This window comes from Malaya genurostris, chromosome 2, assembly GCF_030247185.1.
Source record: "Malaya genurostris strain Urasoe2022 chromosome 2, Malgen_1.1, whole genome shotgun sequence".
NCBI classification, from domain to species: Eukaryota; Metazoa; Arthropoda; class Insecta; order Diptera; family Culicidae; genus Malaya; species Malaya genurostris.
The window spans coordinates 235,158,272-235,442,415 of NC_080571.1; the positions used below are offsets into that span (position 1 = coordinate 235,158,272).

General features: G+C 37.2%; 2 protein-coding genes across 11 annotated transcripts; both read right to left on the reverse strand.

Moving 5' to 3' along the window:
- Positions 1–73,100: 73,100 nt before the first annotated feature.
- LOC131428201 (serine/threonine-protein phosphatase 6 regulatory ankyrin repeat subunit A) lies at positions 73,101–243,008 on the reverse strand. Of its 9 annotated transcripts, XM_058591945.1 has the most exons (17): positions 241,539–243,008; positions 210,020–210,121; positions 188,470–188,571; positions 157,870–157,986; positions 144,780–144,872; positions 123,898–124,111; positions 111,186–111,481; positions 110,811–111,113; positions 109,268–110,695; positions 108,659–109,195; positions 108,353–108,559; positions 101,350–102,043; positions 89,645–89,856; positions 88,413–88,519; positions 76,766–76,792; positions 74,377–74,504; positions 73,101–73,773 (listed from the first exon to the last, which is right to left on the reverse strand). In XM_058591945.1, the coding sequence occupies exons 1-17, from the start codon at positions 242,001–242,003 to the stop codon at positions 73,505–73,507; spliced, it is 5,301 nt and encodes a 1,766-aa protein (XP_058447928.1). In that variant the 5' UTR covers positions 242,004–243,008; the 3' UTR covers positions 73,101–73,504. The 9 variants fall into 9 exon arrangements, with proteins under 9 accessions (XP_058447928.1, XP_058447921.1, XP_058447927.1 ...); XM_058591938.1 differs by lacking the exons at positions 76,766–76,792; positions 89,645–89,856 and adding an exon at positions 89,159–89,388 and having other exon boundaries at positions 74,395–74,509; positions 88,391–88,519; XM_058591944.1 differs by lacking the exon at positions 76,766–76,792 and having other exon boundaries at positions 74,395–74,509; positions 88,391–88,519.
- An 18,925-nt stretch (positions 243,009–261,933) lies between these two features.
- LOC131428204 (medium-chain acyl-CoA ligase ACSF2, mitochondrial) lies at positions 261,934–271,710 on the reverse strand. 2 transcript variants are annotated; one of them, XM_058591947.1, is made up of 6 exons: positions 271,539–271,710; positions 270,930–271,152; positions 270,653–270,781; positions 263,394–263,620; positions 262,975–263,337; positions 261,934–262,919 (listed from the first exon to the last, which is right to left on the reverse strand). In XM_058591947.1, the coding sequence occupies exons 1-6, from the start codon at positions 271,583–271,585 to the stop codon at positions 262,109–262,111; spliced, it is 1,800 nt and encodes a 599-aa protein (XP_058447930.1). In that variant the 5' UTR covers positions 271,586–271,710; the 3' UTR covers positions 261,934–262,108. The 2 variants fall into 2 exon arrangements, with proteins under 2 accessions (XP_058447930.1, XP_058447932.1); XM_058591949.1 differs by lacking the exons at positions 261,934–262,919; positions 262,975–263,337; positions 263,394–263,620 and adding exons at positions 263,742–264,558; positions 264,626–264,988; positions 265,049–265,275.
- Positions 271,711–284,144: the final 12,434 nt, after the last annotated feature.

The following is a 284,144-nucleotide window of genomic DNA, read 5'->3' on the forward strand; positions in this document are numbered from 1 at the left end:
GAACAAACAGCCCTGAAGATTCATCATGCCCGATTTTTTTTTGTAATTCGAGTGCTTCCTTGTTGTGAGAGATAAATTATGTCCTGGCTTAGCGAGGCAAAAATGTACTCCGTGAAATATGAACCAAAGTAGGCGCAACAACATGTGTAAACAAGCCATTTCTGGTGACAGCTGCGGCGGTGGTCCTTGGGAAATTATGGCAGACCACACAAAGTAGGTCATGGGTTGAGCAGAACAACCGAAGTAATATTGATGGCAACAATTGCTAAGTCAGTCGGTAATCCAGAATAAACTGGAAAAATTGACAGAGAATTCCGCAACCTCCAAAAACTATTTTTGCTCTCTCGACAGCTGTTTTCCTTGGAATTGATGGAGTGAAAACCCAATTTGGAAATGGTGAATTGATTGCCTTGTCGCAGTACTCAAAAGGGAAATTTGAAGCCAAACACTGCAGTTTGAAAGTGGCTTACGTGTTCGCTTTGATTGAACAGGTATGCTACTTTTAGCGGTCTGACTCTTTATACAGCGAATCACATCTTGTCTTGAGACAACCGCAAGTGGCGTGAGTAAGGATAATTATAATTTTATGCAATTGCCCGCAGTTAATTGATAGCCAAGCATTGCTTATGCTTTGTGATCAGCGAATCTCATCATCAGATTACCAGAAAAAAGTATATTCCGATCGACATCCACGGGGATATTTTGTTGCCCCCTTTCGCAGCAATCTCTATTACCGTTTCTAAGCAACCTATTTAAAATCGCCATTCATTGCTTGCATTGACAAGTCTGAACAGTGTTGCTAGTTTCACAACGACCATTTTGCTAGTCTTCGAACCGCTTCCCCGTTAAAAACGAACCCAGATGATCCGATTGGTTGGAACTGAACCCCCATTTTTCCACATTTTGCTTGCTTTTTCTTGGTTAACTTCGGTGCCATTTCCAAGCACGGGGTTCCTCTGCCGCACCAACAGCAGCTGTCATGAGCGAGCGCAGTGAAATATGACGTGAATAAATAATGCTGCAATGGAAATGAACACCCAGGGACACACCCGGTTGGAAAGAAAACCAAATGATACTTTCTCTGCTAAGTTTTCCCCGTACACAAGATAGTGAAAAGTGACACTAGCTCCCGAGCACACTTTGTCACGTTGCGCTGTCCGCTCTGACTGATGGTAATAATGTTTAATGTTGGTGGAAACTTTTGTCTAATTAACGTCGTCCCTCTTGTCGTCCATGGTGACCCGAAACGCAGAAAAGAACTCGTTGACGTCGATGTCTCAATCTTTTCGGGGAATATTACAGAGATTTATGCGTTTTGAGTCGGTTTTCATTATTTCTAACATGGCCAATCATAGCTTTATATTTGTGAAAGTGGAAGTAGTATTTCACCCAATCTTGAAATTACCAAATGGTGGGTTTCATCGGAAGTAGCTCTTAATCTTTAAACTTTGGTCACAATACCCGGGTTGACGGTTCAATGCACAGGGCGTTAGTATTACAAGCCAGTTGCCATATGTTCGAGCCCCGACCAAGGATTCTAGATGTCGGTAAGATTATAGTACTAGCTATGCAATGGATCTGCAAGCTAAGAATCGGCTGCGAAATCTGTTGCAACAAAAAGGCCAAATTCCACAAAAGGAATGTAATGCCAAGACTTTGTTTTGTAATAGATTCGATTACAGGAATCAGAACAAATTAGGTCAAGTGCGACGTTTCCCTCATTAATTTGAGATTTGTACCTTCCCCTGGTTTCCCATCATTTTCCTAATGAGAAGAGAAAGATGAAAGAATTGTGTAGTGGATAAGAGGGGAAGAAACCACAGATCGAGGAGCAATAGAATAACCTTTAATTTTAGCTCCTCATACACAGATACAACCGTGTATGGAGAACCAAAAACTCGGATACATAGTTTCATCAATGCGGGGCAGATGTACGTCAGATGATTTAGGAATTGTTTCTAAGGCTTATCTGTACTTTTAACTGATTTTTTTGACATACCAAATTCAATTATACCAATTTTTGAAACATTGGTTCTAAAAGTCATTTAAAAAAAATAAGTTACGATTTCTTAAGCAACGGATAGGTGCACGAAGAATCATTTGAAAATGTAATATTGCAGCTTGAATACATTGCGAAATAATGTCGGTAATGCACAGTGAACCATTAATAATTCTAGTCTTTTCTAAGGGGTTTTGTATATTGATAAGTATCCCGACAAAAGAGCATAACAGGATTCTATCAATATTATTTGCGATCTTAACATTTATATCTCATTATGTTATAAACATGATTCTAAATTAGAAGCAAAGATTCAGATTTTATTAAGATTATAGCAAGTCCAGTTATTATATTAAGGACCGTTTTATTTCAGGTAAAACTTGGATCCGGCTGCTCGGCCATCCATGGAAGTTGACCATCAATGTTAACTTCCCTCTCTGAGCAGCCTAGATAGCCGTGTAGTGTCGGTAGCGGTTTCCCAACTGCTAAGAATAACGCTACGGTCCACCTGTACCGGTGGTATAAGTCCACCAAACAGGTAAGCCGTGTGGCATCCGGCGGAATTATTTTTTACCAAGAATTGATCCACTGGTTTCCTATTCCATGTCGTAAAAGGCCACAAAAATAGGAACTCCTAAGTCAAGGTGTATTTCCGTGCCGATGGCTGAATGGCTGCAGGAGGTTAAACATTGCAGTCGTGAACGGAATATCTTGGGTTTTTCCCTTACTGGATACACGCAATGCTTAGCAATCAACTTCTTTGATCATCGCTTCGGCAGGCCAGAGATTAGAAAGCTGAGTGTTTGTGGGTGTCCTCAAGGTGGTGTACTATCCCCACTTTTATGGAACCTAGTCGCTGATAGTTTGTTAAGGAAACTTAATAACCTTGGATTTCCGACTTATGGTTTTGCCGACGATTATCATATATTGATGACCGGTATAAGCATTAACACTCTCTTTGATTTAATGCAGCAAGCCCTGCGATCTGTTGAACAATGGTGTTGTCAGGTTTGGATTATCTGTAAATCCGGGCAAAACATCAATGGTGCTTTTCACTCATCGTAGGATAATTACAGGAGCTCGTCCGTTGCAGTTCTTTGGTTCAGGGGTCACTGTGGTCGATCAAGTTAAATACGTCGGGGTTATTCTTGACTCAAAACTGAATTGGTCTGCTCACATTGATTTCAGGATTAAAAGAGCTTGCATGGCTTTCGGCCAATGCAGACGAGCTTTTGGAAAATCATGGGGACTCAAACCCAGATATATTCATTGGATCTACACAACTATCGTTAGACCAATTTTAGCATATGGATGTCTTGTATGGTGGCAGAAAGGAGAAGTCGCGACAGTTCAGTCAAAGCTAAATCATCTCCAAAGGATGGTCCTAATGGCGATGACAGGAGCATTCACGACAACTCCTACTGCTGCTCTAGAGGCGCTACTGTGCATTAAACCACTACATGTGTTCCTAAAACAAGAAGCATTATCTTGTGCATACCGTCTTAGGGTTACAGGGCTTTGGAACAGTAACCCATTAGAATATGCTACCAGTCACACTCGCTTGTGGTCTCAAATGGTTACGTGGGATGAGTATTTACTCGCTCCTAGTGACCTAACTCTCACATGCAGTTTTCCTTTTAAAACATTCAATGTGAGCTATCCTCTTCGTTAGGAATGGTTGTCTGGTTGTCTGGAACGACTACTTGATGAACACATAGTTTATTATACGGACGGTTCTCTGTTGAATGGTCGTGCTGGTACTGGTGTCTACTGTCGTGAAATGAGGCTAGAGCAGTCTCATTCCCTTGGTAGATACTGTACTGTGTTCCAAGCAGAAATCTACGCGATTCTGTGTGGAGTACAATCGGCACTTCAGCAGAGGATTTGTGGTAAACGTATTTATTTTTGTTCCGACAGTCAGGCAGCCTTAAAAGCACTCAGTTCGAATGACTCACGGTCGAATCTAGTGATCGCATGTCGAACTCAAATTGAAGACCTCAGCATTTCAAATGCTGTTTACTTCTTATGGGTACCTGGCCATTCTGGTATTACTGGAAATGAATGGGCTGATGAGTTGGCTAGAGCTGGTGCAACGAATGATTTCGTTGGTCCTGAACAAGCTTTACCACTTTCAACTAGTTGGATAAAGCACAAGATACGTTCTTGGGCTGCATCCAAACATGCCAGCTACTGGCGCAGCTTGCAAACTTGCGCTCAGACAAAAGCATTTCTACCAGATTTAAATCTGAAAATGTCAAAGTGTCTACTGCATTTCTCCAAGTATCATTGAAGTATTCTGGTCAGAGCTCTGACTGGACATTGCAAACTCAATTATCACATGGCTACTATTCAACGTGCTGAGTATTATTCGTGTGATTTGTGTGAATGCGATTATGGTACTTCATATCATCTGATATGTAACTGTCCCGCATTGACGCAGCTACGTATCCGGGTTTTTGGTTCTCCATACATGGTTGAGTCTGTGTATGCGGAGCTAAAATTGAAGGATATTCTCTCGTTTCTCACCCAATGTGGTAAGGAGCTATAGTCAGAAGGGTTCATCGTTCTTCCTGGAGTGAATGAATCCCTTCTGTATTCACCTTAAATAGGGTTTGGCAGATTGTTTGGCATCCTCTGGGGGGTACCGCATTTACTTCTGCTCGTACATACTGCGAGTCGTTCTGCATTCTTCCGGGAGTGCAGAATGGTGTCGCTTTTGTAAGATCTCTAAATCCTCTCGGGGGTTGGAGGTTTTATTAACAGCAGACTGTTCGGGACCTCGTAGAGGTTCAGAATTTCCTTCTGCTTCCACTAAATGTGATCCTCAGCAGATTGTTCAGCATCCCTTAGGGGTGCAGAAATAACTTCTGCTTTTATGTGTTTTTGTGCCGTCAATTTTTCCCATGCTCCTAGTCCAACCCTTACCATTTCATTTCAATCCTTCCCTCTTATATATCGGGAAAATGAGGCTAAAAACAAATTGATGGCAAGGTACAAATCTCCAAATATCAAGGGGAACGTGCCATTTGAGCCAATTTGTTCTGATTCCTGATTCCTGATACTAGAGTATTGAAAAAAAAGAGTTCAAACACTTTTGTCGATCATGTTTTTGACTTTCAACCCGAAAAATGTTATGCCTTAATAAAGAGCAGTAACAAACATTTTTTCCGATTTCACATACCTAAAGATGCTTTTGAAAATAATAATTTTATATTTGGTTTTGAAATGACAGCCTAAATTTTAAATTCGAGAACGTTCCTAAGTAATTCCAACTTAAATTGTGTAAAGTTTTTATTCAAATATTATTTTTAAATTGAAAATAAATATTTTTTAAGATGATTTTGCGCTTTTTCTCTTATGAACAATGAAAGGTAAGGCAAAAGCTCTAAAACTCGACTAATAAATATTGGAAATAGTGATATAGCATTCGACTCAGTTCATTGAATCTGCAATGTTTCCTAAGAGATGATTTTCACAAGCTTGGAGTAAAATGAATGCTTAAATTCAATTTCAAAATGTCTTCATTTCATGTCTTTGCTACAATAAACGGAAAACAAAATCTAAACTGGGCTCAAAAACAAAATCTAAACTCAGCTCAATAATTTTTAGATTTATAGGTCTTTTAGTTGCACATTGAAAATAGCGAATTTAGTTTAACAAACCCAGGATGTACTGAAAATAGAGAAAAAAAAATCTTAAAAAATTCGTATCGATTTATCTTTAGTTCTTGTGTGCTTTATACTATGTTGATCTGATTTTTTTCGTATTTCAAAATAAAAAACTTTGTTAATATTACATTGTAAAATGTTCACTAGTGGCGCTGATGATATCATCATGGCCTAACGCAAACTAAAGTAATATCAAACCACTTTCACAATTTTTGGATAAAAAATCAGTAAAATCGAAATTGGTTAGGTCATCAATTAATAAGATCTACGAATTGCAGATATCGAATTTTGCCCGTTGTCATCTATATCATTGCATGAACATTTTTACATTCATGAATCAGACAAAAACGATTTATTACACCATAATACCTTCGATTTGAAAAGTTCAATCTATCCATATCTGATAAATTTACGATAGTCTCATTTCGTAGTATTTTGATTACTTCCAATTCGGAACCATGAGCTGGGATCCGATATTTGCAATGCAGAGTTCAAAGCAACAGACTCGCATTATGAAACTCTCCATTTCAATCATTTTTCTCTGAGTCAATCTAGGTAAATATCAAACAATCAAACCGGAATGAAAGTTCAATTTTGATGGTTTCTGAACAATACTTGCGAGGCTTCTGGCTGCGGATATCGCAAGCTAATGTGACTAATAGGCAATTGGTTGATCATCAATCATAAAAACTTGCTATTCGAATCGATGTTATATACACTTCTGATTTTCACTGACTTTCAAACGAATTTTTATTCTAATCTAAATTTACGGAAATCGATTCAGCCATCTCCGAGAAAATTAACTGCACATTTTAATCAAATATACCCACCAATCGACATACATACACGTACAGACAATTCACTACTTCAATTGAACGAGCGAACTGATTCGAATCGAAAGTCGGCCCTCTTGGTACAAAGAAGAAAAAACTGAAAAACTATCATTCATTAGTTAGTTTCCGCAGATTCTATGAGGTAGTTTTGTTTCACTGAATTTTATCATTTCCGTTCATTTACTACTATTCTTCTGCACCAAAAAAATAACTTGCTCATAGTTCTAAAATAGCCCCTTTGTCATTCCTATGCCGGTTGGAAGGAAATGACGAAAGAGGTGGAGAGCGATAGATTATGTTTGTAGCAATATGGACTTTCACTAGTTACTATATGATGCCAATATATCATCCCAACCTCAGTTGGTTCTCATGCCCCGATGCAATCGTAGCGTATGTTGGCAACTCAAAACTTCCCGGTTCGAAACCAGTCGCTTAACTGTTCATGTTTTTTTATCGCAAATCGAATCGCCTAAAGGTATGTAATTTCATCTTACTTCGCGAAATCTATTTTTAGATTTGCACGATAAAGCCTTTCCCCCCAAAAAAATGGGTAATAACAGCTGAAAAGTCGTACTTAATTTGTAACAAATTTAGATATAATATTGATATTAACATATCAAGGTTTGTAACAATTTTGTTATCACCTAGGTTAAATTGAGTTGAAATTTTTGTTATTTTAACTATTAACGAGGCCAAGATTATGACTAATTTAGATAGAAAAAACAAAACAACCCCAGATACAATTTTGTTATCCCTTGTTGATCGGGATGCAATGAGTTTTGCATGACGGAAGCAGAAATGTGTACTTACCCAATCCGCTCTTCATGTGTGATGGTGTAAGTACTTCATGCTACGCTTCAATAATACCGGATTGACCTAACCAACATAATATATAATAATATAAAAAGTATGTTTCCTGGAAATCAATGTTGAAACGTATAATAAATCTTCGTTCACCGAAATATTCATATATGAACTAAACGAAAGTTCTTAAATCGAACTAGTTCGAACAATAAGCTTAAATTATTTCAAATTTAACTCGGAAAATAGTTAATTTTTCCTGGAATCATACGGATATATTCGGAATGTGTTGGACGAGTAGGATCCGAAAAACAATGGGTGGTGTTGTTTAAAAAATCCAAGATGTTGACCTCCGGTTCAATGATATTCCTAGAGAACCCCTATAATTTGGGTATTAATGTGGAATACATTTTTGTTCTCTATATAGGGGTACAAATTAGAAACTCAAGAAGATACACGTAGAAATGTGGTCAGGTTTTGAACAATTACAGCTCAGTCAATTTTGTATCAATTATTAATATCACCATTTGATTGGAAATATTTCTACGTATTGATTTGAATGTTCATAGCCATGTATTTTTAATTGCATATCATTGGAATGTTGATTAATAGCGAGCAGTGTCCTATTTTGTCTGCAAAATAGCTCCGGCATACCGGATTTCCCTGCCATAGTCGACGGTTTTGAAGGAGTAAGCGATATATCAAAGGGAAAGCATCGCTCTGATTGGTCAATCGATGCAAAAGCGAAGCTTTTGGAAGTACGCAAATCTATAAATAGAAGCAAAATTACAGCTAACGTTTCAGTCCTACACGTAGCTTGCTAGAGGCAGGTTGTTGCTAGGCAGCAAGACAAAAAGTGCCATAAAACGATTTGAAGCATTAATTACTATGCTCTGATCTTGTGTCATGAAAGATTGGATGAAATCCCATGTTATGTCGATTCGCCTGAGAAATTGACAACTACCCCAGGGTAAATTTTGAATGCATAAGATTACTCGATGAACTCGATTGATAATGAGAAAAAGTTTATCGCTTCAACCGAAATCGCACAATGTTAGTAATGGTAGAGAAACGCTATAAAAATAACTACTTGCTTACAAAACTTGAACACAAGCTTGGCGAAAAGAAGCTTAAAAATCGATATCTGTATCGCAAGCATGTACAAACATATAATTGCATACATTTGGGCTATTGATGTAATTTCGTCGGCTACAAAACAAATACAAATCATGACAAATAGTGTCTATATCCTGGGTTCGCGTGTTCGGTGTTGGTTCATAATAAAGACTCTCGTGCATTTGCGGATTCAAAAGTGTGACGATTAATTAAAAATGTCGATCATTAGACATTTTGGTTGCATTGTTCCACATCAATGGCTCGAACAACCCCATGGGGCTGATCCTTGTAGTTTTTTTGAAACGGATTTGATTTGTAGGTACCGAAAAACGATGTTGGAGGTAAATTCGAAACTCAAGATGGCGACTTTCGGTTGATTAATTTTCCTCGAAAACTCTTACTATATGGGTAACGGAACGGATTTGATGAGTAAGTGCCGGAAAACGATGTTGGGAGTCGTCCCGAAATCCAACACGGTGACTTCCGGTTCATTGATATTTCTTGAAAATGATTTCCTATGAGTAAATTTAGGATGGCGACCTCTGGTTTAATGATATTTCTTGTAAACCCTTCCAATATGAGTAAAGGTTTTCATTGAATATCGATAAACCGGAAGTCGCCGTATTGAATTTCGAAACAAGCTCAAACATCGTTTTCCGGAATTTGCATTTCAAACCTGTTCCAAAAGTATCCGTATTGTAAGGGTTTACAAGACTTTTTTTTTGGAACTCGAAACGACAAAAAACATCACCCTTTCGGAAATATCCATGTTGTAAGGGGTTTCAAGGAATATCGTCAAACCATAAGTCACCATCTTGGATTTCGAACGACCCCAAACATCATTTTCCGGTACCTACACAGTAAATTCGTTCTGAAAATATCAATATTCTAAGGGTTTTCAATGGAATATCAATAATCCGGTAGTCGCCGTCTTGGATTTCAAATATACCCCAAATATCGTTTTTCGGCATCTGCTCTTCAAATCCGTTCCATATATCCAAAATTTCCATATAGTAGTGGTTTTCACGGAATATCAATGACCCGGAATTTATTTTCATTTTGATGCAAAACCTCTTTTTCAGAAGTTGGTTCGTACAAAAATTTCACGTAATTCAGGATCTGGTTCGTAGAAAAGCTTACGTTATTCGAGATTTGGTTCGTAAAAAGAGTTACCTAAAAAGAAGTAACTTAAAAGAGTGTACGTAAGCGGAGGTTTGCGAGTACACTAATTTTTTACTGTTCATGATATTATATTATTGGACGAATGTAAGCCTAGTGTTTCGAATGTAAGCCTAGTGGCATAAATCACGCTCATTTTTTTAATTTTTGTACTTGCGTGAATCGTTTTACAAACGTTTTTTTTTTTCTTTAAAAGTTGATGTTTATGCAAAGGTTTTATGGTATGTGGGTATACAGAATATTTTACATGTTCATTCTTAAATTTTTTATTCTAGTTACATTGAAGCGAAAGTTTATATGAAGATTGGTTTGCTTTTACTATTTTTAAATACTTGTTGGTAATACTTTCTCGCTTTTACCAATCTGTTGCCATTTTCGAGCCAAACAGGTACACGAACGAGTACAGAATGCACTGAAACCGGTCATCTGATACCGGTATGTTAGCACCACTCATTTGAAAATACACTGATACCGTTGAGCCCCTCGCGTTTCGGGCCCCAAACACTGCGATGTTTTGATACTCATCGCGACTCTCGAATTGTGCAAATTACCTCCACTAGATGTCACAAAAAACTTTTGGGTAAACCGACAAGTTATTGTGAGAAAATCGATCCAATTTTCGTGCAATAAACAAGGTAAACCATAAGACGATTGCACTACTGATTATTTATTTACGTTGCAATCAGCTGATTTTGAAGTTTCGATTTAGATCTCATCACGATGGTGTCGTGACAGGGAGCCGACTGGAACAGATTCAGAAAGTACAGCACGGTCAATGTATCGAAGAAACAATTTCAATTGACAAATTCAAAGGTGAAAAAGTTTTTATTCCACGCATTCCAATGATACCCACAGATATACCATTTAAATTTAAACGTCAATTTCTCAGCCGTCTGACTTTTGCTGTAACCATCACTAAAGCTAAAGGGCAATCATTAGGAGTTTCTGGTGTGAGTTTGGAGTATCCAGTTTTTTTACATGGAAAATTGTACGTTGCTGTTCGCGTGTCGGTAAAGCTCTGATTTCATATATTTTTACCGAAAATGGAATTATTTTGTTGTAATTTTTCATTTATACCGGAATCCGTATAAATCGTAAATCGTATAAATTTACGTCTTCCAAGACCAAAATATATGTGCGTCAAAAATTACTTAATTTTATAGTAAATATAAATTTACACATTTGCTTAAAATACGGGCGTATATTTATATCATTCTTGTAAAATTCAGTCATTTCATGGATTACGTTCTATGAATTGTGTCATATGCAGATTTGCGTCACCTGTAAATTTCATAATTGTTTGCTGTGCGGTTTCCGATTCCAGATGCACTGGAGATAGTGCCCATATACTCTAAAATGGAATTCACTTACTTTTTCTGGAGATGGCATGACCGATTTGACAAAATTAGTTTCAAGTGAAAGGTCATGTGATCCCGTACGAAACTCCTGAATTTCTTTCAGATCCGACATCCAGTTCCGGAATTACAGGATGAAGCGAATTAAATATTTTTTACCGTTACTTGAAGCGGCAAAGCAAAACACGTAAAAAATGTCCAAACAGGTCTCAGAATTATTCCCCCCTGACCCCTATTTACAATGCTTTAGCTACCGTATTTTGAAGTAATACTTCTGCAATAAAGATGTCATCCTACGTTAAAACTGCGAATAAGTTACCGGAACTCGAATCCATATCTTATAATAATGCTCTACCTTATTTAATCCACCCAGTGGTGTAATACTGCATTTCTTAACATATATTATTTATTTTCTCCTATATATTACAGCAGAAATACCCCAAAATACCACAAGTTTAATTTTTTTTAAGATTTCTGTTACATAATACTACTACATTTATATACTATAGTTGAATTAAAGTTGGTATTCAATCATTACAGACTACCATGGTCTGCAAACTTGAGAAATTCACTATGCAATATAAAGAGATAGCTTATGAAAAAAATGCTTGAAATTGACATTTTAATTGTGATATTCTTATGGTATATTCAGACTTAAGATGTTGAAGATCGGTTCAGCCATCTCCGAGAAAATTGAGTGACATTATTTCACACTTTTGGTTTATATCACCCTGTAATTCCGGAACCGGAAGTCGGATCCAAAGCCATATTCAGGAACTTAGTATGGAACCATTAGATCTATCATTTGAATCTAAGTCTGAGAAAATCGGTTCAGCCATCTCCAAGAAAAGAAATGTCACAAACATATACAAACACACACACACACATACACCCACGAACATTTGCTCATTTCATCGGTTAAAAAGTTGTTTTTCATAGTGATTGCATAGCTTTTCTATAAAAGAAAGGCAATAACTCATGAAATAATAGTCAAACAAACAATTGTTGAACAAAAATTCTGTTGTATTCTTTAATAAAAGAAGAAAAAGAGACGAATCTATTCATTGTTTGCATGTATTACGTGTTGTCACTTTGCTTTCTGAAGTATTGCAGCAAATCGAAATTCGATCCGTTAAAGTATTAAAATCCTGTAATAATTTTTTGATATGAAAAATACAGTACATTTCAATGGGAAAATACAGTACAAATTTAAATACAGTTCATTTAATGATGAAAGCAGCTCGCAGTATTTGGGTCAACAATACAGTACAATACTGTAAAATACAGTACGGATACGAGTGTTAGCTATACCACTACGACAACCCACCCACCAACAATCACTCGTCTTATCGCAAGTCTTATTCACTACCCAGGTAACCGTATGCATTATATCATTGTACATTTACAGCTTTAGTATAACATCGTTAATATAGAAGCACAATAATTCAACATGTTTTGAAGCAGCGTGCATTAAATTTGCATTCAAAATATAATGAAGCATTATCTTACAACAGCTTTTTGTCATGCTATATATTGGCATTTAATGCTATATTCTATTGCAATCCAACATTATCGATAACAGTGCATAGAAATTGCATTGCTACATTAATCAATGCATTAGGGTTGAAGAAAGTGAAAAATTTCTTCAACTTAATGCTAGTCTAAATTTAGCTTTGTTTACAAATATAATAGTTGTCGGTAAAATAGAAGTAAAATGTATTACCGACATTCACTTACATAGCGCAGATAGCAGAATATGTACAGATTTATTTACAGAGAAGAGTATATAGGCTACCGGACCACAAATGCATGTTTTTTTTTATTCAATATTATAATATAATTTTAAGGCACACTGCTTAAGCTCTAAGATGCCAAGGGTATTTACTAAACTTAATTACGATTAACTTAAAACTAGAATAGTATCATTATGTAATGTAGCGGTAGCGGATTCTCGAGAAGCGATCGGTAGTGGCCGGTGAATTGAATATACAAATGCATGTTGCCGTGACTCAAGGATCAACTCCAGAAAATGAGTAAAAAATATACTGAAAACCTGTTTTAATCCACCTAGTGGTGTAATGATGCCTTTCTCATATCAATCATACTATCATATATAATACTGTGGTATTCTTCAAAATAATTTTCTGCGATACTTGAAAGAATAACCGAAATCGGTTTGTTTGACCGTCTACTGATAAAAACTATTAATTGGAAAAGATTTTAGGTCGATTTAGAAGTTTTTAAAGGTTTTTCCCCATTTTCAGTGATGGTATACAATTTTTAACACACTTTATCCTATATTTCCGGATCCGGAAGTCGGATCCGCATGAAATTCAGGAATTACGCATGGGACCACAGGAACTTTCATTTGAATCTAAGTTTGTGAAAATCGGTCGCGCCATCTATGAGAAAAATTAGAAAACATATATTTTTTGCACATTTTACCCCATAACTCCCGAACCAGAAGTCGGATCCAAATAATATTCAGGAATTTTGTATGGGACCTCAAGACATTTCATTTGAACTTAAGTTTGTGAAATTCGGTTCAGCCATCTCTGAGAAAAAATTAGTGCACTTATTTTAACAATTTTTTGCACATTTTACCCCATAATTCCGGAAACGGAAGTCGGATCCAAATTATATTCCGGAATTTCGTATGGGACCACAAGACCTTTCATTTGAATCTAAGTTTGTGAAAATCGGTCGCGCCATCTATGATAAAAGTTAGAACACATATTTTCATTTTTTTGCACATTTTACCCCATAACTCCCGAACTGGAAGTCGGATCCAAATAATATTCAGGAATTTTGTATGGGACCACAAGACCTTTCATTTGAACCTAAGTTTGTGAAAATCGGTTCAGCCATCTCTGAGAAAAGTTAGTGCACTTATTTTCACAATTTTTTCCACATTTTACCCCATAATTCCGGAACCGGAAGTCGGATCCAAATAATATTCAGGAATATTGTATGGGACCACAAGACCTTTCATTTGAATCTAAGTTTGTGAAAATCGGTTCAGCCATCTCCGAGAAAAGTTAGTGCAAAAAAACGTTACATACACACATACGCACATACACACACACACAGACATTTTGCGTACTCGACGAACTGAGTCGAATGGTATATGACACTCGGCCCTCCGGGCCTCGGTTCAAAAGTCGGTTTTCACAGTGATTGCATAACCTTTCTATATGAGAAAGGCAAAAAATATACAAAGTTAAATGATAGATCCCAAAAAATACTTCACATGTGTAATGGAAAGTGAAATATATGCCGTTTTTGCCTGTGTATGTATGTGTGTGTGTATGTGCGTATTTGTGTATGTAACGTTTTTCGCACTAACTTCATGGGGTAAAATGTGCAAAAAAATGAAAATATGTGTTCTAAATTTCTCATAGATGGCGCGACCAATTTTCACAAACTTAGGTTCAAATGAAAGGTCCTGTGGTCCCATACGTAATTCCTGAATTTCATCCGGATCCGACTTCCGGATCCGGAAATATACGGTAAAGTGTGTTAAAAATTTTATACCATCACTGAAAAGAGCGAAAAACCGTAAAAAGTTTTCTAAATCGACCTCAAATCTTTTCCAATTGATAGTTTTTATCAGTAGACGGTCAAACAAATCTATTTCGATTATTCTTTTAAGAATCGAAGAAAAATTATTTTGAAGAATACCACAGTATTATATATGATAGTTTGATTGATATGAGATAGGCATCATTACACCACTAGGTGGATTAAAACAGGTTTTTTTTTCTTAAATTCGCATAACATATTTTATTTCACAAATTCCAAATCATTTTTTAAGTTTTTCAATGAATTTCTGATGTTTCATAACATCTGAAGTTACAAGTCCTACATACATTACATAAACAAATATAAAGCAGACATACGACTTAGTGGTCTTATATCTGTCTTGCGTGCAGTCGCAGTGTATATAAAAAGTATGTTATTTGGGATGCAATGATTAAATAGACAAAGAAGAATAATATACTATATTTCAGCATTATGAATGCAACTAACATGTTATACACATATAATCTTTTATAAGTCGTATAAGTGCCCATTTCCACTTTATATTTACATTATAAAAGCTGTTAATGTTTTAAGGCATTTATAGAGAGTCGCACTGTATTTATATAAGGTGGAATTAATGTAGGTACATAATGCGTTGTGGTTACTTGGGTCTCCGTCTCAACCGTCAGACACTGATTTGAGATTGTTTCGTATGTCCCTTTCAATGCCCTTGTCTACCCATTGCACATTTTGCGATAGTTGAAAATCGAAGACAAGTTAAAATACGTCCACGCACAAAAACTGACTGGACATTCAAAATGATCGCAATTGTCAACATAATTGAGAATCATGAGTATCAACAAGACACCACTAAAAGATGAATTTCCTACGTAGCCCGCGAAAATTCAAAATTCGCGATACTTTTTTAACAAACCTCGTTGTATGAATACCGTTCCTATATGAAGATCAATAAAGTTTGACTGACTATGACTCATTCATTTGTTCGTTACAGACGATACATATATTTTGTTTCAAAAACGGCTTTTAAATAGTAGAGATAAAAACCCATACATCAACGGTCAACTTTAAACGAGGAAAGCGGAAACGTGTCCCACGTCCAAACAACAATCGTAGTTAAAAGCTAATAACTGTGCAAGTTAATAAACTATAATTTCAAACAATTTCAGAACAAATACATGACACGATGTTTGAGTCGTTATCATCGCATCGAGTCAGAACTAATGTGGCCAAACAGCCAATTCTAGTCTATTGATACAGAAAATTCTTTTCAACTAGGGTACGGAACATTCAACTGTACAAATAAATTATTAATTGACAAACATATTCTTTATTCCATTCCTGCTGTTCTTCCTTAGCTACCGTTGATAGCATTTCAAAGAAGTCAGTGACAACAATTCGCTAGTTAGACTCGCGATTTCTTTTAATAATATTTACAAAGGAAATAAGTGATTCAAACTATTGTAATGTGCTGTTAGTGTATTTGATCAACCTTAGTTGTGTTGGTTCTGGACGTAGAATGTTGACATCGGCAGGCACTTGATAAGGGTTAAAATATTTAAATGTTGGTTTTGTACAAACGCCATCCTCACGCAATATTGTTTGAAAACTGCAACGTTTTCCTTTACTAAAATACCAAAAGCAATTCAATTCAATTTGTTTAATGGGCAGATAAATAACTTACCTCGCGGTAGGAACTCAAACGAAAGTTTAGCGATGCGAGCCAGCGAATTAATAAAACCTACAACCCGCTCCAATAGTTTAAGACTTTTAATTGAATTTATGATAGTTTTTCCATGTGGTGCTCGAGTGACGATCAAAAACTGTTGGCGGAATCGGTGAACAAGGGCGATAATTTCCAAATGTTCCCGCATCGCATGTTCGTCCGGAGAAAAGCACTCGAGGAGATCGTTTATAATTACCTTATAATCAAACAAATGTTTTCCGATCGTTTGATGGTCTAAATTAAGGAATTACACGGTACGTGGTTTTACAACCGATGGCGATGCAGCAGTAATTGACCAGAAGCTCGCCGATTTTGCCGCACCGATGAAAGCGGAAATTTTTGTATCGTGCACCAATCTTATATATTTTAATCTTGTCGGTCCAGAAGATCAAAGGTTGGTATGATGAAAATGAGATTTGCAAACGATTTTCGGAAGGTTCATGACTGCTTGCGGTAAAATTCAGAGAAAAAAAGACCCTATCAAACCGTAATAGTTATCAATCATCACGTCCAATTTGCCGCACGATCCAATTTATCCAAAATAACTTAATTCAGAGCACTGGAAATTTCATTATCAAACCGATATTCAACGTCAAATTAAAGACTCGGAAAAGTACTAACTTAGTCCGACTGCTACTCGGCCTATTACCTTTTGTATTCTTTTTTTTTTTGCATCCGTCGGGATCTTGAGCGGCATCTGGCGTTCATTCACATAATCGAACTACCAAGCTACGAACGGCACACATATGCTCCCTTGTTGCAGGAAGCTAATGGTAAGTATCCCTCATTTGTGCATTGCCTAAATACACCTCATTAAAGTAGATCATCCTTAGGAATTCTTTGTTCCTTTGACGGCAAAAAAGCAGACAAATGCAAAACGAATTCCTCGTCAGATCGCTCCGTTTGGAAATCAATTCGTGGCAACAGAAGGACCACGGTGTGTTGTACTGTTTGACCCTGTCAATCATTAGCGCGAATCCAGGGAATTTCCTATACACAAGTGTTTCGCAGTTCCACAGTCACTCCGCCAATCTGATTTTCGCAGCAGGTCTTTGATTAAAGTTTGTGAAAACGTGCGAACTTACATTGATTTTCATTTTCAGCTTCGTGCTTGACTGCAATCCTGAGCAACCTGAAAAGCATCGGCCAGATTCATACCATCGAACCGCCATCGCAGCTGATAATAAAAGCCGAATCCATCTTGATAATGAGGGTAATCAACGCGCGAACCTGTTATTAGGAGAAACCGACTTTGAAGATTGCCGATGAGAAGTTACCAAAAAAAACTTGCAACCACAGCGAATTTTTGTTTGGCTGCTTCGGCTTCGTCGGAACCCATTCATTGATTTATTTTCGGTGCGATTTCCAGATAGGATACCAAGCGGAGCGCGATTTTTCGTCTGAAAACATTTTTGCGGTCCTTAGGTACTGCGCCACGCTGTCTGCCATCTGGATGACTAATGATCGTTTTTTTTTGTTGAGAACGCGAAACAAGGCTTTGTCAAAAAACTTCCATTTTTTAACAATCCTGAAATAATGTCGCACCAATGCTCTCAATGTATTTGAATGTGGTTGAGTAGAAAATAGAAATCAAATTTGATATTTAATATGTGACCAAGATGATGAGTACAATATCAGTAAAGTCATCTCGCCCTTTTAAATTTTTCAAACGTGGTCTGGATGAGCCAGCTGTAAGAAGATATTTTTCTATCCCTCGCTTGAGACTAAAAAGTTTATTTCAAACACTAGAATCTATTTGATACAAACTTGACATTGGAGCGGGGCTGGTCGATGTAATAATTACCTTAGAACACGACTTATTCTGTAAACGAAATGGTTCATCGGAATTCGAATAAGCTAACAACTACTTGAGGAAACTTTTGTTTTTGTTTTCTATGTAAAGAGTCTCAGAACTTTTGAGCACAATTTTGATGCTTCTTTGTTGTTTTCAGATGACGTTTCAACAGGTGTGAGTCCTGTGAGTCTCAAGCGCCGAAAAATCTAGTTTTTACCAAAATGCGAAGCATTTCCCTAAAAAAGCGAAAGGAGAGCGTGCACAAATGATATGCTATTCTCTAAGTCAGTTGGCGAAAATGAAAAGTGTGAGCATCGAAGTAGTTCGTAACAAAATGCGGAAATTTGGTGAGGAGCAGTGATGTCCGAGCTCAGCACACGAGCTGCTGTATGCCTGCTGTGTGAGCCTATGAAGCTCATGTGCTGTTCTTTTCAAACCAGACTCATGAGCGCGTGCTAGCAAGAAAAGAGAGCCGAATCGATAGAGCACACGCTCGTGTGCCGCGTTGCTACTAGATCGAGAGTCGTGTGCTTCGTAGAACCAGCTCGCGATTCAACTGGTGTGCTGGCTCATGTGCTGGATTGGGTTCTAGCTCGTGAGCTGACTCATATGCTGGCTCATTTGCTGACTTGAGTGTCCCTTCTTTATTTTTTTTATTCAATAATATGATATTATTTTTAGGCACACAGTGTGAGTGACTCCCCGGGAGACGCTGGCAGTTTGTTTAAGAAATTTTCATTGATTTGTTAACAAGATTTCTTTGTAAATGTCGTGTAATTACCGATGCAATGCCGAAACCAACAGAAGATATGTGAAAGAAGATTGCTTACGATTTTTGTGAAATTAACCTCTGTGTCTTGGAGCCTTGGATGGAAAGCATGTGACAATTCGAGTACCTGCCAATAGTGTCTTTGAGTCAACGCATGCTTTGATGCAAGCTTTTTAAGGTTTTTCCCCATTTTCAGTGATGGTATACAATTTTTAACCCACTTTACCCTATATTTCCGGATCCGTATGAAATTCAGGAATTTCGTATGGGACCACAGTACCTTTTATTTGAACCTAAGTTTGTGAAAATCGATCGCGCCATCTATGAGAAAAGTTGGAATACAGTTGCACATTTTACCCCATAACTCCGGAACCGGAAGTCGAATCCAAATAATATTCAGGAATTTTTATGGGACCAGAAGACCTTTCATTTGAATCTTAGTTTGTGAAAATCGGTTCAGCCATCTCCGAGAAAAGTTAGTGCAAAAAAACGTAACATACACACATATGCACACACACACACACACACACACACACACACACACACACACACACACACACACACACACACACACACACACACACACACACACACACACACACACACACACATTCCGAGCCTCGGCTCAAAAGTTGGTTTTCATAGTGGTTGCATAACCTTTCTATATGAGAAAGGCAAAAATGCAAAACTAACGGCATAACCTTTTTCTGTCATAATTTTTAACGCTTATAACTCAGTCATTTGTAGATGAATTTACATAATTTAACTACCAATCGATTTGAAAATATTTAACTTGAACTTATGCGGTAACGTCATTTAAGTATTTCAATTACATACCATTGAAAAATTGATTGAGTTGACCTATGTTTTCACGAGCCAATGACAGTCGCAGTGAATGATGTCACACTCTCGTCCGATTTGCGCAATATGAACTATAGCACAAAAGGGAATCTATAAATATATGCCCGAATACATTTCTGCTTTAGTTTACCCATGGCTTATCTTGATTCTCCAGTAACTAGCAAGCCAACTTAGAACTATCGAACCTAATTTGAAGCGCTTGTATCTTTTGATTTGTTGATGGATTTTTCTCATTTAACTTGATTTGAAAAAGTTTCAAAATGTTTTAATGTGTCAACGGGTAGTGTGCATACTGAAATCTCCATTTACATACGAACAACGCGGTGGCGCGCAAATAGATTCAGTATAAAGTTGTGTTATGATGATAGTCATAGGTACTTGTTTTTCATTAAATGTTCCTAAACACAACGAACTATCTCTCAGCATAATTCCTCAAGCCCTATTATTGAACTAAACAATAATCGTGTAACCTAATTGCATAGTTAGAAATTGATTTAAAATCTTATAGAAGTGATCCAGACTAAGTGTAACAAAAACAATGCAATGCAATGCAAATCGTTATGGAGTATAGATTTGAACCAGCTGTTGTCCCACCAGGAAACGCTTCAAAAGATTCGGAACTTAGTACAAATAAGTTGCACAGACTCACATATATGAAATTATCAGATTCAATTAAATGTAGTATTAGAGTACTCCGGTCACCGCCAGTGGCTGTAAAATTATCATTTACATCAAAACAACAAGTGTCTTATCATAAATTATATAAAATCTTCTCTAATCGCTGTTTATAAAATGAATAAACATCAACTGATGATGAGCACGTCAATAAAATCAAGGATTTGGTGCTCGATAATCGACAATTAACAATCAAAGACCTTACTGGGATAGTTGGAGTATCAGAAGTATTAGTAAAAACAGAATGAGCAGAACTTAATCGTAAATATCTCGACTTGTATTAATGGCAGCAACATATTTTTTTCACTACTTTATCAAAAATATGATCAAGAATTTAGGATAATATTTTGAACAGTGTGGGATAACCAGATACAACTCAATAATTAGGTTTTCTCAAAATTTGAAAACAACGCAGTAAATTCTTTATTTTCGTTTGGGTTTTTCACGCAAGGACGACGATTTTGAGGTAGTCAGGCACATATCTTAAACTGAACGTTATTAAAGGGGAACCGTGGTTGAAAATCGATCATTTCTTCTTGTGCCTTGGATGAAAGCAGACGTCGGTGCGTGGTTAAAAACCTCAAACGCTCAGGTTGTAGTTCGTAGTCCGGTTGTCAAGGCGAGAAGACGCATTAAGGTAGCGCTTCGCCGTGGTCACGGGAGTTCGCTGCCTATCCCGGGGTTTCATGCACTTTACCCAAAATTGTGAGAAAACGGGGAAGAAAACGGAAATTCCAAGAACATACGATTCTAGATAAATAATTTTTCTATCGATTCGTATATAAATTGTGCCTGATAAACGTTTTTATCGAAAGATTTCGTGCGAGTTATAAAAATAAATAAGTTTTTCCTTATTTTTTCGCACGCACACAATGTCCACGCATGCATTGGGGTGTGCAAAATGTCACATGCGGTAGACGCCAACAACATTTCTTTTGTTTTCGTTGTTTGTTCTCTCTGCGTAAACGTTGAATATAGATGAGTAGAAAATGTAAGTAAGTATTACTACTTTGTAAAATAATGTCTATTCATGTTTCAGTAGAACCAGAAATCAGTAATGATTTTCATCGCTACTAGCTTTGACGCTTTGTTGAAAACGTAGCACATCCCTACATATGCGAGTTGTTTATAGCGAGAAAAGGAAAAAAGAAAACAAAATGTTTAACAAAACTCGCACGAAATCTCGCGAAAGAAAAGCTTTCTAACTAATATTTTTCGCCAAATGCATAGTAAAATCATTTACCTACAATCGTATGTTTTTGATTTTTCGTGAATCGGCTTAGTATTGGAGAAATTTGCAATTTAGGGTGAAATTTCAGCGACAAAGCAAGAGGAAGCAGTGAGTTGTCTCGCTTCGACCTGACCACGGCGAAGCGCTACCTTAAGATGAAATGTAGCGTCATAAAATGCGCGCAAAATTTTATCCGCTTCAGTTGAACGAACCGTCGCACAAAACGTACCAAGAAAAACGGACACATAGAAACAAGAACATTTTTCAATGATTGAGCGCAGTGGGCTTACCTCTCGTTATATTGGCTTGTAAAAAAGACTGGACGTAATGGATTTTTGAATTCTTCACACTTTGAATATTTGCTAATTCAATCATTATTGTTAGTGATTACTCTTACAATAGAGCTATAAATCATGAGTAATTATGAATGATTAACATGAGGTTATTTGTATATGTATTGACTAACTTGCTAACTCCTTCAAAAGAACGATTGAAGACAAGAGAACATTCAAGTATTTTCGATATCTTTGCCAGTCGTTCACCAGGCCCTTCCCGCCGATGAGATAGAATTTACGTAAAAGTATTCACGATTAACTTTTTTTCGGAAGCGACTTTCGGAATTATATAACATGATAAGTCTAGAAATGTCTGTTTCAACGATAACGAACCGAAGACCGAACAGCCTCCGGAGCCAGATATCATCTATAGTTTAATAATTTCTTAGATTACATTATTGGAATACAGTCCAATTATAACTAATAGTTCATCATACCATGCAGTTAAAATTATTTAGTGAATCTTTTCTCAAGCATATGTTTGGGGCACGAAATTGAATATAAAGCTATTTCGTAGTTCATTATTATTCAATTAATTTTGAAAGCAAAATCAAACGTTGATTCATTGTGTTCATAATAATTGAAAAACCAATGAATTCCAATAAGTTTTCCATGCTGACTGGCTCGAAGTCGACCCTCAATGTTGTATAACAGGTTAATGAACGATAATACTTGGCTTGTATTCATTTCATTCAGTAGCAATTGTCAATGTTGAAGTTTTAGTTTTGCTATAAAAATTGCTTCAATCTAAAATAATACCTGTTTTACGATATTACACAGCCAAGCATTATTGCTTCAGCAACATCAATGCATTGAACTCAACAGAGTTGGACATTATTAGCATTATAAATGACAGCTACTTAGAAAATAAACGATTTCTTATAATACCCATTTTAATGTATTCAACTCGTTTTTATTTCAACACAAAACCTTATACTGCATAAATTCGCGTCATTATTTGATATGTAATTTTTGCTCACGATATAATACCACCGTGCCCACCGTGCATTTCTCACACCACCTCAATACGAATCAATAGCAGGGCGCAAGCAATAAAAAAATGCAGAAAAGTGTATGTAAACTTTTTCAATTTTCGGTTGTTTTAGCTAAAATTTTATAATTTTGAGTTGCATTTCCAGATTCTTTGTGAAATTCTGCTACAAACACTACTTTTCAGTTCTATAGTCATCCCCGTGGGACAGAACAGTAACCGTTTATACATTTCAAAAACCATTTACGGCTCGGCAAAGCAAAATTTCAAAATTCTAAGAATACTTAGTTATGACAAATTTGATTTCGAAAACTTAAGTGTTTTTGGTTTTTCGAAAATCGGTCTAGTTTTTGAATAATTGATCAAAAACGCGATTTTCGCATTCCGCTACATTTCACCTTAATGCACGAATCGCGTTTTTAATCAATTTTTCCAAAACTAGACCGATTTTCGAAAAACTAAAAACACTCAAGTTTTCGCAATTAAATTTATCACAACTAAGTATTCATAGAATTTAAAAATTTTGCTTTGCCGAGCCGTAATTGGTTTTTGAAATGTATAAACGGTCACTGTTCCGTTTCACGGGGATGGTTTTAGAACTGAAAAGTAGTGTTTGTAGCAAAATTTCACAAGGAATCTGAAAATGCCACTCAAAATTATAAAACTTTAGCCAAAATAAACTGAATTTAAAAAAGTTTACATAAACTTTTCGCATTTTTTTATTGCTTGCGCGCTGCTGTTTCGTATTGAGGTCGTGTGAGAAATGCACGGTGGACTCGGTGGCATTAACAGTTCGGCTGAAAAGTTCGTATCGTTTAATAGAAACACACATTTTTTTGCCAAAATTCGTTTTTATTATTCAACATAATTGCCATCAGAGGCGATACAGCGCTTATAGCGATCTTCCAACTTTTCGATATCATTTTTGTAGTACGATTTGTCCTTTGCCTCAAAATAGGCCTCAGTTTCAGCGATTGCTTCTAAATTTTTTACCAGCGAGCATTCTCTTGAGGTCTGAGAACAGGAAAAAGTCACTGGGGGGCAAATCTGGAGTATACGGTGGATGAGGGAGCAATTCGAAGCCCAATTCGTTCAAATTCAGCATGGTTTTCATCGACTTGTGACACGGTGCATTGTCTTGATGAAACAAAACTTTTTTCTTCTTCAAATGAGGCCTTTTTTTTGGAAATTTCGTCCTTCAAACGCTCTAATAACGCTATATAATAGTCACTGATGATGGTTTTTCCCTTTTCAAGGTAGTCGATGAAAATTATACCATGCGAATCCCAAAATACAGACGCCATAACCATACCGGCCGATTGTTGAGTCTTTCCACGCTTTGGGTTCGGTTCATCGCGTGCAGTCCACTCAGCTGACTGTCGATTGGACTCCGGAGTGAAGTGATGGAGCCATGTTTCGTCCATTGTTATATATCGACGAAAAAAATCGGTTTTATTTCGATATAACAGCTCCAAACACTGCTCAGAATCATCAATTAGTTGTTGTTTTTGATCGATTGTGAGCTCACGCGGCACCCATTTTGCACAAAGCTTTCTCATATCCAAATATTCGTGAATAATATGTCCAACACGTTCCTTTGATATCTTTAGGGTGTCAGCTATCTCGATCGACTTCACTTCACGGTCATTGAAAATCATTTTGTGGATTTTTTTCACGTTTTCATCGGTAACAGCCTCTTTTGGACGTCCACTGCGTTCATCGTCTTCGGTGCTCATATGACCAGTACGAAATTTTGCAAACCACTTACGTATCTTTTGAAGGTTGGTACTAACTGAAACTGGTATGGATTTAATTCTAGTGGCGCCCTCTCATAGAAACGATACGAACTTTTCAGCCGATCTGTTATATCGTGAGCAAAAATTATATATCAAATAAAGACGCGAATTCATGCAGCATTGAGTTTTGTGTTGAAATGAAAACGAGTTGAATGCAATAAAATGGGTATTGTAAGAAATAGTTTATTTTCTAAATAACTGTCATTTATAATGCTAAAATGTCCGACTCTGTTAAGCTCAATGCATTGATGTTGCTGAAGAAATAATGCTTGGCTGTGTAATATCATATAATAGGTATTATTTTAGATTGTAACCGTTTTTATAGTAAAACTTAAACTTCAACCCTGACAGGCTACTGAATGAAATGAATACTACAAGCCAAGTATTATCGTTTATGTAGAATATTTAAAAATATAACTTTTATATAACCTGTGATACAAACAATGTGGCCTGGTGAACTACTGGCCAAGATATCGAAAATACTTGAATGTTCTCTTGTCTTCAATCGTTCTTTTGAAAAAGAATCCATGCTTGTTACTAAACTCAGGCATATACATGATTAGTAAGTTAGTCAATACATATACATATAACCTCACGTTAGTCATTCATAATTACTCATGATTCATAGCTCTAGTGATTGAATTAGCATATATTCAAAGTGTGAAGAATTCAAAAATCCATTACGTCCAGTCTTTTTTACAAGCCAATATAACGAGAGGTAAGCCCGCTGCGCTCAATCACTAAGAAAAAGTTCTGGTTTCTATGTGTCCGTTTTTCTTGTTATGCTTTGTGCGACGGTTCGTTTAACTGAAGCGGATAAAATTTTGCTCACATTTTATGACGCTACATTTCACCTTAAGGATCAAGAGTAAACCAAGTTAACTTGGATTGGTAAATTGTGTATTACGTACATTTTATTTGGTACGTATGTCATAGATCTATGTATTCATATAGGTAGTGCAACGAGTTTATCAAAGTGGCTTGCACGATTGAGTTTCAAAGAATCTTTTTTAACAATAATTCATTCTCGAATGAATTTTAAGCCTGACATTTTGGATGAAATATCAGTTTTGATCAATTTTTCACCAACGTTTGATGGAAAATTGGTAACATTTTATGAATGTTAATTCAAATTCCCTCATAAAAAAGTTAGCAACACTACTTCAATGCATTTGTATTAGATTGCGCTATATGAAATAAACAAAACTAAATATTTTCAAATATTTAGCAGTTTTCCGGAAAAATGAATAGTTTTACGACAACATTCCATATCCATTGCGTTTCGTGTGTTAAATTAAAGGTTCCTATTTTGCGGGTTAGTAGGTACGTAAGTCTTTACGTCGCAATAATTTCTGCAAGAGGAAATCCATATAGGAATGTGTGTGTTGCTAATCAAATGTGTCAATGGAAGTAAGCTGAAACTGAAATAATTTTTCTCGAGCAGTTTTAAGGGAAACGGAAGAGTTTTAGACTTAGATTTTCGCTTTTCTTGAATTGCAATTTTAATCTGAGTAAACCCATTTGTTTTATTTTTCAACCATATGGAAGATTTATTGATTAAAATCAGGAAAGAAGCACCGAAATTTGTTTTTACGCACACTTTGTTGACATTACTCATACGCTTGCAAAGAGTCTAGCTCCTTAACCCAGTTTGGCATCATTTGGCACTGCGAGCGGATGTGTTGCGGTTTGTACGCAAAGCTAGTTTCAACTCAAACAAGAGCGATTGCATCAGACAACAGAGCTTCTGGTCGTTTGCATTGGAGAGAAAGAAAACGAAAAACGAAAAGTGGACAACATTATATAAAATCAGCCGTTCTAATGGCTCTAATTGTTATCTAAAGAACTATTAAGATTACTTCTTTGCAAATCGAAGGTAAAAATCATCGGTTTAGTGAAAATCCAAAATAATTTGATTTGCTTCGTGCACTTTTCCCTGTACGAAAATCGTTCGAGCAAAATGTTCCGAACTGTGCTAAATATCGTAGAGAATAACACAATTTGGTCCTTCGAAAAGGTAGAAATGAGTCCTGCACAGCATCTTGATAGATTCTTTCAATGAAATATGTAAATCCGAAATGTGATAATCGACGTCAAAAGTTTCACAATTCACACAATCGATCAGCTATCAATTCGAATTCGAAAGTACAAAGAAATCGTGTCAGTTTTATTCGTAATCACGACATGCAGTTATGGCTCTCACATTTCACACCAGTACTTTTTGAAAGATAATTTGGGCTTCGCCGAAAATTCAACCAATATCGTTCCGCAACCACCGTATTCACCTGATTTAACTCCGTGTGACTTCTGTCTATTCAACAAACGAAAAGATTTTGAGCCAATTGAACAGTCAACGTGTATCGCTACGCTCATTGAAGGCTATTCCGGAAATTGACTTTAACTTCAGATGTTTCGAGGATTGGAAAAAAACGTACCCCCATTTATCTCGGCTCCACTATTCATTTCATATAGTAAAACCATAAGTTAGAGTGCGATCTGTTGTCCCTGTTCGACCCATTGACTTTAAGGGTACGATGAAAATAGGAGCACTCTGCGGTGTTGCTTCTTATAGACGAATCAAAAATATCGTATCCGCTTTTATCACAATTTGTTATTTGAATGTCGAGTAATTTGGAATCGGTACAATAGCCCTACTACTGACAATAATTTTTACAAGAAAATGGTAATCATATCAGTTAGCTCTGTCTTTGCCTAACTTTGTTGTCCCATCCCCATCAAAGCTAACTGAAAGTGCAGAAGGATGATGTTTCAGTCTCATAGTTAGGGACACGGCTTATTTCTGATAACTCTGAAGAAAACCGACTTAAGAAACCATGGTCCATTTCTATCAATTCAGAATAAAACAGCAAATTTCACCTTGGTAAGATGTAAACATTCGCTTCTAATAAAACTATAACACAAATTGCACGGGATGTACAAACTGGAAAACCATTTAGGAACCCTTTCATGATCGTGCCTCGTTCCGCGAAGTGAATCCTCCGTGCATGGATCCATTTGCCGCTGGCACGAATACATCAGCCCACAAATTGATCGACGGAGTTAGATTAGGACACGATAATTGTACCGTGCCGCTAAAAGGTTCCACTGTTTACCCATTGGTTCTTGTTTTATTTTGTGCAATTTTTTTCCGTTTTCCAACTTTGCACATTTCCCTGGAGCTTCGATCGCGCCACCAACCGTAATGATGCACCTACTTATTTTCGTTATCGATACATTAATAAATTTATTAGTAATATCGCTTTAATTTGATTGGCTGAAAAATTGCGTGAGCACTTGGCGGTTTCACTTTGAGCTAATGCGTTGAGAGAGTGTTTTATCCGGCCATTGGGTAGGCTAAGAGAATGGTTCGTGGTCTGTTGCACAACTGATTCGCTGCGAGAAACTCACTTGGCATCGCAGCATTCAGTTTAAGGAGACCTATCTTCATTTTGCCAACCTATTTCCTGGAATCGATGCCAAGGGGCATCTCCAGCAAGATTGGTAATATCTGCGGCTTTTTTGCGCGGAGAAACTTGGCGAAGGCGTAAATTGGCGTGCCTTGCAGTTCGAACTCAAATATTGGCCGCTTTGCGATCCTTCACAGTGAATGGGGCGGCCCGGATCCCTTTGAACTTGGCCGCACAACGGAACGAGCAGATGAAAGAGCGTTGATAAGGTGCTCCACTCAGCAGGAGAAAAACGAAAACGAGGAGGGAAAAATCGAATAACTCGGCAGCGAAAGTAAAAGGGGGTTGAAAGGACTCGAATGGTGCTTTTCGGCAGTCCAAGCGATGTACATCGTAATATTCGACAGTTCATTAAAAGGTTGAAATTTGAACAGCAAAACTTGGCCTGGGTCGGTGGTGCTGCGGCACCAGACGAAATCGATTGTTGTAATCGATTAATGAGGAAAGATCGGTGCCCTCTCCCGATTTTCCTTGCCGAGGCATGGGTCTGTCAGTGCGAAACCAATGGGCTTTAATTATCAGCCACCGGCGTTGGACCGCGTAGATGCTTGCTGATGACGACGATAAAAAACGACGACGGTGACGATTGAGATGAATGGATCGGGGCTGCAATTACCACATGAAGTGAAAACCTGGACAAATTGAATCGACAAAAGTTCAACGTTCAATTCTCGGCTTGTGAGACTGCTTGATTGGACTGAAATTGTGACATTCATTGGAAGATTGGAAATTTAATTGTGTTTTACCACGTTTGTGAGTTCCGCCGTCATTATTATGGACCCGCTGGTGTTTTCGTTGGCGGCTGATTTGTTTACGGGGAGCGGAAGCATGCTCGAATGATCGATTACTTATTTTAGCAGAGTAAAAGAAAATATCTTCATTAAGATATGCTGTTGAAAGTAAATTTAAAGGAAATGATTCGATATAAATTGGCTGGAAAAGAATTGCATAATCTGGGAACCATTTTTCGATTTTTTTTAAGTTCTGTTCAGAATCTGACATCGTAGCATCCCCGGATCAACGGGAAAATATATCATTTTGTCTGTTCTGGCAAGATGTCAAATCCATCCAAAATAGTTGTTTGAGGGAAAGCTACAGGCATTCTTTGCAACTTTCGACAACTTAATGTGTTTCAAGAAAATTTTAAATTCACCCTTTTCCAGCGCCGTTTGATGTTTCATTCCAAGAAACAGTTTAAAATTTGTCTTGACGTCATTTTCATCATGAAATCAAATTTCGTCAGCATATTTATGCACAGCTCCCGCGATAGTACTCAGGCCGACTTTTTTCACTTAGCGTCACTATTCGGAGACATCGTCTTCTTGCAAATCGACAGCCCACCTCTTTTTTTTATTCGCTGGCCGATTGCAGGTGGCACTTCCGGCTTTCTCGCGACATCTTGTACTGAAAGATCCAGCTACTCTCTTCGACATATTCATGAACACCAGCTTTTTGATTTCACTTCGATTCAAACCTGCTATTGTCTATTGACAAACATTTTCCGAACACTTTTCTTACCTTTGTTGTAGTTGACTTGATCACATTGGACCTTTATGCCTTTCTCATATAGAAAGGCTATGCAATCACTGTGAAAATCGACTTTTTAACCGAGCCCCGGAGGGCCGAATGTCATATACCATTCGACTCAGCTCGACGAACTGAGCAAATGTGTGTGTGTGTGTGTGTGTGTGTGTGTGTGTGTGTGTGTGTGTGTGTTTGTGTGTGTGTGTATGTGTGTGTGTATGTAACAAAAATATGCACTCACTTTTCTCAGAGATGGCTGAATGTGATGTTAATAATCTTACTACATGTTTTATGCTGCTGATTCACGCTCTTTAGCTTGACCTACATATGCAGAAGTAACAGAAACACAGGTTCGCTTTGTTTGTTAGATTTCGTTTAATTGGTTTAATCGGAATAGAGCATGATATAGTAAGTATAGGTTTAACTACGTTCAAAACTGTTCCAATTTGTAGGTCATATTTGTTGGTAGCAAGCGAACCAACTTCGGCTATTCCGTTTATCTGAATCCGGTTTCGGAAGAATTGGAAATAGTGATTAAAAACTGCAAAAAGGATCTCGCTCACTTTTCTTGAATCGATTTTCACAAAATTATAGGTTCAAAACAAAAGTCTTACAGTTTCATACGGAATTGCTTAATTTGTTGTTCATACTACTTTCGGTTCCGGAACTACAGGGTAAACGGGATTTATAGAGTTTGTGAGATTAGGTCCGAGCAAATTTTCCTATTTCTATTTAATAAACAGTTGTTTTTGCGAATTTCACGGTTATATTTATGATGTAATGAGTAATATGAGAAAGGCATCATTACACACGCAGACATTTGCTCAACTCGTCGATCTGAGTCGAATGATATATGACATTCGGCCCTCCGTTCAAAAGTTGGTTTTTGCAGTGATTGTATAATCTTTCTATATGAGAAAGGCATTGCAGGTCATTGCACAGTGGGAAAAAACCCGCAGGAAACCCGCAAAGAAATCGGGAACCATGGAAAAAGGCAACAAACAATAATGTTTCTTATGTAAAAAACCTGTTTTAATCCACCTAGTGGTGTAATGATGCCTTTCTCATATTTCTTATATTTTCAAAAATATCACCAGAAGATTTCATGAACAAATTTTTTTTTTCAATCTTGAATAAAACAAGTAATTTTCTTTGTGTATAAGCTAACATAACTTTTTCAAATTCTAAACAGTTCTGTCAAGTTGATAAGAATTTTTCTTTATTTTGCACTAAATGATTAAACACTCTTTACCCTATGGTTCTGGAACCGGAAATCGGACCCGGATGAAATTAAACAGCAACCGATGAGACTGTAGGAACTTTTATTTGAGTCTGTTTGTGTAAATCGATCAAATCTCTAATCTATCTAAGAAAATAGAGTGAGCCTCGTTTTCAACTTTTTGACAACTACTTCTGATACCTTTGAAACCAGGAACTTGGAACCAGTATAGCCAGAGTCGGTTCGTTTAATAAGTAACTAATATAGCCTACGAATTGAAACAGTTTTAAGCCAAATCTAGAAGAATTTTACCGACGACACGACCTGCCACTCGTCTATCGAAACTGCATCGCAAATTTAACTACCCCTCAGTAACTGGTAATGTCAAAATGAAATCGTTGGAAAAACTATTGAAACTGGCAACACAAGATGATGATTAATTGATTTTGAATAACAGTTAAATCACCTTGGTTACTGCATATTGAAGACTTGAGAAATGTTAACAAATACTAACTACCTCGAAGGGATTAGTGGCAAGTTCTCCAGTTTCATCACCTGTTAGAGCCGTAGATCGATCAGTTTAATCAGATAGAGGCTTTCTTGAGCACTGGTTGGGGCTCGAACATGCGAAAAATGTCTTTTGAACCCAGCGCAATCAGATTGCCGTATGTGGCAATCTGATTGCGCTGGTAGATTTATTGTATTGGATAGTTTCAATGTATTGTCGGATCAGGTTACGTTTTAACGACTTAGATTTATCAAGACTATCTGCTTTGTTAATAAATTTTTAAAATTTGATGAAGTTTAAAGTCGTCTGTCCAATAATCATAATTTAGTACACATAAATTATAAAGCGAAGTAAAATCGGTATATCAATACTATTCTACGAAATTTTTTTTTATGAGCGACATTATTTGACGCATACTCACACACAGACACATACATTGCTCAGCTCGATGAACTGTGTCGAATTATATAGAACATATTGTATAAACTTTCTATATGCGAAAGCCAATAAGTGAACTTTTATTGAAAAGCATCGTTATCATGATCTTATAATAACACTAACAAGTAGGTACAAATTGAATAAAAGGATTAGAAATTTACATATTTTTCACCTGAAAAATATAAATTTTAATGTGGCAACCCGTCACGCTATACGAAATTGAACAAAGCACGCTGCGAATGGAGCAAAGCCGCACGTACCGTCGCGTTCCAGTTTTGCATCGTCATTTTTTTCGATTATAGAGGTTTTAAAATTGTTGTCATTCACCTTTTCGGGCCATTAAAGTTTTCTGACCATATGTGCGCGTGGTTGGGAATCGAACTCAGGTGGGCAGCGTGAAAGGCATCGACTTACCCATAACGCTATACCCGTTCCCCTGCATCGTCATTTTGAATATTTGAATGTTATGACAGTCCTCGTCTTATAACTTTGGAACCGGAAGTCGGATCAGGATGAAATTTCACAGTATGTTTAAAGACAATAAGAGCTTTAATTTGAATAATGAATCGTGAAAAACGGCTTAACCGTTGCTGAGAAATCGAAGGGAGTTCCGTTTTTGGAGATTTTTTTCACTATTATCGGTGTTTTCGGAAGCGTAAACCGGGGACTAGTAGTTTCGAAGAGGTTTTATAAATTCACTAACTAATTCAATTTACCAGTAAGTTTTATAAAAATGTGCACCTCGTTTCGCCATCGCTAGTAAAAAAATACTGAAATTGAAAATTTTCACTAATCGCACTGTAATACCGGAACCGGAAGTCAGATCTGAATCAACTTTTCAGGGGCTTTTTAAAGAATTTCAATACCTTTTATTTGCTTCTTAGTTTGTGAAAATTGGTCAAGAAATTTCCGAGAAAATTAATTGCGTATTTTTTCATAAATTTTCACATATTTCCTTGTAATTCCGGAACCGGAAGTCGGATACAAGTGAAAATTGTATAAGGTCATAAAACCTTTCATTTTGATCTAAGTTTGTAAAAATCGGTTCAGCCATTTTTGAGAAGCGTGTGTGACTATTTTTGTTTCTTTTTATGGTGCATCACCCTGTAATTCCGGAACCGTAAGTCGGATCCATATGAAACTCAGGAACTTTGAATGGGACCTCAAAACCTCAATCCAAGTTTGTGAAAATCGGTTCAGCCATCTCTGGAAAATTGAGGGATATTATTTGTCACACACATACATACACACACACACACACATACACACACACACACACACACACACACACACACACACACACACACACACACACACACACACACACACACACACACACACACACACACACACACACACACACACACACACACACACACACACACACACACACACACACACACACATGCACACACACATTTTGTGATCTAGACGAACTGAGTCGAATTGTATATGAAACTCGGCCCTCCGGGCCTCGGTTTAAAAGTCGGTTTTCTAAGTGATTGCATAACCTTTCTATATGAGAAAGGCAAAAATCCAAAAAATTCAATGGAATGGTTTTTAATGGCCGCACGAATCGCCATCCTTCTCGTTTTACCCCAAATATTCAGCAGTTTTAGGGCTTTCTGTAGTATTTGTTTTTGTATCTTGAAATGAAATCGAGTGCGGTCTACTGAAATACCTTGATTTTATGTAAAAATGTCTGGAAAATCAATTGGAAAAGTGTACATTGGCCGCACAAAACGTTTTGGTGGCTATTTTACCCCATTTCCACCATTTCATGATATCTTATTGTAAATCGTTCTTAAATCTCGGCAAGCCTTATGGGAAGTTTACTAAATCCAGCTTATCTTATGTTTAAAAAAAGTCTTTACAATCGAGTGGAAGAATCTTACTTACAACAAGATATCATGAAATAGAGGAATTGGGGTAAAATAGTCATCAAAACGTTTCGTGCGGCCAGTGTAGGTTCTTCTAATCGATTCTCCAGACTTTTTTACATGAAAGTAGGCTATTCCAGAATACCGACCTCGACTTCTTTTCTAGTTACAGAGCGAATGTTATAGGAAACCCCAAAACTGCTGTACATTTGAGGTAAAACGAGCAGGATTGCGATTCGTGCGGCCATTGTAAACCTTTCCATTGAATTCCTTGGACATTTTTACATAAGAAACGCTTTAATGTGTTGACCTATCTCAATTAGTTCATGAGTTACAGAATTCTTTGCGGGTTTTCATAGATTTTATCCCACTGTGCATTGCTTTGAATCTTAAGATATGTGCATTTTATACGGCTTTGGTTTACGATTGTAATAGGAACTCTTGTTACATAATTGTGACCGATTATTTTTTCAATTTGAGTCATTTTGTAAGAGATAGATTATTCTGATGATCAAAATTTTTTTTAAATCGGACAAATAACAGCTGAGATATAGCCAGTCAAAATGAACATTTTTTATTCCTGACAGGATTTGAGTTGTGCACTCCTGACTTACATCGAAGGAAAAACCACTGTTTCACCAAGATAATGCACCGAATCACAAGTCGATGACAACGATGGATAAACTGAAACTGAATTACACTCCCAGTTACTTCCTCATTCACCGTATAGTCCAGATCTGGCTCCCGGTGACTACTGGCTATTCGCTGATCTAAAAAAATGCTCGCCGATAAGAAATTTAACTCAAATGAAAAAACAGATCCTGAATGTGGAATCTATGTTGAGGTAAGAAAGAAATCCATAATCCATGATATATTGATGAATAAAAACGATACGATAAGAAAAATGTTTTTCTTATCTAGTCACACGACATATTGAGTGATGTGTTGAATATTTAGAATAAAAAATGTTTGAAAATGTACTCTTCTGGGTCACTTTAAACCCATTTTTTGTATACTCATAATTTTTCATACTCAATATCCGTAATTAAAGTAAGTTTCTCCAAAGGTAGTCCCTTATTATTTATATTTTGATTCAGAAATTAAATACACAACACACTGAAACCTGTTCGAAATAAATCTATCTTCAATGAATGGACATGAATTAGGTTATGTTTTCATTTCGACTAACACCCGAAGTCACTTGAGTAAAGATAATCAAAGCATTAACAGGCATTCAACACAAACCCATTACTCCCCAGCCTAGAAGGTAAAGTGCTCTGGTCAAATCACCATCACTGGAGACTACAGCAAAAGCGGCTTTTCCCATTTCGCGGATAATTTTTCTGCTTAGCTTCATATTTGCCAGGCGAGCAGGAAATCGATAGTTTTCACACCACGGGTTTCATGATTTATCGTTTCGTGAGAAGTGCTAATTAAATTATAAAACTAAACCCGACGCCACAAGACGGTCAGCGACTTGGTGGAATCTGACGTAGGGATGCTGTATGTGGCAGCTCTACAAAACAACGCGCGTTCGTCGCCTTGGAACATCTCGAGCAAAATCTTATAGCGTATCCCAAGTGTCGGAGAGTTTGCAAACCAGTTGCCTATCCGAGAATAGGTTAAACCCCAGTCCAAATTGATGGTGGTGATGCTGCTGCTAATAAAACCTACAGGATAAAACTGACATGGCGATATTTACCCAATACAAAATAATAATCATGTATGGGTCGTCCGGTTGTACACATCCAATCTCTTGACGGTGTGATTTATGCCGCTGGTTTATGCAGCCCGTCCGGTGGTCTTTGGCGCTGTAACGTTTAGCGAACGAAATGAGTTATGGGGCGAAAATTGCTCGGGTGGAGTTCCTCGACATGCTTCATCTCGGCCTGGCCGGCCGTCTGCCGGACTGCCACCTCAAGACAACCGACCAAGCGATCCTCTCTGGCGTTTGTAACTTTTTGTGTGTGCATGTTATTTTTTTGTTATCGACGGCAACTCACTGATTGTGTCAGATGAAGTGTGTGCTTGTAAAGTCAAATTTTCTGATAGCACACTTTTAACTAATAATACCGAATCGCATCACATAATCACAACAAAACTAGACACATGTGTAGTGCAGTAAAGAATTTAATCCAATTTCATGATTGTCTTAGCAAATGCAAGACAAACGGAAAATAGTAGGCGTAAAAAATTAACTAGCAAGACTGTTGAAATCATAGGGATTGCAAGAATTATAATGATTTCCCTATTTGTACTTCCCTTTCCGGATAGTTGCCATCATGGGGTTTTACATTTGTTTTTTTTTTTTGTAATGCGAAGCCATTCTTCAATTGTAGATTATGTGCCAATTAAGTGTATTTAAAAATTCTGTTGGATCATGCTTTGCTCGGAAACACTGGTGCTTCTAGAAAATGAGTTATACAGCAAAAGTAGGATTTCCTATGTCCTGATAGTCCAACTAAGTTATTGATGGGTTTTATCAGTTATCTGATAATCGTTCTATGAATTTTTCTCTTAGGCAGACCTTTTTCCATCTCTGATGCTAAGGAGACATACTATTTTACGTGAATATTTCTTACTTTATTATGGGGAGCCTTTTCATAATTAACTTTGTATAAGAATGGGGAGCACTTGATCGCGAATATCTCTTGTTGTATTCAACGCAGCAACATAATCTTTTCTTCTTATGATAGGAAATATGTTTAGCAATTTAGTATGAAATTTTCAGTAGTATGAGATAGTAGTATATGACCACAAATAACTACAAATTGAAGTTTTCTCAAATGCTTAGTATGAACGAGCATTTAGGTGAAATTCAGTGCCAAACTGAGTAATGCAAACTTTCAATTGCATGAATTGAACGAATCATCGCACAAAGCGTATCGTGCAAAACCGACACATAGATGAATTCTGCGTGGTATAAAGCCCATATAAGTCGCGCTCTCCTTTACCTTCTTATTCAGCAACAGTAACAACATATTAGCAGTAATCGCTTTTAGCTTTTGAATTCGATGACCTGGATTCGGGAACGAAATTCTGGATTTGATTCTGGAACTAAATTCGAAAGTATTTAATCAATTATATCTATTTACTTATCCCCGCCTTTAGCGTAATTGCGGTTGTTTTCTTTATTTTAATCCCGAACCTGAATTTTGCAATTGAATTGTAATCCTGTCCTAGATTCTTAATTTAGTTCTTCAATTAAGTTTCTGTATCCTGGTTTAGACTCCAGGCTCAAGAGTAGATGAATAAGTGATGGTAAATAGCACTGAACGGTTGTAAACATCTGATAATTCCTCAAATCGGTTCTTTTTAGAATTATTAAAATATTCCCATAGTATTATGCGAAATTTTTCTCTGCTGAGTATGCAAATCTAGATAACAACTACTATCATTATCACTACTATAAATTTGTTGTAGTTTTTTACTCATTTATTCCGTGTTATTTTGTTGTATGGTAGAATATGTTTGTCGTCAATAAATCGTACTTTAGTAGAGATAATTAACCGTTATGATTCTGGAAACGAAACAGTAAAAGTTGCAACATTCACACTAACACAGGAGCTGAAAAGTCCCGAACCTAATACAAAGATGGCGCTAGTTTTATCGCAGTCACCTTTTTGCCTTTCTCATATAGAAAGGTTATGCAATCACTTAAAAAACCGACTAGTGAAAATTGGCACGGAGGGCCAAGTGTCATATACCATGTCTGTGTGTTTGCGTATGTGTCAAATCATCTCACTAGCTTTTCTCGGAAGTGGCTGAACCGATTTTGACAAAGCAAAGTCTTGGCATTACATTCCTTTCGTGGAATTTGGCCTTTTGTTTCAACAGACTTCGCAGCCGACTCTTAGTGTACAGAATCATTGCATGGCTAGTACTATGGATCCTACTTCCAGGTCGGGGTTCGAACATACGACAACTGGCTTGTAAGACCAGCGTCCTATGCATTGAACCGCCAATCCGGGACAACCGATTTTGACAAACTTAGATTCAAATGAAAGGTCTCGTGGTTCCATACGGAATTCCTGAATTTCATCCGGATCCGACATTAGGTTCCGGAGTTATAGGGTAAAGTGTGTTCAATATTGTACACCGTCACTTAAGGTGAAATGTAGCGTCATAAAATGCGCGCAAAATTTTATCCGCTTCAGTTGAACGAACCGTCGCACAGTGGTTCGAATCAATAAAAACGTGGACATAAATCAGTAGCTGCCAAACCGTTCTTTTAATGCATATAGTTGCTTTTAAGAAATTATTTACAAATATATATCGCGTAATTTGATCCTATCATTAATTGTTCATGGCCTACTTTGACAAAAAATGTAACCATAACTTTTTTTTCTGAAGAGATAGAAATTTTTTTTCTTCTGCAAAGTTTTAGAACTATTAAAAATAATTTACTTTGTCAAATAAACCAAAAGTCTAGGTCGCACCGTTTCGGATATACAAAGCGTTTTTATGGCAACCCCCTTAAAATCAGTTTTTTATTCATAAATTGTTTCGAGTTATTTTGTTATGCATACTTTGTTTGGAAAAATTGTAGAATTTATAAAATCGCATAGTTTTGTTGAAGATAGTGCATAGGTTTGTTCTTTTTTGGGAAAGTTATGCAACATTTTACCTTTTTTTTACCTAGGATAAAACCTTGCACCGAAGCGAAATATGCAACTTTATGCAGCTGATTTTTACAAAATTTGTAGGAAAAGATGTGCCCAATATCATAAAAAAAAATCTAAGTGGAACTCGGTGGAACTTTTTTTTTAGGTCTTTTCAAAGTTAGTTTTAATTACTGAATTACGGCAACCCCCTTAAAACTAGTTTTCTAGTCATAACTTGTTTCGAGTTATTTTTTATGCATACTTCGTTTGGAATAATTGTAGAAAATATAAAATATCATAATTTTGTAGAAGCTAATGCATAAGTTTATTCTTTTCTGGAAAATTTATGCATAATTTTACTTCTTACCTAGAAAACCTTGTGCCGAAGCGAAATATGCAACTTAATGCAGCAAACTTCAATAATACTTATAGGAGAACATGTACCTTATCCAATTTATTTTCCAATGAGAATATCTTGAGTAATATTCGTGTGACTCATTTTCACTATGGCCATGCTGAAACCATGAATGGTTAAGAAACAGAGGGCGCACAATAGTCCAAAACTGGAAAAAGACGGTCACAAGTCTGTACAGACTTTCACTGATTTTTAAGAGCTAACGTGTCTTCGAAGAAGTTTTACAAAATTATACAACGCTTTTTTTGAAAGTAGCACCTTGATTTTTGTTAACGGGGTAGTACCGATTTCGAAAAAATATAATTTTGTTTTCGACGAAAAATTTTTTTTTCTATCTCATTTCAAAGAAAAAAACATTTCAAGTATTTTCGCTGCAGATATGAATAATGTAAAAAAATATTTTTTGAGATATTCGCTTTATTTTAAAAACAGTTTTTTTGGATTTACCTTCGTAGAATTTATCTCTATTACCTAAGTATCTACTACAAAGTTAGCATTTAAATGAGTAACTTTTCCCAATACTTTTCACAACCTAATCAATCAACTAGGTAGTTAATGTTACCTAATAAATCATTAAAATATGTCACTTAGTCGCATTGCATTCGATCAATCAGTATCAGTCACGCTATCGTCCGAGTTTTCCGTATCGCTAATTTCTTGTTCTGTTATAAGTTCTAGCATATCAATTGCTTCCAGTGACAATTTCTTTCCAGTTTTGATAGGTTTGTAATAAATATTCGAAATGAGTGGGTCAGACGCAACTAGGAGTCTAAAAAAACATCTGTCATCGTTTTTTCACGGCTGTTTTTGCCCGTGCCCAAGTTTGGATTTTTTTTATTTGTTTATAATTTTTAACTTTTTTCATTCAATAAACTATAAAGGTTGTTTTATGGAATCGCTTATTTGAAACCTAAGAAAAAACCTTACATTGGACGAATTTTTGAATCTTTGTTATATTTTACAGGCTGTTGAAAAAAGGCTTTGTGTGAAATACCCCATGGATTATTACTATACATGCTATGCGCGTATGCAAATATATGAAAGATATTTATATCCTATTTCCGACTACCAGTCTGGACGCGCGTAAACACGCATAAACAAGCTCATGCTTGCACGCGCAACTTAAGCAAATTGTTGCGATTTTTATTTTGTTACTTTTTACAATTGACAATATTAGAATAAATCTAAGTGGAACTAGATGCAATTTTAGGCCTTTTCAAATTTAGTTTTAATTATTGAAAATCCGAAAAGTTATCGAAACTTCAACACATATTTAAAAAATGGAAAAATGTTTTCTAGACAAAATATGATAAAGTATTGTTAAAGTACACACCTTTACGAAGAGATTTCATGTTTAAACGTGTAAATAAATTGAGTAATCGCGAAGCAACACGATTTTTAAGACGAGATGTTGATCGGGCGACGCTCACTGCAAAAAAGAGTTACAGAAATAGCAGACGCGTGACGCCCTCTGTTTCTTAACCATTCATGGTTTCAGCATGGCCATAGTGAAAATGAGTCACAGGAAGAGTACTCAAGATATTCTCATTGGAAAATAAATTGGATAAGGTACATATTCTCCTATAAGTATTATTAAAGTTTGCTGCATTAAGTTGCACAAGGTTTCCTAGGTAAAAAAAGGTAAAATTATGCATAAATTTTCCAGAAAAGAATAAACTTATGCATTAGTTTCTACAAAATTATGATATTTTATATTTTCTACAATTATTCCAAACGAAGTATGCATGAAAAAATAACACGAAACAAGTTATGACTAGAAAACTAGTTTTAAGGGGGTTGCCGTAATTCAGTAATTAAAACTAACTTTGAAAAGACCTAAAAAAAAAGTTCCACCGAGTTCCACTTAGATTTTTTTTTATGATATTGGGCACATCTTTTCCTACAAATTTTGTAAAAATCAGCTGCATAAAGTTGCATATTTCGCTTCGGTGCAAGATTTTATCCTAGGTTAAAAAAAGGTAAAATGTTGCATAACTTTGCCAGGAACAAACCTATGCACTATCTTCAACAAAAATATGCGATTTTATAAATTCTACAATTATTCCAAACAAAGTATGCATAACAAAATAACACGAAACAATTTATGAATAAAAAACTGATTTTAAGGGGGTTGCCATAAAAACGCTTTGTATATCCGAAACGGTACGGCCTAGACTTTTGGTATATTTGACAAAGTAAATTATTTTTAATAGTTCTAAAACTTTGTAGAAAAAAAAAGTTTCTATCTCTTCAGAAAAAAAAGTTATGGTTACATTTTTTGTCAAAGTAGGCCATGAACAATTAATGATAGGATCAAATTACGCGATATATATTTGTAAATAATTTCTTAAAAGCAACTATATGCATTAAAAGAACGGTTTGGCAGCTACTGATTTATGTCCACGTTTTTATTGATTCGAACCACTGTGCGTCGCACAAAGCGTACCAAGAAAAACGGACACATAGAAACAAGAACTTTTTCCAATGATTGAGCGCAGTGGGCTTACCTCTCGTTATATTGGCTTGTAAAAAAGACTGGACGTAATGGATTTTTGAATTCTTCACACTTTGAATATATGCTAATTCAATCACTAGAGCTATAAATCATGAGTAATTATGAATGATTAACATGAGGTTAAAATGTATATGTATTGACTAACTTGCTAACCATGTATATGCCTGAGTTTAGTAGCAATCATGGATTCTCCTTCAAAAGAACGATTGAAGACAAGAGAACATTCAAGTATTTTCGATATCTTTGTCAGTCGTTCACCCGTATCAAGGGGAACGTGCCATTCGAGCCAATTTGTTCTGATTCCTGATTCCAGTCGTTCACCCGGCCCTCCCCGCCGATGAGATAGAATTTACGTAAAAGTATTCACCATTAACATTTTTTCGGAAGCGACTTTCGGAATTATATAGCATGATGAGTCTAGAAATGTCTGTTTCAACGATAACGAACCGAAGACCAAACAGCCTCTGGTTTCCGGTGCCAGAAATCAACAATAGTTTAATAATTTCTTAGATTACATTATTGGAATACAGTCCAATTATAACTAATAGTTCATCATACCATGCAGTTAAAATTATTTAGTGAATCTTTTCTCAAGCACATATTTGGGGCACGAAATTGAATATAAAATTATTTCGTAGTTCCTTATTATTCAACCGATTTGGAAGCAAAATTGAGCGTTGTTTCATTGTATTCATAATAATTGAAAAACCAATGAATTTCAATAAGTTTTCCATGCTGACTGGCTCGAAGCTGACCCTCAATGTTTATCACTTTGTTTGTATATCAGGTTAATGAACGATAATACTTGACTTGTATTCATTTCATTCAGTAGCTTGTCAATGTTGAAGTTTTAGTTTTGCTATAAAAATTACTACAATCTAAAATAATACCTGTTTTACGATATTACACAGCCAAGCATTATTGCTTCAGCAACATCAATGCATTGAACTCAACAGAGTTGAACCGACGACACGACCTGCCACTCGCCTATCGAAACTGTATCGCAAATTTAACTACCCCTCAGTAACTGGTAATGTCAAAACGAAATCTCTATAAAAACTATTGAAACTGGCAGCACAAGTTGATAAATTATTGATTTTGAATAACAGTTACCATAACCTTGGTTACTGGTTTTAAACAGATTTTACAATGTAAACATAACAAATGATGAATTTTGGTCTTCATCAATTGAGTCTAAAGAAATACAAGAAAAAAAACAATATATGTCGATATAAAAATCCGATCTATTTCACTATAGCTAAAGTGTTGAATTAACGGAATATAACAGTTCATGATTAGCAAAGAGCAAGCCCGAATGATTGAAACATCTGGAATAAAGCTCTCCTATCCATGACGGAAGATTCCGAAAATTATCTGAGAGAATAAAAACAGAAAGCCTACTATCGAACGTTATTACAAGACAAATATTAGCACAGTAGAATGAGTTAATTACATAAAAAAAAAAACAAAAACCAAACAAATCATATCCATTTTACATTTCTTGCTTATTATCGTTTACATGAGATATCGATTCAATTTGTATGTGGAGTTTTTCGAACAATACTTCCAATGCTTTCGGAACCGGAAACCGAGTTGGCCACCAACTAACAAGAGACTAATTTGAGTACAAAAATCTGAAATGAGTTATTCCTATGTATTAATTAAAATATATTGTACAAAATAAACATATTAGCAAGTGATTTTATAGCATCAAATTATCCTTAAGCTGTAAATGTTCGTAGACAATCCGATTTCACGCTAAGAGTCAATTAGTGCTCTTGAAGTCTAGCCTGTTGCATCACAGACTGTGATATTGGCTTGATACTACAACTCCATTAATAGGGTTTTAGGATGACCCATCTTCCTCAATACATAATTGGAAGTACGTCATTATTGATGTCTGGGTGTTCTTTACAATGATGACATATTCCTGGATAGAAATAACAGTATTTTTATTAGGAACTCTCACAATGTTCTCTGGATTCACTTCTTTTTCTTAACTCTGAATTTGCGAAAAGGTCAAACATCCAAAATCACGATTCCGATACATTTATAGACTGTTTGTTTATTTTAACACTGGTCACTTGGTAACTAGTTCGTAGCAACTAGAACAGTGTTGCTCAAAAGATCATTTTTTTACATTAGTAAGGGGTCACTCAATTTATGGTAACCGGTGGTAAATCGTTTACGAACACTTTTATTGCCGACTTTTCTTCGGAGTGTCAGGTCGTGTCGTCGGTTGAACATTATTAGCATTATAAATGACAGCTACTTAGAAAATAAACGATTTCTTACAATACCCATTTTATTGTATTCAACTCGGTTTTATTTCAACACAAAACCCAATACTGCATAAATTCGCGTCATTATTTGATATGTAATTTTTTCTCACGATATAATGCCACCGTACCCACCGTGCATTTCTCACACCACCTCAATGCGAAACAGCAGCGCGCAAGCAATAAAAAAAATGCGGAAAAGTTTATGTAAACTTTTTCTAATTTCGGTTATTTTAGCTAATATTTTATAATTTTGAGTTGCATTTTCAGATTCTTTGTGAAATTCTGCTACAAACACTACTTTTTAGTTCTAAAATCATCCCCGTGGAACGGAACAGTAACCGTTTATACATTTCAAAAACCAATTACGGCTCGGCAAAGCAAAATTTCAAAATTCTAAGAATACTTAGTTATGATAAATTTGATTTAGAAAACTTAAGTGTTTTTAGTTTTTCGAAAATCGGTCTAGTTTTTGAATAATTGATCAAAAACGCGATTTTCGCATTCCGCCTCATTTCACCTTAAATCGGCGAAACAAAAAACGTGAAAAAAATTCTAAACTGGTCTCAAAACTACACAAATCGATAGTACTTATCAGTAGGCAACTAATCAAACCGATTCCGGTTATTCTGGTTCCCGCTATCCGGTTCCGGAAGTACCGGAAATAGTAGTCATATATACCAAAATGGATCTCACTCACTTTTCTCAGTGATGGTTTGACCGATTTCCACGAACTTAGATTCAAATGAAAGGTCTCGTGGTATCATTTATTTATTTATTTACTATTATTGTGTCCATCGGATACAAGATCTAAATGGACAATTAGAGACATTTGAGTTGAACTGTTCGTTTATCATTCTCAAACGCGCGCAAAAACCACTATTTTTTCAAAAACATAAACGAAAGTAATAAAACACAATGTATCTTAAAACTAGTATCACAAATGTCACTAATAAAACATCTTAAAAATTCAAATCACAGTGGATCGCTCCAGTTTTTTCGCGAAATGACTAGATGATTCGCCAATCTCGAAAAGATCCTCAACAGCGGTGAAAGTTCGAATGGAAGCAGTAATCGGTTCATTAAAGCCAAAACGAGTCCTCTGAAATCTCTGCAGAAGCAGTGGTGTATTCCGCAGTGTCCTATTCGGTATCCGAAAATTTACATCAGAGCGTAATTCAGGAGCATCAATTTCCCCATTGATCAGTTTTGCAATTAATAATGCTTGTTGGATTTTTCGGCGCCGATGAAGCGTATCGATTCCTAATAGTTGACATCTATTCTGATATGGGGGCAGATTTGCAGGATTTTGCCAAGGTAAGTTTCGTAATGCCAGACGAACGAATCGTTTTTGAACTCTTTCAATGCGTATGCTCCACGAAAGTTGATAAGGAATCCAAACCACTGAACCACTCTCGAACCTGGGTAACTCTAGTCAAGACTGAGCCATCGATGCGATAGTCAAATTCAACAGGTCTCAGGGTACGGTGAAACGTGATCACCTGACATTTTGCGACGTTGATTATAAGTTTGTTTCGACTACACCAATCTACAAACGATTCAAGTGCATTTTGCAATCGCCAACAATCCTCCACAGTGCGAACAACGAGGTACAATTTTAGGTCGTCTGCATATGTCAGTTTGCAATCAGTTCCCAAAGCAAATGAGACATCATTGAAATATAACACGAAAAACAAAGGTCCTAAATTACTGCCTTGGGGAACTCCTGAGTTGTTAGAGAAAAGTGATGATGAACTGATGCTCAATTTTACTCGTAGAACTCTCCCGGAGAGATATGAGCTCAACCAGGACACAAGATGGGCGGAAAATCCGAGACGAGATAATTTGCTGAGAAGTATTGTGTGGTCAATTTTGTCGAAAGCAGCTTTTAGATCCATGTAAATGACATCCATCTGAGCTTTAGCTTCAATGCTGGCAATACATTTTGAAGTAAGTGTTAGCAGATTTGTTGCAACTGATCTTCCTGGCATGAATCCATGTTGATCGAATGATATATAATTCCTTGCTCGATCTAATATAGCACTACTAACAATAATCTCGAAAAGTTTCGATGAAGCGGAAAGATTAGTTATGCCACGATGGTTTACAACATTACGACGATCGCCATCTTTGAATATTGGGCAAATGTAGGATTGTTTCCATATCCGCGGGAATTCAGCTTGCTCAAATGATCGAGTGAAAATAACACTTGGTGGTCCAGCTAAAGAGGCAATACAGCGATGTAAAATAACAGTAGGTAAGCCATCGGGCCCAGGAGAAAATGAACTTTTCAGTTTTTTTTACAGCGCATTGGACCATCTCCGGGGTAACGATGAAAGTGTTTAAGTTTATCATGTCAACTGGAACATCCGAAACAGCAGCTTCCGTATCGCTGCTTGAAGTGAAACTGCTCGAAAAAACACTAGCGAAATGCTTGGCAAACAGCTCACACGATTCCGAAACTGACACAGCCGTCTCATCGCCAAGAAATACATACGAAGGTAGTGATGAACTTTTTTTCTTTTTGAGTTAACAAAACACCAAAAACTCCTTGAGTTGCGTTTCAGTTTAGTCTGCGTACGGAATTCCTGAATTTCATCCGGATCCGACTTCCGGTTCCGGAGTTATAGGGTAAAGTGTGTTCAACACCGTCATTTTCTAAACTGGTCTCAAAACTACATAAATCGATAGTCATTATCAGTAGGCAACTAAACAAACCGATTCCGGCTATCCTGGTTTCCGGTATCCGGTTCCGGAAGTACCGGAAATAGTGGTCATATATACCAAAATGGTTCTCACTTACTTTTCTCAGCGATGGTTCGACCGATTTCCACAAACTTAGATTCAAATGGAAGGTCTCCGAGTCCCATACGGAATTCCTGATTTTAATCCGGATCCGACTTCCGGTTCCGGAGTTATAGGGTAAAGTGTGTTCAATATTGTACACCGTCACTTAAAATATTTTCGTAATTTATAGTGCGTACTAGAAGAATTTGTGTGTCTTTGATTATACCGGTTCTCGGGTTCCGGTGCCGAAAGTGCATATAATAGTGAACCCACTTCGTTTTCTTAAGGATGACCTACGCAATCAAAGCATTGTTTTATTATGTATGTTATGCACAAACAATCTCTTGATTTCTTTCAAAAATCGAAGAGTAATTTTTTGAATAGAATACCACAACATTTACATGAGAAAGGCATCATTACACCACTAGGTGGATTAAAACAGGTTTTTTTCAGTTAACACTAACCTTTAGAAGACAGCTGTTAAAATTCCATGATATTCTATTATTGATTGGAGCAGTTTTGATGTCAATTTAGAGTTTTTTTTAAGTAATTTGTTTCGCCCCATTAAGTGATGATATAAAACTGTTAACAAAATTTACCCTATATTTCTGAAACCGAAAATCGGTTCCTGATGAAATTCAGAAGTTTTGTATAGAAGTTTTGTAGACCATTCATTTGAATTATAGTTTGTAAAAATCAGTCACGCCACATTTGAGAAAAATTAGAACGCTTAGTTCCATACTTTTCACATTTTACCCGACAACTCGAGAGAGAGTGTGTGAGAGAGAGAGACAGAGAACTTCTATAAACCTATTAAGCGTTCCCGTCCATTGATGTAGATCAATGGGCTGGAAAATCTAGAATTGTCCTAGTGATTAAATTGTTTTGATTTGATAACCATATCTACCATTCCTTTTCTTTCTAGAAATAGTAAGAAAATACGGCAAACTCCAAATCTCCGAATTAAGCAAGGAATATGTTATAATTACGTTGTTATATATTTCTACAAGGTTTAGTTATACAAAAACCTATTTTTATCCACCTAGTGGTGTAATGATGCCTTTCTCATATCTCTTATATTCTCATACATAAATGTAATGTAATAATCTAATACATTTCATAACTAACTCTTCCAAATAATTTTCTTTGATTCTTGAAAAGCAAAAAGGTTTGTCCATAAACTAGTATAACATACAGACTGAGCACACTATAGTAGGTACTTATGAAAGTATAATCGCAGTTGGTTCGAGAGCCGGTCGGTAATCGAAAACCGGGAACAAGGAAAGCCAAATTAATGTTTGGAATAGTTTTGAGACAAGTTTAGAAATTATTTCACCCGACGAAAGATCGTGAGTAGGTCAAAGCCCGATATAAAAAAATTATCTATAAAAAAAGAAATTAAGCTTTTAGTGACGGTATAAATATTTTAACACCCTGTAATTCAAGATCCGGATGTCCGATCCGAATGAAATTCAGGATTTCGATATGGAACCACAAAACCTTTTATTTGGACCGAAGTGTATATGAATATATGACCATTATTTCCGGAATCAGAAATCGGGAGCCTGGATAGCCAGAACCGGTTTTTTTGGTTGACCACTGGTAATGGTCACCGATTGGAGTAGTTTCGAGGCCCACTAAGAAAAAATTACGTTTTTTGTTTCGCCGCTTTAAGTGACGGTATCAAATTATTATCACACTTTACCCTATAAGTTCTCGCTTACCCGCTAAACTGATTTAAACAAAACATTTGTTAAAGTGCCCACTCCAAACATTTCTGAACCACACAATTATTAAACGGGTTCAACCCCACATAAATTCTGCAAATAATAATCTAATACATTTCATAACTTTACGAATCACAAATCACCTTCGAGAGAAGTTAGTCGTCCGACTTTTTATTGAACGGAACACTTTCGGCATAGAAACGACCATATTAACTTTGACCATTATATGTTCCGAGTAAACTTTGTCCACCGTCCGAAGGAGGAAAAAAATAATAAGCGGTCGGTTTTGCTGATGCAGCTCCATTAGATATCTGCAGAACCTTTTTTCTTGGCCGGTCAACCGGTCGGCCGGTCGGAGAAAAACCTTCGTCCGTTTTGATTTCATTTTTCAAATGGCAATTTGAATGAATACATTATTTCATAAATGTTTTATCGGTCTCTCTCTCTCTCTATCTCTCTCTCGGTATTGCACCCATCTTTTGTGTGGTTGCTGCCCGTAGATTTTCGGATTTGTCTCACTCCCTGATCTGTGAGATTTTTCACTCGCCTCCCGTTTCCAAGCAGTGGGGCCAAGGTACCATATTGCGAAAGGAAAAACGAGCTAAAAGATGATAAAGAAGATATCGGGATTTCGGAAGCGTGGTCCACCCCTCGGTACACGCTGGACCACGACCGGTCGCATTAGCCGAGATGGTTGCAATTGAGACTGACATTCTGTCAGTCGAGTAGGGTCAGTCAGTGGGGAGGAAGAAACCGAGGTCAGAGTCTAATTCGATTTAACGACATCCAAAAAGGAAAAAAAAGGATGCTTTGGTAGGTTACGTTCGGGTCGATTTGCTGAGTTAGAATTTGTTGGATGAATCAAGAAAAGTAAAACACAGGAAAAAAATGATTTGGGTTGCAAAATGTTATGCTAATTTGACTGAGCAGCAGGATGGCGGATCCGGTTGTCAGATTTTGATTAAAGAACGGAAAATAAAAGTTGCAAACCCGTAAGGTAAGAATCCGTACAATGACTGCCAGAAGAAGTTATTCGTTAATAACATTGCCAAGTTGCTAACATTCATTCGGGACAGGAAGACCCGGACCGAACGGATGAGGAAGGGAGTAACGCACCCCAAAAGCTGACTGCAGCTTCTGCATTACACACGAAGGCATGGCAACCAGCTTAATACCAAACTGCACAGCATTCCTGAGAAAAGATGACCATAAATCAAGTCGGCGCGCGAGTGTTTTATGGTTCAAGTGCAAATAAACCAGCACACAAAACCTCAAAATATCACACCTTTACGGTTAGTTTTGCGCCTCGTTCCGTTGATTGTTTGTTCTGTGCTGGGCTTTGTTTGCGGCTTTGGATTCCTTCTACCTACCGGTTTGAAATCCTGCTTGTCTGCCTACCAGCCAAGGACTGCCAAGTCAACAAGCACTACCTTCTTGTGACCGGCCATTCATTTCTTTTCTTATTCATCGGAAAGATTCCTTTGGCTCTCAGCTGAAAAGAAAAGGAGGCTGGATTTTGTTAATTTGACGAAAATGGGTTCGTCGGGAGGATCAGCTGTCGGTAACCGGGTTCTGTTGACAGTCATAAATTCTACTGTGCAGGTAATATTTGAAGATCTGGAATATTAGTTAATTAGTTTCAATATTTAAGAGGGTTTCCGGAGAGCCACAGCCACAAAACGTCATAAACTTGGATAAGATTCAATTCATTTCGGTTGGTGACAATAATTTATTAAATGAAATACTGGAACAATGAACAAACTTCGCAATTCTATTGCAGACATCAGACATTGATCACACGAGCATCGAAGGAGGGCGCTTTTGTTGCTCACCTCATGAGAAGAAAACGAACAACGGGAACCCTCTCGGAAAGACATTGCAACGCATACTCCTCAGCCACCATGTTTTTTTCTCGAATACTCTGAGATATGACACATTAAATTTGTGTATAGCCTGCACGCTTTAAAAGAGTGCTCAGCAATAAAACAGAAACAATAAATCATGTTCTGATAAATGGAATTCACAATCAGTTGAAAACGAGCGGGAAATAAATCACCGCCACTTCGTGCTTGGTGTGTGCTAATATTTATCCATAAACAATATCCGATCTTAAGAAAGCAAAAAAAAATGGGAAGGGTTTAGGGGAACTAAAATTCTTGTTCATTGTCTATTTAGCGGGCACTGGATATCGAAAACTGGTAGAAACCAAGCACCTCTTAAATAAATCATTCTGTTAAGTAATGCCACTTATTCTGGTTTGAGACTAGGCCCCATTGAGAAATAGGACTATTGTACCAATCGATAGCCAACTAGTTAGTAGCATCTCCATATTATTGTGCTCAATGAATATTTCGGCTTTCACTCAACGAATTGTAATCAATTAAAATAAAATATCTCTGCTTCGGCTCTAAGAATCAGTGCAGTAAAACTTCATTCAATTCAATTGAAACTGAATGTGGAACAATTTGACGATCTCTCCACTGCAGTAAACTTCACTCTCTGACACACACAATGTTTGCTGACGGCTCGAGCGGGCAGCATTCAGTTCATCACTCGTTTCTCTTCAATCGAGGCTCAGTTCAACCACCGTCAGTTGATCTCTTGAAGTAACAAAATATCTCTTCCAATAGTGTGAGAGCGGCCTTCAAACATTCGAATTGGTTCAAGATAAAAGATAAAAGACTAATCAGATAACTGAAATGTCAATCACTGAATACACATAAATTAATTGTTTCCTCCTTCAGTTTTCATTTTTAATACTTTACTCCATTTATAATTCTATTCGTTCGAATCTGCTTACTACCAAGAGCGAAGACACTGAAGCAGCTATACTACTTGGCACTTGAAACTGAGCAAGCAAAACTTCAAATGACTAGGTACGACTATTCAACTGACGATGAATTCTGGGAGCTTCACTTGAAAATGGCAGCAAAAGTCAAATGAATTAGTAGGGATACTAATTTATTTGACTTTAATTACTTTATTGTTTGAAAGTTGTTTTGACAGTGTAATGTGACGTCTCTACTCAGTATTGTTTGCCAAATCATCATGAATAGGGTAACTCCAAAGCAACGCTTCCAAAATCGTGGAAATTAATTCTCACTATCAGTGTTCAGTTAAAACTGTTCATAGCGCAAAACACTCTTCAGCAATGAGGCGCATTTTTGGTTGAATGGATACGTCAACAAGCAAAATTGCCGTATTTAGAGCAAATATAATACACACGCCGTTAAAGAATTACCGATGCATCCCGATAAATGTACTGTTTGGTACGATCTATGGGCTGGTGGAATCATCGGTCCTAACTCCCTTAACAATGAGGAACGACGACACGTTACAGTGAATGGAAATCGATACATAACTATGATATTTTGCCTCGGACCGATTTTACCACGGTTCGTTTTTGGCAACATAATCGTTCGAATACGACATATGTAAATCAGATGATGGCCAAGATGCATTTTCGAGTTAAAAACAATTGCATAATTGTACTACTGACAGTAATGAATCCTGGAAGAACACAACACCCATATACCATTCGAATCAGTTCGTCGAGATCTGCAAATGCGTGTGTGACGAATAATTTCACTTAATTTTTTTAGTGAAATTATTCGTCACACACGCATTTGCAGCAAAGCGTTTTCTGCAAACTCAGATTCATATGAAAAGTCGTACGCTCCCAAACAAGGTTCCTGAATTATGTTTGGTTCCGACCTCTGGTTCCGGAACTACAGGATGATATGTGAAACGAAATTAAAACTGTGTAACTCATTTTTCTCGTAGATGGCTGAACCTCTAAGATTCAAATGAAATCTAAGAATCATCTAAGATTCAAATGAGAAGTTTTAAGATTCTATAAAACATCTTATTTTTCAGTCAGATCCAACTTCCGGTTCAGGGGATACAGGGTGATTAGTATAAAAATGTGTATTGCACATAAATTAATCAGGTTTATCGATTAAGCAGATTTGGATAGTCGATAACCAAATAAACTCATTTTTTATGTTCCAGTGGTATTCAGTGTTCGATTCGGAAGGTACTCAAAAATTTAATTCGCACTACGATTTCTCAAAGATGTCTACATTGATTTTCAAACATTTTGAAACAAATGTAAACTATACAGCTACTCAGGTGAATTTGTCTAAAATAAATCCAATTTTATCCAACTCTGACTTTCGATTCTGGAATCGTAGGATGATGAATTTTTAAAATTCAAACTGATATAGAAGATGCAAATCCCGAAAAGCTTCGAAGTTGGACTCAAAAATATTGCAATTTATTCGTCATATGGCCATATGAATCGGTTTGGATTTTGCTGGTTCCTGAATACCGGCTCTGGAAGTACCTTAAATTACCCTAAACTCTAAAGTGGAAATAACTTCGACATATCATGGAATGTTTAATCGATTGCCCTACTTTTAGATTCAAAGTCGATCCGATTTGCAGTTTCGACATTACAGAATAATGAGTGATTAAAATCTCAAATTGTCGCTTAAAACGACGGTCATTAAAATAATGTCATGAAAACTGAAACACCGAAGAATATTCATGCAAAAAAACAGATGCGGATTGATAAAAAAATGTATCATCTCACTGCTAGGTGAATTAAGCACGTTTTTTCATCTAAAACTAGTCAAGCTTCAAATATCATTATTCATTAGATGCCAGATCGATAAAAATGTATCCTATGCGGTCCTTGAAAGGTCATAATATAGGTAAAAACCCCTTCTTAATCCACCTAGTGGTGTGATAATGCCTTTCTCTTCTTTCATAACAGTCTCATGAAAATATGTTTCATACTTTTATTAAATAATTTTGGACACTAATTTTGACAACAATTGATGCAGATTGATTCGAATAGTTCACAAAAGCATGCTTCAGTGTTTATGTCACACAGTCAGCATCTAAATAGCCTTCTTAGTCCACTTAGTGGAATTTTCATATATCTTGAAAAATCACCATAGGGGGGAGTACATGAAATTTTCGAAATCGAAAAAAACTTTTTGATGCCAAAAGGCTTAGAATTGCATGAAACGTCGAGATTTAGTGTCATCTCGGAAAAAATTTTTTTGAAAAAGTCGACTTTTTGGGACTTAGAAAAAATATAAATAAGTCCCAGAAAGTTGATTTTTTCAAAAAAAATTTTTTTTGTGGGGACACTAAATTTCGATGTTTCATGCAGTTTTAAGAGTTTCGGCATCAAAAAAAAATTCATGTACTCTCCCCTATGGTGCTTTTTCAAGATCGAAAATTGTCAAATCTTTACCACCGGGCAGCTCCCCTTAAGCATGTCCGATTTAGGTCAAATTTTGCATGAAGGCTTTTTTCGAGGTGCTTAAACTTTTAAGCACTAGAACTTAACGAAAATAGAGTTGATCCCAGAATTTTGGCACCCTTATATATATATATATATATATATATATATATATATATATATATATATATATATATATATATATATATATATATATATATATATATATATATATATATATATATATATATATATATATATATATATATATATATATATATATATATATATATATATATAAGAGCGGTAAAAATCAACGTGTTATGTCGGTTACGTCACTTATACCATCATATATCTGGAACCAAAAGTCACAGCTATTTGATCTTCGAACTTGATCAATGGTCCGACAGTAGCTTTCAAACGAGCCCAAGTTTGTTCAAATCGGTTCAGCCATCTCTGAGAAAATTGAGCGCGTTCAAATACAACGCTTTTTGTCGGTTACGTCACTTATACAATCATATCTCCGGAACCAAAAGTCACAACTATTTGATCTTCGAACTTGATCAATGGCCCGGCAGTAGCTTTCAAACGAGCCCAAGTTTGTTAAAATCGGTTCAGCCATCTCTGAGAAAATTGAGCGCGTTCAAATTTCTTCGAAAAGTGCACACACATACACACACACACACACACACACACACACACACACACACACACACACACACACACACACACACACACACACACACACAGACATTTTCCGATCTCGTCGAGCTGAGTCGAATGGTATATAACACTATGGGTCTCCGAGGCTCCGTTCGAAAGTCGGTTTTTCCAGCAATTCTAATACCTTTCTATAGAGAAAGGCAAAACCCTTCTTAGTCCACTTAGTGGAATTTTCATATATCTTGAAAAATCACCATAGGAGGGAGTACATGAAATTTTCGAAATCGAAAAAAAATTTTTGATGCCAAAAGGCTTAGAATTGCATGAAACGTCGAGATTTAGTGTCATCTCGAAAAAAAATTTTTTTGAAAAAGTCGACTTTTTGGGACTTAGAAAAAATATGAAAATTTTTCTAAGTCCCAGAAAGTTGATTTTTTCAAAAAAAAATTTTTTCGGGATAACACTAAATTTCGATGTTTTATGCAGTTTTAAGAGTTTTGGCATCAAAAAAAATTTTTTATTTTGGAAATTTCATGTACTCCCCCCTATGGTGCTTTTTCAAGATCGATAATTGTCAAACCTTTACCACCGGGCAGCACCCCTTAAGCATGTCCGATTTAGGTCAAATTTTGCATGAAGGCTTTTTTCGAGGTGCTTAAACTTTTGAGCACTAGAACTTTACGAAAATAGAGTTGATCCCAAAATTTTGGCACCCTTATATATACAAGAGCGGTAAAAATCAACGTGTTTTGTCGGTTACGTCACTTATACAATCATATTTCTGGAACCAAAAGTCACAACCATTTGATCTTCGAACTTGATCAATGGCACGACAGTAGCTTTCAAACGAGCCCAAGTTTGTTGAAATCGGATCAGCCATCTCTGAGAAAATTGAGCGCGTTCAAATACAACGCTTTTTGTCGGTTACGTCACTTATAGAATCATATCTCCGGAACCAAAAATCACAGCCATTTGATCTTCGAACTTGATCAATGGCCCGACAGTAGCTTTCAAACGAGCCCAAGTTTGTTCAAATCGGTTCAGCCATCTCTGAGAAAATTGAGCGCGTTCAAATACAACGCTTTTTGTCGGTTACGTCACTTATAGAATCATATCTCCTGAACCAAAAATCACAGCCATTTGATCTTCGAACTTGATCAATGGCCCGACAGTAGCTTTCAAACGAGCCCAAGTTTGTTCAAATCGGTTCAGCCATCTCTGAGAAAATTGAGCGCGTTCAAATATCTTCGAAAAGTGCACACACATACACACACACACACATACACACACACACACATACACACACACACACACACACACACAGACATTTTCCGATCTCGACGAACTGAGTCGAATGGTATATAACACTATGGGTCTCCGAGGCTCCGTTCGAAAGTCGGTTTTTCCAGCAATTCTAATACCTTTCTATAGAGAAAGGCAGAACTTAAGGGAAAATTGGAAGGGTGTTATTTTTTTTAACTTATTTAAATTAGTTTTAAAATACCTTCAAAAAGTTTATAAACATTGCATAACTCCTAAACGCCTTAATGTATCAACATACTTCTTTGCACCAGCTTGTTGGAATGATTGTCGAGATCATGAAAATTTCTGTCAATAAATTTATCATGGCCAACTAGTTCGGAATAACCATATTACACAGTATCTCTAATCCTCAGTTGCTCAAACTCAATTGAAGTAGTTATTTTGGTAATAAATTAATTAAAATTGTTCTGAAATCTATTTTCGGCAGTAATTTTTGTGTGTCTCATTTCTCGAAAGGACAATGTATTAAACACTTGTAGAACTAATTCGATACTATTATTTTGCTGAAGGAAGTATGTTGATACGTTAAGGCGTTTAAGAGTTATGCAATGTTTTTGAGTTTTTTAAAGGTATTTTTAAAACTAATTTAAATAAGTTAATAATATAACACCCTTAAAATTTTCTCCTAAATTTTTACTTATATTATGACCTTTCAGGAGCCGCATAGGATACATTTTTATCGATCTGGCATCTAATGAATATTTGAAGCTTGACTAGTTTTCGATGAAAAAACAATCATAACATTTTATTGGTAGCTCAAATGAAAAAGCTTTTTTCGAGCAAATAATTATAATTGTGCGCAATAATTAGTTCAACAACTCTTCTGAAAACAACTTTTCCGTAGAACGTTTCACAAAAAAGTTAGAACAAAAAAGTGAATTTTCAGGAGCCACCCTACTTTTACTCGGGAAAATTGATGTAACTCAATCAAATGAAGAGCTAGAGAAGTGCTTTTTTCAACAAAGTTGCTCAAAATAAAATTTCCTACAACTTTGTTGTACGACAAATTCATTTTGGATTTCAATTAAGAAAGTGATATATCAGATTTCAGTCTAAATGAGGACCACCCTAGTAACTTTTTTCATCGAAAGGAACACCATTTGATTACAAACAACTTTTGTGAAGACACCAACTACAAAAATCTAATATTTAATAGTGAAAATATTTTTGTCACGCTAATTTCCCGTTTCGGACCACTGTTCATTGGTTTAAGTGGATAAACCACCAATTAAAAAAATTGGCCATTTCATTGATTGGCATGTGTTTTATTTAATATTCAAATCAGTAAGCTCCTAGAAAAACACTCTTTATATGAGATTTTTTTTATTCATTTAACTTTTATTTCAGCTCAATCGCTCTTCGGCTTAACGTGGCCGTATAACAAAAAAAAAGGAAATTATTTATTTTTATTACTGGATCTCGTTGTCATCTTTCTTGGCGTAGAGACGTTTTCATGGCTATCCAGTGAATGGGAGGGGAGTAAGGAGTGTATCGATAAGTAGTTAGCAACCTTCAAACAGTTTTTACTCTGAAATGGTTTAATTTTTTGCAGCGTGTTTTGCGGTGACATGTTTGTTTACATATCAATAACATTGGTTTCGGTAGGGTTTATCGTTTCAATGATGAATCAAATTGATCCGGAAACGCGAAAGAAAATTCTGCACACTTGGTGCTCATGGTGTTCCTTTCGATGAAAAAAACCGGTAACTTTTTTCATCGAAAGGAACACCATTTGATTACAAACAACTTTTGTGAAGACACCAACTACAAAAATCTAATATTTAATAGTGAAAATATTTTTGTCACGCTAATTTCCCGTTTCGGACCACTGTTCATTGGTTTAAGTGGATAAACCACCAATTAAAAAAATTGGCCATTTCATTGATTGGCATGTGTTTTATTTAATATTCAAATCAGTAAGCTCCTAGAAAAACACTCTTTATATGAGATTTTTTTTATTCATTTAACTTTTATTTCAGCTCAATCGCTCTTCGGCTTAACGTGGCCGTATAACAAAAAAAAAGGAAATTATTTATTTTTATTACTGGATCTCGTTGTCATCTTTCTTGGCGTAGAGACGTTTTCATGGCTATCCAGTGAATGGGAGGGGAGTAAGGAGTGTATCGATAAGTAGTTAGCAACCTTCAAACAGTTTTTACTCTGAAATGGTTTAATTTTTTGCAGCGTGTTTTGCGGTGACATGTTTGTTTACATATCAATAACATTGGTTTCGGTAGGGTTTATCGTTTCAATGATGAATCAAATTGATCCGGAAACGCGAAAGAAAATTCTGCACACTTGGTGCTCAGAAAGTGGTGTCACGTACAACGAAATTGCAAAACGGGTGAAAGTGCACCACACCAGTGTCAAAAATATCAACGAGAAGTTCGGTAAGACCCTTTCCATGAAGGATTTGCTCCGATCCGGTAGGAAAACGGGTCCCAGCCAGCCCGGCCGGGACTTAAAAGTGGTTGAGTACATTAGGAAAAACCCATCGGCGTCGACGCGGGATTTGGCGAAGCAGTTCAACACCAGCATCGGGATGATTCAACGGATCAAAGTTCGGAACTCTCTGAAAACGTACAAGAAACAGAAGGTGCCGAAAAAGTCCCTGGTACAGCAAGTTCAGGCCAAAACAAGAGCGCGAAAACTGTATAACCGGATTCTACAGAATAAAAACGGATGCATCCTGATCGACGACGAAACCTACGCCAAGGAAGACTCTCGAGCGCTGCCCGAACCGCAATATTATACGAAATCGGTGTACCAGGACCAGGACGACGATGACACCACGGTGGCGATGGAAAAGTTTGGGCAGAAGGTGTTGGTCTGGCAAGCAATTTGTACCTGTGGTTTGCGGTCGTCAATTTTCTTCACGAAGGGCACAATTAACGCCAAGGTGTACGAGGAAGAATGTTTGAAGAAGAGAATGCTGCCACTGTACATAAAGCATAAGGCTTCAAAACATAATGTACAATTCGTGGAAAAGGACATCAACCCACCTAACTGCCCGGATCTTCGGCCAATTGAAAGGTATTGGGCAATTGTCAAGCGGCGCTTCCGGAAGAAAGGTACAGTGTCCCAAAACATGCAGGAGTTAAAAAAAACTGGACAGCTGCCACCAGGAAAGTCACAAAAGTAACTGTGCAGAATTTAATTAAGAATGTCAAGTAAAAAGTGCTAGCGTTTCACAGAAACTAGGATTCTCTTCAATATAATCAGTGAAATGCATAAAAAAAGTAATTTTTCTACAATATATCAAAAACTGATGTCAAAATATGTTTTTTTTTCGCTTTTTTATACAATAATCAATGTTGCTAACTACTTTTCGATACACTACTTAGTGGTTCGCTATTCACGCTCCCGTCCATTGGTTCGGTATCACTGTTGTTGGCGGAACGATCGTTATCGTCTGGAGGTTGGGTGTGTTTAGCTGTAGCTGGCGTACCTTGTTCTGCATGTGGAACAACTGGTTTCGTTGAAGAACAAGCTTCATAGTTGTTGATGGCTGTCTCCGATGTGCTGGGGTTTTTTGGGGTTGGTGTAGAGGGAGCGCTGTTGTCCTTTGGTGCAGACGTCTTCTTGTCCAGTTTTTCACATGGCTTACCATAGTGAACAGGTTTTTGGCAATATTGACATGTGGACATCTGATTGTCATAGGTAACAGGTGATTTGCAAGGGATTCTTGTATCCTGACCGAAAATCACATAAGAAGGTATAGCCCTCTTCAAGCGCATGCGTAACAAACGTATGTCATTTAGAATACCAGGGAAAAAGTTCTTCCACTCTTTTTTTTTTCGATGGAGAGAATCTCTCCATACTGGGACATAGGTTTATAAATATAAGGATCGATGACGCTTGAGGGGAGATCATGCACACGCACTATCATCCATATATACTGGAATGTTGTACCTAATGTTCTCGTGCTCCACACAGTGCACATTGTTATTGTCTTTTGCAAAATGAATTGCATCCAACTCTTTATAGAACTGGATATAAACAACATTATTTGTCTTATTGCATTGAAGTAAATGCACACGTTTAATATCAATATTCATTTGCTCTTTAAGCAAACCTTCAAGTTCTCGTATCGAAGGTCGAATTTGCACTACCTGAGGTCAACAATAATTGTATTCTTTCGTACCGGCGGTAGCTTTTGTTCGTTCGGTCCACTCATTTCGAGATCGTTCTATTGTTCACTACACAATACTGTACTTGGTATCTTCCGTCCCGAACGTAAGCGGTTTTGTTTTATTGACTGACTTGGATGAGATGTGAAAGCGAACTGACTCTTTATATGAGATCAATAGTAAAGCTCAGATTAATGGGGGTACCCTTAATGATCATGATATAGATTAATATCTCATAACTGAACATTTCAATTTGCACTAAGGTCTTTTTTATGCGGTTTTTCATGCAACTTTTTTATGTGAATTCTCAGGTTGGTAAGACCATCTCTGAGAAAACCTAGTTCAACTATTGCAGGTATTTTCGAAACCGGAATCCTGGTAACCGGTATAATAGAAGTCGGCTTGAGAAAAGTGACTGGGATCCATGTTTGAGTCTATAATCACAATATTCGGTCGTTAATCGAAAACCGGGAATCAGAAAAAGAATTTTGCATTCGAAACTCAAGTAAACTCCAAAAAAAAACTAAATTTCGATTTATCAATAAAAAATTTGAAAATTTTTGAACTTAATGGGTATTAGAAAGAATAATGTATCGAGAGAGGACTTTCGACTAGAAAAGTTTTGGAACCACTGATCTAGACAAACGAAACATATGAAAATTATGCGGAACAAATCCGAGAAGAAGAGTTTATGTAAATTAAATAAAGCAATACAATTCAAATATATCTTCGAATTCATTTGCAAATTCGTATACTCCTTAAAAGACTTTTTAGCTATCGCGCGCTCAGAAAATTTAGACAAATGTTGTTTACTAACATGTTAACGACTGATATGACAGTGCATATTTCGATATTACTACTTCACGGTGAAGAACACCAAAATCCAATAGTTCAAAAAAACCTTTCGCTGGTTTCCGTGTGATGGTCACAGTTTCCTTTCAGTGCTGATTACGTCCATAATACTTTTAATTTAGGTCCATTATGTAGGGGACCCAAGAGAAAGCCTTCTTCCTAAAATGGCGTGATAGCAAAGTGCCATTGTGGTTGGTGCTTGCTGTTGCATGACAAGCCACACAATCGACACGAAATGTCTTCGGTGCCCATCTAGAGTGAAGTCACCGAAGTGCCTTGTTTCGGCTCCTGGATTACTGAAGTGGGACCGCAGTTGGTCGGTTCCGAAACAGGAATCCCTCATGCGTCACATGGTGCACAATCGTGGGCAGGCAGCAGTGCGAAGAAAAGTGACCATTGACCGAACGGAACCGAAGAAGCTCCCATCTTTATCGGATCGGTTTTATGATTAATATGCCAGGAACTAATTTTCCAAAAAGACCTTCCACACGCTCCCCACGAGATTCCCAAGGCGTTCCAGGTTCCCGAGGGAATCCGGACGCAAACAAAAGCACTGAATGAAGCCCGGACAAATGACACCGAAGAATCCTCACATGACTGGAACAAAAAAAAAATTATCAAATTATTTTAATGAAATTGTTCGTAAGCGTAAATAAATGGGACCTCTGTCAGCCGAGAGACGGCGTGCGGTTCGTGTTGTGCGTGCGGTTTCGTAATCCAGTAGCATTCGGTGGACAGGAAATATCTTGACTATGGAAAGTGACGAAACCACCGCAGAAGTCGAAGCGAGGCAAACGACGCAAACAGAAGTCGTTTCAATTAGTCGGATGCTTCGGGCTAAAAACACCTTCGGGCGTGAATTTTAAGCCTTTTATCCAGGTCTCGTAATTGCAGCGCAAAATTATCTCCAGAAGAAACGATACTTCCAGCTGCGGTTGTTCGAAGGGAAAAACTGAAAAGCTTTCCCAGAAAGGCATCAATCAAATCCGGCCTTGACACAACGTTTTTTTTTTTGCTCTACGTCCATCCTCATTATATGCTCGATAAAAAGTGCGCTTGTTGCAGCAGATGGCAAATTGAGCCACCACAATATGCTTCGACCAATTAGCATAAGTAAATAAATGAAGCCGAAAAGGGAGCGAGATGCTTTTTTTTCTTTTTATCCGTACCATATGATTTTCCTCCATTTATAACACCGAAACAGATCGAAGTTTATGGTAAAATGTGTACTTTTACGACTGCTGATCATCATTACATTCAACTTAATTATAATAGTACTTAAACAACACGTTTGATGAGCCGGAAGCGAAACGTGAAGCAATGGAAATTTCTGAAAACTGAACAGCATTTGCTGGATATCCCTGACTGTTCGTCAAAGTCGCCACTTTAAAATCGTCCAGTATTTTTCAATTGGTCGATATTTCATTATCTTGTTGGCTGCCTACCACTTCAGGACCATCAGCAATACACGCTTTTCAGGCATTCTTAAATATAAACTTGGGATATCATGTGACAAATGGTAACATTTTTAGGCCACAACTACAATTCGCTTGCCAAATCATGACCTTCCTCGCGAACTTGTTGACAAACACGAACTAAAACATTCATGGCAAATTTCCCATGTCCAGTCGCAATCTGAAACTTTTGACCGAAGGTCTGTCTAAAAGCTATTTTGACGTATGTTTCATCATAGATGAAAGTGGTGCCCTGCGTCAAAACACGTCCTCACAACAGCTTTGCACGTTTTTCGATCACGGAATCCTGCTGCTATCTGTATCTTCCGGTCACATTTAGGATCGAAAGGGTCAGCCTTCATTTGGCAATTTATTGAGAATAGGATGCCGCAATAAAAAGTGAAAAAATGTGTTATTAATAAGACGGATGGTCAGAGACAACTCTGAATGATGTGAATACGATTAAAATTAACATGTTTTTTTCACACGTTTTGTGTGCCTAAACCCCTCTAGAATGAGAAAAAAATGTCTACCACAACAAATATCACAACGTATTCACCTCTATCGCTTATGAACGGAATGAGCAGTACACAGCTTATGCCAAAGATTTTGATCTGTAATAAAAAATGATCAACTTCGCTATTGGCGAGAAAATCAATTTTAAGAGTCTTTTGGCTATAAATTGAATAACTATATTGACCGTCCTAAACAACATGGACAAACACTCAATCACTGAGAATATTCTGTATTTCTATGTTTCGGTTTTGCACGATACGCTTTGTGCGATGATTCGTTCAGTTCATTATTTTTGCACTGAATTTCACCTTAATACTCGGTCATACCAAACTTTTATAAAACTTTAATTTTGAATTATTTTTGGATATCTCATAGTACTGAAAATTTTATCATAAATTGCTGAACATATTTCCGTTGGTATGGAGGAGAAATTATATTGTTGCCTTAAATACAACAAGAGATATTCACTATTAAATTCTACCCATTCTAGTTCAGGGTAAATTTTGAAAAGTCACACCATAGTAAAGTAAGTCGCTTATACATACCACGATCTTTTGAAGCATTTTCTACAAACCAGCTTAATGAAATTCAACACAAAACAATTTATTTAATAAAAAACAACATTCGCTCGCGTATTTTTTGAACTACAATAAATAGCCATATTTATTCTTTCCACGCAAATGTACCAGTTGCTAGGATTAGATAAGTCTTCAACCTGTGAAGATCATCTAAAGAAATAAAGTTATAAATGACGAACAGGAAATTATTTTAACACAATTTATAATTGCATAATTTTATACCGGAGAGTAAGGGCCTTTTACCCTTCAACAAATCGTAGTACCTTTAAAATTGTACATTTCTGTACTTGTATTATTCGTGCAGATATTCTAGGTGTTGCCTTGGTTCTGTAGTCATTCGTATATCTGTGCGTACAGTAAACAGGGTCCGCGATAGTCGATGCCCCAATCAGCTGACATGTTCGCGCTGTAGTTAGATTTTCGTATGCAAAAGTATCTTCTGCTGACAGTGTACAATGTGAAAAAGGTGGCAAAGGTAACTTTTGTTACTTACAGAACAATGGATCAAAAACAATTTCGTGTTTTAATTCTACACTGCTTCCTGATGGAAAAAATACCGTTCAAGTTACGTTAGCTTGCTGACTTCAAGCATGGTTGTAGAGACACCGATGATGCAGAACGCGGTGGACGTCCAAACAAGGTGGTAACACCAGAAAACATTAAAAAAAATCCTCAAAATCGTTTTGAATGATCGAAAAGTGAAGTTGCGTGAGTTAACTGACATCTACATAGATATCAAAAGAACGTATTGGCTTTATATTGCATAAGCATTTGACTTTGAGAAAGCTCTGTTCAAAGTGGGTGCCGCGTTTGCTCACTGTAGACCAAAAACGAGAGCGTATTGATGATTCTGAGCAGTGGTTGGTCATGTTTAAATGAACCAAACCGGAATTTTTGCGTCGATATGTGACAATGGATGAAACATGGATCCATCACTTCACACCGGAATCAAAACGATCGTCATCTGAGTGAACTGCAACTGGTGAACCACGTCCAAAGTGCCCGAAAGCACAACAATCGGTTGGAAAGGTTATTGCCTCGGTATTTTGGGATGTGCGTGGTGTAATATTAGTCGACTATCTTGAGAAAGAAAATACCATTAACAGTGAATATTATATAGAGTTATTGGAGCGTTTGAAGGCTGAAAGAAACGACCGCATATTTTGTTTCATCAAGACAACGCACCGTGTCACAAGTCAATGAAAACAATGACACTACTTGAATTGAACTTCGAATTGCTCCTATTCGCCAGATTTGGCTCCCAACGACTACTGGCTGTTCGCAGACATGAAAAAAATGCTCGTCGGTAAGAAATTTCGCACGAATGAAGAGGCTATCGCTGAAACTGAGGGCTATTTTGAGGCAAAATATGAATCGTTCTACAAAAGTGGTATTGGAATGTTACGGCGACACTCTAACACTGCGTTGCTTTTGATGGAGATTAAGTTGATGAAGAAAGTTAAGTTTGAACCAAAAAAAAATCGTGTTCTCTTTGTTAGGCCCGGGACTTTTCAGTCCGTGTGTGATTTTGTTTGTAGCTTTTTCACAGATGGGCGGTTCTAACGGGCACAAAAATAGCAACACACAAAGTTTTAATGTCGATTATTCAATTTAGTATTTGCATATTTCATTTTTTTTATTTGAAACTATCAAAATTCTGTACGGGATTCATTTCTGGCATTTAGAAGGGCCAAATTATGGAATTCTCTACGATATTAAACACTGTTCGGAGAATTCTTCAAATGCTGGTTTTATTTGCACTCGATTGGTGCGAATTTTGCACTGCGAAAAGTGCACAAAGCTAATCAAATTATTCCAGATATGCACTAAACTGATGATTTTTAGCTCCGATTTTCAAAGAAGCAATCTTTATAGTTCTTTAGATGACATTTGAAGTAATTAGAAGGGCTGATTCCAATAGTTATTCATAGCCATCGAGAGTTGTGCATAACTTATGGACATGCTGTAAAGAGTGAAGAAAATTCCAATCAACGACATGGCAAACTGTCATCCGGTCTAATTCTACTTCTTGACAATGCTTCTCCTCACAACGGCAGCCAAGATACAAAAGAAAATTGAGAATCTTTGAAAACTATTCAACAATACCAAAGTTTCTCTCAAAGAATGTATGAAACAGACATCGAGTGCTATGCTTATGTAATGGAGGCTTTCAAAATGTCGACCCTGAGGTTTTTCACAGCCTTTGGCCTGAACATTCGTCCATACGCTAGGAGGCCAAACATCATTTGGCCAAAAAGCCATGTTATTCATCAATCACTCTTGAGTCTTTTTAGGGGTATGACACGGCGCTCCGTTGTGCTAAAAAACGACTGTTGCCCGAATGCCCAAGTAGACATCGGTATTCACCTTCAAGCTAGCTTTACTAAAAACCGGAGGCATTTTCAGCCCAATACAAGTAACTTCTCCGAACACCTTTACACCTTCTCTGGAACATCCTCCATCTTCTGCGGCGAAATAATCCTGTCGGTGCGCGAATTTGATGCGTGGTCGATGATGAAAAGTTTCTCCTCAGAGAATCGTGTGCTTATTTTTGAACAAGTAAAACAAAATCTTCGATTTTTGCAGCCGTAGTACTTTGATCCGGTCCTCTATTAGGTGGCGACTAATCGTTGCATTGACGTTTTGGAGATATTGGCATCATTCATGCGAGCCGACAGCGGACTTTCTGGCTTCCTGAACAGTTGACAATCGAAGAGATACGTTTAATGCGGTATACAGTGGTCAAATGGCACCCCACAGTCTCCGAAATTTGTTTTGCGATTTTTTGAAGTGGAACACATCTTTGTTTTCTATATAGGGGTGCAAATTAAAAACTCAAGGCAAAATGCACGTAAAAATGTGGTCAGGTTTTGAACACTCACATCTCAGTCAATTTTGTATCAATTATTAATATTATTTCACCATTTGATTGGAAATATTTCTACGATTCGATTTGAATGTATCAAGTCACTTTTTTTTTCAATTATATATGATTAAAATGTTGATTAATTGCGAACAGTGTCTTATTTTGTTAGCTAAAAATCTAACACGCTATGCTGGCTTACTGGATTTCCCTGACGGAGACGATGGTATTGAGGAAGTAAACGATCTATCGGCTGGGAATCATCGCTCTGATTGGTCAATTGATGCGTAATCAAAGCTGGGGGATGCACGCGAATCTATAAATATAAGCGAAATTAAAGCCAACGTTTCAGTATCACGTGTAAGATGTCAAAGTGCTAGACAAGACACAAAGCGCTATAAAACAATTTAAAGCTTTAATTGGTTTGCTTTGATCTTGTGTCATGCGAGTCTCGATGAAATGCTTTGTTATGTCGTTTTCATCTGAGAAATCTGCTAGTAACCCAGGGTTAATTTTAAGTGCTTAATATTAATTTCGAATATAAATAAGATGAACTCGAATAATTATCGAAATCTCAGAATAGTAGTAATGGTAGAGAACTTAACGCTATACAAAAAACTGCATGCATGCATAACTTGAATACAAGCTTGGTGAAGAGAAGCTTAAATATCGAAATCTGTTACGCTCGTATGCACTTAAGTATAATTGCATATATTTGGGGCTATTGATGTAATTTCGTCGGATACAAGATAAACACGAATCAAGGCAAACAGAGTCTGGGTTCGCGTGTTCGATGTTGGTTCCTAAAACACTGAACACGACTTCTTTCGCGAACATCGTACACAACTTTGTTTTTAAATTTTCACTGTTTTGTTTACATATCTTGACGGCTTGAATTTTAGACGTTACACAGATACCCGATATAAGTGACACAAACTTAAAAAAGTATTTTTATGCATTTTTTAAGGGCCATACTGTAGTTATTATTTATTTATAATTTACTAACGATGTTGCATAATAAATAATATTGCAATTTGTTACCATTCCAACTCAAACTAGATACTGATACCAATCGGAACGAACGGTAATGATGAAAAGACTTTATGAGCCAGACTATATAAATACAACATATTGGGTTTGTAATCCGAATTCAGTTGGAAAAAGTCACAACTGATTGTGCAAGTCCAGAACAAGCTCACGTTACCAATATTACCAATAATTCGACTCAAGGCAAATTAAAAAAAAAAACAAATAAACGCACTGAAAAAAGTTGAATGATTTTTCATGAAACGAACACTTTCTTCTGTTCGCGCAATTTTTTCGAATATGATTCAACTGATCTCGGCTTCCTTGTACTCACTAAATATTATGTTTTCTGAGTTTTTTTTTGTTACCATCGAATTTCCTGCATTTTCTTTCTTGGATGATATTTTCATTCAAATAACAGTTACAATGAATTAAATAACCACATGCAAAATTTACCTCCGCTCTTATTTAAAAGCCAAACAGAAAACACGTACAAGGTTTGACAAGCCGATTCTAATATTACTACCCTTTATGTTGTTAATACCGGAAACTCCTCAACTGCATTGGAATGTAAAATAAACGGAAAATGCTAATGCACTGATAAGTCGAAGACGAAACGTAAAAATACCAAGATTTTAGGATGGCAACACAACTAAAGAGGGCCGCCCTTGACGATGACCAGCATGCGGGCCACTCACCGGGTCTTCGTGACCCCGTAGGTGTTTTCCGCGGACCCACACGGACAGAAGGATGCGCCCACAATCGATATGTGCCAACGTCATCGAGATAAATTCCAACCCACCAATTATTGCCGACTGCCATCTGGAGGCAGGATTCCCCAGGGTAGATAACCGTTACCCCAATGCGGAATCACCACAATAATTGAAATTATACTAGTTTTAAGTAAAGTTTTAGGTTGAAATAAAATTTCAACCATAGCAACGTTCGGATAGGTAATTATGCGTAATTTTTGAATGCACTATTGCGGAACAAATTTATAAAGTAAAGGCACCTCAATTCATCTCAGCTCCAGTATTCATCTCATATGCGAAATTCATTAGTAAGAATTAACTTCATTTCATAGATTTACGTTAAGGGTAAGAAGAAAATAGGTCCGTTCACTTCGAGCTTTCGCGTTGCTATAATTGCAATATTGACAATTTTTTCTGCGTTATTGCTTCTAATAGCTGAAACAAAGATATTGTATCTGATTTTATCACAATATGCTTATTGAAAGTCTAGTAATCGACAAAATAACATGGCGAGTCTACTAATGAGATGACTATTGGTGCAATAGCCCTATTATATTTTATTTTAACTCCAACGCAGAATGCTTTTCGTTGCACATTCATTAAACCAATACGTAACTCATTGGGGTAATGTTGGAGTCTTCAATACATTTGAAGTTTTTCGTCTAAGTTTATAGATGGCACTAGAGTCAAATTATAGTGTTATGGTAAGCTTACCATAATAATACATATTGCTATGAAACATTAATTTATGGTTGACTAAGGACTTCCATTAATCGATTCTTTGTGACGAATCCCTGTAAGAAAAAAAAGTCCAACAATAAACCCCTAATAGGTCGTCCAACGGGAGACCAATCAGTTTACCGATTTTGAAACAGTTCAACGGCAGAGAGATGTCCAGTAGTAATTTATATTCAATATAAGGAGTTGGAGTCTCGTTTAACTAGTTTTGTTGGAAAAATTTTGGAAGTTTCTAACTACCTACAAGCAATCAAATTTATAGGTGAAACATACAAATACAAATCACATTCGATCTCATCATGTTTTGATGTGAATTGAATTTGAATTAGGACTATAACTTTTTTCAGTTATTTCTATGTGTACTACATTTGACTATTATGTGTGTAGCGTACAATCACAACAGTAATTCAATCATTCGCAAAAAAATGGCCACTGAAAATTGCCCGTGCTCTAATGAGAACCAACTCATTTTGGATTCAGAGGCGGTTCAAGAAGTAATAGAAAGTAAGTGACATCAAATTCATGGATGAAATATTTTTATCGTCTCAATTATTTTCAGAGTACGGCATTAGCACACTGGAACAATCGGTTGTTGCACAGTTCTTGACGAGTGATCAATGTTTTGGACAAAATAACAACTTAGTTAATACAAATATCTCTGAGAATGCGTCGCAGCTTTCTACAAGCATCGTAAAGGTAATTTTCTGTTGAGTATAGACGTATAATATAAAGATAAATAAACCTCCAGCAAGCGAATTCCAGAAAAAAATTTTGGACGACATATCTCATTGAAAAAAGTTTACACAATGATTGAATAGCACTTGTCTGGTTACCACTTGGTCAAATTTCTATTCAAATTTGATTTTGTCGCGAGATGTTTCGATAAAAACGATTTTTAACATTTTTTTAAAATCTGTTTTCCAATCGTTCTTTTCAGTTTCCAAGAAATGAGAAGCATTCTTTGTCTGTATGCAGTAGAAAGCCATTATGGGAGCAATACTATCAGGTAAATTATTTTTCTAAAATATAGCCTCAACATGTAGCAAATTGATCTAAAATGTTTGAACTACAGGATACTATCAAAACTTTTTTGTTTAATAATAACTAAACAAAGCAACTACGTAGTTTTTAAAGTATTTTGCAGGCATACAATTTTTAGGTTACTGTCTCAATGTAAGTTCTCTTTTCAACAAGGAGTAGAATTAATCAAACCTTATTGTCCCAACACCAATTACCAAACCTGTAATGTTATTTATATTTTTTTTGTTTTTTGAAGGAATCCATGATTGAGCTAGAAAAAGAAAACATTGATTCGAATCAAATAGTTCTGAAGTCTACAATTGAAAATTTACCATTTGGCCCACAAGTATTGCAGCGATTGTTAGAACAGAATTTGTTTGGGAAGGCTATATTGGAAAAAGTAACACAAGGTCCTCTGTCTGAACGTCGCCAACTCGAGCTAGCCCAAGTGATTGCCGAGTGGCATTTAGAAAATCGCAGAAAACTCTATGAAAACGATTTAAAAACATATTCAAAAGCAATTGCACTGTTGTTTCCATTATTAATGATGATGTGGAGCCGTTTAAGAACTTAAACAATTTTATCTTATTTCTGTTTGAAGGGCTCCAGAAAGAAGCCAAATCTTTTGATTACTCTTGGAAGTTTGAAAGTGATTTTTTCAATGGATTAAAAAGCTTCGAATAATTCATGTTCTGTTATGTTTGTGAAAAATTATTTTGTCGTTATATGTGGAAGATTGTAGATTGTACGGCCTCTGCGGCAAATCACATCTACTTTGCAGTGAACACAATATCTCAAAAACTAATGAATCGATATTTTCCAATTTTTCAACTATTGTTTCTAATTGCTATAGATAGTTCATGACCGAAGGACTTCGCTAAACAAAATTTTTGCATGTGCGGCATTTTTCCGAAAATATCAATATTTATATATTAACAAACAACAAAATAGAGTTCAAAGTTTGTGTGCTGGATGCTTCTATATATTTACCTTGAAGTTATAATAAAAATTATAATGTGTGAACGCAGTGAATCCTGACATTTCGTTTCATTGCCATAACGAAACCCGCCAATATTTTATAGCAAACTAGTTCCATACAACATCGGTTAGTGTCATTCATATTTTGCATGCAATGTCAGCTTTCTAACAAAAACTTTTATATTTTCTTTCAATTCTTTCGTTTCAAGAATGTTTTCTCAAATTTTCAGACCTTTCGGTACAAAACTCAGGAAGCTGTGGACTTTTATCATTTCTTATTTCATACTGCGAAGAGGCACGAGCTCGGTGGATGGACACAAGAGTTATGCTTCGATTGATTTGAAAATTTGACGAAACATTGAAATGTTTTATTACAAAATACAAAAAAAAAACCTCACAAATTATGTTCAAACTTAAAAACTACTTCACAAATTATGTTCAAACTTAGCACACACTTTCTACATACATAATACCTAACCCCAACGTTTTCCTTTTCGTTTTTGTTACTTTGGGAAAGTTTTACAGCTACAAAACGGCAGATCTTTACCACCAAAAATTGAAAATAAATAAAAAATTAGGAGTAGCTAATGCCAGAGACACAACCGCGAGATTGACGTAGGACTGCATTCGAGATGTGTACAAATGTTAATTGATTTGATACCGTTTGACTGTTTAAGATTTTGCAGAGCTGAAAAGGACCATTTGGTATCAAAAGATTACGTTTATATTCTAGGAAGTAGGGTAGCAAGGTTAAGACACGATTTATTAATTTTTAGTTTGACGTAAAGCCGCCATGACTAAGTTCAGTTTTTGCAATGACTGAGCGGAAATATATATTGGAGATGCCAAGTGAAGTAAAAACTAACAGAAAAGAAGAGTTTTTGGAAAAAGATACGCTCAGGGACAGGACTCGAACCTGCGTTCTTATGCATTCCGTGCATACGCGCTACCATTTCGCCGCTCTGATCTTGTTTTAGCCAATCTAAAACTCGAAACAGACATAGTAGCAACGTACATCGAACATGTTCTACATCCTGGCCGTCACCCGACCGATACCTTACATTCAAACATCTTCTCTGTCCATCAAACACTAGTCCTCTCGCTTTATACCTATTTCTCCGATCAAGCATTGATCCCGGCCACGGTCTCTGAGCGTATCTTTTTCCAAAAATTCATCTTTTCTGTTAGTTTTTCTTTCACTTGGCTTCTCCAATATATTTCCGCTCAGTCATTGCAAAAACTGAACTTAGTCATGGCGGCTTTACGTCAAACTAAAAATTAATAAATCGTTAAAAACAATTGCGGTTTGATTTTCCGTAACAATCTGCTTCTGGTAGGAAAGGGCAGACAATCAATACAACCTTCATAGGGGTCTGTCGCTGACGATGTCCAGCCAGCGACTGGCACCATTAAAAAGAAGGTGACAAGCGATTATAAATACACTCTCCTACTCAATGCTTGATCGGAGAAATAGGTATAAAGCGAGAGGACTAGTGTTTGATGGACAGAGAAGATGTTTGGATGTAAGGTATCGGTCGGGTGACGGCCAGGATGTAGACCATGTTCGATGTACGTTGCTACTATGTCTGTTTCGAGTTTTAGAATGGATAAAACAAGATCAGAGTGGCGAAATGGTAGCGCGTATGCACGGAATGCATAAGAACGCAGGTTCGAGTCCTGTCTCTGAGCGTATCTTTTTCCAAAAAATCATCTTTTCTGTTAGTTTTTCTTTCACTTGACTTCTTCAATATATATTTCCACTCAGTCATTGCAAAAACTGAAGGTTAAGACAGTTTCTAAATAAGTTCTTTATGTTACTTTTGGAATCCTGAAAAGGATCGTTTTTGACTTTGGAGTCATGGAAAAGATTATTTGGTTACGGATGATTATTTGTAAGTTTGAAGAAATCAATTCATGAATAAAATCGTAACACAAGTCGTACCATCGCTCATATACTTCGATATTTCATACATCCTTCTATATTAGAAACTATCAAAATGCTGTGTGGGATTCATTGTTGGCATTCAGATTAGCCAAATTGTGGAATTCTCTACGATATTAAATTCTGTTTGGAACATTTTTCTCGAACGCACAGCGAATAGTGCGCAAAGCTAATCGAATTATTCTAGATTTACACTAAACTGATGATTTTTGCCTTTAAGGTTATCTTAATAGTTATTTAGGTAACATTTAGAGCAATTAGATCGGATGATTTTGTATAATGTTCCTCATCGTTGCGCATTTTTCGTTTTCTTTTTCTCCAATGCAAACGACCAGTTACTGGATGAGGCAATCGCTCTTGTTTGAAGCGAAACTCACACTGCGAACGTCCAACAGCAGATATGCTCACAGAAGAACTAGTTGTTGATTTTCTTAGTTTAGGCTTGAGGAACGGAGCCTCATTTCCGTCATTGACCAGTTGAATAATGCCGGGTCTTCCACTGTCTTGGCGTAGATGTCTCCGTTCATGGATTATCATAGACTGAAGCTAGGAAACGTCCAACAGGGTCCATTTATAGATTCCGTGGATTTTGATGTTTTGTGGTTAACCCTATTGTTCCACTATTTAAACAATGTTTACGTAATAAACGTGATATTAATAATAATCTAACACCTTCTTCCATTCGTTTCGTGAAGGAATTAAAGAAAATATACCAACTAGGAAAAAGTTATTGAGAAATCAAACCTGGAGTAACTTCGTTATACTTTCGTGTAGTGAAATTTTGAAATTGCCCTCAGGAGAGCCTAATAAAGAAAGACGTAGTCCTACGTCAACTGTATACTTTGTTCTTGAAGTGTGTTAGCTGTCGACCTCTATGGTTAATAAATATTCGAGGGGCGATATCGCGATCGGTTCAGTAAGGTTCATATGTACAAAACGCATGGAAGCTATATGTGACGTGAATTGAATAACAAACAGTACGAATTCGATAAAAAATATATAATTTTCTTCATTTCTTTTCAAAATGTACAAGTTTTACAGCATTCTGTTAAATTTTTCTATGGTTTGCCAATATTAAAAATCTGCAAAAATTATCCTCAACGTATGGCCTACCGGATGAATTCTGAAGCTAGCCTAAAGTCTCGAAATACCTTCCAAAACATGGTTCGATTTTGATTCGCTTTGTACAATCTAGTGAATTTTTTCGTAATGTACAAAACAAAAGACAGATTTCTCTAGAAAAAAAATATTCACAGAATTGATTTGGAATGATTGACCACCTAGCCTAACACCTATCACTGGATCGCAAGTCTTTAAGTGTGCATCACCACCTGTTGGGGTTCGTGTCGTTGTTCCGTGTTTCTCCCTCCGTCCTTCAGCCTCTAGACCTGATTGGCGTTGACGTTGTTGCCCATCTGGCCCTCGTTGGGATTGTTTCCACCGCCTCCTCCGCCATTGGCCGTCGAGTGGTTGTCGCCCTCCGAGTCCTTCATCGAAGCGCTATCCTCGGAGTCGATACCAACCAGCTCCCGGTATTTTTTGGAGATTTCTACCCAGTCGGCAACGTTCTCGATTCGGGTCGTATTGGCAGTGGCGAAACTGACTTGCGAACCGAGAGGAGACAGATGCATGGCGGACAGTGCGGTGGATTCTGTTTGGTGCAGGGTTCACATGCATTCAGGTGCCCGGGAAAAGATAGATGACAAAAAAGAGATTAGACTTTAGATGGTATTCCAGGACAAGTTGAAGATCCATGAATGACGCCACAGAAAAAATATTATTGTAATTTTCAGCATTTCTAGCATGTACAGGCTAATTCTGTTTTCGTCATATCATTTCAAAAAGCATATCATACAAAACTGAATCTCTCCCTATGAGACTTTAATTGTAGGAGAAATTCAATTTTGTCTGAGAAGACAAATTTCTAAAAAAATTAAATGAGCTTAGGTTGTAAATTACTTAGTTTCTGTTCCAAAAATAAAAAAGAAAATCGCTTCTACGACAAATTCGACTTACTTAACTACAATACTATCAAAATGCTGAAATGTTAATGACAAACAGTACAATGATTTTTACTGCAATGAAATACAACATTTTTACGTTAATGTACTACCAGAACCAGTAAAACTAATCAAAACAAAAAACTGTACCATCAAAAATCAAAATCAACTGAAAACGGAAAGCAATCCAGGTTAGACGAAGGTAGAAAGGTAAGAGCTACTACGCCAATGCATGCTACCGAACACGTGCACACCTTTAGGAGCCACCTGACCTTTCTTCACTTTCGACAACCATTTGGCACCGGCTTTCGAGCGAGGGCTCTGCTGGCCCCGGTGGAGGTTCATCATCTGCACCAGCGACGGTCGCTTTTTCTTCTTTAATCTTGCCTGCGGGGACGGAGAATCATGAACGACATTAGCGGATACGACGAAATTAGGAAGAGGGGGAGAAAGAGAGGGGCTCAGTCGGATTAGGGGCAAAGACCATTTTTCGAGGGGTCCTTCCATGTATCAATGTTCATGCGCATGACGTTGCAGTTGAAGGGGGGAACAACTGCGATTGGCCTACTTTATACTGAAATGTGGTTAATTTTAACCTCGTAGATTGAATACCTACTACTTTGCACAACGATTTTTGATTATTAGAAACTTTTCGTCGAAGGCTGCTTTGTTCAATGCCGTTTGTAAGAATTCAAGAGGAAAAGAAGAGGTTGACAGACAAGAGTGACTGTAGAGAGTAGGAGAAGTGTTTGTGTCTTGCTGTGAATATTTACAAAATATGATATAAAAAGTATGTAGTTAAATCGTGTAAAATTTTATAAAATGTTGAAAAGAATACTTACAAAGGGTTGTAGTTATCAGCAGCAATAAGATTTGAATTGGATTTTTAGGAAGTGTTAAAATTCTCTCGATTGTCCCCAGTGCCTTGAGTGCCCATAGATTTCCATGTGCGCTACAGAGTGTCTTGAGTGCCCGTGAGTGCTTGTGGGTGACCTAAACACACTTAGAAGAAGACTGTATTGGTTATTACTGCAGTGCATTTTATTTTATTTATTTATCTTTACACGAAAGTTTGAAATTAGAATTATAATAATATTAATTATAATAATTATGGATTCAAATCAATCAAAAGATGCTTGGAAATATTTTTGATATACCCTCAAACAGAATCAGTGTTCAAAATAGGTCTACTTTTACAATAACTTATTTAATACATAGAAAGAATAATATCAAACAGAACAGATCGGTGCCTAGTATCCGTAGTTTTCAGTTCCTGCAGTTACCCTGGAGATGTTCAACTCACGCTTCTAGAATAGTGACTTTAAAACACCTTTTCTTGACGAAAGTTGTATAAAATTAACCGTTAAAATAACATTAAAAATAATCACATTTTTGGTTTTGTTTTTTTTTTTTGCAATATTTTTATCTTAAACTAATTATGAAAAGTAACAGTGCAGGTAAATTTGATGAATGTTAGTTTTAAACCGAAAAAAATACTCCGAACATATTAAAAGCAATAAATTTGCTCATAGAAACCTCCTTCCTAGATGAAGCAAATCTAGAAATATTTAGATATGAAAAGTACTAAGAAGTACTAAGTAGCACAAGTTTAAAATATCAGTGCGTGGTTGAATGGGAACCAATCGGCGACAGGATGTTTGTGTTGAAGATTAAAGGCCGTTTCTTCGACTACAGCATTATCAACTGTTCACGTGAGACAAGAACCGATGAAGAGAAGAAAAGCAGCAGGAACTAAACTTCGACAGCTGCCCACGGCAAGATGTGAAACTAGTAAACTCGTAAACTCGTCATCGGTGACGTGAACGCTCAGGTAGTCCGGGAGGCAATGTACAGGCCTGTAATCGGGCTGTAGAACAGTTTCCAACGACAACGGCCAACGATCCGTGAACTTTGCTACCTCCCGAGAAATAGTAGCCTGTGTGGCTCTTAGCCTCTCTTCCAGTAACTCCTATCCCTACCTCCCCGCGGTGCCAACTGGGGTACGAGTAACCATGGGAAAGATCGGGTAATCAACCCCGGTGGGGCCTTGGTCGTATGCTGACAGGGAAGGGGGTCCTCTTAGGAGGATGGCAGAGCGTCTGTACTCCATGTTAGGTGCGATTTCTGTTCTAGTATCCAGCGGCTGTGTCCCGTTCAGCTAAATCCAAGGAGGCAATCCCACCAATGGGATCGTCCTAGTGTTAGTTGGGACGTTAAACAGAGCAAGCACAATGATCCTCTGGCAAGACAGGGGGTTTGCGTAGGTCTAATAAGTCACCCGTAAAATATTCATTGCAATTAATACAGAAGAGAATACGACCCGGAACAATCGGCATAGACCTACGCGACGAAATAAGGACTACGACTGGAAACTTGGAACATGGAAATGCAACTCGCTAGGTTTCACAGGCTGCGACAGGATAATATACGACGAACTAAATCCTCACAACTTCGACGTCGTAGCGCTACAGGAGCTTTGTTGGACGGGACATTGGAACGACTACCTTCTACCGAAACTGTGGCACAACGAACGAGCTGGGAACTGGCAGGGCAAGATACGTCAGCGAGTGATTGGGTGGCAGCAGGGCTTGTATTGTGAATCCTCGAACGAACGAAGCAACAAAAAACATCTGCTGTGAACACTTTGCTTGACATAGCTGAATGAGAGACCTATATTAGAGAGAAACTGGATGTGTGAGAGTATATGCTACTGAGCAGACCAATTCCCCTTGCCAAGTAAATTGTCTGTGCTCTCAGTCTCAGTTAACACATGAACTAAGCAATCCATGACAATGTAATGAAATGAAGGGTTCGCTCTCGTTAGTATTGTACGAGAAAGAAGACCTTGCTTCACGGCGTGCTACGAGACGCGAAGCAAAGTCATAAAGGCAATGTTCACGGTTTATTTTCAAAGTGTAGGTTTAAAGAAATCATTTTTAACATAGTGTTCGCATTACAAGACTAAATTTGATCACATTTCAAACATACTTTAAACATTTTATAGCAGAAATTTTGCATTTGAGCCCATTTTCAAAACGATCAATTTGTTTCTTGGTAGTTTACACTGTGTATATATCCTAAAAAAACTCAAAGCAATGTTCTTTAAATTAATATTCATCGGAACTAAAAGTTATGAATCTAGTTTCCTCATAGGCATCTACAATATTAGAACAATTCATCAAATGCTAACCTCATGAAGCATAGGTCTCAGCAAGCGGGCATATTCATGAACTACTGAACGAACGAAGCAGCTCTCTTTGCTTGGGTTGCGCTGTGAATTCTACCTGACATACGAATGTGTGTGAATAGCACAGATGGTGAAACCCTTTTGTTCATATTCGTTGCTTCAATTTGCAAGCCCTGGGTGGCAACCGATTTTCGCTAGTATGTGTAAATTGGGAATAAAAGGCCATTTTTTTCAATATCAGCATCATTAACGTGCATTCTCCACAAGAAGGGAGTAATGATGACGAGAAAGAAGCGTTCTACGTGCAGCTGGAACAAGCTTATGGCGCCTGCTACGCAGAATGCCCAAGTAGGAAGGGAGGCAATGTACCGACCGGTAATCTAACCGAACAGCCTGCATGTCGCATCGAACAACCACGGCCAACAATGTGTTAACTTTGCGGCCTCCCGAGGAATGGTAGTCAGAAGCCAACGAAGGTGAACCGTTCGCGCAGAGGCCATGTGCCACAGGCCGATATGTGCAAGGACACCAACGGGAATCTTCTCACGAACGAGGTGAGGTGATCGAGAGGTGACGGCAGTATTTCGATGAGCACCTCAATGGCAATGTGGCGGAATACGAAAGTGGCGGCGCGGTAACGAACTTGGGAACGTGTGCGAAGGACGATAGACTGCTGGTCCCAGACCACCAAAAAATCGAGGAAGAGGTGATCCGGTTGAAAAATAATAAGGCCGCTGATCTTGACCAACTACCAAGCGAGCTACTAAAACACGGTGGTAATCAACTAGTCAAAGCACTGCCCTGGGTCGTTACCAAGATCTGGAAGGAAGAGATTTTACCGGGGGAATGGACGGAAGGAATCGTGTGTCCCATCTACAAAAAGGGCGACAAGCTGGACTGCTTCAATTACCGCGCGATAACTCTGCTGAACGCCGCCTACAAGGTACTCTCCCAAATCTTATGCCGTCGACTATCGCCGATTGCAAACGAATTCGTGGGACAATATCAGGCAGGATTTATGGGCGAACGTGCTACCACGGACCAAGTGTTCGCCATCCGCCAGGTGTTGCAAAAGTGTCGCGAATACAATGATCATCGATTCAAATCAGCCTACGACACAATCGATCGAGATCAGCTATGGGAAATCATGCACGACTACGGATTCCCGGACAAACTGATACGATTGTTCAAGGCTACGATGGATCGAGTGATGTGCGTTGTTCGAGTATCGGGGATAAACTCGAGTCCCTACGAAACTCGCAGAGGGCTACGGCAAGGTGATGGCCTTTCGTGTCTGCTATTCAACATTGCTTTGGATGGTGTGGTAAGAAAAGCGAGGATAGACATGAGTGTCACAATTTTCAGAAAGTCCGTCCAGCTTGGTTTCGCTGATGATATTGATATTATAGCACGCAACTTTGAGAAGATGGAAGATACGTACATCGGACTAAAAGCTGAGGCCAAGCGGATCGGACTAGACATCAATGTGTCAAAGACAAAGTACACGAAAGGCAGGAGCTCGAGAGAAGATAATATCAGCCACCCATTACGAGTTCTGATTGGTGGTGATGAAATCGAAATGGTCGACGAGTTCGTGTACTTGGGCTCACTGGTGACTGCCGATAATGACACCAGCAGAGAAATTCAGAGACGCATATTGTCAGGAAATCGTGCTTACTTTGGACTGCGCAGGACGCTTCGATCGAGCAAATTTCGCCGTCGTAAGAAGTTAACTATCTACAAACGCTGATAAGACCGGTTATCCTCTACGGGCACGAGTTCTGGACAATGCTTGCGGAGGATCAAAGCGCACTAGGTGTTTTTGAACGGAAGGTGTTGCGAACCATCTTTGGCGGAGTGCGGATGGAAGACGGTACGTGGAGAAGGCGAATGAACCATGAACTGCACCAGTTGCTGGGAGGACCAACCCTCGTCCAAACGGCCAAGGTTGGGCGGTTTCGGTGAGCCGGGCATGTTGTTGGAATATCGGAGAACAACCCGATTAAAATGATCCTCGATAATGATCCGACCGGTATAAGAAGAAGAGGCGCGCAGCGGGCAAGATGGATCGATCAAGTTGAGGACGACCTGCGGACCCTTCGTAGCTACCGAGGCAGGCGACGAACAGCCATGAATCGAATTGAATGGAGACGCCTCCTGTATACAGCAGAGACCCGCGTGGTCTACGACTGAAACAGTAAGTGAATAAGTTCATTTGTCTGTTAATGTATTAGTGTTATGTCAACTCACTGTGATGTTTCAAAATTGAAACAAACAAACAAAATAAATGATTTCGAAAACGATATAAATTTTTATCACAAACTTCCAGAGAAAATTTCTCGATAATAGTGAGCTACAGTGCTTTTAAAAAATACTGTATTATTCAGTGCAAAACATTTACTCCTTATTTATACTATTTCTGATTTCTGTCATTCGACGCTTTGACATTTCGCCTGTCAGATCTCGCTACACAAACTCAGGCGAGAAATTTAAAACAGTGTTCTGTTCGTATTTCAAATTTTCATAAATTTGGAACAATTTCGTCGAACAGTTTTAAATTTGTTTCAAATTTATGCTCGAGAAATAGAACTGGATCTCAGCGTTCAGTCGTAGATCTAAAATAGATCAATCCATACGTAATAAAACTTTACGAATTTTATGTTTTATTTAGGAGTCGGGTTAAAATGTGTACTAAGTGCACACAAGAAAGTTTTAATTTGCTTTAGCAGTTCAGTTAGCCGAAACTTGGTTTTGTTGAAGATATCTGAAAGTGCAGCTTGAAAATTGTATCACTCACAGTACAGTTGAATAAGAGTTCAATATGAACGGCTAATGCTAATCCGATGAATGTATAAATAATGAAGTTTCAGTTTGATAACTAAGTAATACTTATTAGAATATGAATTAACGAATATAGTAGATAATAAAAAAAATTAACAAAGAAAAATTGAGTGTTCGGATAGTGAAAATTAGTGGTATAAGCTCTTCCAAATTTGACCGTCATTTGAAATTTCAATTTGACTCACCCTATCTCAGGTCATGTGACGATATTCGCTGAGATTGTAACACAGAGAACAAACATCCAAGATCGACAAATTCTTGGATTCAAAAACAACCTGTGTAAAGCAGAAGAGCGGAATTTCGCTAAAAATCACCGTTGCGTACTATTTCGCATGCATGAATTGCCATTGTATGCAAACTCGAACACAAGAACTTATAAACGATTGCTAGGCTGCTCGAAGCGCCTCTGTAGGCGAATAGTTTATTTTTAATCTTTAATTTTTTTGGCAAAGTGATAATTAAGTAGCGAATCGCTACTTTGCAAACAAACGTAAAAATTTTCTTACACACAGTGACATCTCTAATTGAATGTCTGTTCTTCGTGATTGTAATATAACATCTGCAAATTTTGTTCTGCTATTTTCTATGGTGCGGTGCGATAGTTTTAGTCTGTGAATTATTGATATTTCCCAAAAACTACTAACTATAAAGTCATCAGTGGAGTGTAAAAATATATTGCATCAACAATGTGCGACAAATTTTTTAAGCTATGCAATAACATCAACAACTCACAATACAGTCTTTGGTATGTGTTCGACTAGGTGCGTTTTATATCTAAACGAGCAATCACGTTTACTCAAAATACTTACGAATACTTACAGGCATCCAAGGTATTTAAGGGCTTAAAAAACAACTGGGAGAATTGTATAATCACATCCTAAATAATGAAATAAGCAGCCTAAGTTCTTAAGTTTGAAGAATACAAGTTTTTTCGAACTAGAAATTTACTAGATTGTACTGTAACAATCTAACGTGACGTAAAACATCACTCTACGTTTGAGGCTTCCAATGATCGGTATAGAAAAGCAACAACTTTAAAAAAATCGTAAATCTATTTTCTCTGAATTCAAAGCTTTGATTGAGTAGATGTTTTCGGAATATTTTTCTAGCTTTAATATTGGGAAAGAGTGTAATATCTTTCCATTCACAAATGGGCTTAAAAGCTATCAAGAAAATCGAAGCACTAATAGTTCCTGACTTTTCTCCTTCACACCCTATCTCTTATTATATTTAGTACACAACCTGCCAAGTAGGTGTTGTTGAAACTTCAATTGATTCGATGTTTGAGTTGAGTTTGGTTAAACTTTTATCAGTTGGATACGGTAGAGGTTTTCCGCCATTTAATGAAAGATGGCGCCACCAGTAGATTTCAGACTGGAATGGTAATTTTTTTTGCATAAAAACAATTTTTTTAGAATCTATCAACATTCAAGCATTTGTATGTCGCAGTATATTTTTTGAGGGAAACCAAACAATGGGTGTTACGATCAAAAACATCAATTTCAACTTGACCCAAGTAATCGAAAGTTCTAATGAATCGGAAAGGTTTGGCTTAAATAGGTTACAAAATTCATGAATAGAAATTCAAGTAGCCCGTAATCCACACTTGAAAGTTGACGAACGACACAACTTAACTATCTTCCAAGCAGATCCGGGAATATATGGTTAAGTTTTTAAACTTGTTCTGTACTTTCAATCAGCGCTGTCAACTATACGAATTTATCTGTATTTGTATGGATTTTTTGTACTCGATACAGGAATACAAATATGCTCACTTAAAAAACCGATAATTCAATTTTCATACAGATAAATACCGATTTTCAGTTTTTGTGTTTGGTTCCATAGGATTAAACCAGGAGCGACCTTTTTTTTTTTGATAGCAAAACCAGTCCTCACTAAATAGATTTTTGATTGATTTTTCCGCCAAATATAGATTTTTGAAAAAAATAGCTGGTAGCTCTGCTCTCAGGTACCCAAAATTCTGTCGTGTATTTTTCTGATGTTCATGCGGAACTCAGTTAACAGTTTCTCGTGTGCTTTCGAGCTTCTAGAAAGCATTTTTCTTTTCAGATACTGCCCATCACTTGCTCCAAGAAACTTATGAGATGGGATTTATTGGTCAACCGACGTATCGCAGGAGGTTCAAATTCTTGGAAAGTACAGATTTTCACATTGAAGGCAAGCAGTGTTGTCCAATTGCGCAGATCTGAAACTTTGATGCGGGTCTTTTAGTTTATCAAATTTCGTACGATTTAAAGCCGAGAGATATTAAAGACAGATTTTTCATGTCCGAAATGATGTTGGAGCGACAAAAAAATAGTCATCCCTGCATCGTGACGGCGGCGAAAAGTGCACTCATCATGATTAATCTAAGCGCAAAAAAATATGCACCCATCCCGGCCAGCTTGTCTCGGTTTCACATTAATTTTGAGGAATTTGACGACTCTGTTTCAACAAACTTCGGTGTCGATTCTTAGCGTACAGAATCATTGCATGGTTAGTACTACGATCCTATAGATACAAAGAATTCAACCAGGTTCAGTCATAGGCAAACTGGCTTGTAAGACCCGGACATATCGACGGCAAAGCAAAATATTTACTTTTATTATTTTTACGTTTCGTCTTTGACTCATCAGTGCAGAGCAGTTCAAATTGAACTGCTTAGTGCTAAACTCGGCAGTTCAATTTGAACCGCTAAGCAGACGTAAAGTGTTAGCGGTTCAAATTGAACTGCCGAGTTTAGCACTAAGCAGTTCAATTTGAACTGCTCTGCACTGATGAGTCAAAGACGAAACGTAAAAATAATGAAAACGGTTATGTGCCCTAGCACAAAATTTGGCTAACCCCTAAATGACCATACCTGCATCGGCCAGAAAAGTCGAAAACACGTTTTCGTTCGGCACGTCAGAAAAGACATTGCACTTCGTTGCAAAACAAAAAGTGTTCTGTAAGTAGCAGAAACTTTACGTCTGCTTAGCGGTTCAAATTGAACTGCCGAGTTTAGCACTAAGCAGTTCAATTTGAACTGCTCTGCACTGATGAGTCAAAGACGAAACGTAAAAATAATGAAAACGGTTATGTGCCCTAGCACAAAATTTGGCTAACCCCTAAATGACCATACCTGCATCGGCCAGAAAAGTCGAAAACACGTTTTCGTTCGGCACGTCAGAAAAGACATTGCACTTCGTTGCAAAACAAAAAGTGTTCTGTAAGTAGCAGAAACTTTACGTCTGCTTAGCGGTTCAAATTGAACTGCCGAGTTTAGCACTAAGCAGTTCAATTTGAACTGCTCTGCACTGATGAGTCAAAGACGAAACGTAAAAATAATGAAAACGGTTATGTGCCCTAGCACAAAATTTGGCTAACCCCTAAATGAAAATATTTACGTAAATAGAATATTGCTCTACATATGGTGAGATAAGTAGTGTTTCGTAATTTTTCATCACGACAACGCTCGATCGCATGCATATGGAAAATTATGCTTCGATCACAGTATGATTATAACTTTTTCTCATGGAACTATTGACTTTGATAGATACAGAGTGCCCTTATCGGAACCTTAGTTTAGTCGTAAACTTGTAAAATATTACACGATACGTAAACCAAAGCATGCCATATTTTTTGGTGCGATGACTTGATGTCACATAAATACACATTTAAATCATAAATTTCTGTCTACTAAGATGTCAAATTTAGTTTGCTGTGAAATTATTCACACGACATCTTTTTGCTTGTAAATTTAGATCGAATGCGACGGTACTTTAATGTGCATCGATCGAGACGTAAATTTACATGATTTTTTGTGCAGTGTAGAAATTCAAAATTGGCTGGGTATCTTCTTGAATTCAACAAACTAACAACAAAGAATTTAGACTACACAGAAAGAAAAGATGAAACTTACACGATATGTAAACCGATAGTACTATGAAATAGACATCAGTTGAAACGAAAATCTGATTTAAAACCATGATTGATGTAAAATTACATTAAAATTCATTTAGTTTTTCATTGAACCAGACTGTATATTTACAAACCGCTTCGTTTTGTAATGTAAATTTCCATTCAATTGCCTGCTCCAAATATGTGCATGAAAATAAATGTAAATTCACAAAATATTTTTATCTGTGTAGAGTTCAAAACAAGTTTTGAAAATGAGATAAGTCTAACGAATGATTAAACATTTATTCACATCAAAGCACCAAATTTTAGGTAAGAGCATTGGAAACTTGCTTCTGATAGTTTTCAACTGTTATCTGAAGATCTTGACATTCTTGAACATTTTGGAAATTTATAATTAGGAAAATAAAATTTTGTATAAGGTTCAAAACCTCCATCATATTATCAGCGAAGGAAGCATTTAATGAGGAGAGACCAGTTTTTAGATCATTGTCACTCAACTCCAACATCCAGAATGTTTCAACCTGTTTAACCTAAATTCATTCAGTAACTATTTTTGTTTGTCAAAGTATGCTCAACATCTGAATGCTTCAATAAAAGACAAAGAGCGTTGCGATCGGAAATTTATCAGCCTAACGCATCAATATTCATCGTGCTTTAGAAATGCGCACCCCTCATAGTGAGTATGTGTGACTATCATCATGCCGTACTGTTTGATTTTGACGTTTGTTCTTCTGTTGGTGAAATAGCAGAGAACTAAGTGAAGCAACGCATCGAAATTTTGCTCTCGCATCGCGAAAATACGAACTACTTGCTTGTCAAGTCTGCAAGATTTTTAAATGTGACCAAATCAAGATTTTTAAATGTGACCAAATGTGATGTAATAAAAGTGTTCGAGAAACGTTCATTGATAGTCAGAAAGGCTGGATCAGGAATGAATGGAAGGCCTAAGACCACGAAAATGGCAAAAACAGTGACCTGTTGATTCCAGACGAACCCATGCCTCTCCATCCGAGATACCGCAGCAAAGTGTGCGGGAATGGCATTTACAACCAATTTACGCTTGTCGTAAATTCAAGTATGCCGTAATCTTTTCGGTGATGACACAATATTACATCTATAACCGTAAAAAAATGTTTGTTTCTGTGGCGATGTAAACTTTAGCTAAATTAACTGTGAAGTTAATGATATTACTTATCTTTACATGCTTTGAATTGTAAATTTAAGTATATTACAACGCCCCATTTATGTGCATCTATAAAGACCTAAAAATTTGCATGATTTTTTCTAAGTGTGTAGTACACAGCAAAAAATTATGAAATATGCAGGCGATGCAAATCTTCTTATGACACAATCCATAAGAACGTAATTCGTCTAATGACGGAATTTTACACGAATGACTAAAATATGTGTCAACTTTTTTTTCATAGGCTACGCGTTACCTTCATGTTTGAGCATTTTCTTTGCAATTGTAAGAATAATCATTTATCATCATTTTCGGCTTAAGTGTCGAGTTTAGAAGACATCAATTTATACGATTTTATTCTCTATTCAAACTTTATCTACAAGCGGTGTTGTTATTTAAAATTTGATCTTTATGTCTTTGACCAAATTTATGCATCTTCCGTACTGTTAAGTTCATCATTACAATGGTCGAAAAAATTGTAAAACGTGTTGTGCCACAATTGTTTCCCTGAATAAAGTTTTAAAAAAGCTTTTTCTCAAATTTCTAAGAATTAGTTCGATTCATTAAAATAGTCTTAAACTATTTGTCTCGTTGCTGGTTTGAATATTTTGCAGTCTATAAATTCGTTGTGCAATCAAAACACAGTATTGATAAATTAATTATCCCAGAAAAACTTTTTGACCCTATGTTCGGGATTGGGAATCGAACCCACGTGAACAGCGTGAAAGGCATTGAATCACCCGTCCCCAATTATCCTATTTTCTTTTCTCACTGAAGTTTCTTCAATATTTTCAAGCAGGGCCGGTGAAAGAGGTGGGTACGGTGGGTGGTACTACCCACCCAAAAATTTTCAAGGTGGGTAATTACCCCCCTGAAATTTCGAGCGAAAAACAATGGTAATATTGTTATTATTTATGAACTCAAGCATATTTTTATTGTAACTAGGAATAAATAAAATCAAAATTATCCAATACTTGTACTCAAGGTAGAGCTAGGATGTAAAGATATTCAATAGAAAGGTGAGACGTGACACGAGCCATTTGAGCAACCAGAAATCTTTTAGAAACCTTCAGCTAGAGGAGTTTAGCTTCAGCATCTCATCAATGCAAATCACTCGAGCCGGCGCACTTGCTATGCTTGAAAGTACATTTATTACCATTTACTAAACGGACCGGCTGTTACCAGAAGTTGTCACTTTCTTTTTGCGACAGCATTCTCATACACAATGAGTTCTTCACTGTATGGATATTTTTTTATCGATCTCTGTATAGCTATAAGTTCGTTTCCTCTGGTAGAATGTGAAAGTTAAGTTACTTAAAGATTTCTGCTTGCTCAAATGAACCTTGTAACGTCTCACCTTTCCGTTCTATATCTTTGCATAAATAAAATCACTCAACATCTTTTGACGTAGGTCTACGCCTTTGTTTTCGATACCGGAGTGCAAATTCAAAATACAGGAAATAAAACCGTACAAACAGTGATCAAGGTTTTTATTATCTACATCTCAACCATTACTTAACTGATTTTCAATATATTTTACTTGGAAATATTTCTACGCGTCGATTCGAGTAGATAAATCCATATATTTTAGGTAATTGGTGAATAAAACTTAAATTCAATTTACATTTTCAGATTCAGTATCGAAACGACTTACACTCTGTGCGGTTCGATACTGTCGTAGAGAAGGTTGTTAACTCATCGATCAAAAAATCCAAATAAACATAATTTTTTTGAGTAAAATGCAATTCGTTATTGTACTTTTCGATGTTATACTTATAGAATGATTTGCCCATGGCTTCCAAATCTTTTGATGGTGCTTTCCTTTTCCAGATAGTCGTTGTTAATTATATCTCGAGTATCTAAAAACTGACATCATGATAGTTCTAGTTACATGTTGCGTTTTTGGCTGGCTTTCCCCGTCTGAATGCTGATATGACTCCAAAAATGATGGATCCATGTTTCGTCCACTGTTTCATACCAACGCACGAAATTCTTTTTCATTGCGACTAAAGAGTGCCGATCAGCTCTTTGGATCCTCGATGCCTTGTTGCTTTTATTCGATTGTGAACGAACGAGGCACCAATTGTCATGCCCAGATTTTCGTGTAAGTCTATTCATCTCAGCACATCTAGTCCTACAAACTTTGATTTTGCGTTCATTTATCACGGTTTTCAAAATTTGCTTATTTTTTTTCGGATGAATGATTTATTTCGCCTCGTTCCAAATCAGAATACCACAAATCTCTATTTTCAGTGGATCCGGGTAACATTTCTCAAACCATTTCTGGGCTGGCACGGTTTTCTCCTTTTAAAAGGCAATGTTTTATCAACACACGGCATTCGTTATTACCATTTTATTTTTTAAAAATGAATATGTAACGTCCCTCATATGTCGGTAGGTCCGATTGACATATGTCATCTGAAGGTTGGTACTTTCGTAAAATGACCCAGTCCCGGAAGTCAGTTTTGAACAATGTGTTATAGATATCAGCGGTTGTTTGTAGATTTGTTTTGTGCGCCGTTCGATTCTCGCGAGACACATTTTGATAGAAAATTCTCAAAGAATAATTTTAGAAAATTAGCAGACACAAATAAGTTTTTGCGGAATATTGGCAGTGATTTTGAAACTAGCTGTCAACAGGTCGAACAACCCCACAATAGTTTTATGTCGTATTAGCCCTCAAATACGCAATTTTGTTTCAAAACAAAGCACGGAAAACGCTTCAAACTTCTAATTTACGCGTAAAGTTATGTCGAAACAAAACATTATTCAAAATCGACCTTACACTTTTAAGGGATAAATATTATTTCTATAATATCGTTCCCCCCAGTACGAAAAATTACCCACCATCGCATCACCCCAAGCCAACTAACTAGATTTTGTTTAATGATAAGCCTCACAAAATCTAGTGAGTTTTGATTAATCTTTAGGTATTCTTCATAATTTCTCTTAGCTTTATTACGTTTTTTGAAAAAAGTAACCTGGTTATGTGAAAACGCCGATTAAGTAAGTAAGACCTGCGATATGAAACTTGATACATTTTGACCGCACTTTCATTTAGGATACAATTTTAGGGAGCTACCCACCAAAAATAAAAAATAGACAGAGACAGATAGGAAACCCTGCCCCCCGGGATCATCGGTACCATCGAACTTACCCTTAGCTTTTCAAAGATCCACACGAACCAAGTGGTGACCAGATTCATCGGTGACGGTGCCGTCGATGTTCGGTGCATGTTACGGATTAACTTGGACAGACCGTACTTCCACTCGATATCCGATTGTGCCTAGTTTTTTTTGTTTATTTGTTTTGCAGTTTGTGGTGCGGTGTTTGGTTGATTGTTTTGTAAAGAAAGGTAGAACAAAGAGAAGCAAAATGCTGAAGCAGTTTAGGCGACTAAGCATTGTTATTTCAGTTGGAGGGAGCGGGAAAGTAGATTTGAATCGATAGATGAAAATCGAAGAAAAGTAGAAAACTAATAAATAGAGAAAATGAAAAGAAAGTGTAAGAAAAGATATGGAAAAGAAGAAAGAAAGAAAGAAAGATAGTAAGAGCAATTTATTTGGTCATATAACGCACACCCACCAGGTCACTGACGAGTCGGAACAGATTCAAGAACCGGCTTGAACCGGCTTGGTCAGCTCCAGCAGGTTCCTTCATCAAATGGGAATCGTTCAAACGCGTCATTGATCCCACTTCGGTGGAAGATCAGAACGTGAGTTTTTTTTTATTATTTTGGATAGAAAACAGAGGGCAACAAGACAGGATGTAGAAGCCCGAAAGATGGGTGTGCGCCCTTACCAGAATAAACTACAAACTTGGGATGTCCAGAAACATACGGGTATGAAAGAGCGCTTGGTAGTTAGAGGGTTTTGAATGTAACTAGATAATTTCAGTTGGTTTAGGTTCGTAACACAAGTGATACCTGAATTCTCTGGTATGTGTCAGACATCATAGCAATGAGCAGATTGATAAGTACAACAACTGATACCAACATGTAAATGCCAAAGACAATTTTGAACAAGTACTCGGTCCAATACGGTTGGGTGCGCGGTGTATTCTGTGTCATTTTATCAATTTGTGTTTGATCGGTGTTGGTTTGACCAAATACAGCGAAAAAGAGCAGTTCAAAGGACGTGATCGGGTTCATGCGCACTGGTGGCCAGCAGGCGACAGCAAATCGGCATTCAGCAGCAAACGCAGCAGGGCGGGGCGATTTCGAAGACACATCGTCGTCGTTTTTACCGGTCGAATCGGATGACGACATTTGGGATTCGTGCCAGCCAGGATTCGTGGCCGTCGTCCCAAATATGCCACCACGCAGATCGACGCGGATTTTGGGAAGGATTTTGAAAGGAAGAGAAAAAGAAAAAGAAAAAACATAGATTTAGCACCGGGGCTGGCAACTAACCTGAATGCGTTGATAGGTATCCGACATCATCGCGATAAGAAGATTAATTAGTACTACTACGGAGACTAACATATAAATGCCAAACACTATCTTGAATAGATTCTCCGTCCACTCAGGACGCGTTGTCCGCTGCGAGTTGATGTCGTCCGGCGAGGTTTGGCCGAACACGGCAAAGAACAGCCGCTCGAACGCAATTATCGGAGTCATCGGTACTGTGCCCGGATCGAACGTTAAACGGAAGGTTGAAGGAAAACGAAAACAAGTACCTTATTAGCTAGGGTGATACCTACTGCGGGAACGCCTTAACACTGATACCAATCTATTTGTCCAATTCGATGGTGTTTGTTGTTGTTGTTGTTATTGTTGTTCTAGCTGTTGTTTTGTGTTGATGCGGGGCTGGGTGGTGTTTCACAGTTTGGATAAAGTTCATTCATTCAAAACTAAAAATAGTCTATAAAACAATGAAGGCTACAATAAATTAAGCAACGAATGTAAGTGAAATGAATCAAGAGCCAGTTGAACGTCGCACATTGTCATACCTGTTTGTTTTGTTTATTCGTTTTATTGTTATTTACATTTGATCATTACATTACAGATATTTATGCAAAATAAGAGTAGACGGTTACTTGAAGGAGAACTCAGAAAAATGCTTTGTGTTTTTGAAATAATTTTCATGTAGGATCATTGCACTAAACATGCAATTGTCTTTTTTGATTTTTTGAATCGACTGCAAAGTCTGTTGAAACAGAAAGGCAAGTTTATAGAACAATTGACGGATCCAACCAACTCTTCTGCGATCGTTGCGCTGCTCGAGTGGCGAGCTTAGAACTAAGCGATGGTGATAATTTTCAGATTTTGCCTGAAGATTCGAACAAAGTTCAGAGTTTTTATTTATTTTTTCTTATGAATCGAATACTAACTTACAAAAACTTGTAAAAATTTGGTGAAAAAAATCGTTCATTTATGATTCAGAATCTTTCCAAGGTATGTTTGTTTGATATTTATAGAGAAAACGTAAGATGAAATATCAAATTCGAAGAAGTGTCGTTGGGTACTGTTTTCATATCTGGGACATTCTATGTTTTTATGGTTGGATTTTGAGATTAATTGATAAATTATTATCAAAAGTTGTTCTACTCGTCTATTTACTCATGTTTTATCACCTAAATCAAATCTGTATGTGAACTGAAAATTTCAAATTTCATCCGAGATCTTCAAGTGTATGGGACAATTTCAAATCATACGTTGGATGACAAAACGTGAATAATCATTTTTTAACCATATTTGTAAGGTTTTGCCATCTGCATTTGTTCAAACTCACAGACTTAAAAATTTTTACATGTTATTAGATGCACATAAATGGAGCATCGCTGTTCACGCAAATTTACGTGGAAGAACATTTAATATTGTGTCTAAAACTCCATGACATGAAATTCATTGAAATAAAAAAAAAAGAATTTTGTAGCAACCCACCGCGACTTGAACCAAGAATCATTGGATCGCAAGTTCGTCTGATAATCGACTGAGCCACAGAAGCATGCGTCTGATTGGCCGGTGAAAGGTGCATTTAAATGCATACAGTCGCACCTGCTAGTAGAACGCAAGTTACAGTCGAAACCAGTAAAATTCAAGCTCATCTAACATTGAGTCATTACAAATAAATTTTTCCGTCATTTGACAAATTAAGTCTTTATGAATTACATCGTATGAGGGATTAATTCGCCTGTAAAATTCAAATTTTTTTGGAGTGCAGGTAAGTTGAAAAATTCGTCCAAAATTTTTCTAAATACATGGGATATGTCAAAAAAATCACCATAACGCTATCTCGTGGTGATCACACTGATTGAATTCTTCAATAGCTAAGTAAACCCTTAGACAAGTTTTGGTACATTCCTTACGCGACCGTCGTACCGTTCGCATGCTAATTCGTGGTAGAGCAGTTGTGTGTTAATCCGTGCTAATCCGCTTCTGGGTCAATTAAATATTAATCTTTTGTTTCTGTAAGCTAGTGCACCAGACCAACACAAAACAGTAGAAACAATACCATTAGGCAGTTTCAACTACTAGTGTATTGAAATACTAAATACTTTGAATAGTGATCGTGTGGCGTCGTGAACCGGTTCTGTGTGCTTATTTTCTCTTGGAGATTTTTTTTGCACACATGCACAACTACATTATGTGTGATACTGTTGGCTTGGATATCGTTTAGAGATTGTTTATTGTGAAATAACAACAAGGGTTGCCCTCCTAATTTTTCCCGCACGTATAGTAAGCTGTGCCATGTGCCATGTCGGAAGATTCCAATTTGCCTGACCTTCTCCCAGATGAAGAAGTGAATGCTTCTGAGGGGCTGTTCATAAAAGACGTCACGCTTTTTTTGGCAATTTTTGACTCCCCACCCCCCCCCCCCCCCCCTTTGTCACAAATTGTCACAGCAGCAAAGACCCCCACCCAAGTAGCACACGTTATTACACTTCAAAGACAGTAACTTATATGACACAAATTCATGGACCAAGTTGAAGACTTTGCAACGTACATTATAACTGCTATGTAACCTGAAAAGCTTGTGCGACTTACCAAGGGTTGCCAAACAACTTCTCAGTAACGAATATTTGATTTGATTCAGCGCGCACATCAGTCACAATGAAACAGAAAATATAAGTTTGTGTTAAGTTACAATTTGTTGATGTTTTTCCCATTCAACATTTACGACCAAAAATTGGCATCCGATAATGAGAGCTAAAATATAGTATTCAATATTCTTTAAATTCACTATATCTACTCAAAATCTAAGTGCCATTCGATATTTATGGTGAAGTTGATCATTGTACTTATTGAAAACATGCGCGCCTTCGATATTTTAGGTATCAGAACATCGACATACAAAATAATATTCATATTTTTATTTTCGTCATATGAAATTTATAGCTAAAAAGTCGAAATGTGTTTAGTTAGAACTTTTTTGTGATTAATATTAGTTTTTCATATACCAAAGTTAAAACAGTTGACCAATCGCAATAAACAAAAATTGCACTTTTTTATGGACAAGTTACATGTCCTACTTGGGCACCTCCCCTATGTCACATGTCACGAATGCAAAATGAATAAAAATCATCTTAATATGTATGACAAACCATACAAATATGAGGGAAAAATCGATTTATTACATGCGGTCATTAGATTTGAAAATATCTGTAAAATTACAAAACCATCGAAATTATTTTATTGATATTAATATTAAGTATTTGATTGGAATTGATGAAACATTTAAATCATCTGTTTTAATTCTCCTAGGGGTACACAGATATATTATTTCTTTAGCTAAGGAAAAATATTTACCTAGTATAGCATATAGGGCTGAGAAAATAAAGTTCAAAACCTCATCAAATCGAGATCACTGCCGAAGAAGATCGCTTGTGATCTTTCCCAATAAAGATCACTCCTGATCAGTGATCAGTGATCTTTAAACCACATCGATCAAAATCGTAACGGATCTTCCGTCACACAAAATTGGTAGTGATTTTGAGTTAAAATGATTCTTGAGTCATGTTAGTTCAATCATTGGATGATTCGATCAGATTTGGTCTTGCTGTCAAATACAATTTGCAAAACATAGTCGCCTGTATCTTAGTTAGCCGAGCGTTTTGATCTTTTTACCTTCGCTGAAAATGTCAAAGATTTCGATGTGTAAGAATCCTGGTGGATACGGTTGTATCGTTTGTGTTGAATATCCGTCAGCCTCACCTGCCTCACCAGTCGGTCACCAGAATGTCTGCCAGCCATATTTTCCCCGCTGGCAGCGTTTAGTCAGCCATCTGGCAGCCATGTATATGCGGGTATTACCATCATATCTTGTATTGACGTTCCTGTGCTGTCATAGCAATACTTCATATTTTCTTGATATTTAATCGAAGGAATCTTCTTGATAGATTAGACAAAATCTATTTAGCATCAAGATTTGTTATTATATCTTATTTCGTTATTGATGAGGCATACCAATTTCATTAAGTACAATTAATCCAGTGGTTCCTTTTTCAAATGGAATATAATTGAATATACTGCATCAGAATAAGATAAGAGAAATTCTTATGATATACTATTCTCAAAGCTAGAAAATAAAATTACTGAAAAACTCGTTTTCTATAAATGTTTTGCTCTTGCTTTGAAGTTACAATGATGGAATTTTATATTTGGTAGCTATTTTCGCATGCAGACTTTGCAATGATTTTTGATATTTTAATTCTTATTTCAAACTAAATAATGTTATTTTCTACCATAGAGATGTTTGGTTTTAATAATTGGTTTGCAAATCACTTCTACCCGGGCTGTTACTTGTGTGTATGATATTTAAGCTAAACAGGGTAATTTAATCAGCTGCATGACAGGCTTTATGATTGAACATGTTTTCCTTATCATTATAATTATTGATAATCACAGCATATATGGTAATATTATTTGCAGGTTTTATTGATATTACTCCGCCAACATGGTTTTGCTGAATGAATTTTAAATACATCAAGAAGCATGAAATTTCGATGCGACCGACCAAACAAACTTTTTGAAATTCTTTTATTCTTTGTGTGGTTATTATCCACATCTGCTTACTACCTATCATAAGATTTCCGAAAGTTAAAAATCCATAATTCCAAGCGATTGCTGCACCCAAACTCATATACATTGACTAAAATTGTCAGTGCATAACTTAAGTTAAACCGTTTGAAGGCATCCTTTTTATACTCATATTAGGCAAAATTTATTAATTTCGCTAATTTACTCACCCTCCATGCACTTTTGCTATCACAATAGAAATGATCTTTTGCATCATTCATTTCCGAATTTAAAAGAAGAAGCTTTTGCATCAACAAATACACGTTTTCGTATAGAATGTAAACGTCTATTGTGGAGATTTTTTCATGAAAATAGGGCAAAGCAGTAATATAATTAGTTATTTAAAAAATGCGCTGATTGAAAATATTGGACGTCACATTCCAACAACCCTCCTTCCTTCCCCCTGTCACAAAAGGTTACGTTTTGTGAAACACCCCCTCCCCCTTGCAGCATGACGTCTTTTATGGACAGCCCCTGATGACACTAAAGCTGGGCTAAATAGGCTAAATAGGCTAACGAGATCGTTCAATGTGTGCTTCTCACGCGAGAGTATCACGTGTACATTCCTGCTCGCGAAGTCGAGATTGACGGCGTGATCACCGATCCGAGACTGACTTGCGAGGTCGTTTTTGTGTACGGGTGAAAAAAGTCTCTATTGTAAGAATGGGCCGCATTACCTCTCTGATTGTTCCGCGTACAAACTGCGCAAGGATGAAATGAAGCATTCCCTTGAACAACATTCCAAGCACTCTTTTGTTGAACGCCACCACATAGACCAAAATTTATAACTGTTTTATCCCCCCGATGATTGATAAAATTTACTGTTTGTGCACTTGGGTTGTGAACCGTTTCGCGAATGATTTTTACTTTTGGTTAAAATTCTACATAACTATCGAATTATTTTTATCAAGTTGTTAAGTTTATCTAATACTACGGCCCAATTCAAAGTTTGACTAATGGAAAATTATTTGGATTTATTTTGCACTGAAAATGAAACGATAACAAATGGTATATTGACTGCAATACAGTGAACGTAAGAATTTAGAGTTTGACAATATATTGAAATTTCTTATTGTTTTTTTTACTGTTAATATAAAAGAAGTTTCACAGAAGTAATTTTTACTCAAGGTTATAAATTATAATTGCTTTTGCAACAATTTTCATTCAATATTTTGGAAAATAACTACCGAGCTGCTAGAAATAACCATTCTCTCGAGCAGGGTTACTAGAAATACTTAATAAATGGTCTAGATGAAATTTGTTTTTCAACAAACCGATACCACCAGCCCCAAAGCGAGCAAAGCAATGTACCATTTGTGTTGAAAGTTAGTTTAGTTATATCGTTTTTGACTTTAAAAGTCGTTCACTGGTGGTGTCATCAAATCTCAAGCGTTTAGGGGACGGGTATAGCGTGATGGGTAAGTCGATGCTTTTCACGCAGCCCGCCTGGGTTCGATTCCCAACCCCGCACATAGGGTCAGAAAGTTTTTCTAGCCCGAAGAGGTGAATGACATTAATGTTAAAGCCTCTATAAATAAAAAAAAATCTCAGGCGGAAATCAGATACAATGATTGTCAAACGTTTTTTCGAGATGAACAATAGAAAACAAAATCGGTTTTCTTCGTAAAAAGATTCAAAGGAAAAATTTTAATAGAAAGGTTCTAGTTCTGCCTCTGACGTGTATTTTTCGCAAATTCGCATTTCCGCAATGCTAGACATTTACTTTTTTCGGATCTGTCTTGCCTTAGCTGTTAAACAACTGGGTTGGTTGACTGATTTTCGTAATTTTATTTCTTGAAATAAAAAAAATGTGACTACGTACAAAACAGTCAACGTGGTTTATGCATGACCCCTTATCAACTGACGAGAGCGATTATGATGACCCTCTCGCAGGTACATCTTCGACTGTCCCTCATAGCTTGTCATACAGAAAGAGAAGAAATATATCCTCTTATAAAGCCTCATATTAAGGGTTCAAAGATGTCCAGAGGGGATCCCAAAAATTGCAACTGAAAGTGGTGCCAAAAAAACCGAAGCAAAAAACTCCAAGTCTTGGAAAATTTATTTCTGAGCAAGAATATTCACCACTTCCTGGACTACAGAAACCTCAAAAGTCCCTAAAAATCAGTATCAAAAATTACCAGATATTGTGGCTTGGATCCTGTTTACCTTCTATATTTGTGAACCTCCTAAAAGCCTGATAATGGCTTTCATTCGTACAGTTAAAACATTTCTAAACAATTGACTGCAAAATGACCCCTTCTTTCAACGATCGTATCCTTCGATGGTTAAGTCAACCACAGATGTCACGAGTACAATCACTGTTCTACAGTGGAATTATAAAAGTATCGTCCCAATAATAAATCCTTTCAAATTTCTAGTAACAGATTTAAAATGCGACGAATTTGCATTGTGCGAAGCTTGGTTAACTTCTGAAATACCCTTAAAATTCCATAGTTTTTGCATTATTCCTATGGATTGAGATTATTCCTATGAAGGAGTACTTTTGGGGATCAAAGAGTGCTATTCATTCTATCGAATTAACCTTCCCTTGATACCAGAAATTGCAGTTGTCGCATGTTATGTTACAATCAAAGGCAAGGTACTTTGCATTTTTTCCATCTATATTCATCCAAAAGCCTCGGTTGGGCGTCGGCGGCTCAGTGATATCATGGAGCTCGTTCCCGCACAGACGTTGGTTTTAGGATACTTTAACTCACACGGTATGGGCTGGGGTTGTCTTCACGACGATAACAGATCAGTTATGATCCATGATATTTGCGACAACTTTATTATGTCAATCTTGAATACGGGAGAAATGACACGGATTCCTGCACCCCCAAGTGAGAGGTAATCCCTGATCCCTACGGTAGTGATCATCTACCTATCGTTATTTCAATCGCCAGCGGATAAGGACCATCGGAGACAATCAATGTTTCGCATGACCTCACACAAAATATTGATTGGAAATACTACGCAAATTCGATGTCTGAGAAACTAGAAACAACATCCGAAGGAAGAGTACACGTTTACGGTTGGCTTGATTCTGCGATTCAAGCTCAGACGAAACGTGTAACCGGCGCGAAAACTAGCATCCGTCCTCCCAACTCGTGGGGGACAAAGAGTGCTCAAAATTAGGCGCGAAAAAAGTTTCATCAATTATCAAGTTTAGGAAAAACGGAACACCTGATAATTATAGAAACTACGCGACATTGGACGTTAAAATGGAAAGCTTGATTAAAGCGAAGAAACGCGATTATTGGCGTCGATTCGTAGACGGATTATCAAAAGAAATGTATTCCAACCGCTGGATATTTGATTTTGCAAAAAAGTATGCTCCGATTCTGTTCCGGAACAGAAGATCACCCGCGCCGCGACATCAAATACAAACGAAAAACCGTTTTCGTTGATATAGTGAGAACTTGCGCTCTTGCCGTGTAACAATAAAGCCCCAAGGTTAGACAGAATCAAATTCAACTTGCTGAAAAATTTGCCCGACTGCCAAAAATTTGAACTTATTCAATATGTCCCTTGTGGATAATATTGTTCCACATGACTGGACATATTCTTTTTCGTCTAGACCAGGGGTTCCTTTACTATTTTGGGTCATGGACCCCTTTACTAAAATTATCTTAGACATCAGACCCCCATCAACAAATTCCTATGAAAATTCAATTTCTTGCTTTTTTAATTTCGATGTGAAAAATTCAACCACTTTGGGAACCCTGGTCTAGACAATTGGTTCGAGACTAATGGCTTGCTTTCGAATACACAATTTGGTTTTCGCAGGGCCAAAACTTCTGTTGCGTTTCTCACAACAGAACAATAAAGCAAAGTCCTGGCTTTACACATTTCTTTTGTGGAATTTGGCCTTTCTGTTTCATAGATTTCGCTGCCGATTCATAGCGTACAGAATCATTGCAAAACTAGTAGTACGATCCTATTGACACTAATGCAGTTTTTCATTCAAAAACACTGGTGTCGTGGATTGCTCTGGTTTTGCACTTTCGAGTAGAAGTGCAATTTTTTCACAGTGTTTCATTGCCATTTCTGCTCAAAAGTGCAAAACTAGAGCAATCCACGCCACCAGTATTTTTAAATGAAAAACGCCATAAGAATCCTTCCAGGTCGGGGTTCGAACATACGACAACAGGCTTGTAAGACCAGTGCCTTATGCATTGAACCGCCAATCCGGGTTCAATAACAACCGAACATCCAGGAAGCTTTTGAGTCAGTTTCTATAAATATCCTATCTAAGAAGCTGCATCAGCATGATCTTTCGCCAGTTTTGGACAACTTTTTATTTAATCTATTGTCCGAGCAACACATGTATTTCGCGCATGGTAATTTGTCGACAACACAATTCAGCTACATGGGTCTTCCTCGGGGCTCATGCTTAAGTCCCCTTTTATACAACTTTTACGTAAAAGATGCCGATGAATGTATTAACTCATCTTGCATGCTAAGACAACTTGCCGACTCCAAGGACCATTGCAAGATACCCTCGAACAATTGTCAGTATGGGCTCTTCAAATGGGTATCGAGCTCTGTCGGGAAAAATGAGCTGGTTTGTACCAAACAACGATATTGTCCGTGATGGAATACGAATGCTTCTGCTTCCGATCCACGGCGAATACCCATTTCATCAAGCTGGAAAGAATTCAGTATCGTTTGAAATGCTGGCGGGCGTCTTACCGTTGAAAAACCAATTCTGGGATCTCTCATATCGATTGCTAATCCGATGCGACATCCTGAATCCGATGGTGATTGAAAACTTCGAAATGCTTGTCGAGTTAAATTCTCAGACCCGTTCTATGTCCTTGTATTTTTATTACATGGCTCAGAATATTAATGCTTCTTCGTTTGTATCGAACTGTGCTCATTTACTAGATACTTCTAATTCTACTGTGTTTTTCGACACATCCATGAGAGAAGAGATTCGTGGAATTCCGGATGACGTTCGCCCTCAAGTGGTCTTAGAAACTCAGTGATCCGACTTCAGTTTACGTTGCAGAATTAGCTGCTATTCAGTATACCCTTGAGATCACTGAAACCTTGCCCAAAGACTATTACTTCATCGTCACGGACAGTCTAGGTTTAATAGAGGCTCTCCGGACAATGAGGCCTGGAAAGTATCCCCCATATTTCCTGGGGAAAGCACGGAAACATTTGAGAGCTTTATCTGAACGGTCGTATTTAATATCCTTAGTCTGGGTCCCATCGCATTGTTCCACTCCGGGCAATGAAAAGTCAGACTCGTTGGCTAGGGTGGGCGTATTAGAAGGTTATACTTATTAAAGACCAATTTGCTTTAATGAATTTTTCAGTATCTCTCGCCATAAAACTCTCGAAAGCTGACAAACTTCATGGAGCAATGGCGAACTGGGACGATGGCTACATTCCATTATCCCTAGTGTATCGACGAAACCTTGGTTCAGGGGGATGAACGTGAGTCGCGATTTCTTTCGTGTTATGTCACGGCTCATGTCAAATCACTACACTTCCAACGCACATCTTCGACGTGTTGGGCTCTCGGAGAGCGGTATCTGCACCTGTGGCGACGGTTATCAGAACATCGAGCTTCTGGAATCCCTCAATGCCCGAGGTAGACCGATAGAGGTATTAAAATATTGTTTTATTCGTATACATTTCACATTGCTGGAATATACAACAACCCGACAATTTCTGAGCTCTCGACTCAATTCATTTACAAAAATTTGGTTTTACAAACAGTGCATCTAAAACATAACTACAATAACGGGCAAAATTTTTGTGCATTTATTTTGCGGAAGGTAAAACTAACTTAACGCAACGGAAAAGTTTAAAAAACAATCGTGGTCGAGCAAATTGTGCCATTTCAACAACGTTGCCAACACCAGCTCCCTCGGTGATAGATTCGCTTGAGCCATTCCAGTCAGTCCGTGCCATCCAATCTCCATGCGATTCGCCAGAAATAAAATCCTCGTGAACAGCCCAGGTTGAAGTAATGAAATGAAATCAAACAACAGAGTACTTGTGCATGCCAGAAACCGATAAAATCCGTGCATAGAAACATGAAACAGGAAGAAATAAGCGTTCAATCAGAATTAGACAAAGATTAGATCACATTCGCCAACGTATGTTACAATCTGGTGAATACAGTTTAGCACATCGCCATCGACATGACAGAAAAGATGAACAGAAAACATCGAGAAAAATTAACCGAAGTTAGCGCGGATGCAGTCACAGATCATGAGCTTCGAACATTCCGAAAATATAACCATAATTAAGGCCGTTTATGGAACAACACTGACGATTTTTTCAAAGACACGGATCACAAAGGACAATAACAAAACTAAACATAAAACACAGTGTTCATGCCGACCATCGAAATTCGTGCAGTGACATTCCGCATTCGCTTTGTTGGGTTTTTGGTTGTTATTTTACAGGTTAAAAAATTTTGACTTTCCACTGTAACTTTTGCTTAGCTCGTAAAATCGAACACTTACTGTCGGTTTTATGTTTGCGGCGATAGTCTGTGCTCGCACCGCCTCCGGCGGCACGTTTAATGCGTTCAACTTCATCGCTATAGTAATCTCCGTCTTCATCTGAATAGAAATCATCTTCTGCGATAGGAAAGTTGTGGAAAAAGTGAGCTTAGAGTGACAGAATAAAGACGGAATCGGAAGATATTGAAACTCGTGGAAGCCACCAAGAACTCAATCTCGATCGAAACGAGCGTGAATTCTCGCTGACCGCCAGGAGGTTGCTGATACTGGATCTATCATTTTCCAATAATTAGTAAATTACATTCATATGAAAAATTACCTTTTCGAGATCTAGTATCAACGGGGTAAGTGAAAATGTCAAAAATGATTAAATAAAATATCGTTCAAAGATTTACTACTAAATATTGTGACAAAATACTACCTGTTTTTAGTGACTCTAGTTCATGCAAATTTGAAAAATAAACTGTAATCAATCTTCTTATTAATCGCGACCCTTCCTCATACGGCTCGCAACGGTCATCGTAATCACTTCGGATATCGGTACATTTATTAGTACTATTTACTTACGATCCATCGATCAACGGATCAACCAGCAGCCTAAGAACTTACCGTCACTGAACGCTTGCTTGTTCCGGTTGGCTAACGGGAGCCGCCGGACCTCGTCCGGGTCGAGATTCTTGAAGGATTGATTCAGCGCCACGATGTGCATCGAAAAACCGAACACGAAGATTGCCAGCACGGCCAGAAACCGAGCCAAATCCTTCAGCAGATCACCAATGATGATGGCCCATGGACCGAACAGGTGATGAAAGGATAGGAAATCTAAAATTTGCACACAAGCCAACAGAAAGGACAACGCAAACAGTTGATTTCGGCAGTACAGCAGCGTTGGCCAGTACATCTTCTGCACGTACAGCATCCCAGAAACGTGCACCCCGACGCCGATGATGCCAAATAGCAGCACCAGTACCTTGATGCTCCCCAGGCCGGATTTGTCACTGGGATTGGTCAGCTCGAACAGCAGCAAACCGCTCAGCCAAACCAACAGACCCCACTCGTACCAGTAGGGCAGGAGGCTGGCGCGAACCACCGGATAGATGGGCGTGATTCCCACGATCATCAGATGGATCATCAGGTAGATGTGTGAGGTCAGATAGGACATGAACTTGATGATGGGCACCTTGTAGTAGTTGTGGCCCAGTGGCAGTGTGAAGATAATCCACACCGGTGGACAAACGATGAAACCGATAAACAGCAGCATTATTCGCCACGCCGTCCAGTTGAGTGTGCCCCGCCAGAGTTCCTGAAAAGTTTTAGTTGGATTATTAGGTTCATGGTGATGTCAGAAGATCTTCTGTTGTTTTGGATGAAATGAGACCAAGAGACGAACTGGAAATACAACAAGATCATTAGTAAACTGTGTATAAGGGCATGTTTTGAGGACTGGAGAACCATCGTTAGGTCATAACCCAAAATGTTGATCGTTCTACTCCGAATGTTTACTTTCCACACGGAACGACCGAAATTAGCTCTGCACCTAATTCGTATTACTGATTTTAACAACGAAATTTCCAAAATAACTATTTAATTAGTTGAAATTCAGAATTTATTTACCTGAAAAAAAATTCTTGTTTTTAGAGAATCCTGGACACAAACCAGAAAAAATTTCAATCCAACACGAAATTCTCATTGGCCACTAATTTTTTGATTAAAAACAGAAAATTTGACTCTCTCTATCTATCACCACCACTACTGAAAGACGACATAAAGAAAACTAAAATGTTATTGGTTTTATTAACAAGTTTGTTAGCCAAAAACTTATGAGAAGTGTCAAAGCAGAACATTCATTTTAAAAAGAATAATATTGTTGAAGCTGCTTGCAAATAGTTTTGATGTTTTTCACATGTGTTACGATATATGCATATATAAAATTTCTGAACCGATATATAAAATGTCATAAACTCTTAGTGGAAAGAATTTGTGCGCATTTGATGCGACAGTGTGTAATAATGTTTTTTACGTGGAACAGCGCAGTGAGTTTCGAATGTTGCACTCTAATTGTATATATCAAACGAAGTTCGTTGTATCTTTCAACCTATATTGCAACTCGTTATAGTTTTTTTTTTTAGCTGAAGGCTGTATCGAAACAAAAAGAAAGTTAGGTTTATATTTGTTCAAAACAAAGTTTTGGATAAAAAAAAATAAGATCCAAGAATGACAGCACGTTTAATTGATGAATTCAACTAAAAAAATAGCCATTTCAAGTAACATTTTATCATTATTAAGAGAATGAGAATTTGAAAAACTGAATTACCAAGGGAAAAATTTTTTTAGTTGTCTAAAAAATAACTACCTAAATTCAGAAAAACAACTATTTTTTTCGCCAAAATGATGATTTCGCTCATTCCGTGCACTCACTCCTTGGACTATTCCAAGGAACCCGACTAAGACAGCAGGACTACTAAGATGGATGATAGTTTCGAATGACACATAAATTTTTCTCTCAATAAATCATGACAAAAAAAATTGTCAGAAAATAGTAATGAACAAAGCGTGATACGTGATGCTAAAAACTGGATGTACGGAAATTGACAACAGCCGTTCGTTTGGAAGAACAGTTTGCTCTCAACGTCGTTCCTCGCATGCCGATGACTTGCTTTACTATGGGATGCCTTTTCAAAATTTACTCTCTGTCAGAGTGAACAGGTTTTGATCGTGAATATCTCTGATTGTACTTAACCCAACAACAAAATTTTGACGTTGGACTACGTCTTTCTTTACTATGCTCACCTGGGTGCAATTTCAAAATTTCACAACACGAAAGTGTAACGAAATTACTCCAGGTTTGATTCCTTAATCACTTTTTCTTCTTTGAGTATTTTTTTAATTCATTCACGAAACGAATGGAAGAAAGTGTTAATGTTACGTTTATTACGTAAACATTGTTGAAATAATGAAAAAACAAGTCCCAATACAAAACATCAAAATCAACCGAATCCTTCAATAGACCCTGTTGGACGTTTGCTAGCTTCAGTATAAGAAAATCTACCAACGGAGACACATCCATTGCGCAGGCTGCCATCTACGCCAAGATAGTGGAAAGTCAACTAATTTTTTCGTCAAAATGCTGATTTCGGTCTTTCCGTGAGTCAATGGCGAATATGAGGTTCCGTTCATCCAGCCTAAACGCAGAAAAACAGCAACTAGTTCTTTGGTGAGTATATCTGCTGTTGCATTTGGTTGTTGGTATTGAAGGAAAAGAAAAAGAAAAGTGTCAAATTATCAAAGTATAAACACAACGGAGAGAATACACATACAAATCGACAGTTCTAAGAGCCATAAATGGCAGTGTTATAATGCACGATTACGGTCAAATCATTTAGTTTCAAACCATTTTCAGTGTCTCCACATAGAATCAAGCAAAGAGTTATTTGGATTTTCTCATATAGGGTAAGGGCTCCCTATTTCATCTCATTTGTAAGGACGTCGCCTCAAAACCCCGATTTAGCCACTAAAATCACTATAACTGTTTCATATTACTGCTTAATTCACCTTGCTCAATGTTGAGAATTCATTCACAATTCTTGAAAATTTAACTAATATTCATAAAACAGCTAAAAACACTTATGATGTGTTCACTACTCTGCTCCTAATTTCATCTCAATAGATTTTTATCCATCCTATCGTTGGTCCTTTATTCATCCTATAAATTAGCAATGGCGACAACAATATAAACAAAATATTCCACTATTACACTCTCAGGTTCAAAATGTCAGAATTCTTCTTAAAAACGGCCTAATGCCAACTATGAGACAATATACGATATTTTTAGAACCAGTTTGAAATCATTTTAACGTTTAAAAATTTTTCGGTCATTTCCGTTACCTTTCGCTTTGAATTTAAAATTTGACTGTAAAGTTAATTTGGTGAACTTTAAATAAAACCAAAAAGAGAAATTGTTACTATTTAGGCTTTAGCCCTTCGTAAAACAAAATGCAGAGCAAGAGATGCCATTTATACAGATTTATCTGTATTGTATAGATTTTTGCGTTCGCATACTGATTTAAATCAAAGTTCAGATTTTAGACAGATTTCCTAAATTTAATACAGATTTGTACAGGTTCATAAAAAGTGAGAACTAAAAATTAGACTTTTCTCTCTGAGTATCTATTAGTATTTGATTTCAGTGATTCTTTAAAAGTTTATTATTCAACGGACAAATCACATGTTACAGTGGAAATAAAGAATTATCTTTTAACATCATTTTATTAGTGAAAACAAATAGAGCAGAGCAGAGATACATGTTTCCTTTAAAAACATTTGGCATCTCTGTGCACAGCCGATGAAACACACACATTTAACAGCGTTATATTGACGTATAGTGGAATGAAACCAGTGCTACTAGATTTGTCACAATGGTTATTTCATTAGTATTTAACACGCTCGTTCTGGTAATATTCGAAGCCGAAACAGTTTTACTGAAATATTAATATCAATAATATAATTAAACTAATGTCACGGATACCAAAAACTTTTACTTTTTGATGATAATTTGAAGAAGAAAAACAATTTTTGTTTTGTATCATTATGAGATAAATTGACAACTTTGCGAAACCAAATGAGATGAAAACAAAGCGCAATCAAGTGAACTAAGTGAAAAACTTTCATCTCATATGTTTGAAGACTTTTATTGCTTGTCGGGTAATTTTTGAAGTTTTTAATCGTTAATTAAACAAGTGGCAAGTGAACGTTACTAATGATGAAGTCATCCAGCATTCAATGGTAGTGTAATTGTGAGAAATAGTGATCATGTTTTTAAACGAATCGATTAGTATATAAAATAGAGTAGATAAAATATAGAAATAAAAATAAAAAAAAAAATAAATAAATTTGAAAAGTGAGTTTATTTTAAATGAAAAAAAAAAACGATCACCGAAGAATTTAAAACCATTTCTTTCAATGGAAAAGTGTGACAATAGCTTTTATAATCATTTTACAACATTTCACAGTTTGGTTCAGGTAGCTTGTAAAATATTATTCATGTTCAAAGTAATGAGGTGAAGGGATGAGATGGAAATAGGAGCTCAGATGAAATAGGGAGTCGTTACCCTACATTAATTTGACGTCCAACTTCATGGATGCCACGACTCGGTGCGGTACGTTAGCGCTGTAGGGAAGGGCACACAAGCATGTGGTAGATTTACTTTGTGCGTCGTTCGCCTAACGAGAGGTACGGAATTTTGCTTGTGGAAATAATCGTCAACTGTGTTGAAAGTGGGAGAAATGGTAATCTTCGGCTCTTTTCCAAAATCCAAAGCACTTTACATTGATCCAATGAGATTTTACTTGAAATTGATAATTTATTAGTAGAACAATGTACCAAAATTTATATGCCTTTTTAAAGTGATCTGCCCCTTGTAGACAGCAGTCCTACGTCAATCTCGCGGTTATGTCTCTAACATTTCCTACTACAAGTTTTTGATACTTGTTAGAAAATTTTGAGTTGCCTTTTCAGATTCTTCGTGGAAGTTTACTTTAAACACTATTTTTCAGTTCTAAAATCATAATATATTCCCGAAATCCAATTACAGTGCGGCAAACCAAAGTTTAGTTGTGATTAATTTAATTCAGAAAACTTAAGTAATTTTTATTTTATGAAATTCTGTCTAGTTTTTGGATAATTGATCAAAAATGTGACGTGCGCACTTCGTTACATTTCATTTTAAAATTCCTGAAGCGAAGCAATGATAGTTTCAAAATTCATACGATTTAGTACGAATGATTCTTTATATTCGATGAAACACGAAGCGAAGCGTAGCGATTCAATGCGATGTACTGTTTTCGCTTCGCATTTACTCTGACAGGTTTGCTTTGATCAAATGTAACTAGCTCGCACGCTCTTCCAGACGCTTCGCGTGACGCTTTCACACTGACAGCAACCTAAGACAAAACGTAAAGAAATTGTTTTCGTGTAGTTTTATGTTTTTTTCCCGAAATTCGTAGTACCACCTGTAACACTAAATATGTAACTTTGCATTTATAGTTACCGATTTATATATATTTTTGAACTTTTACAAATCTAGCTCTAGAGAATCTAACCAAAAAATCATCGTATAACCGATCATAGCCACGATCTTGTATAATTATTGACCGTTGTTTATTAGAATAATAAACAGTCACTAGGGTGAACCCTTTTTCAGTCATCAGAGTTGCCAGTTTTATACAAAAATTTAATATTCAATTCGTCGCTCTGACAGTGTACTTTGACATGTACTGAATTGGTATTCCTACAGTATAAATGTTTTAATTTCATCTGTGAGTAACGTATTTTCGGACAGTTCATGTAAATGTAATTAACTACGCTTGACGCTTTAAAATTGCTGCTAAAAAGAAACGATAGTATTTGTATTTTTCTTGAAAGTGCACCTCTAGCATTAGGTTTATCAGCTACATTCTTGAAAACGGAATTAGAATTGCTCTTCCATTGAGCCATCCTACAATTGGAATGAAAATGTCTTAATACCTTTTGAATATTTTGTTGGTTAATTCCATCTTGAGAATTATAATCTTTTGTTGCATTTCTACATCATATGTGCGTTTATGTTTATGTTACATCATATCGTCAAACTTGTTCAGTTTGGTCTGTAATTTAATCATGAATGGGCCGTGGCAAAGTTGAAGTTGGAGTAAAGACCAGCCAAAAGCATTACAAGAGCTACTAATGCATCCCAAAAAAGTTACTGTTTGATGTGGAATCTAGGCTGGTGGCATTATTCGTGAGAACCGGCCGATATGTTGGAGAGAGTGTGCCAAAATTGGACCTTGTGTATGGGCATGAAATCATCTTCAAACATTAAATTATATTCATCGTTGAGATTCCATCAATTTTCTCAATTGTTTGTGTATTTTTTTATTTCTGAAAATCAAACCGTCTACCACTTAAAAATCATCCTTTGTATTGTGTCTTAAGTTCCAATAGCTATATAATTGGATGAAACAATTGAGACATTTTTTGCTTTCATGCATACAAGGTAACTTAGCTGAGAATGTGCCATTGCTCAGTTGCATGAGTGACACCTCATTGAAACGTTTCATTTTCCGTTTAGGGTGTATGTCATTGCTAGACTCTAACGTTTCATTACTCGTTTGTGGTGTGTGTGTGTGTGTGTCTTTGCTGGGTGTCATTGCTAAGCGGGCAGCACGATAAATTAAAAATGATAGTTTAGATTTATCAATTAGATGAACCAATTTTTATCCAATCAAATTCTGAAAAACTTAACCGTTTATCCAAAGATAGATTCCATTTATTTTCTTCTTGAAACCCAAACGAATTTGTGTAAATTGCAAACAAACTGTCTTACGATACAATGATCCAAACCAACTCGGGACGAAAAAGAAATTTGATCAGCACGACAGTCTTCAGATGTTCCATTGTAAATGTGAATGTACGAATAATATCGAAAGCTCCGGTAATATATTGGATTTATGATAACCGATATGATTCATGGGATTTCTGACTAAAAGTTAAGTCGGCAAGTGATGCGGTGCAAACAGGCGCGATGGTGTGCGGGCTCTACTCGATCATGGACGGTAAATTTTACCTATTTTTTACCTGCAGATATCTTTGCACAACCGTGTGAGCGATCACCTCCTTCTGCTCGTTCTCGATCAGCACGTCCAGGAACTCCATGTTGCGCCGATCTGTGGCAGTAAGAATACGACCTGCCGAGTCAGCACCGGCGGCCAGCGCCAGGAGCTCGGTAGCCATCGTTTCGCACTGTTTACCGGCCGCGATCAGATCTTTGGCTCGTTCCTTTTCCTGTGTGGTGCGATCGTAGGGACGCCAAAAAGGAATTGATATAAGCAGCGTGCTACACTACCGAAGCGTGTTCCAGGGGTAGGAAACTTAGCTACTTACCTTGGTCGATAGTACGATGAAAATATTGGACAACTTTGCCGCCGTATCGACCGGTGCGGGGGAAACCAGAACAAACTCTTCGATTGGTTTGTTGTTGTGATTTTTCGACACCACCATCAGATTGTACACGAATCGTTTGTCCTCCATCAGTGCGTAGGTGTCGTGCTCTCTGTGCATAAGATATTTCAGTACGTCGTTGTGGCCCTCGGACGCGGCAAACCAAATTGGTGCACAGCCGTAGTTCGTTTCAGACTTTGGCGATCCGCCGGCTTCCACCAACAGTTTTACAACGTTCAAGTGCCCGGCCTTAGCCGCACAATGTAGCGGTGTCCAGCCGTTCTTATCAGAGGCATTAATCTCCGAACCCTGACCCAACAGGACCTCCATCATCTGATAGTGACCATGCATTGCCGCTATGTGCAAACCGGTTTTGCCATGTCTGTCGACACTGTGTAGAAGCTCAGCAGATCTACTCAGCAGCAGTCCCACGATCGGAACGTGTCCACCGAAACATGCTAAATGCAGGGAATTGTAACCCTGGTAGGAAATAGAAAATAGGAAATAGCATTGTCATGAGAAAAAACTAAACAAACTCGCTCCCATACTTACATTTTCCGAAGTCGCCGCATCGACTTGGACACCAGCGGAGTTGAGTAACAGACGAACAACGTTTTCGTTACCGGAATATGCTGCCAGATGCAGTGGGGTCAGTCCAGACTCGCTCCCTAATTCAGGTACTAATGATGTGCCAGATGGAGAATCAGATTTAACCGTTGCGGGTACGTTAATGAGCAGCTCCCTCAGCGTATCCGCCTGACCGTAGTAGGCAGCTACGTGCAGCGGTGTTAAACCCAATTTTTTACTGGACACCCTTAGCGAATTAGTGCTCCGCATAACCTCGAGCACCTGGCCGTGGCCGTTTTTTGCCGCCATATGAACGGCGGTGAAACCTGATTTGTTTTCGTCGGTACAGGATGCTCCGGCTCGAACAAGGACCTTTACGACATCGGCGTGGCCACCCTCAGCGGCCAGCTGGAGTGGCGTCGAATCGGTCAGTTTGTTTCTCGTCGAAATCACGCCGTTCCGATCGAATTTCATCAGTTCCTCTATCACCTTCACCGAACCTTGCATCGCCGCTATGTGGGCGCAGGTATTACCATCCTTGCTGGTAGCCATCACAAGATTTGGATGCTGCTGAAGAAATAATTTGGCAACTTCGGAGTAATTGTTCTGCGCAGCCACGTGGATGGGCTTCTGACCAACGTCGTCCGTTGCGTCGATATTGGCACCAAGTTCTAAAAGTAGCTTACATACATTCATCTGCCCGCTGGCTGCGGCCAGATGCAGTGGAGTCTGTTTCCTCAAAGTTAAAATATCCACAACCGCGTGGTGGTCTTGTATCAAAAATTTCACCAACTCCGTATAGCCATTCATCGCTGCCAAGTGCAGTGCAGTTCTGCCGTTTCGTGATTTAGAATTTATAAACGCTTTATTAGAAATGAGTGCATCACTGACTTGTAGAAAGCCGTGCTCGGCAGCCAAGTGCAGCGCCGAACGTCCTTCGTTATCGAATACGTCCACCCTGGCATGATTGGCAAGCAGTGTGTTCACCAGTTCCATGTGGCCCCGATTGCAAGCTATTAACAACGGTGTCCAACCAACCGACGACTGCCGATTCATCGCTTTCTGGATTTCCGTAGCCGAAAGATGGCTGATCATTTCCGACAAGACATCGTTGTTACCAGCCAAGGCGACTGCGTGAAAACACGTATCGTTCGTGGACTTCGTAGTCAACGATACATCTGCGCCGTTCTCCAGGAGCATCTTGACGATCTCCCGGTCTCCGTTTTCCGTTTTGACCTCATCCTTGGTCACCTGACAAGCGTAGTGCAATGCCGTTGCTCCATCCTCGTTCGTAAAGTTCAGATAGTTCTTCAGCACTTCCTTGCCATGTTTTTCTAAAACGAAAGCTATCAGGTGCTTCACAATTTCCGGATGACAATTCCGTGCACCCAGATGTAATGGAGTTTCGCCGACCTGTCAAAATAATCGCATCATTCAATTGGCATACTAAAGAGTGCGGAGTGCGTGTGCATCAACTCTGAATAAAAAAGAAAAATCTGATTACTTTTTTTCTATCGCAAATGGTTACCTTCGATTTGATTAGCGGATCCCCGTGGTCTTCCAGCAGCTGATCCAGCGTTAACACGTTCCCATATTTGGCAGCTACATGGACTGGTGTTTGGCCATCGTCAGTCGTTTTGTTGGCACTGGCACCGGATTTCAACAGCATCAACGCGCATCGATCTCCGTCCCGAACGCGAGCAGCAATGTGCAGCGGTGTTTCCCGCAACTTACCACCACGGACATGAACCTCGGCACCAAACCCCAGCAGCGTCTCGACGACAGCCGGTTTTGCCGACCGAACAGCAATGTGGAGGGCAGTGTAGTTATCCTGAAAAGCACGCACCGACGTTAGACGTTAGGACCAAATAGTGGGACCAATAGTCTAAAGAGGATAACTTACATTGGTAGGCACGTCGACTTTTTCGCCCTTATTCAGCAGGGTGCTGATGATGCCCACGTGACCGTACTTGGCCGCCGTGTGGATACTCCGAGCGCCTCCCTTGTTTGGCATGTGTAGATAGACACCTTTCTTAAACAACGTGGTCGCGCACTCAGCGTGGCCGTTCAACGAAGCGATGTGCATCAACGTACTGCCATCTTTCGTCCGTTCGAAGATACTGGCCTTGAATTTGTCCGCCAGGATTTCGATGATTGATGCATGACCGTTCTCCGCCGCAAGATGCATCGGTGTGCGATCTGTGGATGAAGCAGAAAATCTTTGTACTTATTGTTTTCATATGAAACTGATTCTCAGTTAGGAATAGTCACACAAAAAATGACAAAATTTAAAAAAAAATACGGTTTTAATATTTTTCGATGGAGAACGATCCTTCAAAATATTACGAAATTCTGAGAGATTGTATCTCAGTTTCTCATGAAATTACTGTTAGAAGTGACATACGTCATGTGCAGTTCAAATTCTCAGAACGGTAGTCAATTAGATCCCGTGGTGTCAATGACAATGATTTTATAAGAACGACATACAAAAATGGAAATGACAACTTATCTATAGTTGGCGTTTGATTTGGACTAGTCGAAATGCATAGGTAAATTTCTTACAAAATGTTAGTTTTTAAACTTATAGTTTTTGTTCCTCAATCTCCAGGCAGCCGATCACCGAGAGAAAAATATGCAGTTATGTTAATTCAAGGTCTATTAGTCTTAAACTGAGATGATAAAATTAGACAATAGGCTTATTTTTATTTAAATTTGATTATTTTTACATATAACTCTCATCCTAACAATTCTATTTTTACTCTCATCCTAACAGATCCAAGATAAAATTTTGAATTTGTCTTGATGTAATCTCATATCTTCCTATCCCAGGAGATAATAAGACAGTTATACTATTCCATCTAAAAATATTTAAGACAACTAAGACATATGAGCCAAGCAGAATTCAGACTTGGCCATCCGATGGATTCGAGACCTACTCAGACCATATAATGCGTATGTTTCGAGGACAGATTCTTTGTTTATCATACAAACACTAAACAAAGCATTATTAGCTCCTCAATACATGTTTCGAATATATTTCCAGCATTTTGTTCTAAATTCTGGAAATGAATACTGAAACTGAATTCGGGAATTAAATTCTGGGTTTGAAGTCAGTTCTAAAATTCAGGTTCGTAGTTCAGATCTAATATTTAGCTTCAGAATTCCAGAGTTTTATTCATGAATTAGATGAAATCCTAAACCAGAATTCTGAATTCGAATCCCGAACATAAATTAAGGCAAGCAAGCGTAATGAGTTTTTCTCACCTCAATGTTTTCGAAAAATTGAGATTGAGCTCTGATTTTGTGTCATGCAAGCTCGGATGATATTCCATGTTATGTCGTTTCGCCTGAGAAATTGACAACTACCCCAGGGTAAATTTTGAGTGCTTAATATTAAGCTCTAATTTAACACATGGATCAATAAGTCCCGAGACTAAAGCAGATATGGCGCTCGTAGTAAACCAGTAACCACGTCTTTCTAGAGTACTAACCTTTGCTTGAAACGGGTCAAAATTTTAAGTCGATCCGACCAGAAACAGCTGAGTTATCGAGGTTGGAGTAAAGTCGTTTTGTAGTTTGTTTAAAAAATGGAAAAAACCGAGTTTCGTGTTTTGATAAAACATTGTTTTTTAATGGGTAAAAACACCGTGCAAGCGAAACAATGGATTGAAAAATGTTATCCGGACTCTTGTCCATCAAAAGCAACGATTTGTCGGTGGTTCGCCGAGTTTAAACGTGGTCGTACCGACACAAATGACGCGGAACGCTCGGGTAGACCTGTGGAAGCCGTTACACCGGAAAATGTGAGTGAAGTGACAAAAATTATAATGAAAGATCGTAAAGTGAAGCTCTGTGAGATTGCTGAGATGACACAGATATCATATGGAAGTGTATTTACTATCCTTCATGAAAAAGGTTTTTTTTCCAAGTGGGTGCCGCCATTGCTTTCGATGGAACAAAAGCAGCAAAGAGTCGATGGTTCAGAAAGCAGTTTATCGAAAAAAAACGTGCTTAATCCACCTAGCAGTGAGATGATACCTTTTTTTATCAATCCGCATGTGTTTTTTTCATGAATATTCTTCGGTTCTCATGACATTATTTAATGACCGTCGTTTTAAGCTGCAATTTGACATTTTAGTCACTCATTACTCTATCTAAAAGTGGGACAATCGATTAAACATTCCATGATATGTCGAATTAAGTTCCACTTCAGAATTTACGGTAATTTAAGGTACTTCCAGAGCCGGTATTCAGGAACCAGCATAACGCAAACCGATTCGTATGACCACATGACGAATAAATTGCAATAGTTTATTTTAATTTGAATTTTTGTTTCTGAAATTCGATTTGACTTTATTTGAGAAAACGATTGAGCTCTGAGAAACGATTCGATACTGGAGCCGGAATTCGAAAATCGGTGTAGCCGAAGTCAGACAAATTCACCTGAGGGGTTTACATTTGTTTCAAAATGTTTAAAAATCAGTGTAGACATCTTTGAGAAGTCGTAGTACGAGTTAAATTGTTGGGTGCCTTCCGAATCGAAAACTGAATACCACTAAAACTGAAATAAGTTTATTTGGTTGTCGACAATTTAAATTAGCAAATCTTAGATGATTCTTAGATTTCATTTGAATCTTAGATCGATTCAGCCATCTACGAGGAAAATGAGTTACACAATTTTAATTTCGTTTCACATATCATTCTGTAGTTCCGGAACCAGAAGTCGGATCCAAACATAATTCAGGAGCCTTGTTTAGGAGCATACGAATTTTCATATGAATCTGAGTTTGTAGAAAACGGTTGAGTCATCTTCGAAAAGAAGGTAAAAAATTGAGTGAAATTATTTATCACATACGCATTTGCTGATCTCGACGAACTGATTCGAATGGTATATGGGTGTTATGATCTTGCAGCCTTTATTGCTGTAAGCAGTTTAAATCAATATGATTATGAAATCGTTCTGAATTCGGAAGTACTGCCATCTTTCCAATATGTCATATTCGAACGATTATGTTGCCAAAAACGAACCGTGCTAAAATTGGTCCGAGGCAAAATGTCATGAAAAAGGATGCTGTAGTCAGTCTTTTGGGTACTTAGAAACAAATGTATGTAACAGTATAAAAAATCGTGTTCTACGTTGCTCCCAAGCCTTTCTTTTCCATACAGCGCTCAGAACTTCTACTGCTGGAATGTGGGGGAAAAGTCGCTTACACAAAAATTTCGATATCTCCGTTAAAAATGGACGGATTTTAGCAATCTATGGCTGGTTGGATAGCTATTACCGTGCGGAATCTAAGTCTGAAAACATATTCTGTTTTCAAGGTCAATTGTGACAGATACCGTCAAAAAACTGAAAATTTTGACATAAAACTTCGTATAACTCAAAAAGTAAACATCCGATCTCAAAACCATTCAATAGCGTTCTGGGTGACGGGAAGACCTTTCATTTGCGACTAGTTTGATCAAAATCGGTCCAGCCATCTCTGAGATCTCGACCTCTTAGTTGACAACACACATACAGACACACACACACATACACACACACACACACACACACACACACACACACATATACACACACACAGACATTTGCTCAGTTCGTCGAGCTGAATCGAGGCCTCGGAAAATATTTCGAAAGTTCGAGCGAATTCTATACCTATTTTTATATATATAAAACGTGTTTAATCCACCTAGCAGTGAGATGATACCTTTTTTTATCAATCCGCATGTGTTTTTTGTATGAATATTCTTCGGTGTTTAAGTTTTCATTACATTATTTTAATGACCGTCGTTTTAAGCGACAATTTGAGATTGTAATCACTCATTACTCTGTAATGTCGAAACTGCAAATCGGATCGAATTTAAATCTTGAAGTGTGATAATCGATTAAACATGCCATGATATGTAAGTTCCACTTTAGAGTTTACGGTAATTTAAGGTACTTCCAGAGCCGGTATTCAGGAACCAGCATAACCCAAACCGATTCGTATGGCCATATGACGAATAAATTACAGTTTTGAGTACAACTTTGAAGCTTAATTGGATAAAATTCATTAATTTTTGTATGTATGTATAAAACTAATTAATTTTGTATATAAGTTTAATTCAATTTGAATTTTTGTTTCTGAAATTTGATTAGGCTTTTTTGAGAAAACGATTGAGCCTTGAGAAACGATTTTATACTGGAACCGGAATTCTAAAATCGGTATGGCCGAAGTTAGATAAATTCACCTGAGTAGCTGTATAGTTTACAATTGTTTCAAAATATTTGAAAATCAGTGAAGACATCTTTGAGAAATCATAGCCCGAATTAAATTTTAAGGTACCTTCTGAATCGACAACTGAATACCACTAAAACTGAAAAAAGTTAATTTTTTTTATCGACTATCCAAATCTGCTAACCCGATAAACCTAATTTAATTAATGTGGAATAGACATTTTTGTACTAATCACCCTGTATCCCCGAAACCGGAAGTTGGATCTGACTGAAGAGCAAGATGTTTTAAAGAATCTTAAAACTTCTCATTTACATCTTAGATGATTCTTAGATTTCATTTGAATCTTAGATCGGTTCAGCCATCTACGAGAAGAATGAGTTACACAATTTTGATTTCGTTTCATATATCATCCTGTAGTTCCGGAACCAGAGGTCGGAACCAAACATAATTCAGGAACTTTGTTTGGGAGCATACGAATTTTCGTATGAATCTGAATTTGTAGAAAAGAAATTTTCAGAGAAAATTGAGTGAAATTATTTGTCACACACGCATTTGCTGATCTCGACGAACTGATTCGAATGGTATATGGATGTTATGTTCTTCCAGGATTTATTGCTGTAAGTAGTTTAAAACAATATAATTAAAAAAAATCTGCCATCATCTGGTTTATATATGTCATATTCGAACGATTATGTTGCCAAAAACGAGCCGTGCTAAAATCGGTCCGAGGCAAATTGTCATGAAAAAGGATGCTGTACACAGTCTTTTTGGTACTTAGAAACAATTGTATGTAACAGAATAAAAAATCGTTTTTTCCGTTGCTCCCAAGCATTGCTTTGTCATACAGCGCTCAAAACTCCTACTGCTGGAATAGGGGGAAAAGTCGTTTACACAAAAATTTCGATATCTCCGTTAAAAATGGACGGATTTTAACAATCTATGGCTTGTTGAATAGGTATTATCGTGCGAAATCTAAGTCTGAAAACATATTCTGTTTTCAAGGTCAATTGTGACAGATACTGTAAAAAAACTGAAAATTTTGACATAAAACTTCGAATAACTCAAAAAGTAAACATCCGATCTCAAAACCATTCAATAGCGTTTTGGGTGACGGGGAGACCTTTCATTTGCGACTAGTTTGATCAAAATCGGCCCAGCCATCTCTGAGATCTCGACCTCTTAGTTGACAACACACATACAGACACACACACATACACACACACACACACACACACACACACACACACACACACACACACACACACACACACACACACACACACACACAGACATTTGCTCAGTTCGTCGAGCTGAATCGATTGGTATATGTCATTCGGCCCTCCGGGCCTCGGAAAAATTTTCGAAAGTTTGAGCGAATTCTATACCTATTTTTTATATATATAAAAAAAGGTAAAAAAGGTAAAAACGTTGGAACCATTGTATCACCCTAAAAGGTGATTATGTTGATGAATAAAAAAAAATTTTGCAAAAAAAATGTTGTTTCTATTGTTAGTCCGGGACATATTGATCCATGTGTTATATAAGATGAACTCGATTGATAATGAGAAAAAGTTTATCGCTTCAACCGAAATCGCAGAATGGTAGAGAAACTTAACGTTATTAAAAAAAAACCCTTCTTAATCCACCTAGTGGTGTGATAATGCCTTTCTCTTCTTTCATAACAGTCTCATGAAAATATGTTTCATACTTTTATTAAATAATTTTGGATACTAATTTTGTCACCAATTGATTCAGATTGATTCGAGTAGTTCACAAAAGCATGCTTCAGTGTTTATGTCACACAGTCAGCATCATTTTTCCAAACTAGTGCTTGACATTTGCGTTGCCTATTTGTATGAGAACAGTGATGCTAATCTAAAAAAAGCCTTCTTAGTCCACTTAGTGGAATTTTCATATATCTTGAAAAATTACCATAGGGGGAGTACATGAAATTTTCGAAATCGAAAAAAAAAATTTGATACCAAAAGGCTTAGAATTGCATGAAACGTCGAGATTTATGGCGTTTTCGTTTTTAATTTGCACTACACCGGTGCAGTGCTACACTGAGGCATGAATAAACGAACAAAAATGACGAAAACATAAACAGTAACCATTGACTACAATAAACGATTCCATTGCACAGAGCTACACCAAACTTTTGATGAGTGCTACACCAGTGGTATCGGTGCAGAAAAAGTGTAGCACTGGTGTAGTGCAATTGGTAAAAACGAACGGTTTCAGTGCAGCTTTCGCTACACCAGTGTAGTGCAATTTAAAAACGAAAACGACATTAGTGTCAAGTCCCAGAAAGTTGATTTTTTCAAAAAAAATTTTTTTTGAGATGACACTAAATTTCGATGTTTTATGCAGTTTTAAGAGTTTTGGCATCGAAAAATTTTTTTGATTTTGGAAATTTCATGTACTCCCCCCTATGGTGGTTTTTCAAGATCGAAAATTGTCAAACCTTTGCCACCGGGCAGCACCCCTTAAGCATGTCCGATTTAGGTCAAATTTTGCATGAAGGCTTTTTTCGAGGTGCTTAAACTTTTGAGCACTAGAGTTTAACGAAAATAGAGGTGATCCCAAAATTTTGGCACCCATATATATATATATATATAAGAGCGGTAAAAATCAACGTGTTTTGTCGGTTACGTCACTTATACAATCATATATCTGGAACCAAAAGTCACAACCATTTGATCTTCGAACTTGATCAATGGCACGACAGTAGCTTTCAAACGAGCCCAAGTTTGTTAAAATCGGATCAGCCATCTCTGAGAAAATTGAGCACGTTCAAATACAACGCTTTTTGTCGGTTACGTCACTTATACAATCATATCTCTGGAACCAAAAGTCACAGCCATTTGATCTTCGAACTTGATCAATGATCCGATAGTAGCTTTCAAACGAGCCCAAGTTTGTTAAAATCGGATCAGCCATCTCTGAGAAAATTGAGCGCGTTCAAATATCTTCGAAAAGTGCACACACATACACACACACATACACACACACACACACACACACACAGACATTTTCCGATCTCGACGAACTGAGTCGAATGGTATATAACACTATGGGTCTCCGAGGCTCCGTTCGAAAGTCGGTTTTTCCAGCAATTCTAATACCTTTCTATAGAGAAAGGCAAAACGACTGCTTGCATGGAAAACTTGAACACAACTTTGGCGAAGAGATGCCTAAATTTCGAAATCCAAGTATCGCAAGTATGTACAAAGCTATAATTGCATACTTTTGGGATATTGATGTAATTTCGTCGGCTACAAAACAAATACAAATCTAAACAAACAGACTCTATATTCTAAGTTCACGTGTTCGGTGTTGGTTTCTAATAAAGATTAATCTAAGCAGACTCTTGTGCGGATTCAAAAGTGTGACAATTGATTAAAAATGTCGATCATTAGACATTTTGATTGCCTTGCTCCACATCAATGGCTCGAACAACCCTATGGGGCTGATCCTTGTAGTTTTTGAGTTATTTACGGTTATCTCACACTGTAGGAAATTTGATCACAAATTTCTGACTATGTTTCCTTTAGCATGGAGAAAAAAATTTGTTGTTAGGTTAGGTACAGCAAGAGATATTTACGATCAAAAACTTATCACTCTCCCAGAGGATAAATTTTGAAAAGGCGCCCCATAGTAAAGTAAGTCACACAAACTCAAAATCTTTCTCATAACATCTACATCTACAACCATGTTGTTAATAAAGCTGTTAATATTTAGTCGAGAATACGTCTTAATTTAATGTAGGGCGCCTTTTCAAAATTCGTCCCGTGGCAGAATGGGTAGAACTTTATCATAAATACCACGAGTGGTACTAAACACAACAACTTAGGTCTTTCTCCATGCCATCAGAACTATGATCAGCAATACTTGATCCAATTTTCAACAGTTTGAAAGTAACATTGACATTAACATGACTCAACAAATCAATTATCTCAAACTTTTGAAAATAATGAAAAAAAACTCATCACTCATCGAATGTCGTGGCGAGCAGTCGTTTTCAACCAACAGCAGCAAAAGCAGGGCCTGTGCGTGGGGTAAAGCCCAATTTGAATTAAATTTTGGAACTAAATTCTAGAATTGAGTTTTGGAACTGAACTCAATACCTCAGTTTTGGTCCACCTGAATTCTGAACATAATTTAAGATTTAGAACTTAGTTTAAAATTCTGTTTTTGAAGTTATTTACAGAATACGGATTCAATAGTTAAAACACAGACTAACAGACATGGCAGTATGAGTAAATTCTTATAAAATTAATTTTCGTGATGCACTAGTTCCACCTATATTGTACTGCGCGAACTATTTACTATCGGTACACTCCTTGTGTTATGTAAAAGTTTTTTTACTAGTTGGTTTCCCCTCGTTTGTCAACACCGATCAGCTGCTTGCAGGGACGCCTGATTTCATCATAATAAGGAGTGTATCGATAAGTAGTTAGCAACATTCAAACAGTTATATCTCTGAAATGGCTCAATATTATGCAGCGTGTTTTGCGGTGACATGTTTGTTTATATGTCAATAACAGCTGCGCAATCGATTGGTTTCGGTACAGTTTATCGTTTCAATGATGAGTCGAATTGGTCCGGAAACGCGAAAGAAAATTCTGCACACTTTTTGCTCAGAAAGTGCCAGCCAGCCCGGCCGGGACTTAAACAACGTACATCAGGAAAAACCCATCGGCGTTGACGCGGGATTTGACCAAGAAGTTCAACACCAGCATCGGGAAGATTCAACGGATCAAAGTTTGGAACTCCCTGAAAACGTACAAGAAACATAAGGTGCCGAAAAAGTCCCTGGTACAACAAGTTCAGGCCAAAACAAGAGCGCGAAAACTGTATACCCGGATTCTACAGAATAAAGACGGATTCATCCTGATCGATGACGAAACCTACGCCAAGGAAGACTCTCGAGCGCTGCCCGGACCGCAATATTATACGAAATCGGTGTACCAGGACCTGGACCTGGAAAAGTTTGGGCAGAAGGTGCTGGTCTGGCAAGCAATTTGTACCTGTGGTTTGCGGTCGTCGATTTTCTTCACGAAGGGCACAATTAACGCCAAGGTGTACGAGGAAGAATGTTTGAAGAAGAGAATGCTGCCACTGTACAGAAAACATAAAGCTTCTCCTATCTTCTGGCTGGATTTGGCTTCAGCCCAGTACGCAAACTTCGTTCTACAGTGGTTTTTAAAAAAATAATGTACATTCGTGGAAAAGGACATCAACCCACCGAACTGCCCGGATCTTCGGCCAATTGAAAGGTATTGGGCAATTGTCAAGCGGCACTTTCGGAAGAAAGGTACAGTGTCCCAAAACATGCAGGAGTTAAAAAAAACTGGACAGCTGCCACCAGGAAAGTCACAAAAGTAACTGCGCAGAATTTAATGAAGAACGTCAAGTCCAAAGTGCGAACGTTTCACAGAAACTAGGATTTTGTTCAATATAATCAGTGAAATGCATAAAAATGTAGTTTTTCTACAATATATCGAAAACTGATGTCAAAATATGTTTTTTTTTTGCTTTTTCATTCAGTAATCAATGTTGCTAACTACTTTTCGATACACTCCTTATTTAAAAATGAATCGCCACAATACATTACTGGATCACGTTGATTATATATTTAACTTTCTTAGCGATGTTGGAAGGTAACCATTTATTTTTCTCAACTTTGTTCTTCTAGACTATTTTGGATTGTGTTGGTAATTTTCACCCGAAATTAAGTAGCGGCAGACCAGAAGCAAGTAAATATTGTACCAAAACGGGTTCGAATTTGTATTGCGTTGGAGGATGAGAAGTAGGCACAATTGTGTATATAGTATTGGCAATATGTATTAAATCTGTATCCTGCATGAAATTCGCATGGACGTATACAAATCAATACCTTACAGGTAATTCTGTATGCGAGTACTGTCCCAACTAAAGGAATATTCGAAATGACCGTTAAAATGTTTAAAGAATCTAATTGGAGTGTCCTGTCTGTTAGTCTGTGGTTAAATCTTAGACTATGGAACTGAATTTTTATTCTAAATTCGGGTTCGAAAATTGATTTCTTGACTAGACATGTCATAAATTAAGTTAGATCTGGATTCTGGATTTTGAATTGAATCAGAATTCCGAATCATAATTTATTTCCTGAATTCAGTTTAGAATTTGCTTCCTGAATTCAGATTCAAAATTTGATTTCAGAGTTCATCTCCAGAATTCAGGTTAAGAATTCAGAACCTGCATCGGAACTTCGGTTCTGGAATGCAGTTCCTTAATTCAAGTTTGAAACTCAAGTTCGAAATTCAGTTCAAGAGTTAATTTCGGAACCAGGATTCTGAAAATAAGTTCAGTGCCAGAGTTCTAGAACTACATTCCTTCTTGATGTGGATATTGAACCTGAATTTTTAACTGAGTTCGGGGCTCGTCCCAGGTTCCGAATTTAGTTCTACAATTCAATTCCAGTTCCTGAACAAAATTCAGGTTCTGGTGTAGATAAATAAATTGTAGTAAAAAGTATTCAACAGCACTTCGGTAAAACTTCATTTCAATGGAATATTATTAGATGAAAATAAAATTTATGGCCGTTGACTGTCAGCATATCCTTTCTCATTCATTTTACTTATGTTGCCGAAGCTCCCAGAATTCATCGTCAATTGTAGAACCGTATCTGGTCTGTTGAAGTTTTGCTTACTCAGTTTGTAGTGCCAAGTAGTTTACCAGTAGTTTAGTAAGCAAGTGCGAATGAATAGACATAAACATCAACTCGATAACACAAAACTCTCTCCGACCATAATGATAAATAGAAGGTAGCGGTTCTCATTTGAGTTTTCAATTATCACCAGCAAGTTAAAATCAGCAATTTTGACTGTTTGAAATGTATTGAGATGTGTTTCGAAATATTAAAAATGAAAACTGAAAAAGGGAACAAATAATTTATGTTTATTTTGTAATTTTGTAAACTCTGTCTTCCACCATCCATTTTTCGATCACTAATCCGATCTACATGTCGATTCTAATCCCGTTTTCTTTGTCTTCCACCATCTTCCTGGTCACTACATAGATCAGTATAGTATAATAAATAAATTGATATTTCATATTGATTGCAGTAAGTCATAGGGGTCATTAAATAACCCAGCCTACAAGCTCGAATAGTTGTACAATCTGCTTCGAAAAGTGCGTACTTTTTTGTGTCGTCAACTATAGGAAGGTTAGATAGCTTTATCTTTCATTATTTATGGAGTCGGATCAAGATAAAATTCAACCTCTTTCAATATGATAATAAAAAAATTATTTGAATCAAAGTTCGACCGTTTCAGCCACAATAAGTTTGCTTTGTTATATTCGAATAAGACGTGCATGGTAATTCATTGACTTGTTTTAAGGAATTTGTTCCTTTTTCAATACCCACTAACAATAAATTCAATGAAAAAGTCTCTCGTTCTAAATATTGAGACGAAATATTTGTATTAATTCCAGTTGTTTGGCTCACCTCTCATGCTCTATTTCGAATAAACCAATTATTCTAAAATGAACGAACTAAGCGAAATTCTGCTCTTATGTTACTTTTCTATATGTAATTCAAGATAAACATGGTATTATTTTTTGAATCAGTTGTAGAAAACCTACTTTGTGCTAGGATTTTCAATCAATTTTGTTGACACTGTGTATGTACATATTTTCTACAGTTTTCATTGACATCACTGCAGCAACGGTAAGATATTATTATATTACCGGCTGTAAAAATATTATATTCATCGCGAAGTAGTGCGCTTCCGGTTCAATCTTGGATCTATTGAAATTCTTTCTTTCTTTCGGACGCACATCTCGTAGAGTAGCTATTTCTACCTCATCACGTATTCAACAAAAATCACACATCGGTAACAGACATTCGTGCCAGCAGCGTGATTCTGATTCAAAACGATGGACTCGTTTGTGGTTTCAAAATCGAGCATCGGTGTTGGCTTTAGATTTCTTTACCGTGTGTATGAAACCAAACACCACACACAGCGTGCTTCGTTCGTAGAGGCGGTGTTGTGTTTTCTTTTTCCGTACCACCGCATGTAAATACCGGTGCGCTTTATAAGGCGGTTTAAAATTTTGGACACTCATCACCTTGAAATTCCGGAACCGGATGAAATTCAAAAATTATGTACTGGATCATAAGAACTTGTATTTGAACCTAAGTTTGTAAAAATCGGTCGCTTAAAAAAGTAAGTTCGTTTCATTGTAGAGTTTTTTGCCGCAATTTCTGGTGCAACTTTCACGGTCTTGGATATTCGAATTTTCACTTCCACTTTAAATAACAAAAACTCCACTGGCACATGGCTCATGTATTAAAAAAAACCTCCGAAATTCATGATGCATGGGATGCCGTAGAGTATCATAAACACTTACCTTGATTATCGATGATGGATGCAGAAGCACGAACGGTATAGAAGTACTTGACCATCGCTTCGTCGCCTTCGGCCGCCGCTATATGCAGCGCGGTTTGACCATCGCCATTCTGCAGATCAACGTTGGCTCCATAGTCGATCAGAATCCGGGCCATCTCGACGTCCTTCCGCCGGGCGGCCAGGTGCAGTGCCGTATCGCCATTGGTAGTCGTGGCCTAATTGGAACGATTTCACGCGTTAGAAGTAAGAGAACACACAAAAAAATAAGAGATTAGATCAAGATTCTTTGCATCATTGCAGGCATAAATGTTCTGTACTTCATCGACTGCATCGAGTATGATTCCCCATTGACGACGCATCACAAAAACTCTTTTCGTTCGGAAGTCTATTTAGCTGATCAGTCAATTCTAGCAATTACACAACAATCTTCCATCACACACACATCATTTCCATATCACGTACTAACCGTAACTGTGCTCGCCATTCGTGAATTAACATTGTCAAACCTCCCGTCGTGAAGCAGAGCCCGGGAACTCCTTACTGAATGCATATGACGAAAGCCCTCTGGTCGAACCGGACCATCGTCAGTTTTTCTTCAAAGTCATCTTCCGTACACTTTGGCAAGGACTGAAACACCGGAAGGAAACCAGAAAGGGAAAGTCTTGGTCGTCGAATGGAAGCAGAGTGCACTTTTTTCCCTTTTTGATACATGACGAGTACCAACAACTGTTAGGCTTGAGTTCCATTGGCTGACAGTCTTCATCCGTTTTCAACGGTTGCTTGTAGAGAACCGGTACCGTTCAGTGTAGAGAATTGTAGAAAGATCAGTTTAGGCTACTAACAAAATAACTATATACTCCCTAGAAAAAAGAACATCGAAGTTGAATGAAATTACATCATCGTACAGTACGTATATTTCCCATATCATCGAACAGTAAAAGAGCGTTCCTTTTGAGAGTGTTAAACTACTGTTTGCTCGCTTGAATTGTTTACCCATTCATATTATTGTTTGTATTTATCGACCATTGAACGTTTTGCACAGGGTTGAACCCAATTGCTGATGTGAAGTCTATTTCTTTCGATGCAAAAGAAAAACCTCTACTGCAACGGCGCAACTCTTTCAAAGCAAACCAACAGTGTTTCAAATTTTCTTTACCTTTATCAACCTGCCGACTTGTTTATGTACTACTGTTATCCAAGCAGCAGGCAAGCTTCGGATTTTTTCCTCACCGAAGTAGCTGTCCTGTTAATTACAGATTTATTGCCTCCAACCGACTTGGTCGGCACGACGGAAACGAGGACTCCTGATACACACCAGCCGAGTTTACACAAGTCCAGTCCAGAAAGGGTGCGGAAGTCGACGGTTTTGTACCGCTGGTCAGATAACTTTGTCCACACTTTTTTTGTTTCCGTCACGATGAATGGAATGCTTTCCTGTTCCGGATCCTCTGGTAGGTATAAGAAACCGTTGGAGCCCATGTAAGTACATACAGTGGACATGGCTGAGGAATGACTATTCTTGTCGAGCAGTTGGCTAAGTTAGGAATGCTGTACTAAGACTTAACGTTGATATGGAAGAAATCCAAAAATGTCATATGAAAATCGGAAGCAGTTTGAAAGAGTTTACAGTAGGGCTGCCCTACGACTTTTATAGGTTCATTATTTCTTGTGGGGTTCCTCTGACTCTTTAGTTTAAATCCCATTTCAGTACATTTCCAGGTTAAAATTTTATTTGCTCTTCGGCATTAAAAAAGATAAGCCCGGAGGAGGAGCTCAGGCCGATGATTCGAAAGTTCAGCGCTTACCAGCTGACAAACGAAAATGGTCTACGACTCATCGATCGACCTTCAAGAACATGGCCATTCAGCCACAGCAAACGGAATCGCAAATTGACCACGTTCTAATTGATGGACGGCACTTATCCGGCATTATCGATGTCAGGACTTATCGTGGCACTAACGTAAATACGTATACGTACGGGAAATATACGTACTGTACACTGGCGTGACGTGGTGCAGAGTGATTATGTAGGAGAAGAACGCAGCGCGGGTAGTGATGCTGCAGCATGGAACCCGGCAGAACGTGGAACGATACAGATAGAAGCGGAAACAGCAGACCCGCATCATTCGAGAAAAAACGCCCCTTGGAAGAAGCGGAGTGTAAGGAAATGAAACTGCAGTGCCGTTCTCACTAAACCAATTAATATAACTTCTGGCGTACCTCAGGGCTCTCACCTAGGGCCTCCTCTTTTCATTTTACATATAAACGACATTTCTTTTATATTCAAACATCGAAATGTGCTTATATATGCAGACGACATGAAACTCTTCGTGGAGATAAAAAATAACGACGCTGTAATATTCCAGCACGAAATCAGTCTACTTCACGATTAATTTACATTACATGATTTAGGTATAATCATTGACTCCATTTGTGGAACATTACAGTACAGCTAAAATTTGTGGAACAGTACAGTACAATAATCAATAAAGTAAATAGTATGCTGAGCTTTATTAAACGCTTCAGTCATAACTTTAAAGGCCCATATACAATAAAATTGTTATATACTATGGAATCCATATAATATTATTCACAAAGAACGCATTGAATCTATTCAAAAACAATTTCTTTTATATGCACTTCGTAAACTAAACTGAACAGCATTTCCTCTATCATCATTTGAAACACGTTGCATGCTCATCAATATACAAACACATAAAGAACACCGCGACTTTGCAATGCTTTATTTTATCAGCGACATTATTCCTCAACGCATTCAATCAGCTTCATAATTCATTATTCATTATTACCGCAATTAAAATTTTATATACATAGCCGTCAATTGCGAACCAGGAATTTATTTTTAAAAATACACGCCAGAACAAATTATGCAAAATACCATTTATGTGTAGTCTACATTGGCTTGACGAAATAAATAAATTAAAAAAAAATATTCATGTCTTCCTGGATTATTTGAGGAGTACGATTGTAGGACAACAAAACGGGAGTAAATACAGAGGGGTCTCGTATAACGCGGTTCACCGGGGGCGTGAAAAGCGAATCCGCGATAAACGGGACCCAGAGCATATGGGATTTCGACTGATTGGGGCTGTGAACGATTATCTCGCTTCGGTCGACAGATAGAGCTATACAATCTTCAGCAAACTTGTTGTATATACTTAGACCAACAATTTAGTGTAGTTTGACTGACAATTGGTTGAGAACTGCTCCGCCAGGAGCACTTTGAAAAGAGCATGAAATAATTCATATGTTCACATTAGAAAAACAGTTTAAACATGAAATATCGCGAATATTTTATTTTCGGTAGTGTCGGTGTTTTCGGAAAGAATGTTCCGGAGGTCAAAACAGATCAAATGGTGTAAACAATAATTGAAATTTCTCGCATGGCTGACTCTAGTGTGCAATTCAGCGTTCGAAATTCCTGCAACTCAAAATCATGTTGATGGTTTCTTCGAGAAGGTGTTTTAAGATTCCAATACCTATTGAATGATTGATGAAACAGTTCTTATTGTATCAACAATGTGATCTTCTGTATCAGAATACCATACTTGTTTATGAGAGTGATCTTATCGATCAGTTTTTGAACAAGTTGACGAAGGAGAGACAGATTTTAAACTGTTTTTCTAGAAGGCGTTAGTAAGTTACTTAAGTATTAAGATAAATAAGCTATCGACATCTGAAATCTGAGGATCTTGATAGAGTGAAAACTCGAATTTCATACTTAATGTTTTGATTTTTTATACAATTATGCGATATATATATTGCTCATATAGTTTCATTTTATTTTTTATTTGAATTAAACCTTTTATATTGAACAGGGAAAAGTCCAAATTCAGTTTTTGTAACAAGTGCGGATAACCAATTCGAGATTGTAACAAAAGCTGCTACGTAAACGACCAAAGACATATTTCGGGGAACTGATAAAAAGTAAAAAACGATAAATTTATGATGTAGAGATCACTGCAAGGGAAACTACGAAAAGTAAACCGAAGAAGTTTATTCTGAATGGCTTCGACGCGGCGGATGTCGAAAAAGACAGTACCATTTTCAGGAACCGCAAAACAGTTCACAATATAGTGCCATTAGGCAATACATGTTTTAAAGGTCTTCGTGATACTAAATGTAAACCCTAGTACTTCGAAAATTATTTATTTGATGTTATCCTCAAAATTAGGTTTTGTTTACAACAGAACGCTCAAATCCTCTATGGTCGAATACGACTGTTGAGCGTTTGCGATAGAAAGAATTTACGAATTATTTTAATGCATAGAAAACCATTCTATTGAGACCGCATCAATTGGAGAAAACAATCGAACTGTTTCGGCAGGAATTTGATATTACCCAGATCTTTAAAAGGATTAATTAATTTAAAATCATTGACTAATGTTAGTTTTAGGAATTGTTATGGAAGGTTGAATTTATTTAAATAACAAATTGTATCAAAAATAGTCGAAAATGAAGATATTATTCAAATTATTAATCGTACAGTAAGTTATATTTGTGGTTAGTTTTGTTCACTCTGATCGTTCTTCCATTCAATCAATAAGTTCTTTAGCTGTGTATTAGATTGTCTAAGGATATGTTGCATTTGTTCTCGTCGTCCGATGTTGTTATCCAAAGAACAAAAGTTCTCCAATTCGTTGAGGAGCAAAATTTTTGAATTGATTTCTTCAGCGCTTGTTTGTGGAATAATAATATCGTCTTTATCATCTGTATCTGCGTAACATCAGCGACAATTTCTTCTGCCGTAATCAATTTATCAGCGATGATGTCATCAATTTCCTCACGAGAAAGATGTTCAGCACCCATCTTTTCACCGAAATCCTTAATTTCAAAAATTATTCTTCCGTTCTCAATATCATCGATTTGTGTACCAGGTTAAAAAAAAAAAGGAAGTATTTTTTTCCAGCAATTTTTCAACGTTAATGACTTAATTTGAACTAAAACTGATTGAATGCAATCAAATCAATTCCGATGTTGCGATTTAAGCAAAAATGAAACGGGAATGAAACAGTTTTGCACCCAATCTTGGAAAATTTCTCGAGTCATCCAGCCTTTTTAATTGCTCCGGTAGTGAACTGGGAGATTCGAACGCTGCGAATTTTTTAAAGCACGTGGATTTGCTACATTATTAACACTCCAAATACCAAGCCTGAAAAAAAGTTGGAACGGTAACTTCGAGCTGTCATAGCTTAGCTGTTTTTCAACGAATCGAAATCTTACATCCTCGAATTTTGTGAAGTTCGTAAATTAATTCAAAAACTTTGTAGCAGGCAACTGGTAAAGGAAAACCAATGAAAATTTGATTTTCCCATTCCAGATTTTTTTCACGCGCCCAAAATGCCCTATCTGCCTAATTTCTACTGGATGATCAGAAAGTTAGCTACAACGTATTTATAGGATTCAATTATATATTCACGTCTATAACACAACCAAATGAAACGAATGAAAGAATCTATAATCGTTCTCTCTGTTGCACTGTAGTTGTTTTTATATTCTAGCTCTCAACACAACTCGACTAGTATATAGTAGTATGTATGCGAGAAAATAATTCTGCAGAAACACACTAACACAATTACGATAGCGTCGCGTAGAATGTATGCTAGTAGATTTGTTAGAGAATCGCATGACACAAAATCATTTTATGACGGAAGGAAGCACATGAATTCGCATCATTTTGCAAATCCTCTGAAATAACAGCTATTTTAGCAAACCGAAAAATTCAGAAAACTATATAGAAAACGCATATTTCGAAACGTGATAAATCTCATAAAAGTAATCATATTTCTTATCAAGTTTGTCCGCGACCAGACAGTTATTAATTCCTACACAAGCATTGTAGAAGAAATTTCTACCGTCAATTAATAGAAATCACGAAACAAATAAATATAATTTTCCCAAAAAATTGCTTTCTAAATCATCATGATTGCGCAACCTTTTTTTCGAATACTGAACTACTGTTCACATTATCGAATACTTTTTGATATCCTAAGCTATGTTGAGGAAGATACACTGCTCTTAAATTATCACACACAAGCTTTTTTCAATCTTCTAACCTGTTTGTAAACCCTCGAAAAAACGATTTTAATAAATCAAAATTAATCAAGATTACAGGAATTTCCAACCCAGAATTGCATAGCGTCACCAAGTGAGAAAAATTTTTACAACTGTTCACAGTATTTAATCTATTTTACCTCCTCTACTTTCTGTCCGAAAACACCGCCAATCTATATCATCAGGTTTTAGAGATATCACATCATAAATTTTATATCGTAAGATTGTGATCACACTAGCGCCATTCTGTGGACAAGTTCTCAAAACATAGTTTTTATAATGTAAACTATAACATTCCCAACAACTTTTCAACAAACAAAACCGCTTTATATCTTTTAGTTTTTTTATAAGAACATAATTCTGATAATTGATATTTCTATTCAAGCACACTAGCTACATCTGATGGAGTAAGTCCGAGTTAATACTTTCGCTGTTTGACAAACTTTGAATTCCCGCATTCTTCAAAATACTATAATTTGCGAGTTACTTGAAGCTCAAATCATTTTGTCTGTGTAAAGCGAATGATTTATATCATGCATTTTTCAAAGCGCCCCTGACGGAGCAGTTCTCAACCAATTGTCTGTCAAACTACACTAAATTGTTGGTCTGAGTATCTACAACAAGTTTGCCGAAGATTGTGTGGCTCTATCTGTCGACCGAAGCGAGATAACCGTTCACAGCCCCAATCAGTCGAAATCCCATATGCTCTGGGTCCCGTTTATCGCGGTTATCCGGCAATAACGAATCCGGCAAAAAACGAAAAAATCCGGCAAAAAACGGCAAAACCGAATCCGCGTTGTACTTGACCCCACTGTACTATTATCTTTCAAAGGTGGAAGTAGCGGAGAACGTTGGCAGGGGGGTTCACAACAACGGAGGAAACAAAAGGAAACGAAAATGTACCAGCTCCTACAATGAAAGAAGTTAAGGATGCTATGCACCAACTCAAAACCAACGAAGTAGTTGGTAATGATAGCATCACAGCTGAACTCATCAAGATGCGCCCAGAAAAGTTGGCCACATGTTTTCACCGATTAATAGTCAGGTTCTGGGAAAGTGAACAGCTATTGGAGGAGTCGAAGGATTCAGAAGAAAGTGGACAATTTGAAATGCGAGAACTTCCGAGCAATCTCAACGCTGAATGCCGCCTACGAAGTGCTATCCCAGATGATCTTCAGTCGTCTATCACCTAAAACGAATGAGTTCATGGGAGGTTAACAAGCCGGCTTCATCGATGGCAGATCGACAACGGACCAGATCTTCATCGTGCGGTAAATCCTCCAGAAATGCCGTGAATACCAGATCCCAGGTTTCGAGTGAACTATCCAGTTCGTTCGGATCTCGCCGGAGACTGCAACGAGGTGACGGACTCTCATGCCTACTATTCAACATCGCCCTGGAAGATGAGGAGGGGAGTGTATTTATAATCGCTTGTCACCTTCTTTACTGGTACTCAGTGCTTGAGTGGAAAATGGGTATAAAGACTAGTGTTTGATGGACAGAGAAGATGTTTGAATGTATGGTATCGGTCGGGTGACGGCCAGGATATAGACCATGTTCGATGTACGTTCTACCATGTCTGACTGCGTTTTAGAGTGTCTATAACAAGGTTCAGAGTGGCGAAATAGTAGCGCGTATGCACGGAATGCATAAGAACGCAGATTCGAGTCTTGTCTCTGAGCGTATCTTTTTTCCAACAAATCATCTTTTCTGTTAGTTTTTCATTCATTTGGCTCCTCCAATATATGTTTCCACTCAGTCATAGCAAAACTGAACTTATGGTTATGGTTATGGCGGCTTTACGACAAACCAACTAAAATTCATAATTCGTTAAACCCTGTAAAATTGGTGTACGATTTGCTGACGACAAACATAGTAAATAAATTAAATATCAGTTTTTTTGTAGATTTGGATGCTCAGTAGAAGAAAAACTAAAATTCAGGGCCAGGACTAAATTCTGGAGCTGGTTTTAAATATCAAACTTGAAATTTGGGACAAGCTTTGTTAAAGCAGAATCAAGAAATCAGATCGTAAATTTTAGAATTATGAAACTGAATTTATTTTCTGAATCCAGGTTCCAAAGTGCTAGAACTGAATTCTAAACCTAAATTCCGAATCTCAATGAACCAACTAAAATCAGCTGTAAAATCTACCTCCAGAATTCATGTTCCAAGTTTAGTAAAGTTAGCGTGCAGGTTCTGAATTCTGGAAATGAATTAGGAATTTAATTCTAAGACTGAATTAGGAATTAAATTCTGGTTCCAAATTCAATCCTAAAATTCAGGCTCGGATTTCAGATCTAACATCTAGTCCCAGAATCCAGGTCTATTCGTATCCTAAATTTTGTTCATTCTAAATCGAATTCTGAACATGAATTAAGGAACTAAATTCAGTTCTAAATTTAATCAAGAAACCAGTTCCAGAATTTGAATTTAGTTCCAGCGACATAGTTTTTAATTCTTAACCTGTAATCTTGAACTAAATTCTGTAACTAAATTCTTTTTTTTTCCCTTTATGGGCTGCTCTGGCCGAGGGGGGTGGTTACAACGATCCACACTTTCCATACCAGACGAACTAGGCTATGGTGCCCAAATGAACACTAGTAACGAAGGAGGAAATCCTCCAGCATGTAACCCAAGCGACAGATTCCTTTACGGCTATCAATTTGCAACGAAAGATACGAATATCTTCTATTGCAAGTTCGCCAGAGAATTTGTCACTTAAGCAGGAAGTGTGTGGTTCACCCTGTAACCAGTCAATCATTGAGTCGTGCGTCTGTATCGTATTGGTATTTTGTCATCCTACCAGCTGCTTCTGTGTTATAAATGTCCTCGTCGATGAAACTTTGGAAAATTTCGCATTGTATCCGCTTCGGTCTTGGCCCTGCTTTCCTATATAGTCTTTTATGTCTGAAGCGGTACTTACGATTATTACTTTGAAGTTCCCTAATCAATGTAGATATGTTTGGTCTACTTACACTATCCAATCTAATCTGTTCTAATTGTTTCTACCTTTGTCGAAGTTACGTTACGTTTCCTTTTGCCCCATTGCATTGCTTTTTACTATACCGGAGACACCTGTTAATATCACAAGCTAGTAGATTATCAAGAATAAAGGAAAAATAATAAGATTGATAATAATAATAATTACAATAATAATAATAATAATAATAATAATAATAATAATAATAATAATAATAATAATAATATTATTATTAATAATAAAAGTGATAGTAAAAATCGTAAGGCATTTTACTTACCAAAAGTTAGGTAATTTTATAAAATACATATTTGTCTTCATTTTCTTGAGAACTTTCTAGGGTCTGTTTCTTGGTCTTAAATCTTCGATGATAATCCTTTGTTTCAGCAGGCTCGGTTTTCGTTAAGAACATAAAATAAAATAAAATAAAATCAGGTGTTAGTAAGCTTGTTAAATTATATAACGTAAGGATGCGCATTTAACACTAGATTGCCCAGGAAAGTCACAATATGTAAACAATGGAAGGATTGCATAAAATTCTGTGAACTTTTTAATTCTTTATTTAACGATATATGCACTTAGGCACACTGCACTAGCTTTTATTTATTCTGTCACGGTTTTTATTATTGACTTTCTCTCTTCCAATCATTTTGAGTGCTTTAGAGCAATTTAGGTCTAATCTAAGTTTTGGGCCTTTTAGTGTTGAGCACGCAACCAGGAAACAAGAACTACATGTATTTCGTGAATAAATACTAGGTGTGATTGGATGAAATGGTCCACGTGAACCGTTCTCTTCCAGAAACACACATCTCACACTCTTAGTTAGAAGGTGACATCTGTGTCCAAGTTGGAGAAATCTAAGAACATTCAAACTTTTCTCAATTGGAGAGTGTATTTACACCCGATCAATCAGCCTCGCTGTCATTGCAACTTGTAAACATTACCGACACCAAACCGGATCGGAAAGGTTTGAGAGTTCCTAAACGGTTCATAAGATATCAATTTACTCCTATTCCTGATAACAATAGTCCTCCTTTTTGAATTAAATTCACCAAGCTCAGGACTAATATGATATATTAACATTAATCCCAACTGGATCAAGATAATTCAAATTGGTGACCAATTCCAGGCATAAGAATGCTCGAAACCACCTAATGACCTATTATCAATTTCAAGCAGTATTAGTCCTGTCCACTCTGTGATCGATGGTATGGTCCGACTTTGTCAATACGAAGTATAAATTGACTCCCACCCCCATCCGCCAAAGGGGGGTATTCGCCCTGTAGCTCATCATCCAAAGCCTAGGGAACTAAATTCAGTAACTAAATTCTGTAACTAAATTCTATGCTTGGCCCTAGGTTCAAAATTCAGGTGGACCATAATCCAGGTTCTGAATTCAGTTCTTAAATCCAATCCAAAACTCAGCTCTCTACTGCTGCTGGTTGAAGGCGACTGCTTGTCACGACGTCCGAGAGGCGAATGAAAGCACCTGAAACCTGAGCGTTTGAAGCTTTACACCTCGCAAAAGGTCTATTGTCGCTGCTGTTTGTGGGAGATCTTCAACATAGCATCCAGTTTGGTCCAGAGCACAAGAAGATATGATCGACTTGCTAGTCCGGTTAAGCATCGGAACTGAGATGTGTCTGACTATCACAAAACCGTCGTCGTCGTTATCTTATATTTTTGAAAATTCAACCATAAATTGCTAGTCATATTTCTGATAGCATGGAGACAGAATAATGGTGTTACTTTGAGTGCATCTCGAAATATTAACGATCAAGTTCTGGCCATTCCATTGAGGAGGAATAATATAAAATCCGTAGTTATTCAGGGATTCATTGTAGACGCTTTGAGAAAACAGAAATCCGTAGATGTGCGAAAAAATCCGTAGCATTTGTATCACAAATAACCACTGAAATAGGCATTTGTAGATTTACACTTTTGTCGGTTGAACAGAAGTCATTTTAATAGTAAAATATTGATCAACTAAGTAATATGTATAAACTTTTAAGTTATATCAAATATTCCAAAAAACCAATACATTTTAAGCGCTCACAGCCGGGTTTTGACTGAGTAAAAATTGTGAGGGAGTATATAATATAGATTCCGTTTTGTGTGATAATTCGTACTGTGTAAAATGGTCGAGAGGATGACATCATTATGATAAGCTGTGAAAATATAGGTCAATTAAAACCGATATAAATACTCAAACGACGTTGCCTCATATGTTTTAGTTAAATATTTCCGAATCGATCGGTAGTTGAATTCTACAAAACTATCAACAAAACACTGGGTTATAAGCGTTCGAAGCTGTGACAGTAAAATGTTACGGGGCAGATTGAGTATGTTTTAATTGAAACCCGTTCCGTAGTAAAGTATTTTACACCATAACATCGCAGTGTTTGTACAATATTTCCAAATAATCTACTATTTTGAAAAACGAGTCATTATCAGTATTTATATTGCATTGGGCTTTCGTGTGTAACGAAATTTCATTTCATAATACGATGCGGTTTGAAAAAACAAATTTCTACGTATATTTGACGATGGAAGGTAACCTTACTCTTAATCAACTCAGCTCTATCTTATATCTCATATATTAGAACCATTAAATAGACTGTCACTTGGGTCATTTTTTTTTCTGAAAATGAGTTAATTCTAGATAGTCAGAAACTATTTGAATTTGATATGGACGGATATCAAATATCAACGATATTGGTTTCGTTTCCCCTACACCCTAAAGCTCTTAGTCCAAAATTAGATTTAGAAGAAAATGCTGCCCAAATATGTTTTACTATACTGTACTGAGTGGCCAGAAAATTTTACTCAAAACATATCCGCCAACGAGTACTTGAACAAGTTCGATGGGTAAGTCTATTGAATAAAGTGCAATACGCCACTAAACACAATTTCAAGGTTCTCTCGGGCACAACAAATACCATCGACATTGGTGTCCTTGTCCTGACTGCATTCGTCACCATATCGTCCTGCAGACATTCCGCTCTACGGAGGTGTTGCCATAAAGTTTTGCTCCCCTGTAGGCATTCCAGCACCGCCAGTGTAGCTACCCTACACGAATTACACGCTATAGCGACGGCGGCGTCATGAAAACAAACGGAATTTCACACTTCTGCGAAACGAACTGAATCGGGTCGATCTGCATAAATCAACTGGTTTTCCGCTAGCGAAAAGTTTGGACGGGTTTGTCGTTCTCCGCGAAACACAGTACACACATCAACGACCCTCACTGAACGTGGCTCGATGCATTAGTGTTAGCTCGTTGGTCTTGTCAATTTCGTCAAACTAAATAAACAAACGACTGACAAATGACTAGCGATTTCTAGGAGGGTGTTTAGGCATTGCCTTATTCTTCACTACACGGGGCCAAGTGTCAAAAAAAATATTTATTACGTTAACGTTGTTTAAATAGTGTAAATAAAAAGTCCAAACACGAAACCTTAAAATCAACCGAATCTTTAAATAGTTTCAGTCTATGAAAATCCATGAACGGAGACGCATCGAGTGCGCTGACCGCCATCTACGTCAAGAAAGTTGAACTACACCAGACATTATTCATCTGCTTGGTGCTTCATTTAATGGCGAATATGAGGTTCCGTTTCTGAAGCCTAATCGCAGAAAAGCAACAGCTAGTTCTTCTGTGAGCATATCTGCTGTTGGACTTTCGCAGTGTGAGTTTCGCTTCAAACAAGAGTGAATGCATCATCCAGCTTCTGGTCGTTTGCATTGGAGGAAAAGAAAACCAAAAGAGGACAACGATGGGGAACATTACACAGAATCAGCCGTTCTAATGGCTCTAAATTAGTATCACTTTTTTGCAAAATTTTGCTCTTTTGATAACACTTTTTTGAAAATCGAAGGAAAAAATCATCAGTTTAGTTAAAATCTGGAATAACTTGATTAGTATTGAGCACTTTTCGCTGTACGAAATTCGCACCGAACGAACGTTAGCTAATAGCATCGCATTCGAGGAAAATGTTCCGGACAGTGTTCAATATCTTAGAGAATTTCACAATTCGGCCCTTCTAAAAGCCAGTAATGAAACCTGTACAGCATTTAGAAAGTATCTTTCACTCAATTATAATTAGATATATAAAATATTGAAACATACGAACGATTGTACGACTTGTAGTACGATCATCTAGGGTCGTGATCATCCGCAGCCAATTTTTTTCCAGGACTCCAAAGCCACTAACGGTCATTTTCAATAACGTAAAGAACTAGTTTAGAAAACTCTCATAAATCACCTACCTACTTCCTAGAATACAAACACGATTTTCTCAAACTTAGGTTGAAATGAAAGTTTCTATGTTCCCATATGTAATTCCTGAATTTCATCCGGGTCCGACTTCCGGATCCGGAAATATAGGGTAAAGCGTGTTAAAATTTTTTTACCATCACTGAAAAGGTCGAAAAACCGTAAAAAGTTGTCTAAATCGACCCCAAACCTTCTCCAATTGATAGTTTTTATCAGTAGACGGTCAAACAAACTGATCTCGGTTTTTTCTTTTAAGAATCGAAACAAATTATTTGGAAGAATACCACGGTATTATATATGATAGTATGATTGATATGAGAAAGGCATCATTACACCAGCATTTTAAGCAGCCAATTTTTTAAGTAAATATCCTCCGTTGAAAGTTCGCGTGACGCAACCAAACGAACTTCTAGGCTGCTTCTAAAATACAGCTGTTCAGCTGCTATGTAGTGAGAAAGTTCACACGGCACTTGTTCTGCACTTTCAAGTTGCCAAATCAGTCGGTGTTGAACAGTCGCTCGAACCGCACGCGAATAGCTCTTGGAAATTTTTCTGGCTACCTAGAGTTTCATTGATTCGAGGCTAACCTGAATCACTGACAGTCTTTTTGAAGATTAACAATTATTCAGCCAAGGCTATACAAAGAGTTATATTTTAATATTATCAGTCTTTTTCAAAACTATGAAATTGTTCAGCCTTTTTGTCGTGAATACGACTTACTTTACTATGGGGTGCCTTTTCAAAATTTTCCCTCTGAGAGAGTGATAAGTTTTTGATCGTGAACATCTCTTGTTGTATCTAACGTATCAGAATAATTTTTGCTACACGCCATCGGGAATATGATCAACAATTTATGATAACATTTTCAGTTGTATGACATTATCCCAAATAATTCAAAATTAAAGCTTTCTAAAATGTTTAGTATCAACGATAATGAAAGAATGACACCTTTTTCTAGACCACGCTCTGGAATTTCCCATGAACTTTACCTAATACATTTCAATCGAAGTGATGTACACAATTTAAAAACTTTAGAAAAAGTACGTTTCATTTCCCATATTAAAATTCATTAGGAATTTAATAAACGGCATAATAGTATTGCAAACTTAACGCAATGTCGTCGTTGCCTAGGCTTCGGCCATGGAACCAGAAATTGTCATATGGATATACGCTGTTTGAATTGTGGGAAATCGCATTCGAAAGACGTTTGTCCAATGAATGAAACCACTGATAAATTTTCATGTTCAAATTGCGATGGAAATCATAAATCCAATTATTTGAAATGTCCTGTCAGGGAAAAAATTTTGAACGCTCGTTCGCTTAGACAACAAGTCAAATCAACGACCTAAAATTTACAGAACATACCTGAAAATCAAAAAACCGTTACAAATGCCACGTCTAATTCTTCTGAGGTACTTATTTCTTCGAATTTAAAACAAAAAACAGGTACGCCTTCCAATTCGTCTTCTAACGAAAACAATTTATTGACATGTAGATCGACCTCGTCAGCATCTTCTTCTAATGACAGTTACGCTTTGGTAACAGGTATACAAATGCCTCTTAATTCTTCTAATGTAAATAATAAAAACACATGAACGCCTTTCAGTTTTTCTTCTAATGAACACAATTGATTAATAGGTAGATCGGCCAAATCATCTTCTTCTAATGGCAGTTACACTAGTGTAACAGGTAGATATCTATCTACCAATATTTCTCCAATGCCATTCGCTTCGTTAAACGAAGTCGATTTTGGCGATATAACGGAAAAAGGATCTACCTACAAGCTCAACTTTTTCAAATGATCATCCGAATGAATTCGACTTCATAACTTTTTGAAGCATTTCAAATCGGATGGCAATTTGCAAATAATATTATAATGAATTTAAAATTTAACAATGATGTTAAATAATTATTTGAATATTTTAAATTGGAATGCTCGATATTTAAAATCGAGTGAAGATGAATTTTATAATTTTCTCAAAGTTCACAAAATTGATTTTGCCATTGTGAAAGAAACTCAAATGTCAAATTGAGAAGTAATCCACATTATGTGGTTCATCGATTTGACAGGTTTACTGGAATGAGTGGTGGAGTTGCCATTTTTGTCCAACGGCAAATTAAACATCGAATTTTACCTTCTTTCAATACTAAAATACTTCGATTCATAAGCTTTCAATAGCTTGGGAATCGAATTTGAAACTATTCATGGAATTTATTTCATCGCTGGAGCATATTTGCCATTCCAATGCACCGGCGAACAATTCTATTTCTTTAAAGGCGATTTGCAAAAACTCACAAGATATCGACCGAAATTTTTCGTAATAGGGAATTTAAATGCTAAGCATGTCCAGTGGAATTGTAGGCAAAATAACAGTAATGGTAAAATACTTCATAATCAACTCTCAGCTGGTTACTTTACAGTTTTTTATCCCAGTAATCCGACTTGTTTCTCTTCCGTGAAAAACCCGTCTACAATTGATCTGGTTCTAACAGATCAAAGTCACATTTGTAGTGAACCGATTACACATGCTGACTTTGACTCAGATCATCTTCCAGTAACATTCAGACTTTCCAACGAAGCTTTAATTAATCCAATTAGTTCTATATTCAACTATCATAGAGCTAATTGGTTGGATTACAGATCTCACATTGAAAATCATGTGGATCATGAAACTGTTTTAGAAAATTCTGCGGACATTGACACAGCAATTGATAATTTGAATCATTACATTATCGAAGCTAGAAATCTTTCAGTTCCCAAAGCTCAAACTAAATTACATTCTCCTATTATCGATGACAATCTTCAACTGCTCATTCGGTTGAAGAATGTTCGTCGACGACAATATCAACGTTCTCGTGATCCTGCTATGAAAAACATAGTTAGGGATTTACAAAAAGAAATTAAACATAGATTCACTCTTTTGCGAAATGAAAATTTCGCTAAAGAAGTTGAACAAATTAAGCCATATTCTAAACCTTTCTGGAAACTTTCTAAGGTTCTTAAGAAACCCCAGAACCCAATTCCTGCTCTCAAGGAAGGAAATCAAATACTTCTTACAAATGGCGAAAAAGCTCAAAAACTTGAACGTTGTGAGTCCTATTGAAAATGAAGTCTCACTGAAATATGAGCATATTTCAACTCAAGTGTTATCACAAGATGACATTATTGAGACGAATTTTGATGAAATTAAGTCAATCATTCGGAAGCTTAAAAACATGAAGGCTCCTGGTAATGATGGAATTTTTAATATTCTTATTAAAAATCTTCCCAATGTTGCCTTGAGACTCCTGGTTAAAATTTTCAACAAGTGTTTTTCTTTAGCTTACTTCCCAAAAATATGGAAAAACGCTAAAGTAATTCCTATCCTCAACCCTGATAAAACCCCAGCAGAATCATCAAGTTATCGACCAATTAGCTTACTTTCTTCTATCAGTAAACTTTTTGAAAAAAATATCTTGTTGAGAATGATGTCTCATATAAATGAGAATTCTTTTTTGCCAGAGCAGTTTGGATTTCGTCATGAACATTCAACTACTCATCAACTTGTCAGAGTAACGAACATGATAAAAGCAAATAAATCTTCTGGGTTATCCACTGGAGTTGCTCTTCTAGACATAGAAAAAGCATTCGACAGTGTTTGGCACAAAGGTTTAATAGCAAAAATGTCTGATTCCCAGTCTCCTATTTATTTGATCAAAATGGTTCAAAATTTTTTAAACGGATCGTACTTTTCAGGTTAGCTATCAGAATTGTAAATCTGAATTGCTACCCGTACGGGAAGGTGTTCCGCAGGGTTCGAGCGTAGCTCCATTCTTGTATAATATTTTCACTTCTGATCTTCCAAATCTACCCGCTATTCTGTGACGACACAAGTCTGTTAGCCACAGGTAGAAATCTAAGAGTGATCTGCAGTCGCCTACAAAGAAGTTTAATTTTTTTTAAGTGATTAACTGTCAAAATGGAAAATAAACCAAACACAGCAAAAACGCAATTAATTATCTTTCCTCATAAGCCAAGAGCTTCTTTTCTTTAACCAAACAATAATTACATTCTCAAATTGAATGGCTTGGAATTGACATGGTCTGATTAAGCTAAATACTTAGGTTTAACGTATGACAAAAAACTTACTTTCAAGGATCACATTGAAGAAATCCAGGCAAAGTGTAATAAATATATTAAATGTTTATATCCTCTTATAAACAGAAATTCTAAGCTCTGTCTAAAAACAAATTTTTAATTTATAAACAAATTTTCAGACCAGCCATGCTTTATGCAGTACCAATTTTGTCAAGTTGTTGTTCCACCAGGAAGAAAACGGTCCAAAGGATTCAGAATAAAATGAAAATGATTTTGAAGCGTCCTCCCTGGACTCACAAATATAGAACCATTAGATGTAATGTCACATAATATTATAAGCAAATTCGGCAAAAATCGATGCAATCTTTAATTGAATCGATTCGCTCTCTGCATTAGTTAGTAAGTTAGTATATAAGTTCCTTTACCCCATTACACAATACAAGTAGGTTTAGAATTTTCCCTACACAACAATCTCAGAATTGCGGAAGCAAATGATGTCCTCATGGTAACAACCAAATCATGTATATAATACGGCTGAAAAGTCACCACTTGTGGCTGAGCAATTTAATTTCAACTGAATTTAATTTCAACTCATATTCCAATAAATGTATGTATGTATGTATGTGTGAAGCCACCATCAGTTCAAGGCATTACCAGTGGATGCAGGTAGACTTACAGTAGATCCGAATTTGATTATCAGATAACTTTCATATTACTGCTGTTAAGAAGGCCAAAATGGGTTTTGAGGACCCGGCGCCTTCCAGCAATAACATCCGGCCATATAATAAAAGAATTCGCTGTACCAGCTTAAACCTGCCTGATGGTTTGTTTGTTAGAAGGGTGCGTCTTACTCATTTCAGACCTTCTGGGGAAAACACACAGCTTTCCCCTGTGAATCGGGTTGACATTTCACTCCTTCATCCAGTCATTCACTTGTAAGATACCCTGATGCACTCCCATCCCTCTTCCCTTACAATGTACTTGAGCATAGTATTATATAATGTAACATAATACACTTTAATATAATTTCCGGCAGTATAATACAATAAAACACAATATAGTATAAAACGGTGCAAAATCGTATGGTACAGTGTATTATAGTCTACTATAATATTTTATGATGAATATAATAGTATCATAATGTTATGTGACATAATATAGTAAAATATACCATAATATATTATAATATAGTTTGGTCACTATACGACACTGAATATAATAAAATATTATTATGCATAAAATATAAAAATGTAATACATCACAATGCAATTTAATACACTTATAATTGTGTATTAAAAAAAATGCATTACAATACTATATAAAACAATACCAAACATTGTACCATAATATAGTATAATATAGTACAATGTAATATTATATAATACCACAAAATATGACGTAATATAATATGATACAATTTAATAATATATGTGTAAGTGAAATGTGTAGTATGGAAATGAAAATGTAGCTGATAATGATAAAGATTATAATAATGGTAACAATAGTAATAATAATAATAATAATAATAATAATAATAATAATAATAATAATAATAATAATAATAATAATAATAATAAAACTTAAAAACTACAAAATAATACAATATAACATAATATAGTATAATATATTTTAATTTAATATAATATAATACAATGTCATACAATATAATATATTATAAATCAATATATAAAATAACAGTTAATGTAGAGTGTCAGTTATGCTCTTCTATCTTCGCAATACTGTAGGAAGTAGAATATTTCTCTTCTAATAACAATAATAATATCCACATCTATAAAAATAATATATGTTATTATTATTGATGAAAAATTAATAATAATAACAATAAATGTAATAATGAAAATAATAATAAAAAACAACATAATATAGTACAATGAATTATATACTAAATAATAGAATGAAATAAATGATATGTTGCAATATGCTATGATATTACATTACTTCAATTTATATGTCATTTCTCATCCTCTCATTCTGCCATCAACGCATTCCATCGACCAATTGTCACCACAGATACACGTGTAGGCATGAAACAGGAACCAGTGAAGACCAAGCTCACCTTGTGACGACCTTGATATTTAGTTAAAATTTACTTTAAAAATGATAACTTACAAGGAAAACAAATTTATATTTTGCGCAGAGGTACGTAGTACTACTCATAATAAAGCCTATAATATAATATAATATAATATAATATAATATAATATAATATAATACAACATAATGCAATACAATATAACATACTATAATAGAATACAATATAATATGATATAATGCAATGCAGTTTAATACCATACAACATAGTATATAATAACATAAAATAGTGTAAGACGATAATATGTGAAATAATATGCTATGATACAATATAACAGTTAATGTCGCAGTGTAAGTTACGCTCTTCTAATAATAATAATAATAATAATAATAATAATAATAATAATAATAATAATAATTATAATAATAATAATAATTATAATAATAATAATAATAGTAATAATACATGATGTAATAAACAACAGAATTATATGTTGTAATATACTATGATAAACATTGCACTTTAGGATGGGCTTCAACCTACAAGCCATTTCGCACCCTCTCATTCTGCTACTAACGCAGAAGGCGATAGCACCCAGTCGACGCCGTTCTATTGACCAAATGTCATCATAGACGCTCGGGGAGGCATGAGATAGGGACTTGTGAGGACTTAGTTATCTCACCATTTGACGACCCAACTCATATTCCAATAAATAGTTATTTAAAAAAAAGAGGTGCCAAAGTATCACACGTACTCTTAAGCGGCAAGAAAGTAGATATTTTCAGTAATTGTGGAACTGCTGGTTGCTTGGTATTGTAAGGCTACTTATTTTTTAATAACACTCTAAATGACAAAATTCACTTCTCTACTAAATCATGAAATTTCTTTTTTCACTTCTTAAAATTGTAACGCCAAATCCAGCCATATATAAAAGCAAAAACTCGTTCTAGCCACAAGCTAGAATTTTAAATGTAAAAAGTTTAGCAAACTTTTGATAAGTATTACATTATCATGGAACTGTTATCTTGGATCACTCACTCAACTGTAATTTCAAAAGGATTGTAGAACTTTTGACTGGCTCAACTTTCATTGTTTGACGGAGTTAACATTAGTTTCGAGTAGACTCGGTTTATCATTTTCCTACACCACCACGACTTAGCACGTCTGCCACAACCATCACAGCTATTTCGGTAAAATGAATGCTCACAAACACACCCTTCGGATATTCTTCATATTCATGCATTACCGATTCGTATCAGAATTGTCGGCAAATATTTGCAGCTCACAATACAAACAGTTGCTGTCGTTACGTAATACTTTTTTTTTGCGGGACTCGATAGCAGTCGATATATTTGGATTCATACCATAGAGGTTAAAATCATCAACCTGGAAATCGGAGATAAACAAATGCTTTGTACTCACCTTCAGTTGATCCGCCGTTTGTGATGAAAGTAACTCCCTGCACATAGACTGATTACCAGCCTCAACAGCAAGCAGTAGTGGTATTTTTCCTTTCTGTAAAAAAACATCCCGTACAATAGTTATCCAAGTGGTTTTCTGCTTTTTCTTTTTTTTGTGTCTATTCAAAGCAACAAAATTGGTGGCTAGCTTGTGAACTTCGGACCCGTTACTGCGACTGGGGGAGGCCACGGTTCCACCCCGTCGCGTCGGAACCGGACTCTTCTTGACAACAACAGAATTACGTCTGCTGGCACTGATTCCGCCTTCCGGCACCAGGGAACTGTTTTTCCGAGACGGCAACATTTTCAAATCGGAACCATTTACCTCTGAGCACTGCGCCGCTAGAACTGACGCATGCAAATCCATTCCCGATACCTTCGAACTGCCATCGGAGAAGGACCCGTTGGGGGATTCACCGGACGCGGTCGCAGCTGCGGCGATCGCAGCCGCTTTTGCCGGATTAAACTTCGCATACTTCGATTGCACATTCTGGAAACGCTTGGAGAGGTTAGACATGGTCCTTTCGTACCAAATGTCATGTTGAAACTACTGAGGCGCGCAATTTCGTTCCGATTTATTTTGGCGAAAACAAAAAAACCGATTGTGATGGTATTTATGTACACAATGACAGTGAATTCCTATCATGAAACCTTTCGGATCAATGTCGTGGGAAGGGAAGGCTCCGAGGTGCACAATAATCACGAACCGAATGAATTGGAATTCGAACCACTTTGGGGTTCCTAGCAAAACAAACACTTTTTGGTATGTTCTCAGCAACACCACTACCAGCACACCAGACAGCCAAAATCGCACCGAACTAGACTCGAGGGCCGTATCCAAAGCTATCACTTTTCGTACTCCACACCAACAACGCAAACAGATTCAAATTTTGAAAAACGGATATTCATATCATGCTTTCAGTTCGACCTGAATTCTGGAATCGAAGGAAAAATTTATTCGTGGAATCGGTCCGGGCGGCGGACGCGAGACTACTGAATCAGGATTGCTACCAGACCGTTGCAATAAAATGGCAATCGTAATGACGACGGTGCACAAAACCCAAACTCCTGCCTTTGGGCTTCGTGTCCCAATCCGAGGACGCGGTACAATGTTATCGTGGTGCCTAGTTTTGACGCGTCCAAAATCAGCTTTTAAATACAATAAACAACTCTCGAGTTCCATACAAACAAGTACCGATGCTTTGTGGGCGCCATGGCACGAAAGTCGCCACCTCTCGTTACCGCCACCGCCGTCGACTGGGTCGATCCTGTTTACACCTGAACACTTATTTTCAATTATTTTTCCAATGTGTAACTGAGAACTTTTCGAGAAAAAATTGAAAAAAATCCTTGAAACCAGACTATCCACAAAAGTATCACAGTTTCCAGAATTTTAAAACAAAAAGTTATAAACTGAAATATGTTAATTGTTTAATTATACCGAGGATTTTTTTTTCGACTGTGTTGATCTATGTGTGTGTGTATTGGAGTATGTTTTTCGTGAGTACAAGTCAGTGCACATTTTCAACACTTTTGAATTTTTTTTTTCATATCAGATAAACAATAGGAGCTATAACCAAAGAATTGCACTGACAATAACACATGGATCAATAAGTCCCGAGACTAAAGCAAAGATGGCGCTCGTAGTAAACCAGTAACCACGTCTTTCTAGAGTACTAACCTTTGCTTGAAACGGGTCAAAATTTAAAGTCGATCCGACCAGAAACAGCTGAGTTATCGAGGTTGGAGTAAATTCGTTTTGTAGCTTGTTTAAAAAATGGAAAAAACCGAGTTTCGTGTTTTGATAAAACATTGTTTTTAATGGGTAAAAACACCGTGCAAGCGAAACAATGGATTGAAAAATGTTATCCGGACTCTTGTCCATCAAAAACAACTGGGGTTCGCCGAGTTTAAACGTGGTCGTACCGACACAAATGACGCGGAACGCTCGGGTAGACCTGTGGAAGCCGTTACACCGGAAAATGTGAGTGAAGTGACATAAATTATAATGAAAGATCGTAAAGTGAAGCTCCGTGAGATTGCTGAGATGACACAGATATCATATGGAAGTGTATTTACTATCCTTCATGAAAAATTGAGCATGAAAAAGGTTTTTTCCAAGTGGGTGCCGCGATTGCTTTCGATGGAACAAAAACAGCAACGAGTCAATGATTCAGAAAGCAGTTTATCGCTATTTACTCGCAACAAAAAAGATTTCTTGCGTCGTTACGTGACCATGGATGAAACATGGCTACATCACTACACTCCAGAGTCGACGCGGCAGTCATCTGAGTGGCGCACAGCTGGAGAAAGCCGTCCGAAGCATCCGAAAACGCAGCAGTCAGCTGGCAAAGTCATGGCGTCAGTTTTTTTGGGATACGCATGGCGTGATTTTCATTGACTACCTCGGAAAAGGTAAATCGATCAACAGTGATTATTATATTGACTTACTGGTGCGTTTGAAGGAGGAAATCGCAAAAAAACGACCGCACATGCAGAGAAAAAAAATCCTTTTTCATCAAGACAATGCACCCTGCCACAAGTCGATGAAAACAATGACGAAATTGAACGAATTGGGCTTTGATCTGCTTCCCCACCCCCCATACTCGCCAGATTTAGCCCACAGTGACTACTGGCTCTTTGCTGATCTTAAAAAAATGCTCCAGGGAAAAAGATTTGGCTCAAATGAGGAGGTCATGGCTGAAACTGATGCTTATTTTGAAGCGAAAGATAAATTTTTTCATAAACATGGTATTGAAAAAATGGGAAAACGTTGGTACCATTGTATCACCCTAAAAGGTGATTATGTTGATGAATAAAAAAATTTTCGCAAAAAAATGTTGTTTCCATTGTTAATCTCCGGACTTATTGATCCATGTGTTAGGAGAGCAACCAAAATTTTATTGCCCCATTATTGTCCTTTATCCAGTTCCGTAAGACGCGAATCCGAAAAGATACCCACATCGATTTCTCAAAAATTGCAAAGCAAATTAATACATATTTATTATTTAATGAAACGGATTTTGGAATAATTTAAATTTAAATTTATCAGAATATTTGTAGATTATGTTATTCATATATTTTTAAAACTATGATTAAAATATTTCAATTTTCGAACGTTATATTGAAATTATAATTATTTTTTTCTCATTAACGGCAATTGGAATAAATATAACGTTTAAACCAATTGAGATACAACAAAAACATATTGCATAAAATTAGACATAAATATAATCAGATATAATCGATAAAAGGTTTGTTTAAAAACTTGATACCTTAACACTCCAAATACCAAGCCTGAAAAAAAGTTGGAACGGTAACTTCGAGCTGTCGTAGCTCAGCTGTTTTTCAATAAAGCTAAATAAATTTTACACTCTCAAAGTTTGTGAAGTTAGCAGATTGATTCAAAAACTTTGTAGGAGGCGATTGGTAAAGGAAAACCAATGAAAATTTGATTTTTTCCGTTCCAGGTTTTTTTCACGCGCCTAGTATGTCCTATCTGCTTTGCTATTCCCCTTTCTTTGGCATAAACGTCGTATAGAATATATTGATACCAGCTACAATTTTTGTCCAACTACCATTCTTGCATTATCAAAAGAAAACCTTAAAAATCGGTTAAATGTATATATGAATTTTTCATTTTTGTTAACATGTTTGTATACAACTCAAGAATTAAAGCGATGACATGTATATTTTACTGCTCCAAAGTAATGGAATCATTACCACAAATAATATATTGAAGAACAAAATTATATATCCTTTCAAAGAATCTCATGAAATTTGGTACAAATACAGAGAATTTCTATTATTGGGAAAATTTTGTCAAAATCAAAACAAAACTTTTAAATTATATGACATATATATTTTTATTTTATTAGTTAAAAATTTATTATAAACAAAATTTACAAAAAAGATCTGAAATTTGTTTCAGATTTTATTTCACTAACAATCTTAAAAATTTTGAAAAATATACCTAAACTCTAGAAATAATTATATTTTTGTATTGGACAAAAGATCGAAACAATTTTTATGCACAACCCAAACTAACAGAAAAGATGATTTGTTGGAAAAAGGTACGCTCAGAGACAGAACTTGAACCTGCGTTTTTATGCATTCCGTGCATACGCGCTTTACGTCAAACCAATTAAAAATTAATAAATCGTTAAAAACAATTGCGGTGTCCAGCCAGCGACTGGCACCATTGAAGAAGGTGACAAGCGATTATAAAATACACTCTCCTACTCAATGTTTGATCGGAGAAATAGGTATAAAGCGAGAAGACTAGTGTTTGATGGACAGAGAAGATGTTTGGATGTAAGGTATCGGTCGGGTGACCGCCAGGATTTAGACCATGTTCGATGTATGTTCTACTGTGTCTGACTGGCGTTCTAGAGTGACTACAACAAGATTCAGAGTGGCGAAATGGTAGCGCGTATGCACGGAATGCATAAGAACGCAGGTTCGAGTCCTGTCTCTGAGCGTATCTTTTTCCAAAAAAATCATCTTTTCTGTTAAGTTTTTCATTCATTTGGCTTCTCCTATAAATGTTTCCAGTCAGTCATTGCAAAACTGAATAATTCATTTCATGACATAAATCCATTTTTAAAAGTGCTTGTGTTCGGCGTGTTTTCTTGTAATAATGTGGTCTGCAACTCCTCCGAAAGAATAAGTTCTCTATGACGCAATATAGGAAAATTTTAACTTTAATCTCACGTTCTGGTGGATTACTGAAAATTTTAATTGTATGAAGAGAAGGGGACAATTCCAATCGAAAATTCTTCTGACGGCATTTAGCTTCCAAAATTAACCTCTAAAGCGCAAACAAAAAACGCGTTCTGGTGTAATTGGGACCACTTTACACTGCAATAAGGGGGAAAGTAATTTATACAAAAATATCGATATCTCCGCTAAAAATGAACGGATTTTAACAATCTATTATTTTTTGAATAGCTATTACCGTTACAGTATTTTATTGACATAAAACTTTGTATAGCTCAAAAAGTAAATTTCCGATCTTAAAACACCTTTCATTTGCGACTAGCTTGATCAAAATCGGTTCAGTCATCTCTGAGATCTCGACCTCTTTGTTGACAACATACACGGATATTTGCTCTGTTTGTCGAGCTGAATCGATCGGTATATGATACCCGGCTCTTCGGGTCTCGGAGTATTATTAAAAAGTATCCAGTAAAAAGTATGTTAGTTTGTAAAAAAGCACCGTTTTCATTCAAGATAGCTTTATCACTCATACAGAACAAACTTATTAAACTAATAATAATTGCCATTAATGCATGACATGAAAATTTATTCCTTTTCGACGGTCACTGTCTCCAACTTCTTGCAACTAATTGAGCATCAAAAATTCCTCGTACAAATTGCACAGCATCCGATAAGCATCACAACAAGCAGCACACCAAAACTGAACGATTTCAATGCTTTTTCCACTCATCACAAGATTTTCCGACAGCATTTTTATCCATGATTTTTTACTTATTTGCTCCAACAGTGGGCCACATCACCGAAAAAACGAAAAACAGCCTATCACCCGATTTACCTCATCACATTTCAGCAAATCACTCCTGTTGCGTCTGTAGTAATACTTGGAACGCAACCCCATGAGCAGGGCTCGTAGCAGCGGTCCGACCAAGACTGACCATCCGGTGTTCGGAGCATCGAGCCAAGCATTCAACGTCTGTATCTGCCTATTGCCTGCTGCGAGCTAGGAGGCCGATCAAGATAGCGGTTGCTTGGAAGTTTGCAATTTTCCAAAGAAAAGTCACCGTCCGCACTTTATTATGATGCAGCAGGAACACGTGCCCGCGACTGCGAACCTGTTGAAAGTAAATGAAATCGTATCACGACCCATTTCAGTGGTCGAGCGGTCGTTCGCAATCCAGATACCAATCAGAACGGCACTGGTTCCGGTTGACCCAATAACTTTCGCGCGTTATTTTAGCGTTGATCAACATGAAATCGGGCAGCGTGAAAGAATGCATGTGTCAAAAGTATTACATTCGTACGGAGGAAATGGAGTGCGATTTGCTTTACAACCGTATTGATCCAACTGAAGCTGAATGGACGGTTGGAGAGGGGTAGGAGGGCACATACCGCGTGTGAACCACTGAAGTGGAAGAATATTATACGAAGGTGATATGACAGCTTACGTATATTTCATTCGTAATGTAGAACGCAAACACATTTCAGGTCGTTTTACTAGAGAGAATATTTCAAATACTGGAAACCTATTAATAATGTTGGCTACTTTCGGAACTGATGGTATTTCAGTTGAGAATTTTCTCAAATACGAAAAGCAAGTAATGATTTTCCGTGCAATCTCCCTGTTATTTAAAATTCGAGCAAAGCTACAGACTCGAAAAAAAATGGTGAATGAACTGTGTATGTTAGAGTATGGGTAAAAAAACGAACAAGGAATTGAATTGCCAAAAAACTGCACAACAAGCAATCGATTTTACGCTCTGAAAGTACCCTCGTCAATTCTGTCGAGCATTTCGATTCTAAGGAGTACTTGTGGAAGGAGGTGTTCTATTTTTTGCGCAGAAGTTATAAAACCGATACACGATTCCAAAAAGTAGTCTAGATTGTCTTACTATAGGAAAAAATACGTCATTGATTGCAACGAAAGCAGGCAGTGGATTTGTAATGTATGTTTTCGTTATGGTTCAGTAGTCAAACTTGATTTTTCAATCAATCAATTTCAAAAGTAAAGGGTGAAAATCAATCATAATGAATCGCCGTCATCAACAGAAGCTTATAAAGCACCGCAATAGTTAATTCGTCGCAGCGAGTCAATATCAGACTGACATTAGTCGGACAGAAGTCGGATATCGATCCACGGCCGCACGAAACATAAACATTCTCGGTACGTTGTTTGTGTTCGTGTAATCATTTGTCCATCGATTCATTTGATTGGTCTGCGGTTAATAGTAGGAGGTATCAAACCACGAGTTATCTATTCTAGAATAGAATGTATTTCAGTCCAACATGAAGAATGACCAAGTAACAAACAGAAAGTTAATGCTTGGTATAATTGACATGATGGACATTGAGGATTTCACTTTGGCGAATTAAATGCACTAACAGAATAGGAACGTTTGGTCATCTTGAATTTGATTTTGTGATACAAAAATTCTTACATACAAAATTTTTGCTTGAGAAATCGATTCCTACTATAGGACATTTTGGATTATTGTTTATTGTTTCATGTCTATTGTTTATTTGGAGTATGAAAAAGCCCGGTGAAGTTAGTTTCTGGCAAACTTGACCTCGAATAGGGATAAAACCTCTTCTTCTTTTGGCTTCTTGGCAAAAAGATCTTCGTACCCATATTTTGTTCTAGCATGGGGAAGCCGAAGAAACGAAAAGTTACGGCGATGGATATCTAAGTTTGAAGACGTAGAACTTGTCTCTAGCTCTGGGGATTATAACAATCGGGTTGGAAACGTTATCGGTTACTAAAAATCATCACAAATCAATTACGCCTGACATTATTGATCTGGTCGTCAAAAGGTAAGCGCTCACAAGTTTCTATCTCATGCCTGACATTTGGCCAACATAACGGCGTCGACTGGGTGCTATCGGCTTCTGCGTTAGTAGCAAAATGAGAGGGTGCGAATTGGTTTGTATGTAATAATTCATTTGAAACGCGAAAATTATTGAAAATCTTTCAAATAGGTAAAGTATTTCGCCCTGACTATTGCTGAAGTTTATTAGTACCCCTAATGTGACTTTAAATTGTCAACTTGATTTCATGAACACGGTTTTCAGCATTCCTTGCAATTCATAAGTTAGCATATTCCATATGATCCTTACATAATTTGTAATTTTCTGGTTCTGAAGGTTTGAATGGTTTCGATACAGTAAGAAATGAAACATTGAATGCAAACTCGAATATTGGTAAGATTGGAAAATGTAAATTATTTCTACAAAACCAAAGAACATAAACCTACACACGCGTCGATTGGTTGCCTTTTGCAAGGGATCGGAAGTCTTTCTGAAATGTTTAAATCCATTTGATGCAAACATTTCATTTAGGCGGGGCTGGTCGATGGAACTGTGACCAAGGAACATGATTTGCTCTGTATACGAAATGGGTCATCGGAATTCGATCAACACCTCCCTGAATCCTGGACTAAAGTGTATTGCATGTTCAAACAGAACACAGAGAAACATATTTTTTCTGTAAATTGCTGCCAGACGGTGGGGTTTGGGATAGAGTAAACAAACACACATAGTGAAATTATTTCGAATATCGTACATTCGGAAAGGGAACTCTCTATTTTCCATTCCTCTTTCAATTTAAAATTCAAATTTATTTCTGTTCTCTATTCTCTATTCTCTATTCTCTATTCTCTATTCTCTATTCTCTATTCTCTATTCTCTATTCTCTATTCTCTATTCTCTATTCTCTATTCTCTATTCTCTATTCTCTATTCTCTATTCTCTATTCTCTATTCTCTATTCTCTATTCTCTATTCTCTATTCTCTATTCTCTATTCTCTATTCTCTATTCTCTATTCTCTATTCTCTATTCTCTATTCTCTATTCTCTATTCTCTATTCTCTATTCTCTATTCTCTATTCTCTATTCTCTATTCTCTATTCTCTATTCTCTATTCTCTATTCTCTATTCTCTATTCTCTATTCTCTATTCTCTATTCTCTATTCTCTATTCTCTATTCTCTATTCTCTATTCTCTATTCTCTATTCTCTATTCTCTATTCTCTATTCTCTATTCTCTATTCTCTATTCTCTATTCTCTATTCTCTATTCTCTATTCTCTATTCTCTATTCTCTATTCTCTATTCTCTATTCTCTATTCTCTATTCTCTATTCTCTATTCTCTATTCTCTACTCTCTATTCTCTATTCTCTATTCTCTATTCTCTATTCTCTATTCTCTATTCTCTATTCTCTATTCTCTATTCTCTATTCTCTATTCTCTATTCTCTATTCTCTATTCTCTATTCTCTATTCTCTATTCTCTATTCTCTATTCTCTATTCTCTATTCTCTATTCTCTATTCTCTATTCTCTATTCTCTATTCTCTATTCTCTATTCTCTATTCTCTATTCTCTATTCTCTATTCTCTATTCTCTATTCTCTATTCTCTATTCTCTATTCTCTATTCTCTATTCTCTATTCTCTATTCTCTATTCTCTATTCTCTATTCTCTATTCTCTATTCTCTATTCTCTATTCTCTATTCTCTATTCTCTATTCTCTATTCTCTATTCTCTATTCTCTATTCTCTATTCTCTATTCTCTATTCTCTATTCTCTATTCTCTATTCTCTATTCTCTATTCTCTATTCTCTATTCTCTATTCTCTATTCTCTATTCTCTATTCTCTATTCTCTATTCTCTATTCTCTATTCTCTATTCTCTATTCTCTATTCTCTATTCTCTATTCTCTATTCTCTATTCTCTATTCTCTATTCTCTATTCTCTATTCTCTATTCTCTATTCTCTATTCTCTATTCTCTATTCTCTATTCTCTATTCTCTATTCTCTATTCTCTATTCTCTATTCTCTATTCTCTATTCTCTATTCTCTATTCTCTATTCTCTATTCTCTATTCTCTATTCTCTATTCTCTATTCTCTATTCTCTATTCTCTATTCTCTATTCTCTATTCTCTATTCTCTATTCTCTATTCTCTATTCTCTATTCTCTATTCTCTATTCTCTACAACCTTAACCTTTACACGTCTTTTTCTCGAAACCATGTTTTTTTTCAATTCGATTACAGAATATGAAACTGTTTAGCTTTCCGATGATTTGTTTCCAGGAAATGATGACACCAACAAATCGGAACAGTTTGAGCAACTGTTATCAGAGTCGCCATATTGAAAAAATAAAAAAGGTTTTTTTAAGAAGAAATTTTTCAAAAAATACACGTTTTTTTGAGGAACCTGGCCTTAAATCTTATGACATGGGGAATGGGCATAGCGTGATGTGTAAGATCATCGCCTTCCACGTAGTCTACATGGGTTCGATTCCCAACCCCGCACATAGGGTCAGTAAGTTTTTCTGACCCGAGTGGCGAGAGAACTTAAGGTGAAATGTAGCGTCATAAAACCGTCGCACAAAGCATACCAAGAAAAATGGACACATAGAAACAAGAACTTTTTTCAATGATTGAGCGCAGTGGGCTTACCTCTTGTTATATTGGCTTGTAAAAAAGATTGGACGTAATGGATTTTTGAATCCTTCACACTTTGAATAAATGCTAATTCAATCGTTATTGTTAGTGATTACTCTTACACTAGAGCTATAAATCATGAGTAATTATGAATGACTAACATGAGGTTATATATATATGTATTGACCAACTTGCTAACCATGTATATGCGTGTTGTTTTTCAATGTTCATCACATTGTTTGTATCACGATAATACTTGGTTTGTATTTCATTCAGTAGCTTTTCAATGATGAAGATATAGTTTTGCTATAAAAATTGCTACAATCTAAAATAATACCTGTTATACGATATTACACAGCCAGGCTTTATTGTTTCAGCAACATCAATGCATTGAACTCAACAGAATTGGACATTATTAGCATTATAAATGACAGTTACTTAGAAAATAAACAATTTCTTACAATACCCATTTTATTGTGTTCAACTCGTTTTTATTTCAACACAAAACCCAATGCTGCATAAATTTGCGTCATAATTCTATATGTAATTTTTGCTCCCGATATAATGCCACCGAGTCCACCGTGCATTTCTCACACCACCTCAATACGAAACAGCTTACATAAACTTTTCTGCATTTTTTTATTGCTTGCGCGCTAGCAATAAAAAAAATGCAGAAAAGTGTATGTAAACTTTTTCAAATTTCGGTTGTTTCAGCTAAAATTTTATAATTTTGAGTTACATTTTCAGATTCTTTGTGAGAATCTGCTACAAACACTACTTTTCAGCTCTAAAATCATCCCCGTGGAACGGAACAGTTACCGTTTATACATTTCAAAAACCAATTACGACTCGGCAAAGCAAAATTTTAAAATTCTAAGAATATTTAGTTATGATAAATTCGATTTCGAAAACTTAAGTGTTTCTGGTTTTTCGAAAATCGGTCTAGTTTTTGAATAATTGATCAAAAACGCGATTTTCGCATTCCGCTACATTTCACCTTAAGAGCTGAGGCCAGTGTGTTTTAGGGTGTTTTAGAGGGCTATTTTCACGCTTCGAATCTGGTTTTCTCAGAAACGGTGACGAATAGCAAAAACCCAACTGAAAATCTCTTAGAAAATTAGTTTAGAATATTCTGTGAACATTTTAGAATGATTCATTGACTTTAGCGGTCGGGAAAGTCTTTTTTCTGAAGGAAGAATTGCATAGCTGAAAACGCCGTCTTTCAACTTGTTCATTGAATATCTCGCCATCAAAAGCATGGATCTAAAATTTATCCTGACAATGTCTAGATAATTTAATTTAGATGCGATTAGTGCAAGAAAACATATATGTTGTCGTCATAAAAATGAAGTGAATGTTATTTTTATGAAGGTAAGTCGATTTCTATGGCGGCGCCATTTTTCTGGTCTTGTTTCCTGGTAACGTAACGAAACATGAGAAAGAAATAAAATCGGCTCAGGAAGGCTGTCAAACAAGCGGTAGCTTTATTTCATTTTATGTGATGTAGTCAAACATCGAGAGTCACTTTGCACATTTGCGAGCATGGAGGGAAATGTAATACGTAGAGTGAGCCACGTGATTATACGCGATATACTGGCCTCAGCTCATAAGGTTAAAATTCTTCTAATCGAAACAAAAAAAAAATCTTATGGCAGTTTGTCATTTACGATAAAATTTCCTTAGCAGCATAGCAAACAATCTTGGAGACAAAATATTTAAACGGTTCGTTTAATTCAAATTGTAAAGTTTTCAATTCATAATGTCGACTTTCGATTTTACTACATTATCAATGTTCGCACAGTATTTGTAAGAAAACTTTTGATAAGATGCGCTACAAATGTGCCTCATTCAAAGCTAATTTAAAAATCAAGAGTCTCTGGAACATTCAAACTCTTCTCAAGATCAGAAATCTGAAAATATTTCACTAATAGTACTGTTGTTGTACCGTTGAATTCCACTATATCACGTCATTACACTTTCACAAAGTCACTATTTTCACAGTCACTATTTTTCCGAAAGTGTATCAAACGTTATAATACAGATACGTATTTCGGAATGCTATTTGCATCCTTCTTCAGTGTATCGGTTTTATAAGTTTATAACCGATACACTGAAGAAGGATGCAAATAGCATTCCGAAATACGTATCTGTATTATAACGTTTGATACACTTTCGGAAAAATAGTGACTGTGAAAATGGTGACTTTGTGAGAGTGTAGTGACGTGATATAGTGGAATTCAACGGTACAACAACAGTACTATTAGTGAGAACATTCTACTAACGGCTCAAACAGAAATTTAGTGAAAATATTTATTAAGGAAAAGTTTGATTATTTAATAATCAATTAAGATATTCCAATAGGACTACATGGTAACACTTTGACAGCAGAATGGGTTTCGAACTGAAAATTTAGAAAGCAAATTGAATGCTGGTTACGAAATTTAACCTGTTCCAATATTCACTTGACTGTGATTCTCCCAAAATAGGTCACGGGTAGTAACACCTGTCAATTGTGTATTAACCAAACTCCTGCATTCGTTTATTGTTTTTTTTTACGAGTCGGTAACTCGTAGCAACCTTCGAACCACGCTTCAAACAGCAATCCATCGCGAAGACCGAAGCCAATGAAGAAGACCCTCGATAGTGACTGCCGATTTGCCGTACCAGGCACGAAGGCGGGAAACGATAATTCCTTGTTCACAAAGCTAGCCACCATTGCCATTGGGAACTGCCGCAATTGAACTACCACCCGTGCTTCGGCGGCGAAAACATAAATCGATTCTACGGTCGCTGCTTTGCTGCTTCCTGGTTAAACGATCGATCGCTTTATGCTTCCGCCGCTAGATGGAATATTTCTGGATAGAGACTACATAGATTTTCGTTGATAGATACTTACACCGTCAGTCTTTGTTCGGATATCCTTACCGGCTGCAGTTAGTAGTGCCCGTAAAATTGCGGTTGCTGTGCCGGTTTGTCTACTAGCTACCAAATGAACAGCAGTTTGTTGTCGTGACTAATTGGGGAAAAACGAAAAATAAATAAACTGATTAATTATCATGAAAGTACATGTTCATTTGCTTCATCTTTAGAACACAATGCGCACTCAGTTTGATATCATTGTAAAAACATGGCCACGAAAAGTGATTTAAGTTGACAGCAAAGATCCGGTGGCCGAAAATTTCTTGGTTTCTTTCTAAACTTACCGCAGAACTGGCGCCTTCCGGTAAAAGCTCACCCACGAATTGTTCATCTTCAGAAACCAGTTTCTGATAGAACTTGAAGAAGGCATCTTCTTTTGCGAGCTGCTTCTGTTGCTGCTCCTCGACAGCATGTAGAATGGCTTTCTGAAAATTTGTCAGGTTAAAACAGTTCCTTACCCATTCCCTCAGTTTTTTCATTTGTTCCGACCGTGCTGATAAATGCTTGTCGAAATATTGTCACTATTTTTAATGCCAATTATTGATGTTAGATTAAATTCGGGCATGTGGCAGATCCATAATCTTCTCTAATTGATCCTTCCTTTAGTAGAAAAAATTTCTGTTTGAACCTTCACTTTATGACTAAATAGTAAAACCAAAACCGTCAAAACAGAAAAGTTTTCACATCCCATTTGTAAGGGTGACATGCATATACACATTGATTGTTTCAACCAATATTTTTGGCCGTGGTAGTAGTATTCCGATGCAATTATGTTGCACTATGACGATGACGGATTGCATACCGATTGCATTCTTTACTTATCCGTTTGAATAATTAATATAAGGGTTGCTCGGTAAAATTTAATATATATCACAATAGTCATTTCAATACGTCAAATCTGACAGCAGCACCGATTATCTGACTGTTTTGAATTTTGGAAATAGCCTATGCATAAAGCTATAAAGCATAAAGGTTTATTTTAAATAGCTTTTTTTTTTTTTTACAATCTAAAAGAGGTAAGAATATGTTCACACTATAAACACCATAAATAAATGGAGGCACATGGTTGCATACAACGAAGATTTCAAAATTTCAACAAATTTTAACTCAAAAACAAAAAAACGCATCGTTAATTTTTGGATTTGTTATGTAAAACTGTTTCAGCTTTCAGAAAAAAAAATATATAATGAAATAGTGCCCATTGGTCGCAAATCATGAAAACCGTTAAATGCTTCGACAACATATCCAAGAATTAGTGGAATCGGTCGAGTGATTCAAAAGTTATGATTTTAAAAAAAGTGTCTCTTTGGAAGAAAATCGAAAAGAATCGTTTTTTTATCCACCCTAACATAGAAATGGTCACCCTAATGACAAAGTAAAAAAAAAAATATATGGGCCTAATATTTTTCGATAGAGAACGATTCTTCCAAATATTACGAAATTCTGAGCGATCAGTTTCTCATTCGTATCAGTTTCTCATAGAATTGATGTATATTCAATACTGCACTAATATTTCACTATCAGAACGATTTGTTCGGGTTACATACCACATAGTTAGATTAATTATCAGAGAAGGCTCTTGTCGATTGAACTACACAGCAAAAAAAAAGAATTGTAACAATCTCTATGTGATTATATTTCGATGTTGAAAAAACTAGGCGTACTAAACATCTAATGCAAAAATTTTCTGTTTTCAAGAACTATTTCGGTCGAGCTTCGATCTCAAACAAAATTCATGACAGTATATTTTAACCATATGTCACAGGAAATCAACCCTTCAAGATATATTCCTATCCGTGTCAGCCTCCTAAATGTCCCTGACTCAACTTTATTTTTCGATACATCCATGCAGCGCGAAGTGCGTGGAATCCCGGATCATCTACGTTCGACGGAAATCCCAAAAATATTTTCAAGTAAGTTCAGGCATATTGACTCTGAGAAAATGTTTTACACGGACGGATCGCGAATTGAAGAAGCGACAGGGTTTGGTATGTTCAACAATAATGTTTCGGCCTCATTTAGGCTTCAAGAACCTGCATCTGTTTATATAGCAGAGCTAGCAGCAGTTCAATATAGTTTGAGTGTAATCGTCACATTAATTCCAAACCATTATTTCCTCTTCACAGATAGTCTGAGTGCAATTGAAGCCATTCGCTCAAACATGACTGGCAAGACTGAACCGTTTTTCCTGGGCAAAATAAAACAGTGCCTGAACGACATATTGAACAATAATTATCTAATCACTATAGTCTGGGTCCCGGCTCATTGCTCCATTCCTGGCAATGAAAGAGCCGATATTTTAGCCAAACGTGGTGCTATTGAGGGTGAAATTTATGAGAGACCAATTGCTTTCAACGAATTCTATAGCTCGTCTCGCCAAAGAACACTTGCCAGCTGGCAAGCTTCTTGGGATAAAGATGATCTGGGTCGGTGGATGCACTCAATTATTCCGAAAATATCGACAAAGGCATGGTTCAGGGGACTGGATGTGAGTAGAGATTTCATTCGTGTGATGTCTAGACTCATGTCCAATCACTACACGTTAGATGCACATCTCCTTCGAATTGGGCTCTCCGAGACTAATCATTGTGCTTGTGGCGAAGGTTATCGAGATATTGATCATGTCGTTTGGACATGCGTGGAGTATCGTGATGTCAGATCTCAACTAATAAATTCTTTGCGTACCCAAGGTAGACTATCCAATATCCCAGTTCGAGACATTCTTGCTTGTCGTGACCTTTCATACATGAAACTTATTTATCATTTCATAAAGAAAACTGGAGTTTCAATTTAATAAAGGCCCCTTTCAAGACTTAGTTCTGATCTCAGCTGCGTCCATGAGTTCAACCAATAGCTAAATTAGAATAAAAATAATGTAATGATACAAACAAACTCGAAACAGTTTATGAAATTATTAACAAAATGTCTGAAAATAACAAAGCTTATTTTATAATTTATAGAAGTTAATCGTTTGGTTCAAATAATATTTCCGAGTAGATTTCATAATTAATGACGAGTTACCTAAGATGATATTCAAGTAATAAGAGAATATGTTTTAATAAATGCAAAACGTTGTGACTATGTTAGAATTAAATTAGGATAAGAATATTATGTAAAAGTGATGCTACGGCGAAGAAAAACTTATGTAAACTGCCTTAAGAAATAAACGTATTTATGAAAAAAAAAAAAGAACTATTTCAGTTAAATCACACGTTATTACATCGAAACAACGTAAAAATTCATATAACTGAATACTGTATATGATTCTGATTCGAAATTATGGATATTTTCGTGTAATATTACAACCTTTATAACGACACCAAGATTGTTGTAATATAATATCGTAATCGCTGCACATCTGTAGTGAGTAGCAATTTTGATGCAATATCACAAAAGTGTTGGTATCGTTGTAAAGGTTGTAATATTACACGAAAAGATGGATAATTTCCTATCAGAATCGTCTAAGCATTCAGTCAAGCTGATGTTATCTACTCAATTCGTTGTTTCGATGTAATAACGTGTGATTTATCTGCAATATTTCTTGAAAACAGAAAATTATTGCATTCGATATTCAGTACGTCGAATTTTTTCAACATCGAATAATAATGACATAGAAATTGCTACAATTCCTTTTTTACTGTGTACGGATATGTTGATAAAATTAAATCGCGGTGTTTCAGAAGACGTTTATAAGATCGTGACAACTAACGAATCATGGATCTATGGATACACATATGAGGCCGAGGCTGAACTACAGTCGACTGTATGGGCGGCTCAAGACGAGTCAATTCCAACAAAAACTGTTCTCACATGGATTACTTCGATGCAAATGAACGTCAAAAAAACAGACGTATCGGACGTAGAACTTGGCGTAGGATTCGGATTAGTGAAAAGCCACACATTTGTACAAATTTTTCGGTAAAATCAGCATACCTTGAAAACCACTAAAACCTTTTTGTCTTTCTCATATAAAAAGGTTATGCCATTACTGTGAAATCCGTCGCACAGTGGTCCAAAACTGGAAAAAGACGGTCAAAAGTCTGTACTGACTTTCACTGATTTTTAAGAGCTAACGTATCTTCGAAGAAGTTTTGCAAGATCATATTACCCTTCTTTTGAAAGTGGCACCTTAATTTTTGTTAAGGGGTAGTACAAATTTCAAATAAATTTTTTTTTCACAAAAAATGTTTTTCTATCTCATTTTGAAGAAAATGTAAAAAAAAAATACTTTTTGAGATGTATTCACTTTATTTTAAAAACAGTTTTTTTGGATTTATCTACGTAGAATCTACCTTTATTACCTAAGTATTTACTACAAAGTGCGCGTAAACACACATAAACAAGTTCATGCTTGCACGCGTAACTTAAGCAAAGTGTTGTGATTTTTATTTTGTTTATTTTTTGACAATTGACAATATTAGAAAAAATCTAAGTGGAACTCGATGCAATTTTTTATGCATTTTCAAAGTTAGTTTTAAATATTGAAAATCCGAAAAACTATCGAAAGTTCATCACATATTAAAAAATGGAGAAATGTTTTCCAAACAAAATATGAAAAAGTATTGCAAAAGTACAAACCTTTACAAAGACGTGTAAATAAATTGAGTTATCGCGAAGCAACACGTTTTTTAAGACGATATGTTGATCGTGCGACGCTCACTTAGAGATGTGCGAAACAGCTCATACCGGTGAGCAGCTCCGAACCGATCAACTCACTAAAGGGAATAGATTCAATGTATCAGCTCATTAGCTCATTTAGATTAAGCTGAAGGTTTGTTTTAGGCGCCGTTTTTTTGGCGCCATTTTCTTTCATATGGATGATCGAAATCATCCATGCACAAAGAACATAGCTATGCGAACTAACTTGTCTGCGAATTATTATTATGTCATATTTGAGATTATCTGCAAAAGGGGCATCCCTGAATGCACGTTGGAATACTGAGTGAGAGATAAGATTTCTTATTGACAATGGCTCATTCAATCTGTTAAAGAAGGAAAGATACACATTTGTAAAAACGAACAAAAGCTCGTGCACATATTTCTTCTAATTTATAACACACTCTTCAAGAGCCGAAGATCCGTTGAGCTCGTTGCTTGTTTCCACCTTACCAGCAGGGATGTCAGGTCATTTTTTCAAAAATCTGTGATCAAGCCAAAATACAGGAGCAAAATCTGTGCACGTTTCCCCGTTTCCATAATAGCTGATCGGAATCATTTTGGTAAGCAAAAAAAAAAGTCTCACTATTTCCTACCGCTCTGTAACTGTTCGTGCTAAACTGTGATCAATTTCAAAAATATGTGATCGATTTCAGAATCTGTGTAAATCTGTGACCATTTTTAGACATCTGTGAAAATCTGTGCCATTTTTTAAATCTGTGCAAAAGGTTGAAAATCTGTGAAACACAGATTAATCTGTGAACCTGGCATCCCTGCTTTCCAGTGCGGTGAACTGGTGAGCTGCGGTTCTTTTAAAAAGAGCTGTGAGCTATCAGCTCACCTTAAAGATTCGATTCACTGGAATAGCTCAGGAGCGAATTGCCCATCTCTTCGCTCACTGCAAAAGTGAATTACAGAAATAGCAGACGCCCTCCGTTTCTTAACCATTCATGGTTTCAGCATGGCCATAGTGAAAATGAGTCACACGAATAGTACTCAGGATATTCTCATTGGAAAATAAATTGGATAAGGTATATATTTTTCTATAAGTATTGTAGAAGTTTGCTGTATTAAGTTGCATATTTCGCTTCAGTACAAGGTTTCCTACGTAAAAATAGGTAGAATGATGTATAACTTTTCCAGAAAATTGTTCCAAACAAAGTATGTATAAAAAAATAACTTGGAACAAGCTATGATTAAAAACTAGTTTTAAGGGGTTGTCATAATTCAATTACTAAAACTAACTTTGAAAAGTCATAAAAAAGTTCCATCGAGTTCCACTTAAATTTTTTATATAGTATTGAGTATATCTTTTCCTACAAATTTTGTAAAAATCAGCTGCATAAAGTTGCATATTTCGCTTCGGTGTAAGGTTTTATCATTGGTAAAAAAAGGTAAAATGTTGTATAACTTTGCCAGAAAACAACAAACCTATGCACTATCTTCAACAAAAACATGGGATTTTTTATTTTCTTCGATTATTGCAAACAAAGTATGCATAAAGAAATAACTCGAAACAAGTTATGAATAAAAACTGATTTTAAAGGGGTTGCGACCTACACTTTTGGTATATTTGACTAAGTAAATTATTTTCAATAGTTCTAAACCATTGTAGAAGAAAAAAAAATTTCTATCTCTTCAGAAAAAACAGTTATGGTTATATTTTTGTCAAAGTTGGCCATGAACAATTAGGAATAGAATCATTTTACGCGGTATATATTTGTAAATAATTTTCTAAAAGCAACTATATGCATTAAAAGAACGGTTTGGCAGCTACTGATTTATGTCTTCATTGATTCGAACCACTGTGCGTCGAACCGATGCTCGGAGGGCCGTGTACCATATACCATTCGACTCAGTTCGTCGAGTATGCAAAACATCTGTTTGTTAGTGCTGGGGCAGCAAGTTCCTTGAAATATTGTTGGGTCACAAAAAATTATTACTACAGATTATTAAATTTTGCAATATATAAAACATTTTTATAAAGGGAACGAAGAGGTTAGAGCAAATAAAAAGCAACCAAGTAAGCAAGTTTAGTTTCTCTTCCAAATGTTGTGACACGATCACAAACATTTTTCTTACTATTCCAGTAATAGCCAATATTCAAAAGTGGCAAAGTTAACGATTAATAAAGGTAAAGTTAAATCATAAGATATTTCTAGCAAATTTTCAAATATTTATTCCAGTTGTCAAAATATTAGGAGGACATGGGCACTCCAATAAATCTTATGGAAAGACAAAACGTGCTTTGCCCCCCATTGTTACCCGTGTATGTATTTGTGTGTGCGTATGTGTGTACGTAACGTGTTTTTTGCTTTTCTCGGAGATGCCTGAACCGATTTTCGCAAACTTCGATGCAAATGTAAGATCCAAATTTCCACTCTCAATTTACTTACTCACTTTTCTCAGAGATGGTGTGACCGATTTTCACAAATTTAGACTCAAGTTAATGGTCTTGTACAAAATTTCTGAACTGAATTTCTTAAACAAAACTTTTGAATTTGGATCCAACTTCCGGCTCCGGAATTACAGGATTGAAAGTGTTGAACATTTCAAGCAGGCATACAGACCAGCGATGCAAAACACGAAAAATTTAGTTTCTGGGAGCTCAAATCAGTTCCAATCGATAGGCCTTGTCCATTAACGGCCAAACGTATCCATTTCGGTTATATCAGTGCTTGGTTTCCGGTTCCAGAAGCACCGGAAGTAGTGGTCACAATCTATAAAATGGAACGAATACACTAATCGTAGCGATGGCCTCACCAATTTTACAAACTTAGATTCAAACGAAAGGTCTTATGATTACATGCATACCTCCTGAATTTCATCTAGATCTGACTGCCGGTGCCACAATTACAAGGTGATGTGTGTCAAAAAATTCAAACCATTTTTTGAAGCACACCGTTACCTATATGCGCTGGTACGGAAATAGAAAAAAAAAAAACACCGCCTCTACGAACGAAACGCACAGCGTACGGTGTTTGATTTCGTACCTGCGGTAAAGAAAACGAAAACCAACACCGAAGCTCGGTTGGTTTTGGAAACATAAGCAAAGGCACCGAGCTCACATGAGCTTGAGTTTTCAACCGTTTTAAAAAAAAACAGACTCATGGCACAGACATGAATGTTTGTTGCCGGTGTGTGGTGTTCGTTAAGGGCCGGGTAGGGTCTAACACTTTTGAAAAATCATTTATTATTTTCTTTGCAGTTTTGAAAATCCGTGTCCATCGTCATTCAAAAACTATTGCACAATTTTTTTTCAAATTTTGCACACACTTTTTACATGTAATAATAATCAATATTTTTTCTCAAAAAGAATTACAAAATGTTGTACGAATGTTGCGTTTTTTTGTTGCACGATAATTCTGAAAAAAAAATCTCAAAAATGATTATTTTTTTTTTCATTTATACCCTATCAAATCATGATTTAAACTAAAGCTCTCGTTGTCGATGTTAAACGATACCGTGCAATTTCATCCAGATGCAAAATCGCTACGCATCTGTACGTGCTGGTACAGAAGAAGAAAACACCACTGCCTAGCACACAGCGTGCTTTGTTCAATTTTGTATAGCGTGCGGGGTACCACATTTAAATCTATATTAACTTGACATAACTGTTTACAAATTGAAAAGGTGATGGTAGTTTATATCAAACAAGTTTTTGATTTTATCAAAGTTTGAAAAATAAAATCTTAACAGAATCTTCTATTGATGTTTTTGACAATATAAGTAATATGAGAGAGGCATCATTACACCACTAGGTGCATTAAAAAAGGTTTTTCATTCAATTTATTGTTAGTGGATATTGAAAATGAAACAAATTCCTTGAAACTAGTAAGTAAATTCTTCCAGGATAATGAAAGTTAAAAATGTCTAACCTTCATACATAAAGACGACAGAAAAAAGCACGAAATCATTGAAGCAGATTGTAAAACTTTTTGAGCTTGCAGGTGCTAAAAACTTACTGCAACTGCGACAGTCTCCGGATTCCGGTTCCGGAAACAGTTATTCAAAATGTCCGATATAAAAGTTGCAGCGATTTCTCATGTAATGTTAATGAGAATGGCGCCATTACACTACTAGGTAGATTGAAACAGGTTTTTTTTTATAACTATCCCTGATTTCTAATTGTTTATCTCAAAACACATCGAGCCCCTTTGTAAATGGAGGTTTCGGATCATTTACTGAATTTGCTTAATTTTTCATAGTTCTCAAAGGGGAAAAGATATTGAAAAAGAACTGATGAAAAAGCAGATCGAACCTGTTACTTGTCCTATACGGGGTAGTCGTTTTTTCAATTAAACATTGCATGTGAAAACCCCGTCAAAATCAGCCAAATTTAACAAAGCCACATGTTCATCTATGTACAGGAACTGCTGTTTTTGCTTGCGTCAATTCTTTAGATAGATGAAATTAGCCTGTTCACGAAAGTCTTTGACGGAAGCTAAATGAAATGCAAACTTTTACACTCAACCATTTACTATCGTCTTAAACCAGGGCCGCCGAGAGGGATGGACAAAGGCGAGAATCTTCCCGAATTTTGTTTTCATTTTTTTTAATCAAAAAAATGCTAAGATCATTTTTGCAAATTTTTTTGAGAGCTATCGTTCAACAGAATAAATTCAAATGTTTGGCATAAAACAAAGCGTCATTCAAACAACATTTTGTAAAAAAAAGTTTTGTTGAATTTTGTTATAAAAAAACCATTTCAAGAATGTTTTGTAAAATTTGCAAGTCAATCGAAGCAGAACTCTTTAAGCTGTGCGCCGAGCTCTTGTCTCTTCGCACTATGAGATAAGGAATGATAAAGACCCATAGCTTCCGGAGTTGTTCCGATAGGCTTGAAAATTAGACAAAATATTCCTGAAATGTTTTACTATGAGAAAATACAAAGAAACGCATTAAACCCTACCCGCCCCTTTATGATATGTGAATCATTTTGTTTGGTTAATATATTTAAAATTTCTCTTTATTCCCATGACAAATTTTTAAGAAACTTCTCAGGTATGCCAATAACATCACAGTTCCCACGGGCCCGAATTTTTTCTCGAAGTGGATTTCAATTATTGTACCGCAAAGTTTGTAATTTTCCACACGAGATTCCTCATTTAGATCTGTATATCTCGGAGTTGGACTGTATAGTATCTCTAATCCACAATTCAGTTAGAACAGAATATAAACACACAGTTAAACAAACTAATCATACGATGAAACACTAGACTTGTTTGGTGTAACTTGTTTTGAAATATATTATTGTTTTACGGTAGCATAAATAAAACATCAAGTTAAAACTCATTCTATTGTGAGTCGAGATTTTTCTGTTGTTGATTTTGATACGATGATACAGTGACATTATCACATACAATTTTTTCGAATTTGATCCCAGATTTTTCTTAAGCTCGAAAAATTAGAATATTTTAGCTAGTTATTTAACAATAACATAGAACACACCTACTACTCTTAGGACTATCAATATTGATATAACTTACTGCCTAAATCAAACGCAACGAAATCGCACAATCACAGCTGTTACAACTCAACACACGTCAACTGATCTGACACAAACACCTATAACTGAATCTCGAAACACAACGCTTCTCACAAACGGGAGTGCAATCTTCAACGCGATTCTTCAACAACTGAATGTTCTTACCGAAGTTTCGGTTTGATTCGGATCAAAAAGTTTGAAAATCAATTCCACGGCGTTCCAGAGTTACAGTTCCGCTCCGCTTCCGTGCTTACCAAAGATTCCCATTGGAAAAAAACCTGATTCTAGAAAGCCGTTTCTTCCGCTCGGCTCACAATGGTAGCACCTGCTTAACCTGCTCTGCACCGTAGTCATCCCAATTAAGGTGAACTTGTGGTGCAGAACGGGACGAACCGTGCGCGGGAGAAAGGAAGCAATTGTTAGCTTTCCAACTACAGGCAATTCGCACCGGATGAACTGTTTGCTGCAAATCCAGTCAAATATGTTTCAATCAAACTTTGCCTTTGTTTACCTGGTGGACGTATCGCACCCGAGTCGAATCCGGTAATCGCGGGGTGTATAGGAATCAGTGCAATACTGGGCACACACACACACCAGAAAGGTGCTGATTGAAGCTTGAAGCCGAACTGTGCGGGACGATATCCGGTGAAGGATAAATGTTCATGCTATGAGCAAACGATAATTTCTATATTTCAAACGCACGTACATGAATAGGGGAGATCGGGACAAAAAAGGCCATGGGGCGGAAATTGAATGTGTCGATTTTTTCGTCTAGAGTAAAATTTACTAGTTCAAGAATTTTTGGGTTTTAGAATATATTCCTAGGAACAAATCCTTTTTAGTTAGTGGCTTTAGCTATATAAAATGTGCTAAATCAAATGGTTCTAGAGGTTTTTATGATAAATAATTTTTGTTTGTGTTATGTCTTCGAAAAATCGAAACGAAGCGGTGGGGTGAAAAAATCCACTGGACTCAGTCTGAGTTTTGCTGTTAAAATTAAAATATAATGATATTTTTCATTTATGAAACAGATTTAAGATATCAATAAGGCCAAAAAATCTCAATTTCGAACAATATTTGGTCATGTCTGATTGATTCTGCGTCAAAAAGTGACTGGCCATTTTCCTTTCCCACCCATTTTGAAATTTTCTATTTCAAACTTGATGCACTCCGAGCTAGATTGCTCCCGTAGAAGTGGGGATTACGTTTTGTAACAGATGGTTGTAGCTTTCGAACAACATTCCGAGTGAAAATATTATTTTCCACACTACATTTTGCACAAGACCAAAAGTGACCATTTTCGCCCCGGTCTCCCCTACACAGTACACACACGAGAAGAAACGCGATTGTCAGCAAAAGGTGCTTTTGGACATGCAACATGAGAAAGCGTACGTTTGGCGCACTGTCATTGTTCCATTATAAACAACAAAACCATAACGAGAGTTTTCGTTGAAATGGATCAATAGACCCGTCGTACTCCCGCTTAAATGATATTGTTCTTGTGAAATTATTGGTAGAATCTTTTCAATACACAATTTTAGTGCTAAATAATAGTGTTGTCTAACATTTGCTGTACTGTTTCCCATACTTGCTTGCGTGCAATATTTCAGTGCTTAATCTAAGCACATCAAGGGAAAAGTTTATTAAGTTTTGTCTGAATACACAAATTCAAATTAGAATAAAATTTGTGTTGTTATACAGGGTTGCGCAAACGAACCTGACACATTTTTTTCTCCTGTTATACTGGAACCAAACAGGAGAGGGAAAACCCGAACACGGCATCGAAAAGTAGACGAATGCCGGTACCTTTGCATAATACTGTGAAGCTGTGAGTGAAAAATTAATTTAAAACAGGTTCTGTGACAAAAATAAAACCTCCGTGCCACGTCCGAACTGTCCGGACACCAAAGAATGTTGAATGAGTTTAATACGCTCTTGTGAAGTGTCCCGCACGTTCGGGTAGAAACCATTTGCTGCTCCTCGAATAGGCAAGTAAGATTTGCGTTTTATCCGTTGTCGTTGTGCATTTTGTAAAATTATTGTATCTTGGTTTTTTTTGGTAATAACGAATTAATTTATAGTAATGCATTAATTTAGAGTAGATCTTTGAAATGCATAAATTTGGAAGGGAAACAATCGAAACTTGAACCGATAAGGCAAAATAAATGTGTCGTTCTGAGACAAATTGGCCGAGAAGTCATTTTCGAATTCAAACAACACAAATTGATCCCGTTTTTCAATAAAACCAACTAAATTTCAGATATTTAAACATAATGTTATCAGTTTTTTCTGTAAACATAGTTTCAACAGCAGCGTCTGTCAAGCCGTTTTTGTTCCACAGTTGTTTTAAATCATGAACAACCTGGCGCCTCCTCCGTTGTAAATATTGTGGGAACGTATAGTCGCTGAACAGATTGATCACTAAAGACATTGAACATATTTACTAAATTTTCATAAGTCACGTAGGTCGATTTGTGAAAACCGCCCATACGGAAGAAGTCGTCAGAAAGACCGGTTTTCGAAGCGTGGGTTACAAGTTTACAAAATGCAAAGCCCCAAACCGAAATGAAAAGCATAACAGCACTGCGAAAACCTGCATAAAAAAATTGTTCACCAAATCGTGTTGCATTATGATTAACGATGACGAAACTATCGAACTATTTTGTGTCCAAGTCTGAGTTCGATGTTCCGGAGGATGCTTGAAAGAATAATGATCAAAATTTGCGAAATAAGCGCTCCACTCCCAGACCAGTCAACAGTACAGTTTTCGCGAAAGATGGCCTGATCTAGAATCCCGACATAGTTTTTCACAGAGCTGCTGTGTCAAAAGTTGTAAACCAACTAAATTTGCTGGCTTCGCTCAGTTGACACTACTGGGCAATTACGAAGACGGAATCGATCGCAAACATTGTGAAAAATGAACTGGAGTTTAAGGAAAATGGAGTAAAACACTAAGAAATCGGTTGTACAAAATTGGATAAGTTCAGTGAAAATAAAGGTGCGAGCCTACCAAATGAGTGACGAAATCAAACTCAATGAATTTTGTAAATCATAACTCATTAGTTGCTTTTCTATTCTCTGAAAACTTCAAGAAAGTTCACATAATACGTTTAATTTTGGTTAACAATTATGATTGTGCCTTTTTGGGGCTAGGGTACACGTGGAGAGTTATAGTTCTTTTTATCTTCTCCGGACAGAACCAGCCTAGATGCCGTGTGGCATCTCGTGTGGCGGAAAAAAAACTTAACCGAAAATAGATCCACTGGGTTCCTGCTTCCATGTCGTAAAAGGCGACAATTGCAGAAGTTTCTTTTTTGCTTCAGTTATTAGATTTTTTCCACCGTTTAACATTTGACTATTTCACTAAATTATATCTTCATTCAACAAACCGTTTTTGAAAACATTTTATCATCAATTTTTTGACAAAATGATTTTTTTTCTTCTTTCAAGTTATTGTTTGTCTTTCAAGACTATAAGTTGAATAATAACAATCAACATAGATCGGAATATTGAATAAACAGTAGAATATACTTGTTTGTCTGCTGAATCTTTTTTTCGGTAGCCGGCTGCCCAGATCAAACAATATTATCAATTAACCATTTGTCGCTGTAAATTATAAAGTAGAAATGATAAATAATCAAGACGTGCTTGATATCTGTTGATCTTTGTTTAGTTATTAAAAATGATTTGATGTTATTTTTAAGAATAACATATGTCACTAAAGTGTACCAACTATTTTGTCTAAATTCACTCGCATAGCAGGCAATTTCTTTAAAAGAAAATAGGAAAGTTCTTATTCGCTACGTGAAGGTACATAAAATTTTCCATCAATTTTCACGAATAAGAACTGTGAATCAAGACTTCCCGGGACTTCAGTATCGGATATTGTTGTGCCATTTTCATCGAACAAGAATAACTATACAAGAATAATTTTGAAGTAAATCAGATTTTTCTTTCGTTGTTCTGTTTTCTACTAAACTCCGCTACTGTACGACTGAGATCCATTTAATTGTACACTAAATCAGTTTACGTACACGTTTTTTACGTTACCTCTTTTTACGAATCATGTCCCGAATAACTTTTTCTACGAAACAAATCCCAAGTAAGCAGGGTTTGGAATATTCATTCACCGGTGAATGAATATAAAGTTTGCATTGCATTGTGAGCGAACAATTCCACCGCTCACAAGGAGGATGCCTTACCAGCCAAAAAGAACCACACAAACAAAACGCTAGTGGAAGCAATTATATTCCACATATACCTACACCGATGATACAGTGTGATGATATAAGAGTCTTCATGAAACACAGAAGCTGTGAACATAATTCTTTCGTCGCTTTTCTCACAAAATAGTTCATAGCAAGCAAACTATCTTCACGTGTCTAGAAAGTGATGAAGATTATATATTTAGTGTTCGCTAACAGACTGATGATTGGCTCTCCGAATGCAAACGGCTGTTAATGATGACTTTATGACACGAAAACTGTTGCATATGACTTATTTAATTCGTGTCAAGTTAATATAGGGTAAGAATTCTTAGTTATGCTTGAATATTATAAACACAAGTAGCAGGAGCGCAGCACTAGCAATGGAATGTCAATAAACCATCTTGGATTTTGGGATAGATTTCAAACATCGTTTTTCGGTACCTACGCACCAAAACCGTCCCAAAAAATACCAACAATGTAAGGATTTTCAAGGATTATCAATCATCCGGAAGGCGCCATCTTGCATTTTGGAACGACCACGGCTCCTACTCGTCAAATCCATTCCGAAAATATCCACATGATTAGGTTTTACAACATTCACTGCAAACTTTTTTTCTACAAACATAAACTTACAAAGTTGTAGTGGAATTCGCTTCCTGAATATTTTTTTCGCATGTATACCTTTAACAGTGCCCAACAAATTTCAATTGATATAACCAGGGGTCGTTTGAAGGATTCACAAATTCGGTCGAAACAGTGCTGAATTATGATGTTTCAGGTTCATGGGGAGTAGGCACTGCTGCGAACATATCTGAACGTAAACATCCGCAATCATCATATCTGTTATCACACAAGGATTCGAAAGCATTCCTCACTCACAAATTGCTTCTTGCCAAAGCATTGTCTTTTTACCAATTTTTCCATTCAAATCGACTTATTCGGTAACTTTATACACCACCGACCATGTAGGAACGGTCGCCTGAAAGTGGCTTATAATCAATTTTCACGTACACAGATAAAAAGGCGGGTGGGTAATATCAGAGACAAAACTGGAAGTCGTGAATACGAATAAAACTAGCACAATTCCGAATACCAGTTAGTTGATCGATTGTGTGAGTTGTGCAAGCATTCCTCTTCTTCACTACTAGAATTTGAAACGATGCACCTAAAGTAAGGATAAGTGAAATCAAACATTCTAACACGAAGTAATTTTATTAGTTCTTTATAATAAAACAATGGTGGTTCTGAAAAGAACCTTTTATGAAGGCGTTCGTGTTGAAGAGTGACGAGTTGAGTTCGAATTCCGATGGATGCCACCTATATAGCCTAGATATTGTCCCGGGTTGGTGGTTCAATGCATAGGACGCTGGTCTTACAAACCAGTTGTCATATGTTCGAGCCCCGACCTGGAAGGATTTTTAGTATCAGTTGGATGCATAGTACTAGCCATGCAATGTTTCTGTACACTAAGAATCGGCTGCGAAGTCTGTTGAAACAGAAAGACCAAATTCCACAAAAGGAATGTAATGCCAGGACTTTGCTTTACTTTAAGATGCAGCGTTTACAACCGATTATAATCTTTAAATGAAGAAAACATTATTTTGCTGGGTTGATCAAATGATACAATAGGCCTATGATATGAAAAATATGAAGTATATCTACGGCATTCTAAATTGACTTTTCTAGCAAATACGAGATCAATACAAGTGCCTCCATGCGTAGTAGCTTGTGAATGAGCAGGTTTCATATCCAACCTAACATACTTGCTTATGGAATCAATGATATCTGGTTTTGAAGCATCTGTAGTGAAATCCACCACAACTATCATTGGCGTGTTTTTACGAGAATATTAAAATGGGGTGCACTCTGAAATTTTTCAGGAGAAATTAAATTCAGATTAATCTGTATATGTAGCAAATCTTTTTCGCACCCCATATTTCGAAGCAGCATCCATACTAGTATAAAGATTTGTTCTACATCAATACTTTCATTTTCGAATTGCGTGAGAGCGTTGCCCGTCGTAATTGAATGAGTTAACTTTTTTCAAATTCCATTTTGTTGAATTAATTGCTTTTGGTAGAAAATGGAAGAAACTCAATTAATTCCTAATGAAGATCTGTGGGAATGAAAAGTGGCTTGAATTGTTCCGACCAACAGAATCTGCATTAGGATTGGAAATGACTGAGCAGCGCTCCCATGAAGACTGACAACTTCCACTGCACTATGGTCCGAAACGGGAAATTAGCGTGACAAAAATATTTTCACTATTAAATATTAGTTTTTTGTAGTTGATGTCTTCACAAAAGTTGTTTGTAATCAAATGGCGCTCCTTTTGATGAAAAAAGTTACTAGGGTTGTCCTTATTTAGATTGAAATCTGAAATCTATCTTTCTTAATTGAACTCAAAAATGATTTTGTTGTACAATAAAATTGTAGGAAATTTTATTGCAAGCAACTTTGCTCAAAACAGCACCTCTCTAGCTCTTCATTTGATCGAATTACATCAATTTTCCCGAGTAAAAGTAGGGTGGCTCCTGAAAAATCACTTTTTTTGATCTAACTTTTTTATGAAACGTTCCACCGAAAAGTTGTCTTTAGAGGGGTAGTTGAACTAATGATTGCGCACAATTTTGCAGAACCAAGCTTTTTCATATGAGCTACCAGTAAAAAGTTATGATTGTTTTTTCATCAAAAACTAGTCATGCTTCAAATATCAATATTCATTAGATGCCAGATCGATAAAAATGTATCCTATGCGGTTCCTGAAAGGTCATTATATAAGTAAAAATCCAAGAGAAAATTGGAAGGGTGTTATTTTTTTAACTTATTTAAATTAGTTTTGAAAATACCTTTCAAAAACTCAAAAACATTGCATAACTCTTAAACGCCTTAACGTATCAACATACTTTCTTCAGCAAAATAATAGTATCAAATTAGTTCTACAAATGTTCCATACATTGTTCTTTCGAGAAATTAGACACACAAAAACTACAGCCGAAAATAGATTTTATATAAGTCAAAGCACTTTCTGAAACCCAAGAAAATCATTAGTTTGTTAAAATGAGTAGAATGTATTTATTCGAACCAAAACTCATTGTGCGTCGTTTTCTGGCTTTAACAGACTATTCGGTACACAAGTGGATGAGAAAGAAGGGCGAGTAGCATAGGCGTCTTGGCACGATGTGAATAAAAATATTTGCAGTTTACTAACTTGCCCCAGCTTGTTGGAATGGTTGTCGTGATCATGAAAATTTCTGTTCATAAATTTATCATGGCCAACTAGTTCGGAATAACCATATTACACAGTATCTCTAATCCTCATTTGCTCAAACTCAATTGAAGAAGTTATATTAATAATAAATGAATCAAAATTGTTCTGCAATCTATTTTCGGCTGTAGTTTTTGTGTGTCTCATTTCTAGAAAAGACAATGTATGGAATATTTGTAGAACTAGTTTGGTACTATTATTTTGCTGAAGAAAGTATGTTACGTGAAAGCGTTTACGAGTTATGCAATATTTTTGAGATTTTTGAAGGTATTTTTAAGACTAATTTAAATAAGTTAAAAAAATAACACCCATCCAATTTTCTCTTGAATTTTTACTAATATAATTTTTATCGATCTGGCATCTAATGAATATTGATATTTGAAGCATGACTAGTTTTTGATGAAAAAACAATCATAACTTTTTACTGGTAGCTCATATGAAAAAGCTTGGTTCTGCAAAATTGTGCGCAATCATTAGTTCAACAACTCTTCTAAAGACAACTTTTCGGTGGAACGTTTCATAAAAAAGTTAGAACAAAAAAAGTGATTTTTCAGGAGCCACTCTACTTTTACTCGGGAAAATTGATGTAATTTGATCAAATGAAGAGCTAGAGAGGTGCTGTTTTGAGCAAAGTTGCTTGCAATAAAATTTCCTACAATTTTATTGTACAACAAAATCATTTTTGAGTTCAATTAAGAAAGATAGATTTCAGATTTCAATCTAAATAAGGACAACCCTAGTAACTTTTTTCATCAAAAGGAGCGCCATTTGATTACAAACAACTTTTGTGAAGACATCAACTACAAAAAACTAATATTTAATAGTGAAAACATTTTTGTCACGCTAATTTCCCGTTTCGGACCACTGTGCACTGGTTGGCTTTCGGTATGTTTTTACTGTGTGCCCAGCTGCGACTGTTCGGCACTCACTTCATTCCTAAGGCGTGAGGTCTGCGATGTTGCTCTCCCGTATGTTTCGCTTCGACAACCGTTGCTCAGAAAATGATGGGAAAAAGTTGAATGTTCATATTTTATACCGATGCAGTTGTACAGCAGCAGATATTTTGTTCTCTTCCTCAGAACGCGTTCTGATTGGCTGGAGCTGACATGGGTCAAATCAGAACGGTTTTTCAATAGAGTACTATTGAATCACTTTAATGTTGATGCAATACACGTTCAAATTGAAAAATTTCGAATCTATTGGTAGTTAGATTATATAAATCCTTCTACACAATCACTGAACTATGCGTTTTCAAAATACGAGAAAGGCAAACACGCGTCACGAGCTTTCCTCTTTGATACTTGTTGATACCATACATTTCAGAAAAGTTTAATTCTGAATTACTTGAGATTATTTATTAATTTATTTATTTATTTATTTATTTGGAGCAGGGAAAAGTTCACTGGAGTTGGTACTTATTAAGAATCTCTCTCCAGTAGGCATAAAACCTCCTCATCTTTTGTACCAACAGATAATCACATCCAAATGATAAATTAATTAATTATAATAAAATACAAGATACACTTGCAAACTAACATAATATACTTAGAACTCACAAACTTGAATACAAACATACGAATTATAAGTAATGTCATTCTTAGATCAAGTTTTCAAAAAATACTATAAATGAGCGTCTTAAAGTAGTACGAGACAGAATAAAATCAAAAATAGTATAACAACGATTAAATATACGAATCATGCTTGATACAGGTTCGTTCTTCGCATAATTCGTTCAAGCAAACTGGGGGACAATAAAAGAGTTATTCCGGAGAGTTCTACGTCTGATATTTATATCGAGTTGTCCGAGAAGGCTGGAGCAGTCGATGTTTCCCAGAATTAACTCGGTAACAAACATTGCTTTCGAAACATTGCGTCGATCATTAAGCAACTCAAGTCCAATGAGATTACATCTAAGTTCGTATCTGGGAAGGTCTCTCCAAGGCAGCTGACGTAAGGCAAAACGGACGAATTTATGCTGCACAGCTTCAATGCGTTGAGCCCCGTTATGGTAATAAGGTGACCACACAACTGCAGAAAACTCGAGAACAGAGCGAACCAGGGCAATATATCATACTTTCCAGCAGTGTATGTTACTGAATGATTTCGTCATTCGGAAGATGAATCCGAGTTGTTTGGATGCCTTAGAAACGATATATGATATATGATAGCAAAAAGTTAATTTGCTATTAAGTAGGACTCCTAGATCTTTAATGCAGCTTACTCTATTTAGCTCGGTCCCAAGAATCGAATGGTTGAAAATGATCGGTTTTTTTTTGCGACTGAACGTTATGATAGAACACTTTGAAGCATTTAGTACCATCCTGTTGACCTGACATTAATTTCCGAAAATATAAAGTTGTTGTTGGAGAAATTTAGCATCGCTTTGGCTATCAATTTTTAAAAAGAGTTTAAAGTCGTCTGCATACGAGAGCTTCAAGCACTTCAGGGAAAGATTAACGTCGTTGATGTAAAGCAGGAACAGAAGAGGACCAGGGTGACTACCTTGTGGCACACCAGAGGTAATGGAAAACGAATTAGAAACAGTGTCACCAATTTTTACCGACATTTTGCGGTCAACGAGATATGACTTTATCCAGTCTAGAAATCTACCATGGAATCCAAGGCGGTTGAGTTTCGCTAGAGCGATATCATGATTGATCTTGTCGAAAGCAGCTGATAAATCGGTATAGATAGAGTCAGTTTGATGACCCTTCTCCATCTCAGAAATGATGTGCGATGTGTAACAAACGAGATTTGTATTTGTTGAATGCTTGGGAACGAATCCATGTTGGTCGGTCGATATGTACTGTGAGCTACAACGGTGCATGAAATCCATGACAATCAGCTCAAATAATTTTGAAGGTGCACTTAATGACGCAATACCACGATAGTTAAAGATTATATGTTTATCACCTTTTTTGTGAACGGGGAATAAAAGCGAGGTTTTCCAGATGTATGGAAATATGTCTGACGACAGCGAGCTATTGAAAACGTTGGCCAATGGAGTTGCGATACTGGGAGCACATTTTTTTAGCACAGTTGACGGGATACATTTAAGACGTTTGCAAGCTTGCACGCACCGACAGATGGAAAGTAAGGTACATTATGTCATACAACTGCAAATTATATAAAAAAATTATGATCATATTTCCGATGGCATGCAGAAAAAATTATGTTGATACGTTAGATGCAACAAGAGATATTCACGGTAAAAAACTTATCACTCTCTCAGAGGGTAAATTTTGAAAAGGTGCCCCAAGTAAAGTAAGTCTTATTGACGACAAAATAATACCAAATAATTCCAGCACCCACTAAACCTTGGCTTTGTTTCTCACAATGGTTAGGCATATATTGAAAAACAACATTCCCATCTAAACCTTCTTCACCTCTCCCATGTGCAAGTTAATGTGCGGAGCATGTCAATTTCGCCATCAATCCGACAATCAAACTGCATAGCGTTTTTTTTTTCGATTAATTCGCACAACGGCTACTACCAAAAAAACTGCACTGACATTGACATCCAGGCTGGCATAATTGTTTGAACTGAAAAGCTACAACACAAACAATCATTTCATCAACACGATCGGTTCTATGCGGCCAATGAAGAACGGAATTAATTTGTTTTCCGCCACGACACCTCACCTTGATCTTCCAACCCTTCGTGAGAGACATACCCCGCCGCTGTATAATCCGAGCTAGATAGTAAATGAGTCCTTGTGCATATCGCGAACAATGTTTACAACGTAAAACGGCTGGTCCCAAAAGCACTTCTACCAGCCATTCAAGGCAAAGCATTAGTGCTGTTTCTGCGATCGGCACTGCAATTGTGGTTCAACTCGATTTCGAGTGCTTTCCGCCTTGTTTTGCTTGCACATTCAGCAATAGGCCGTTATACCGAAAAAAAATTGAGAACAATTTCACGTTACAACACTACCGTACTGACACTGACATCTCTCGGTAAAACCATTGACACTGAAATACTATTTTGCTCCGTTACCAATAGATAGCGCTGGTGTGGCACAGTAACTCGTTTACTAAAAATGTTCACTGATTTTTCGTCACTTTAGCAAACTACGGTCAGCATTCATGGTCATCATAATTGTTGTAATCCATTAGAAATAGATTCCAGTTTCGAAAGAGGCTTCTTTACGGGACATCAATCGACGGAACTCCAACGAGCAACGAGAATTATATAATCCACAAAAAAAAGCACTGTGACATCACTTCAACTCGACAGTAAAGAAAACAGTAACCGAACAGAAACTTTGCAAAGAAACAATATCCGGAAGCGACAGCAGCACGTCTACGATTGAGAAAAGCAAAACTTCTACTAAAACAAACAGGAGCGTCCCATCTTTCGTCAGTGCACTAAACACATCCCACCGAAATATGAAATTTTGCAGCGCGATTGCAGGAGAATCACAACTCAATGAGGCGGCGGTGGCTTCAACCAAATAAAACAAAACTATCGAACAAATTTTTGCAGCACGCCGGCCGCTATCTCGGCCTTGGTATTGGTGCACCGGTTTGAGCGCAATAACATTGGGAAAAATGCTGCTCACGTATGACACGGAGTACCCACACCGCCGAACGCTAGACACTCGGCTCGCCTTGGAACTCGGCCAGACATCACGAGTCCCCCGTGGTGTCAAAGATCGCGGGTGTCGCGTGGTGCGTCGGATTGTTATAGATTCCAATTTTAGGTCTGCCCAACCCATTCAAAACATTGTCCCTCCCGCCCACAAAACATTGCACATCCCTCCTCAACGACATTAGCGAAAATCTAACGAATATGTGGAACAGCAATTTCGATTATCCTGTTTCGAATATTTTTTTTGTCTTTCGCGAAATGAAACTCGTTGGGGTTGGCAATGGCAACAACCACCGCTACGGTCACGACAATTGAAAGTGCATGATTGGTGCATATTTGTCATCTACTTAGTCGGCAAATCACGAGGAAGGTTATTTGTTACCCGAATCGGTTTGAGGTTTTCCCAAATAGATTATACGACATCTAAGAATGGTTTTTTTGAAGAATTATTTAAAATGAAAACTAAGCCTCGTCAGTCTAGAAATGACTGATAACGGATTGTAAACTACGCAAAAAAAAAACTTTCAAAAAATCGAAACATTCTGAATCGCTACTGGAAACCCTATTCTGAAGAATACTTTGTCGAAATATGATTTATGTACTCGTGTCAATATTGTAAGTAATCACGGAACACGGAAACCGTACTTAGGCGCATGATCGAACAAAGAACTCGTGACGAAGAAATAATGATTACGTTTTTGTCTATCGTTTGACGCTTCATCGCTTCTCCCACCGAACAACTTTGCGTTTAATTGATTCACCGATTGTAGAAATGTGATAAAGACACGGTGTTTGAGGCAGTATATGAACAAATTGTAACTCAATAACTGATGTGAAATAAGATTCCTGCTTTTTGTAAAAGATGGCACCACCAGTACATAAGGGTAGGATTGCCAGATCTTGTGTGCTATTTCAGAAATCTTTCAACAATATTGTATTATTATATTTGAGCGCTTCTTACAGAGTTACATACGAACATGCAAAGAAGGTTAGGTTTTTATTGTTGATTTTGTTTGAAAAAAATAGAGGTGGGTAATGTCAGAGATATAACTGGATGACGTGAATACGAATAAAACTGACACGCTTTCTTCACTCAGTTAGCTAGTTGACCGATTGTGAAAACTGTGCAAACTTTTTCTACTTCACTACTACAATTTGAAACGGTGCACTTAAACTAAAATGCGACTTGGGGCAAGCCCATGTCCAGGATTTTATTTCGGAAGGGGCCAGTTGACTTCACCAGTTCCGGAGACAAAGGAAAAAACGGTCAAAAAATTCGAAGTCACATTGATTTCTCAGATGTTGCTTGGCCTATTTCACGAACTTATATTCAAATGAAAGGTGCTATTATTCCATACGATATTCAATTTTATCGAGATCCAACTTCTAAAGACTGTCCCAGAAAGTATGGACGCACTTTGATTTCGCTGTAAATAATTCACAAGTGTTAGATATTCAAATTTTATTCGGTCAGTTCGTGCTCGCATCGCAAACGACACAGTCGAAAATTTCTTACGGTCGCGACGACAGAAACAAAGACAATACAGTGCAGTGAACAATAGAGTGTACGAAATGGGCAAATACGATTTAACAAAGCCTGAAACTTGGCCAACAAGGCCAAATTCAATTTGTATTGATTTCAAGCGCTGCAAAGTTAGACCTGCAGCAACCGAAATTGAAATCTTGCTTAAGGAACGAATGCATCTAAACGTTAATGATGTAAGTGAGATTCAATTCAACAAGGCGTCGAACTGTGTGTACATTATGTTCAAACGTGAAAAAGATGCAATTGCATTTGCTTCGGTAAATAACGGGGTGCACAGTATTGATCACGACAATGTTAAGTATAAAATCCCTGTGTACATGGTGGACAATGCCATAGAAGTACGCGTGCATGACCTTCCTCCGCAGACCAGCGAGGGGTATGTTCGGGAATGTATGTCGCAGTACGGTGAAGTTCTTTCCATCGAAAAGGAAGTATGGCGGAATTTTTTCCCGGGTATCCGGAATGGCGTGCGAGTGGTACGTATGCAACTACGTAAAGCAATTCCATCTTACATCATTTGTGATCAAGACGGAATACATCCGTGTAAAACGTTGATTACGTATGAAAATCAATTGGTTACATGTCAGTTTTGTGAACAACCTGCACACTACGGCAAACCTTGCATTGAAACTGCGAAAACAAACAAAACAAACAAAAACAAGGACATCCACCCAACAACGGAAACTAGTGAATGCAGTGCTGTTTCAAAAGCACCTTCACCATCTAACCAACTATCAACTGCAATCAATGTACAAAGCGCATCTACAGCAACTGCAAATGAACCAAAGACTGCAATCAACAATGAAAACAAGGAAACGGAAACCACTCACAATTCCAACGATGTAGCAATGGATGATATGAGCAACGGACAAAATGACCTCCAATCTTCGCTAGAAGGAAATGGAAGCTCCTCTCCCCCTAGAAGAAGGGTGACAACGAGATCCAACAATAAAAAAATTATATTGTGTAACAAAAACATGGGTAAATCGGCCACGTAAAGCTATCCGCAAATTGGCCTGAATAAAAATTGTTATAAATAAAAAAAAAAAAAATTTTATTCGATATACTGATAATATTAGACTACAACAATACAATATTATTCTCAACATTTGCTACTTAGCCATTGTAGACTAACTGGCGCACCTTCTTGCGAACGTTCCTCATTAAATTCCGTACAGACTTCTTGGCGACAAGTTTTGACACTTTTTTCCAATCTTTTTCGAACTGTTGAATGGTTTCGGCTGCCGAGACATATTTCCTAAGATGTGCCTTCATTAATGCCCAAAATTCTTCAATTGGTCGAAGTTGTGGGCAATTTGGTGGATTCATGTCTTTTGGGACAAAAGTGACTTTTTTGGTAGTATACCATTCTACCGTTGATTTCGAGTAGTGGCAAAAAGCAAGATCTAGCCAGAGGACAACAGGATCCTTGTGGCTTCGAATCATGGGTAGAAGTCGTTTTTGTAATCATTGCTTGATGTATATTTCGCTGTTCATTGAAGCAGTTGTGATAAAAGGTTTCGAAATCTTACAGCAGCTACAAATTGCTTGCCAGACCATAGCTTTCTTACCAAATTTTTCCAAATCGATGTCTCGGACTGGTTTAACACTTGCCCTTCTCGCACCGTATAATATTGTGGTCCTGGCAAGGATTTTTCACTTACTCCTTCCATTTTTGCTATCTTTCTCAGTGACATTCCGCGTTCTGTGCACCATTTGTACACAATTTTTCGACGTTGCTCTGCTGAAAGTCCACGCATTTCGAAACAAACTAATGAAAACGAATAAACAACTGCACTAGTGGTTAGAGAAGAGTGTAAACAACAGGACGCAGCCATCAAAATTGACAGATTCTGAACCATTGCGAAATGGCAGCGAATTTTGGTTGCGTCCATGCTTTCTGGGACAGTCTTTAGGTTCGGAAATACGGAGTGATGTGTGTTGAAAATTTCAAATCGACTTGGCCTTAACGATTTTCCGATTTACTTGAGATGACTAGGCCGATTTTCATGATGATATGTTGGCTTCAAATGAAAGCTTTCATCTAAATCCGCCTTCTGGTTCCAGAAATACAAAATTTTCAGTGCTCACAACAACAAACTGTTATATACGTTTATGAGCTCGCGACCCAGAATTATACTCACGTTTTTAACAGACAGAACTTTTCCATTTGAAAGCTTCATTCTTGAGCATTTAAATGAAATTGGTGACTGTGCCCGAAATCAAGTTACTATATTACATTTCATTACATTACAAGACTTCATAATGATGCGATAGATTTCGCAAGGTGATCGAAGATAGCTTCCTTACTCCGATACGTGGAGAACGGAAAACATCTTCTAAATTTGTAGTTTATATTAGTTGCTGACCATACAAACTTACTTTGGCTATACTGATTTCGGTTGGGTACAGATAATAGTTCTAGGAAGCCGAATCAAATGAACAAGGTGGATATTTCCGACTCATTGAGCCTCCTTTAAGGCACTTTTGTCGCTTGGGAGCACTCGTGCCGATTTCAGTCCATTATCGGGTAATCATTCTTTTCTCTGATGTATAACAGTGAATCCAGCCAAACATGTATCCGAAGTGGGCTTGCGTTCGTCTTTTTAGTTTTCAAGCTTAGGTGTGGGATATTTTTTTCATTTGTAGAATTTTTCCGATCATCAATTTTATGTATTATTATCATTATCCTTCGTAGTCCGAAACAAGAAGCATCGATCAGGCCGAGGGTTCGAAAACTGTACAATACGATTCATGCTGGAAATTTGAACTGCATAATCATGGACGACGAAACCTACGTGAAACTCGATTACAAATCTATTTTTTAAGGTATTTTTATTCAGGTCTATTTGCGTACAAGCTTTACGTGGCCGAATTAGCCGATTTTTTAAATAATGCATTTTTTGAAGTGGATCTCGTTGTCACTCTTTTTCTAGGAGGAGAGAAGCTTCCATTTCCCTCCTACGAGGATTGAGGGGCACTTTGTTCGTGACTCGTCTCGTCATCCATTGCCGCATCGGTGGTTTTGTTGTTGATTTCCATCTTCTTTTCGTTTTCCTTCATGTTCGCAGTCTTAAGCTCGTTGCTAGTTGCTGTAGATGCGACTTGTTGTACATTGGTTGCACTTGCTGGTTGGTTTGATGGTGAAACAGGAGTACTGCGCTCACTAGTTTCCATTGTTGAACGGTTGACCTTGTCTTCGGTTGAAGATGTCCTTTTCGCAGTTTCGGTGCAAGGTTTACCGTAGTGTGCAGGTTGTTCACATAACTGGCATGTAACCAGCTGATTTTCATAAGTAATCAGCGTTTTACATGGATGTGTCCCACCTTGACCACAAATGATGTAAGATGTAATTGCCTCACGTAGTTGCATACGTACCACTCGCACGCCATTCCGGATGCCGGGGAAAAAATTTCGCCATACTTCCCTTTCGATGGAAAGGATTTCACCATACTGCGACATATTATCCCGAACGAATTTATCGCTGGCCTGCGGAGGAAGATCATGCACGCGTACTTCTATGGCATTGTCCACCATGTGCACAGGGATTTTGTATTTAATGTTATCACACTCAATTTTGTGCACCTCATTGTTAACCGAAGCGAATGCAATTGCATCTCTTTCACGTTTAAACATAATGTACACACAGTTAGACGCCTTGTTAAATTGAATCTCACTTACATTATTAGCGTCTAGATGCATTCGTTCTTTAAGTAAGATTTCAATTTCATTTGCTGCTGGTCTAACTTTGCAACACTTGAATTCTATACAAATTGAATTTAGTCTTGTAGGCCAAGTTTCAGGCTTTGTTAAATCGTATTTGACCATTCCGTACACTCTATTGTTCACTGTGCTGTATTGACTTTATTTCTTTTGTTTCGACCGTAAATGATTTTCGACTGTGTCATGTGATATGCGAGCATGAACTGATTACAAATCCTTGCCGGGTCACAATATTATACGGTGCGAGAAGGGCTAGTGTTAAACCAGTCCGAGACATCGATTGACGTCGAAAAATTTGGTAAGAAAGCTATGGTCTGCAAACAATTTGTAGCTGCGGTCAGATTTCGAAACCCTTCATCACCACTGCTTCAATGAACAGCGAAATATACATCAAGGAATGTTTACAAAAACGACTTCTACCCATGATTCGAAGCCACAAGGATCCTGTTGTCTTCTGGCCAGATCTTGCTTCTTGCCACTACTCGAAATCAACGGTAGAATGGTATACTATCAAAAATGTCACTTTTGTCCCAAAAGACATGAATGCGCCAAATTGCCCACAACTTCGACTAATTGAGGAATTTTGGGCGTTAACGAAGGCACATCTTAGGAAACATGTCTCGGCAGCCGAAACCATCCAACAGTTCGAAAAATATTGAAAAAAAGTGTCAAAACTTGTCCCCAAGAAGTCTGTACGGAATTTAATGAGGAACGTTCGAGGGAAGGTGCGCCAGCTAGTCTACAATGGCTAAGTAGCAAATGTTGAGAATAATATTCTGTTGTTGTAGTCTAATATCAACAGTATATCGAATAAAATTTGAATAACGAATTATTTACAGCGAAATTAAAGTGCGTCCATACTTTCTGGGACAGTCTTTAGAATATTTCAATAGACCTGAGATGTAATTTTATAGTCAATTCCCTGCTCCAAATATGTGCATGAAAATAGATGTAAATATTTTTATCTGTGTAGGATTCGCACTGTTTAAAAAATCATGAAACTTTTGAATTTTACGTTGTATATCTTTAAAATATCTAGATATTATCATCATTCGCTAGTTCTTGCTGGATTAGTGGTAGCGCCTTCTACACAGTTCGAAAAAATCTTGTGATTTTGCATCTTATTCATCATGGAGCGTCATATTTCCCACAAATTCATATTCAAGAGCATGTAAAATTGAGTGATTTGAAATCTACATTGCATGAAATCGAATAAATAAAAAACAAACGACCGATAGCAGCAGCGCGATTTGAACCGAGAAACATTAGACCACAAAGCACGCCAGTTAATCGACTGAACCACAGAAGCACATATCTGTTTAATGAATAAATGATGCATATGAATCCATACAGCGACACTCGGACCCTGTAAAATTCTTTGCGAATGAAATATATCATTTGACAAGTTAAGCAGTTATGAATTGTATCGTTTGTAGAATTACGTCACTGGTAAAATTCCTATTTTTTGCCTTTCTCATATAGAAAGGTTATGCAATCACTGTGAAAACCGACTTTTGAACCGAGGCCCGGAGGGCCGAGTGTCATATACCATTCGACTCAGTTCGTCGAGTACGCAAAATGTCTGTGTGTGTGTATGTGTGTGTGTGTGTATGTGCGTATGTGTGTATGTAACGTTTTTTTGCACTAACTTTTCTCGGAGATGGCTGAACCGATTTTCACAAACTTAGATTCAAATGAAAGGTCTTGTGGTCCCATACAAAATTCCTGAATATTATTTGAATCCGCCTTCCGGTTCCGGAATTATGGGGTAAAATGTGCAAAAAATTGTGAAAATAAGTGCACTAACTTTTCTCAGAGATGGCTGATCCGATTTTAACAAACTTAGATTCAAATGAAAGGTCTTGAGGTCCCATACAAAATTCCTGAATATTATTTGGATCCGACTTCCGGTTCGGGAGTTATGGGGTAAAATGTGCAAAAAAAAGAAAATATGTGTTTTAATTTTTCTCATAGATGGCGCGACCGATTTTCACAAACTTAGGTTCAAATGAAAGGTCCTGTAGTCCCATGCGTTATTCCTGAATTTCATGCGGATCCGACTTCCGGATACGGAAATATAGGGTAAATTGTGTTAAAAATTGTACACTATCACTGAAAATGGGGAAAAACCTTGAAAAATTTTCTAAATCGACCTCAAATCTTTTCCAATTTGATGGTTTTTATCAGTAGACGGTCAAACAAACCAATTTCGGTTATTCTTTTAAGAATCGAAGAAAAATTTTTTTTTTGCCTTTCTCATATAGAAAGGTTATGCAATCACTGTGAAAACCGATGTTTGAACCGTGGCCCGGAGGGCCGAGTGTCATATACCATTCGACTCAGTTCGTCGAGTACGCAAAATGTCTGTGTGTGTGTATGTGTGTGTGTATGTGCGTATTTGTGTATGTAACGTTTTTTGCTCTAACTTTATGAGGTAAAATGTGCAACAAAATGAAAATATGTGTTCTAACTTTTCTCATGGATGGCGCGACCGATTTTCACAAACTTAGGTTCAAATGAAAGGTCCTGTGGTCTCATACGTAATTCCTGAATTTCATCCGGATCCGGAAATATAGGGTAAAATGTGTTAAAAATTGTACACTATCACTGAAAATGGGGAAAAACCTTAAAAATTTTTCTAAATCGACCTCAAATCTTTTCCAATTGATAGTTTTTATCAGTAGACGGTCGAACAAATCTATTTCGATTATTCTTTTAAGAATCGAAGAAAAATAATTTTGAAGAATACCACAGTATTATATATGATAGTTTGATTGCTATGAGAAAGGCATCATTACACCACTAGGTGGATTAAAACAGGTTTTTCTGTATGTGAAAAACAAAAGAACAGGTTCTGTATACCACCATGATACCATTATGCAGCCATGGGATTTCCTATTTCCAACCACACTTAAACGATTGATTACTGCTTTTGAACACTCCCAGTTTCTCATCTATTACTTTACTAATCCAAGCTTATAAGGTTTTTTTCTCATTGAACTATTGACGATGTTTCGCAGAAACGGAAATAATTAAACTGAGTGCTATGCATCATGCTATTCATACCAAATATCAATTTCGAAACGATAATACTTACCCCACCCGTCGAGTAGGGATCGACACCACGCTTATTTAAAAGTAATTTAACTACATCTTCTCTAGAGTACATGGAAGCAATATGTATCACATTGTAATTGTCCTGGAAAGAAAGAACCGGGTAGAAAGAAAACATGTAATTAAGGATGATTTAGCGCTTTCAGATAAAGGTGTGAGAAACATATTTGCAGGAAGTGGATCAACCCCTTTTCGTGCGGCGGTTTTACCGCCATCGATGGGCGTGATTGATGAGTTTGGCATTTTTATTATATTGACTATAAATATGCTGTTATTTTAATGTTATGTTCAATAGGTTAAAGGTTCTCTTCTGATAAAAAAATATGGGTTGGAATCGAAAAGTCATACCATTACTAGTCATAAAAATATACCGTCATTAAATTTTGTGAGAATCGTTTTGCTTTGAGTTTTTTTTTTGCTGCCTACAAAAACAGTAAAAACATGCGTGCTACCGTCACTCACCTGACATTTCGTTTAGCCTTGATTCACACCCCCTATGAGTCAAAATAAAGCATGTTTCAGTTCAGATCACCTGCTTGATCACCGGAAAATTATTACAGTTTCTTTTTTAGGGACAGCGAATTGATTGGCTCGTTTATCAGGTTATTGGGTTAATTCTTGATGATGATAGTGAAATTTGACAAGATTCATATGAGTAAACAGAAAACTATTTCCAGCTAGAATATCGTCTTTTATCAAAAAAAACCTAATGTATGAACCTCATCACTGCGAATCGTTGGAATTTCGTATTTCGTTATTTTCATTTTTTCAGACTGCCTTTTTTTTGGGTAATGCATCAAAGCTAAATATTGGACGTGCTACCAGATAAAGTATGGTTTAGGAATATGTGGCCAAATTGTGTATTTTTTCTAGGTGCGGGATAGCTTTTCTAAAAATCTGGTACAGGACTGAGACAAATTTAGTTGACAGTTTCCTACGACTCATTAATTTTCGAAACTAGTTCCACATCATCTGAAAAAATAGCTAACCGAGTAATTATGAATTTTTAATCATCTCACTTGCAAATTCCTTGGTTCAAACCACGAAATAGACCTTCTGAGAGAATTCTAAATGTGCACAGTATTCTTGCAGATCTTCATCTTTAGTCTATCATTGGACGAGATACGGAGATTTTGTAAACTTTGTTTACAAGTCCTTAAATCAGGTTACAGTTTGGTTTACCGTCGCATTGCAGAACAGTCAGTTAAATTTGCTAATGGATTGTAAACCATTTCATTGGACTCGAAATTTTCGAAAATCAGTGTAGCCATCTTAGAGATATTGTAGTGCGTTCCAAATAAAATTTTTGGACACCTTCCGGGATCGAAAACCGAATACCGGTAAAACTGAAATAAGTTTATTTGGTCATCGACTCTCAAAATTTTCGAATCCAATAAACCCGATCAAGTTATGCGAAATTTTTACACTAATCACCGTGTATCTCCTGAACCGGAAGTTGAATCTGATTAAAAAATCTGATTTGAATATTGGATGGCCGAAATCGGTTCAGTCAACTACGAGCAAAATGAATGACATTCTTTTAATTTCATTACATGCCTATGTTCATATGAGTCTAAGTTTGTAGAAATCAGTTAAGCCATCTCCGAGAAAAATTATGAAATTATTTTTTACGCACAGATTTGCTTATCTCGCCGAACTTCTTCGAATGGTATAAGGGTATAAGAAGTTGAGTTCTTCCAGCAATTACTGCTGCAAACAGCATAAATCATTATAAATATGAAATTATATTGAATTTGAATAAAAGTTTTGCCATCTTTCTAATACATATGTCATGTTCGAACGATTATAACCATGCTAAAATCGAAACGTCATGAAAAGGGTACTGTGCATACACGGGCAAAATTCCGATTCTAGAAATGAGCAAAATGAGTCATGATTTGGAGAAAAGAGTATATTTTCATGTTATTATAATACACCATGATTAAAAGTTCTCGGATCATGATCCATTTGGACTGATTTCGCTGAAATTTAAACGTAACGCACTTGACGTTGTTAGGTATAATTTAAGGGCTGTTTCTGCTACGAAGGTAATCTTTGCAACATAAATTCAGGCGTTTTGTTTTAATGTATGAAGATTTCAAATATGAATTAAATTGAATATTGCGATGAACGTATTTTGTAGACGAATTTAACTAGTCATTAACAATTAAAATATTATGTTTATGACAAACGACGATGCCTAAAATAACGTGTTTATTTGCGTTAATTTCTCCAGTTTTGTGTTTCAGAATTTGAACACTTAAACGACCTGCATGAAAACACGTGTGTGAATCAAACCTCCCAAAAAAGAAACTCTATGTCGAATTCTTGCAAATGACGCGGATTGATATTTCCTTTTACTTTTTCAAAACATCGTTTGCAAAATCGTCTTGTTTAAAATATTTAGGTGAATCAATACAGCTTATGTTGCTATATCTAAGAAACAAATTAATCAAAGAGGTTGAACGAAATGTTTTCTAATTTTCGTTAGCTGGCGTTCCAAATTCACAGTCCAATTCATTTTTCGGTTTACGCTAGCTCTTGTAATGTAATATTAACAACAATATTCACATTAAATTTGTGGAAATACATTCAGATACATTCGTTCAAAATGTAACATTTACGTTTGCCAAATGAAAAGCGTAACTGTACTTAGTCTCCTATAATGTCAATTTTCGATTAATTATCTTTATGTTGTCAATTCTCTGTCAGCCGTTGGGTAAAACAACACAATTATGAAATGAATATGCCGCAGGATCAAGTAAACATCCTCAGTAGTTCTTGCTTTTCAATGACTTCTTTTTGCCTTTTAATCTATTGAACAATCCATCACATCACTTGAGGCAGAGGGTTCAAAGTGATATACGGGTAGAAAGTTGGAGTTACGAGTTTTGAAAGAAATACATTTTTGAAGTAACGCATTTCCGGACCATGATTAATTTTCATGGCAGAAGACTTATTGCTCATGGTTTCATGAGAAGGTGAAATGATTGGCTTCATGATTTTCTAATCATGACAACAGTAACGAATTTCTCTCCGTGTAGTCTTTTAGGAACAATTGCATAAAACAGTATTAAAAATCGTGTTTCACTTTACTGCTACTACTGGAATAAAGGAAAAATTCGCTTACGCAAAAATATCGATACCTCCGTTAAAATGTATGGGTTTTTACAATCTAAAGCTTGTTGGATAGCTATTACATAAAAAAGTTCAATTAACAAACTAAACTGGGCTCGTGAATGGAGGTAGCCCAGTTTACGGGTCCGTGTGGGTTTGCGGGAAACACCCCCACATACGGTCATATGACCCTTACAATATCAATATTTTCGAGACAGATTAAATTAGTAAATGACGGAAAATGATGTTTGAAGGGGTTATGAATTGGCGACTTCCGGTTCATTTATATCCCTTAAGGGAGGAGTAGGGTATAAACGGTGACAAAAATCATCATTCTGGAATTTTTTTTTTTCAAATTATCGTTCAACAAAATAAATTCCAATGTTTTGCATGATAAAAAGCATCATTCGAATAACATTTTGTTATTTTTTCGTTGAAAAATATTGAGAAATAAGTCGGTGAAGAGGTGTTTATGAGGACGTTTATTAAAAATCAAGTTTTTCGGTGTCCACTGTATCTCAGCGCTGGCATATAAGAAGTGAACAAATGAACGCAGCATAGTTGAAGTAGAAGTTTATCTAAACCTCAACGTTTCGGTTTGATTTTTTTAATTTTTTTAAATTTTTGTTGGTTGTTCAAAGTGAAAACTACGATTTTTCACGAAAAAATCCACCATTTTACAGCTGTTAAACCTCCCCAAAGTAACAAACAACGATAAGGAAAACGTAAGGATCTGGTTTTTTATATGTAGAAAGTGTGTGCAAAATTTGAAAAAAATTGGTGCAGTTGTTTTTGAATGACGATGGACACGATGGACTTTCAAAACCTGCTTTCGAGAAAAACGCGTTTAAAGTTTTTCGTCTATAAAATCAATGGAAACAATTTATTGCTCTAGGGAGCCCGTGAGGTCTAACATTTTAAAAAAATCATATGTTTTTTTTTTATAAAACGACTGAGCGACGAGCTGTTGTTTCTTTGCAGAATGAGATAGCCAACTTCCAGAGTCTCGTTATAATAGGCTTGAAAATTTCACAGAATATTCTTGAAATGTTCTGCTATAAGAAAATATATAGAAAATAATAAATAATTTTTCAAAAGTGTTAGACCCTACTCGCCCCTTAAGATAATATATATAAGATATATAAGATACCCTTATAATATGAGTATTTCTTGAGCAGGTTTGATGAGTAGATGTCGGAAAATCGGGAAGCGTTAACAAATATGTCGTGATGAGAGTTACAACACATTTTTTCAGATTTTATCACTGAAAAAACTGTAATTTATGTAACATAGGAAATAAAAATATATTAAGAACACTTGACACACCTTGACTTGAAACAACAGATTTTTGTTGAGGTCGATTTCAAATATTAGATCAAAACTTTCAGTTGTTCAATATAATATTGAAATCATACAATACGACTATAACAATATAAAATACTAATTCAAGGCACTCGAACAAGCTTTTTAGACGTCTACTTCTTATGGTTGTTTCGAAATTATTCATATATTACAATATTCAAACAATATCGATGAACTAGTGGTCTCCAGTCAAATTTCGATTGCTAAAAACGTTTTCTGAAACACATCTACTTTTAAAATAGCATATTATCATATAGTAATGGTTTTCATATTTTATTTTGAAACGCGCTTAAACATCGTTTTCCGGTATCTAATTATCAAATACGATCCGAAAATACCCATATTGTAATGGCATTCAAGGCAGGGGTGGAAATAAGCAAATTTTTTGATTCACAGCAAACAAAAATAGTCAGTATTATCTTTCGATATAACATATTTGTTGTAGATACTATACTAGAGGAAGAGGGTTTTAAAAATCAATTTTCATTTCCTTTTTTTCTATCTGATTTCATTTTACCGAGAATTCAAAAAACTAAGGGAAATTTCATTTTCATCTACCAATGAACGCGAGTGTCTGTAGGTTTCAGCATAGCTACGAAACAACTAAACGAGCCGCCACCAAGTTTGGCACATGTACCAGAGGTGTGAATCGATACTTTTTGACGAGCACAGATACTATCGACACTACTCACGGGTGGTCATAAAGATAATCACGGAGGAGAGGTGTAGTAAGTTCACTAAGAAAAGAGGAGCTCAACGAAAAATTTATTCGACGAGAAACAATAGTTCTTGACTGATACAGATACTACGTTCACATCAAAATAGATTATGAGGTTATTTTGAAGAAGAGGGAAGGTAGCAAGTGCCCCAAACAGGTACTAGGTATTAGGGATCAGTTTAGGAATCACTGATCTAAAACATGACAGTTAATCAAGTTTCAAGAAATGGAAAAGATTGACTGTTCAAAAATTGCCATAGTGTGAAAAAACGTCTTCTATAGTCATATCATCTTATCTATTTACGATAAGTGCTCGGAAAATAATGTAATGTTAGAAATGCTTACTCGTTTAAGCCCATTGAATGCTTACCAAACTCAAGATTTTATTATAAAGGAAAAGAATTGCTTTCTAATCGCCACTCCCTTTTAATACACTGTGCACTTTCCATCATAAAACATAGCTTCTGTCTGCTCTACATTGTCGATGCATGGTTTCCTTGTACTGATGTTCTTAGTATTATTATTATTATTAAGTCCGCAGCCCAACATGTTACTTCCTTCTCGCAGCTAGTTACTGAGGAGCGCCCGTAAGCATTCGCAAACATGCAATTTTCGGAAAAGCTCTACCACTATCGCGATGATGTGCAGAGAAAATGAATTAAAGTCATGCTTCCGTGCCTGGACCGAAGGCTAAAGGGGAAAAGAAAATTCTATCCATTTTCCGTACTGACCGATTGACCGTGACCTAATCTAAATTTCACTGCAGGTTTACTTGATAGGTTCCCGACTCCGGTACCCGCGGCGAGTGTTGAATGGATTCAACAAGCTGCTACCAGCTTGACGTTTATTTCTAGTTTTACTTTAATTAACCAACCACCGCCTATCGGGGCTTTGCTGGTGGAGGGTTCTTGTAATACCAGATAAGGAATCTAATTATTCTCAGATTGAATTAATTGCCGAAAACAAGTACCTGCTCGGAAAGAAGCCAAGGCATCGTGTAGCACGGAAGCAGAAAAATTTATCGCTGCAGTTGTGTTGAGAAATTTAAATATTTTAGGCGGTTCCGCTTGGGAAAAAAATGTTTCGAAAAAATGATGAAGTGCTACTTCAAGCGCTACCTCAATTTGTTAATGTGAAGAAAAAATATATGACATCTTCTCAGAATAACTCAAAATACGACCCAGAAAGCATTTCCTGCTGTTACAACCCACTAATAGGTGCTATGCACAGAACTAATTTGCATTTCTCTACGCCATCAGAAATAGTTCAGGATAAATATGCAAGTCAACCGATTTAACAACCGTTGTCCTACCCAACATGAATACGTGAACCAAGAAAGGGGTTATTTCCAACTGTGGTGGTCAATAAGCTTGACCTTTTCCTCCCTTCTGTAAAAGCTATTCAAAGGAAGGCCAAAAATAGAGAAAATAAATTTACACGCAAAACTTGTTGCTCCCCTCACAACTTAACAATCAGATGAATAATAACACCAAAGACGATGATGATGATGATGATGACGATAACAATAATGACGGTTTGGGTTGATGACGATCAGTGCTTTCGTGCAAATTACTCTGTACGTGTATTCGTGAAATAATGGAAAACAAAACGTGGCTACCTACGTTCTTACACGCCACCAACCAAAACTGGTCCGAATACGATTCGAAACCAAACAGTTTTCCAGTGGGTATAGCATTTTTCACGCCACACCTACGCAGGCAATCCGTTTGATACTGATGGTGTTGGTGAGGCGAACAGGGTCTATCCCTGTCTCTCTCTGATATCTTCATTCGAACGGAATCAAACTTTGCTGTCTGTGTCAAACGATTCCTCCGACAACGCCGGAGGGGAAAATCGCGTGGAATGTTTTACATTTACCTCTCGCCAAGAAAATTGCTGATTTATGTTTATCGGGCATGAGGATGTGTTTTTACTATGCAAGTTGATTGCGTACCGTGCAGCAAATCATGCATTTCTTCACCCACAAAGTAGGCCAGACTTGTAACATTGTTGCTTTGGCACATTTCTAGGGATAAAGAAACTGTTTTAGTTACAAAAACGGTTTCCGGTTACGAGACATGAAAGAAGGATGCCAAAATACCATTCAAACCGTGGTACGGCTTTGTCTCTTTTATCACCCTGAATATTAAGTCCAACTGTATCATCGTGCTAAATTGAGATAGCATTTGTCTCGTGTCGGTATTTAATATTAGTTTACCTTCGCTGCTTTATTAAAAAGGCCCTGTGATGTGATTCTGCTGTCCATTCTCGATTCGATTAATACGAATGTGTTTAGCTTCCAAAAAATTCTTTCAACTATTGACTTGTACTTCTTAAGGGCGGTCTAGGGCGGTTTACTTTTTTTGAACAATGAACCACCAATTTTCAGATGCTCAAAACACCAAGTTCTCCATTTTTTCAACTGAAAAGATCGAGCTGTTTGCCTTAAAAAATAATAAAATCATAAGCTATCGAGCGGTCTTTCGATTGAAACTTATCAAATATCTACCGATCCTAGAAGCGGGTCACTGTCATTTTTTTCAGTGCAAATTGTGTTAAGTTTTCCTTTAGAAAAACACTTTCTCTAATTATTCCATATCAAAATATATTTTATTTAAAATATGATCTTATACTTCTCCCCAAAATGTCTGCCTTTCTCATATAGATTGATCAAATATTCACTGTGAAAACCGAGGCCCTTATTACCGTTCTCACTTCCATTTCCACTTTCACTTCACTCACATATCACTTCACTTGATTTTACCTATTATCAGTATCACGCTCAGTGAAATAATCACTGTAGTGAAAAAAATATTTCTTTCCTACAAAATTTTGGTGATTTGATGTTTGAAATAACAACAAGCTCATCTAAGTAATTACTTTTTTTCTGAAGTGACTTTCGCGATAAAGACCTCCATTCACTTAACTTGGTTTTTACCGTGTAGTGATTCCCGTAATAAGGGCCCGAGTGTCATATACCATTCGAAACCGATCGTCAAGTATGCAAAACGTCCTTTTGTCTGCGTGTGTTTGTGTGCATGTAACATTTTTCTATGCTCATTTTTAAAGCAGATGGCTGAACCGATTTCCTTAAACTTACATTAAAATAAAAGGTTTTGTGGTACCTTACAATTTTGTTCCGATCCGTCTTAGGGTTCCGGAGTTACAGGGAGATTAGTGTAGGAGTGAGGGTGTGTGTATGTCCGACAAACAATTTCATTCAATTTTCTCGTAGATGGCTTATTCGATATCCTCAAGCTTATATTCAAACGAAAGGTACAGTGCTCCCATACAAAGCTTGAGAATTTCTTGCGAATCCGTCTTCCGACTCCGGAATCACCATGTAATATGTGTAAAAAAGTGAAAATAATCTTCACTCGGTTTTCTCGATGATGGCTGAACCGATATTCATCAACTGAAATTCAATTGAAGGTCTTAAGATACTATAAAAATTTCTAATTGTTATTCAGGTCCAACTTCCGGCTCCGAAGATATAGGGTGCTTAGTGTAATAATGTCAGTTTCAAAAATATTTTTTTTAAGGTAAGTAGCATTTTTTTTTTCAAATTGGCTGTATAATTTCTTTAGTTTGCAGATCTCGATAGTCAATAATCCAACAATTTTATACCAGTTATACTCAACTCTCAAATCCGCTCAGAATTGTTTTCCATCCAAATACTGTTTTTTTTTTTCTTTAAAAAAGCCTGTATTTTAATTTGTACTGGATTTTACTATTGAAATATATTGTATTTTTCACATCGAAAAATAAGCAATGATTTGATGCTTTTTCCGCAATGCAAAACATCCGAAAGAACAGTGAGGCGTATACAAACCCGTGCTCAGGGGGGGGGGGGTTGCAGAGTGTTTGAAGCCACCCCTCCCCCCCCCCCCTTCCCATGGAAGATTTTTCAACAGTAATCCATAAACAATAGAGTACATTTTATATAAAAGTGCAAATAACTTGACTTTTCTTTCAAAAATTTACACCATCGCTACCCCCCCCCCCCCTTAATCCTCCTCCTCCTCCTCCTCCTCACTAAAAAATGTTCGTCAAAAATATTCGTTTCTTTCAAAAACAAGAAAACAAAGTCATGTTTTGACATATGTGACGAAATTTCTTTCATTGCGATTGGTGGAAATGTCGATTAATTTTAATAATCATGTTATTGTTTATGGATCTAAAAATACCAGATTTCATTACGAAATTTAAAAAAAAACTATTTAGGTGATGAAAATAAATCATATGATACTTATTTTCTTTTGATTTTATTAACTATTATTGAATAAAATAGGTGCTGAAAAATGAACTGCATTTTCTTGATATTTACCGTTTTTATAAATATAACAATAGGTATAAAACTCAGTCAAAATATTAAAAAAATATCCGAGTCTCATTTAGCACCAATCGATGAACTAATCAAATGTTCGTGTGTGTATGTGTGTGCCTATATGTGTGTTTTTTAACAAAGAGGTCGAGATTTTAAAGATAACTGGGCTGATTTCAATCTAATTAGGCGCAAATCAAAGGTCTCTTCGTCGGCCTGAACGCTATTGAATGTTTACATTTCAATTTATTCGAAGTTTTATGTCAAACTTTTTATATTTTTGACAATATCTGTCACAATTGAACTTGTAAACAATACACTTCACATGGTAATCGTTATTCATAGAGGAATAGATTGTTAAAATCCATTCATTTTTAACGAAGATTGTGATATTTTTATGTAAGCGACTTTTCCCCTTGCGATGTTTGGGAGCAAAATAAAACACGAATATGAAATTATAGAGCCAATACTAATACTCAAGAGCAAGGATGTGAAGAGTGCGGAAAAGTGGACTTGACAAGGGTCATTTAAGTAAGCAGAAGGCTTCTCGTATCTAAAGTTTTACCTTCTACCAGAACAGTCGAACTTAGGCATCTTAGCGATACGAATCATCCGAGTCTCTGATATGTCAGAAAGTAAAGGCAAAGGTCGTAAGTAAAGTTACGAGAAGTTGTCACATTCTGCATACGACGGCTTCTCACACAATGCGTTTCATTGTTTTGCTATTTTCTCATCTCTATATAGCTAGTTATAACACCGGAATGGAAGATTTGTCCGAAGCTATTGCTTGAGTACCTGGTGTTCTAGCGTATGTGCGGGCGGCGCACGAACAGCGCTCTATTCATCACTGTGAGTGATGGAATCCCATCAAATGGTTTCATACAAATCGATCTAACTTGCTAAGGGGCTGTCCATAAAAAAACGTCACGCTTTTTTAGACGATTTTTGACTCCCCATTCCCCCTTTGTCACATGTCACGAATTCAAAATAAATAAAATTCATCTCAATACATTCTCAATATGTATGACAAACCATACAAATATGAGGGAAAAAAATCTCTAAAACTACAAAATCATCGGAATTATTTTATTGATATCAATTATATAAATTAACAAAAGTATTTGGTTGGAATTGATGAAACATTTAAATCATCTGTTTTTGTATCTAAAAAGTATTATTTTAATATGTATTCCAAATATAATTAAAAATAAAAATATTTTTTGTAGCTGCATTGAGATACAATGTACTCAATACTCAAATTCACATGATTAACGAATCAAATTGCTCAGTAATCAACGATCATCCAGGGGTCCAATCCAATTTTGAAGGTTTCACTCTAATTTACCCGGTTCCATTATTCAAGCATAAATATGTTCTTGAAATGTCTACAACCGAGCACTATAATCAAGTATTGGTGAAATATTTAACGTACGAATTTCGATCCCCATCTGTTTACATCTACCACCAGCCGGGCAACGATTCTGTGTACTAATGCTAATGAGTCCTGCGAATTTCCACGTGGCGCATGACGTTCAAGTTGTTGAATTTGCTGTAGTTTTTCATTCTTTCTTATGCTTCATGCCATTAACAGCCACAATCAACAATCATTCACTTAACTCTCGGGTATGTTCAACCAAGGGTGACCAAAACAAAAAACGAAAAGAACTGAGCCTAAGTATGAGAGAGGGTGGTTTTCGTAATCGAAGAATGGTCTCCGTGGCAAGTGTTTGGGTCAAGTACATAACAAAAACACGCACATCTCAGAAGAGTGCGGTGTGGTCGAATGAATAACCAACGTAGGGAAACACTTGCGAAGGTATGTAGTCCATGTCGAATTGAATGGGGTCAGGGTTCGTACTTCACTCAGTCAGTTTATAGCAGTTTGACTTTCATCATTTGTTTACACATATCCTGTCTTTTTCAAGCTTTATTGGAATTCACAGGAACCTACACTGTTAAATTTGCTCGTATTGAATATGATGGAATTGCCATGCGATATGTAAATAACATGACTTAACATGCAAACCAGTTCATTTACATTTTCTAAAGAAAAATAGATTCTGAAAAAGAGCCTTAATTGGACCCACGCTATACGATTAGCCTTAGTATTTGCTGTATGACAGAGTAATCAATCTTTTTCATGATTTTAATTAAGGCCTATATTCTGAAATATTTCAGCAAGAGAAATTCATGGATTAAACTAATCGATCTAAACTAAAAAAATACATGCTTATTTGTAATTTCAATCCATTAACTTAACTTAGCTCAACTTGTTTGACCGACCGTCAGCTTCCTTTGATTGATTGAAAATGAAATTACTCATTGAACCAAACACATGAGACTTGAGAGTAGTACAGTATGCTTAACGTGGAAATTACATTTATTTTGAATATAAACAGAACAAACTCGCAGGGGATTGCAGTATAAAGCGTCCCCACAAACTCTAACATGAAGTTTTCCTTTTGAAACATTAAATGTGAGATAATCTCTCTTTCTCTCGTAACTACAACATGATAAGTTCACGGTCGAGCTGATGTCGGTGTCTACTGTCGTGAAATGAGATTAGAGCAGTCTCATTCACTAGGTGGAAACTGTACTGTGTTACAAACAGAAATCTAAGCTATTTCGCGTGGAACTTCAATTTTAACCGAATTTATTTTTGTTCCGACGGTCAGATCTTTTCAAATGCCGTCAATTCGGTTGCTTCCAAATATCGCATGTCAAGCTCAAATCAAAGACCACGGACCCGGAGGGCCAAGTGTCATATACCATTCGACTCAGTTCATCAAGCTGAGCAATGTCTTTGTGTGTGTGTGTATGTGTGTGTATGTTTCAAATAATCTCACTAAGTTTTCTCGGAGATGGCTTAACCGATTTCGACAAACTTAGATTCAAATGAACGGTCTCGTGGTCCCATACGGAATACCTGAACTTCATCCGAATCCGACTTCTGGTTCCGGAGTTATAGGGTAAAGTGTGTTCAATATTGTACACAGTCACTTAAAATATTTTCGGATGCAACAAACATTTAAATCGTAATCTAGAGTGCGTACTAGAAGAGTCTGTACGTCATTTTAGTTGGTGGCCGTACGAACCGACTTTGATTATACCGGTTCTCGGGTTCCGGTGCCGGAAGTGCATATAATAGTGAACCCATTTCGTTTTCTTAAGGATAACTTACTCAATCAAAGCACTTTTTTTTGTTTCAATTATAGAGGCTTTAACATTAATGTCATTCGCCTCTTCGAGCCAGAAAAATTTTCTGACCCTATGTGCGGGGTTGGGAATCGAACCCAGGCGGGCTGCGTGAAAAGCATCGACTTACTCATCACGCTATACCCGTCCCCTAAACACATAAAAGCACTGTTTTTATTCTGTGTGTTATGCATAACCAATCTCTTAATTATAATTTTATAAGGACAAAAGCGATATTTCTGTATACTAGTCAGAACGGTGTTGTGGTGAGTGGTTGGGTTTGTGAGGATATTCTGCAATTGCATTAGTATTGAATACTCATGTAATGCTTTGATTGGCAGTGTCGGATCATTGGAATCAGACTAAAGCAGAATAGTGGGGTATAAGTGAGGGTGTCCTAAAACGGTTCTAAAGCGACGATTTTGTAAAACTTGCAGCTTCTTCAGATCTCCAGCAACCAGATATTGTAGACGAGAATGTATTAAAGAATAATACACATTTTTCATCCAATGTTTCGGTACGAATGGTGTGATTCTTCTCATTATTCCGCACAGTCAGTTGAGTTTTTTTCTTTAGGAGGCTTATGCGGAGAGACCAGCTCATGGTTGAGTCCAGAGTCGACCCTAAGAATTCATACTCCATTACCACCATGAGTATTTTGCCATCAATTACGATTGGATCAAGGGCAGGAATTCGTTTTCTTAGAGAGTACACAAACATATACTAGATTCATAGACAAGAGATTTATCCGAAAATATTCAATGAGTATCTTGACGTCGTGTTTTATTTGTTGTTGTTGTTGTCAAGTTTAGGAAGCCGAGATCATTTATGAAGAATAGAAATAGTACTGGACCTAAGTTGCTTCCTTGCGGGACACTAGCAGCTATGTGACCATCAACACTTTTGTTCTCACCAATTGATACATATTGCGCTCGGTTCCTCAGATAACATTCGATTAATAATTTTGCTACTGCTCTAAATTTGTAAAATTTTATTTTTTTAGTGTGCAAATCGGTATAACATGATTCGTGTGGTCATTGAATCTATTTGTAGTTTTACTTTTAGGTCTTTCTTCGTAACATCAATCGATTGTCATCAATCGCAATCAGCCGCTTTTCGGTATGCGAAAGAAAGTTTAACCGAAATACGACTTATGATATAAATTGGGGTAAACGGTATAACAAGATTCGTGCGGTCATTGAATCTATTTGCAATCTTATTTTTAGGTCGTTCAATCGATTTTAATCAACCGCAAACAGCTTCCTATCGAAATAAAGTTCACCCAGAGATACAACTTATGACATAAATTGGGGTAAAGAGGGCTAAACGGGCTAGTACTGTCATTCAATTATGTGTACTTGGATCACTGAAGTTTTCTACCTAATAAAGACTAATATTGATGGGTCATATTGGATCTGCTTAGGGATTGTAAATCTGAATTCAACGTAAAATTATATTTGAGGGAAAATTGGGGTAAAACGATGTAGCACGAAATAGGCTATCATAGAAACTATCTATGTTAGCTATTTTTTGAAGATATATGCGAAACATAGAGCTGCCTTGTTTAACCATAATTTGTCCAAACACCTATCAGAAGAACTTTTTTTATGTAAATAAATGCATAGAAAAAGATGATTTGGAGTATAACAGAATAAAGTTATTTAGGTTAGTTTTAATTATAAACAATCCATTTATCGAACCTATGATAGTGAATTTTGCGGATCTTCTAACTATCATCAATCGATTCCACGGTAATTTTTCCATAAGAAATACCAACTTTGAAAATATTTGTTTAGGTTTTTATGAAACTATTGAGTTTATGAAACTATCGCGTTTTTGATCGTTTTTTCCCCACTGTGCACTGGGTTTGAGGAATATTGAGAACTGACGGGGCGACAATGTTCCAAAACGTGTAATAATTTGATCACAGTTGATCGTCGCAGCCAATCGGGATCCTATGTTGCAGTAGAAATCGTTGAAAGCCTTACATATTTGTTCCAAATTTGACAATTTCTCTCATTGTAGTTTATGGTCGTAATCTGAGAATTACGTCGTTTACGTCCTAATACGTCATTGATGAGTTTCCAGCCCAATCTTTGGTTAGAGCTTCGAAGAAACTGTTCATAATAATTGCGCTTACATTCTGTCTACATCGTGAGCGAAGGTCGTACCGGGTGAGCGTGCATCGAGTTACGGATTACACCACTGTTCCCGACCAAGAAGTGCCACACTCGATTAGACGGTCAAACGGCTTACATCCTCCGACCGAAATTCGACGTAGTTTCAAACGCCGTTCAGCGCCATCTAACGGTCAACATAGCTCCTGATCACCGTTACACCACGTGTACCGCAGGTATGTCTACAGCTCATTCTCTCACTCATCTTACACGACGATCAGCAAAAGGCCTCACCGAACGACGATTAGCGTCGCCACAATTTAGGGATTAGAAGGTAATAAATTTTGTAAAACTGATATCTGATTTCCCTTCACAAACAAGAGCCAGGTTCCCTTGTAGATATCTCTTTTTCGAGTCAGAAAATCCAACGGGTAAGTGTCATGGTGACTGTGTCCTCCCAAGGTCGGATGCCGACCCTGAGAAAATAATCTTTTAAATTGAGCTAGCATATAAGTATCACTTTCAAGTACTGTCGTTTCAATTCTGTGTACTTGGATCACTGAAGTTTTCTAATGGCGTTTTCGTTTTAATTTGCACTGCACCGGTGCAGTGCTACACTGAGACATGAATAAACGAACAAAAATGACGAAAACATAAATAGTAACCATTGACTACAATTAACGGTTCAATTGCACAGAGCTACACCAAACTTTTGATGAGTGCTACACCAGTGGTATCGGTGCAGAAAAAGTGTAGCACTGGTGTAGTGCAATTGCTAAAAACGAACGGTTTAGGTGCAGCTTTCGCTACACTAGCGTAGTGCAATTTAAAAACGAAAACGACATAAGTAAAATGGACTAATAGTGATAGTTTGTATTGGATCTGGTTCTGAATTGTAGATCGATATTTATCAAAAGACTCAGTTATGGAATAAATTGGAGTAAATCGGTATACCAAGATTCTTGCGTTATTGAATCTATTTGTACTCTACTTTTTTGAGCTTTCTTCCTAATATCATTTGATTTAAGTTAACCGCAGTCGGTATGCGAAAGAAAGTTTAATCAGAAATACGACTTATGAAATAAATTGGAGTAAAACGGTATAACGGTATAACGAATCTTGGTGCGGTCATCTAATTGTAATCTTATTTTTAGATCTTTCGTCACAATATAAATTGATAATTTAATCAATCGCATTCAGCCTCCTTTCGGAATGCGAAAGAAACTTTAACCAATGATACGATTTATGAAATAAATTGGAGTGAAACAGGTTAGTTCTGTCATTTCCATTGCATTTAATTGGATCACAGAAGTTTTGTACAAGCGTTACAAGATCTACGAAGCGTTAGTTACGTTACTTTTTTAGCGTTATAGGAGTTACAAAACGTGACATGCGTTACTTTTTTAAAGTTGTAGGCGATACGAAGCGTTACATGTGTAACTTTTTAGTAAGTTATAGTCGTTATGGAGGGTTATGGCGTTACTTTTTAGTGAGTTAAAGGTGTTAAGAAGCGTCACATGCGTTACTTTTTTTGTAAGTTTAAGGCGTTACGAAGCGATACTTGCGTTACATTATTGTAGATTATTGATGATTTTCTGTGAGTCATAGGCGTTACGAAGCGTTATATGCGTTATTTTTCAAATTATTGGCCTTACGAAGCGTTAGATGCGTTACCTTTTTTGTGAGTTATAGGCGTTACGAAGCGTTACATGCGTTACTTTACCTTTTTACCTTTTTTTATATATATAAAAAATAGGTATAGAATTCGCTCAAACTTTCGAAAAATTTTGCGAGGCCCGGAGGGCCGAATGTCATATACCAATCGATTCAGCTCGACGAACTGAGCAAATGTCTGTGTGTGTGTATGTGTGTGTGTCTGTATGTGTGTTGTCAACTAAGAGGTCGAGATCTCAGTGATGGCTGGACCGATTTTGATCAAACTAGTCGCAAATGAAAGGTCTTCCCGTCACCCAGAACGCTATTGAATGGTTTTGAGATCGGATGTTTAGTTTTTGAGTTATACGAAGTTTTATGTCAAAATTTTCAGTTTTTTGACAGTATCTGTCATATTTGACCTTCAAAACAGAATATGTTTCCAGACTTAGATTTCGCTCGGTAATACCTATCCAACAAGCCATAGATTGTTGAAATCCGTCCATTTTTAACGGAGATATCGATATTTTTGTGTAAGCCTTATTCCAGTAGAAGGAATTTTGAGCGTTGTATGAATAATGTACTTTTTAGTCAGATCCGACTTCTGGTTTAGAAAATGCAGGGTGATTAGTATAAAAATGTCCATTTCACATAAATTAATCAGATTTATCGGGTTTGCAGATTTGGATAGTCGATTACCAAATAAATTTATTTCAGTTTAAGCGGTATTCGTTTTTGGATTCGGAATGTACCCTCAAATTTTCATTCGCACTAAAATTTCTCAAAGATGTCTACACACTCCTCAGGCGAATTTAACTGGTTTCGGCTACACCGATTTTAGAATTCCGGTTCCAGTATCGAATCGATTCTCAAAGCCCAATAATTTTCTCAAAAAAGACCAAATCGAACTTCAAAAACAAATATTACAGGACTTAAGGTCCCATACAAAATTGGTGAATTTTATCCGATTCTGGAATTACAGATGATGAGTTTATAAATTTCATGTAAATTGTTTGGCGTAATAATTTATGGCCATTCGAATCATTTTGGGCTATGCTAATTCCTGAATACCGGCTCTGGAAGTACCATAAATAATGACGAAAAACTCTAAAGTGGAACTTACTTCGACATCTCATGGAATGTTCAATCGATTGTCACACGCTAAGATTGAAATTCGATATGTTTTGCAGTTTCGGCATTACAGGGTAATGAGTGATTAAATTATTCATGCAAAAACACATGCGTATTGATAAAAAAAAGGTATCATCTCACTGCTAGGTGGATTAATCACGTTTTTATAAATATAAAAAATAGGTATAGAATTCGCTCAAACTATAGAAAAATTTTCCGAGGCCCGGAGGGCCGAATGTCATATACCAACCGATTCAGCTTTTTCGAACTGAGCAAATGTCCGTGTGTGTGTCTGTATGTGTGTTGTCAACAAAGAGGTCGAGATCTTAGAGATGGCTGGACCGATTTTGATCAAACTAGTCGCAAATGAAAGGTCTCCCCGTCACCCAGAACGCTATTGAATGGTTTTGAGATCGGATGTTTACTTTTTGAGTTATACGAAGTTTTATATCAAAATTTTCAGTTTTTTGAAAGTATCTGTCACAATTGGCCTTGAAAACAGAATATATTTTAAGACTTAGATTCCGCACGGTAATACCTATTCAACAAGTCATAAATTGCTAAAATCCGTACATTTTTGACGGAGATATCGAAATTTTTGTGTAAGCGACTTTTTCCTCTATTCCAGCAAAAGAAGTTTTGAACGCTGTCAGGCAAAGAAATGCTTGGGAGCAACGGAAAACACGATTTTTCATACTGTGACATACAATTGTTTCTAAGTAACAAAAAGACTGTGTACAGTATCATTTTTCATGACAATTTGCCTTGGACCGATTTTAGCACGGTTCGTTTTTGGCAACATAATCTTTCGAACATGGCATATGTAATCAGCATTTTCGAGTTGAAAGTTATTCCTTAATTATATTGTTTTAAACTACTTGCAGCAACAAAAGCTGGAAGAACATAACTTCCATATACCATACGACTCAGTTCGTCGAGATCAGCAAATGCGTGTGTGTCAAATAATTTCACTCAATTTTCTCGGAGATGGCTAAACCGTTTTCTACAGACTCAGATTCATATGAAAAGTAGTATACTCCCAAACAAGGTTCCTGAATTACGTTTGGATCCGACTTCTGATTGCGGAACCACAGGATAATATATGAAACGAAATTAAAACAATGCAATTCATTTTTCTCGTAGATGGCTGAACCGATTTAAGATTCGAATGAAATCTAAGAATCATCTATGATTCAAATGAGAGGTCTTAAAATCCTATAAAATTTAGTTAGATCCGATTTCAGGTTTAGGAGATACAGGGTGATTAGTATAAAAATGTCCATTTCACATAAATTAATCAGATTTATCGGGTTTGCAGATTTGGATAGTCGATTACGAAATAAATTTATTTCAGTTTAAGCGGTATTCTTTTTTGGATTCGGAATGTACCCCCCAATTTTAATTCGCACTACAATTTCTCAAAGATGTCTACACACTCCTCAGGTGAATTTATCTGATTTCGGCTACACCGATCTTAGAACTCCGGATCCAGTTTCGAATCGTTTCTCAAAGTTTAATCATTTTTTCAAAAAGGCCAAATCGAACTTCAAAAACAAAAATTCAAATTAAAGGACTTAAGGTCCCATACAAAATTGGTGAATTTTATCCGATTCTGGAATTACAGATGATGATTTTTTAAAATTCATACCGATATAGAAGATGTAAATTGTTTGGCGTAATAATTTATGGCCATACGAATCATTTTGGGTTATGCTAGTTCCTGAATATCGGCTTTGGAAGTACCATAAATAATGACGAAAAACTCTAAAGTGGAACTTACTTCGACATCTCATGGAATGTTCAATCGATTGTCACACGTTTGGATTGAAATTCGATACGATTTGCAGTTTCGAAATTACAGGGTAATGAGTGATTAAAATCTCAATTTGCCGTTTAAAACGACGATAATTAAAATAATGTCATGAGAACTAAACACCTAAGAATATCTATGCAAAAAAACACGTGCGGATTGATAAAAAAAGGTATCATTTCACTGCTAGGTGGATTAATCACGTTAATTTATAGGCGTTACGAAGCGCTACACGCGTTGCTCTTTTATATGTTAAAGGCATTATGAAGCGTTTTATACGTTACTTTTTTGTGAATATTTATTCAGGTATTTTTTGAAAGTTATATGTATTACGAAGCGTTACATGCGTTACTTTTTGTGCGTTATGACATTACAAGGCGAAGCGTTATATGCGTTATTGTGGAAATTAGAGGCGTTACATGCGTTATCTTTTAGTAAGTAATAGGTGTTACGAAGCGTTACACGCGTTACCCATAGTTATGTATAGGCGTTACGAAGCGTTACATGCGCTATGTTTTTAAGTTACCTGCGTTACAAAACGTGGCATGTGTTACTCTCTTCTTGGCGCTACGAAGCGTTACATGCGTTACATTCTGGTGAGTAGTAGACGTTAGGTGCGTTACTTTTTTGTAAGTCAAAGGCAATACGAAGCGTTACATTTGTGACTTTAAATAAGTTTTAAGCAATGGGATGAAATTTTCTTGCTGCTGTTATTAAAACTTATTATTTTGTTTCGATTATAGAGGTTTTAACCTTGAGGTCATTCGCCTCTTCCGATCAGAAAAACTTTCTGACCCTATGTGCGGGGTTGGGAATCGAACCCAGGCGGGCTGCGTGAAAGGCATGGACTTACCCATCACACTGTACCCGTCCCCTGTTATTAAAAATATATGCGATCGATTTTTAAGACTTTTTACGTCTGAAACACTCTCTTCACTCTTTTGCAAGTACTTCGATTTAATGTCATACAGTTAAACTTCAACACAATACAACACAAGAAGGGAACTCAGAGTCGGGGGCAGAATAGGGCAAAAACACAGAGGCAAAGTGATTTGCGAACAGTTCCCAAGCAGTAGAAGATGCTGTCACTTCAAACATTAGGAGGTATACTTGATGTTTTCCGTTTAGCATTAACGAAATTCCAGAGCCCTTTAGGAATACATCGCAAGCCAGATAGGATCCGAAAAAGATAAGACCAGAAATGGCTCAAAAGTGACTATTACCAGAACATGATCAATTTTCAGTTGTCGTTTTGTGTTTTCACCAGGTTATCTCATGGTAATGGTAATCAACATAATTTTCATCGTTTTTACCTCAACGCATCAGAAGCTTTTTAAATACAATTTGATTTTCATAGGTTATTTTATCATTGCCCTTTTCAAGTTCAGCCGATTACTAACACCACTGCAAATCCAATTACACACTGGAAGTTAGCTAGTTAGTCCACCAATCAGGCGAAAAATAAGGTAGAACGTTATAATCTTGATCGTAAGCAGTATGCTAAAACGGTTCCACGTGACGTCCAACTGGAGTAATTTTAGTAGTCGAGAAAGACCATTTCCTATTTCGAGCAATGATTAGCGGCTAACGCCTACGGTTCAGTTCTAACGCCTAGCGTTCTGCTCTTGACTGATTTTGTATGATTTAATGGAGATCTTGAAATACTTTCCCGTCGTTTTGGATTTGATTACCCTTGCGGTAAATTTTCAAGGTTTTCGCGCCATTCTTTCCAGACTGCGTGAGTAACAGGTTTTTATTTGAATATTAGCGATATTTTGGCTACTGGAAACACGCGTCAAACTTGATATGTATTGCTGAACGTAAATCAACTTTAGACCTTGTACACACCCAAGGACAGGAATCGTATGCCAACAGTATATTTCAGATAACAACATTATTCTAAGAAGAAGTTTTCACCCGCAACATAGGATTACATTTATATACTACTCAATCAATCAATTTTCAAATGGTTTTTTTTTCTCTTAATTAGATTCAATCAGAACAGAAGAAAAATAAAAGAAATCTGATTTTTCAAGATCTCGAGCCCGGCATCATGAAAATTACACCCAAACTGCTCCCGCTACAAAGTGCATCACTCGTACTTACGTTGTTTCTAGCTCCGACATCGGATCCGAGATCTAAAAGCCTATCTAATATTGGAGTCCGGTTGTCCTTGACGGCATACATCAGCGGTGTCATTCCGGTGGCCTGCGAAAGAAAAAAAAAGTAACACAGAAATCATTAGCACAGTTAACCACTAGTATACGTAAAGTTACGTATTTCTAAACGAGAGATTTTTTCTTTCTTATACAACAGAACAACTAATTGTTTCTTGCCACGTGGACCTGTGACACTCAGCAGAGAGCAGGCAGGAAAACTCAGGAAAAGGGCTTTCATACACGAATTGTCGGTGGCATATCGGTTGACCCAGATCTGGTTACTTGTTCGGACTCTTCGGCCATTGCAAACCATGCCGGGGCTCGATTCGCAGCGGAAAATTGTGTGTGAGTGATTGCCCCATCCGCAGCATGCGATCAGGTCTTCGGTCTAGGCTCACGGCGGACTCTTACAGGTACCGTAAGAAGCAAAATGTTGCGTGTTGCGTTTTCACATACTTCCATCACGAAGTTGTTCTTGTGGAAACACCTCATGGATAGTACTTTTTTTCAAAGTGGTAAACAATCAAAGGACTATTCTAGCAAACTATTCACCGTCCCTAATTCGGTGATGTACGGTTGTTGGAGCTGAGTTCCCCATTCTAGTTCGTATTTCCACCTATCTACTTTCGGAACACTTCATGCATGTATGATTGGTCATTTCCCACGGTACTTTTAGCCTATATTTAGCTAAACAACTTGCATACTAATTACTGCTAATGTTAGAAAAATTATTACCGTTATATTGCCTAACATCATTTCTACAAGAAGAGTGACGTGTTTCTTTTTACTGCGGGACTTGAAAATGAACATTAATCTTCAAATGAAATCTATTCGTAGAAAGTGGACCAAATGCCTTCGTATTGACATTTATTGATGTTTTATTCCTTTACCGTGGTTTAAAATACCTAAATACTCGCAAAGCTTCAACTGCCAGCAAGTGACATTTAAATTTTTACCTACCACACATAGGCAATAAGTAAAGCCACTGCACCACATTGGATTCTACTTGCTCTTTGCATGTGACCGTCGTTATCGGAGGAAAATTGATGATACCCCGTGCAACCTTTGGAGGAAAACTTGTTGTGAGCAGACGAAATGACCCCACACGGAAAGACCGAAATCAGCATTGTGGCGAAAAAATTAGTTCATTTTCTGATTTTAGTTAGTTATTTTCTGAGACAACTAAAAAAATCTTACTTTTGCTAATTTAGATTTTTTAATTCTAATTCCCTTAATAATAATAAAATATTTGTTGAAATGGCTGTTTTTTTTAGTTGAATTCACCAATTAAACGTGCTGTCATTTCTTAGCTAAGGCACGCTTCATATCCATTCAACTAGTTTTTTTAGTTGAATTAGAGAAATAAAACGTTGTTTTCAACCAACATAAATGGTTGAATTGGCTTCTGCAATTTGCAGCTATATGGGGCTTTTTCACCGAATAAACGTTAACACCGTAATGACTACTAGCCACTAGATGGCACACTACTATCGAAAAGAATTTTTCAGTCGCGGTTGTTTTTTCTATATTGGCAGGTATAAATACGATGTTGTATTGGAGAAAAAGACATAAGCGAAACATAAACTTCTTTTTGAAAATTTTTCTTCTCAATTGCTGTTTTCTTCATTCGACTTCGCGAAATTGACTATCTCACTGAAAACTTTGAGCACTCGGAAAACAAAAACCGAATACAAGTAGTACACCGGACAGCGTAGCCCAGAAGGTTGGAAGATACAAAAAACATCATTTGACATATACAATTAGAGTGCAATATTCGAAACTCACTTCACTGTTCCCCGTAAAAACATTATTACGCACAATCGCTTTAAATGCGCACAAATTCTGAATAAATATGTTACACTTTTCACTAACAGTTTACGTCATTTTTACATATCGGTTTAGAAATTTATATATGGCTATATCGTAACACATGCGAAAAACATCTAAACAATTTGCAAGCAGTTTCAACAAGACTGTCCCTGAGTTTTTAGCTTGTTAATAAAACCAATTTCATTTTTGTTTTCTTTGTCCTATCCTTCAGTAATGATGGTGATAGATAAATAGAAACAAATTTTCTGATTTTAATAACAAAATTTGTTGTCAATGAGAATTTCGTACTGGATTGAAATATTGCTGGTTTGTGTCCAGAATATTCGCCAACTAAACACATTCTCTAAAAATAAGAGTTTTTTTCAGCAAAGTAAATTCTCAATTTTAACTAATTTCATAGTTATTTTGGAAATTTTGTTGTTAAAATCAACTAATTCAAAAACAGTAATACGAATTAGGCGCAGAGCTAATTTCGGTCGTTCCGTGCAACTTTTAATGGAATGTAGAAAAGAGCCGTCGGCCATTATAAACGGGTTTCTTTGTTATTTGCCACGTGGGGGTATTAAAATAAATTCGACTCATGCAAATCGGAATGTATGCGATGTATGGGGGCACCAAGGACCACCGTGCGTATCCACTGTTCCGTTTCGATTTCGTTGCGTTCACATGGTCATTAGTGCAGCCATACTGCGAGAACCGATTGCCGGTTGCTACTCGAATCCCGTTAATCAGTCTAAAGCCAAAGTTTAATGCAAGATCCTGCGTCAACGATAAGCAATACGTCCTTGCTAACGGTTGCTTCGCTTGGTACCTTGAGTGATGTGGTCAAGAAAAATTTTATTACCTGAACGGTTTTTTTTCGCTGCCACTGCCACCACTCATCGGGCAGTACAAAACCGCACTCGTCATCTGTCATTAACGAAGTCTGTGTCAATTTTTGTACGAGAAAAAAGCACAGCCAAGAATGTATGCCAAAAAGTACAATGGCATAATTTTAGTCGCATTTAGCATTTGCAATTTGCTTGATTTACGATGAGACCGTTACAGTGTGCGCCAGAGAAAAGTTTCCGAAATTTGGAAAAAATAGTTCCATTCGTTTATTTAAAAAAATTGGCTCACTTTAAAATTTATACAAATTATTTTTCTTCCATAAAAAAAAGTTTATCTCAATAAGTAATATACATTAGCTTTTCCAGCCACGTACTCAGAAAGTGGCCCGAGGGGCCCTGGCCCCTCCCAAAATCAGAAACGGAAAAACAAAAAGCTTTGAGAAATATTATGGGTCTGTTGATCCTGTAGATTACACCGTGAGATTTTGAGGTTTTGAGAGTTACGTGATGGTCAAAACTCCAAAGTCAAACAGAGTTAAAACCACATAAAATAGAGGATGAAACCGGAGTGAAATGAATGACAATAATAATAATAATACATAAAATAGTAGTTTTTTCGGTTTTTTAACGATATCAAACTAACTGGAGATTATAAGAGGAGAAAGAATATGAAATCATAGAGCCATAGTACTCAAGGAAGAGCAAGGATGTGAAGAATAAAGTGCGGAAAAGTGAGACGTGACAAGGGTCATTTAAGTAAGCAGAAGGCTTCTCGTATCTAAATTTTTACCTTCTACCGGAGGAGTCCGAAGCCGGTTCGGACAGTAAATGGCAAATGACCTTTGCCTTTACTTTCTGACATACCAGAGACTCGGATGACTCGTATCGCTAAGATGCCTAAGTTCGACTCCTCTGGTAGAAGGTAAAAGTTTAGATATGAGAAACCTTCTGCTTACTTAAATGACCCTTGTCACGTCTCACTTTTCCGCACTTTATTCTTCACATCCTTGCTCTTCCTTGAGTACTATGGCTCTATGATTTCATATTCTTTCTCCTCTTATAATCTCCAGTTAGTTTGATATCGTGAAAAAACCGAAAAAAGTAAAAATTACTGACTGACCAGAAGTCATAAATAAAAAAGTAAAAAGTATAAAATAGTAGTTAAGTTTTTGATGCTATATACGTTACGGAATTTTTTGAGGCCCATCTGAGTTAACGCCTGAGTAAAAGTACTATGGTAATTTTTTTGTTCCGATTATAGAGGTTTTAACCTTAAGGTCATTCGCCTCTTCGGGCTAGAAAAACTTTCTGACCCAATGTGCGGGGTTGACAATCGAATCCAGGCGGGTTGCGTGAAAGGCATCGACTTACCCATCACGCTATACCCGTCCCCAATATGGAAAAAGTACGGGTGTGTAATGTCAGAGACATAACTGGATGTCGTGAATACGAATGAAACTGACACGATTTCTTTATACTTTCGAATGCGAATTGATAGTTGATCGATTGTGTGAATTGTGAATCTTTCCCGCTTTTCACTACTGAAATTTTAAACGATGCACTTAGACTAAAGTATAAATTAGTTACATTAAACATTCTGAGACACAATTAAATATTATGAAATAACCAGTATAGTTCTTTATAATAAAATAATGGTGGCTCGGAATAAAAACTTTTATGAAAGCGTTCGTGATGGAGAGTGACGAGTTGAGTTCGAACTCCGATGGATACCGTGTACAGAATTCATTTCTGCCTTTTAGACTTAGCAGCTCTGCTGTATGACGCGCAATCACTTTTGTTTGAATTGAAACTAGCTTTGCGAATAAACCGCAACACATCCAATCGCAGTGCCAAATGATGCCAAACTGAATCAATTTTGCTAAAGAGGTGATTTCGCTTGTAGCGTTTTCACAAAAGGGGCGGTTCCAACGGCCACGCATATAGGCACTTATAGAATTTCGACGTCGATTATCTCATTTCGGATTTGCATATTTCATTGAAAAAAAACTATCAAGATGCTGTACAGGATTCATTGTTGCTTTTTAGAAGAACCAAATTGTGGAATTCTCTACGATATTTATAACAGTTCGGCACATTTTTCTCGAACGATTTTCGCACAGCGATAAGTGCACGGAGCAAATCAAATTAATTTGTATTTTCACTAAACTGATGACTTTTACCTTCGATTTGCAAAGAAGTAATCTTAATAGTTCTCTACATAACATTTAAAGCCATTAGAACTGCTGATTTTATATAATGTTTTCCACTTTTCGTTTTCTTTCCCTCCAATGCAAACGATCAGCAACTGTCTGACGCAATCGCTCTTGCTTGAATTGAAACTAACTTTGCGAACAAACTGCAACACATCCGCTCGCAGTGTCAAATGATGAAAAACTGGTTCAATGCGTCTTCTCGCCTTGACGACCGGAAGGCAAATGAGAACTACGACCTGTGCGTTTCTTTTTGTCGTGAATACGACTTACTTTACTATGGGGTGCCTTTTCAAAATTAGCCATATGGAAGAATGGGCAGAACTTAATCGTGAATATCTCGAGTTGTATTAAAGGCAGCAACATAATTCTTTCACCATTTCATCAAAAATATGATCAGGAATTTAGGATAATATTTTGAACAGTGTGAGATAACCACAAACACCTCAAATATTAAGTTTTCTCAAATTTTGAAAACAACACGGAAAACTCTTTACTTTTGCTTGGCTTTTTCGCGCAAGGACGACGATTTTGAGGTAGTCAAGCACATATTTTCAACTGACTGCGTATAAAAGGGAAACCGTGGTCGATATTCGATCATGAGTGAGTCATTCTTTGTCGATAGTTGAACGTGTTCAGACGTGTTTTCGTTCTCTCGCGTTTGTTCGTTCGTTGTTGAGTTTTTATGGCGAAACGTAGACGCCGCTCGGGAGGGTCAAAAGCTAGTCCCAAGGCGAATCCTAAGCGTAACAAAAATAACACACCCAGTCCGCGTGTAATTATTCAAAACCAGAACCAGAATCAATCCACAATTGGTGATATGATGTCAGTGCACTCCGCTCGTTCGGAAATAAGAAGCAACCGTACCGCAACCAACGTAAGCGATGTCAACGGATTCGGTGGCCCTCTCGATGAACTGCCCGAAGAAGAAGATGGTGAAATCAGTTTCGCTCGCAACGTTACAGCGAGAACTGATTCGAATTGGAATTCAAGCCGAATTCAAGCTGTGTGGTATCGGCATCAAGGTGATGTTGCATACCAAATCCGAGTACGTGAAAGCAAAAAATTATCTCGATCGTGCTGGTGCAGAGTATTTCTCGCACGATTTGGCAACGGAAAAGCCATTCAAAGCAGTGGTACGTGGTTTACCGCTGATGAGCGCTAATGACATCGCATCGGAGCTGGCCGAACGATACAAGCTCCAACCGGTTGCTGTTTTCCCGATGACTAGGAAGGATGTCACCAACAAGTATCGCGATTGTCTGTACCTCGTGCATTTTAAAAAAGGTACAGTGACACTGAACGCTTTGAAAGCCGTTAGATCCATCCGCAGTATGATCGTGAGCTGGGAACCGTATCGTGGGACAAACCGTGACGTCACCCAGTGTATGCGCTGTCTGAACTTCGGACACGGTACACGCAACTGCCATCTTCAACCGAGATGCAACAACTGCGGTCAGGTGCATTTAACGTCTAGCTGCCCTGCAGAAGGAGACGCCGTATTGAAATGTATCCATTGCGGGGAAGGTCACCGGTCCACTGACAAGCAGTGTCGCAAGAGGGAGGAGTATAAACAAATACGTAAACGTGCATCGCAGAATCATCAGCCTGGAAGAAAACCCAATAAGGTTCCGGTTTTCAATAATGGCGAGTTTCCTTTGCTGGCGTCAAATCGGGAGAACGGCGCTGGAACTTCCTCCACACAGCAACTGCCGCCACAGCCAAATCCTACGGTTCTCTGGTCATCGTTGTTGGCAGGATCCGGAATGCCACTTGCTGGAGTGAACGGTCAACCAGCTCAGGTGAGTCCCCATTTAAATACCCCTCATTTGGACCAAAATCTTTCGCCCAAATTTACCACCGAACAACTCTTGCCGATCTTCGCAGAGATGTGCAACAAAATGCAAAAATGTCAAACAAGATTTGACCAGATTTCTGTGTTAGGGCAATTCATTATACAATATGCCTGTTAACCCGTTAAATATTGTTTTATGGAACGCCCGCGGATTGTCGTGGAAACGCGTTGAGTTGTGTGATCTCTTGGAGCAACAATCAACAGATATCGTAGCTATCACGGAAACGCATTTAAAACCTGGAAATAATCTGTACCTTCCTGGGTTTAACATAGTTAGGCTGGATCGAACCCACTCGGGCGGAGGGGGTGTCGCTCTAGCTATTAGAAAACCGATTAAATACAAAATTCAACCGCACTATCGCACATCGGTGATCGAAGCCGTCGGTATCGAGGTGTCTTCCGACACTGGAAAAATTATTATTATTGCCGCTTATTGTCCGACACAGTGCTATGACGGCAATGGGATGGCAAGAAAGTTTAAAAACGATCTTGGGAAGCTAACAAGAACCGACAAGAAGTTTATCTTGGCTTGCGATTTAAACGCGAAACACGAGACATGGCGAAATATCCGTAGGAATAAAAATGGGTGTCTTCTCTTCGAGGATCTACAGCTGGGTTATTACACTATCCACGCTCCGTATCAGCCGACATATCTTTCGCTTGCCGGCATCTCGTCCACCTTGGACATAGTTCTGTCGAACTTCGACTTGCTGAGCCAACCAGTTACAACAAACGATCTCAGCTCTGATCATTTTCCGGTTTCATTTCAAATCGGTGGTGATATTCAGCGCGGTGAACCGCAAACCAGGAAAAACTACCACGACGTCAACTGGGTGGAATTCGCCCGGATTGTTGATCGGCATATCGATGCAACCAAAGCGTTGAATTCCACTGACGATATAGATGAAGCTTTATCCGAGCTAAAGGCCGCTATCTCTGTAGCTGAGAACCACTGCGTTAGACAGGTTCCGATCCACGGAGTATTGCTTAAAATCGACTCGATGACCAAAGCAATTATCCGTCAACGTAACAAAGTACGGCGCCAATTTCAACGGTCAGGCGATTTATCGAAAAAATACGTTGCATCGAAATTGTCAGAGCTGATCAGTTCTCGAGTTGATGACTTGAAAAACGAAAACTTTTCGTCAATGATCCAAAGGCTAGACCCGTTCTCGCGGCCTTTCTGGAAGGTGTCAAAGGTAATAAAGTCAAAACCGAAACAAATCCCTCCGTTGGCACAGAACAACGACATTCTGGTCACACCGTTTGAAAAAGCGACCGCAATCGGCGAACACATTTTGCGCTCTCACAACCTGGGTAATTCCGTTGTCAGTTCCATGGAAGACGCAGTTCGAGAAACGATGTCCACTTTGAGTAACACCCGCTGCTACGTTCCGGATAATGTTAAGGTTAAACCCGAACAAGTTGCCGCAACAGTAAAAGCATCCAAAAACATGGAGGCGCCGGGCTTTGACTCGATTTTTAACCTTACATTGAAGAAACTCAGCCATCAGACCTACACCTTTATTGCCAATGTTTTCAACAGATGTCTCGATATAAACTACTTCCCCTCGGAGTGGAAAATCGCCAAGGTTGTATCGTTACTCCAACCATCTAAAGATCCAACGAATCCCTCTAGCTATCGTCCCATTAGCCTTCTGTCGTCGCTAAGCAAGCTCTTCGAAAGACTCATCTTAGATCGTGTTCTGGTGCACATCGAAAACAACAACATTTTCTTGTCCGAACAGTTCGGATTCAGAAAGGGCCATTCCACAACTCATCAGTTGCAAAGAGTAGTGAACATCATCGACCGTAACAAGCACGTCGCAAAGTCTACAGCCATGGCTCTACTGGACGTCGAGAAGGCATTCGACAACGTCTGGCACGAAGGTCTCATCTACAAGATGTATCGCTACAACTTCCCAGTGTACCTCATCAAGATAGTACAAAACTATCTCAGTGGCAGAAGCTTCAAAGTCAGCGTGAACGGAACCCTATCGAACGGGTTCGTTGTACCCGCCGGAGTACCTCAGGGTAGCATTCTCGGACCAGTATTGTACAACGTCTACACCTCGGATTTCCCTCGACTTCCTGATGGTTGCCAGTTCTGCTTCTTCACCGATGATACAGCTATCCTTTGCAAAGGAAGGGTCACAAAACATCTCACCAAAAAGCTGCAAAACTGCCTTGATTCCGTTGTCAGCTACATGAACACCTGGAAGATAAAAATTAACGCTTCCAAAACTCAGGCGATCCTGTTTCCATACAGTCTATCTCAGCGACTCACTCCTCCAGCTGATTGCAAGATCGTGGTTGATGGGCTTCCAATCGACTGGTCCAATGAGGTGATCTATCTGGGGCTCACTTTTGATCGTAAACTACTTTTCCGCTCGCATGTCGATAAGATAAAATCTAAATGCTCCTTGCTCATCAAATGTCTCTACCCGCTAATCAAGAGAAGGTCATCTCTTATTCGCAAGAATAAGCTAGCTGTTTACACCCAGATCATCGCTCCAGTGTTTCAGTACGCGTTGCCTGTGTGGGGGAGGTGTGCCGTTACACATCGGAACAAAATCCAAGTGCTGCAGAACAGAGCCCTGAAAATGATTCTGGATCTCCCGTGGTTCACCAGGACTTCAACAGTTCATCAAATAGCAGACGTCACTACCGTCGACGAGAAAATAATTGCAGCCAATAGAAAATTCCAAGAAAAATGTGCAATCTCAGAATATCCTTTAATTAGTTCTCTATTTTAGTATTTGTTAGTAGTTTTAGTTTTGTTATATAAATCAAACTGTCTCTCAGTTAAACTGTTGAAAAGAAATTTAATCAAAATTATTAACTAGTAAATTACCGTTAATTAAAAGATGAAAAGTAACATTACTACATCACTTGACATGTAATATCATACAGAAATGTAACCAAAGAGAAACAATAAATATTTAATGTAAAAAAAAATGATATTCGATCATTCGTCATCTAACACTCGATGTGAATAGACGAATAACCTACTACGACTAATTTCGATTTTGTTTTATTTTTTATTCGCAGTTTCTACCTACCCAAGCTATGGGTAAAACGCGCCATAGATCCGAGAAGGATCTAAAGGATGATAAGCGTCTGAAGCCAAGTGATGTACAGGTAAACGACCGTTTGCTGAGTACAAACCAATATGCTGATCTGCCAGTTGATGTCGAAGAGGAACTGCAGAAGAAGGAAAAAATGCCGCCTTTCTACCTGAAGGGCTTCCCACCAACTCTACGCTCGGATTTCAACACACTGATCAGCAAAGGACTACAGGCAACAATCCGTTTATGTACTGAAGGCTACAAAATAACTGTTCCGGCTTTGAACCACTACAAAGGAGTGGAATGTTATCTGAATCAGACAAAAGCGGAATACTTTACACACGATATTGCCGCCAACAAACCTATGAAGGTTGTACTTCGAGGACTACCCGACATGATGGAAGCCGAACTAAAGCAGGCACTGTCGGAGGCTGGACTAAAGCCTTTGATGGTGTTTAAAATGAAGCGACATAATACGGACAAAAAGTTTAGAGATCAACTGTACCTGATTCATCTGGAGAAGGGCTCCATCACCATGAGTCAACTGAAAACGATTAAATCGTTATTTCACATAATCATCGAATGGCAAAAGTATAAACCGGTACATCGGGATGTCACACATTCACGAATTGTTTGAACTACGGCCATGGAGCGAGGAATTGCCACATGAAAAGTCGGTGCGGGAAATGTGCCGAATCACACAATACCAATGATTGCTTACTAGATGACATCGCTGTAAAATGTGTGAACTGTGATGGCGACCATCCATCTACTAGCAAATCGTGTCCCAAACGTGCTGAGTTCACAAAAATTCGACAACAGGCGTCCCGTAAACAATCAACGCGCAAGAATGTTCCACAGAAGGATGAAATTAATTTCCCACGGCTCCCACCGAAGAGGGATATTCCGAATTTGCCGCCACTTCCTTGCAGCAATCCAAAGACTTCAGCCGCTGGATCTCAAAAAGAATCTTCCTCAATAATCCCTCCTGGATGGGGCAATAATCAACCACAACCAAAGGATGACTCTGGTGATTTATTCTCTGCTGAACAACTGATCGTCATTTTTGAAACAATGACAACAAAACTACGAAACTGCAGAACGCGGTTAGATCAAATCAACGCCTTAGGCAAATTCATCATCGAATATGCAATATAATGAGTTGGTTATAGTAAATTGGAATGCTTGCTCACTACCGGAGGCAGTATCAACGAACTGGCATCCTAGATAGGAAGACTACTTATAACAACTTAACTAGGATAATCCAGGAAAGGATATCTGAGCTTCGCAACAGGAACTTCCAGCAAAAGCTTCGAGAAATTCTCCCACATTCAAAGCCCTTATGGTCCTTAACGAAGGTGCTTAAGAAAAAACCGAAGCCTATTCCTCCTCTGATGTCACCCCAGGACGCAGCTGAAGGAATACCTTTAATCACTCCAGAAGAGAAGGCAAATGCGCTAGGCCAGCAGTTTGTGTGTTCTCACAATTTAGGACTCAACAGTGTTAGTCCACATGAAAGAGCCGTTGCTGATAGCGTAGCTGAGGTTGACCAATCAGACAGCTTGGTTCCTGAGGAAAGTAGAGTCACTGCGAATGAGCTGATGGCTATTATGAAAAAATCCAAAAATATGAAGGCCCCTGGTTTCGACAACACATTCAACATTGAGCTGAAACATTTGAGTATTCGCTCATTTGTCTTCTTAGCTAAAATTTTTAACAGGTGCTGGGAGCTTGGTTACTTCCCTTCAAAGTGGAAGTTAGCTAAAGTTATTCCAGTTTTGAAACCGGGGAAAGATCCTTCCCTTTCCAAGAGCTATCGGCCCATCAGCTTACTCTCTGCCCTATCCAAGCTGTTTGAAAAGTCAATACAAAGGCGAATTCTTGCTTTCGCAGATGAACAGGATATATTTCTGGAAGAACAGTTTGGGTTCCGGAAAGGAAGATCCACCAACTCACAAGGGTTAACAACGTCATCCAGCAAAACAAATCAGTTTCCAAAACGACTGCCATGGCAATATTGGATATTGAAAAGGCATTCGATAATGTGTGGCACGATGGCCTGGTGTTTAAACTGCATCGATATTATTTCCCCATGTATCTTATTAAAATTATCAAAAATTATCTTGCAGATAGAGCATTCCAGGTTTCTCTGAATAATGCACTTTCAGAAAGATTTACTATTCCTGCTGGTGTACCCCAGGGAAGTATCCTAGGTCCCATTCTATACAACATTTTCACATCAGACATCCCACCTCTTCCAGGTGGTGGTGTTCTGTCACAATTTGCTGATGATACTGCCATTCTTTACAAAGGTCGTGTCATTAATGCTCTGAAAAATAAACTACAGACAGGTCTGGACGCTTTAACGGAATATTTTACAAGCTGGAAAATTGTGATCAATGCAGCAAAAACTCAGGTCATCTTGTTTCCACATTCAAGATCTCCAAAACTTGTTCCATCAGACGAATGCAGAATACGATTCGGTGATGAGGTCATTCAATGGTCCGATGAAGTTATCTATCTAGGACTCACCTTTGACAGACATCTGATATTCAGGTCACATGTTGACAAAATCGTTCAAAAATGCAGCATACTCATTAGGTCTCTGTATCCGCTGATTTTTTTTTTTTTTTTATTCAAGAATATAATGTTTAAGGCACACTGCTTAAGCTCTAAGATGCCAAGGGCTTTTACTAATTTAAAATTTACGACTAACTTAAAACTAGGGTTGTATCATTAAGTAATGTCAAATTTGGGTCGCAGTGGTTGACTTTGGCAGATCCAGCCTTCATGTGGTGATCGGCCGGTGAATTGAATATTTCATGAGAGTCTTCCATATGGCGTTGGTGAATATTCATGTTGGCCGCATTCTTCGGTCCGTGTGGGTCCGCGGGAAACACCCCCAGGTTACGAATACCCGGCGGGTGGCCCGCATGCTGTTGATAAGTTTCCGTGGGCGATGATGGTGTTGTTACAGAAGAAAATGAAAAAAAAAATATAGCGAAGTAAATATTGCGGAAAACGGAGTAAAAAGGGGATATGGGAATGAAATGACTAAAACGACAGAGATCTAATTAGTTGACATCGAGATGGTGAAGAGACGGGGAGGGGGGAAGCGAAGGTTAGTGACAGCAAAAAGATCTTGTTAGTTCCGATGAAGATGGTGGACAGATGAGGAATCGGGATAATCGGCGGAAGTTAGTGTCGAACCTGCAGTTGAGAAATAATTCTTAGCCACAGTTGAAACAACGTCGATAAATAGGAGGAACTTTCTAAGCCAGATGTAACAGATTACACTTGTATATTAATGTGTTTGAGAAACTGGTATATGAGAAGCATATATGAACTATCCCGACTCGCCAACACATCCCGAACCGGAACCTCAGGCGGTCTACCTCGGGCCCTGAGGGATTCCAGTAGCTTCGACCTGGCGTCGCGATACTCTACGCACGACCACACGACATGCTCGATGTCCTGATAACCGTCGCCACAGGTGCAGAGCCCGTTCTCCACGATCCCGATACGCCGGAGATGTGCGTTGAATGTATAGTGATTTGACATGAGTCGTGACATAACGCGAATGAAATCACGACTCACGTTCATCCCCTTGAACCAAGGTTTCGTCGATACCTTAGGGATAATGGAGTGTAGCCATCGTCCCAGTTCGTCATTGCTCCATGAAGTTTGCCAACTTTCGAGAGTTTTCTGACGAGAGATACTGAAAAATTCATTGAAGCAGATTGGTCTTTCATAAATATCACCTTCTAATGCGCCCACTTTAGCCAATGAGTCTGCCTTTTCATTGCCCGGAATGGAACAATGCGAAGGGACCCAGACTAACGATATTAAATAAGACCGTTCAGATAAAGTTCGCAAGTGTTCCCGTATTTTCCCCAGGAAATATGGGGGATACTTTCCTGGCTTCATTGCCCGGAGAGCTTCTATTGAGCTTAGACTGTCCGTGACAATGAAGTAATGGTCTTTGGGCAACGTTTCAATGATCTCGAGGGTGTACTGAATAGCAGCTAATTCTGCGACGTAAACTGAAGCCGGATCACTGAGTTTGTAAGAAGCGGTGATGTTTTGATTGAAGATGCCGAAGCCTGTGGACTCGTTGATGTTTGATCCGTCAGTGTAAAACACCTTTTCACAGTTGACTGTTCTAAATTTATTATAAAAAATATTTGGGGCCACTTGAGGGCGCACGTGAGCCGGAATTCCACGAATTTCTTCTCTCATGGATGTGTCGAAAAACACAGTAGAATCAGAAGTATCCAAGAAATGAGCACGGTTGGAAACAAACAAAGAAGGATTAATATTCTGAGCCATGTAATCAAAATACAAGGACATAAAACGGGTTTGAGAATTAAGCTCAACTAACCTTTCGAAATTTTCAATCACCAGAGGATTCAAAATGTCGCATCGAATGAGCAAACGATATGAGAGATCCCAGAACCGGTTTTTCAATGGGAGAACACCCGCCAGCACTTCGAGGCTCATCGTATGAGTCGATTGCATGCAACCCAAGGCAATACGCAAACAACGATACTGAATTCTTTCCAGCATGATGAAATGAGTGTTCGCCACTGATCGGAAGCAGAAGCATCCGTATTCCATCACGGACAATATCGTTGTTTGATACAACCTGATCAGGTCTCCTGGGTGGGCACCCCACCACGACCCGGTTATTGTACGAAGAAAGTTGATTCTTTGTTGGCATTTTCTTTTCAGATACCTAATGTGACATCCCCAGGTGCCTTTGGAGTCGAACCAGACCCCGAGATATTTAAATGTGAAGACCTGAGCTATGGTTTCACCCCCTAGTTGAAGCTGTAATTGTGCTGGTTCTCGCTTTCTCGAAAATACAACCAGCTCAGTTTTCTCCGTAGAGAATTCGATACCCATTTGAAGAGCCCATGTGGATAAGTTGACAAGAGTATCTTGTAACGGCCCTTGCAGATCGCCAGCTTTGGATCCTATAATAGACACAACGCTGTCGTCGGCAAGTTGTCTTAGCGTGCAAGATGTGTTGATACATTTATCGATGTCGTTTACGTAAAAATTGTATAGAAGGGGGCTTAAGCATGAGCCCTGAGGAAGACCCATGTAACTGAATCGTATTGTCGACAAATCACCATGCGCGAAATACATGTGTTTCTCAGACAATAGATTATGTAAAAAGTTGTTCAAAACTGGCGAAAGACCATGCTGATGCAGCTTCTCAGATAGGATATTTATAGAAACTGAGTCAAAAGCCCCCTTAATGTCAAGGAAAACTGACGCCATTTGTTCTTTACGAGCAAATGCCATTTGAATTTCTGTTGAGAGCAACGCAAGACAATCGTTCGTTCCTTTACCCCTGCGGAAACCAAATTGTGTATCTGAAAGTAAGCCATTAGTTTCGACCCAATTGTCTAGACGGAAGAGAATCATTTTTTCGAACAATTTCCGGATACAGGAAAGCATAGCAATCGGCCGATACGAATTGTGATCGGAGGCTGATTTTCCTGGTTTTTGAATGGCGATCACTTTCACTTGTCTCCAGTCATGTGGAACAATGTTGTCCTCAAGGAACTTATTGAATAAACTCAACAAGCGCCTTTTGGCGGGGTCTAGCAGATTTTTCAACAAGTTGAATTTTATTCTGTCTAATCCCGGGGCTTTATTGTTACATGACAAGAGTGCAAGTGAGAGCTCTACCATCGAAAACGGTGTTTCGTTTGTATTTGGTGTCGCGGCGCGGGTGATCTTCTGTTCCGGAACAGAGTCTGGGCATACTTTTTTAGCGAAATCGAATATCCAGCGGTTGGAATATTCCTCGCTTTCATTCGTGGTGTTATGATTGCGCATTCGTCGGGCTGTGTTCCAAAGAGTACTCATAGATGTTTCTTTCGTTAAGCCGTCTATAAACCGACGCCAGTAACCGCGTTTCTTAGCTCTAATCAAGTTTTTAATTTTAACGTCTAACGCCGCGTAATTCCGGTAATTATCAGGTGTTCCATTTTTTCTGAATATTTTGTACGCGGAGGCTCTCTCCGCGTTTAAATTTGTGCACTCTTTGTCCCACCACGGGTTGGGAGGACGGATGTTAGTTTTCGCGCCGGGTACACGTTTCGTCTGAGCTTGAGTCGCGGTGTCGAGAATCAAGCCAGCCAAAAACGTGTACTCTTCCTCCGGAGGAAGTTGTTGAGTTCTTTCAAGTTTCTCAGATATCGAGGTCGCATAGCTATTCCAATCAATATTTCGTGTGAGGTCATACGAAACATTGATTGTCTTCGATGGTTTTGAGCCGCTGGTGATTGATATTACGATCGGTAGATGATCGCTACCGTGGGGATCAGGAATTACCTCCCACGTGCAATCCAACCGTAGCGATGTCGAGCAAAGGGATAAATCCAGCGCACTTGGTCTTGCTGGTGGTGCAGGAATCCGTGTCATTTCTCCCGTATTCAAGATTGTCATATTGAAGTTGTCGCAGATATCATGGATCATAGTTGATCTGTTATCATCGTGAAGACAGCCCCATCCCGTACCGTGTGAGTTAAAGTCTCCTAAAACCAACGTCGGTGCAGGAAGGAGCTCTACGATATCACTGAGCCACCGATGCCCAACCGAGGCTCTTGGGGGAATGTAGATGGAAGCAATGCAAAGGTCCTTACCTTTGATTGTAACATGACATGCGACAACTTCAATACCTGGTATCGAGGGGAGGTTAATGCGATAGAAAGAATAGCACTTTTTGATCCCCAAAAGTACTCCTCCATAGGGATTATCTCGATCCAGACGAATAATGTTAAAATCGTGAAAGTTTAAGGGTATTTCAGAAGTTAGCCAAGTTTCGCACAATGCAAATGCGTCACATTTCAGATTGTTTACTAGAAATTTAAATGAATCTATTTTTGGGATAATACTTCTGCAATTCCACTGTAAAACAGTGATTAGATCCGTGACCTCGGTGGATGATTTAGCCATCGAAAGATACAATCGCTGAAAGAAGGGGCCAATTTGCAGTCAACTGCTTCAAATATGTTTTTACTGTTGGCATGAAAGCAATTAAAATGCTTCTAAGAGGGTCTGAAATATTGAAAGTTGTAAAAATCCAGTCCACAACATCAGAGAACTTTATAAGTCCAGCACCTAGTTGGTTCTCTGGTGAATTTTCAGGGACGCTTGGGGATTTTTTAGTCCCTGGAAGCGGTGGGAATTCCATCTCGGAATTGAGTTTTCCGAGACCAGGAGCTTTTTGCTTCGGTGATTTTTCCCGATTCCCGTTAGCTGTAACTTTTCGAAGCCCTTCGGAAGACACCTTCGAACCCTTACTAGGTAGCTTATGAGAAGATTTATTCATTCTTTTCCTACAGCTATGAGGGACCGCTGAAGATGGACCTTCCAAAGGGTCGTCAGAATCGCTCTCGTCAGTTGACAAGCAGGCATATGGATTCGTTGCCTGTTTAGGAGGGGTGGCACTCTTAACCATCTCGGCAAAGGAACGCTTGGAGTGTTCCTTCAGGGAACGCTTCATCCGATCTCCTCGCAGTTTGTAAGCGGGACAGTCAGAGAGGTCATGCGGACCCTCCTTACAGTAGAGACACTTTTCAGCATCCTTACCGCAAGAGCCGTCCGCATGAGCTTCCCCACAGTTAGCACAACGTGGCTTATTGCTGCAATGAGTAGCTGTATGCCCCAGTTGTTTGCAATTGGTACAATTCATTATCCGGGGTACAAATAAACGAACAGGCAAACGAACCCGGTCCAAGAGGATGTAGTTGGGCAAAGCAGTGCCGGCGAAGGTCACACGATAAGAGTCTGATTGGGGATAAGACTTTGTTCCATCCCCGGCGATCGATACTGAATGCAATCGCTTGCAATCCAGTATCTTGACATTCTTAAGTGAGGGGTCTTTAAAACAACCCGCCCCGTACTTAAGAATATCCTCGCAAGTCAAACTCGAATCGGTGACCACACCGTCGATTTCGACTTCACGAGCTGGCACGTAGACGCGGTACTCCAGCGTAAAAGGATCCTTTTGAACAAGCTCATTAGCCTGTTTTGAGCTGGTAAACAGGACCCTGAGCTTGTCTGGCCGTATTCTATCTATACTTTTTATGGTATTATATCGCGAATTCAGGTCCCGCGATATTTTTAAAATATTCAGTTTTTTTTCCTTTGATTTGGTCCGGAAATAGACCGCGTAAGGCCCGGCCGGTAGTGCGAGCCCATCAGGATAGCTCTTTATGCGGGACTTTTTACTGACAAGGGAAGTCTCCATTTGAACATCGGGAGCGGGGGGGGCAGGATTTAAAATAGGCATAGCGGAACTACTTCCGCGCAAAAACAAATGATTCGGGGGGAAATATAATGGTCAAATAAAGAAATAAAAATAAACGACGTAAAGGTACTTAACTAAGATCCAACGGGGGACACCAAGCTGGACTTCGTCGATCGGCGTATCGCCGCTTTGATGGTGTGCAAAAAACCTCCGAGAGGAAAAGGCACACTTATTTATAATCCTCACACAATGGCCGCTTGTTTATAATCCTCACACTTGGCCTTGATCGGCGAAACAATAATCGGCTAACGGTACCGTTTCGATCGACCGCTCGCAATAAGGCACTGTTCTATTATATAATTCGAAAAAAAAACCTCTCAGAGGAAAAAGCACTATTGTCTATCACACAATATCGTCCGACCACTTTATCACACACACACAACTGCTTTTCAATGCTTTCGCAGTAAATCCAAATCACGTCCGTTCGCTCGGAAGGTTGAAACGGCAATGATCCGCTGATTTGTAGAACATCTAAACTTTGCCTGAAGAATCAGATGGCTGTCTATAAACAAATCATCTACCCCGCAATTGAATACGCAGTCCCTGTTTGGCGGGGCTGTGCACGAACACACAAACTTAGGCTTCAGCGCATTCAAAGTAAGATCTTAAAGATGATTCTAAATCTACCCCCTTGGACAAGGACTAGTGAAGTACATGAGATGGCCTCACTGGATATACTAGAACAAAAATTCGAACAATACTGCACGAAATTTGAAGAGAGGTGCTCAATCTCTGAAATACAAATAATTCAAAATTTGTACGTATTAGGTTCGGGATAGTTATAAGTAGGTAGATATTTTATAAATAATTAAAATAAATATTATGATTAAACATTAGTATGTAAAACAAGAGTAACTAAAACACCTAATATTAATAACGAATCGTATGAACAACAAAGATGAAAGGCAAAAGGTTCAAAACACTTGTACTGTAAAATGTTGATGTAATACAAAAAAATAAGATTAATAAACAGATATTTATGCAAAAAAATGATATTCGATCATTTCTTCTTGAGCGTTGGATGCAAGCAGACGTCGTGGGACCAGCAGCTTCGGAGAGTGCACCTTCTGCGTGGTTAAAAACCTCAAACGCTCAGGTCGCATCTCTCATTTGGACTTTAGTCGTCAGGTGGAGCAGTCGGCAATGAAAGCAGAACTTCTGTTCTTGGTTCTAAATTTAGTTCTTGAACTCAGGTCCAGTTCCTTATTCTAGAATTCTATTCGGTTCTTTTTAAAACCATAATAATACTCTCAAAGAATTATGCGAAATTTTGCTTTACTGTACTTTATACAACCCATTTTGATGGTCGAGGCGAAAAACCGTCTTCAAGTTTGAGAGCTTAGCTCCGGGTTTAGAATTCAGAGACTGCGTGCTGAACTGGATTCTGGAAAAAGATTTCGAAACTGATTTTAGTTTCGAAATTGTAGTTCTAGAACTAAAATCATACTGAATTCTAAGTCTGTTCTAAGTTCTGAATTTAGTTCTTGAGCTCAGGTCCAGTTCCTAATTCCAGAATTCTTCAAATCGGTTCTTTTTAGAACCATAATAATACTCCTAAAAAATTATGCGAAATTTTACTTTACGGCCCATTTTTATTATAAAGAACTATCTAGTTGTTTCATTACATTTAATTGCGTTTAAGAATGTTTAATGTAACTAATCTGTAATTTAGTCTAGGCGCATCGTTTAAAATTCTAGTAGTGAAAAAGGGGAAAGTTGCACGATTCACGCAATCGATCAACTACCAGTTCGAATTCGGAAGTATAAAGAAAGTGTGTCAGTTTTATTCGTATTCACGACATCCAGTTATGTCTCTGATATTACACACCCGTACTTTTTAGTAAGTTAAAGGCGTTACAGAGAGTTACATGCTTAACGTTTTTGTAATTTATAGACGTTACGCTGCGTTACAAGCGTTACTTTTTTGTACATTATGTGTGTTACGAAGCGTTACGTACGTTTTTTTTGTAAGTTACAGGAGTTACGAAGCTTTACATGCGTTTTTTTGTAAATTAAAGGCGATACGAAGCGTTACATGCATTATTTTTTGTAATTTATAGACGTTACCAAGCGTTCCATACGTTACTTCTTTGTTACTTGTAGGCATTATGATGCGTTACTTTTTAGTAAATTATAGACGTCATAAAGTGTTACATGCGTTACTTTTTTGTATGTTATTGACGTTAGGAAGTGTTACATGTGTTACTTATTAGTCAGTAATAAGCGTTACGAAGCGTTATATGTGTTATTTTTTGGTAAGTTATAAGCTTTACAAAGCATTGCATGCGTTACGTTTCTGTAAGGTATAGGCGATACGAAGCGAAGCGTTACATGCTTTACTTTTTCGTAATTTATAGACGTTACGAAGCGTTTCAAACATTACTTTTTTGTAACTTATAGGCATTAGCATGCGTTAATTTTCTGTTAGTTATAGATGTTACAAAGTGTTACATGTGTTACTTTTCTGTAAGTTATTGGCGTTACGAAGCGTTACAGGTGTTACTTTTAGTCAGTAATACACTGATCAAAATTAGCCCGAGGACATATCTTATCGAAACGAAAATTTGTATCTAATTTTGAAGGAAAATGATCATAGATATTATTCAAGTGAATTATTTGTTCTATTCTATCCATGAATGAATCATTAGTTTTTTTCTTGGTATGAGAATATTCAGTTAATTAAAATGTTTTCTCACATGATGCCCAAAACGACTTTTTAGTTGACATTAGCGTTCACCACGAGAGCATAAAAACCAACGAATCAATTTTTCAAAAAAACGAGAAAGGCCAAAACGGTATTCGAATACAAATTTTTCAGAAAAAAATTTACCTATCGCACAATTTGTTTGCAAAATCATTCATTTACAGACTAAGCTAAACTAGTTACATATGACATAAATTAAAGCTAGCTGTAGTTTTTTGTATGGTGACTTCATATCACAGCAATTGGCATGTAAAACTGAAGTTTGTGTCTGCTTTGATGAGAAATTCGGTTTTTATGATTTCATGGTAACCGCTTATGATCACAAAAAACTCCGTTTGGGGCATGGATGATGCAGTCCAAAATTTTAAACATATCATAATAAAAACGTTTTCAAAAACATGACAGAGCACACACCTTTCACGTCTCCTGAGCAGTGTTTGAAAAATATCAAATGATCAAATGTTACCGCTGAAAATAATTATGTCCGATTTTCAACACCGTTTCAACACCACTGTCTGCAAAATCAACGATAATTATGATCACTCAAACAGTGTTTGGCCAAAATCTATTTCCGTTCAATATCGCGAATATGAGCCATGCAGCGATTTTCACTGATGATATGAGGTGAGAGGTGCTGTAATAATATCGTCAATGAAAACAAGTATCCCATTGATGCTGCGAATAATACCAAGTATAACGAAAGATGGAAGCAATAGTTCAAATATTCAAAATATTTTTATATTTAGCTTGAATATCTAGCACAGAAGTAACAGGAGCACAGGATTTCGCTGTGCCCATTCAAACGTGCCATTCAAACACTCCACCTGCTCTGTGTTCAAAACAAGCAGAGTCCTGAGCCCCTGTTCTTTCTAAGAATCAAATTAAAAATAAATAGCATTTTATTAGATTTAATCGATATAGTGCATGGGATTAAATGTTTCAGCTGGAATTAAAATAAAATCTTTTGTTACTGTAATCAGTCAAAGTTTTTACCTTTTTTATATATATAAAAAATAGGTATAGAATTCGTTCAAACTTTAGAAACATTTTCCGAGGCCCGGAGGGCTGAGTGTTATATACCAATCGATTCAGCTCGACGAACTGAGCAAATGTCCGTGTGTGTGTCTGTATGTGTGTAGTCAACTAAGAGGTCGAGATCTCAGAGATGGCTGGACCGATTTTGATCAAACTAGTCGCAAATGAAAGATCTCCCCGTCACCCAGAACGCTATTGAATGATTTTGAGATCGGATGTTTACTTTTTGAGTTATACGAAGTTTTATGTCAAAATTATTTTGACAGTATCTGTCACACTTGACCTTGAAAACAGAATATGTTTCCAGACTTAGATTCCTTACGGTAATAGCTATCCAAAAAGCCATATATTGTTAAAATCCGTTCATTTTTAACAAAGATATCGATATTTTTGTGTAAGAAACTTTTCCCCTTATTCCAGTAGTAGGAATTTTAAGCACTGTATGACAAAGCTTGGGAGCAACGTGAAACACGATTTTTTATACTGTTACTTGCAATTGTTTCTAAGCACCAAAAAGACTGTGTACAACATCCTTTTTCATGGCATTTTGCCTGGGACTGATTTTAGCACGGTTCGTTTTTGGCAACATAATCGTTCGAATATGACATGTAAATCAGATGATGGCCAAGATGGCAGCATTTTCGAGTTAAAAACAATTGCATAATTATATTGATTTAAGCTACTGACAGTAATGAATGCTGGAAGAACATAACACCCATATACCAATCGAATCAGTTCGTCGAGATCAGCAAATGCCTGTGTGGAAAATAATTTTACTCAATTTTTTCAGAGATGATTCAACAATTTTCTGCAAACTCAGATTCATACGAGAAGTGCTTCCAAACAAAGTTCCTGAATTACGTCTGGATCTGACTTCTGGTTCCTGATTGCTACAGGATGATATGTCAAACGAAATTAAAATAGTGTAACTCATTTTTCTCATAGATGGCTGAACCGATCTAAGGTTCAAATGAAATCTAAGAACCATCTAAGATTCAAATGAAAGGTGTTAAGATTCTATAATACATCTTGCTTTTTAGTCAGTCTGCACTAATTTTCGAACATTTTGAATCAAATGTAAACTATATCTTCACCACCTCGATGGCAACTAATTAGATCTCTGTAGTTTCCAGACATTTTGTTTCCATATCCCCTTTTTACCTCGCTTTCCATAATATTTACTTTTTTTCTTTCTCTTCCGTAACATCACCATCACTGCCTACGGAAGACCGCTCCAGTCGATGACCAGCATGCGGGCCACTCGCCGAGCCTTCGTTGGTTGGGTGTGCGCCCAGGTGTGCGCACCAGCAACGGCGAATCCAACCCACCTAAAAAACCAAGGAGAAAAACCTGTTGGCCATCCACAAGGGGGCCTTTGGGATGACTCCCACGGCCACAAAGCAATAGGCGGAGAAGGAAAATTATATATACATAAAACGTGCTTAATCCACCTATCAGTGAGATGATACCTTTTTTCATCAATCCGCATGTGTTTTTTTCATGAATATTCTTCGGTTTTCATGACATTATTCTAATGACCGTCGTTTTAAGCTGCAATTTGACATTTTAATCACTCATTACTCTATCTAAAAAGGTTACAATCGATTAAACTTTTCATGATATGTCGAAGTGAGTTCCACTTTAGAGTTTACGGTAATTTAAGGTACTTCCAGAGCCGGTATTCAGGAACCAGCATAACCCAAACCGATTCGTATGGCTATAAGACGAATAAATTACAACAGTTTTGAGTACAACTTTGAAGCTTAATTGGATAAAATTCATTAGTTTTTGTATGTATGTATAAAACTAATTAATTTTGTATATAAGTTTAATTCAATTTGAATTTTTGTTTCTGAAATTTGATTAGGCTTTTTTGAGAAAACGATTGAGCTTTGAGAAACGATTTTATACTGGAACCGGAATTCAAAAATCGGTATGGCCGAAGTCAGATAAATTCACCTGAATAGCTGTATAGTTTACATTAGTTTCAAAATATTTGAAAATCAGTGAAGACATCTTTGAGAAATCATAGCATGAATTAAATTTTTAGGTGCCTTCTGAATCGACAACTGAACACCACTAAAACTGAAAAAAGTTAATTTTTTTATCAACAATCCAAATCTGCTAACCCGATAAACCTGATTAATTTATGTGGAATAGACATTTTTATACTAATCACCCTGTATCCCCGAAACCGGAAGTTGGATCTGACTGAAGAGCAAGATGTTTTAAAGAATCTTGAAACTTTTCATTTGCATCTTAGATGATTCTTAGATTTCATTTGAATCTTAGATCGGTTCAGCCACCTACGAGAAGAATGAGTTACACAATTTTGATTTCGTTTCATATATCATCCTGTAGTTCCGGAACCAGAGGTCGAAACCAAACATAATTCAGGATCTTTGTTTGGGAGCATACGAATTTTCGTATGAATCTGAATTTGTAGAAAAGAAATTTTCCGAGAAAATTGAGTGAAATTATTTGTCACACACGCAATTGCTGATCTCGACGAACTGATTCGAATGGTATATGGATGTTATGTTCTTCCAGCATTTATTGCTGTAAGTAGTTTAAAACAATGTAATTTAAAAAAATCTGCCATCATCTGGTTTATATATGTTATATTCGAACGATTATGTTGCCAAAAACGAGCCTTGCTAAAATCGGTCCGAGGCAAATTGTCATGAAAAAGGATGCTGTACACAGTCTTTTTGGTACTTAGAAACAATTGTATGTAACAGAATAAAAAATCGTGTTTTCCGTTGCTCCCAAGCATCGCTTTGTCATACAGCGCTCAAAACTCCTACTGCTGGAATAGGCGGAAAAGTCGTTTACACAAAAATTTCGATATCTCCGTTAAAAATGGACGGATTTTAACAATCTATGGCTTGTTGGATAGGTATTATCGTGCGGAATCTAAGTCTGAAAACATATTCTGTTTTCAAGGTCAATTGTGACAGATACTGTCAAAAAACTGAAAATTTTGACATAAAACTTCGAATGACTCAAAAAGTAAACATCCGATCTCAAAACCATTCAATAGCGTTTTGGGTGACGGGGAGACCTTTCATTTGCGACTAGTTTGATCAAAATCGGTCCAGCCATCTCTGAGATCTCGACCTCTTAGTTGACAACACACACACACACACACACACACACACACACACACACACACACACACACACACACACACACACACACACACACACACACACACACACACACACACACACACACACACACACACACACACACACACACACATACACACACAGACATTTGCTCAGTTCGTCGAGCTGAATCGATTGGTATATGACATTCGGCCCTCCGGGCCTCGGAAAATTTTTCGAAAGTTTGAGCGAATTCTATACCTATTTTTTATATATATAAAAAAAGGTAAAAACAATATAATCCCTTCCGATATCTGAAAATCATCACGTTTTAGTGAAATTCGTTGCATGGCAGATAATCATGAGTATGATTATTCAGAATCGTGTGTGAATTTATCGAACATCACTTTAATCACATCGACGATTAAATTGTATTCAGATCCAGCTTTAAGTTCGAGTATTGTAAGATGATGAGTGTTATAAATCGTTTAAAATGATGATGCAAAAAAGTATGACGTTTCTATTCCGCAAACATCGAAAGCAGTGGTCAAGACTGTCAAAAACGGATTTTTTTCATACGACCGATTATGAGAAAAACATCTTTACACCAGTAGGAGGATTGAAACAGATTTTTCTTTCAATTTTGCAGTAACTTCTGACATTTTACTATCTTGAAGAATCGCGTCGAATGAACGAGACTATAATACTGAGTTGTAGAGTTATGCCAAAGGCGCCACATATAAGAAAGATAAAATAAGTGGAGCAATGATTTTCTCTGTAAGTCACTGTATAACGGAACCTCCAACTCATATCACCACCCATTGCCAGACGGTTCTTTCATTTCGCCGTTGGCGGCGTCATGTGTATGACTACAGCTAACCCAAATTTGACAGCCAATGGAAAGCGTAGCTCCCAAATGACGGTCGCGTTTTCCACGAAACTAAATATGTTAATTGAACTTTAAACACGATAGTGGGTAGTTATACAGTACCGAATAGCGAGCACTAATGCTGCCGATTACTGATTTCAGTACGGAAACAAAAGCGCAAATTGCCGTTTGTTAATATCCCTCGGACGATTTCGTAGGCACTTCAAGGCGAATCAGCTCACGAAAAAAAAACTCCGGACAATCCGGGTACCGTATCATGGCAATTAATTGCAGCAGTATAACCCTAGCGAATGACTGACCACTTCCGACCTAATGCTACTGCTGCTGCTGGGGCCGTTTAACGGGGCACCCCAGAAAATCGGAAAACCCTTACGACATCACACTGCGCTCAACATGTGTGCGTGCCGAGCAGGAAGGTAAGAAAATGGAAAAAAAGCCTTCGTGTGGTGCCCAAAAGAATTTATGTTTTCGAAGAAACCAACTCTGACGGCAGTAGCAGTGGCAACGGTAAATCTTGCTCCACATATTTTTGCAACTGGGCTTTTTGTTTGCTTGGGATTGGTCAAGATGCCGACTGGAACCGTTGTAGGTAGAACGTCCTTCGACAGTGCTCCAGTCGGTAATGCCAGGATAGAATGGATAATGAATCAACCCTTTGCCCGATTCTATTTGCGGCAGTAGTTTAATGTGCTGAAAATATGCTTTAAAGTTGACTCAGTTCCGAAATGTCGCACTGACCGGTTGCATAAGCTTTGTGTCCCATCGTTGTTCACCGAGTAGTGGCTGTTATGCAATATATTTATACGGTCAAGTGACACAGAACTCTGGAAAAACCGTTCGCGAACCATCGTCAAAGCAGTGTGGAGTTTGTCCTTTGAGTTTTTTTTCTGGAATCTACGGTGACTGTGCCATGGTAAAGTGATTTGCAATGCAGAAACTGTCTAACGGTCAATGGCCTAGGAGTGCTATGTACGGAAGCGCCGCGACCATTTGGGTTCCACTGAATGGAAACATTTGCATGCACAAAAGCGTTCCAACTTTTCAACAGATTTAATGTTGCTTGACAAATGCAGTATTTTTTGCCATTCTTAGGTAGAATGGTTATGCAATTACTTGTCAAATGTCGAATAATGTCACTAATTTTCATCTCCGAGGAACAGGCTGAACACATATTCACCAATCTGGATTCAAATAGAAAGTTCCAAGGCCTCTTAAATTTCAGGTGTTTTCATTTTTTCTAAGCATTTTCATCTCAAATTCATAACAAATGTGTAGACATAACTCGACATATTCTCAAAACTCATTTAATGCACTTTCATTGACTTTATACTTGCCAGTAATTTCTAATATTTTCGAAACCTCTTACCAACATTTGTTCACAAGAACCCAGTTCCGATAGTTGATCCGAAAGCGCATTCTGTTGAAAAACTGCTCCTCTTAGAACTTCGATAACAATAAAATAATCTTCTTCCGCCATAACGAAAAATAATTTAGGAAATCTTTGTTCGATCGTTGATTGCATGAATAACTGAGCACGTGCTGCTTCGTTGTTTGTTGCACCGAAAATCGCTTGTCACTACTGTCGTTTTTACTTGAGAATATCAAGTTGACCTAGGGTGGTTTCATCAACAAACACTTTTCACGAAACTGTGTTGGGTCCTAACTTTGTAGCGAGGCGTTTGATCAAACCTGATATAAAAACGAGGTTCAAAACTGACTCGATTCTCAGTTCAACAACGTTGAAACTAAGTTCAAAACTGGCTTCAATCAGTCGGTGTTGAACAGTCGTTCGCACCGCATGCGTATAGCTCTTGGCTCCTGGAATTTTTTTCTGGCTACCTAGAGTTTCATTGATTCAAGGCTTCAGTCTTTTTCAAGGCTACCTGAATCACTAACAGACTTTTTGAAGACTAACAATTAGTCAGCCTTTCTCAAGGCTATACAAAGAGTGATATTAGAGTGACTAAGAAATTAATCAGCCTTTTTTAAGGCTAGCTATTCAAAGAACTATTCTTCGAACTAATCAGCCTTTATTAAGACTACCACAAAATCAGTTTTTATCAAGACTTTTCCAAACTAGGAGTCTAATGGTAGACTAATTTAGTTAAATTAATTTCAAATTTTACTCATTTCAAAAATGCCTGCGTCCAACCGGAAAGGCAATAAGCCTAAGGCTAAAAATAATTCAATACGGAATAAATCACAATCCGTTATTCAACATTTTTCTAATAACATTCACGATCTTATGGAATCTGAATGTAAAAATAAAAGACAACGGACGGAGTTCCCTTCCGTTGATCCTATGCCGTCTAACAATATTTACGAGATTCTTCCTGAATCCGATAGTAGCGACATAGAAGAAAATTCTTCAAAAATTCCCAAAATGGACGCTTGTCGTTCTGGGAAGAAACAACAATCTATGCCACCAGTGACGGTAATGATTTCCGACTTCAAAGCATTCCGGATAGAGCTTTCTACTTTTCTCCCGGAAGTAAAAGTATCATTACAAATCGGACGAAGAGGAGAATGTCGAGTCTTGGTTGATGGATTTGAAGCTTACGAACGCCTTATTCGATATTTGTCCGAGAAATTTCATAAATTTTATTCATATGAGATAAAATCAGACAGACCCTTCAAGGCTGTCTTGAAAGGCTTATCAAATGATCAAAGTACTGATGAAATTAAAAATGAACTAAAAGAATTGCTTGGTTTTGCCCCTTCCCAAGTAATACTTATTAAAAAAAAAAACAGCGAATGGTACTTCTATCCCACGCTCTGGAATTTCCCATGAACTTTACCTAATACACTTCAATCGAAGTGATGTAAACAATTTGAAAACTTTAGAAAAAGATCGTTTCATTTCCCACATTAAAATTCATTGGGAACATTATATACGGCATAATCGTATTGCAAAGTTAACGCAATGTCGTCGTTGCCAAGGCTTCGAAAAATTGTCATATGGATATAAGGTGTTTGAATTGTGGTAAATCGCATTCGAAAGACGTTTGTTCAATGAATGAAACCATTGATAAATTTTCATGTTCAAATTGCGATGGAAATCATAAATCCAATTATTTGAAATGTCCTGTCAGGGAAAAAATTTTAAACGCTCGTTCGCTTAGACAACAAGTCCAATCAACGACCTTAAATTTACAGAACATACCTGAAAATAAAAAAAAAACGTTACAAATGCCACGCCTAATTCTTCTAAGACACTTATTTCTTCGAATTTAAAACAAAAACCAGGTACGCCTTCCAATTCGTCTTCTAACGAAAACAATTTATTGACAGGTAGATCGACCTCGTCATCATCTTCTTTTAATGTCAGTTATGCTAGTATAACAGGTAGAAATCTACCACTTAATTCTTCTAATGTAAATAATCAAAACACAGGAACGTTTTGCAGTTCGTTTTCTAACGAAAACAATTTATTAATGGCAGTCTACCTACAAATATTCCTTCAATGCCATTCGCTTCTTTAAATTAAGTTGATTTAACTGAAAATATAACTGAAAATGAAATGATCTACCTACAAGATCAACTTTTTCAAATTTTCGAATGAATTCGACTTCATCACTTTTTGAAGCATTTAAAATCGGATGACAATTTGCAAATAATATTATAATGAATTTAAAATTTAACAGTAATGTTAAATAATTTTTCGAATATTTTAAATTGGAATGCTCGATCTTTGAAATCGAGTGAAGATGAATTTTATAATTTTCTCGAAGTTCATTATGCTCAAGTTTGACCTCGTACAATAAAGGATCAATTTTTTGTTTGAATAAAATATCGTTTTTTATAGTGATTTGAAAGAAAAATTTGTGGATAGCTTATTTTGGATACACTCCTTAATCGGTTTGCTTTTTTCGCCGATATCGAAAACTGGCTTCAAACTTGGATCACCTCAAAAGACGAGACATTTTTTCGAGATGGAATTTGAAAGTTTCCTGAGAGGTGGGAAAAAGTGGTAACTAGCGATGGACGATACTTTGATTAATCTCTAAAGTCTATTTATTTTGAAATAAAAGCATTTTTGATCCAAAAAGCGGATCGAATTAATTCGTACTCCCAATACAAGTATACGACGATTACTTACATTTGTTGAAACTTGTTCAAACCGGTATCAATTTATAAGTTCTGTTAGTAACGGACCACGCGAACCGACTTCGGTTGTACCAGTTCCTAGCTCCCGGTTCCGGAAATACAGAAAATCGTTAAAAACAATTGCGGTTTGATTTTCCGTAACAACCTGCTTCTGGTAGGAAATGGCAGACAATCAATACAACCTTCATAGGAGTCTGTCGCTGACGATGTCCAGCCAGCAACTGGCACCATTAAAGAAGGTGACAAGCGATTATAAATACACTCTCCTACTCGATGCTTGATCGAAGAAATAGGTATAAAGCGAGAAGACTAGTGTTTGATAGACAGAGAAGATGTTTGGATGTAAGGTATCGGTCGGGTGACGGCCAGGATGTAGACCATGTTCGATGCACGTTGATACTATGTCTGTTTCGCGTTTTAGAGTGACTAAAACAAGCTCAGAGTGGCGAAATGGTAGCGCGTATGCACGGAATGTATAAGAACGCAGGTTCGAGTCCTGTCTTTGAGCGTATCTTTTTCCAAAAATTCATCTTTTCTGGTAGTTTTTCATTCATTTGGCTTCTCCAATATATGTTTCCGCTCAGTCATTGCAAAAACTTAACAGAAAAAAGTAGTCAAAAATTCCAAAACTGAACTCACTTGATATACTACCACATAATTGCTCCAATAAAAGGCCAATCTTGTGGTCCCATAGGTCGCTATTGAATTTTATCCGAATCCGTCTTCCGGTTCCGGAGCAAGAGGGTAAAGTGTGTTTAAAATTTAAAACCATTATGTAGAACGACGTTTCAACAAAGGGGAAAAAATCTTCCAAATTTGGTTTAAAATTATTTCAATTCGTAGGTCACGTTAGTTACCGCTCAAACAAAGAGATTTTGGCAACATTGGTTCCATTTTTCCGGTTCCAGAAGCATCGGGAATAGTGGTCAAAAACTCAAAAACGGAACTTAGAGACGGTTAAACCGATTTTCACAAACTTAGATTCAAACGAAAGGTCTTATGGTCCCATAAGTTTTTGAAATGTCGCTTAGAGCAAAGATGCGAAATAAACGGAAAAATTATTCTGAACTTGACTTTTAACTGTATACAAAGTTGAATATTTATGTTAGTTTTTTTTACAAATAAACTTTCTAGTTTTTTACTCAAGTTTAAAATTAATTTTCCTTAGGAAGAATCCTCTAGTAATATGACGATTTGAATAATATCTATGAAAATATGAGGAAACGAGGACCCCGGGTATTTAACTTCAACGCATAGCTTGAATTTATTATCGACACTAAACCATCTTTGTGCTCTATGCATCATGAAAATCAATACATTTGTCACAGTAAACCTTTTTTATAGTTCATTCGCTTGGTTTTCTGTATTCATAAGTAGCCTACTTCACAATCGAAACCCAAACAAGCGGATGATATTTTGCCGAGTACACGTCGCTCACGAATCAATCACTACCCCATCAACAGCTCAATAATAAAGCGATCTCCCTGGCAACCACTTACCGGATCAATCACCCCGGCTAGCGGGGTCAGGTTCGCGTCCTCTCCTCCGGCGGCTACCGCCTTCTCCAAGCCTTTCAGCACAGCTTCAACGGGAGCCCATTCGCTCTTCATGGCCAGGGTAAGAACTTTCTGGGCACCGTCGCGGACCGTTGCGCCGGCACTGCCAGGCTTCGGCTGCGATGGTTGCTCAGGGTCAGCCTTATCCGACTTTTTGTCGCCGTTGGCAGCGGAAGCGTCATCCTTGGAGGCTGGTCCAGTGGAATCTCCTTCCGCTTTGGCGCTGGCTCCCGGTGCGTCACTATCACTGGGCTTTTTGGGCGGACCCTTGCCACCGCCTTTCTTTCCTCCTGGACCACCGGGTGCACTGCTACCACCAGCAGCAGTACCACCACCTCCACTGGTCGCCCCACTTCCCGTTGGACCAGTTCCCCCGGCCGTGGCTGGAGGCTTTTTAGATTTATCCATATTGCTTCACTCGCAATCTCCGAACAGACAAGAATAAGTTGAGTTTTTATTTCTCGCTTCGTCCACCATTCAAATGGGTAGAACACCTTGCTTCCATTGATATGAATTACTCATTTATTTGATTTGGACTTCCCCAATAAACTACTAACGAGTAGATCTATAGCGATTTTTCACGGTTCACGTACTGAATCATTGTGTGTCAACTCGGTGACCTGATTTCTAAATTTCTTCCTATAAACTAATCAGCTTCTTAGCACAGAACTAAAACTTTAGCCCAGATCTTCAATTAACTGCAATAGCTATCAACTCCAGAACGAGAAAAATCGATTCCTTTATGCGATATCCTTGACAAAATTAATTCACTCACGAAATCGTTACTTTCACTGGGTATTGGAGTGTTTTACAAAACAATGAAGCTAGATTTATTCACACACTATCTACAGAACTATTTACACAAGTTTAAAAATCAATTTTTTTAACGCTAGACTACTGATTAAGGATAAGTTTCAACACGGGCATTTGCGTTTTAAATGTACCAACTGCCCGAGTACAACCTTTCTCTTGCACAATCTCTACTGGAATAGCCGCTGAGAAATTTTCATGGCAGCCGAGAACATCTAATTAACACACTTTCGCTCTACTTGAACTCCTTTTCGGCCACTCGGCTACTGTGGGGGGCAGCTTCGATTTTCCTTTGCCTGCTGAAACGCGACAGAGCACAGTTCTATTCACCCACTTCTGCTGCAGTCAATGGACGACGTCCTTATGTAATGCTCGACACCACTCCGGTAACCTGTGTTCCTTCGCTTATCCTTCGTTATGTACACAACAAATTTGGGAACTCGCAAATGCCTAGCAGTGAAAGCGATTCCTAGAAGGATCGAGTGAAATAGCAATCGTTGCTGGCGAGATTTTTCTTCACCTTCGCACCAACAAGTCCCTTCGAAAACAATCCGTTCAGAAGACTATCAGCGTGGCTTGGTATCCAAGACCAAGAACCGCAAAATTGCAAAACCATCCAACTCAACGTCTGGAAGTTGTCTGAAATGTCTCGGGTAAAACCTCAACGGAGGCACCCGTCGTCGTCGTCGTCGTCATCAGCGTCGAAGACAGGACCTCGGCTTTGCCACAATCACATATTCTGCCATATAACAGACGCGCTTACACGGCAAATAAACGCCAGGATCTAGCAGAACCGATTTACTACCACCACTTTCATGGTTGGAGCTCCGCATGAAGGAATTCGCACATGTTCCAGCCACGTAACGAAGCGACGGAAGGCATGCGGTGTACTTTGCTTGCGTCTTCAGCTGGGAACTCAACCGCCGGGCCGTTGCCTGAGGTAACCGAATCTCGCACCAATACACCGAATGGGTGGGAACTTGCGTGGTAGCCGCCACTTAGACGTCCTTCGTAGTCACTAGCCATTCGGAAGGAACAACGCTTCTAAAGCGAAAACAAAATTCCACTGGCCAAATCCAAACGAACGTGCCAGACAGAGACAGAGGAAGACGCCCCGTTTGTTGTCGACTATAAACAAAACTCAGCTGAAGCACGCGGTTTTATGCTATGTAGGCTAAACATTTACGCGGGCTCGTCTATTGCTGGCAGAGTTACACCTCATCACAGTGAATAGAATGAAAAATTTTCTATTTCTCTTGGAGTGAGAAAGAATTTTCTGTGCGACTTCTTGTATCACCGTTATGAAGGGGGTGGCGCCGTTGGTGGCTCGTGAAACACGGAATGTTGCACGTTGCACGAGCAACAAGCGACCCATGGCGTACGAGGACCTACCTCCTGCCGGCAAAGTTATTTTGATGTCTTAGGTTCATAAAATGATCGACTGCAGTGGGTGGGTAGCATTTGTGGGTAAATTTGTCGTCTCTATTTTGGTGTGTCACACGACAAACAACACGAACAATTGGTGACATTTCACAGAAACTGCAAAGCTATTCATAGGTTTGTGAATTCTTCGTTGTAACTAATATATAAATATTTCATTTATATTCTTGATAACGCTAGCAAAATTAAAGGCAGCTGAGATTCGAACAAATCACATTCGGTTGAAAAATCAATGTGTTGTTATTCAGAATAAGGGTGAATAAACATTTAATGCAAAAGAAGAATGTTAAGTGATTAACTGAATATATCAATATTAAATTAATGTTGGAAAAAGTGTATGTAGCAAGTGTTCTCTGATATACGTGAACCGAAAATTACAAATGATTTATTTTATTGAGCCTGCTAGATCCATGTGCTTCACTATTTTTAACCACATTCTCAAGTATGGACACTATGGTGGGACAAAATATTGAACTCAGCTCCATTGACCTTTTTTATTTGGGTCCCATAAACACCATGCAAAATTCAAGCTCGATCCAAGAAACTATACTTTCGGGCTCGAGGATTAAAGGGGATTTAGTATGATGAAATGCACTTTTTACAAAAAAAATCGGCTTGAGATCAACCTATGAACTTTAAAAATCAGTGCATGTGTAGGAAATTTATCGAGAACGAAAACTTTCGAAGACCGCACAACAATCCGGTATTTGTAGAAAAAGTTCAAAATCAAAGGAAAACCGACACAAGGTCCAATCAATGGCTCATTATTAATATTTTTTTAAATAACTATTTATTGGAATATGAGTTAAAATTTAATTATTAAGATTTAAATTGGGTGTTCAGCCACAAGTGGTGACTTTTCAGCCCTATTATATATATGATTTGGTTATTACCATGAGGACATTATTTGCTTCCGCAATTCTGAGATTTTTGTGTAGGGAAAATTCTAAACCTACTTGTACTGTGTAATGGGGAAAAGGAACTAATATACTAACTTACTAACTAATACAGAGAGCGAATCGATTCAATTGAAGATTGCATCGATTTTTGTCGGAATTTACTTATAATATTATGTGTCAGAAGTGAAAATATTATACAATCTACGCTCGAATCCTGCGGAACACCTGCTCATACGGGTAGCAAATTCAGATTTACAATTCTGATAGCTAACCTGAAGAGTACGATCAGTTAAATAATTTTGAATCATTTTGATCAAATAAATACTAAACTGGGAATCAGACATTTTTGCTATTAAACCTTTGTGCCAAACACTGTCGAATGCTTTTTCTATGTCTAGAAGAGGAGTGGATAACTCAGAAGATTTATTTGCTTTTATCATGTTCGTGACTCTTACAAGTTGATGAGTAGTTGAATGTTCATGACGAAACTGCTCTGGTAGAAAAATTGAATTCTCATTTATATGAGACATCATTCTCAACAAGATAATTTTTTCAAAAAGTTTACTGATAGAAGAAAGTAAGCTAATTGGTCGATAATTTGATGCTTCCGCTGGCTTTTTATCAGGTTTGAGGATAGGAATTACTTTAACGTTTTTCCATCTTTTTGGGAAGTAAGCTAATGAAAAACATTTGTTGAAAATTTTAACCAGGAGTCTCAAGGCAACATCGGGAAGATTTTTAATAAGAATATTAAAAATTCTATCATTACCAGGAGCCTTCATGTTTTTAAGTTTTCTAATAATTGACTTAATTTCATCAAAATTGGTCTCAATAATGTCATTTTGTAATAACACTTGAGTTGAAATATGATCATATTTCAGTGAGACTTCATTTTCAATAGGACTCACAACGTTCAAATTAAAATTGTGGACACTCTCGAATGATGAGCAAGTTTTTGAGCTTTTTCGCCATTTGTAAGAAGTATTTGATTTCCTTCCTTGAGAGCAGGAATTGGTTTCTGAGGTTTCTTAAGAACCTTAGAAAGTTCCCAGAAAGGTTTAGAATATGGTTTAATTTGTTCAACTCCTTTAGCGAAATTTTTATTTCGCAAAAGAGTAAATCTATGTTTAATTTCTTTTTGTAAATCCTCAACTATGTTTTTCATAGCAGGATCACGAGAACGTTGATATTGTCGTCGACGAACATTCTTCAACCGAATGAGCAGTTGAAGTTTGTCATCGATGATAGGAGAATTTAATTTAGTTTGAGTTTTGGGAACTGAAAGATTTCTAGCTTCGATAATGATTCAAATGATCAATTGCTGTGTCGATTTCCGCAGCATTTTCTAAAATAGTTTCATGATCCACATGATTTTCAATGTGAGATCTGTAATCCAACCAATTAGCTCTATGATAGTTGAATATAGAACTAATTGGATTAATTATAGCTTCGTTGGAAAGTCAGGAAGATGATCTGAGTCAAAGTCATGTGTAATCGGTTTACTACAAATGTGACTTTGATCTGTTAGAACCAAATCAATTGTAGACGGGTTTTTCACGGAAGAGAAACAAGTCGGATTACTGGGATGAAGAACTGTGGAGTAACCAGCTGAGATTTGATTATGAAGTATTTTTCCATTACGGTTGTTTTGCCTACAATCTCACTGGACATGCTATGCATTACGAAAAAATTCGGTCGATATCTTGTGAGTTTTTGCAAATCGCCTTTAAAGAAATTTAATTGTTCGCCGGTGCATTGGAATGGCAAATATGCTCCAGCGATGAAATAACCTTCATGAATAGTTTCAACTTCGATTCCCAAGCTTTCAATAACTTTAGTATTGAAAAAAAGTAAAATTCAATGTTTAATTTGTCGTTGGACAAAAATGGCAACTCCACCACCCAGTAAACCTGTCAAATCGATGAACCACATAATGTGGATTGCTTTTCAATTTGACATTTGGTTTAAGAAAAGTTTCTGTCACAATGGCAATATGAATTTTGTGAACTTTGAGAAAAATATAAAATTCATCTTCACTCGATTTTAAAGATCGAACATTTCAATTTAAAATATTCAAATAATCATTTAAGATCACTGTTGAATTCTACATTCATTATAATATTATTTGCAAATTGCCATCCGATTTGAAATGCTTCAAAAAGTGATGAAGTCGAATTCATTCGAAAATTTGAAAAAAGTTGGTCTTGTAGGTAGATCATTTCATTTTCAGTTATATAGCTTAAATCAACTTCATTTAAAGAAGCGAATGGCATTGAAGGAATATTTGTAGGTAGACTGCCATTAGAAGAAGATGATTTGGCCGATCTACCTATTAATAAATTGTTTTCGTTAGAAAATGAACTGCAAAACGTTCCTGCTTTTTGATTATTCACATTAGAAGAATTAAGTGGTAGATTTCTACCTGTTATACTAGCATAACTGACATTAAAATAAGATGATGACGAGGTCGACTACCTGTCAATAAATTGTTTTCGTTAGAAGACGAATTGGAAGGCGTACCTGGTTTTTGTTTTAAATTCGAAGAAATAAGTGTCTTAGAAGAATTAGGCGTGGCATTTGTAACGTTTTTTTTTTTTTTATTTTCAGGTATGTTCTGTAAATTTAAGGTCGTTGATTGGACTTGTTGTCTAAGCGAACGAGCGTTTAAATTTTTTTCCCTGACAGGACATTTCAAATAATTGGATTTATGATTTCCATTGCAATTTGAACATGAAAATTTATCAGTGGTTTCATTCATTGGACAAACGTCTTTCGAATGCGATTTACCACAATTCAAACACCGTGTATCCATATGACAATTTTTGGTTCCATGACCGAAGCCTTGGCAACGACGACATTGCGTTAAGTTTGCAATACGATTATGCCGTATATAATGTTCCCAATGAATTTTAATGTGGGAAATGAAATGTACTTTTCCTAAAGCTTTGTTTACATCACTTCGATTGAAGTGTATTAGGTAAAGTTCGTTGGAAATTCCAGAGCGTGGTTTAGAAGTACCATTCGCTCTTTTTTTCATAAGTATTACTTGGGAAGGGGCAAAACCAAGCAATTCTTTTATTTCATTTTTAATTTCATCAATACTTTGATCATTTGATAAGCCTTTCAAGACATCCTTGAAGGGTCTGTTTGATTTTATATCATATGAATAAAATTTATGAAGTTTCTCGGACAAATATCGAATAAGACGTTCGTAGTCCATCAACCAAGACTCGACATTCTCCTCTTCGTCCGATTTGTAGATGGCTACACACGGTTCTGGACCATAAATCATAACCAAAAACATCTTATGGAATGATTAATCGATTGTCGCACGTTAAGATTCAAAGGTATAATTTTATGGTTTCATACAATTTCTCTTTCGACCCGACTTTCGGTTCCAAAACTACAGAGTTGAATTGAAATTTCAAACTGTCATTTAAAAAGACGGTCAGTAAAATAATTTCATGAAAACTAAAAACACCGAAGAATAGTCATGTAAAAACACATGCGGACTTATAAAAATGTATCATCTCACTTCTAGGTGGATTAAACACGTTTGTTTTTCTTTGTAAATCGAGTTTTAAAATCATTTTCTTTTCAGTGGAAGTTTTTTAGTAATTTTATTTGAAAATTTGACTGATTTTGGGAAAACCACTCGCACAGCTCATTCCTGTAGTATTTGTCATTCGTCGACCATTTGAAACAAATTTGTAGAAATAAAATTGACACAATTGACAAAACAGTTCAAATCAATTAGGAATAACAAAGTATGAAAAGTTCAATGTTTTGCGAAAATATCATATTATAATATATCACCGTTGAAAAAACTCATGCCCGATTTTCGGCATCGACTATCACTATACAAAATCCTTTTCACGAACATCAACTCTGCTGCGATTTGCACTAAAAATGATCGATGATGAACGTAAAATCAATTTCAAACTAATTTTAACATAACATGCTGTGATTAAAAACAATTATAGTGACATCACAAAGCATATATCAAGCAGCAGTTTCGAAAAGAATAACACTATTTACATGAATTTAATATACACTAAAGTCTCCTATTACGCGGGGTGCAAAAAAAAACCGCGTAACTTTGGAAATCCGCGTAAAGAAAAAAATTTGATTCCAAATATATTAGAAATGCATGAAACGTCCAGATCTGGTGTAATCTTTTTTTTGTGAAAATCAACTTTGAGACAGAAAAAATTTGAGACTTCCAAAATCGAAAATTTTTTTCTGATGCCGTAAAAAAACGCGTAACTTTGGAAAGCCGCGTAAAAAAACACGTAACTTTGGCAATCCGCGTAAAAAAAACCGCGTAGCTTCGGAAATCCGCGTAAAAAAAGCTGCATAAAAAGAAACCGCATTAAAAAAACACGTAAAAGGAGACCCCTGTGTAGAGAAGGAACAGGAGCGCAGGAGCGAACACAAACAAACGTTCAAACCTGACCGATGGTAGGGTGCTCTACAAGGTGCTCTATGAAGCGTTATCGTAGCCAAAATAGTTTCTCAGCCGGGAGTTGGTTCAAACGCTGCGCAAAACTCTTCACTCCTGTTACTTCTATAAATCAAATTCACGCTAAATAGCGTTTATTGGGGTTTATTCTAAATAGACCATGAGAGTAAATCAATTCTCCCGGCTCATTGCTCCATTCCAGGCAATGAAAGAGCCGATATTTTAGCCAAACGTGGTGCTATTGAGGGTGAAATTTATGAGAGACTAATTGCTTTCAACGAATTCTATAGTGCGTCGCGCCAAAGAACACTTGCCAGCTGGCAAGCTTCTTGAGATAGATATGATCTGGGTCGATGGATGCACTCAATTATTCCGAAAATATCGACAAAGGCATGGTTCAGGGGACTGGATGTGAGTAGAGATTTCATTCGTGTGATGTCCAGACTCATGTCCAATCACTACACCTTAGATGCACATCTCCTTCGAATTGGACTTTCCGAGACTAATCATTGTGCTTGCGGAGAAGGTTATCGGGATATTGACCATGTCGTTTGGACATGCGTGGAGTATCGTGATGTCAGATCTCAACTAATAAATTCCTTGCATACCCAAGGTAGACTATCCAATGTCCCAGTTCGCGACATTCTTGCTTGTCGTGACGTCACATGAAACTTCTTTATTATTTCATAAGGTCCATTGCAGTTCCAATTTAAATTTCATTTTATGTTAGACTGTTTTCTCTTCCATGAGTTCAACCAATAGCTATCTTATATCAAATAAAAGTGATGAACTGATACAAATAAACCTGAAATAGTTATAAGATCATGTACAAAATGAATGTATTTTATTTAATGTAATTTATAATAGCAACTCGCTTGATAAAAACAGTGTTTAGATTAACTAATGAATACCAACATACTAATATGATATTCAAAATAACAGATCGGCTGAAAAGTTCGTATCGTTTCTATGAGAGGGCGCCACTAGAATTAAATCCATACCATTTTCAGTTAGTACCAACCTTCAAAAGATACGCGTATAAATTTGACAGCTGTCTGATTATTAGTTTGTGAGATATTGCATTTTGAGTGAAGCTACTTTTGTTATTGTGAAAAAAATGGAAAAAAAGGAATTTCGTGTGTTGATGAAACACTACTTTTTGACGAAAAAAAGTGCCGCCGATACCAAAAAATGGCTTGATTTCGTACTGGTCATATGAGCACCGAAGACGATGAACGCAGTGGACGTCCAAAAGAGACTGTTATCGATGAAAACGTGAAAAAATCCACAAAATGATTTTCAATTACCGTAAAGTGAAGTTGATCGAGATAGCTGACACCCTAAAGATATCAAAGGAACGTGTTGGACATATTATTCACGAATATTTGGATATGAGAAAGCTTTGTGCAAAACGGGTGCCGCGTGAGCTCACAATCGATCAAAAACAAAACGAATTGATGATTCTGAGCAGTGTTTGGAGCTGTTATATCGAAATAAAACCGATTTTTTTCGTCGATATATAACAATGGACGAAACATGGCTCCATCACTTCACTCCGGAGTCGAATCGACAGTCAGCTGAGTGGAATGCACGCGATGAACCGAACCCAAAGCGTGGAAAGACTCAACAATCGGCCGGTAAGGTTATGGCGTCTGTATTTTGGGATTCGCATGGTATAATTTGCATCGACTACCTTGAAAAGGAAAAAACCATCAACAGTGACTATTATATAGCGTTTGAAGGACGAAATTTAAAAAAACGGCCTCATTTGAAGAAGAAAAAAGTTTTGTTTCATCAAGACAATGCACCGTGTCACAAGTCGATGAAAACCATGCTGAAATTGAACGAATTGGGCTTCGAATTGCTCCCTCATCCACCGTATTCTCCAGATTTGACCCCCAGTGACTTTTTCCTGTTCTCAGACCTCAAGAGAATGCTCGCTGGTAGAAAAGTTAGAAACAATGAGGAGGTAATCGCTGAAACTGAGGCCTATTTTGAGGCAAAGGACAAATCGTACTACAAAAATGGTATCGAAAAGTTGGAAGATCGCTATAATCGCTGTATCGCCTCTGATGGCAATTATGTTGAATAATAAAAACGATTTTTGGCAAAAAAATGTGTGTTTCTATTAAACGATACGAACTTTTCAGCCGAACTGTTATATTAGGTTTAAAGTACTATGTATTGTGGATGCCACGGCGAATGAAATAAACGTATTTATGAAAAAAAAGTTAATCAATTCAGGAATTAAAACAAAGCCTTTTGTCTCTATAATCAATATTCAGAATGTATTTTCTCCTGCTCAATATTCAGAATGTATTTTTATTGCTATTGCTTGTTGCACTACCGACTGCTGCTAGTAAAAATCACTGGATGGCTGATACTCGTGAGAATGATCATTCATAATCATGTGTAAATTTAAAAAGTATGACAGTAGTGATCTTGAAAGGAAAGAGATAATATTGAGCGGCGATATTTCACTAGGTGCAACATTGATCAGAAGTGATAATACTGCTCCAATATCAATCACCGACAATCACCGACGATTATTATTGGTGATGATAGTTGATGTTTGATTTTTTCGAAAATGAAAATGCCAACAGAATGATAATGTCATTTTCAGCTATATACTTTATCAGAATTCAGTTAATAATTTAACTTAATGGATGAATTATTAGACATTCAGTCCTTGACATTCCAAACAACTTCTAAGAACTCAAATTTTGTCTAGGAGTTTGGTTACAAGTGACCGGTTTGTACTCGACGTATGACTTTTTCTATTTATTAGACAAAACGTAAAATAAAAAAAATAAAACTCAAAGTTACTCCAATTCTTTTATTACTGGCTAAAGTGCCGACGATGCTTAAAACAACACTTTGTCGAATGCTGAAAACCTAGACGTAAACCGTGGAAAGGAGTCAGCGGACGTACGAAACAACAGCTCCGGCGAACGACTAAAATTAGGTTAAAGCCATAATTAAGGTTCAGAAGCGTAAGAGCCAACTCCAGTCTTTCGATCCGAGTTGTGACCAGAAGCTACAACGCCAATTTTCGAACGGCGCGGAACATTCTTACCAGGGAAGAGTACAAGTCTTACAAAGCCAGTGAACATCCGGACTGGCACATAAAACAGAACTGCGTCCTTATTTCAACGAAACAGAAGGGCTGCACTCTGATCGATAACGAAACATACTTCGAACTAGATTTCAAGCAGCTTCCCGGTCAAAAGTTTTGCATCGATAAGCTCGTGAAGAATGCCATGATTTTGCTAGCGATTTGCAGTTGTGGCCTGAAAATGAAACCATACTCGACGATGACATGCCAAGTTTACATCGAAGAATTCTTGAAAAAGCGTGCATTGCCGTTCTTCCGCGAGCATAAAGGCAGAGTCATCTTTTGGCACGACTTGGCCAGCTGCCACTACTCCCAGGTGGCTCTGGAGTGGTACGCCCCCAAAAACAAACGACCTTATCCTCAAATTAATGAATCCTTCGAATTGTACGGAATTTCGACCAATCGAAAACTACTGGCCGTTTTCAAAGCAGCGACTTCGCCGAAACGACGGCAGGACTGTCAGAAACATCCAGTTAATGCGGTAATGTAACTTTGAAATAAAACCCTTTTTCTACCATTTTACCATCTTCGATTGCTGGAGTCTTCCTACTGTATGCATATTAACAAAGTCCGATAGATGGTATCCAACGAAAGATACATTGTGCTGAAAGTGTTGTCAAATTCAGTAATACAGTTGTTGCATGTCCTCACGATTGAAAACATGACTTGATATTGACAAAACACGCTTTGTAAAATAATTATATAATCTAACAAATCAAAATCAATGTCATAGTTGGAATATTTAATTACACCGTAACCCAAACATTTCCATGCACTTTTCGCCAACCTTATTGAACACTGCCGCCCAGACCGATGAAACTATCCCAAAGTATCACCACCAGCGTGTAGCACTTTGCAAAGCACACAACCAACCTTCCTTTACTGTCCTTACCCTTTCATGGAAATATTTTCCTGTGCTGGTGAGCCACATGCAACAAAAGCGCCCTCCTCGGCGGTTCAAGCGACGAACTCCCCGTCGAATCGCGAACCTAAATTATATGCTCCTATGTGTTTCACTGGTTCACTCCTCGTCACGGGTCTAGCATATTTCTCCTAGCCATTTCGCTAATTTGCATAATCGATTCCTTCCTTCGGCTTTGCTTCAGCTATACCCACCAACCACCGATATACCAATACCAAGGTAGATTACCGCGTTTTTTTACACATGCCAGTTCGTCGTATGCAAACTGGCGGCTCGCACCGGTGAAATTCCAGGATCTTTCCTCGCATCGTTACAATGAACTGCAGAGTGCATCGTCCCGAGGAAGTTTGACGGTGACGAAAGTGATGATGATCCAACCAACTTTTCAGAGCATTTATTTATATGGAACTCAGTGTAACACAGGGTTAATGCGTAAGCTACGTTTCCATTTATTCGATATGTGGTTTCTACGATTTGTCTGGACGTAATTTACGAACGGTACGTATATGGCATAGACATTCGTCATTCGTTATGCAAGTCAAGCATACAGTTTCGTTTGGTAATCGAATTCCCTCGGTGCGGTCGGAATTGGATCTGGAGAGAGCAGGACGCTTGTTGCTAGAATAGAGCTTTGTTAAATCGAAATATTTATAGATTCTTGCCTATGTGTGATGCGTCCATGATGGAATAAGGTGATATTTAAGCCTAGAATTACGAAATAAATTGATTTTTTTTTATAAACACTGTTTCTAACAAAACCTTCAATTTATTTTGCTTTCAACTTTTCTTAACTGTTCGAATCAATCTCAATCTAGCACGGGGAACAATTCAGTGTCGAAAATATTTTTTTATATCGTTCCATTTTATTTTGTTCAAACTGTAAGCATTTAGCCAAACGACAATCATCTTCACCAAGGTGACGAAGTCAACCGATCTGAGCAATAGTAACAGACAGTGTGGGTGACACTAGTCCTGACTATTATGTCAATCATCGTTGGAAACGATGGGTTTTTGTGTGCAGCAAAAAGCAAACTGATAGCCCGTGGGGAAACGATCAAACATCCATTGCCAATGACTCCCGTCCAAATCCAGCAACCCTGTGATAGTGGCATGTTGATTCAGTGGCGTATTGTAATCTACGTAACCGAAATGGTGAACACTTATTACACGCTTCCCTTCAACCGGGGTTTTCCGCATCATCGCGTGAAATGAAATATTTTCCGCCTGAATCGAATTCCAATGCGTTACGCATAACAACCAAATGTGTTTGCCGTTACTTTCCCTCTCCGTCTACTATAAAACTCGAAAACAAACTCACACTAAAAATTTGCTTCTAGTGAACGGCTTGAATATTTCCTACCGTAGGAAAATGTCCTCGCTAAAACAGTGAGCGAAACATCCGGTTTCGATGGAAAGTGGGACAAGTGGTCGGGGTACCTACGATATGTTCGTCCGTAGCAGTATTATGAATGTTTATGGATTTACGGTATTTACGTTAGGATTGCTTCCAGAAATAAAATGAATCGATGAAATTGCAACTGATAGAAAGTTATTTTTGTTCATTTTAATTGTGAGATTGATGAGTGCGTACTCGATAAAGCTGTATAATCATGAGAATTCATATTACTTAAGCTGCATACTTTCCAAATCGGTATGAACGTTGTCCTGCTCTCTTTGTACTGTCGAGAGACCAAAGATTCTTTATCTAGGATTATTTATCCGGCAATTGATTTCATCGGCTCAACAAAATCAAAAAACACTTGGCCATAACAAACTTGATGAGCTATGCGTTGACGATAGTTAGCAAAACAAAAAAAATAGCTGGATACGATATATGTTAACTTTTCGAAAGCTTTTGACTGCGTTCCACATCAGCTTGCTGTTGATAAATTGAAAAGAAATCGTTTTCCCTGCTTACCAATCATGAGGCCGTTTTGATCAATCTTTCCAACATCATTTTGCTTGAATAATCTGAAAAGTGAAACAGAACCACCAGTGAGATGAGAACGAATTTTCAGATATGAAGCAATTACCAGCAGAATAAATAGCGAAATCACACTGAGCATTTTATAACTCAGTCCAGTCAATGTAGAAATTCAAGATTTTGTTAAAACCTCACATGTATCTGTTTTTACAAACAAATGTTAAAAAATCTTAATCCATTTTACATCCCACAATTCAAACTGTATGATGATCAGTTATTTTTAAATTAATCGATGAAACGCGATCTCTTTTTTCATCCTAGTACAACATAAAAAACGTGATTAATCAATCAATTTTTTTATCAATCCGTATGTGTTTTTTGCATGGATATTCTTCGGTGTTTTAATTTCCATGACATTATTTTAATTATCGTCGTTTTAAACGGCAAATTGAGATTTTAATCACTCATTACCCTGTAATGCCGAAACTGCAAATCGTATCGAATTTCAATCATAACGTGTGACAATCGATTGAACATTCCATGAGATGTCGAAGTAAGTTCCACTTTAGAGATTTTTGTCATTCGGTACTTCCAGAGCCGGCATTCAATAATTTTGTATAGAACCATAAGTCCTTTAATTTGAATTTTTGTGTTTGAAGTTCGATTTGGCCTTTTTGAGAAAATGATTGAGCTTTGAGAAACGATTCGATAATGGAAGCGGAATTCTAAAATCGGTGTAGCCGAAATGAGTTAAATTCACCTGAAGAGTGTGTAGACATCTTTGAGAAATTGTAGTTCGAATTAAATTTTTTGGCTACCTTCCTAATCGAAAACTGAATACCGCTTATGAAATAAATTTATTTGGTTATCGACTATCCAATTCTGCCAACCCGATAAACCTGATTAATTTGTTTGAAATTGAAATTTTTATACTAATCACCCTGTATCTCCTAAACCAGAAGTCGGATCTGACTAAAAAGTAAGTAGATGTTTTATAGGATTTTAAGACCTCTCATTTGAATCATACATGCACGGAGAACCCGCAGATCACAAAATTCCAATATTGCAATTGTTGTTTCACGCCCTGGTTGTTTCAACTAAATTGTTGTTGATTTAACTAACATATCTGTTGATTTTGACATAACCATTCAGGTAACCGAAATTGTTGTATTCAAATGCTGTCACTTGGCGGAGAACGAAGACAGCAAAAGGCAGAACAAGAAACCTCTTCATTTCACCAGAAGCGTTTCATAATGAAAATTTTCAATGGTAAATGAACGTCATTTATGTTAGTTACGTAGTGGTCGTTTTATGTAAGTGGAAGTATCCAGAAGAATATAAAAGTTAATTGTAAAACAAGTTTTCCATGTGTTAAATAGATATTCCTACAGTATAAATGTTTTAATTTCATCTGAGAGTAATGTATTCTAGGACAGTTCATGTCAATGTTATTAAAACCGCTTAACGCTTAAAAATTTGCTGCTAAAGTGAAGTGGTACTATTTGTATTTTCTTGAAAGTGTATATGTAGCATTAGGTTTACCAGCGAGCAATTCTGCAAGTGAAGGAAAAATTTCCTAATTCCCTGTGATCATTTTTCTGGTAAGTTCCCTTTTGAGAATTGTAATCTTTTGGTTAATTTCCATATCCTTTGTGAGTTTAGTGATAAAGATATAAGCAGTTAATTAGGTAAAATTTCGTTGTTCAACGATTAGCTGCCCCCGAAGAGGCTAACAATAAAAAATGTTTTTGCAATGGCTGAGCGGAAATATATATTGGAGAAGCCAAGTGAAAGAAAAACTAACAGAAACGATGAATTTTTGGAAAAAGATACGCTCAGAGACAGGACTCGAACCTGCGTTCTTATGCATTCCGTGCATACGCGCTACCATTTCGCCACTCTGATCTTGCTCTAGCCACACTAAAACTCACAGACACAGTAGCAACGTACATCGAACATGGTCTACATCCTGGCCGTCATCCGACCGACACCTTATATCCAAACATCTTCTCTGTCCATCAGACACTAGTCCTCTCGCTTTATACCTATTTCTCCGATCAAGCATTGAGTAGGAGAGTGTATTTATAATCGCTTGTCACCTTCTTTAATGGTGCCAGTCGCTGGCTGGACATCGTCAGCGACAGACTCCTATGAAGGTTGTATTGATTGTCTGCCCTTTCCTACCAGAAGCAGATTGTTACGGAAAATCAAACCGCAATTGTTTTTAACGATTTATTAATTATAAATAATTAATAAATCGAGTAAAAAACGTTTATTGCAATTCGCGTTTGAAGTTCAAATAACTGAATAATTGGTTGAAACAACTGAGACATTTTTTTGCTTTCATGCATACAAGTAACTTTGCTGGGATTGTGTCTTTGCTCAATTGCACGAGTGACATCTCATTGGAACGTTTCATTGTTCGCTCAGGGTGTTTGGCATTACTCAACTGAAACGTTTCATTACTTGTTGGGTGTCGTTGCTAAGCTGCCAGCACGATAAATCAAAAATGACAGATTAGTTATAACAACAGTCGATTAGTTGTACCAAATTTTAACCAATCAAAATCAAAAAAACAACTAATATTTTAGTTGTTTTGCGATCGCTGGCTTTTCCGTGTGGAATCCGAGAAAATTGAGTGAAATTATTTGTATTTGCTGATCTTGACGATCTGAGTCGAATGGTATATGGGAGTTATGTTCTTCCATCATTTATTAACTGCAAGTAGTTTAAATCAAAATAATTATGGAATTACTTTCAACTTGAAAATGCTGCCATCATCTAGTTTACATGTCATACTCGAATTATGTTGCCAAAAACGAACCGTGCTAAAATCGGTCCGAGCAAAATGCCATGAAAAAAGATGCTGTACACAGTCTTTTTGGTACTTAGAAACAATTGTAAGTAACAGTATAAAAAATCGCTTTATCATCAAACGCGTAAAACTCCTACTACTGGAATAAGGCGAAAAGTCGTTTACACAAAAATATCGATATCTTCGTTAAAAATGGACGGATTTCGACAAACTATGGCTTGTTGGATAGCTATTGCCGTGCGAAATCTAAGCTAAAAACAAATTCTGTTTTCAAGGTCAATTGTGACAGATATTGTCAAAAAACTGAAAATTTTGACATAGACTAGTTTGATCAAAATCGGACCAGCCATCTCTGAGATCGCGACCTCTTAGTTGACAACACACATACAGACACACATACACACACGGACATTTACTCAGTTCGTCGAGCAGAATCGATTGGTATATGACAATCGGGGCCTCGAAAAATTTTTCTAAAGTTTGAGCGATTTTTATAACTATTTTTATATTTATAAAAAAAGGTAAAACCAGGTTCTATCTTTACTCTTTAACCAAATTCAATGATATCAAATTCATTCACGGAAAGAAATCCGTTACTGTTGTTATGATTAAATAATCATGACATTAATCATTCTAACTTGTCATGAAACCATAAGCAATAAGTCTTTTCCCATGAAAATTAATCATGGTCCGAAAATGCGTTACTTGAGAAATGTATTTCTTTCAGGACTCGTAACTCCGATTTTCTACCCGGATATCACTTTGAACCCTCTTCCTCAAGTGATGTGATAGATTGCTTAATAGAATAATGGTAAGGCAAGAAGCAGACATTGAAAAACAAGAGCTAATGAAAATATTTATTTCATACTGAGGAATATTCCTTTCATAATTGTGTTGTTCCATCCAACAACTGATAGAGGCTTGACAAAGATTTTAAATAAATATTTCAAATAAGACGGTTTGGCAAAAATCATTCCGCGGTATTTGCAAGAATTCGACATAGAGTTTGTTTTAAGAGGTTTGATTCACACGTGTTTTTTCATGCAGTTTGTTATAGTGTTTGAATTCTGAAACACAAAATCAAAACTGGAGCAATGAACGCAAGTAAACACGTTATTTTAGGCGTCGTCGTTTTTCAAAAACATATTTTTATTTGTAATGATTCAGTAATGACCTTCATATTTTAAAACATAACGCCTGAATTTATGTTGCAATGACTACCATCGTAGCAGAAACACGCCTGAAGTTATACCCAACAACGTCCAGTGCGTTACGCTTAAATTTCAGCGAAATCAGTTCTAATGGATCATGGTCCCAGAACTTTTTATCATGGTGTATTATCATAACATGAAAATATACTATTTTCCCCAAATCATTACTCATTTTGCTTATATCTAGAATCGTATTTTTGCCCGTGTTCATTAACAGGGATGCCAGATCAGCCTACACACTACAAATGCTGAAATGAAATCGATGATAATTAATTATATCTTTTATTCACCCGGCTTTAGCGATTATGGACATTTTCATTAATTTTCCAGGATTGACCGAATGCCAGAGGTTTCATTTGGCATCATTTTGAACAAATAGTATAGTGATAAATGCGGGAACGGTTCAGTAATGAAGAGAAGATAATATAAACAAAGAGAAACCGTTATTTTCAGTTCAGTAATTTGATCCGTTTTTCATTGATTCCACTCGCTCGGTGCCAGTGTTTTGCCCTGACAGTTGATCAATGAAACGGTTTTGTAAAGTTTGGTTTGCACCCTTGCTGCTCTGAAAAGAAAACGGGTGCAAAATAGTTGCCCGCGAATTGCCCCGAAAGTGCATTTTTTTCGTGCGGTACAAATCAATGAAACACAGTGCACCTGTTTTGATTGCCCGACTGCACGAAAAATGCACGAATCGAGCAAAACACTCCACGAGTGTTCTCAATGAAAAACGACATTATTTAACCTTCATTGCGACGGTTATTATAAATTTTTAATTTGAGTTATTCAAATTTGAGGTATTCAAAATATAATCTGGCATCTAATGTCCAATGTTTATTATATGCAATGTTCATCAGTCATCAGTATTTTTGTCGTGAATATGACTTACTTTACTATGGGGTGCCTTTTCAAAATTAGCCATATGGAAGAATGAGCAGAACTTAATCGTGAATATCTCGACTTGTATTAATGGCAGCAACATAATTCATTCACTATTTCATCAAAAATATGATCAGGAATTTAGGATAATATTTTGAACAGTGTGAGATAACCACAAACAACTCAAAAATTAGGTTTTCTCAAAATTTTACTTTCGCTTGGATTTTTCACGCAATGACGATGATTTTGTGGTAGTCAGGCACATATCTTAATTTAACTGCGTATAAAAGGGGACCGTGGTCGAAAATCGATTGTTTCTTCTTGTGCGTTTAATCAACCAGCAGCTTTGGAGAGTGCACCTTCTGCGTGGTTAAAAACCTCAAACGCTCAGGTCGCAGCTATCATTTGGACTTCAATCATCAGGTGGAGCAGTCGTCGATGCTTTCATTTGGACTTCGGTTGTCAGGCGAAGCAGCCGTCAATAATAAGAGCAGACCTTTTGCGTGGTATCAAACCGTTGTACAAAACCTCAAACGCTCAGGTCGCAGAGCCAGTTTCTCTTCGAAGAAGATCGATTACATCATCCTGTTGGTGGTCGTTTGCATTGGAGCAAAATACAACGGAAAATGCACAACAATGTGGAACATTATGCAAAATTAGCTCTTCTAATGGATCTAAATGTTACCTAAAGAACTATAAAGATTGTTATTATTTTTACGATTCGTCTTTGACTTATCAGTGCAGAGCAGTTCAAATTGAACTGCTTAGTGCTAAACTAGACAGTTCAATTTTAACCGCTAAGCAGACGTAAAGTTTCTGCTATTTACAGAACACTTTTTTGTTTTGCAACGTAGTGCAATGTTTTTTCTGACGTGCCGAACGAAAACGTGTTTTCGACTATTTCTGGCCGATGCAGGTAAATGCAGTTCTGTAAATAGCAGAAACTTTACGTCTGCTTAGCGGTTCGAAATGAACTACCGAGTTTAGCACTAAGCAGTTCAATTTGAACTGCTCTGCACTGATGAGTCAAAGACGAAACGTAAAAATAACAATAACGGTTATGTGCCCTAGCACAAAATTTGGCTAATCCCTATAAAGATTGCTTCTTTGTAAATCGAGAATTAAAATTATCAGTGTAGTGCAAATCTAAGATAATTTGATCAGTTTTTTGCAATTTTCACAGTTCTAAATTCGCAACAGTGTTTAAAATCGTTTATATCCAATCAGTGTTTAATATCTTAGAAAATTATACAATTTGGCTCTTCTGGGATGCCAGAAATTAATCCCGTACAGCATTTTGATAGTATCTTTTACTAAAATATTGAAATCCGAAATGAAATAATCGACATCGGAAGTCAATGGTATCCATCGGAATTTGAACTCAACTCGTCACTCTCCATCACGAACGCCTTCATAAAAGGATCTTTTCAGAACCACCATTATTTTATCATAAGGAACTATACTGGTTATTTCGTAACATTTGTGTGTCAGAATGTTTAATGTAACTAATCTGTACTGTAGTTTAGGTGTATCGTTTCAAATTCTAGTAGTGTGAAAGGGCAAAACTTGCACAATTCACACTATCGATCAACTAATTTATATTCGGAAGTATGAAGTAAAAATGTCAGTTTTATTCGTACTCGCGACATCCAGTTATGTCTCTGACATTACACACCTGTAGCTTTTTTTTATATTATTAGTGTTTTATGAAGGAGCGTCTATGGAAGAAATATTCAGAAATGTGTCCAATATCATACTATGTTCCAAGCGTGCAATTGGCTGGTTCCGAAGACTGAATGTTTGGAAGGTTTCGATACGGTAAGAAATAAAACATATTATTTATTCATACAAAACTGTTCTATTAAGCTATAAGAGTAACAATCATGTGTAATACCCTTTCTGTACAGCTGCTACTGTTACGTTAACCCACAGCCTTCCTATCACATTCTTATCATTTAAGCCTAGCCCTACATTTATACAATAATTTATTAAAAACATTTATCAACAGAAACTCTAGTTAACAAAATCAAAGCGTCTCATATCATATCAGATTTTCTACTGTTTTCAAACAGTTCAACAAGCTTAAACTTCTGAATCTTTCCCGAAGTTGTTTTGGGATATTGCTCCACAAGTCTCAAATATTTTGGCACTTTGAAGTGTGCAATTTTACCCTTACAATACTCCTTCAGTTCGCTTAGGTCCAGCGATTGAGAGGAATCTTTTAGCCTGACAAAGGCACAAACCTCCTCCCCCAGTCGATCATCCGGAACACCTACGCAGTGTGTTTCCAGTATCTTCGAGTGAGTGTTCAAGAAATCCTCAATCTCTCTAGGGAAAATATTTTCTCCTCCTCGGATGATTACCTCCTTGATTCGACCTACAATCTTTCCGTAGCCATCGTCACGCAGGATAAATTGATCCCCTGTCCGTAGCCACTTGTCCACATCGAGAGTTTCCTTCGTACGCTGTACGTCATTCCAATAGCACAGCATCGTCCCGTAGCCACGGACCCAAAGCTCACCAGATGCTCCCATTGGAACGGTGTTTCCTTCCAGATCTACAACTTTCGCCTCGTAGTGATCTGTTAGGTGACCAACGGTTTCCAGTATATCCTCTGTGCTATCTTCGTACAGTGACTGAAACAGGACCGCCGAAGCTTCCGTCATTCCGAAAACTGTTTTCACCTTTTGAACTCCCAAAACGTTCAGGATGTCCTTGAAAAGTTTGGGCGAGCATGTGGCTCCTCCGGTGACGGCTAAATCTACGGATGGCAATTTGAAACCAGTCTCCCGTACCTTGTTAATCAGATCCACGTACATTGTCGGTGTGCCGTAGATTGCTGTACATCTGAAATTTTTGGGTGGTTTTTAATAAAAAAACAAACGAAATATTCGATACATACTTCTCTTTCTTGATGGCTTCAAGAGATTCCTGCGGGTTATAACCAGCTCCTGATACAACGATTGTCGTCCCGAAGGTCATAGCCGTTACCACACCAATCACCATAGCGTAGGCATGAAACAGCGGAACCTGCAGACAGATTCGATGCTGTTTCCGATCAAACTCATTGCGCTGAGCGATGTGGATTCCGTTGTTCACGAACCCGTAGTGCGACATCAGTGCTGCCTTCGGCTGACCAGTAGTTCCGGAAGTGAACTGTAGGTTAACTCCGCTATCCGGTGAAATTTTCTCTTGTAGAGTCTCTACTTGGGAGGTGCTTTCATCAGTACCCAGACTGAACAGGTCTTCAAAGGATATTGTACCACTATTAAATGTAAGTACTGATCAGTAGTAAACATGATTTTATTTCAAACTACTTACGGCAGAGGTTTACCGCTGTCACTAGCAGCGATTATGGTTTCTAAAAAAGGCAGTTTTGAACTTTTCAGTTGACCCACAGGACTGCTTTTCAGTTCCGGAGCAAGGTTAGATAGCATTTCGTAATAGTTTTGGGAACGATAGCGTTCGGCTGAGATTATCGCCTTAACTCCCACTTTGTTCAGTGAGTACTCAAGCTCTGGAATCTGGAAGGCAGGATTGATACCGACCTAGATGAAATATAGCAAAAACATTAGAAATTTCCTGGTAATGGTGGTGAATATCACAACAACTCCCATTCATAGCACATAATCTATGTGAGAGTGCATCTTTCACAAAAAAAGAACAAACTTCTGTTCGTTTCATCATTTATTTCGCTTCACTCAAGAACAACTCCAACAATTTAAACTTCTGAATTTTCCCGGATGTCGTTTTGGGAAAATCATCCAAAATCCTCAAATACCTCGGCACCTTATAGTGAGCTATCTTTCCCTTACAGTAATCTTTCACTTTCCCGTGGTCCAGGGTCTTCGTTGCATCCCGCAACCGTACATAGGCGCAGATTTCCTCACCCATTCTCTCATCCGGAACCCCGATACAGTGCGTCTCGAGAACGTTCGGGTGCGTGTTTAGAAAGTCTTCCAACTCCTTCGGGTAAATATTTTCCCCGCCTCGTATAACCATTTCCTTGATTCGTCCTACAATTTTCCCATAACCATCGTCGTGCAGTTGAAACTGATCACCAGTTCTCAGCCACCGATCCACATCGATGGTTTCCTTCGTTTTTGCATTGTCATTCCAGTAACCAAGCATAGTTCCATATCCCCGGACCCAAAGTTCGCCTGAAGCACCCATGGGAACTGTATTACCATCCTTATCTACCACTTTTGCTTCATAGTGGTCCATCAGATGTCCGACAGTTTCCAGAACTTTCTCCTTAGATTCGTTGAAAAGCGATTGGAATAGAACAGCCGAGGCTTCCGTCATGCCGAATACTGTTTTAACCTGTCGTACTCCCAGCGCCTCCTGAATTTCCGTAAACAGCTTTGGTGAACAGCGGGCCCCTCCAGTAACTGCCAAATCGATGGGGGGTAGTTTAAAATTACTCTCTCGCAGTTGTCGGACCAGATCAACATACATGGTGGGTGTTCCGTAGATGGCGGAACATCTGAGAAAAAGAGAAAAAAATCGATCGATCGGTTATTGAAGAAAAAGTTCCAACCGTTAGGTAGTACTTTTCTTTGACTATCGCCTCCAGTGATTCAATTGCTTTGAAACCGGGTCCAGGCAGAACCAATGTCGCTCCATAGTTCATGGCCGCTATGATCCCGATCACCATTCCGAACACATGGAAAAACGGAGTCTGCACGCAAATTCGGTAATACCTTTGCCCGAACTCGTTCCGGTGTCCGATATGAATAGCATTATTGACGAAACCGAAATGCGACATGAGGGCCGCCTTCGGATGACCGGTTGTACCCGAGGTGAACTGGATATTAACTCCACTATCCGGTGAAATGCGTGCCTGGAGGGATTCGATTTTGGAGCGTTCCGATTCGGAAATAGAGCTGAACAAATCTTGGAATTTTATGGCACCCCTGGAATAAGATATAGATTGTATAATTTTCCACGCTACATAATTTGCGATTATCGCTTACGGCAATCGACTGTTCTGTTCACTATCGATAATCACCGCCGATAGTGAAGGTAGTTTGGTACTTTTCAGCTCGCCAGGATTGCAACTGGCCAATTCTGGCGCAAGTTGAGTTAGCATGCCGTAATATTGCTGGGTACGGAAGTTTTCGTTTGCTATGATTGCCTTGATTCCGACCTTGTTGAGAGCATACTCAATTTCCGGAACTTGATACGCTGGATTGATTACAACCTGAAAATTATTTTGTATGTATTAAATGTATGCAGCTTCCGAAATATTCATAATTCCATGATACATACATGCAGATCAAGCGTTGTTTATACAGGCAATAAGCTACACTACTCATGCATTCACTTCATAGTATAAAATAGATTATAACTAAAAAAATTACAGAGTTGTGTACCAGACACGACCGATCATGATGACATTAAATATGCATTTTCAAACTTTTTCATCAACAGATTTAAATTCGAAGAATAGGCAAATAATTGTGAAACATTACCTAGAATTCTAAGGCTAATTTTAGGAAGTTAGAGCCTTCAGTCACTATAATATCTTCGTCAAGTGCGTTCAAGAAGTATTTATATTAATATTCAAAAAAAAAGTTTTTTTTGCAAACTTCCGCTTCCGTTCGTAAATAGAGATTTCTGTTCACGACAATCGCCAACGGTGATTTGCTTGCCAAGTTTTTTTTTAAATAACTATTTATTGGAATATGAGTTAAAATTAAATTATTAAGATTTAAATTGGGTGTTCAGCCACAAGTGGTGACTTTTCAGCCCTATTATATATATATGATTTGGTTGTTACCATGAGGACATCATTTGCTTCCGCAATTCTGTGATTTTTGTGTAGGGAAAATTCTAAACCTACTTGTACTGTGTAATAGGGAAAAGGAACTTATATACTAACTAATACAGAGTGCGAATCGAATCAATTGAAGATTGCATCGATTTTTGTCGGAATTTGCTTATAATATAATGTGACATTACATCTAATGGTTCTATATTTGTGAGTCTGGGTAACTCATTTGTACTAAATCAGGGAGGACGCTTCAAAATCAATTCCAGAATTTTATTCTGAATCCTTTGAAGCGCTTATGAGGCTTGGCTTATGAGGAAAGATAATTAATTGCGTTTTTGCTGCATTTGGTTTAATTTTCCATTTTGACAGATAATCACTGAAAATATTTAAACTTCTTTGTAGGCGACTGCAGATCACTCTTAGATTTCTACCTGTGGCTAACAGACTTGTGTCGTCACAGAATAGCGATTTCTGACAGCCAACGGGTAGATTTGGAAGATCAGAAGTGAAAATATTATACAAGATTGGAGCTATGCTCGAACCCTGCGGAACACCGGCTCGTACGGGTAGCAATTCAGATTTACAATTCTGATAGCCTGAAGAGTACGATCAGTTAAATAATTTTGAATCATTTTGATCAAATAAATAGGAAACTGGAAATCAGACATTTTTGCTATTAAACCTTTGTGCTAAACACTGTCGAATGCTTTTTCTATGTCTAGAAGAGTAACTCCAGTGGATAACCCAGAAGATTTATTTGCTTATATCATGTTCGTAACTCTTACAAGTTGATGAGTAGTTGAATGTTCATGACGAAATCTTAACTACTCTGGTAAAAAAAATTAATTCTCATTTATATGAGACATCATTCTCAACAAGATAATTTTTTCAAGAAGTTTACTGATAGAAGAAAGTAAGCTGATTGGTCGATAACTTGATGTTTCTGCTGGGTTTTTATCAGGTTTGAGGATAGGAATTACTTTAGCGTTTTTCCATCTTTTTGGGAAGTAAGCTAATGAAAAACACTTGTTGAAAATTTTAACCAGGAGTCTCAAGGCAACATCAGGAAGATTTTTAATAAGAATATTAAAGATTCCATTATTACCAGGTGCCTTCATGTTTTTAAGTTTCCTAATTATTGACTTAATTTCATCAAAATTCGTCTCAATAATGTCATCTTGCAATAACACTTGAGTTTAAATATGTTCATATTTCAGTGAGACTTCATTTTCAATAGAACTCACAACGTTCAAATTAAAATTGTGGACACTCTTGAACTGCTGAGCAAGATTTTGAGCTTTTTCGAAGTATTTGATTTCTTTACTTGAGAGCAGGAATTGGTTTTTGAGTTTCTTAAGAACCTTAGAAAGTTTCCAGAAAGCTTTAAAATATGGTTTAATTTGTTCAGATCTGTCAAAAGATTTCTCCATATATCAGAGGTGGAAATAAGCCCATTTTGCGCATGAAAATCAAGATTTCCGATTGTGAATCAAAAAAACGAACACCGTGAATTAAAAAATTAGACAACAAAACAAGAATTTCGATTATGTTTTAAATTGTGGGAAATGAAGCTGAAAACCTTTTTAAATTCTAAGCAAATCCAAAATTTATCTTCTTAAAAATCATTCATTTCTAAATCTATCAATATATATATGTATAAAAATGGATGTAAATTTGTACATTTGTAACGCCATAACTCCGGAACTACACAACGGATTGCCACCAAACTTGGCACAGGAACTTCTTTTACTTCGGCGATGGTTATAGGGGTATTTATTATAGGGGAGGGAGCGTATCAAGTGTATTCAACAAGGGGGGGGTCATGAAAAAATTTATTCAATTTGACAAGAATCGATACTTTTTTAAGACCATAGAAATATTTTGCACACCTTGGATATGACAATATGGAGGTTGGATGTAGCGAGTGTCTTTAAAAAGGGGGTGTAATGTTTAAAATGGCATAACTCCGGAACGACTGAACGGATTGCCACCAAACTTGGTACAGAAACTTCTTGCTCTTCCGAGATGGTCATAAGGGTGATTTAATGGGGAATGGAGCATAGCAAGTGTCTTCAACAGGGGCGGTCGTTAAAAAAAATATCTTATTTGACGAGAATCGATACTTTTTGAAGACCATAGAAGCATTTTGCATACCATACCAGGGTGGATGTAGCAAGTGCTTCTCATGTTTGTAATGGTTTAACTCCGGAACTAACCTACGGATTGCTATCAAACTTGGCACAGGTACTTCTTGATCTTCAAAGGGTATTTTTATAGGGGAAAGAGCGTAGCAAGTGTCGTTAACGGAGAGGGGGGGGGGGGGGTTAGCCATGAAAAAATTCAATAATTTTTGAAACCCATATAACCTTTTTGCAGAAATTAGATATGATTATTAAAAAATCAAAGTCTTGACATTACATTCCTTTTGTGGAATTTGGCCTTTCTATTTCAACAGAGCTCGCAGCCGATTCTTAGTGTACAGAATCATTGCATGGCTAGTACTATGGATCCTACTGACACTAAGAATACTTCCAGGTCACGGCTCTAACATATGATTGTAAGGAAGATGGATATAGAAAGGGTCTCTAAAAAGGGGGGTATAATGTATGTAACGACATAACTCCGAAACTACTGCAAGGACTTCAATGAAAATTGGTACAGGTACTTCTTGCACTTCGTAGATGGTCATAAGAATACTTTTATAGGGGAGAGAGCGAAGCAAATGTCATTAACAGGAGGGGTTATGACAATATTTATCTAATTCGATGCGAATCGATACTTTTTGTAAAACTCAAATATGGTCTTAAGGGTTTTTGGGGGGTTGATATAATGAGTGTTTCTAAATAAAGTGGTTTAATGTTTCGAGTTTTGCGGTATCGACATTTTTCGACAAGCATTTATTACAACTAAAAGATGATCGTAGGGATATTTATCCGAGTGAAAAGACAGCAAGTTTTTCTATTAAAGAAGCTCTCCGGCCGGAGGATTTAGACTAAAAGATGATGAAAATAAATTTTAGACAACATTTGTATTAACTGAATCGTTATTCTACAGTACGAATGTAGTTATGATAATAAACAGCCCTTCGTTTTAAAATAATCATTATCACAATCTTGAGCGATTACGTGGAAATAATGATGTCAGAAGAATTTTCTCAGAGGTTACAAAGAAGGTATTTATAGAGAGAAAGATGTTTAAATGTTCCTAGCAACACGAATCGAACATAAAACAGACCCGATAATACCTTGCAAATTATGATTATTGTGAGATCTGAGATGGGACATTGGTCGTGCGCAATCTGAACGTGTACGGAGTATTGAAATGGGTTGGTTTACCGTCTAAATTGTGTTTCACTACGATCTGACTATTTCATAGACAGGACAATTTCTAGAATTTTTTTTGCGGCTTTGCCTTCAGTGAACATTTCCGAGCAACGCCGGGTAATGCAGCTAGTTCATTAAAATATCTAAAATAAATATGTGATATGAAAAGATAATACTAACTATTTTTATTTACTGTGAATCAAAAAATTTGCTTATTTCCACCCCTGCCATAAATATAAATCAAGCATACAACGGAAGAAAGTTACAGCATAATTAATGTTAAAATTATTTATCAAATTTATACATAGTTTTATATGCTGTATTCGATTCATACAAACTTCATAAAACTTTCAGTTTTTTTCAAATTTTCAAGCAAAATCTCAAAATTAGCAGTGCTGGTCACTGGAACTGGGCAGCGATCGCATAAATGATGGCTGGATTCTCCAATAGACAATGCTTCATATACTGAGGTCTTTTTTATGTGATTTTTATGCGGTTCACACGAGGCCTTTTCACACGGATTTGCAAAATTACGCGGATTTCCGGAGCTACTCTGTTTTTTGTACGCGTATTTTCAAACTTATCCAGTTTTCTTGTTTTGTCTTAGAAATGCATGAAACGTCGAGATCTGACGTTACCCCAAAATATATTAAAGTCAACTCTCTGACACTTTTTCCATTTTTTTTTTTGTTTAATTTTTTCTAAGATTACATAATTTTTTCTAAGATTCCATGCATTTCTAAGACATATGACATCGATAAAGAAATTCATTTGTTTTTCGACTTTTTTTTACGTGCATTTTCGAAGTTACGAGGGTTTTTGCTTGGTTTTTATACGTGGTACGTATACCCCGCGTAAAAAAGACCATGCTTTCGAAAGAGCTCGTGGGCTCGGCATGTTTTCTAGCAATAACACGAACCAACACTTTTTGAAGACATAAAATCTATGTTACGCAATGCGAGCAAAACAATCGCTTGAATAGATCGAAAGAAAAAGATTACTTCACACAAAAAAATCTGGCGAATCAAAAAATTCCCCAAATGAACACTTGTAGCTCAAAGAACGACTGTAATCAAACTAAACCCAAAGTATTCAAAACACCAAATCGCACTGATTTGATATTTGGCCGAATTGATACACAGATTAGGTCGACGTACACAGATTAGTACTGAAAGAATAGCGATCCCAAAAAAATAGAATAAAACAAAAGAAGATAAAAATAAGCTCTCTATCACTTTTTCGGTGCTAAAACGATGACTCGAATGATAAAATAAACACGAAAATGTCCGAGATAAAAAAAACTCGTCGAATAACAATCATTTTGCCTAGACATTCCGGTTTTGTAATGATGCAGCTTTTTGGAAACAAATGCATTATATTTGGATTAAATTGAATGCAAAGCGAAAAAATACTTTGTTAATGTATTAATAAAACTAGTATATATGTATTGATCCCTCCCAAAAAAAGCATGCTTCTCTCACCGAAATCATCCCTGCGCGTGCGGCGGCCAGAGTGGACAGATAGAACTGGGTTCCGTTGGGTGCCCAAATACCGACACGATCGCCCTTCTGCAGTCCCAGTTGGTAGAATGAGGCCGCTAATCGATCTACCTGTGCAACAACAGAAACCAATCCTCAATTCCAGACATTCCACAGACGGACCCCGTAGAAGCAATAAGATAATAATTAGATTCGTGGCGCCGTCTGAGGAACGGTCCGGCTAATGCGATCGGACAGGATAATTCCGTTAGTTTATTACCTTTTCGAGGACTTCGGAATAAGTTAACCTTTTTTGTTCGTGGCATGATACGATGGCTTCGTTGTTGGGAAACTTTTCAGCCGCTAGTCGTAAATGTTGACCGACGTTTCGATAGACCAGTGGTTGCTTGCCGATGTGGTGAATGTAGCTCTGCCTTTGTTCGTGATGTTGGCCATCCGAGACCGTTGGCGTCGCGGTAAGAACTTTGGACGAGTGAAAAGATCTGGGAAAAACGACGGGAATTTAAACAATTATTACACTTGGCATGTTTTAAGACTTCGAGAAATTCTTTTATAAACGGATGCCAAACACACGAAACCACTTTATATTATCTAAAAATGACAACAACTTTTATTGTTTTCCTGTAACTTGGCCGGCTGTCGACAACGAAGGTTTACGATGTAGCTAATCTGTACAATTTTACGAAACGTAATTACGTTGAGTGCTGTAGCGTAGCTTCATAAAATGATATCGACTTATTTACTAGTCATCATTCACGGGTTAGCACATACTTGAATTATTTCCCTTTTTTGTTGCATACCTGAACCTTAATAGCATTATGAGACTTTTTATAAAATAAAATTCTTTTTACGTTCCGTGAATGTTTACCTGCAAGCGCTCCAGGCGGTTGCCTTCAATGTAAAAATTCTTGTCATGCTGCCGATCTTGAACTTGAATAAAAATTACAACGCAGGATTTTTTTTTCTCAAAGTCAATAAAAAACCGACACGATGAGAACCCGAAAGCACTTTTTATTCATTCGATGTTCCGGCACGATCGGCTGACGAATGACGACTGGCACGAGCTGCCCGACGCGTTCGGTCATTGGCGCTCAGATTGAAGGTAGGTTGCAGCTGAGGCTTATCATTATCCGTTCGCGTTGCGTTGAAAGGTGCGCGAGGGCTCGCCGGACTGTTTTGACTTTGATTGTCAAGCTAGGTCTAGCTTGCCGCCGGCAAACCTTATTCTTATCAGTGAATGACCTGACCGTTTGATGGTCTGCTCGGTTGATTGGACAGTTTTTGGGAAAGATGATTTGGAACTTTCGCGTTCTGTTTTATTTTTGAGCAAAGTCGCAACATATTTGTTTTTTATTCCAAGAATTGTTTTGATCATTAAAGGGCAATTTAAAATCTTAGGAAAACGGCCATTGCTACCAAACGCAAAAACAGTTTACGTCGCTATCGTTGAGCGGAAATTAAAAATAGAAAAAATCAGTTTGCTTGGCACATTTTTCTAAATACGCTGAGCTTTTTTCGTCAGAATTCATCAAGCAGTAGCGGTGAAAGAAAGAAAATAATGTTCACATGGCCAGCCCGAAGAGACGCGTGACATGCAGCGGCAAAAAATTGGCCACTAGGTTCCTGTTTCCATGTCGCAAAAAACGACAATTTATGTTTTTTGCATACTATCATGTCGTTTTCGCTTGATGCCAAACCCAACCCAGTTTTCACCCTAACTGCTGTCAAATCGTTTGTTTGAAGCTAGTTTCGAACCTAGTTTCAACGTTGTTGAACTGAAAATCGAGTCAGTTTCGAACCCGGTTTCTATATCAGGTTTGCTCAGATCCCCGTTGCTAAGTGCGAAACCAACACAGTTTTGTTAAAAGCGTTTGTTTGATGAAACTGCCCTGGGCCGGTTTCAGTTTTCTCAAGCGAAAAAGAGATCAGTAATCTTATTTGAAATACTGAAGGGTACTGAAGACTTTTTTGAAAAGACGCAAAAATGTTATCAGGAAAAACAAATTCTATGTTTGAATAAGAAATAATCTGGGATGGTTGGCCAAATGATTCATTTATTCAAATTGATGCGTTTTAGTAAATCTTGCACATTTCAGATTGTTCCAGAACTGTTCCCATATAAATTTTTAGTTTTTTAGATAGAATACCCCAAATGGCAAAACCGACTTACCCCAAGGCGATCTGGAATAACACCGGTGTTTTTGGACCATATCAACACCGATTAAGGCAGAATAAAATTCAAGAATACCCGGTTATTCTGACACCAAATGCATCAAGATCGGTCAATTTATTCAGTAGTTACAAATTTTTGAAAAAAAAGATTGAGTGTTAATCAAATAATTATGATTAAGTTACTATGGTTCAGTATAAATATATTTTTTCTCTTTTCGTCAATAGAAGATTTAAAAGTAGTTCATCACATTTCAATGAACAATGAACGTGAACACTGGCAAAATTTCCGATTCCATAAATGAGCAAAACGAGTCATGATTTGGGGAAAATAGTATATTTTCATGTTATGATAATACACCATAATTAAAAGTTCTCGGATCATGATTCATTTTGACTGATTTTGCTGAAATTAAAACGTAACGCTCTCGTCGTTGTTTGGTATAACTTCGGGCGTGTTTCTGGTAGAATAGTAATCTTTGCAACATAAATTCAGGCGTTAAATAAAATATGAAGATTTCATATATAAATTAAATGGAATGGTGTGATTAACGTATTTTGTACGCGATTTTAACTAATGTCTCAAATGATGTACATTTGAACAACAAAACAGTGAAAAGCACGACGAATTTCGTCTTAACCTGAATCGTTAGCATTTAAAATATCATTCTTTTGACCAACGACGACGCCTAAAATAACGTGTTTACTTGCCTTCATTGCTCCAGTTATGATTTTGTGATTCAGAATTTAAACACTTAAACGAACTGCTTGAAAAAACACGTTCAAACCTCTTAAAAAGAAACTTTACTTAGGATTCTTGCAAATACCGCGGATTGATTTTGCCTTTTATGTTTTCAAAACATCGTTTGCAAAATCGTCTTTTTTAAAATATTTAGGTTAACAAATACAGCTTGTGTTGTTATATCCATGAAACAAATTAATCAAATGGTTAAACAAAAAAAATTTTTTTTTTTCATTTTCGTTAGATGGTGTTCCAAATTCACAGTCGAATTTATTTTGCGGTTTACGCTAGCTCTCGGAATATTGTTATAACAACAACAGTCACATCAAGTATGTACCCAAGTAGCAATTAAAACTTGTTATAATCGACATGTTTCACAATTGCTTCATATCGGTTATTTTTGTTAGATATGTTAGACAATTGATTCAACACGTTTTTGTAAGGGATGTAAACCTCATTCATATTACTGCTTGTGAAACCAACTCAAAAATCTGAATGGTTCAGTTCCACATACGGTTTTTCAACTGACTGTACAACAAGATCATTTGAGCTGTTTCAATTCCGGTTTCCACTTAGCAAATATTACTGTTGTGAAACATATGAAACAAGAAACTTGTTGCACATCATACAAGAAAAGTGCGCTTTTCCAATCGCATAATCGTTGCGAGAAGAGCTAATAAATTCAGTACTAGAACAATGTTTGCTACTTGGGTAAGAATACATTCATTAAAAATGTAACGTTGATGTTTGCCAAATGAAAAGTGTAGTCATTCTTAGTCTCTAACGATGTCAAGTTTTTATTCATTAATCTTTATTTCGTCAATTTTCTGTCAGCCGTTGGGTAAAACAACACAATTATGAAAGGAATATGCCCCAGGATCAAGTAAACATTTTCAGTAATTCTTGCTTTTCAATGTCTGCTTTTTGCCTTACAATTAATCTATTAAGCAATCCATCACATCATTTGAGACCGAGGATTCAAAGTGATATCCGGGTATAAAATTGGAGTTACGAGTTTGGAAAGGAATATATTCCTCAAGTAACGCATTTCCGGACCATGAATAATTTTCATTGGAGAAGACTTATTGCTCATGGTTTCATGAGAAGTTAAAATGATTGGTTTCATGATTTTCTAATCATGACAGTAGTAACGGATTTCTTTCCGTGAAGTAATTTATTCTACTGAATCTTAAAGAACGATACTTCTAATTTGCAAACCAAGATTAAATCTATGGTTCCCTTATCTTTATACGAGTTGTTAGAAGATCATCCAATGATGACAAATACTCCTACAGATGGCTACTACTTCTTTGCTTGTTCATTGATACGACTAAATACGTTAGGTACTATTTAGTCACACACCACATTTAAAAAACACTTCATTTCTAACTGTATCAATTACTATTATTAGTTATCTTTTCAGAACAAAGAGAAAACGTTGTGCAGGGTGAATTAAAAGATAGAAAAAATACGCATGTTTGTAGATATCATTGTCATTTTAACCGCCCAAGTGAACGGGTGCTTTTTGGGCATTGTGCCACAAATCCGCGCGCTCAAATTATTTATTTACTTTTACATTTCTTGACCCGCGTCGCGTAGTGCTTAAATTGCACATATTTTTTTTCTTTCGACAACGTGTGTATATGTTTTCGTTTATCGTATCAACTGTACACTGAACGATAATCGTTGTCTTTGGAATTGCAGTGGAACCTGCGGAAGGAAATTTCACTCCGCCTGTATTGGCGTTCAGCGAAATAATGAAGAACTGCTGCGTACATTCATGCTTCCTTTATGCAACGAATGTCAGGAGGACTATTACGAACGATAACAGTTCGGCTGAAAAGTTCGTATCGTTTAATAGAAACACACATTTTTTTGCCAAAATTCGTTTTTATTATTCAACATAATTGCCCTCAGAGGCAATACAGCGATTATAGCGATCTTCCAACTTTTCGATACCATTTTTGTAGTACGATTTGTCCTTTGCCTCAAAATAGGCCTCAGTTTCAGCGATTACCTCTTCATTGCTTCTGTATTTTTTACCAGCGAGCATTCTCTTGAGGTCTGAGAACAGGAAAAAGTCACTGGGGGCCAAATCTGGAGAATACGGTGGATGAGGGAGCAATTCGAAGCCCAATTCGTTCAATTTCAGCATGGTTTTCATCGACTTGTGACACGGTGCATTGTCATGATGAAACAAAACTTTTTTCTTCTTCAAATGAGGCCGTTTTTTGAAATTTGGTCCTTCATACGCTCTAATAACGCTATATAATAGTCACTGTTGATGGTTTTCCCCTTTTCAAGGTAGTCGATGAAAATTATACCATGCGAATCCCAAAATACAGACGCCAATACTATAATATAATTTTTAGGCACACTGCGTAAGCTCTAAGATGCCAATGAAGATGGTGGACAGGACGAGGGATCGAGAGAATCGAGCGGATGTTAGTGTCGAACCTGTAGGTGGAGATTATACTTTCTGAGCGAGGAATAACACATTATATTTGTATATCAATGTGTTTAAGGTACTGGTATATGAGAAGCATATATAAACTATCCCGACTCGCCAACACTTACCGGCTGATTGTTGAATCTTTCCACGCTTTGGGTTCGGTTCATCGCGTGCAGTCCACTCAGCTGACTGTCGATTGGACTCCGGAGTAAATGATGGAGCCATGTTTCGTCCATTGTTATATATCGACGAAAAAAATCGGTTTTATTTCGATATAACAGCTCCAAACACTGCTTAGAATCATCGATTCGTTGTTGTTTTTGATCGATTGTGAGCTCACGCGGCACCCATTTTGCACAAAGCTTTCTCATATCCAAATATTCGTGAAAAATATGTCCAACACGCTCCTTTGATATCTTTAGGGTGTCAGCTATCTCGATCAACTTCACTTTACGGTCATTGAAAATCATTTTGTGGATTTTTTTCACGTTTTCATCGGTAACAGCCTCTTTTGGACGTCCACTGCGTTCATCGTCTTCGGTGCTCATATGACCAGTACGAAATTTTGCAAACCACTTACGAATTACTGCTTCGCCCGGTGCAGAGTCTGGATAACACTCATCAAGCCATTTTTTGGTATCGGCGGCACTTTTTTCCATCAAAAAGTAGTGTTTCATCAACACACGAAATTCCTTTTTTTTCATTTTTTTCACAATAACAAAAGTAGCTTCACTCAAAATGCAATATCTCACAAACTAATAATCAGACAGCTGTCAAATTTATACACGTATCTTTTGAAGGTTGGCACTAACTGAAAATGGTATGGATTTCATTCTAGTGGCGCCCTCTCATAGAAACGATACGAACTTTTCAGCCGATCTGTTACAATTTGAAGGAACTCATACGCCAGCAGAAAAAATTAACGGACAGTATTAAGTTCCAGTCAGACTCCAATCAGGCCCTTATTCAGTACCTAAAAACCACGGCCATATCGAATGAATCGTTCAATCATATCGAGTCATTATTGACCGATATTCAAACGGAGCTGACCAAAATAAACAACATTAATACTGCCACCGAAAAAAAAATATCACTGGAATTTTATAAGCTATCAGAAACCATATGTATGCCTGAATCTCTTGCTGAAGATTTAGGTAAATCAAATAATACACTGGCAATTAATGTGCAGTCGGCAATCGAAAAATGCACCGCAGTTCTACTTCACAAATTTGACGAATTCGAAACAAGAATCGATGCTGGCGCTAGTAATCTCAACATAGACACGAACAAAATCGTCTACCAAATTATGGACGAAGTATAATTTTTATCGTCAGAATTCTCTAACCCAAGGCCAGAAAAGAAATTCGCCCATCCTAGCCTACAAGAAGAACTATTGGACTGTACTCCTGAACTCGACAGCACAACTTTAAAAACAGAGGATGAAATTCAAGCATGCGACAGTGGCTGGCGCTTCATTGGAAGTAAAAAAATCTGGAAACGAGACTAGAGTGAGTATGACAAGAAACAGCGCATTCGACGGCTGCAAGAAAAACATGCAGAAAAAGCAATCCTCAGACGGAAACATCGGAAGCGGAAACAACAAAATAATACAAATTACAACAACAACAGAAACAAATATTACAGTATACGCAGTGAAAACAACAACAACAACAGCAACAACAACGTGCACTCCAACAGCAATTTCAACACAAACAGTAACAATACCTGCCACAACAATAACAATAATATGTCATTACAATATACCTTACCCTTGGATAAGGACTTACTAGCAGCTGCACGGGTTCAATTCTCCGGGCGTCCAGGTGCAGATATTGCCTCAAAATTTATAAATTTTCAAAAAGGTAAAACAATCAACCCTTACAAAGGAGCAAGAAGTATTCAAAATAACACTACTCCGGTCATAGAAAGTAATGACATCAAAGCTGCACCACCCACTAACTATGTGAACACATCTGCAATATTACAGAACATGAATACAGACAGCCAATTCGAAATTGATCCAATGCTTCCTCTCATTGTACGTCTTACTTCACAATCCGCAAATGGCGACGAACGCCTCTTGAAAGCAAGACTTCGTGACCCGAAATCAATGCACGTCTTCCGTCTGTATTTGTCATACATGAAAAATCAACAACCTACAGTATGCATCGAGGGTATGACACCAACTAGTATAAAAATACTACTAGCATCAGAAGGCCTTCCAACAACACCGGACCACCTCCTACGAATCTTCATCGAAGCGCATCAGGAATATGGAATGAAACCTAAGGAAGCGCTGGCCGACCTGGACTCTTATGGGGAATTTTTGACAAGTACATCCGCCGACTCCAACTAATCCGGGAAGCCGAACACAATTTTACAAGGCCGAATTTTCGGAAATAACGACGCCCTCTATCGAGGTAGTATCCTATAATGACGTAAGTGACATTACACTTCATTCAAATCCTAAAATTTCTTCGCATTCACAACAGAATGCGATTGAAATTCTTGTCTACTGTCAGAATTTCAATCGCATGAAAAGCCCAGCCAAAATGAAGGAAATTCAACAAAATATTTTATCATCTTCTTTCTCAGTTATTCTTGGAACTGAAAGTAGTTGGGACGAAAGCGTAAAATGCGAAGAAATTTTTGGAAATAACTATAACGTATTCCGGCATGACCGTAACTTAGCAACTATCCAACAAAAAATCTGGAGGTGGAGTCTTCATTGCAGTAAGTGCTGACTTTTCATCCGACAAAATTGAAACAAATAACAAACAAAGAATTTGAAGATGTTTGGACCAAAGTATTTATAAAGCTTGCTTCATTTAGAATTGGAACAAACTTTTGCTCATGTTGTGGCGCTCCTGGTGGACGGATTTGGAAGCTCTTGGCGCCCACGTGACGGGAATTTTGTCAGCTTCACGTATGATTTTTGACATTCCGAAAATCGACTGTACTTTGTAAACAATCAACATGGAAGCCGAAAGAAGGAAAAAAAATTGTGCACAGTTATTTGGAAAATCCATTGTGGTCTGCATCTAGGCTAGCTAAACAGCTGAAATTGCCCAGAAATACCGTATGGCGCGTTATCAAACGGTATAAGGAAACATTGACGACGATTCGGAAGCCTCAAGCCGATCGTCGGAGTCGAACTGACGACCGGAAATTGCGTGGTAAGATTTTGAAGACGATTAAGAGGAATCCAAATCTGTCGGACCGTGATTTGGCCAGAAAATTCGGTGCTGCCCATAGTACCGTGATGAGAACTCGACTCCGGGAAGGAATCAAGTCGTATCGAGCTAGCAAACAGCCAAATCGGACCATGAACCAGAATAGTGTGGTCAAAATTCGTGCTCGGAAACTATATGACCAGGTGCTGACCAAGTTCAACGGGTGTCTTCTGATATGACGTGGTGTCTTCTGATGAAACCTGTGTCAAGGCTGACTTCGGTCAAATCCCAGGTCAAAAATTTTACTTGGCAACGGCTCGGGGGGATGTTCCAGCCAAATTTAAATTTGTTTTTGCCGACAAATTTGCAAGAAAATTTATGATTTGGCCGGGCATTTGCAGCTGCGGCAAAAAAACGAAAGTTTTCGTTACAAATAAAACAATGACATCGGAACTATACCAAAAAGAGTGTCTCCAAAAACGAATTTTGCCGTTCATTCGATCCCACGACCATCCTATAATGTTTTGGCCAGATTTGGCAAGCTGTCATTACAGCAAAGCCGTTTAAGAATGGTATGCAGAGAAAGTGGTCCAGTTTGTTCCGAAAAACCTTAACCCACTCAACTGCCCCCAGTTCCGCCCTATTGAGAAATACTGGGCAATCATGAAGAGGAGACTCAAGGCAAAGGGAAACGTTGTCAAAGACATCAATCAGATGACGACCTGGTGGAATAAGATAGCTAAAACGATGGACGAAGAAGGTGTGCGCCGTCTACTGAGCCGTGTTACAGGAAAAATTCGAGAATTCCTTCAAAACCGTGACGAATAATTCTATCCGTATTTTTTCTTAAAAGTATGAAGAAAACGCTACATTTGTATGAAAAAAGATCTTGAATACAATAATAAATAACTGAAATACAGGCAATTATCTTTGTTACAATTCTATTTGAAGCAAGCTTTATCAGGACAAAAGCATATTTTTGCCTCTGTGTACTTTCCCACTGAAAATGCTAACAAAACAACTTTCGAGCTATTCTTTCAAACCGTAGAAAAGTTATGTCGAATATTGAACCAGAAGTTAAGTTACACATATACTGCCCATACTTGCATATCAGTCCCATATGGAAAATCGGCATGTCGAGAAAAAGACGATATAAATTTTATTTTCAATTTTTTTGGTTTATTGTGCTACCTAATGCTAAATCATGGTATTATTACATGAAATGTAATGAATGAAATGAAATATCGGTAATACACCTTTGCTATTCCAATATTGCAACAAATGAAATTATTGAAATTTTCACTGAATGGGACTGATATGCGGGTACTTTGCAAATGGGACAGACATGAGTTGATATTTTTTCACATTTTACAGAACAAACCCACAACTTTTATTGACATTTCTGAGAGTATATTGAGGATGGATTGCATTCCTCAAGCTAACTCAATATTGGTGAAAATCGATATGGGACTGATATGCGAGTGTGGGCAGTATACGGTGACTTTAACCAAGGAATGAACAAAATGAATCCATTCTACTTCCAAATGAAATGAAATGAAGCACTTCAATTTCTTTTCGACAAAATCTCTTTATTCGGCTTGAATCAAATAAATTCGGTGAAAAATAAACAAAATTCATACCTTGATCTTCTTTTCACAAACTGTACCGAAGACTTCTGTGTGAATGCCTCACCAAATCCACCCTGGAGAAATGAAGCATTTCACACAGCAATTGAATACTCCATTTTTATGCATAACATGTCTCTCCCTAACGAAATAGAATACGAGGAAGTGCCGGAATACCACAAAACAAATTTCGAAGAAGCAAAACGTAGACTAAGTACATTAAACTGGCAAAATATTTTGAGTATAGAAGGAAACGTCAATGAAGAAGTGGAAAAATTCTATCTTATTATTAACAATTTAATTTCGGAAATTGTACCAGTAAAAAGAAGAAGAAGGAGTCACAATAGCAAATTGCTTGTCTGGTTCAACCCGCAATTGAAAAACTTGAAAAATAGAAAGCAGAAAGCACATAAGACTTATAGAAAAGTGCATTCCAAAATTATTTGAAAAAATTGTCAATGGCAAAATATTTCAACAAGTAAAAAATTACATAACTCCAAAACATCGTGGCTTTTACAAAGGTCGTTCTACGTCAACAAATCTCTTGGAATTCATTACATTCACTTTGGAAGCTATGGACAATGGAAATTATGTCGAAACTCTCTATACTGACTTCAGCAAAGCTTTCGACAGAATTGACATACCATTATTACTATTCAAAATTAAAAAATATGGCATTGAATAAATACTTTTGGATTAGCTTTAATCATATCTCACAAAACGTAAACAAATTGTACGCTATCAAAACACATACTTCAAATCAATAAATGTCACTTCAGGTGTTCCCCAAGGTTCACATTTAGGCCCTCTTCTTTTTATCTTGTACGTAAACGATATTTCCTTCTTATTCAAACATCTAAAAGTACTTGTATATGCAGACGACATGAAGCTCTTTATGGAAATAAAAAATGCTGTAGATGCTGAAGTATTCCAATATGCAATTAACGTCTTCAACAATTTGGTGCAATAAAAGCTTACTCCAACTAAACGTTAAAAAAAGTAGTTCAGTAACGTTTAGTAGAAAAATCATGTCTCCTACTGTTAACATATATTTAGGAAACCAACCTGTAGAAAAATGTAAAATTATTGGAGACCTAGCCGTAATTTTAGACTCAAAACTTACTTTCGTGGAGCATTATGATACAATTGTCAATAGAGCAAATAGTATGTTAGGCTTCATTAATCGTTTTAGTTATAATTTTCAAGACCCTTACACAATAAAATTGAAATACTGCAGCATAGTATGGAACCCATATACCTCCGTACACGTAGAACGCATCGAATCTGTTCAAAAACAATTTCTACTGTATGCGCTTCGTAGACTAAACTGGACTACATTTCCTCTTCCATCATATAAAGCGCGTTGTATGCTCATAAACTTACAAACACTCGAAGAACGCCGCAAAGCTACAATGCTTTATTTTATAAACGACATTATTTCTCAACGAGTACAATCTGAATCATTGCTTTCACAACTAAAATTTTATGCTCCTAGTCGCCATCACAGAAACCGTCAAATATACTTGAAAAAAAAATAAAACAAATTATGCCAAAAATAATCCTATTAATCAAATGATGTGCTTTTATAACGAAAACTTCCAAAAAATCGATCGAACTATGTCCAGGAAACAAATAAAAGAAAAATTGAAACCAAATCGTAGAAATAATGTATAGCATATAAGAAACCATTGTTACTTTTTTGTCTGTAGTCATTTGATTTGACATTTGTTTGACGAATAAATAAATAAATAAATTTATGACGGGTGTTATGGATGAATTATACAGCGCTGTTAGAAAAAATCGCCATATTATTATTTCATTCAGGAGTTCTTGCGTGAAAATTACGCTCCTTTTAAATATATTGCTGGAACCATACACAGTTACCGTAAATAACGTAATGAAGTACTGGTTTCTCTTCTTAACTTTTTGTTTCGTAATTCAATGCACCCGTATTGTTTAGGTACACTACCGCCGTCCTGAATTCAGTGGAACACATTTGAAACAGGCTCATTTCTGTCATGTTGTGTATGGGTTCAGCGCCATGCTCGAAAAACAGTATGTCGCATATGATTTGTTCGTAAAATGCGAGACCTGAATATCTTCGTAATATATTTGTGGAATCGACTATCTGGAAAAGGGTCGAACCATCAAAAGATTTGGCTCGAACGAGAAAGTTATCGCAACAACTGAAGCCTATATTGAGGCAAAGGAATAAGCATTTTAAAATCATGACATGTATAAATTAGAATGTCGGTTTTGCACTTGAAAGTGATTGTGTGGAAGAATAAAACAGAATTTTTAACCAGGAATGTTGTTTTTCTTGTTAGCCCGAAACTTTTCGAACTTTCCAACTATGCAGTAATCAACGATTTATTAATTTTTAGTTTGACGTAAAGCCGCCATGACTAAGTCTCTGAGCGTATCTTTTTCCAAAAATTCATCTTTTCTGTTAGTATTTCTTTCACTTGGCTTCTCCAATATATATTTCCGCTCAGTCATTGCAAAAACTATGCAGTAATGTTTCTCAATTTCATTAATATTATAACTCGAGTTTACTTAAAAACAAACAAACGTTATTACGACGCGGGGACGCTTCGAATAATAATTGAACTGAAACTGACGGTGAACCGAGTTAATCGAGGAGTCGTCTTCCAATGATACATGAAAAATCACAGATCACTTTCTCTTCGATTTTACAATAAACTTCCACTTAAGTTCATTTCCTTCATGTCTTTCAAATATCATCCAGTAATAGAATTACATGTTTCAGACGAACGTTTCTCTTTAAATCGCTTTTTTAACATTCGGGGTTATGCAAAGGGTCAGCGACATGGAGAGAAAATCCGGTTTGAGACGGTATAAAGAATAAACACAAAAGCCATGTGTTATCAATGCTGACCAAACTTATTCTGAAACGAAGATTTAACGTCCGTACTAAAGTTAGCTGTTTGTATAATGCTACAGCAATACCACATCATCAGTCAGATTTATGGCTTTTTACTATTTTTTTTTTCTGCGAAAGCCTTGCAGTGACATCAACGGAGCGGCAGGTGAAGGTCAATGATTGACAATGAATTCTCATTCAGGATGGAAGGTGAGATAATCGAACAATGATGATGTTAAAGATGCGTTTAAGAGTGCCAGAATAGAACAAAAAATCATCTATACCCAAAAGTTATGCAAAAACCTGTTTTAATCCACACTTTAATTTGTTCGTCAAAAATGGCTCAATTGTACAGTTAATCTAACTGATATGAAATGCATTCCGACATATTTTTAAGGGTTGAAACATGTAAATTTACGCGTTTGCTTG

Excerpts from the sequence above, each read along its gene's own strand:
- LOC131428204 (XM_058591947.1), bottom strand. The coding sequence starts at position 271,585 with ATGACAAGAATTTTTACATTGAAGGCAACCGCCTGGAGCGCTTGCAG. Across the intron at positions 271,153-271,538 it reads ACCGCCTGGAGCGCTTGCAG|ATCTTTTCACTCGTCCAAAG; the intron begins GTAAACATTCAC and ends CGTTTTTCCCAG. Across the intron at positions 270,782-270,929 it reads ATTCCGAAGTCCTCGAAAAG|GTAGATCGATTAGCGGCCTC; the intron begins GTAATAAACTAA and ends GTTGTTGCACAG.
- LOC131428201 (XM_058591937.1), bottom strand. The coding sequence starts at position 242,003 with ATGGATAAATCTAAAAAGCCTCCAGCCACGGCCGGGGGAACTGGTCCA. Across the intron at positions 188,572-210,019 it reads ATGTCGGAGCTAGAAACAAC|GACAATTACAATGTGATACA; the intron begins GTAAGTACGAGT and ends CTTTCTTTCCAG. Across the intron at positions 111,482-123,897 it reads ATCCATCATCGATAATCAAG|ATCGCACACCGATGCATCTT; the intron begins GTAAGTGTTTAT and ends CTTCATCCACAG.